Genomic DNA, 271,717 nt, shown 5'->3' on the forward strand with positions numbered 1-271,717 from the left:
GTTAAACAAAAAAATCAAGATTTAAATATTATGTTTTTTTTATAAGCAAAAGAAAAACTTAAAAAAGTACAATTTAAATTGTTTGGCATTTAAAAATTACAATGGGTTTCTTTATATATAAAATAATAAGATAAACAAAAAAAAAAACACCATTATTGTATTAACACACAATATTGAATAAGTATACAATTAAATAAACAACAACATGTTTCTTTATTAAAAATTACAATTCCTTATAAGCAATGTTTTTCCCCTAAAAGAAAGAAAAAAAATCAATATCTTTAACTTTTTAAAAAAAGAACAAAATATATATGCATATTAATTATTTAATTATTGAAAATTGTTAAACAAAATACATATAGAATAATAATAATGTAATTTCTTCCTTCCCACTCCTCTATTAGTTTTAGTAATATTTGTAGTCCTCCTTTTCTCCACTCTTCTCCAATTATAGAAACATTTGTCAACTACTTTGTTTTGGGATTTCAAAATTATTATCTCCCGTTACTACTATTATATATACAATTCGTATGCACCATTTAATTAGTTATTTTTTTAAATTGATTAATTAATAATGCTTCAAACAAACAATAGCTATGAATATTGTATTTCAAATCAAATTTAAATATAAAATATATATGAAACATATTTCAATTTAGTGCAAATTTCTTTAAATGAAATATTAAAAAAATAAATAAAAATTAAAATGCTTAACAATGCAATTTATAAGCAAACCTAGCTAAAGCATAACAAAAAAATCCCTAAATATTTTTCAATTAAAAAAAATGTATGAAAGGTAATGTAAATGGATTTTAGTTTTTAATTATAAAAAAATTATATGTTATTTATTAGTGGTATCTCTGATTGGTCTTCATTTTTATACCATTCCGATACAATATATTCGAATCATCAAAGTTTTTCTAGCCATAGAAATACTCATTGGTCTCCTATATACAAGAGAACTCCAATATCTTCAAGGCATAGAAAACCCCTTATTGGTTTCCAACTCAAATCACCTTCAAGCCCCCCAGAAAACCTCATTGATGTTCTAACCATTGGATTCTTAATAGGTGTTTTAGCCTTCAAGTTCTAGTTCACTACTTTAGTCTTCTAGACACAGATGATCCCATTTGTGTCCAAGATGTAGATAAAATAATCGATATTCTGGCACTACAAGACCCTATTCCAGGCCTTATAGGTGTCAAATCCACAGAAAACTTCGGTGGTCCAGATCAGACATAATTGATGACCTAGTGACAGAATACCTTATATAATCTGGCCGTAGAAGAATTCATCCGCATCTAACCGTAGAAGCCCGGTATTGTAACGCATTTATACTTATACGCCTTCTAACCAAGGAAGTTTTAAATTCCTTATCCATATTATACCCTTCACCACACTGTGGAACAGGGTATTCTGTCTCTGTGCATATATTTGTAACATGCAAAAGGAAACGAGATAGACACATGGTTCCTTTTGAGAATATGCATAGAATCACTTTATGAGACGATTTATGCATGTCCGTCCGTATGTAGATGTATATTTGTAAACAAAGTACAGGTCGCATTTATGATCCGATTTGCATGAAATTTGGCACGATTTGCACGATTTTTGGCATAGCGTACTGAATTAAGTCTAGCATGGTGTGTGCTAAGTTTCGTGAAAATCGATTCAGGTTTAGATATAGCTTCCATATATATTTTCGTCCGATTTAATGTAAATGGTGCACCAAAGTCCCTATTTACGAAATTTGGCATAGGGTACTGAATTAGGTCCAGAATGATTTGAGCTAAGTTTTGTGAAAATCGGTTCTGATTTAGATATAGCTCCCACATATATTTCCGTCCGATTTAATGTAAATGGTGCACCGAAGTCCCTATTTTTTCTTTCGATTTGCACGAAATTTGACACAGCGTAATGAATTAGACCTAGAATGATATGTGTTAGGTTTCCTGAAAATCGGTTCAGATTTCGATATAGCTCCCATATATATTTTTGGCCGATTTACTGTAAATGGTGCACCAAAGTCGCTATATATCTTTCAATCTGCACGAAATTTAGCATAGTGTACTGAATTAGGTCCAACATAATGTGTGCTAAGTTTCGTGAAAATCGGTTTGGATTTAGAAATTGCTCCCATATAAAGTTTTGTCCGATTTTATGTAAATGGTGCACCAAAGTCGCTATATATCTTTCGATTTGCACGAAATTTGGCATATGATACAGAATCACGTCCAGAATGATATGTGCAAAGTTCGTGAAAGTCGATTCAGATTTAGATACAGCTCCCGTATATAGTTTCGTCCGATTTGACGTAAATGGGGCACCAATGTCGCTATATATCTTTCAATTTGAACGGAATTTTGCATAGTGTACGGAATTGAGTCTTGAATGACGTATGTTAAGTTTCGAGAAACTCGATTCAGATTTAGATATTGCTCCCATATATAGTTTTCATTACTGGCTTGTCATATATTTTTTGCTTTGAACCTATAAAACAACTAATTGATCTCCTGTCTAAAGAATATATCATTGGTCTTCTATTCTATCTAGTATTTTATCTGTCTATTTGACTTAGGAAGTCATGAGCCTTATAAAAAGAATTTAGTGATAGAATACTTCGCGGTCAAAGGGGCATACACATAGGAAACTCACATTCTAACATTAAAAGTCATTAACCAATGAAGTTTTCCATTTATGATTTTCATTATGATTCCAATTACGACACAGAAATTCGTAAAATTTATCATTGCCATCCCATTGATAAAATATCTTATTAGTGGTCATCTTTCAATTTATTCCAAGTGCGTATACGTGTGACAAAGTGTCACATAGAAACACCCATACGCAATGGTGTACGCTTTGTTTTGATTCCCCAACAGCTGTTGTTGTGTAAAGAAAAAAAGTCAAAAAAGAAAACAAAAATTAAACGATCCTTTAATTACTTGAGTGATAGTAGAAGAGAGAGAGAGAGAGAGTGTGTGTGTTTGAAATGGTAGCACAACACATGTGTGTTTGTATTGGTGTGATTTTTGCGCCAATGTTACAATGTTTTGCTTGTTGGCTGACTGGCAAAAAATGTAAACAAAAATCTGATACCATGGGTTTTGTGTGGTATCTGTGTGTGTGTGTGTGTGCGTTGTCAATACACTCGGCTTGGGTGTCCGGGTGTTTTTCGTGTGGACATATCTTTGCTCGGGTTGTCTATTATTGTTTTTTTTTTTTGAAACAATTACCATTCAAACTCTGGAAGTACAAAACAGTTGAGCAACGAAATCATCAGTTGCAAACGAAATGCGGCATTGTTCGGACGTTTAGACGGTAGACAAAATTTCTTTAATTGAATTATTTAGTGGAAGATATTAATTTCGTAAATAAAAAAAAATCAAAGTGATCCGTAACGTTTAATTTAAAATCAAATTAAAATTAAAAGAAAAAAAAAAAACAAATTAAAAAAATAATATAAATGATAACCCAAAAAATAATTACAAAAGAAAATAAATCCTTTAATATTAATTAAAATTTCAAATCCCAATTTAAAGTGTTTGTGTGTGTGCGTGTTATTTAGTTGTTATAATTGTTATTTTATTTTTACTGTGCCATCAGCGTCAGTTACAAGGAAGTCGTCGTCAAAATCCAGTGACAGAGTAGTTGTATTATTTAGTGCTCAGTGGTCTGTTCAATGTCCTTTAAGATTAAGTTATGACCTTTTTTAGCTTTGGTTAGCTGTGGCGAACCACAATGAGGTTAAGTGAAAAGAGATTTTAACAAAAACATCATCAACAACAACAATATGATAATGCAAACGAAAGAAAAAAATTATAATAATAAATAATAAAACTCAAGAGTTGTGGGGAAAGTGAGAAGGACCATCGTATTGTGGATGCAGGAATATTTAAAGTATAGAATTATTGTAAATCGAGTACTGTGCTATTAAAAAAACTAAAAGTGAAATTACAATGTTATGGATTTTTGTTAAAAATTATCTTAACCTGAACATTTTGGAAATAATAAAGGTTGTAAGTTTCGAAGATAGGACAATAAGAAGAACCGTAACGTTCATCGGGGGGATATTGTTCTTTAAAAAAGGGGGATTTTCTTTCTTTAATAAATCATTTAACAAATATTCTTAAAAACCGTCGTTTGTGCAGGTCCCTTATATAAAAATTATTAAAAAATATATTCTTAAAAAATCCTTGCTTTTAGTGGTCTTTGAAAAGTATTCTTTAAAACATCCAGGACTATATTGACCCTTAAAAAATTAGTTAAAAAATTCAGGAGTATATTGGCCCTTTAAAAATTTTAGTAAAAAATGCAGGACACTATTGGCTCTTTAAAAGATTTTCTCCAAAAAATCCACGCATTTTTGGTTGGTCCTTGAAAAAATATTCTTTAAAAAATCCACGCCTTTTTGGTTGGTCCTTGAAAAAATATTCTTTAAAAAATCCACACCTTTTTGGTTGGTCCTTGAAAAAATATTCTTTAAAAAATCCACACCTTTTTGGTTGGTCCTTGAAAAAATATTCTTTAAAAAATCCACGCCTTTTTGGTTGGTCCTTGAAAAAATATTCTTTAAAAAATCCACGCCTTTTTGGTTGGTCCTTGAAAAAATATTCTTTAAAAAATCCACGCCTTTTTGGTTGGTCCTTGAAAAAATATTCTTTAAAAAATCCACGCCTTTTTGGTTGGTCCTTGAAAAAATATTCTTTAAAAAATCCACGCCTTTTTGGTTGGTCCTTGAAAAAATATTTAAAAAATCCACGCCTTTTTGGATGGTCCTTGAAAAAATATTTAAAAAATCCACGCCTTTTTGGATGGTCCTTGAAAACATATTCTTTTTGGTTGGTCCTTGAAAAAATATTTTTTTGGCCTTGGTCCACGCCTTGGATGATGGCCTTTGAAAAAATATTCTTTAAAAAATCCACGCCTTGGATGATGGCCTTTGAAAAAATATTCTTTAAAAAATCCACGCCTTGGATGATGGCCTTTGAAAAAATATTCTTTAAAAAATCCACGCCTTGGATGATGGCCTTTGAAAAAATATTCTTTAAAAAATCCACGCCTTGGATGATGGCCTTTGAAAAAATATTCTTTAAAAAATCCACGCCTTGGATGATGGCCTTTGAAAAAATATTCTTTAAAAAATCCACGCCTTGGATGATGGCCTTTGAAAAAATATTCTTTAAAAAATCCACGCCTTGGATGATGGCCTTTGAAAAAATATTCTTTAAAAAATCCACGCCTTGGATGATGGCCTTTGAAAAAATATTCTTTAAAAAATCCACGCCTTGGATGATGGCCTTTGAAAAAATATTCTTTAAAAAATCCACGCCTTGGATGATGGCCTTTGAAAAAATATTCTTTAAAAAATCCACGCCTTGGATGATGGCCTTTGAAAAAATATTCTTTAAAAAATCCACGCCTTGGATGATGGCCTTTGAAAAAATATTCTTTAAAAAATCCACGCCTTGGATGATGGCCTTTGAAAAAATATTCTTTAAAAAATCCACGCCTTGGATGATGGCCTTTGAAAAAATATTCTTTAAAAAATCCACGCCTTGGATGATGGCCTTTGAAAAAATATTCTTTAAAAAATCCACGCCTTGGATGATGGCCTTTGAAAAAATATTCTTTAAAAAATCCACGCCTTGGATGATGGCCTTTGAAAAAATATTCTTTAAAAAATCCACGCCTTGGATGATGGCCTTTGAAAAAATATTCTTTAAAAAATCCACGCCTTGGATGATGGCCTTTGAAAAAATATTCTTTAAAAAATCCACGCCTTGGATGATGGCCTTTGAAAAAATATTCTTTAAAAAATCCACGCCTTGGATGATGGCCTTTGAAAAAATATTCTTTAAAAAATCCACGCCTTGGATGATGGCCTTTGAAAAAATATTCTTTAAAAAATCCACGCCTTGGATGATGGCCTTTGAAAAAATATTCTTTAAAAAATCCACGCCTTGGATGATGGCCTTTGAAAAAATATTCTTTAAAAAATCCACGCCTTGGATGATGGCCTTTGAAAAAATATTCTTTAAAAAATCCACGCCTTGGATGATGGCCTTTGAAAAAATATTCTTTAAAAAATCCACGCCTTGGATGATGGCCTTTGAAAAAATATTCTTTAAAAAATCCACGCCTTGGATGATGGCCTTTGAAAAAATATTCTTTAAAAAATCCACGCCTTGGATGATGGCCTTTGAAAAAATATTCTTTAAAAAATCCACGCCTTGGATGATGGCCTTTGAAAAAATATTCTTTAAAAAATCCACGCCTTGGATGATGGCCTTTGAAAAAATATTCTTTAAAAAATCCACGCCTTGGATGATGGCCTTTGAAAAAATATTCTTTAAAAAATCCACGCCTTGGATGATGGCCTTTGAAAAAATATTCTTTAAAAAATCCACGCCTTGGATGATGGCCTTTGAAAAAATATTCTTTAAAAAATCCACGCCTTGGATGATGGCCTTTGAAAAAATATTCTTTAAAAAATCCACGCCTTGGATGATGGCCTTTGAAAAAATATTCTTTAAAAAATCCACGCCTTGGATGATGGCCTTTGAAAAAATATTCTTTAAAAAATCCACGCCTTGGATGATGGCCTTTGAAAAAATATTCTTTAAAAAATCCACGCCTTGGATGATGGCCTTTGAAAAAATATTCTTTAAAAAATCCACGCCTTGGATGATGGCCTTTTAAAAAATATTCTTTAAAAAATCCACGCCTTGGATGATGGCCTTTGAAAAAATATTCTTTAAAAAATCCACGCCTTGGATGATGGCCTTTGAAAAAATATTCTTTAAAAAATCCACGCCTTGGATGATGGCCTTTGAAAAAATATTCTTTAAAAAATCCACGCCTTGGATGATGGCCTTTGAAAAAATATTCTTTAAAAAATCCACGCCTTGGATGATGGCCTTTGAAAAAATATTCTTTAAAAAATCCACGCCTTGGATGATGGCTTTTGAAAAAATATTCTTTAAAAAATCCACGCCTTGGATGATGGCCTTTGAAAAAATATTCTTTAAAAAATCCACGCCTTGGATGATGGCCTTTGAAAAAATATTCTTTAAAAAATCCACGCCTTGGATGATGGCCTTTGAAAAAATATTCTTTAAAAAATCCACGCCTTGGATGATGGCCTTTGAAAAAATATTCTTTAAAAAATCCACGCCTTGGATGATGGCCTTTGAAAAAATATTCTTTAAAAAATCCACGCCTTGGATGATGGCCTTTGAAAAAATATTCTTTAAAAAATCCACGCCTTGGATGATGGCCTTTGAAAAAATATTCTTTAAAAAATCCACGCCTTGGATGATGGCCTTTGAAAAAATATTCTTTAAAAAATCCACGCCTTGGATGATGGCCTTTGAAAAAATATTCTTTAAAAAATCCACGCCTTGGATGATGGCCTTTGAAAAAATATTCTTTAAAAAATCCACGCCTTGGATGATGGCCTTTGAAAAAATATTCTTTAAAAAATCCACGCCTTGGATGATGGCCTTTGAAAAAATATTCTTTAAAAAATCCACGCCTTGGATGATGGCCTTTGAAAAAATATTCTTTAAAAAATCCACGCCTTGGATGATGGCCTTTGAAAAAATATTCTTTAAAAAATCCACGCCTTGGATGATGGCCTTTGAAAAAATATTCTTTAAAAAATCCACGCCTTGTATGGATGGCCTTTGAAAAAAATATTCTTTAAAAAATCCACGCCTTGTATGGATGGCCTTTGAAAAAAATATTCTTTAAAAAATCCACGCCTTGTATGGATGGCCTTTGAAAAAATATTTTTTTAAAAAATCCACGCCTTGGATGATGGCCTTTGAAAAAATATTCTTTAAAAAATCCACGCCTTGGATGATGGCCTTTGAAAAAATATTCTTTAAAAAATCCACGCCTTGGATGATGGCCTTTGAAAAAATATTCTTTAAAAAATCCACGCCTTGGATGATGGCCTTTGAAAAAATATTTAAAAAATCCACGCCTTGGATGATGGCCTTTGAAAAAATATTTTTTTAAAAAATCCACGCCTTGGATGATGGCCTTTGAAAAAATATTCTTTAAAAAATCCACGCCTTGGATGATGGCCTTTGAAAAAATATTCTTTAAAAAATCCACGCCTTGGATGATGGCCTTTGAAAAAATATTCTTTAAAAAATCCACGCCTTGGATGATGGCCTTTGAAAAAATATTCTTTAAAAAATCCACGCCTTGTGTGGGTCCTTGAAAAAATATTCTTTAAAATTTTTCAAATTTCTTTCCAAACAAAAGTTGCATCAGCTGATGGTTATTAAATCGTGAAATCGAAAAGTATCCACTATCCAATGAAGTGTTAAATGTTTGTCCACTTTCTTTGACACATTCTTCCTTTAGTTAATTCCCCAAACTTCTTAAATCAATCCCAATCCCCATTCCGAACAACTGTATTAGGTAAAAGTGTAGATTAGTTAATATTGATGGTACTAAAAGTTAATGATCATTCATTTGAGTTTTTATTACTTGGGCTAAGTTAATTTTGGACAGCTTTCACTAAAGCGCCCTAAACCGCACACAGGCAAATAGACAGACAGAGAGACAAAAAGTAAACTAATCTCAGCCAAAACCAAAAGCAAAGGGATATGAGTGAAATAAGTGTTATTAAAAGTAAATGATTTTTATTTTCAACGCACAATACATTGTTGTTGTTTTTGTTCAGACAATGACAACAATAATGTGAACACTAAAACCAAGAAATTGAAATACAATGGATTTAATGAAAAAAAAAAGAAAACAGATTCCACTAGAACTTTTGAACACAGAAGTCCAGTTCTATGGATAGAAGATCTTCATATAATATCCTTTTATTATAGAAGAATATCTTCTATAGCTAAAAAACCTTCTGTCCTACCGTATATAGAATACCTTCTGAAATTATTCTATAGGTAGAATACCTTCTGCAGCTGTTTATGGGTAGAACACCTTTGGTCGACCTTCAATGGGAAATAGACTTTCTGAAGTTACTCAGGATGATCAGTATAATGAAATATCTCCCTAAGTCATTCCAAAGGTATTCTATAGCTTTTATATTCAGCTAGAAGATGATGAAATGTTAAATGTTTCTATAAGCTTTTAAGCTTTCATATTGCTAGATAACATTATAAAGCTCGTTTTAGCTAGACGAGCTGTACCATGAACTCATTCTGAAGATCTTCTGAAGCTTTTATGTATACAAAATCCTGTAGGCAGCTTTTATATATACAGAATGTCTTCGTAAACATTCTATTGTTTGAAGATCTTCTTAAGCTCCTGAAGCTATTCATTAGCTAAAAGACTTGCTGAAACTCTTCTGTAGCTAAAATACCTTCTGAAGCTTTCTTTATATCTAAAAGTATTTTGGAATTCTACTATGACCTGAGACCATTCTAAGACCTCTAACAGCTATTATTCTATAGCCTGAATCTCTTCGAAAGCTCTTCTATATGTGCAACATCTTCTAAAGATCTTCTATAGCTAAAACACCTTCGAAAACTCCGCTATAATTAGAAACCCTTCGGAAGCTCCACAATATCTGAAAGCTAGGCAGGGGTCCTTCTAAAGCTCATATTTGACTAGAATATTTTCTGAAGCGCTTTAAAGGGTATATCTAGTGAAATTCTTCTATAAGTACGACCCCACGAGCTCTGATATACTCAGAAGACGTTCTAAAGACCTGTTTAGTTATATATTGAAGACCTTCTAGACCTTCCTTCTGAAAGTCTACTACAGCAAAAGGGCCTTATAAAGCTCTGATAGAGTTAGAAAACCTTCCGAAGCTCTCCAATATCTAGAAATCTTTTTTAAACTCTTTATAAGCTCTTCGTTTACCAGAAAATCATATGAAGTCCTTTTATGGTTAGAATACGACCTCCCCACGCTCTGCTATATTCAGAAGAAGTGGTAAAATATCGATTTTTTAGGAGATTTGTTAAAAATGTTAAGACCTTCAGAAGTTATTCTATAGCTGGTATACCTTCTGAAAATATTTCATAGCTAGATGACATTTTAAAGCCTTAGAAAACCGTCTGAAGCTCATAAAAATCTGGAAGTCTTTATACCCTTCATCACACTGTGGTACAGGGTATTATGTCTTTGTCCATATGTTTGTAACAGTCAAAAGGAAACGAGATAGACACATGGGAAACGAGATACAAATTGGGGAAAAAATCGGTTCAGATTTAGATATAGCTCCCACATATATTTTCGTCCGTTTTAAGGTAAATGGTTCACCAAAGTACCTATATATCCTTCGATTTGCACGAAATTTGGCATATCGTACTGAATTAAGCCTAGAACGATGTGTGTTCAATTTCGTGAAAATCGGTTCATATTTAGATATAGCTCCCATATATATTTTCGTCCGATTTTATGTAAATGGTGCACCAAAGTTCCTAAATATCTTTCGATTTGCACGAAATTTGGCATATCGTACTAAATTAAGTCTAGAATGACGTGTGCCAAGTTTCGTGAAAATCGGTTCAGATTTAGATATAGCTCCCATATATATTTTCGTCCGATTTTATGTAAATGGTGCACTAAAGTCCCTAAATATATTTCGATTTGCACGAAATTTGGCATATCGTACTAAATTAAGTCTAGAATGACGTGTGCCAAGTTTCGTGAAAATCGGTTCAGATTTAGATATAGCTCCCATATACATTATCGCCCGATTTTATGTAAATGGTGCGCCAAAGTCCCTATATATCTTTCGATTTGCACGAAATTTGGCATATTGTACTGAATTAGGTCTAGAATGATGTGTGCCAAGTTTCGTGAAAATCGGTTCAAATTTAGATATAGCTTCCATATATATTTTAGTCCGATTTAAGGTAAATGGTGCACCAAAGTACCTATATATATCCTTCGATTTGCATGAAATTTGGCATACCCAAAGTGGTGAAGGGTATCATTTAATCGGCCAAGTACGACTTTATCACTTTCCTTACTGGTTTAATTTATTTATGTTATATATATATATATATATATATTTTAACTTTATGTGTTTTGTGGTTCTGTTCTGTCCAAATCTACTGAAGCATTTTCACGACTAGAATGCCTTCCAAAAATCTTCTATAAGTACGTCATATGCCATATTCAGAAGGCATGTTGAAGGTTTAATTTTGTGATCTGTGATCAAGCTTTTTTCTGGGTAGAAAGTCTTCCAAAGCTATTCATTATCTTGAAGTCCTTCTGAGGCTCTTTTATACCTCGAAGACCTTTTTAAGCTCTACTGTAAAATATATGCCATCTTCGGTATTTTGTTTTGGTTATTCTTTATTTAGAGTTTTTATTTTTTGTATATTTTTTATTTGTTAATTATTATTTTTATTTTATTAATATCATTATGTATCTGCATATTTTAGCATTATTTTGATTTCCGTTACCAGACAGCTGGTCTTGAGTTATTTTTGTTTGTTTTATGGCAGGTCCACAGTCCATTGTAAGTGTTATGGGTGTGTTTTTCAATATTTAAATGTTGTTTATTTTTCACATTTTGTCTGCGTTGATACTCTATTTTTGGTAATTCGATACACTTCTTCTGTTAGATTTGTTTCACTGGCTCTCAGACATATTAGCGTTTTGTTTTGTTTCGTTTTCTACTTTTTCCTAATTTGCATTGCAGATTACAACCATCCGAACATTCGTCACGTCCGTTTGTTAAGCTTTTGTTAATAGCTCCTCGTCCTGATGTTATTGTGTCAATGTATTTGCGTGATAATGTTTGTTATATGAATGTATGTATTTGAAACGTATGTTTTGGAAATTTTATTTCAATTTGGCGGGGTTGAGAATAACATTTTTTTTTTTTGAAAACTGAAAAAAAAACTGTTGAATTTGCAGTTTTTCTTTATTCTTATTCTTCTTCTTCCTTTTTTTCTCTTTATCAAAATAACAATACATCTGAGTTGAACTGCCATTTGTGAGCCATTTTTTTTTTTTTGATATAATAAATATTTATGACCATTCTTTTGTCAATCATTAGGGAATTATTTGAAGAAATCCAAAAGGGAGTCATTCGTCGCACGTTGATTGTTGCTTTCTTTTTGGAAATAAAATTGCCAGCAGCGAAATTGTGAAGACATTTAATGTCCTATTAGCACGTATCTAATGTGTGTGACAGAAAACCGGACTGCTGACCTTGTCTTTAAAGGTAAGATTTATATTCTGTCTGAAATAACAAGTAACGAAAACAGCAGTTAGGTCTTAGGTCGACAATTTTATGACCACCACGACAAGGTGGTATACAAGTTACAAATCGATTTGACATTTTTCATAAGAAAGTTTTCAATTTAAAGAAAATTGGACAAAGCGGACTTATCGTTGTTGGTTGTAGGTAAGCTCTATTTATTTCAAGTCTTCATTCAAACACATCGGTTATATTAAATGCAAAAAAAAAAAAACAGTAAGGAAATAAGAAAAGTCGGACGGGGCCGACTATATGATACCCTTCACCACTTTGGATATATTCAACAGATGCATCCTAATAGACGTCGCATTTTTTAAGAACCATTAACATGAAATTGGATGAATTAAAATATGACATCTTTGTCTAATAATGAACTATTTAGACCGATCTATAAACATGTCATTCTGCAACCTATACCATTTTTTCATGTTTGAAACCGATTTTCACGAAACTTAACACACGTCATTGTAGACTTAATTCAGTACGCTATGCCAAAATTCGTGTAAATCGAAGGATATATAGGGACTTTCGTGCTCCATTAACATAAAATCGGACGTAAATATATTTGGGAGCTATATCTAAATCTGAACCGATTTTCACGAAACTTAGCACACCTCATTCTAGACTTAATTCAGTAAGCTATACCAAATTTCGTGCAAATCGAAAGATATATAGGGATATTGGTGCCCCATTTACCTTAAATCGGACGTAAATATATATCGAAGCTATATCTAAATCTGAACCGATTTTCACGAAACTTAGCACACATCATTCTAGACTTAATTCAGTACGCCAAGCCAAAATTCGAGCAAATCGAAAGATATATAGGGGCTTTGGTGCTTCATTAACATAAAATCGGACGAATATATATATATGTGAGCTATATCTAAATCGGAACCGATTTCCTCCTTGGGCCAAATAAATGAGCTGTATCAAATTTCATCCAAATCGGGTTATAAATGAGATCTGTATTTTGTTTACAATTTAACATCAACAGACAGACGGACATGCATAAATCGACTCAAATGTGATTCTATGCTTATTCTCAAAAGGAACCATGGGTCTATCCCGATTCCCTTTGCCTGTTACAAACATAAGCACAAAGATATAATACCCTGCTCCACAGTGCAGTGTGATGAAGGGTATAAAAAGTATTCTCATGTTTTTATAAAGGTCTTTCGTAGCCACGTTGCTCTGTGAAGATTTTCGGAACTACTACTAAGGAAAAAAAGCTTCTTACCGTGTGGCGAACCTTACGAAGTACCTCTGAAGCTCTTGTTAATTATTTGTGTATCTTTGGAAAATCCTTCATTGAAAGATTTTTTATATGGAGTACCTTTCAAAGTTCCTATAGATATTCTAATGGTAATTCGTAACACTTATGTGGTTAGAAGTCCCTGTGACGTACTTTTATAAATTTAAGACATTTAAAACCTCTTCTACACAAAAAAAAACTGTATTTTTCTTTAGATTTTTAAAGATCTTTAAAGGTTTTCTACCCCTGTGTAAGCTTTTTAATACCATGAAGAGGTTCCATATGGAATAGCATTTAAAGCTCGTATATATCTGAAAGATATTCTAATGACAATTCGAAGCTCTGTTTTGTAGTTGGAAGATCCATTGAAGGATAGGTCCGGTTACCAATCATTTAGAAGCTACTTTCAATCGGTAACCATTGTGTTCATCCTGAGTACCCGGAAACTAGAGGAGATTGAGGAGAGGAATAGAGGATAGATAGAAGGTCTTTCGAACCTCTTCTGAGCGTGTTTTATAACTTGAGGATATTGTGATGAATTTTCTTGAAGTATTTTCTTAGAAGTCTTTTCAATTTCTTTTATCTTGAAAACCTTTTACGAAGTTCATTTGGTCCCTTTCTATACGCCGAAGAGCTTCTATAAATAATGGCCCTTCATAAACGTTGCCTGGAAACCTTTCTGTAGCTTTTCTATAGCTGGAATATCTTCTAAAGCTACTGTGCATATAGACTATACTTTCTTCATTCCTTAGTCATTTCGAAGCTCCTCTCTCGAAGCTCCTTTTTTATACAAGAAAATCTTTTGAAACTCGTATATACTCCTAAAGATGTTTCCGTATATAATAGAAAATAATCCAAATGATTTAATAGCTAGACATCTAAGTGAAATTCAGACATCTATAAGCTTTGGAAGAACTTCATATGCAGAACTTCCCCTAAGAGATTAGTTTGTATGGTTAGGGGAGCCTCTGAAAATCCTCCAGAAATAAAATAAAAGCTACTGGAAGTTTTTTTGCTATAGAAGTTTGTATATGGCTTCTATGGATTAGTTTGTATATGGCTTCTATGGTTAGGGGAGCCTCTGAAAATCCTCCAGAAATAAAATAAAAGCTACTGGAAGTTTTTTTTGCTATAGAAGAGTCTTTTCATTATATTTCCAGAAGTTATTTCTACTTTAGAAAAATTTAAGAAGGGGTTTCTAGACAAGGTTTGATGTCATGGAATAGGTTTAGAATATTTCTTGCTATAGAAACATATAAAAGAACTTCAGCTGTATACGAACTTCACAAGGTCTTCCAGATATACAAGATATTCTAGTTATTGAAACAAATTTTACCTATAGAGAAGCTTCAGAAAATCTTTCCTTAGAAAGCTTCAGAAGGCTCCTAGGTATTCTAGGTACAGAAGCCTTTTATCTATAAAATGTGCTACAGATGGTATTCTATTTTCAGGAGATTTCGAAGGTTTCCTATCTCTATTACTTCTTGAAGTGCTTCCACCTACACCAAAACATTGGAATATTTTCTATGGGAAAATATCAAAGATCTTATTGCAATGGGTAAGTTTCAGAAGGCTCGTATATATTCTAGGTTTCGAAAGAAGCGTTACATCTATAATTGTGCTTCAGTCTTCTATCTATGGGAGAGGTCGAGAAGCTCATTTCATAGCTGTACAAGATCTTCCTGTCATACAAGAGCATTGACATATTTTCCAACTATAGAATAGCTTCAGATGGGATATTTTAGAATTTTTTAAATTTGCTTACTGTTTTCATTATAATGTAGATATTTTTTATTGACATTTATTTTTTATTGAATTTTATTAAATTTAATACAGTGTTTCTTCTTGCACCCTCCTCCAGCTCTAATACATAATATGTAAAGCTCTTCAACTCTTCCAGACATTTGATGAGTTAATGTGTCTCGAAAATTGAAAACTAATATCCGGAACTGTTTATTCCTTTCGTCACACACACAAAAGAAATGATTAATGATTCAATATTAGTTTAAGAAAAAATAACAACAACAAAAAACACTGGAACAACTTTTCCACAATTATCCTGCATTTGTTATTATTGTGGTTTGGCTAGACCAATGATGCTGATGCAGTATCGTCATCATCTTCAGCGCAAAAGGACAACATCATCGGCAACATGACTTGAATTGTGATAAATACAAAGCAGAGAAGTATGTATGTGTGAGTGTTGTTTTTAATTTTATTATTTTTTCGTGCATTTTCTGGAGATGATGGTCGAATGGCTGACATGCCATTCCATTAGCACAGACTCTTAGTCATTTATAACAAATACAAAAAAAAAAAATCGTATGACTTTATAAAAAATGCCATAAGATAAAAAATCCACCAAAAATGTCTGTGAAAATGAACTACAAAAATTTTTTTTTATTCTGTTCGATGTTCTTCGTATGGATTAAATTTCACTTTATAATGGAGTAAATTTGTTTTCACTATTCTATATGAAATATTATTTGGATGGAGTAGAAGTGGAAATTTGCTCACACCTCACCTTTGATCATCAGCATTACACATCAATTTCATACTCAACATTATTGACCTACGGAACGGAAGGCAGCAGCTGAAGAAACGTCTGGAGTATGGTCTATGGCAGGAGTATAGCAATTGGCGTTGTATTTTTGGCCATTGTTTGTGCATTGTCGGCATTGATTTTCTATTTGAGTTTGGGTAAGTTTCTCTGTTTTCACTTCATCTTCATTTTTCCTAGCGACCATACTTTAAAAGATAATCCCCGGCTCATTGCAAGATTTATATTTTATGTTTACACTTAAAATCCCATATGCATTATTTTATTATAGAATAATCTGCCATATTAATAAATTTACATTTATGTCGAATTAAAGGAGTTGTGTCTTGGTTTTCTGCATCCCCGAAAAGTAGGCAATAAAATTATTTTATATTGCCACGTGAAATTAGCATTTATTTCTCAAGCGATCTAAATGCCCATAACATCTGCTAGGATAAAGCCATTGTGAGATTCAAAACACGTATGTTTTTTTATGATGCCCTTAAACGATTTTCGAAAACAATAACAAATGTTTATGGGATATGTTAATAATATTAAAATAACATAAAAAGAAGAATCGAAGATTAAAAAAGACAACAAGGGAAAACCTATTTGTTTTTTATGGAGGATTTGAAAAAAAAAATAAGTACAATACATTAGCAGGATCTAAGTGATCAGCCAATTTTCCACAGGGAGCATAACAAATACCGAAATAACAGAAGCACTTCTAGTTATAGAAAAGCTTCAGTAAGCCTCGTGAATATATAAGGGCTTCAGAACAAATTCTAGCTGTAAATGAGGAATTTTGCTATATAAGAGCTTCAGATGAACTTTTTTCTGCAGGAGAGTTCTATAAGGTCTTCAATCTATACATATGAATCTATATTAGTCCACGCTTCTAAAAATATTCTTCCGTGAAAAATTCACGGTGTTAATGGTCCTTTGTAAAAATATTCTTTAAAAATCCCACGACTATGGTAAACCTTTAAAAAAAAAACTTTTTAAAAAAATCAGAACTCCAAAAGTCTTTAAAAAAAATTTAAAAAATCCACACATTAAGTGGTACTTTGGAAAAACATTTTGCCTATTTTGCCTATTAAAAAACCCTTAGCTAGTCATTTAAAGATATTTAAAACCAGTAAAGAAAGTAGTAAAATCGGGCTGGGCCGATTATATGATACCCTTCACCACTTTGGGTATCATCAGCTTGCGCAGGTACCCATGCTTCTGATCCATATAATAGCACGGGTAGTATCAGCGTCTTGTAAAGTGTGAGTTTGGTCTGGCCTTGTTTCAAAACTGCTTACTTAGACCATAGTAGCATCTGTTGGCCATCACAAACCTTCTCCGAATTTCAAAACTAATGTCATTCGTTTTATTTATGGCGGTATCAAGGTATATAAAGTCTTTAACTACCTCGAAGCTGTAGTTCTCAAGTTCCACAGTTGGTCCGAGTCTACTGTTGATACCATCAGCTTGGTCTTCTCGCCGTTTACTGCCAGACCCACTTTGGCAGACTCCTTTTCAATTTGTTCAAAGGTGGCTGTTACCGATCGCAATGTTCGTAGGGGATGATAGATACCAAGCAACGGCTCTGATCGGCTTTAACATGGCGAAGTCCAGGCTTATCTTGGTCCCTCTTTCATCGCAATTGTGGACACTGACCTCCCCGCGGTGCCACCTGGAAAGCTATTCTCATCACCCGACGACGGACATGCATAAATCGACTTAAAAATTAATTCTATTCATATTCTCAAAAGGAACCATGGGTCCATCTCGTTTCCTTTTGTCTGTTCCAAACATATGCACAAAGACATAATACCCAGTACCACAGTGTGGTGAAGGGTATATAAAATCACGTTCTTGAAAAAAATTTACCATTCTAAGAAAAAAAGTATTTTTCCAAAATCCCCACTGTTGATGCTATTTGAAAAATATCCACCTTCCTTAAAAAATCCACACTTTTCATGTATGTAAAAAATATATAAAAAATCCCAAATGAAAATCTTCCCCTCGTTCCAACTCCAATATAAATAAATTTAAATTTTCCAAATTTGTTATCTGTTTGTCATGTGCATTTTTTTTAATAAAATTCCCAATAAGTCCACAACGGAAGTCATTAAGGCGACCATTATTCTCCTTAAGTATCAAAACTAGACCAATTCTCACAATACCACAGCCATAATAGAATGGCCTTGAATTTATGATCATTGAAATTGTTTAGATGTATAAAATAAACCTACCCGAAGAACTGACCCTACCACGGTTCGGAATCACAATTAGATTCCTTGGAAGAAACAACAGTTAGTAGCTGGTGAAAGTTAACACACAAATTATATTTTTATTATTGTTTAGACACTTGTAAATTGGGTGTGTGTGTGTGTGTGTTTGCGGTTGGGTGTATTTGTGTCGGGTTATTAATAGTTTATTATGGCCAAGATACCCACACACACGCACACACTAACGCACATAAATTCCCATATATTTGTTTTTATTAGGACTTCTACTAATGTTGTTATCATGAATGGACTCTTCTGATTCCAAATTCACTTCATAAATGTTCGAGATCCAGTGGAGTCTGGCAAAGGGAGAAGGGATAAAAAACGTTGGGAATGAGATAAATGAATGCTGGCCATAATACGATTGCCACTTCAGTCAATTGTTAAGAGCAAGTGTTAGCCTTTTTCATTTGGTGTTATTGTTTTTTTGGTTTTCTTGTCGAAAGATGTTACTGTGACCAAATGGAATCTTAATAAAAAAATATTTTTTTTCGGAGCAGGGAGAGAGAGAATATGGTTGACTTTGAATCTTAATATAATGATTCCTTTTTTCGGACAAGAAGGAACATGCTTGTCCTTGTGGTCTATTAAATTGCAATTTATGAACATTAGTATTTGTTGTTTCATCTGCTGGTAGTTAGAGTTGTTCATTAACAATTGGCCTTTCGTTTGTCGGAGTGAGGTAGAAGGCTCCTTCGTTTTTCGCAAGGACCAAAAAATGTAGGCGACATTTATTGTTTTGCTGGTTAGATTTTTGTTGGACTCTTTAAGTAGTCTTGAGGCTATTTAATGTGGTAAATTATGCATGCTTGTTATCAAGAAATTTCTTTTCTGCCGTTTTCAAAGTTCATTCTCAGATTTTTGTTTTGGTAGCTGCTTAAGAAACTGCCAACTAAGTCATTATAGATTATCCAGTTAAATGTGGTGATAATTCCTAATGAGTTTCACAACAACACCTGCTGGTTTGAAATAGTAGTCGTCTTGTTTTTTTTATTTAAATTAAAAAAGTGGTTACCAAAAATAGAAGAGGATTTCCAAAAAAGTAGATTACAGCAAGGTAAGCGAAAGTTAATAACTATTTTATCTAAACAAATCCTACGAATAGCAGGACAAAGATGTACTTTTCAAAGGATGAAGGAACACGTGAAGAGTTGAGTTTTTAAATAGTATACATTTTTTTATATAAAAATCATTCTATAAAAAATCCACGCCTTGTGTTGGTCCTTGAAAAATAATTCTATAAAAAATCCGCGCCTTGTGTTGGTTCTTGAAAAATACTTACTTACTTAACTGGCTTGTTACAGAACGGTTGTTCCATAAGCCGAGCTTAAAAAAGATTTCCAAGCGCGTCGGACTTGTGCGCATCTCCTCCAATTTGAAAGACCACGTTCCAAGATGTAGTTTTCTACTTGGCCTTCCCATCTAATTTGTGGCCTTCCCCTTCTACGGGAACCATCACTAGGCTCGCTATTATATGCCTTGGGCATTCTCATTCATCCTATGGTCTAGCCACCGTAGTCGCCGCAGCTCAATACGATAAATTGTATATAAATTGCGTATAAATTGTAAAGCTCGTGGTTCATTCGACGCCGATATTCACCGTTGACGCAGATCGCCGTTGTAGATCTTTCGGAGAAAATTTCTTTCAAACACCCAAAGAGCTGCCTCGTCTGCTTGCGCAAGTACCCATGCTTCAGATCCATATAACAGCACGGGTAGTATCAGCGTCCTGTAAAGTGTGAGTTTGGTCTGTCGGGAGGTGGCCTTGTTTTTGAGTTGCTTGCTTAAACCATAGTAGCATCTGTTGGCCATCACAATCCTTCTCCGAATTTCAAAACTGATATTATTCGTTTTATTTATGGCGGTACCAAGGAATATAAAATATTTAACTCCCTCGAAACTGTAGTTCTCAAGTTTCACAGTTGGTCCGAGACTACTGGACGTCTTGCGCGTTGATACCATCAGCTTGGTCTTCTCGCCGTTTACTGCCAGACCCACTTCGGCAGACTCCTTCTCAATTTGTTCACAGGTTGCTGTTACCGCTCGCAATGTTCGACCCATTTTATCGATGTCATCCGCGTAGGCGAGTAATATGTGTTGTTTGGTGTATAGAGTGCCATTTCTGTCCACCTTTGCGTCTCGTATGACCTTTTCCAGCAGGATGTTGAAAAGATCACACGTCAAACTGCCACCTTGTCTGAATTCTCGTTCGGCATTGTGCCACTTAAAGTTATTCTGCATAGCCGTATTAATTGCTCTGAATGGATAGGGCTGTCGAATGCGGCTTATATTCGACGAATAGGTGGTATGTGTGGATGTCTTCTTCGTGGTCTTTTCCAGGATTTGGCGCAGAGTGAAAATCTGGTCAATGGTGGATTCGTCAGGTCTGAAGCCGCTTCAATCGTTCACACAGCACACTAGATAGCACTTTATATGCGATGGGAAGACTAATTCCTCTGTAGTTGGCACATATCGCCTTGTTTCCTTTTTTGTGCATGGGACACAGGATGCTGAGTTTCCAATCAGTGGGCATGCATTCCTCTAGCCAAATTGTACTAAATAGCTGGTGCATGCTCCTGACCAGCATCTGACCCCCAGTCTTCAGTAGTTCGGCTGGTAACCCATCGGCTACTGCTGCTTTATTGTTCTTTAGCCGATTAATTGATATTCTGACCTTATCTTGGCTAGGTGGTAAACACTCTATACCGTCATCTATTATTGGTTCTGGGGTATCTTCTTCACCGCCACTATTTGATACCAGAAGCTTTTCAAAATGCTCCTTCCAGATCCTCAACACGCTGCCTGTATCTGTTACCAGGTTTCCTTCTTCATCTCTACAGGACTATGTGCCTGCACCAAAACCTTCGGTTTGGTGTTTTGCTCGTTGGTAAAATTTCCGGACTTCATTCTGACTCCTGTACATCTCGATTTGCACACGCTCACGTTTTTCTTGTTCGTTCTGAAAACACGTTTCTCATCTCTCCTTTTCTCCCGACAATTCTCCATCACATTACGTGTTGCTACTGTCTGCAGGGTTGCCATATACGCTGCGTTTTCACATCAGTAGCATTACGACACTCCTGATCGTACCATGGGTTTCTTGGTGGAGGTCTTTGGTACCCAAGTTTTGCTTTTGCTGCAGTTTATAGGGAGTGGGCAATTCTTTGCCATTGTGCTGCTATACTATTATCGGGACAAGAAGAGCTTTCGTCAAGCAGTTGGGTAAGTTGTGCGGAGTAGGCCTCGGCTACCTGTTGTGTTTGCAGCTTTTCGACGTAAAATTTCCGTATTATGTTAGATCGCACCTTTGCTGTAACATTAAGACGAGTGCGAACCTTGGCTGCTACAAGGTAGTGGTTCGAATCGATATTCGCTCCTCGGATCGATTGAACGTCTAATACACTGGATGAATGCCTTCCGTCTATCACAACATGATCAATTTGATTTCTCGTTACTTGATCAGGAGAAATCCAGGAGGCTTTGTGTATATCGACATGTTTGAATCTGGTCCTGCTAACTACCATGTTTTTTGCTGCCGCGAAGTCAATCAACCTGCCTGCCGTTATCGGATGTTTCTTCATGAAGGCTGAATTTTCCGACGGTGGGGCCAAAGATATTTTCCCTTCCGAATTTTGCATTAAAATCTCCTAGCAGAATTTTAATGCCATGGCCAGGGCAGCGATAAAAAATTCACGCTGCTTTGGATCATAAAAAATCCTTCTATTGGTCCTTGCAAAATATTTTTTGTAAATAATTCTTCTGTTGGACTTGAAAAAAGTCCTCTGTAGACAAATTACATTCAAAAAATCACCTCTGCATCCCTTATATAAGATTTAAAAATCTCCTTCTTTACTTCTTTCCCCGACCACCTTTGTGTTAACATGTTAATAATAGCTAATAGACAAATACAATTTATGGCTAAATGGTCGGATATTTTTTTAATTTTTGAAATTTCACAGATTCTCAATTTAGTTGATATTAAATTATTTACTCAAATATTCCGTGACATTATATTTCTACAATTTATTGACTCTGTTCCCTCATGCCAGTTATTTTTGTCCTTTCACTTCGTTTTTTTTTCTTATTTTTAGGTCCCTGTCCCAGTGGCACATTTGCCTGCGACAATGGCCGATTCTGTGTGCCGCAACGACAAATATGTGACCATCGTCGGGATTGTATCGATGGCAGCGATGAACATCCCGTTGAGTGCGGCATTCTCTATGGCAGCATACAAATGACAGATAAAATTATACAAAAGGCGATTGAGAAACATCGTCAGAAGCTGCAGCAGCAACAGCAAACTATTGTGGGCAATAATGTGACGGTTGCGACGACGTCGTCATCTTCATCGACGGACACAGAAACCATCCACAAGGATTTGAATGTAACAAAGGCCGCTGAAAGAGACAACAAACAACTAGAACAACAACAAATGGCAAAATACAACAATTGTGGTAAGGGGTTCTCTAAGTTCCATCACTATTTTTTTATTTTTGTTGGTTTTGTTGTTTTTTTTCTTGTTTTTTTTATCCCTTTTTTGTAAAGGATTCTGCCTTAATAATTTAAGTTTTGTGTGTAGGTTTTTAAAAATATGCTAAAGGTCAGTGTACGTGTGGCGTATACGTAGTGTCATTACTTATACGTGAGCTTGAAAATAATTAAAATTAATGTTCAAATTATACGACAACACAGAATTTGTGGAGTCAAGAGAGGGGAGAAAAAGAAATGGAATGAGAGCTGGGAATATAAATTATAATTAAAAATAATTAGCATTTATTTCGTGTTAACTTGATTTTAATTTTTTTAATAAATGTATAACTATTTCAAACAAAACCAGTAAGGAAAGTAGTAAAGTCGGACGGGGCCGACTATATGATACCCTTCACCACTATGGGTATATTAAACAGGACTATTAGCTTGAACTTGAATGAAATAAAATATGTGATATTTATCTAAATGTGAATCTACGTAGATCTACCCATAAAGTATGTAAATCGACTTCAAACAAATATAAATAGGTCATCCGTTGGGCTATGTCTGTACTTCTAGAAAACGAAACTACATAATTCTATGCTCAATTTTGTACGTTGTGCAAAATTTGATGACAAACTGACTAACATGAGGAGTTTGATGCCCAATTTACTTGATATCGGGCCAAATATTAAGCAATTTCAAACAAACTTGTCACAGGATACGTTATACTAATTTCAGAACGTTTTGTTCCTATTGGTTTCTTGGTGCGTCAAGTACTTAAAATCAGTACGTTATGCCAAATTTCGTGCAAATCGAAAGATATATAGGACTTTGGGGTACCATTTACATGAAATCGGACGAAACTATATATGGGAGCTATATCTAAATCTGGACCGATTTTCACGAAACTTTACATACATCATTCTAGACCTAAATGCTTAGGCTGTACCAACTTTCGTGGAAATCGAATGATATATAGGGACTATATATATAACTATATATATATATATAACATATATAACTATATATGGGAGCTATATCTAAATCTGGACCGATTTTCTCGAAACTTGGCAGAAATCACTCTAGGCTTAATTCAATACGTTATGCCAAATTTCGTGCAAATCGAAAGATATATAGGGACTTTGGGGCACCATTTGCATGAAATCGGACGACACTATATATGGGAGCTATATCTAAATCTCGACCGATTTTCACGAAACTTTGCAGACATCATTCTAGACCTAAATGATTAGATTGTACCAAATTTCGTGAAAATCGAATGATATATAGGGACTTTGGGGCACCATTTACATGAAATCGGACGAAACTATATATGGGAGCTATATCTAAATCTGGACCGATTTTCTCGAAACTTGGCAGAAATCACTCTAGGCTTAATTTAGTACGTTATGCCAAATTTCGTGCACATCAATAGATATATAGGGATTTTGGGGTACCATTTACATGAAATCGGACGAACCTATATATGGGAGCTATATCTAAATCTGGACCGATTTTCTCGAAACATGGCAGACATCACTCTAGGCTTAATTCAGTACGTTATGCCAAATTTCGTGCAAATCAAAAGATATATAGGGACTTTGGGGCACCATTTACCTGAAATCGGACGAAACTATATATGGGAGCTATATCTAAATCTGGACCGATTTTCACGAAACTTGGCAGACATCAGTATAGGCCTAAATGATTAGCCTATACCAAATTTCGTGCAAATCGAAAGCTATATAGGGACCGTTTACATTAAATCGGTTAAATATATATATGGGAGCTATATCTAAATCTGAACCGATTTTTCCCAATTTCAATAGGGTTCGTCCTTGGGCCGAATAAGTGACCTATGCCAAATTTCATCCAATTCGGATCATAAATGCGACCTGTACTTTGTTTACAATTTAACATGGACAGACAGACGGACGGACGGACGGACATGCATAAATCGACTTAGAAAGTGATTCTATGCATATTCTCAAAAGGAACCATGGGTCTATCTCGATTATTTTTGCCTGTTACAAACATATGCACAAAGACATAATACCCTGTACCACAGTGTGGTGAAGGGTATAAAAAAGATACTTGTCTAAAATTTTAGTATTAGAGATACAATAAATTTTTTTATATTATTTTGTTTATCCTTCTTTGCAGAAATATCAACATATCCAAAAAAATGTATCTGTCGAAAAACAGCCCTATATTGTAGCTCCAAAGCATCTCTAACAAGTATACCCGAAATAAGTGAAGAAGTAAGTACTGATTTTTTGAAACATTTTGAAGATTTTCGATATCAATGTCGGTCCATATTTCTACTTGGCTACCATACAAAGATTATTGTCGACATGTTGCAGGTCCTAGCCCAGTTCCCCAACCTGAGTGTCTGCAATTTGTTTAGTACAATAACATTAAGGTCCCAATTTTTTTTAGAAAATTGTATACACACTACATGGCGTTGAGTATAAAAAGTTTGGTCCAGGTGTACTTAACGATATTTATAGTTTTTAATCTTAAATCTGTAGAAAAGTTTTAGAAGGTATTTCAAATCAAAAGATCTTCAGCAGCTGGCCTACATAAAGAAAATATACAAAAAATCTCCTAACCCAGGAACCGCTGCAGAAGATCTTCTAGCAAATGGGAATGTTTCAGACGGCCTAATAGAAGCTTGTAGCAGAGCTTAAAAAGCTGTCTATTTTTAGAAAAGCTTCATAAGGTCTTTAAGCTTGGTAAACTCTTTTCGAAGATCCTTTTGTTTATCTAATCATACTGGACTTTTTATATTTCGAGCTTCAAGAAAGACATCAAAAGGTATTTCTAGAGCTGTTAAAGCTGCAAGTCATATATAAAAGCTTCTAAAAGCTTTTTAGTCATATTATGGCTTTAGAAAGTCGACAGTTTATAGGTGAGTTTCAGGAGTATTTTACGTCTCTTAGGAACTTCAGAATGATATCTTTGGAAGGTATTTTATTTATGTAAAAGCTTCGGAAGATCTTTCAGGTTTTCTTTAAGAGAAGCTTTAGATACAAATTGCAGGAGTTTTACTAGCTATATGAGGTGAGATCTTCAAAAGGAGCCTACAAAGGTATTCTAAAGTTTTTAAAGCTTCAAGGCGTATATAAGCTTTTGAAGGCTTTCTTGTTATAATAACATCATTAGTCTATAGACGAGCTTCAGGGGGTATTCTTGCTTGCAAAGAGCTTCAGAATGACTATATAAGGTGAGATCTTCAAAAGGAGCTCACGAAGGTATTCTAAGGTTTTTGAAGCTTTAAGGCGTATATAAGCTTCGGAAGTCTTTATAGTTATAGGAAGGTCATCAGTCTAAAGAGAAGCTTCAGGGGATCGTCTCGCTTGAAAAGATCTTCAGAATGGTACGTCTAGCTATACAGGATCTTAAGATGACATTTTCGGCGAAGAGCTTCAGGAACTTTACTAGTTATAGAAGGTGTTCAGAAGGACGTCAGTCTAGAGGAGGTCTTCTCGCTTCAGAGTAGCTTTAGAATGTGGATATGCTATAGAGGAGCTTCAAAAGGTCTTGCTGATATAGGTGAGCTTTTGAAGGGTATAGAAGAGCTTAATAAAGTCTATTAGTTATAAACGATTTCTTAGTTATAGACGAGCTTCAGAACGTCTTTCTGCAATGGTAGAGCTTTAGAAGGTTCAGCTTCAGAATGACGTTTTTGATACGTCTAGTCACAGGAAATTCATATGGCATTTTCGGTGAAAAAGAGTTTCAGGAAATTAACTAGCTATAGAAGTGCTTTAGAAGGAGGTCAGTTTAGATGACATTTTCGGTGAAGAAGAGCTTCAGGAAATTTACTAGCTATAGAAGTGCTTTAGAAGGACGTCAGTTTAGAGAATCTTCAGAAGGTCTTGTTGCTTCAGAGGAGCTTCAAAATGTCATTAGGCTATAAATTAACTATAAAAGGTATTACTGCTATAGTAAAGCTTTTCAAGAGTATAGAAGAGCTTAATAAGGTTTTCTAGATATTTCTGCAATGGTCGAGCTTTAGAAGGTTTTGTAGCTATTGAAAAGCTTTAGAAGTCCTTTTCCATACGCAAGAGTTTCTGATAGTTTGCTACCAATATATAAGACCTTCAGTGGATCATACGGTTATAGAATAAACCTAGAAGATATTTTTTTCTCTATATATTCTAGACTCTTTTCAAAAGACATTCCAATTATGGGCGAGCTTTGGAGTTTTATTCGGCTATAGACAAATTTCCGAAGGTATTTATGCTATAGAAGAGCTTCAAATGGTCTTCTGTGTGTAGAAAAGCTTCAATAGGTCTTTTGGCCAAAGAGTAGCGTCAGAAGGAGTTCTAGCAATAGAAGAGCATCAGAAGATCTTCTAGCTATAGAAGAGCTTTCGAAGCTCTTATAGCTATAGGAAATCTTCCAAAACTCCTGTAGTCATGGAATAGCTTCAGTAGATCTTCTTGATATACAAAAGTCTCGTGATGTTTTCTAGATATAAAATAGCTTGAGAAGGTCTTTTAGACGTAGATTCAGAAGGTTCACTAGCCATAGAGACCTTCAATGATTATTATAGCATTTGAAAAGCTTTAGGAGGCCTTTGAGATATAGGTTAAATATGCCTTCTATTTCTAGTTGATGAGGTACTTCAAATAACCTTCTAGATTTTTAAGAGATTCAGAAAATCTTCCCAATGTCTTTTAGCTATAGAACAGCTTCTGAAGCTCTTATAACGGTTAGTAGATTTTCTTGCTATACAAGAGCCTCCGAAGGTCTCTAACTAAAGAAGAGCTTTAGAAGGTCCACTTGACATAGATTCAGAAGGTCCATAGCCATATATTTTTAAGAGTAAAAGACCTTGGCATTGAAGGTCTTTCGAAGGCCTTTCGAATTTCAAGAAGGGACACAATATAAGAATTTCACAAGGTATTAAGTTATCTGTTACTGAAATAACTTCAGAAGTCCTTCAGAATTTTGTCTCTAAATTCTAAAAAATAAATTTTAAAGCTCTAAAAATGTCTCTTGCTCGTTTTTTTTTCATTTCTAGGTCACAACTCTAATAATAGTAAACAACAATCTAACCTTACAAAGAAGCGCATTTGCTTCCAATACAAATTTAGAAATATTGTAAGTAAACAAGCAGTAATTAGAAGTTAAAATAAATTTTAAATTCTCTAAATTTTCCTATAAAAAAAAAACTTTTCCCCCTCTGAAACTTCGAAAACAGAACATTGAAGTACAATAATATACAAATATTACCGGTGCGGACATTCGAAAATCTCACCCAGCTAAAAAAACTGAATATACGTTACAATAGTTTAAGTACAATAACGGAAGATGCATTTCATGGTCTCGATAAACTCCAATGGTTATTTTTAAGTTCCAATCGTCTGCGAACGTTACCCATACACGATTTATCAACGAACTTACCGGCGTTGGAATGGTTGGCCTTAAGTGATAATCTACTGACACTGGATGGTGAAATATTTCCAACGATGCCGGTACTCTATGAATTGTAAGTAGAGATTTTCTTTTCTTGTACAAAAAAGAAAATCAAAGAGAGGTAGAGAGAAGAATGCAAATTATATGCGTTCTCCATATTCATTTAAATAAATGCCACTTAGAAATTCGAAATATGAAAATTGCATTCAATATTTCATTTTAAATTCGCATTTTCAACAAATTTTCCTTAATATTTATCGTTTTGTACTGTTTCTATTTTTTATGCTATTATCATAAAACAATAATAACGATAACTATGAACCTGAGAAAAGGTCTTCAATAAAAAAAATATTTTTTCAAGGAATATAGGAAGCTAGGGACCTCATAGAAGAATGGATTTATTAAAAAATATTTCTTTCAAAGACCTTTAGAAGCGTCAATTTATTAAAAACTACATTTTCAAAGACCTTTAGAGGCGTGGATCTATTTAAAGAGATTTTAAAGCGACTATAAGGGGTGTGGATTTATTAAAAAAAATTTCAAGGATCATAAGAGGAGGTCAATGTTTTGACCAACGCAAGTGGCTGTAGTTCGGCGTTTAGCTGGAGGTCTTCTATGTCTCTCATAGAAGTGCTGGAGGTCTTCTATGTCTCTCATAGAAGTGCTGGAGGTCTTCTATGTCTCTCATAGAAGAGCTGGAGGTCTTCTATGTCTCTCATAGAAGAGCTGGAGGTCTTCTATGTCTCTCATAGAAGAGCTGGAGGTCTTCTATGTCTCTCATGGAAGAGCTGGAGGTCTTCTATGTCTCTCATAGAAGAGCTGGAGGTCTTCTATGTCTCTCATAGAAGAGCTGGAGGTCTTCTATGTCTCTCATAGAAGAGCTGGAGGTCTTCTATGTCTCTCATAGAAGAGCTGGAGGTCTTCTATGTCTCTCATAGAAGAGCTGGAGGTCTTCTATGTCTCTCATAGAAGAGCTGGAGGTCTTCTATGTCTCTCATAGAAGAGCTGGAGGTCTTCTATGTCTCTCATAGAAGAGCTGGAGGTCTTCTATGTCTCTCATAGAAGAGCTGGAGGTCTTCTATGTCTCTCATAGAAGAGCTGGAGGTCTTCTATGTCTCTCATAGAAGAGCTGGAGGTCTTCTATGTCTCTCATAGAAGAGCTGGAGGTCTTCTATGTCTCTCATAGAAGAGCTGGAGGTCTTCTAGTCTCTCATAGAAGGCTGGAGGTCTTCTATGTCTCTCATAGAAGAGCTGGAGGTCTTCTATGTCTCTCATAGAAGAGCTGGAGGTCTTCTATGTCTCTCATAGAAGAGCTGGAGGTCTTCTATGTCTCTCATAGAAGAGCTGGAGGTCTTCTATGTCTCTCATAGAAGAGCTGGAGGTCTTCTATGTCTCTCATGTAAGAGCTGGAGGTCTTCTATGTCCCTCATAGAAGAGCTGGAAGTCTTCTATGTCTCTCATAGAAGAACTGGAGGTCTTCTTTCTCTCATAGAAGAGCTGGAGGTCCTCTATATCTCATAGAAGAGCTGGTGGTCTTTTGTCTATGGCCATAAGATGCGTGGATTTATTACAAAATCGTTTTTCTATGACCATAAGAAGCGTGGATTTCTCATACAATCTTTTTTCTATGACCATTATTTTTTAAGGCCGTAAGAGGCGTGGATTTATTAAAAAAGGACCATAAGTGGGGCGATTTGTTAAAAAATGTTTTTCAAGGGCCATATGGTTCTTGGACCACAAGAGCCGTGGATTTGTGAGAAAAATTCTAGGGCAATATGAAGCATGAATTTATTAAAAAATATTTTTTTCTAGAACTATATTGGACGTGGATTTGTTAAAAAAAACGTTAAATTGTAAACAAAGTGCAGGTCGAATTTATGATCCGAATTGGATGAAATTTGACATAGGTCACTTATTTGGCTAAATGACGAACCCTATTGAAATTGGGAAACATAGCGTAATGAATTAGGTCTAGAATGATGTGTGTAAAATTTCGTGAAAATCGGTCCAGATTTAGATATAGCTCCCATATATATTTTCGTCCGATTTGATGTAAATGGTGTACCAAAGTCCCTATATATTTTTCGATTTGCAGGAAATTTGGTATAGTGTACTGAATTGGGTCTAGAATGACGTGTGTTTAGTTTAGAAAATCGGCTCAGATTTAGATATAGCTGCCATATATATTTTCGTCCGATTCAATGTAAATGGTGCACCAAAGTTCCTATATATCGTTCGATTTGCACGAAAATTGGCATAGCGTACTGAATTAAGGCTAGAATAGCCCTATGTATATTTCGTTGGATTTAATGTAAATGATGCATCAAAGTCCGATTTGCACGAAATTTGGCATAGCGTACTGAATTGATAATGATGTGTGTTAAGTTTCGCGAAGATCGGTTCAAATTTAGATATAGCTCTCATTTTCGTCCGATTTTAGGTAAATGGACCACCAAACTCCTAATTTTTGTCCGATTGACACGAAAGGGCGGCTTACCGAATAGCGTGTTTTAAGTTTGCTATAAATCGTTTTAAATAAGGTTGTCCCATTTTACGCAAACGACTGTAATTCTGCCTGAATGAAATGAAACTTAACATAGGTTTCAGAATATACTATGTACGGATTGATGTTAGTCGGTTCATATAGAGATAAATATCACATACTTCGAAAAGGCGACGTCTATTAGGATATATATGTAGAATATACCAAAGTGTTGAAGGGTAGTATATAGTCGGCCCAGTCCGACTTTACTACTTTTCTTACTGGTTGTATATTGAATAGAATACTTTAATATTTGTTTAAATCGAATGTAGGACAGGTACTGATTAAACAGTACCTATCTATCCTTGCTCCCTTCCTTATTGGTTTCAAAATATTTCATAGTGAAAACGTACAAAACATCCCTACCAACATAAGGAATATAATTTATGTCATTTTAAACCAACGAAACGTAAAAGTGACTTCTATTAACTACCAAATCACTACACAAAAGAAGCTCATCATTTTCATATTTATTGAGAAAACGTGGATGTGGAAAATGGAACGCAAAAATCTGCATGCAAAATAGATAATATTTGTTTTTGTAAAAAAAATCAATAAACTTGAACAACATATCGGCTATCAACACAGCATCACAAAAAGAAAATAATGAAACCAATTTATTTATTACAAAAAATCGCACACAATTTCAGTATAGGGTGCTTGTATTTCTACAAGTTTTCGGTGACCTCTCTCTCTCTCTCTCTCTTGTACTACAAGGGAAGATAGAGAAGCAGAGAGGCTATAATTTATGTTTTGTAATTTACATAAAATATCGTCATTTTATTTTTGACTCAGTGTGCCACTCTTGTAGGCGATATTCGTAAGAAAAAAAAGTAATGAAGGCACAACAATCTGTAAAATATCAATATTTTTAATAATGTCCAGATATTGTTTCTATTAATTAATGCGTTTCAATTTATAAAAATAACAATAATTGGTGTTCAATGAATTTGGTTAATTTGTATATATAATGTTAATATTTTTTTATTCTTAACATTTTTAATTTATTTATTTTTTTTGTTTCAATTGCAGGGACTTAAATGAAAATCTCATTACCCACATCCATCCAAAGGCATTTTGGGGCTTAAGGAATATTCGCGATATGTAAGTGTGTGTATGAATTTATGTGTGTTTCATTCATCCATTAAGACAAACCTGAATTTGGTAAAATATATATTTAATGTAAAAATATATTCCGATTATTTAATGTCGGGTGCTCTAAGAATCTTATATTAACGCATAATAAATTATATACGAGGACTACTATATATATATATATATCTGGCCTAATAATGACAAGTAAAAAAAAATGTGAAAAATTGTCAGTCTGTGTTGGTGAAAGCTATATATTCTCAGGCTATGACATATCTTACCTAAACCCAACTTTTGTACGGGAGTTACGAGAGAAGCGGGACCCATAATGTTACTCTGAATCTTTGGTTAGTGTAAATATTAAGGTTATAAAGGTTCTGACCACACAGGAGCCACCATTCTGTTTATATTCTGGATAATGCATTCACCTCATATGAAATTTACAAGGTGTGGTCCGATGGATCCCATTTCAGTTTAATCAGGGTATGGTAAACATTTTTCTATGGGCATTCTTCAATGGATCAAATGGGATAGTCCAGCTTCATATGAAATTTTGAAGTTTTCAAAATTGACATCCTTGTAGTAGACTTTCAAAATTTTGACTTGTTGTGGAGTAGGTACACAAATGAGTAATCGGTCCACTTGGAACCTGATATAAATTTGGAAGAAATATTACGATGTGTAAAATTTTGAATTAAATCGGTTACCCCCATCGAGAGTTATCGTGCACAACAGCCAGGCAGGCAGGCTGATTTAAAATTTCACAAAAAGGCCGGACCTTTATATGGAGCCTATGTCATCGTGAATGATCTGCTAGTGAGTTATTTGTGCTCTGAGAAAATTTTATACCAAATTGAAGAGAGGAACTGAGGGTTAGAGCTATTTAAAAACATGGACCTATATTAATTTTTTTTCCAGAAAAAGGTTAGTTATTCACCAGGATAGCCAACTTACAGTCACTTCGGTGGTAAAATGTCGTTCAAATGAAGCAGGTAATTTATATGGATGCTAAGTAAAAACATGACCACATCTCGAAAATTTTCTGCAAATATGTTTTTTACCCTGCAAGAACCGGAAATGCCAATTTAAAGCCACTTCCGCAGGGAAATTCGGCTAAAACTATCAGAATACCGAAAATGGGAAGGGGACGTTTATTTGGGGACTATGTCAAAACATGGCCTATATGGAAATAGTTCTGCAAAAATATTTATCACCCTCCAAAAACCCGGAATACATATTTGGTTCCACTTCGATGGGGAAATTTGAAGTGGATTGTAATAATGAAGCTATATCTAAAATAACAAAAATAACATCAAAATATCTAATCGGAAGTCTTTAGCTCGTCTATAGAGACTTCCTTTAGCTCGCCTATATGAACTCCATTCTACTCGTTTTTAAAGACACTCTTCAGCATCACGTTCCCAGTATTCGCTCCCTTCAAATCGTTCCTACAGCTCGTCTATAGAAGACTCCCTTCAGCTCGTCTATAGAAGACTCCCTTCAGCTCGTCTATAGAAGACGCCTTCCAGCTCGTCTATAGAAGACGCCTTCCAGCTCGTCTATGGAAGACTCCCTTCAGCTCGTCTATGGAAGACTCCCTTCAGCTCGTCTATGGAAGACTCCCTTCAGCTCGTCTATGGAAGACTCCCTTCAGCTCGTCTATAGAAGACTCCTTTCATCTCGTCTATAGAAGACTCCTTTCATCTCGTCTATAGAAGACTCCCTACAGCTCGTCTATAGAAGACTCCCTTCAGCTCGACTATAGAAGACTTCCTTCAGCTCATCTATGGAAGACTCCCTTCAGCTCGTCTATAGAAGACTTCCTTCAGCTCGTCTATAGAAGACTTCCTTCAGCTCGTCTATAGAAGACTCCCTTCAGCTCGTCTATAGGAGACTCCCTTCAGCTCGTCTATAGGAGACTCCCTTCAGCTCGTCTATAGGAGACTCCCTTCAGCTCGTTTATAGGAGACTCCCTTCAGCTCGTTTATAGGAGACTCCCTTCAGCTCGTCTATAGGAGACTCCATTCAGCTCGTCTATAGGAGACTCCCTTCAGCTCGTCTATAGGAGACTCCATTCAGCTCGTCTATAGGAGACTCCCTTCAGCTCGTCTATAGGAGACTCTCTTCAGCTCGTCTATAGAAGACTCCCTTCAGCTTGTCTATAGAAGACTCCCTTCAGCTTGTCTATAGGAGACTCCTTCAGCTCGTCTATAGGAGACTCCCTTCAGCTCGTCTATAGGAGACTCTCTTCAGCTCGTTTATATGAGACTCCCTTCAGCTCGTCTATAGAAGACTCCCCACAGCTCGTCTATAGAAGACTCCCTTCAACTCGTCTATAGAAGACTCCCCACAGCTCGGTTGTAAAGGCTCCCTTCAGCTCTTCTATATAAAAAAAGAATTCCTTCCCTAGACTTATTTTTGTTACCCTCCTTAATGAATTATTAAGTCCATAAAAATTCTAATTACAACATAAAAAATCTCTCAAGGACATTTCTCCAATAAAATTCTGCATAATGGCCATTGGTCCACTTAGAAAAAAACCAATTGTTTTATTTATTAACAGCTGACCTCCGAAACAATTTGATTTCAAAATCTTACCAATTACTTGACTTTTTTGTTCGTAAGGAATATTAAGTGTTGGCAATAAACGATATCATAATTTAGGGTCATAGATAAAATTAGACATATGGCCAATTTTCATCGAGAAAAATTTATTATTTGAAAATCTGCACTGATATTAAGAAAATTAGAACATCAAAATGCAATACAAAAAATAAATAAATTTTTTTTTTAGTTTGACTTGATTTATTTTCAATTTGTGTTCTGCTGATTTAGAGATATACTAGAGGCTAGTTGAAGATTAATGGTCATTAGGATAAGGATATTATGGGGTGAAGCTGAAGATGACATCTCGAGTATGTGTCCAGCTAAAGTGCCGTTGTTGTCAATACATTTTTAACTTTTGCGCCTATGGTCGACATTGAAAGCCCATAAATAACGCCATGACTTTGTGGCTGGAAACTTTTTGTAATAAATATCTTGTGTGAAATTGATATTGGTTAGTTGTTATAAATAGTTGTTGGACAATTAATGCTTCATATTTGAGTTTCAGAATTTTTTCTTAAAGGGAATTTTCTTCCATACCACAAAATTTCCATTAAATAATTGTGATATTCCAAAATGTTCTAACATCTCAGACTTATTGATGGATAATAAACAAATAAACTAAAGTCATATTTTCACAAATATACGAACATACACACCCAAATGGACATTTTTACACAATTACATTCCCTCACACACACACACGCATAAACTCTCTTACAGTTATCAAAATGTTAAGGAATCTTCCAAAGACATCCTTACAATCTGTCTTTTTATTTCTTTTGGACATTTGTCCGAATTACTTTTGTCCTTTCATCAAAAGACAAACCATCAACAACAACAACTGCAATAATAATTCACAATCTTTAGTGTTTGTGTTGTTGTTCTTATTGTTGTCCTCTTTGGCGAATGAATTTTCCACAACATGATTACCACAATCCTAGACACATTGACGAAGGGACTTACAAATGCTTGTAAGGATATATGTGTGTATGTGTGGTTATCATGTTGCCTTGCACTTACATAAATGCATTTTATGATGCTGTGCTAACATGCATTTAAGTGGGTGTGTGTTTGTATGTGTGTGGGTGAATTCTTTACATTTTTATAGCTTAGGGTGTTGAGTATTATCCCTTGTGTTCATGGCGTTGTTCGATACCGTTATCTTCTGTGTCATAATATGTTGTAGTCCATTGTAGCTGGGATTTTATGGTGGATCATATGTCCAGACTGAAATAGTTCGAAGCATTATGTTTGGTTATGGACTGATTGTTTGATTTTGATTGATATGTACACACACACACCCAAGGGTAATCCTGTTGTTGGGTGTAGTTGAGTGGCGCAACAACGTTTAAAGAAGTTCAATTAATATTTAAAGAACATGGTAAGTGGTAATGAAGTCAAAATTTAGGTTCATGAGAGAGAGAGAGAGACGAAGAGCGAAAATTAAAAAAAAAAATAATTCTATAGACTGGAGTCTCCATAGACGGAGATGAATGAAGAAGGCTTATAGTCAAATGGAACCTGAAAGGAGTCTTCTATAGACGAGCTGAAGGGAGTCTTCTATAGACGAGCTGAAGGGAGTCTTCTATGGACGTGCTGAAGAGAGTCTTCTATAGACGAGCTGAAGGGAGTCTTCTATAGACGAGCTGAAGGGAGTCTTCTATAGACGAGCTGAAGGGAGTCTTCTATAGACGAGCTGAAGGGAGTCTTCTATAGACGAGCTGAAGGGAGTCTTCTATAGACGAGCTGAAGGGAGTCTTCTATAGACGAGCTGAAGGGAGTCTTCTATAGACGAGCTGATGGGTGTCTTCTATAGACTAGCTGAAGGCAGTCTCTTTAGACGAGCTGAAAGCAGTCTCTATAGACAAGCTGAAGGGAGTCTCAATAGACAAGCTGAAGGGAGTCTCTATAGACGAGCTGAAGGGAGTCCCTATAGGAGATCTGAAGGGAGTCTCTATAGACGAAGTGGAGTGAGTCTTTATAGACGAGCTAAAAGGAGTCATCATACACGAGCTGAAGGGAGTAGAGGAAGCTGAAGTGAGTCTATATAGGAAGTTTCTATAGACGAAGCTGGTATGTCAAATTACAGCCACATTGTTTTGAAAATGCTACTAAAATCTTCAATATACCGAAAATGGAATAGAACGGAATAGAATAGAAAGAGTCGGAGGACGAATATTCAAGTAGGTGGAGGAAAACACTTTTAATAGACGAATTTAAAGAGTAATTTTATAGACTGGAGTCTCCATAGACGGAGATGAAGGAAGCCTTTATAGAAGACTTATAGTCAAATGAAACCTGAAGGGAGTCTTCTATAGACGAACTGAAGGGAGTCTTCTATAGACGAGGTGAAAGCAGTCTCTATAGACAAGCTGGAACGAGTCTCTATACAAGCTGAAGGGAGTCTGTATAGATGAGCTGAAGGGAGTCATTATATATAGTGCTGATGGGTGTCTTCTATACAATAGCTGAAGGGAGTCTCAGTATAGACGAAGTGGAGTGAGTCTTTATAGACGAGCTGAGGAAGTCTTCAAAGACGAGCTGATGGGAGCCATCATAGACGAGCCGGTATGTCAAATTACAGCCACTTTGTTTTGAAAATGCTGCTAAAAGGGAGTCTCTATAGACGAGCTGTAGGGAGTCTATATAGACAAAGTGGAGTGAGTCTTCATAGACGAGCTGAGGAAGTCTTCAAAGACGAGCCGGTATGTCAAATTACAGCCACTTCGTTTTGAAAATGCTGCTAAATTTTTCAATATACCGAAAATGGAATAGTACGTTTATGTGAGGGTCATATCAAAATATTGGCCTTTTGAAAAAATATTCTTTAAAAAATCCACGCCTCTTTTGGCCCTTTGAAAAAAAATATTCTTTAAAAAATCCACGCCTCTTTTGGCCCTTTGAAAAAAATATTCTTTAAAAAATCCACGCCTCTTTTGGCCCTTTGAAAAAAAATATTCTTTAAAAAATCCACGCCTCTTTTGGCCCTTTGAAAAAATATTCTTTAAAAAATCCACGCCTCTTTTGGCCCTTTGAAAAAATATTCTTTAAAAAATCCACGCCTCTTTTGGCCCTTTGAAAAAATATTCTTTAAAAAATCCACGCCTCTTTTGGCCCTTTGAAAAAATATTCTTTAAAAAATCCACGCCTCTTTTGGCCCTTTGAAAAAATATTCTTTAAAAAATCCACGCCTCTTTTGGCCCTTTGAAAAAAAATATTCTTTAAAAAATCCACGCCTCTTGTAGGCCTAGAAAAAATATTCTTTTAAAAATCCGCGCCTCTAAATCTTCTATCAGGTAATTGAAAAATTCTCACAGAAAGTGAGTTATTTAAAATCCTTTTTGTCTTCTCTGTCATTTTCTACAAATTCAATATGTTTCTTGAAAATATCACCCCTAATTGGCAAATCCATTCACCAAATGAAATATTTCGTTCATCTTCTATGGAGTACTTTTGAAGAACCTAATAAATTTAGATTATAGTATCCAATTGACACGTGTCATATGCCAATTTAAGTAAAATTTTCATTTAAAATATGGTCTTGTTATTTTATTTACATACCAGCAAGAAATACTAGAAATTGTAAACTCCATCCTTTCTCCGAATTTCCAAATCATTTATCCAAAACCGAAATACTTTTTTTATCGTCCTCATATGAATATGAAATAACATTTCATCTCAAAATTTATTTCACGCAAACGAATTTATTTTATCTTTCTCTCAGCCGTCAAACTAATTTTTGGTTAGGTTGCGGCAACAATTGATGGCCAAATAAAAACACACACGCACACACATCCACACAAAATAAATACACATACATAAATTCGTCTCAATCGGTTTATTTTGTGTTGATTTATATAACATTTTTTTTTTTGTTTTGTGGTGTTGCTGTCGATTCTTTGACAAAAATTCTCACATATCTTGGCAGTTGTATCGGAAGGCCACACCAAAAAAAGAACAAAGTTCAACGAAAATGGCAGGCCACCGATAACGGCTGGCTGAAAGGAAAATAACAAATTTCTCTGTGTAATAGAATTGCCATAACTTATGATAATGAAAATGAAACCACAAATATTTATTTGCAAACACAAAAAATATCTGTATATCAGCATGTTTAACTTATTTACACAGATTGACAGAATATGTATTTGGTGTGAGTGTGATGGAGCAATACATGGATATACTTAACATGACATTTATTAATAGATGTTTCAGATGACAAAAATATGCTATAAAAATCCAATCTGCTGAAAGATGCTTCATAAAAAATATTTAAAAAAAAAATCTAAAATTACCCCTTGAAAAAATATTCTTTAAAAAATCCACGCCTCTATTATAACCCTTGAATAAATAGTCTTTAAAAAATCCACGCCTCTATTATAACCCTTGAAAAATATTTTTTAAAAAATCCACTCCTCTATTAAACCTTGAAAAAATATTCTTTAAAAAATCCACTCCTCTATTAACCCTTGAATAAATATTCTTTAAAAAATCCACTCCTCTATTAAACCTTGAAAAAATATTCATTTAAAAAATCCACGCCTCTATTAACCCTTGAATAAATATTCTTTAAAAAATCCACTCCTCTATTAAACCTTGAAAAAATATTCTTTAAAAAAATCCACGTCCCTGGTATACCCTTGAAGAAATATTCTTTAAAAAATCCACGCCTTTCCTTAAAAAAATATACTTTAAAAAATCCACTCCTCTATTAAACCTTGAAAAAATATTCTTTAAAAAAATCCACGCCTCTATTAGCCCTTGAAAAAATATTCTTTAAAAAATCCACTCCTCTATTAACCCTTGAATAAATATTCTTTAAAAAATCCACTCTATTAAACCTTGAAAAAATATTCTTTAAAAAATCCACTCCTCTATTAAACCTTGAAAAAATATTATTTAAAAAATCCAAGCCTCTATTAACACTTAAAAAAATATTCTTAAAAAATCCACTTCTCTATTGAACCTTGAAAAAATAATCTTTAAAAAATCCACTCCCCTTTTAAACCTTAAAAAAATATTCTTTAAAAAATCCACGCCTCTATTAACCCTTGAATAAATATTCATAAAAAATCCACGCCTCTATTAACCTTTGCAAAAAAATTATTTAAAAAATCCACGCCTCTATCGACCCTTAAAATTACTCTTTAAAAAATCCACGCCTCTATTAACCCTTGAAAATATTCTTTAAAAACCTACCGCCTTTATTAACCCTTGAAAGAATAATTCCTTTAACCTTTTATCACAGCTGTATTGAAAAACCCAGTAAGGAAAGTAGTAAAGTCGGACTGGGCCAACTATATGATACCCTTCAGCACTTTGGGTATATTCAGACGTCGCCTGTTAGTTATATATCTATATTTGAACCGATTTCAGGGAAAATTGCCAGAGACTTATTTATGTTACTTCAGTACATTGTGTCAATCGGCCTAGCTATGGATACTTTGGATTACATAAAATCGGACGAAAATATATATGGGAGCGACATCTAAATCTGAACCGATTTTCACGAAACTTAGCCGACATCATTCTAGACTTAATTCAGAACGCTATGACAAATTTCGTGCAAATCGAATGATTATCAGAGACTTAGATGCATCAATTACCTTAAATCGGACGAAAATGTATATTGGAGTGACATCTAAATCTGATCCGATTTTCACGAAACTTAGCAGACGTCATTCTAGACTTAATTCAGTACGTTATGCCAAATTCCGTGCAAATCGAAAGTTATATGGGGACTTTGGTACACCATTTACCTTAAATCGGACGAAAATATATATGGAAGATATATCTAAAACTGAACCGATTTCCACGAAACTTAACACACATCATTATAGACTCAATTAAGTACGCTATGCCAAATTTCGTGCAAATCGAAAGATATATAGGGACTTTGGTACACCATTTACCTTAAATCGGACGAAGATATATATGGGAGCTATATCTAAATCTTAAGCGATTTTCACGAAACTTTGCACACATCATTATATACTCAATTCAGTACGCTATGCCAAATTTCGTGTAAATCGAAAGATATATAGGGACTTTGGTACACAATTTACCTTAAATCGGACGAAAATATATAGAAGATATAAAAATTAAATCTGAACCGATTTGCACGAAACTTAACACACATCATTCTACATCTTATTCATTACGCTGTGCCAAATTTCGTGCAAATCGAAAGATATATAGGGACTTTGGTGCTTCATTAACATAAAATCGGACGAATATATATATGGGAGCAATATCTAAATCTGAACCGATTTTTCCCAATTTCAATAGGGTTTGTCCTTGGGCCAAACAAATGAGCTGTACCAAATTTCATCCAAATCGGATTATAAATGCGACCTGTACTTTGTTTACAATTTAACATGAACAGACGGACATGCATAAATCGATTCAGAAAGTGATTCTATGCATATTCTCAAAAGGAACCATGGGTCTATCTCAAATCCTTTTGTCTGTTACAAACATATGCAGAAAGACATAATACCCTGTACCACAGCGTGGATAAGGGTATAAAAATCGACGCCACTATTAACTATTGAAAAAAATATTCTTAATCAAATCCATGCTTTGACCATTGAAAAAAATATTCTTTAAAAAACTCACACCTCTACAAACCCTTGAAAAATATTCTTAAAAAAAACAACGCCTCTATTGTCCCTTGAAAAACATTCATTAAAAATCCCACGCCTCTATTAACCCTTGAAAGAATTATTCCTTTAACCTTTTATCACACCTGTATTGAAAAAAAATAGTATTTTTTGAAACACACATCTATTCTTTAAAAAAATCCACTCCTCTATTAACCCTTGAGAAAAAATAACCTCTTTCTTAACATCTTAATTTTGTTATCAACTTCTGTGCGCTTTAAGGAAATCAAAATAAATTCATTCGGATGTTAAACTAATTCGTAGACATAACACAAACGCACACACACGCAGTCCCATGATAGCCTGAAATTGAAATACATAGTGTCATAAATTCCAACTTGTACCATATTTTGTCACGGCCAAATGCTATGTTGGCCAAATTGTTTTTCAACGCCAAAATATGTGTAGAACATGTGTTTGTGTGTGTGTGTGGAAGCCATGTAGAACATAGGCCAAGGTCAAGATTACTTGTTGTTAGGTATTTTGGTGTGAGTTCAACATTTTTCGACTAGACTTTTATCAATCACAAAAAAACAAACACCTACACATACGTACATATCCTAGTCATAAGAACTATTAGCCACAACAACAAATAAATATCACATAGACGAAAAGTAACTTGGCCAAAATCACTAAATTCGTATTGGTGGTAATCTCGGTATTGTTACTGCTAATATTGTGTGTGTATGTATGTGTGTGTTTCTTGCTATTGTTATGCAAATAACAAGCCGAAAAAAACACGATATGTGAAGATTTTGTACGTGTTGTGAATACTTTCACAACAGCTCTCTCTGAAATACACACCCACACATGAAGTGTTACACACAAATTCAATGTCATCAATTTGTTTCAAAGAAAATTTCGTAGCTATAAAAGAAATTGTTACTTTTACTTGGATTTTCAAAAAAAAGGAACGAAAAAACAGTGGGAGTTCTTTCCTATTTTAATCAGCATGAAAACTAATGGGAACAAACACCCTGTATCCGTTTTAGCTGGGTAATTGGTTGTTTTTTTTTTTTGCGCTTCGTATTGAATGCAATTCCATTCACGATTAAATGGTGATAAATTGTATTGTAGATGAACTCATAAATGTTGTCTACAAATAAATGTTCATACATATATATATATAGCGGTAATAAAAGGGTAGAATGAAATCAAGGGCCATACAAGCGTGGATTTGTAATTATTATAAACGCGGAATGACTATACAAGCGTGGATTTTTTAGGTATATATTTTTCAGAACCAATTAAACGGGCATTTTTAAAAATATTTTTATAAGGACTTTAGTGGCATGATTTTTTTAATTTTTTTTTCAATACAGGAGTGTTGTTTAAGAATATTCTTCAAAGTCATTTAGAGGCGTGGATGTTTTAGAGAATATTTTTCAATCACCTAACGGAAACGTGGATTTTTATACCCTTCACCACGCTGTGGTACAGTGTATTATGTCATTATGCATATGTTTGTAACAGGCAAAAGGTATCGAGATAGACCCATGGTTCCTTTTGAGAATATGCATAGAATCACTTTGTGAGTCGATTTACGCATGTCCGTCCATGTATTTTTGTGAACAAAGTACAGGTCGCATTTATGATCCGATTTGGATGAAAATTGGCAAATGTCACTTATTTGACCCAAGGACGAACCCTATTGAAATTGGAGAAAATCGGTTTAGATTTACATATAGCTCCCGTATATAGTTTCGTCCGATTTTAGGTAAATGGATCACCATATTGCCAATATTTGTCCGATTGAGACAACATTTTGCACAAAGTATTGAATTAGGCACAGATTGAAGTTTTGCGAAGTTTGATTGAAATCGGTTCAAATTTAGATATAGCTCTTAGCTCTTCAGCTCTTCTATGAGGCAGAAGTAGGCCTTCAGCTTTTCTATGAGAAAGAATAAGACTTTCAGCTCTTCTATGAGGAAGAAGCAAACCTTCAGTTCTTCTATGAGGAAGAAGAAGACCTTCAGCGTTCCTATGAGGAAGAAAAATACCTTCATCGTTTCTATGAGGAAGAAAAAGACCTTCACCGTTTCTATAAGGAAGGAAAAGACCTTCAGCGTTTCTATGAAGAAGAAGACCGTCTGCTCTTCTATGAAGAAGACCTTCAGCTCTTCCATGAAGAAGAAGACCTTCAACTCTTCTATGAGGCAGAAGAAGGCCTTCAGCTCTTCTCTTCTTTGAAGAAAACATCAGCTCTTCTACGAAGAAGAATTTCAGCTTTTCTATGAAGAAAAAGAAGACCTTCAGCCCTTCTATGACGAAGAAGAAGACCTTCAGCTTTTTTATGAGGAAGAAGAAGACCTTCAGCTTTTCTATGTGAAAGAAGAAGAAGACGACAACATTAAGCTCTTCTATGAATTCGAAGAAGACCTTCAGCTCTTCTATGAATACGAAGAAGACCTTCAGCTCTTCTATGAAGAAGAAGAACACCTTCAGCTCTTCCATGAAGAAGAAGACCTTCAGCTCTTCTATGAAGAAAAAGAAGACCTTCAGCCCTTCTATGAGGAAGAAGAAGACCTTCAGCTCTTCTATGAAGAAGAAGACCTACAGCTTTTCTATGAAGAAGATCTTCAGCTCTCCTATGAGGAAGAAGAAGATCTTCAGCTCTCCTATGAGGAAGAAGAAGACCTTCAGCTCTTCTATGAGGAAGAAGAAGACCTTCAGCTCTTCTATGAGGAAAAAGAAGACCTTCAGCTCTTCTATGAGGAAGAAGAAGACCTTCAGCTCTACTATGAGGAAGAAGAAGACCTTCAGTTCTTCTATGAGGAAGAAGAAGACCTTCAGCTCTTCTACGAGGAAGAAGAAAACCTTCAGCTCTTCCATGAGGAAGAAGAAGACCTTCAGCTCTTCTATGAAGAAGAAGACCTTCAGCTCTTCTATGAAGAAGAAGACCTTCGGCTCTTCTATGAGGAAGAAGAAGACCTTCAGCTCTTCTATGAGGAAAATGAAGACCTTCAGCTCTTCTATGAAGAAAAAGAAGACCTTCAGCTCTTCTATGAAGAAAATGAAGACCTTCAGCTCTTCTATGAAGAAGAAGAAGACCTTCAGCTCTTCTATGAAGAAGAAGAATACCTTCAGCTCTTCTATGAGGAAGAAGACCTTTTTTGTTTTATGCTCACAACAACGAATAATACACATTGAATTCCAATAACCCCCGAAACAATAACCTCAATTTTATTACAATGTCCATTAATATCAATAGTGATTTGCACAAATGTTTGTATGAAAAATTCTCAAAATTTAATTAAACTACAAAATCTCCGGGAGTCCTATCGATACATTTAAATAACTCATAATTTATTGTTCGTCATGCTTATTTGCACATTTTGTTGATAAATGTTTAACAAATATTTGGTAAAGTGTCATTAGTCGGATCATTATGCGGCCATTTATATTATTTCTTCTAATAATGACATAGAGGCCAAAAACTGTAGCAACTAAACCCAAAAACGTGCCATTTCTACAAAATCGTTTGTGGTTCAAATATTTGTTTGTTAAAGGATTGTTGAACATATTTCAAACACTTTGAATAATAAATATATTTATACATGAATGACGCACTGATAGGACTGTTTTTAAGAATTAATTTATAACGGTGCTAAAGGATCTTCTTCATAGCTCTTATTCCTTCCTAGAAGAGCTGAAGAGTTTCTTCTTCGTCTTCTTGTTCTTTATAGAAAAGGTTAAGGTCTTTTTCTTCAAAGAAGAACTGAAGATATTTTTAGATAGAGGATCTGAAGGATAGAAGAATTTGTTTTTAATTACTTAAGAATGGAGGTGAATGGCTTCTTCATAGCTCTACTTCCTTCATTGAAGAGCTAAAGACCTTCTACTTCGTCATAAAAGAGCTGATGGTCTAATTCTTCATAGATGAGCTGAAGGCCTTCTTCTTTATTTTAACCACCAACTATGTGGTGGTTTTAACACATTTTTTTAGACCCTCTAAAATAAGCAGTGCATTTTTTATTTAAAAGAATTTCATGTAGGCCTCATAGATGGAGGATTCATTCTGCTATTCTATTGTATCCTGCCAATCCTTATACACGACCATGTCATAGTCACCAATTCCTTGCCTTATAATTTGCCAATGAACGTGCCATTTAACAAATTTCATTAAATGGCCAAGGGGACACGTTCATTTGGTTGAATAAAAATAATGAAGGGTAAAACAAACTGGTGTATGGTAAGGCGTCATAAGGTAATGTTGACAATGGCCTTAACCAAAATACGCAATTTGTATTTTGCAAAATCAAAAAACAAAATAAACATAAAGGCCTACTTCTTGGAAAAAGTATTGGGGCATCAAGAACAATAGGAGACAAATATCCAATTGTCAAGCTAAACGAAAATCTCTTACAAATATTCAGAAGATTTTTTTTTTTTGCAAAAAGGTTAGTAAACAATTCCAAATAATTAGAATGCCTTCAGTAATAAGGTCTTTATTATTTAGGCCATTAATTGGTATTTATGTATGTATGGCCACAATCAGGGTCAATTTGTGTAAACCCAACTTGAAATTGTGGTTGAGATAAAATCAATATTTATTCTCAAGCAACAGTTGGCTAAAAAGACAAGCAGTAGAACACACAGACACATTGTTGGGACGTTAAGTTCGGTCGGGCCATGAGGGTGACATTCAATGTACCTAAAATCGATCAGGACTTTGATATGAGCGGTAAATTGCTTTCAGGAGAAATGAAATAGCAAAATACTAACACTCATATTTGGGAATTGAGCCTGGACCCTAAACATACCAAAAATCAGGTCTGAGGGTTGAATAAACATGTTTGAAATCCTCGAAATTCTGATGATTGGAGGTACCGTTATATGGAGCCCATATCAAAATAGGGACCAATATTGATTAAAATAATGATTTAAAAATAATTTAAAACTTTTAACCGCTACATTTATCACATTAGTCAACATCGCCCCTTGAAATCATTTCAAATATAGATAAATTCAAAAAAAAAGTCTCCAACAACAAAGACAAAACTGATTTTTATCAATGATAGCATAAATTAGTTAAACTTTGACCACAAAATTAACCCTTTTTTTGCCCTTAACATATTTTACTTTTTCTTTCAATTCCATTTTGAACTATTGCCCCATTTGTTAACAAATTTCTTAGGAAAATGACTAGACATTTGTCCTGTCCTGTTCTATTCTATTTTTTAAAGAAAATACTGCAACAAGGGAATGACGAAATAGAAGTCATGACCTTAACACATTTTCATACCGATTTTTTTTTTTGGAATTCTAAATTGTGAACAGGCCATAAAGAAAGAGGCCAAAAGCCATGAAGAAAAAAGATTGCCTAATGTCAGGACATCAAAATCATCATCACTGTTGTCGTCATATAATCATTATCATTATTTTGTCCCGAATGTTGTATAAAAAATGGAGTTAGGAAAATTCATAGCTAGTAGTCTACTTCATGGAAAAACTAAAATTTTTCTTATTTTATAGAACAGCTAAAGGTATTTTATATAAAAATGAGCTGAAGGTCTTCTTCTTTCTCATAGAAGAGCTGAAGGTCTTCTTCATATTCATAGAAGAGCTAAAGGTCTTCTTCTTCATCTTCATAGAAGATCTGAAGGTCTTCATCTTCATAGAAGAGCTGAAGGTCTTCTTCTTCATAGAAGGGCTAAAAGTCTTCTTCTTCTTCATAGAAGAGCTGAAGGTCTTCTTCTTCATAGAAGAGCTGAAGGTCTTCTTCTTCATAGAAAAGCTGAATGTCTTTTTCTTCCTCATTGAAGAGCTGAAGGTCTTCTTCTTCACAGAAGAGCTGAATGTCTTCTTCATCTTCATAGAAGAGCTGAAGGTCTTCTTCTTCATCTTCATAGAAGAGCTGAAGGTCTTCTTCTTCATCTTCATAGAAGAGCTGAAGGTCTTCTTCATCTTCATAGAAGAGCTGAAGGACTTCTTCTTCATAGAAGAGCTGAAGGTCTTCTTCTTCATAGGAGAGCTGAAGGTATTCTTCTTCACAGAAGAGCTGAAGGTCTTCTTCTTCATCTTCATAGGAGAGCTGAAGGTCTTCTTCTTCATCTTCATAGAAGATCTGAAGGTCGTCTTCTTCATCTTCATAGAAGAGCTGAAGATCTTCTTCTTCATCTTCATAGAAGAGCTGAAGGTCTTCTTCTTCATCTTCATAGAAGAGCTGAAGGTCTTCTTCTTCATCTTCATAGAAGAGCTGAAGGTCTTCTTCTTCATAGAAGGGCTAAAAGTTTTCTTCTTCTTCATAGAAGAGCTGAAGGTCTTCTTCTTCTTCATAGAAGAGCTGAAGGTCTTTTTCTTCCTCATAGAAGAGCTGAAGGTCTTCTTCTTCGTAGAAGAGCTGAAGGTCTTTTTCTTCATAGAAGAGCTTAAGGTCTTTTTCTTCATAGAAGAACTGAAGGTCTTTTTCTTCATAAATGAGCTGAAGGTCTTTTTCTTCATAGAAGAGCTGAAGGTCTTCTTCTTTCTCATAGAAGAGCTGAAGGTCTTTTTCTTTCTCATAGAAGAGCTGAAGGTCTTCTTCTTTCTCATAGAAGAGCTGAAGGTCTTCTTCTTTCTCATAGAAGAGCTGAAGGTCTTCCTCTTCCTTATAGAAGAGCTGAAGGTCTTATTCTTCCTCATAGAAGAGCTGAAGGTCTTCTTCTTCCTCATAGAAGAGCTGAAGGTCTTCTTCTTCCTCATAGAAGAGCTGAAGGTCTTCTTCTTCATAGAAGAGCTGAAGGTCTTCTTCTTTTTCATAGATGAGCTGAAGGTCTTCTTCTTTCTCATAGAAGAGCTAAAAGTCTTCTTCTTTCTCATAGAAGAGCTGAAGGTCTTCTTCTTCATAGAAGAGCTGAAAGTCTTCTTCTTTCTCATAGAAGAGCTGAAGGCCTTCTTATTTCTCATAGAAGAGCTGAAGGTCTTCTTCTTTCTCATAGAAAAGCTGAAGGTCTTCCTCTTCTTCATAGAAGAGCTGAAGGTGTTCTTCTGCCTCATAGAAAAGTTGAAGGTCTTCTTCTTTCTCATAGAAGAGCTGAAGGTCTTCTTCTTTCTCATAGAATAGCTGAAGGTCTTCTTCTTTCTCATAGAAGAGCTGAAGGACTTCTTCTTTCTCATAGAAGAGCTGAAGGTCTTCTTCTTTCTCATAGAAGAGCTGAAGGTCTTCTTCTTTCTCATAGAAGAGCTGAAGGTCTTCTTCTTTCTCATAGAAGAGCTGAAGGTCTTCTTCTTTCTCATAGAAGAGCTGAAGGTCTTCCTCTTCCTTATAGAAGAGCTGAAGGTCTTCTTCTTTCTCATAGAAGAGCTGAAGGTCTTCTTCTTTCTCATAGAAGAGCTGAAGGTCTTCTTCTTTCTCATAGAAGAGCTGAAGGTCTTCTTCTTTCTCATAGAAGAGCTGAAGGTCTTCCTCTTCCTTATAGAAGAGCTGAAGGTCTTCTTCTTTCTCATAGAAGAGCTGAAGGTCTTCTTCTTTCTCATAGAAGAGCTGAAGGTCTTCTTCTTTCTCATAGAAGAGCTGAAGGTCTTCTTCTTTCTCATAGAAGAGCTGAAGGTCTTCTTCTTTCTCATAGAAGAGCTGAAGGTCTTCTTCTTTCTCATAGAAGAGCTGAAGGTCTTCTTCTTTCTCATAGAAGAGCTGAAGGTCTTCTTCTTTCTCATAGAATAGCTGAAGGTCTTCTTCTTTCTCATAGAAGAGCTGAAGGTCTTCTTCTTTCTCATAGAAGAGCTGAAGGTCTTCTTCTTTCTCATAGAAGAGCTGAAGGTCTTCTTCTTCATCTTCATAGAAGAGCTGAAGGTCTTCTTCTTCATCTTCATAGAAGAGCTGAAGGTCTTCTTCTTCATCTTCATAGAAGAGCTGAAGGTCTTCTTCTTCATCTTCATAGAAGAGCTGAAGGTCTTCTTCTTCATCTTCATAGAAGAGCTGAAGGTCTTCTTCTTTCTCATAGAAGAGCTGAAGGTCTTCTTCTTCATCTTCATAGAAGAGCTGAAGGTCTTCTTCTTCATCTTCATAGAAGAGCTGAAGGTCTTCTTCTTCATCTTCATAGAAGAGCTGAAGGTCTTCTTCTTCATCTTCATAGAAGAGCTGAAGGTCTTCTTCTTCATAGAAAGGCTAAAAGTCTTCTTCTTCATAGAAGAGCTGAAGGTCTTCTTCTTCATAGAAGAGCTGAATGTCTTTTTCTTCCTCATAGAAGAGCTAAAGGTCTCCTTCTTCGTAGAAGAGCTGAAGGCCTTTTTCTTCATAGAAGAGCTGAAGGTCTTTTTCTTCATAGAAGAGCTGAAGGTCTTTTTCTTCATAGAAGAGCTGAAGGTCTTTTTCTTCATAGAAGAGCTGAAGGTCTTCTGCTTTCTCATAGAAGAGCTGAAGGTCTTCTGCTTTCTCATAGAAGAGCTGAAGGTCTTCTTCTTTCTCATAGAAGAGCTGAAGGTCTTCTTCTTTCTCATAGAAGAGCTGAAGGTCTTCTTCTTTCTCATAGAAGAGCTGAAGGCCTTCTTCTTTCTCATAGAAGAGCTCAAGGTCTTCTTATTTCTCATAGAAGAGCTGAAGGTCTTCTTATTTCTCATAGAAGAGCTGAAGGTCTTTTTCTTCATAGAAGAGCTGAAGGTCTTCTTCTTTCTCATAGAAGAGCTGACGGTATTCTTCTTTCTCATAGAAGAGCTGAAGGTCTTAGTCTTCCTCAAAGGAACACTGAAGGTTTTCTTCTTCCTCAAAGGAGCACTGAAGGTTTTCTTCTTACTCATAGAAAAGCAAGAGGTTTTCTTCTTCATGGAAGAGCGGAAGGTCTTCTTCTTTCTCATAGAAGGTCTTCTTCATCTTAGAAGAGCAAAAGTTTCTTCTTCATAGAAGAGCTAAAGGTCTTCTTGTTCATAGTAGAGCTGAAGGTCTTCTCGTCATAAAATCACTGAAGGTCATCTTTTTCGTCATAGAGGAGTCGAAGTTAATCTTCATAGAAGGACTCTAGGTCTTCGGTAATACTTTGTTCAGATGAAGTCTTTAAGGGCTTTTATGAGAAGAGCTGAAGGTATTCTTCTTTTGTCATAAAAAAGCTGATGGCCTTCTTCCTGGCCGTTCACAGGAGGACTGAGGTTTTCCTTCGTAATAGACAAGCTGAAGGTTTTTTTCTTCAAAGAAGATTTGAAGGTCTTCTTCTTCAAAATAATTCCTCTTGGTGTACACATAACTTTTTGACTGATAAATTTTAATTTAGGTACCTGTTTTGATATAGGCTTCATATGAAGATCCCAGTTAGTTAGTTATTGTTATGATCTATAGTGTAAAAATTGACTTATCATAAAGTATTGACCCATTTGACTTATTATTTATTTTTTATTATTTTCTCTTAAATTTGCAGAAGACTAATCGGTAATCCGCTATTGCATTTAAGTCCTGAGACATTTGTGCAGAACAACTATCTGGACGCCTTGTAAGGTTTATTACTTATAACCTTCACATTGTTATTATTATTTTTTTATGTGCAATATTTTTTCCAGATCTTTGGCCTACACACCGCTGAAAATAGACGAAACTATTTTACACGCGCTCAATTTATCCTATCTAAATTTAAATGGTATAAAATTTGAAAGGATCGATTTCGAGACGATACAAAATATGTTGAATTTAAAATATATTATCTATGATCGGTTCTACTATTGTTCAATGACACCGAATATAAGACAATGTAAGGCGAACATAGATGGTGTATCGTCGTTCAAGGACCTGTTAAGTAAACCTGTGTTACGTTATTCGGCCTGGATTATGGCTGTAATTACGATAACCGGTAATATTATGGTGTTGTGGGGACGTTTTATATATCGTGATGAAAATAAAGCTGTCACAATGGTTATACGGAATTTGGCATTGGCCGATATACTAATGGGTTTCTATTTGCTGATAATTGGTATGCAGGATCATCGATATCGTAATGTTTATCATAGGTAAGGAGGGATAAGATTTCAAATCCGAATCTTAATAACAAAAAAATGTCTCATTGCAGGGTTGCTTTGGACTGGATATCATCATGGCACTGTGCTGCCGTGGGAGCTTTGGCTGTTAGCTCTTCCGAGGTTTCGATGTTAATATTGGCCTTTATGTCGTTGGAACGTTTCTTGCTTATTGCCGATCCATTTCGTGGCCATCACCACATAAGTGTGAAAAACATATTCTTTGCCCTGTTAAGTATTTGGGTAATGGGTGTTGGTATTGCAGTGGCTCCTCTCATACTATGGCACTCGAGTACAAAATTTTATGGCACCTATTCGGGTACATGTTTTCCATTGCATATCCAGGAACCGTATCCTCTGGGTTGGCAATATTCAGCTTTTATGTTTCTCGGTGTAAACCTTTTTCTACTCATAATGATTGGATTTTTATATACCGCGCTATTGGTTTCAATATGGCGTACGCGAAAGGCAACGCCTTTATCCTTGCTGGATTGTGAATTTGCTGTACGATTCTTTTTTATTGTATTAACGGATGCGCTGTGTTGGGCACCCATAATTATTGCCAAAATATGGGTATTTTTTAATTACAATATTTCTGGTAGGTTTTGAAAGCATAGAATAAGGAAGAACATATATTAAATTATTTGTTGTTTTTATTAGATGATATCTATGCCTGGTTAGTGGTATTCATTTTACCCCTCAATTCGGCTGTCAATCCCCTCCTGTATACGTTTACCACCCCAAAATATCGCAATCAGGTATTAATGCGCGGTTGGAAGAAAATAACTGCACGGCGTCGTCATCATCAGGATCCATCAAATGGTTTGGCCACAACAATTGCCACGGGTACGGGTTCGTCACAGCAACAGGGTAAGTATACATTTAAATGGAAGACAAATAATAAGAGCTAAGGTCTTCTTCATAGAAGAGCTGAACGTCTTCTTCATAGAAATGCTGAAAATCTTCTTCTTCATAGAGCTGAGGTCTTCTTCTTCATAGAAGAGCTGAAGGTCTTCTTCTTCATAGAAGAGCTGAAGGTCTTCTTCTTCGTAGAAGAGCTGAAGGTCTTCTTCTTCGTAGAAGAGCTGAAGGTCTTCTTCTTCTTCGTAGAAGAGCTGAAGGTCTTCTTCTTCTTCGTAGAAGAGCTGAAGGTTTTCTTCTTCTTCGTAGAAGAGCTGAAGGTCTTCTTCTTCTTCGTAGAAGAGCTGAAAGTCTTCTTCTTCTTCGTAGAAGAGCTGAAGGTCTTCTTCATAGAAGAGCTGAAGGTCTTCTTATTCATAGAAGAGCTGAAGGTCTTCTTCTTCATAGAAGAGCTGAAGGTCTTCTTCTTCATAGAAGAGCAGAAGGTCTTCTTCTTCATAGAAGATCCGAAGGACTTCTTCTTCATAGAAGAGGTCTGAAGGTCTTCTTCTTCATAGAAGAGCTGAAGGTCTTCTTCTTCATAGAAGAGCTGAAGGTCTTCTTCTTCATAGAAGAGCTGAAGGTCTTCTTCTTCATAGAAGAGCTGAAGGTCTTCTTCTTCATAGAAGAGCTGAAGGTCTTCTTCATAGAAGAGTTGAAGGTCTTCTTTTTCTTCACAGAAGAGCTGAAGGTCTTCTTCTTCATAGAAGAGCTGAAGGCATTTTTCTTCTTCTTCATAGAAGAGCTTAAGACCCTATCCTTATTCATAGAAAGGCTGAAGGTTTTTTTCTTCATAGAAGAGCTAAAGACCTTCTACTTCATAGAAGAACTATACGACTTCTTTTTCATAGAAAAGCTTAAGTTCTTCTTCATAGATGAACTGAATGTCCTCTTCTTCATAGAAGAAGAGCTGAAAGACTACTTCTTTGAAAGATACTGAAAATATTCTGCAAACAAGTTTGGAATGCTAAATTGCAACCACTTCAATTGGAACATCAGGGCCAGGGTCAAACATGGACCTATATTCATACTTTTCTACAATTATATGTCTCACCCTCCAAGATCCCGCAAAGCAACATTACAATGTATTTGTTAGAAAATTCTAAAGGGTCTCCTACGAGTATTTCAAGGTGTTGTAATCGAATGGACAAATATAATATAAACTTCAGCCTATGGTGAAGACTTCTATAATCAGAATCCTTCCAGAAATTCTTTTCTAGACAAAATTCAATATTACGGTCTTCTAAATGTGCTCTAACTATAAAAGTCATTTAAAAGACTTTCTAAAAGATTTTTTTAATATATAAATAAAGTCTAAGCGATGTTCATCTTTAGTCAGAATTATGTTTAAATAACCAAAGAAGTAAATAATGAATTTCCTTCGGAATTTGTAAATTACTAGTTCAATAGACTAATTGTTTTTAACAGAGTGAGTTAAAGCAAAGTGATATTTTATGAACTTTTATGGAGCTATTTCATAGACCTCCGTTGACAAAAAACCTTACCGAACTAAAAATTAATTAAATCTAGTTTAATTAAATTCCCGTGAAATCTTTTATTGAGCTATTTCATAGACCTTCGTTGACAAAAAACCTTACCGAACTAAAAATTAATTAAATCTAGTTTAATTAAATTACCCTGAAATCAGGTGTCCTTCTCCAAAAACTTTATTCCTATTAATACAGCTAACACATCATCTCTTTCTCTACTTCCAGAAGAATCAAGCGGCAAGGCAATTCCATTGGCATACAGTAAATAACTCTTCCAAAGACTTGGCGTCAAAACCGTACTCTCCACCCAGAGAGAAAAACAAATGCATTTATTGTTGTTGCCAAAGAAAATATTGTTTTTATGAAGTTTTTTTATAGCAAAATTAATGCTCAGTTTTTAAAATGTTTTTTTTTTTTATTTTTTTTTAACAAAATGTAACAAAAGTATTAAAACCTAGTCTAACTAAAATACATATGTATATGTAAATGTGTAAAACACTATTTTTAATAAATGTTGAATATGTACAAAAGAACATTAATAAACAAGGTTTATATTTCATCAAGGGAGCACCGATATTAGTCGCTATAAACGATATCAAAGAACAAGAACTTTTTTCCAGACTTTTGAATACCCTCCTTGTCTATTGCTGCGTAGAACTTTCAAAAACGAGACCAATAAATATGATCAATCTTTATTACTGTATTATTGAATAGAATTTAAAAATGGAAGTAACGTTTTCCATTTATTCCCCTGGTGTTGGGTTCCATATCTAACATCTGTTTTTGAAAATAGTTTAACAATCTTTTTTGTAGTTTCCATTTCAATCATCTCCTATTTTACCCACTGGGTGGAGTTTATCACGGCATTATTTCTCCCATTTCATTCAGAATAAGTCTATAGTGAGAAATGCGAACAAACAGCACTGTGAAATGTTGCTCAGATTTGGTTGTTTTTGGAATTTTCTCCCGAACAAAATAATCGTAACGTAAAAAATCAAAATTAACAATTTGAGTCAAATAGAAAAACAAATTATATTTCTTTTTTTTCAAAAGTAAATAAAAATACTTTATTTTCATGTAATGCTACACCTCCTCTTCTTCCTCTTCACCCTCTTCGATTGGAACTACCTTAACTAAATTGACTTTTGAACGAGCCACATGAAATTTGCGCATCTCTTCCAGTTGTTCTTTGGACAATTCAATGTTGTGTTTCCGTTTTACATGGACCTTTAATCTAAAAAAGAAACAAAAAATTATAACAACAAATATTCATTACTTTTAAATGCTGTAATAACTTACTTAGCCTTTGCCGGATAACCACGCTGACAATAAAGACACTCAAATGGCATTGCACTATGTGAAAATTCATGATTCCTTAGCGATGATGATGAAGTGAAAAATTTCCCACAATCTGGATAATTGCAACCAAATCGTACATTATTATGCCGAACATTTTTGTGAGTATTTAAATGACCCAGCTGGGCAAATTTCTTATCACATAAATTGCAGGCGTACGGAAAATCTCCGGTATGAAAACGCATATGCACCTCAAGGCTACGTCGTATGGCGAACACTTTCTGACACACATCGCACTGAAAGCCAGTCTTATTGTGAAATGTCTGGATATGACAGTCCATAGCTTGTTTGGTGGCATAAACGCGACCACAATATTTACATGGGAATTTGGGACGATCTTCTTCGTGACAACGTCGATGGGTAATCATGCGTGAAAAGTTGGGAAACACTTTGTGACAATAGTCACAGGCAAATTCACCAAAGTGGCGTTTACGTGATATCGATGTGACACCAACATCTTTGCCGTTATCAATCATTTCTATAAATTCAACACAAGCCTCATCATTACCACCTTGCTCCTCACCATCATCTTTTTCTATCAGTTCATAGGCAAATTCATCATTATTGTGATTGGCTGCATGGACTGCAGTTGCTTCATTTTTCATTTCTAGTGGTATATGTTCCTTGTTTGCAACCGCCACCACATTATCTTGCCATGAACGATTTGTATCATCTTCAAGATTTTGTGAATCTTGTGACGATTCATCGAAATCCCTATTTCCCATTGTTACGCTGGCATATTGTGAATTATGTTCTTGTTGTTCTGAAATATTATCCGCTTCAAAGAAATATTCCCCATTATCATCCATATGTAAGACGATTTGACTGGCGTTGGTTGTAGATAACTTAGATTGTTGGGTTTCTGTGGAAAAATAATTTTTAGATTATATTACATGGAAAGGAATTACATTTACTGACCACCAACCTTCATCTTCCAAAGCCTCAACAATGTTGAACTCATCACAATCCAAATGTTCCTCTTGAACATCTGTTGGGGATAGAGCTTGCACAATTTCATTACGAGTGATACCATCATTATTACCATGCTGATCAAGGCAATCATGATGACCACCATCAGTGTTATCCACAAAAATGTTTGTGTGTATCTCCTGGTTATCCTTTGATTTTGTTTCAAGCTCTCCATTTTCATATGTCTGAAGAAGTGATTCCATACTAATAGATGATTCAATTGTTGGTTCCTTAGTAGAATCTGTCTCAGCAGCTATCACATAATTTGACATGGACAATTCGGTATTTTTCTCCAATGTTTCTTCCACTGTTTCAAATTCTTCTATTTGTTTTGTAACTTCTTCCATTTTTTGTTGATATTGTTCCAAGGAACGTTTAGACTCTTCGACTTTCTTATAGAAATCATAGCTCATCTGTAATTCCAGGCCACACGATTTACACAAATTGTGTGGTAGATTATTACATTCATTTAAATTGATTTTTGTACATATTGTAAAACATTCGCCATATGTTAAGTTATCATCTTCATCATAGATCATCGACAGATCCAGGCATTGGTTTTCCTCCGGAATTTGTAGACATACCCGGCAAAGTTCTGACAAATCATCGGGCATATCAATCACATCATTTGCAGTCATCTTGGGCGGGTATAGTTAAATGAATCACTTAGAAAATTTATTGGAGTAACTGCATCACCACCACAACGACGATGTTATGGATCTTGGTTCCGTTCCGCTTAAAGATCTATAACATGCGAGACCGACAAATTCATCTATTTTGTTATCAGAGAGAGAGTACCACTGAATTCTATAAAATATGGGTCCAATGGAAGTCACGTATCCATATGGGACAGGCTTTGAATCTGATTTGTCCTCTGTGTCCAGTCCAGCCAGCAAGCCCCAGTTACTTTGGTTTTGGGTAGCTCACATTCAGAGTTTGTATACTGAAATGAAAGCAAACGAACCAAGGAGGATTCGCGTGTTTACGAATGAGGTAAAAACAAACGAGCGATACTGCAACAGCTGTTCTTTTTCTTTGCCGCCGTTAAATAATCATTCATCGGCTTGGCCTAAAAGGCTAAGCAAAATTATCGAGTTGCGCGTTAACGCTTCAAAAGTTAAACAATGTGAAACTCATGGTACAATAATAAAAGGTAGAGCAGCCTGAGGCGAATAACAAAAAAGCAACTACGCACGTGTGGCCTCTTCTGCCAAAAATAAAATAAATATACGCAACAAATGTTTGTGTTTACTTGACATTTTTTTCAACACAAAACTAAAAACGCGAAAAATGAATGAAAGGTTATGATTTCTTCCCAAAATCCAGTAGGGAATGCCATATAATGTTTGTTTTATCCATAACAAAGTAATTACTTCCATCCATAACAAAGTAATTATTTAACTCCGAAGCGCAACACACATCAAGCTCAAACGTTTGTCCCAATTTATATTAGGCAAGTTTTCTTGCAACAAGTCTTTGTTTGTAGGAGAGAGGGGCAAAGGGGAATAAAAATGTAAAAAATTTTCCAAAAAAAAAAACATATAAAACCCAATTGCCTTGTACAGACGCATGAAGCAAATTCAAACGGGAACGACAAGAATTTCCGCAAGTACCCTTGCCTAATATAAATAGGGACTTTAAGGTATCGTTTCCTCCTGCATTCATTCTGCTCATGTTCATGGTGGTTTGAAGTGCAATTTCCATTTCACCATTACAACGTCAACCTATCAATCCCTATTTACTTACGCCGGCAAAAATATCACTGCGCCTACGGTATATTCAAGGGTTGAAATGTAAATTGTAAACAAAACTTATGAAAAAAATAATTTAAATCGATAAAATAATTGTATAGCTTAAAATCCCATCAGAAAAACATGGGTTTAGATGAAAGGGAGACCCAAGTGCCAATGATGGTGGAAGAAACAACACAAGTGCCAATAATTGTGCAGCACAGTACAACAAAAATGCATGATATGGATTTGAAACAAGAGGATGAGGGTAGTTTTTATATTTTAATACCATTTACCGTGTTCTTGGTTATTATATTTTTGTCCCTAATGGTAGGTGGTGATTGTTCAAGTGGTCAATCAGTTATTTTTAAATGACATACATTTTCTTTTTGAAGGTATTTCTTATGGCCCGTAATCGTCGACGTATTGCACATGTCTATTGTAAAAAACGTCATGGAAAACGTTTTCCATACGACGATGATGATGCATATGATTCCCCCTTGGAGCAGGACCCCGAAGCGATGCATGAAGAAGAGGATGAGGTGGATAATGAAGATAATCCAACGAAAAGTTTATTGAGGGGAAAGCTACAAATCAATAATGTAAGTAAAGTTGGAAAAGAAAGTTCTAGGTATCTCCCTAAAAGGTTTTACAACTGGTCCCTAGGAATATCATATTGTCCTGTCCTATGAACCTTTCAAAATTGTCGGAATGTATATATTTCGTACCAAGATATATCTGTGGAGAGACTAGAATATCCAAATTTTCAAAGTCATGTTCATTGGTTGAAGTGATTTTTTCTTCTTCTCTATTTTCAGCGTTACGAAAACTACTTAAGTACTTCTCATCTTAACAAATCTTCGGAATTGTTTACCTAAATCGCACACATATTACAACAGGTTACAGCTCGCATTATTACAAAAGTATTATTTATTATAAACAATTCAACAGGCTAGTCAACTTAGAAAAATAAAGATTTTACTGCACATATTACAAATTACTTACGTACATTTCCAACTAATATCAATATTATAATAATTATTTTATTTAGACTAATATTTAAAAAAGAAAAAACAATGAACAAATATATATTTTAAATCTTCCAATTAAAAAGAACTGCCAATCTTAATACATATACATACTATATCATTATGATATACGTTTAACTTTGTCGGTCTGCCAATATTCTAGAAGTCAAGTCATAAAAACCAAAGAAAAATGCACCTCCCAATGTGATCCACATGACACGTGGTACAAAACCGGCAAATAAACTGCAATTCACAAAAAACATGAAGTAAAATGAAATATAAAGAAAAAAAATCGTCAAACATACCCAGCTATTCCCCTTTCACGATATATTGAAATCATTACTTTTGGTATGGATAATTTACGTATGGCACTATTTTGTTCAGCCAACATAATGCGTGTCTTAACCACATCCAATGGCGTTGTTAAACCAGCCGAAATACCTCCAGCTACAGCACCACATAAGGCCACACTTAATGGTGTTGATTGTATACCCGTTAGAGGTTCCCATTGAAGTTTAAAGAATTCCCACAATGGATATTGTATTAAACTAAAGGGTATTTCACGCATTATTGTCGAACCAAAACCACGATAAAGACCTTTACGCAAACCTTCAGTTTTATAGGCAGTCCAAAGAATTTGTAATGCACCATTTTGTGATTTCGTACCCAAGGCCTGTCGTCTTTGTTTGGCAATTTCGACGGGTACTCTTATTAAACAGGCTAACTATGAAGAAAATTAAAAAAATGACATTAATAGATTTATTTTTTGCTTCGAAAATAAAAGTCTACATACCACTTCTGCACTTGAAGCCGACACCATGTGTATATATGGTGAATTTTTGGTACACCCACTAAGATCACAAAAGAGTTTCTTAAAATTCTCATAGGCACAAAAGAATAGAGCAGCTGTGGGAGCACTACCGGCAGCAGCTGGTGCTAAGCCTTTATAAATTCCCTTAAAACCCCCAGCTCGCCAAAAACCTCTGCCACTTTGCAGACGAGTTTTTACTGTATCAATTGGAAATAGGGCAATATCCACAACCATACCAGCAACACCACCGGCCTAAAAGGATACAAAAGAAATCAAATGAAATTTCCTCTTATCTTGACCCTTGACAATCTTCTTAAAATATCCAAAATTTAAAAGGGATTTTAATAAATATAGGCCGTAGACTGTTGATTGTAAGTAAATTTTTGAATAATATCCAAGCTTCTGATGGTCCAAGACAAAAGTTTGTATAAAACATCCAAACTTTTTGAAAATCCTCGGTTTTAATTGTTTATAAAAAAATCTGGATAATCAACGCTTTAGACCCATCATCAACGCTTTAAATTTATTTAATAGTTCTCGAGAAAAAAGGTTTTCCATGGTTCTTGACGTTTTACTGGCAATAAATTATTTATATTGGTCCTTATTTTGGACTTTTATTACCGCCTGTGCTGAATTCATTATCGTATACAAAATTTACCATTCTACCGCCTAAACTTTGACCTTAATCGAAATTATTTAATTATATATTCATTTTCACTTGTTTACTTCATTCAACTTACTACCAATGAATTTATAAAGTTATGTCTGGTTGCCTCATCTGGGGTCATGGTCGCAGCGATATCAGGGTTAATAACACCTGAACCAATTTCGGCAGTCTCCATTTAATTTAACTTCAAAAATACTTATTAAACAAATAATCGTTTTGCTACAATAAACATTCGTTTATGTAGCAATTGAAGATAAACAAAAAACGAGTTTTAATTAATAATTTATAATTATCAAAATCACTGAATTACAAAACCATGTTCTCGGTCTGTTGTTTTGGTTTTGTTGTTGCTATTCGTAACGACCTAATAGGGATATATAAGTCGACTTTTGGCTGATAAGACAAACAGATGATTGAAAGCAGGGCACATGAAAATATCAGTGTTGTAAAGCGATTTAATAAAACTTTATATACCAACATTTGATTTGAATAAAATTCAGAAATCTAATAAAATATATAATCCTAACAGCATCATTATTATACATATGGACCAAATCACACCTTTTGAGCAGAGTATATATTGATAGATACCACAATTAGCCCACTTATTCATTTATTTGTAATGAGGTTAGACTATTTTTTTAAACGTGTTGGTGCGCCTTACCCCTTACGCATTTGTTTAGCAGAGTGTGGGCTGTTTAGTTTGCTGGTGATTTTATTTGCATAGAAAATTTGCGCAATTCTTCCAGATGGCGGCTAATTCCAAAAAAGCCATAGTAAGTCCATTAAATCCCACTAAGAATTCATCCGAATATTAATTATTTGCTTTCGTAGAACAAACTAAGATCCCTGGCATTGGTGTGCACTGGCGGCGGTTTAGTATTTTCCGGTTTATGTATTAATCAAGGCAATGAAGGCTATTATAAGAATGTGTTGATGCCAGCCACACGCCTTCTGCCACCGGAAACCAGTCACAAATTGGCCGTGTGGTGTTGTAAATATAAAATATTTGGAAAACCTGCCAAGCAGGATGATGCTATTTTGGTATGTTCTAAATACTTGGAAAAGAAGGAAATGTGTGTTGATTTTGTTTACTTTCAGGCCACAAATTTCTTTGGTCACAATGTGGAAAACCCCTTGGGCATTGCTGCTGGTTTTGATAAGCACGGCGAAGCCGTTGAGGGTTTAAAGCAATTGGGATTTGGTTTTGTTGAAATTGGATCGGTGACACCAGAGCCCCAGCCCGGTAATCCCCAACCAAGAGTTTTTCGTTTGGTCAACGATGAGGCCATCATAAATCGTTATGGTTTCAATAGTGAAGGTCACACAGTGGTTTTTCAACGTCTAAAAGAACTCAAAGATTCGGGTCGTTTTAATGGCATTTTGGGTATAAATCTGGGAAAAAATAAAACTTCCCCTTCGGCCAAGGACGATTACAAGCAAGGTGTACAATTGTTTGGCCCCATTGCTGATTATCTGGTTATAAACATTAGCAGTCCCAATACTCCCGGATTGAGAGATTTACAGGGCAAAAAAGATTTACAAGAACTATTGGAAACAGTGATACAAACACGTAATGAATTACCCTATAACAATAAAGTACCTGTCCTATTGAAAATTGCTCCCGACCTAACAACTCAAGATATCAAAGATATTGCTTCGGTTATAAATAAAAAGTCTTGCCATGTTGATGGTCTAATTGTCTCCAATACAACGGTGTCACGTGAAAATCTCAAAGATGTTGAGGTAGCTAAAGAAACTGGAGGTCTTAGTGGAGTACCTTTACGTTCGAAGTCGACACAACTTGTTGCCGAAATGTATTACCAGACAAGTGGTAAAATACCCATTGTTGGAGTGGGTGGTATTTCATCGGGTCAGGATGCATTTGAGAAACTGGAAGCTGGTGCTTCTTATTTACAACTGTATACATCATTCATTTACCAAGGGCCACCGGTGGTGAAACGCATTAAGCAAGAACTTGCTGAAATTCTAAAAGCTAAAGGATACAAGTCGATTGGCGAAGCGGTGGGCAGTAATTATAAGGCCTACTTGGGCAAGTAGGTTTTAGTTTTAAGGCAAATGTTTGTATTTCACAGTAGAAATATGACTTTCAATGATTGGATTAAGATTAACGGCACAAATAAAAATGTTTCCCATGACAACTGTGTTCTTATTTCGCATCTCGAATGTTGAAGTTTTTATTCCTAGTTTACATATTAATTATTCCGTGTTGAAATACTTTAAAGATTTAATTCTTTTTATTTTCATATATATTTATTTTTACTATTTTAATAATAAACTAATTATTATTGGCTTCCTTAACACTAAGTACACGTCCTTCCAAGAAGTGTACATTTTGATTGCAGGCACTGTTATAGGCATCACTAGCACTAAAGGTTACAAAACCATAACCCTTTGAGAAGCCCTGCTGTTTGTCATATACAATGGCAGCCGACGAGACATGGCCAAATTTGGAGAAATAGGTTTGCAACTCCTTTTGGCCAACTGTCCAGGGTAAATTACCTACAAATAATTTATATGTTTGGCGTATAAAATTGGACATATTCTGATGATGTTTTACTACAACTCCTTTGTAACTTCTATTAAATGTATGGTATGGCCACCTAATATTTCCAATAAATCAACACCAGATGCTTTACCAATATCGTCACTATTTATCTGCAATGCACACAATTTCCACTTTTTAAGCAATGCCTCAATGGACCAATCTGCACTTCGTTCTTGATAGGTGAATATAAATTTCGCCGAGGGATTGCGTTCCAAAAGAAATGATACCGTCACCAAGATGTCTTCAAATACACAGGGATCGTAGAAACAATCAGCGGCAATAATTAAATCCAAATGACCCAATGACCACAGGCTGTTTAACAGTAAACCCCAACTAAGGCCAATTACTTCGATATCTTGTCCGGGCCGTAAATTATTTATCGTACAAGAGCGCCTTAAATGTTGCAGAGATTTGGGTAAAATAGAATTGTCGCTTAGCAAGACTTGAGCACCACACTTTGCTGCCAATATACCGGGTAAACCAGTGCCGGCACCCAATTCCAAGATACGTTTACCAACCAAGGAGTGACGACGTTCCCACAAGAACCAAGCCAATATCGGTGAACAGGGCCACGTGTAGAAAGAGTAGCCGCTTTGCAAAAGCTAAACAAAGCGCAATTACATAAACAAAATAAAAACACATTAGAATTTTTTATTTATAAAAGAATCAAAAAATTACATTACCTCTGGTATCTTTATTTCCAATTCTTCTAATATACCTGCCGACGATGACTGTCTACCGCTTTGCAAAGATGATAAATTTGTGGAGCTGCCTGTTTCTCGTGATGTAAACACAAAAGTTCTGATATTTTCGTTTATGTCAACCGCACCTCCTGCACTTGTTGATGCTGTCGCTGCTGCTGTTGTTGCTACCGCCGCTGCTGACGTCGTTGACGACGATGAATTTGAGGAATGTTCACTATTATTACTGTTTGTAGATGAATCGCCATTGATATGAAAACGGCCACTAGTCATATTTACAAGGTTTTAAAATATTTATGGAATGTTTTTTGCAGTAAAATTTTTATTTTAAGGTAAAAAATGTTTTTTTTATTTTGTTAATCCAGAGAACGCGAAGTTAATGCGCCGCTGTCACTTGTCGTAAACAAAACAATTATGTTAGTGTTGTAAAGCGCAAAAATGGAAATGTGAAAGGCAATGTGTGGTAATACTTATGAAGTGACGTGCGACTGATGGCAATAATCTATGTGCCATGATTTTTTTTATTATCTGTTTTTTTACTATAAAGCATGAATAAAAATATAAACGCTTATTAAATTCTCTTTAATATTTGATTAAATCCAATTTAAATTAATTGTTTTTATTCCTCCATATTTTTGCCAACCGCCATACGTCTTCTATCGAGAATGTACTTGTATGCTAACGGGATTCATTTGGAGAAAAGACGCTTTGATACACATTCATTCATGCATCATCCATCAAAGGCATCGAAGGAATTTGAGACTGGTTGTGGCGTCTTGTAAAGGAATTCAATTGAGCGTAATTGCAGAATGGATGAAATCAATGATTTCTTTGATTTCTCCAAAGATTTCGAAAAGAAAACTGTGCCTCGAGGCTGTGTATCAGGTTCAGCTTTGGCAACAGCCGGCAAACCGCAGGAATCGAAATCGGCATTTGGTAAACGGGACTATGTTGGGACATCATATGCAAAAACATTGGTGGAATTGGAATGTTTGAAGCTGGATGAGGTAAGGTGGTGTGGTGATGATGATGGTGTGACCAAAAATTCATATTTTTAATTTAAAATTAGCTGGATTTAAATAAAAGCCGCCATACCGAGGCTCACAGTACAGTGGCTTCATCCTGTATGGATGATTTAGAGCCGTTATCTAGTGAATCGGAAAATGAAGATGACGATAGTCCCAGAGGTAGACGTCCAGATGATGGAATTTATGATCGTTATCCTTTCGATTTAAATCGTAATGAATCGTTGCCGATTTATGATAAACGTGATGAAATCGTGGAAATGATACGCACCAATCCAGTGGTAATTTTGGAAGGTGATACAGGATGTGGTAAAACAACACAGGTGGGTATTGCTCTGCTACAGTTGTTAATTAACAGATTTATATTAAGTTTTATAAATGTTTAATCCATGGAAATTTTCCAAAATTGTTCCTTGGGAAATGCGGCCGAAATCGTTTATAACGGCATATATTTCAACGACACATCAGTTATAATGATCGTATCAAAAAGACCCAAGAAAAGTTCTGCCCTTTATTTGATATCGCTTATAACGACCAATGTCCCGGTCCATTCACTGTCGTTATCAGTGATTTTTCGTCTATATTTCAATTTTTTTTTATCTTCATTTAGGTACCCCAGTATATCCTTGATGATGCCTATACTCGACGGGAGTACTGTAAAATTGTGGTTACCCAACCAAGACGTATTGCAGCCATAACTATAGCACGTCGGGTATGCCAAGAACGTAAATGGCAGGAGGGTACACTTGTTGGTTATCAGGTAAGATAGTATTTTGAATTCCAGTTGGTCGATATTTAAATTTGATTTCACATTTAGGTTGGCCTTCATGCCAATTTGAGTGAGGATACACGTCTGCTGTATTGCACCACTGGTGTGTTGTTACAGAAACTTGTAAGGGAAAAATCTTTAGGTCACTTTACACACATCATATTGGATGAGGTCCATGAAAGAGATCAAGAAATGGATTTTCTTTTAATTGTTGTACGACGTTTACTGGCCACCACATCAAAACATGTTAAAATTATTCTAATGTCGGCAACCATTAATACACATGAGGTGAGTTTTGAGATTCAATGCTTCTCTATTTTCCCTATTATTTAAGATGGAATTGGAAAAATATATATTTTTCTTTTCTATTTTAGTTTTCCAATTATTTTCGTATACGACGAGAACCTGCACCAATTATTAAGGCAGATTCTCGTAGACTGTATAAAGTCAGTGAATTTTACTTGTGTGAATTGGGACGTATTAATAACTCGGTAAGTAAACCAATTTTACTTGTCTTAATTATAATTTATAAATTCTTTTTTTTTAAGAATATACAAATTGATTCAGCTGAACCTGGAATCTCAAATGAAATGTATGGTATTGCTTTGAAGCTGATCTATGTTATAGATAATATTGAAAAACATGAAGCACCAAATGCTTCATATAAAACATCAATATTAATATTTTTACCGGGTATCAATGAAATTGATAAAATGTGTCGTCTAATAGAAGACATCAACGACATTGATGAGTATGCTATATAACTTATTTAATTTATTGAAAAGAATAATAAATACATTTCTTATTTTTCCAGTAATACAATAAAACTAAGTCCCATACGTTTACATTCGCTTATATCACCCGATGAACAATTGAAAATATTTCATCAAGCACCACCCGGATATCGTAAGGTTATATTATCAACAAATATTGCTGAGAGTTCTGTTACTGTACCTGATGTAAAATATGGTAAAACTATTATATAAACTTTTAATTTTAATAATTGTAATTGTATATTTTTTGTCTTGTTTTGCAGTAATTGATTTTTGCCTTACCAAATCATTGGTAACCGATTCGGCATCAAATTTCTCTTGCTTACAATTACATTGGGCATCTAAGGCAAATTGTCGTCAACGTTCCGGTCGTGCGGGACGTGTAATGAATGGTCGTGTTTATCGTTTAGTACCACGCTATCATTATGATGTATGTAAAGATTTTATTTACACAATTTATAGCTTAGTGTTTGCACCAAATGGAAACTATTTTTAAAATCAATTGGTTGCATAGGGATCTGTGAATTCAACTTCTTAATTTTCAAAGTAATATACAACCAATTTCCAATTCCCGATATATTTTTTTATTTATGCATGCACCTTTCCCAAGTTAATATCTGACCAACTTCCAATCACCAATAACAAATTCGTTCATATATTTACAGAATTGCATGCATGATTATAGTGTACCGGAAATGTTACGTTGCCCCTTAGAAAATGTTGTCTTGCGCGCCAAACTTTTAGATATGGGACCACCACCAGATATTCTCGGTTTGGCCATGAATCCACCAAATCTAAGTGATATCCATAATACAATATTAATGTTAAAAGAATTGGGTGCATTGTATATGACTGTAAATGGTACATATTCGGTGCAAGATGGCGATATTAGTTTTATGGGCCGTATTATGGCCGCATTACCATTAGATGTACGTCTAAGTCGTCTTATTGTTTTGGGTTATATTTTTGGTGTGTTGGATGATGCTGTTATTATGGGTAAGTAAATGTTTTACGGGCAAGAAATTTAACTGGGGTCAAATTATGAGTTTCTATATCGAGTTGATTCTATCGAGATCAAACATGGCATGACCGTATCAGATACCGAATCTCATAAATTGACCCCTGATTTATTACCTGTTTTACGTTTATTTTAATTCCTGACTTATAAAAAAGTATGTATTATTGGTAATATCTTGTGTTTTTTAGCTGCTGGCTTGAGTGTTCGCTCAGTCTTTCAATTTCAATCGAAAACACCACAAAGTGATTGCGAGGCCTATATCAAAAAGTTGTCATTTGCAGATGGTTCTGGCTCAGATCTATTTGCCATTTTAAAGGCCTATAAGGTATGTTTCGCTAACAATGATTTTTGTTCTAATAATAATTTTCTAAAAATACCCAGCTCTGGTTATCAATGTGCGAACAAAATAATTTACGTGATGATGATGCACAATATGCCTGGGCAAATCGTTGTTATCTGAATATACGTTCTTTAAAAGAAATGCATTTGCTACGACAAGAGATTCAAGAACGTTTAGATGGTTTTAATTTGAAGACTAGAAATTCCCATCAACATGTTCATTGGATGGATCGAGAAAAAACAACAATATTAAAGATTGTTATTGCCGGTGCATTTTATCCGAATTATTTTACACGCTCAGCCTTAAATGATACAGATCGTGAACGTGGTCTCTATCATATATTGTGTGGCAATGATCCTTGTAGTACGGTTTATTTTACCAATTTCAATACAAAACATATTGGTCAGCTGTATTCGCAATATATTAAAGATTTATTTCGTGATTTGGAAATACCACCTCAGGATATTGAAGTTCGTTTTCAAGCCGGATCAGAAAAGGTATTGGTTACCTTCAAAAATGATTTGGAAAAAGACTATGATGAGAGTAGTAAACGTTTGAAGGTACCGGGTCGTGTTCGCCCTGAAGTTTATAAAGCCATACGTATGCGTATGTCGAAAATGCGTACTGTTATCAATGTTATGGAGTGAGTTGTTTGGTTGTCATTTATCTTAAAATTGTGATTATTTGAATTTTCTAATATTTTGTAGTCCCCGCTTGGCTGCGAAATATGCCGAGGACAAGGGTTATGGTGCCATGATAGATGGTGTTTGGCAACCGCTGAAAAATCAATTGAAACATCCGGATTTGTATGTGCTGCCTTCGGTGTTCCAAAAGAAGTTAAAGGGTCGTATCACACATGTATGTATTGCGGAAATTTTATATGAATATACAGATTTTTATACGTTTTTTTTCGGTTTTGTATAGAAAGTCCTTTTGTTCTTCTAAAAGAGGACCATTTTTTCTTTCATACGAAACCTTTTTGTATATTTATCATATCGGTTTTTATTAAAGGACATTCTGATCTCAATATATATTTTCAAAATACACAATACTAAAATATATAATTTTTTATTTTCATTCCTTTTACCTTTACGCAGATTGAGAATTGCAGTAAATTTTTCTTCCTTCCTATTGCTGAAAAGAATCGTTTCAATGAGATGCTTGATATTTTGAATAATGACCAAAAATTAGATGCAGCACGCTTTCAGACTCCAGCTGAGGTGGCAAAAGGCATGATTTTATTGGCACCTCTCAGTGATCAGTATCAAAGGGCAATGGTTTTGAAAATCTCTACAGCTGCAGCACTTCAATTTAAGGTATTTTGTAAAATGATAATAAATTTCTTTAAAAATGTGTGTATGTCTCATATCCCTTTTTCAGGTCCTCTTCATTGATGTTGGCAGTACGGCATTTGTACGTTTCGAACAATTGCGATTCTTGTGGCTAGAAATTGCTTCAATGGCCGAAATACCACCACGCATATTTGAGTGTCGTTTGGCCATGATTGAACCATCTACTGTGCGCTCACCCAATGGTAAATGGTCGGAAGAAACTAAGGAACTTTTGGAAGAATTTGCCGATGCTGGCAATGTGGAAATTGAAATATTCTCTGTGGTGGAGGCAGTGGCCAATGTAATTATTAACATTGGTAATACTACATTCAACGATATATTGGTGGAAAGGAAGTTGGCCAGAAGTTCCGATGAGAATTATCTGTCAAAGGTAAGGACGAAATGAATTTATGATGCTTGTTTAAAAAAAAATATATATATATTTTTTTTTGGGTCCTTATCATTACAGACTGACCATAATTACCGTCAACGACAACAGGCCTTGGCCAATCGTTACCTGGACGAAGATCATACGCGTCAAAATGAAGTATATCTAAGTTCAATTTTACCCAAAAAGGAAAAAGATATACCACCACCACCGCTGACAATGTGTAATAAAATGATAAGACTGCGTGGCCCCTTCTCACCGCTCGAATCGAAAATATTTTCCACCGTACGAGCTGGTTCATGGAAAAGTGTTGAAATTGAAAGGGATTCGGTAAATTCAGTATTACTTGATACAGATCCTCAAGATGTTCATGAACGATTGTATGTGGCGGCTGGTGTTACGGCCACACAATCAGGTGATACAATTGTGGCCCGGGCAACAAATCTAATGCCTAATATTCATGGTTTTGGTGCTCTCATGACAATGCTATTTTGTCCAACAATGCAAATAAAACGCAATAGTAGTTGTACAAAATATGTTGCTATATTGGCGGGATTGGGTTATAATCCCACCACCTATAAACCACTGTATGCCGAACATGATGTTGTGCTCAATTTGGATGTGGAAATTAAAACGGAAGATTTTGAAATGGTAGGTGTTGGCAGGGCTGCATTTAGGATATTTTTAGTATTGTAAAAGAGGACCATTTGGTTTTCAAAACAAAAGTTTGGTCTTATAGACGATTTTTTGCTTTATATAACAATGCTTTATGGTCTTCTGAGAATATTTTATTTCAAATATATTTTAAATTTGAATTACCTTTTGATTTTCCAAAATAAAGTAAGTTAATTTGCATTACAGATCAATCAGTTGCGTTATTGCATGGATTCACTACTCTTCACCGATATCGGAGAGGAAAGACCAATCATACTCCCCAAACAAATTGGTGATTTACAGGCGAAAATCAAACAACTTATTATTAAGTATGCATAAATATAAACATAAATTCAAATACAATTTCACTTAATTATCTATAAATCTCCTCCATCTTCAGGTTACTGAGTAAAAATCGCAAATATATTGAAACACATGTCAGCGAAAATGATAATATTTGGCAAGAACATGATAGCAGTGAAATATTAGAAACAGTTGCTGTTCTAGGTGATCGTTCGTTATTCCCCATGTTGCCGGCATTGGTGTTGCATGATGAACAATATGATAAAATACAATCACTGCTATTGCATTGTCAAGAATTGCATAATTTGGCACAATTGTAAGTTGTTTTTTGAGGAATGTTTTGTATTTTAATTTATTTTTTATTTTTAATGTTTTTGTTTTCCTTACTCTTTTTTTTGTCCAGTGGTGATACTGTCAAGCCTTTAACATGCCGTTTGTGTAATCAATATTTGGAAAATGTTGTACAAATACGCATACATTTGTTATCGCAGCTACATCGTGATGGTGAATATCAAATACGCTATAAGTCAAACAAGTGAGATGCAAGAATTGTTTTGAAAACCAAAGAATACAACAATTTTTTATGGACTCCTATTTTTTTATTTAGTTTTAAGTGTCATTGAAATGAATTTCCTTTTATTTTTTTAATGTTTTGATACTGATGTATTATTGCAATATCTTTTAAAAAGATAACTACTTTTGAATAAAAATTAACCATATTAAATGCTAAATACTATGTGGTCTATAAAGCATTCTCTTTTGGCACCTCTCCACAGATGGTCAACTCTTTGATAAAAACATATACCTCATATAAAGCGAAATAATTCCGATATATACCTTTTGCTTGTTTTTTATGCCTGGCAAAGAATTTCCTTCTTTTTATTTAAAGCCAAAAATTTATTTGTATTTGTTGTTGTTAATCATTAACTCTATAGCTCTTATATTAGCTTTGGTTTACAATAATGTTGTTTAATCAAACAATGTTTTTTTATATAATTAAAAAATACAATCTTAAATGAAAAGGGAAAAATTAAAACGTAACTTTAAAGAAAAAATTATAGAATGCAAATTATTTTGTTAAAAAAAAACACGAAACTCCTTGTGGAAATTAGTCGAGTTATGCACACAGAGTATAATTGCGCATACTGTTCAACGGTTTACTGCAAAGGCCACACATTTTATTCTTGTACACGGAGAATATTTCCAAATTTAATATATTCAACATATCAAATTGTATGGTGGAGGGCATCAAATTGTTTTCCACAATTAGAATATTTTGTTCGTTGACTTCGACCCTGGAAAAAAGGAAGAGAAACAACAAATTAGTATTTGATAAAAAAAAAGTATCAAAAGAAAGATACGCAGACTTTTAGGCCTCTTTATTGGGGATTTTTTCATGGAGAAGGCCTGAAAAGGCCTTTCGGTCTATTCTTTGATAAAGCATTTCAGCCTTCCAAAAGAAGTTATATTTGGTCTTTTAAAAGAAGTCTTTTGGTCCCCTATTTCTTATAGGTCTTCAATAAGACGACCTCTTTTGAGGAGCATTTTTGATCTCTCGAGAGAAGGCCTGAACGAAGACCTTTTGGCCTTTTATAAGAAGACATTGGGGATTTCTTTGATAAGGCATTTCGGACTTCCAAAGGAAGGTATATTTGGTCTTCTAAAAGAAGACTTTTAGTCCTCTTTTTCTTATAGGTCTTCAATAAGACGACCTTTATTTCTCAATAAGATGGCATTTTAATCTTCTATATGAAATCCTATTTGACATGCCCTATTTGGAAATCCAAGGTAGACGTTTTGGTCTCCTAAAAGAAGACGGTTTAGTCCTCTATTTATTATTGGTACTCAATAAGACGACCTTTTGTTTCTCAATAAGAAGACTTTTTAGTCTTCTATATGAAAACTTTTTTGGCCTTTTATAAAAAATCCTTTTCGGTCTTCTATAAGACTTCTAAAGAAGGACCATTGTAGGAATACCTCTTTAGTCTTTCAGAACAACACCTCTTTGCTTTTCTATAAGAAGTCCCTTTTGGTCTTCTATGAGAAGCCCTTCTGTATCGTCTTTAAGAAGACATTTGGGACTTCTTTGAAATAACGGCGAGATCTTCATTGAGAAGGCGATAGGGTGTTCTTGAAGGATTTTGGAACCACATTGTTTTTAAATAAGAAGACCACTTTGGTCTCCTATATGTAGACCCCTTTGGTCTTCCATAAGAAGACCTCTTTGGAATTCTTTAAGAAGGTAGAAGATTCTTGTCTTCTACCTGAAGTCCTTTTGATCTTCTATATAAGGACTTTTTAGTCTTCTACAGGAAGATCTATTTGGTCTTCTATAAGAAGACCTCATTTGTCTTCATTTTACCCCACAAAAATACTTACCTAAAATCAAATTTATTTCCTTCCTCCGGATATTGATAGGGTTTCTCTCGTACATTAACGATTTTCTCATTATCATTGAGGGTAATCAAAACGGGTGTCTTATCATCGGTACTGTTCGTTGATTTAAATGTGAAATAATTCTCTCCAATATAAACCCGCAAACCATAATTGGAACTTAAACTATTCTCAAAGTTGGGCATTAGGAATATGGCCATTTCACGCAAAGGACTACAATCGGCAGCCAGTAGGGTCTGACAATTTGCCGCTTTTGTCACTTTGTGATAGTCAGCCAAATCGATAAGATAATCATCGAAACTATTCACCATACCATTGATGACGGAACAGGAACCTAAAAATAAAAACAAATTTAAACAATTTTCAATTTTTATTTCCAGAGACCGACTTACGTTTAACACCCGAATCGTAGAGTATTTCATGTGATGCATCATATTTCGAGTCCAATTTCTGTATAAATGGTATATGATAAATCCTGCGATGCACCCCATTAACTTCAATGGTTAACCAGAAATGATCGTTGGGTAAATTAATGGACAGGTGAATCTCTTTGCTCATATTCAAACGTTCGACTTTGTCATGGGAGAAGGAGGATACAAAATGATCCAAACGGCTGGACCATAAGTCAAACCAATCGGGCATCTGGAAAGGGTAAAATGAAATAATTTTAAAATCAATAACAAATTAAAATTAAACTACGTTTACATTCATGTAACTTATCTTAAATCTCTTTTAGACATAATATTGAAGGATGAAAACCCATAACCCCACTTAGGGGAAGGGTTCCCCTTTCCCGTTTACTTACATTATTAAATTGCACATCCATATCATATTTGGTAACCGATGTAAAGTTCTCGAAATTACTTCGTTTACAATATTTCGAGGTGGGTATTGGTGTGAATTTTAATACTTCTTTGGGACAAAAACCGGTATCTGTTAAGGGATTATCAGACAGTAGGAATTCACGGGCACGATCCGAGGGCTAAAACAAGAAAATAACAAAAACAAGCAATTAAATCATGGACCCAATAATTCAAAATAAAAAAAATAGTAACTTACCCCAGCTCTACTATTAAATGTAATACTGGAACCTTCAACAGGACACTGATTGTCGGTGGTGGCATTGCCGAATGTTATAGAACCCATTAAGGTGTGAGGACGTTTGGTGAACACCAAGGGAGCATAGGTGACATTGATGCAGGCCTGGAAAAAAGTAGAAAAATATAATTTTAATTCGATATTCATTTAGGAATAATATGATATTCTCTAAGGACTTCTTAATGAAGACCAAAGGGTCTTACTATAAAAAAGTCTTCTTATATCAGAATTATTGGGGTTCTTAGATTAGACAAATAGGTGGTTTTATAGAACTGACAATTGTCCAACATCTTTATATTGAAATACCACATATTATTTATAGATAACCAAAAGGTTCACTTTTAGAAGTCCAGTACGTCTTCTAATAGAAGATATACATTTATTCATTGCAAAGAGAATAGGTTTTGTAGAGGAAAGCTTTAGCTCAACTTAGCTGAATACTATTTTATGTAGAAAGGTTGTAATTTAGCTTAGATGAATACAGTTTTATGTAGAAAAATCGTAATTCAGCTTAGCTGAATAGAGTTTTTTTTATAGAAAACCCGTACGCTGAATACTAAATACAGTGATATAAAAAAAATTTTTAATTATATATAGCTGAATACAGTTTCATGTAAAAAAATGGTAATTCAGCTAAGCGAAATATATATTTTATGTAGACAAATTAAAATTCAGCTTTGCTGAATACATTTTATGTAGAATAAAATTTAATTCAGCTTCGCTGAATACAGTTTTATGTATAAAAATTGAATCCATTTTTTTTGTAGGCAAATGTTTATTCAGCTTCTAATATTAAAATTAAAATTTCTTCATAAGAATGATAATAGGTTTTGTAGAGGAAAACTTTAGTTCAGCTTAGCTGAATACAGTTTAATGTATAAAGATTGAAATTAAGCTTAGCTGACTAGAGTTTTATGTAGAATATGTAGTAGTTCAGCTAAGCTGAATACAGTTCTAGGTAGAAAAATCGTAATTCAGCTTAGCTGAATAGCGTTTTAAGTAGAAAAATGTTAATTCTGTTTAGCTGAATACAGTTATATGTAGAAAAATTGTATATTATCTTAGCTGAATAGAGTTTTGCATAGAAAAATGTCAATCCAGTTTAGCTGAATACAATTTTATGGACACAATTTTTAATTCAGCTAAGCTAGATATATCTTTATGTTAAAAAATTTTAATTCATCTTCGCTAAATACAGTTATATGCAGAAAAAATTTCAATTCAGCGTAGCTGAATACGATTTTAAATATAGAAAAATGACAATTCAGCTAAGCTAAATATATTTTTATGCAGTAAAATGGTAATTCAGCTTAGCTGAATATTGTTTTCAAAACTAAAATTTCTTTTCAGCTTAACTGAATACAATTTTCTATAGATAAACTTCTATTTAGCTAAGCTAAGTAACGCTTTCTATAGGAAATTTTCAATTCAGTTTAGGTAAATAAAACTTTCTTTGGGGAAACGTAAATTAAGCCAAGCTAAAAACAATACCCTGTAGCAAAATTTCAATTTAGCTAAGGTGAATACAGTTTTTTCTTGGAAAAATTCAATTTGGCTTTGCTAAATAGAATTTTCTATGGAAAAGCTTCAATTCAGCTAAGCTGAATAAAGTTTGTCAGAGGAAAATTTACTTCCAGTATAGCAGAATACAATTTATAGGAAAAATTTAAATTCAGCTTCGTTAAATACAGTTTTCTTGATTTGAATACAGTTTTATATAAGGAAATTTCAATTAAACTTAGCTAAATACATGTTTCTAAGGGAATTCTATATGGAAAATAAAATGTAGGTTTGCTGAATATAGGTTTCCATAAAAAAACGTCAATTCAGGATAGCTGAATACCGTTTTCTATGGAAAAACTTTAAATCAGCATAACTTGTTCTATGTAAAAACTTTAATTCACCTTAGCTGAATACAAAAATACTATGATGTAGCTAAGTTGAATATAGTTTCCTACATCCAAACATTAATACAGCATAGCTGACTACTGTTTCCGTTGGTAAAAGTTATTCTTTAGCCGTGATCATTTAAATACAAATAGAAATCATTGAAATGCAAGACTTTTTATACCAAACAATATGTGATAGTGTTGGTTTCTATTTACTACAACAACAAAAACAAAAAAATCAAGAACAGAAAACCCTGCAAGTAACTTAAACGGAAATCACAGACATGACGACCATAACTAGATTCTTCAACAGGAGCGTTGCGGTAGCCGGGGGAAACCAAAGGCCTTAGTCGTTGTCTTCTTCTTGAGAATGGACATTTTTAGGTTAATTCAAAGTTAAATTGTTTTTTAGCATATGTAAGTATGTACATACGTATGTCAGTTCAAAGGATTTAGGCCACAAACAGATAGACATTGTAACAGTAGTCTACATTTCAAATCACCATGACACTAATAAGGACAAAAACGCACACAGAAACGCTCACTTTGGAAAAAATAACTGAATAAAAAAAAAACTACAATGCCATGGTGGCGAGTAGCATGAAAAAAAGTACGCCTACATAAGTATAATAATAAAAAAAATAACAACAACAATGACAAACAACACGATATACTTATAAATTTATTGTACATATTTATGTGAATGAATGAAAACTATATTTATGGAACAGTGGGCCGGAGAATATCTGATCGTGATAGCTGCATGCAGTTTTCTATGGAAAAATTTCTATTCAGCTTGGCTGAATAAATTTTATTCTTAAGAAAAACCTTAATAAGCTGAAACTTCAATTCATCTTAGCTGAATAAAATTTTCTTTATGAAAACTTCCTTTCAGCTCAACTGAATACCATTTTCTATAGGAAAACTTCCATTCAGCTTAGCTGAATACCATTTTCTATAGGAAGACTTCCATTCAGCTTAATTGAATGCCGTTTTCTATTGGAAAACTTCAATTCAGCTTAGCTGAACACCATTTTCTATAAGAAAATTTCCATTCAGTTTAGCTGAATACCGTTAAGAAGAAAACATCCCTTCAGCTTAGCTGAATACAGTTTACTATAAGAAAACTTCCACTTTCTTTCTTTACAACTTCAACGCAGTATAATTTTTATTTGGTAACCGTTAATTTAAATCAATTCAGCTTTGTAAAAACAGCTTTCTTTAGAAAAACTTCCAGCTGAATACAATTTTCTACAGAAAAACTTCCAGCTGAATACAGTTTTCTATAGAAAAACTTCAATTTATCCCTGCTGAATGCAATTTTCAATAGAAAAACATCAATTTAGTTCAGCTGAATATAACTTTTTATAGTAAAACTTTAATTCAGATTAGCTGAATACAATTTTCTATGGTCAAACATCATTAAGTTTAGGGGAATAACATTTACCGTAGAAAATCGGTAATTCAACTTGCCTACTATACGAAAATGTCAATTTAGTTTAGCTGAATACAATTTCAATTTAGGTAAGCTCTATACATTTTTCTATAAGAAAACATTAATTCAGCAACTATACCCAGCTAATTTTTATTGAATTATTTTAATTCAGTTTGACTGAATTTAATTTTCTTAATAATTCAACTTAGCTGAATTCAATATTTTAAATTAAATATTTAATTCAGCGCAATTACATACCGCTTTCTTTATGAAAACTTTTATTCAGCTTAGCTGAATACAATTTTATGTAGTTAAATTTCAATTTAGGTAAGCTGTATACATTTTTCTATAGGAAAACATTAATTCAGGACCTATACCCAGCTAGTTTTTATTGAATTATTCTAATTCCGTTTAACTGAATACAATTTTCTTTAAGAAACCCTTTAATTAAACTCAGCTGAATTCAATTTTCCAAAGGAAAACTTTAATTCAGCTAAGTTACATACCGTTTTCTTTATGAAAATTTCTATTCAGCTTAGCTGAATATACATTATTTGGCAAAACTTCTATTCAGCTTAATTAAATAAGGTTTTGTTTGTAGAAATGTTTATTCAGCTTAGCTGGATACCATTTTGATTGCAGAAACTTTGACTGAATCCAATTTTCTTAGGAAAACCTTTAATTCAATTCAGCTGAATTCAATTTTCTGAAGAAAATTTTTTAATTCAGGTCAATTAAATACCGTTTTCTGAAAACTTCTATTCAGCTTAGCTAAATATACTAACTATATCTTGGAAAACTTTTACTCAGCTTAGCTGCATATACTATATACTTGGAAAACTTCTATTCAGCTTTGCTGAATATACTTTATTTTGGAAAACTTCCATTCAGCTTAGTTGAATAAAGTGTTCTTTTGGAATATGTTAACTCAGCATAGCTGAATAATTTTTTTATTATAGAAACCTCAATTCAGCATAGCGGAATTTCGTCTTCTTTGATAAAACTTAAACTCAGCTTGGCTGAATGTCATTTTCTTAAGAGAAACTTTAATTCAGCATAGCGGAGTACAATTTTCTGTTGCCGAACTTCAATTTAATTGGGGAAAAAAATAATTCACCGTTGCTGAACACTGTTTTCTTTAAGAAAAACTTTCATTCAGCTTAGCTGAATAGCAGTTGCTTTGTGAAAACCAACCATTCCGCCTAGCAGAATTCTATATTCTATAATAAAACTACAATTCAACTCAGCTGAATTCCTTATATTACAATCCTGTCCACTGTCCACAGTGAAAATCCCCACAACCCCTTTCCACCCAGCACATTATGGGGCTTACAACCCATAGAGAGTACCCCACAAATGAATGCCATCGAAATAATTGCAACTATGGTTGTTGTTACAACAATAGATACCAACCAAGAAAATAATAAAAAAAAAGACAACAACATCAACAATCAACCGCATGTTTGCTTTCCTGCTATCCACCTAGCCATCCTCGTGTGATTGCAAGGAACGAACGGACGAACGAACAACTGAGCGAGCTTCTGACATTAACAACAGCTTGGCCTAAACCAAACAGTTGTAGTGAACTTGCCACAACGTTCAAAACACGAAGTGTGCGGCTGGCATTTATTTATGTTTTTCGTATCGTTTAAGTGATTTCGAATTTTTCCACTAGAAATTATGAATGGGATTTTGAAAGTAGTGAAGTGAAAACACACACACACACACAAGAGACAAAGAGGAAGTAACAAAACACGGAGAAACGCACAATACAAATCCGACCGTCCGTAACCATCAACAACCAATCAACCAGCCAAGTCAACCAGGCATTGCAACAGAGAAATTAAGGACGTTTGATCAATAGTTTTCAATTAAATATTTTCAAGGGAACTCGAGGACAGCTGAATTACTTTTTTCCAACAAAGTAACAAGTGCCGTAATTGGAAAACAATTTTGAAAAAAAAAATATTTTAGTAATTTTGAAATTGAAATAAATTGGAAAAAATGTCCTCGGTAAGTTTCCTATTATTTTATTTTTTTTTTTTCAAAAAATTAATAAAAGTCTTTCGTTTCTTTTTAGATTGAATCAAAACGTGTCCAATATCGAAAATATTTGGAACGTGCCGGGGTCATTGATGCCCTCAGCAAGGCCTTAATCAAATTGTATGAGGAACAAAATAAACCCGAAGATGCTATACGCTTCGTTAGGAAATTTATGTGTGAATCATGTCCTGATGATACCCAGTTCGATACCATGAAAGCAGATTTGGAAGAGGCCAATAAGACTATTGTAAAATTGGAACAAGATTTAGAGCGACTACGATCAAAAATGTAAGTACATAATTTGAATAAGATAAGATTATCTATAGAGAGATAAGATTGTCTATAGATAAATTATAAATTATATAGATAAATTATCCACATTATCTACAGAACTTAAATCAGCTCCCTTCCTCTATCTATCTTCCTCACTCTCTTCCTTTATCAATCTTTTTTCAGTAAAAAATCCCCCGAAGAGGTAGCCGAACTACTCGAAGAAGGCTTTAAGCAACTCACAGAGGATGAAGAACATGCTGTCTCTCTTCTACGGAAATATTTAACCCGTGAAATTTTAGATGAATATAAATCTGTATTCACTGCGGCCCCCCTGGAATCATCCCTCTTGGATTGTGTTCAATCTGGTTTCAATCATCACGATTCATCGTGTGGTGTCTATGCAGCCGATCCTGAATGTTATGATACCTATACGAAATTATTCGATCCTTTGATACGTGATTATCATGGCCAACTGGATAATGATAAGGAACAAATACATCCTGATACCGATTTTGGTAATGCCGATGAAATTGAAAATTTAGATCCCGAAAGGAAATATATTAAATCGACGAGGATACGTATTGCTAGAAATATTGAAGGATATCCCTATTTTACGAAATTGAGTGAAAAACAATTTAATGAAATCGAACAGAAGGTGAAGGATGCCACCGAATCATTTGATGGCGAATTGACGGGAGCCTATTTTAGTATGGAAGATATTCCCGCCGAGACACAGGCGGAAATGGTGGCACGTCATATTTTGTTTAAACGCGGTGATGCCTATCTACAATCGGCTGGTTGTTATCGTTTTTGGCCAATTGGTCGTGGTATATATCACAATCCGTCGGAGACATTTTTGATATGGGTCAATGAGGAGGATCATTTGCGTATTATATCAATGTCCAAGTGTGGAGATTTGGGTGAGTCAGAGAGATTTCACTCAACAGAGAGTGAGGAAGAAGATTTTAATCGGTTTTCTACTTAATAGGTGATGTCTACAATCGTTTGATTAAGGGCCTTCAGGAATTAGAGAAAACCCTCACATTTGGGCGCCATCCACGCTATGGTACATTGACGGCATGTCCAACAAATTTGGGTACAACTCTAAGAGCATCGGTGCACATACGTTTGCCTTTACTCTCTAAGGATGAGGAACGTTTGAAAACATTGGCCAATGAATTGCATTTACAAATTCGTGGTACCGGAGGAGAACATACCTCAATTGTCGATGGTGTAATGGATATTTCCAATCGAAGACGTTTGGGTTTTACCGAATTTGAATTAGTCAAATCACTACAAGAGGGTATTATTACACTAATCAAGGCCGAACAAGAACTGGAAGCCAAGGAATAGTTGGAAAATCAACTTCGAACTTACATTTAGGCTCGGGTTTATCGATTTTTTTTATGTTCTTAGATAAATTATATGAACTTTCCTTTTTTGGTTAAAAATAAATTTTTGATTTCAAAAGGAAATATAAAAAATCTCTCTGCAAGGTATACCATAAATGTTCAGAAAGGGACCTATCCTAATTTATTTCCTTTTATAAATACTCTCTCCAGCACCACTCTCATGTGGGAGTTCTCTTTAAGTGATAGTGATTACTCTCCCACTTACCTTCCAGTCTTTAGGTTCCGTCGATGCGGCATTCGAACCCTTTGCCACAGCGGTACGCTGAACATTACCGGCAATATTAAACCATGTGGTTTTCTTTGATGACTCCACATCCATATCTATGATCCATTTATGCAGATCTTGATCCTGATGTTGATCATCGGTGTGTTGAAGAGTGAAGTTAATGTGACGCAGAGATTGGTCATGGGATTTCAATTCTTCAGTACTGCAAATGGCACCCTCAATCTGGAAAAGAGTTTTTTTTTATAAAAAAAAGCTCTCTTTGTAAAAATATATATTCTCTCTCTTTCTTACCTTGGTAAATTTATCATTCGATATTAACATGGTGAAATTACGATCATGACCCAAATGTATCGAGCTCAACTGGGCCACACCGAAGACATACATCAGGAAGTTGATAATCATGTTGCGCGAAAAGCCACTGCAATATTAATGAAGGAAAAATGGTAAAGGATATTGTCAAGGTTAGGGGAGTTCAAATACTTACTTCTCCATGAATTCCGATTTCACCAACATACCACGATATTTGTTCAGTTCATTCAAATTGGTATTGATCACAATAGACATGCCCAAATCTTCCATGTCGTATTTGAATAATTGGAACTGAAATGAGAGGGAGAGAACATAAACAATAAATAAGTTACGGTACATATTGGACGAGCTGAATGGCCAGGGATATTTTATTTATTATATTTAAATGAGGTGTAAATTAGGGCAGCGAGTCATTTATAGACGAGCTGGTAATGTATACAGAAGAGTTAAAGCGAAGAGTCCTATAGACGACCTAAAGCAGGTTGCCTCTATAGATGAGCTGAAGTAGGGGGCTTCAATAGACGAGCTACATGTCCAGCGAGTCTCCGTATACGGGCTGAAACAGGGTATTTAGCTAAAGCAGAGATTCTCTAGAGAAAAAAGCTGAAAGGCCACAGGTCAAACAATTTTTCGTAGACGAACTGAAGGTTAGTGTAGAAGAGCTTAAAGTCAGGGACCATTTCATAGGCAACTTGAAAGTCAGAAGGTAAATACATCATACATTATTACCTCAATGTACAGGGAGACTTTCATATGCGAGCTGAAGAACAAAGGAGTTTTTTTATATAAGATCCGAACTACCAGAAAGTCTTTAGAGATGAGATGAATTGAGATGGATTCTTTCATAGGCTAGCTTATCAGAGAGTATTTCATAGTTGAAAGGCCAGGGAGTCTGTTATAGAGTTGATGATCCACGGAGACTCTCATATGTCTGCTAAAGGTTCTGGAAGTATTTCATAGGCAAGTTAGAAGTCAGAGGGACTTTCACAAGTGAGCTGGAGGTTCAGGGAGACTTTCATATGTGAAGAACGAAGGAGTCATTAGAGAAGAGCTGGAGGACCAGAGAACCTTTATTGATGAATTGAAGGGTCCGATAATCATTCATAGGCGAACTGAGGAGCGCGGAAGTATATCACAGGCAAACTGAATGTCAGAGAGTCTTACATAGACGAGCTGAAGGTTCAGGGAGCATTTACAGACGAACTGAAAGTCCAGGAAGCCATTCATAGGTTAGCTTAAGGCTCAGGGAGGATTACATAGACGAGCTAAAGGTTCAGGGTGTATTGATTTGCGGACTAAATGTCTAAAAAAGCAATTCATAGAAGAACTTACAGATCAACCGAAGGGCCATAGAGTCTTTCATAGGCGAGCTGAAAGCCCAGGAAATATTTCACAGGCAAATTGAAGGTCAGAGAGTCTTTCTTAGGCGAGCTAAAGGTTAATGGAGTATTTATAGATGAACTAAAATACCAGGAAGCCATTCATAGACTAGCTAAAGGTTCAGGGATGTTTTCATAGACGAACTAAAGTCTCAGAGAGTATTGATTGACGAACTGAAGGCCTAGGAAGCAATTCATGGATGAAATGGATGTCAGGGAGTATTTCATAGACTGAACTGAAGGTCAAGGGAGACTTTCATATGTGAGATAAATAGCGAATAAGGCATTATAGAAGACGTGAGGGACCAGAGAGTCTTTACAGATGAGCTAAAGGCCCTGAGAGTCTTTCATAGGGGAGCTGAAAGCCCATAATGTATTTCACAGGCAATCTGAAGGTCAGAGAGTCTTTTTTAGCCGAGTTATGAATGGCTTCCTGGGCATTCATAGACTAGCTAAAAGCTCAGGGAGTATTTATTGACGAACTTAAGGTATAGGAAGCATGCAGTCAGGGAATGTTTTATAGACGAACTGGAGGTCCAGGGAGACGTGAGGTAAGTAACAAAGAAGTCATTATATAAGAGCTGAGGCTCCAGAGAGTCTTTACAGATGAACTGAAGCTGGCAGTCAGGTAGTAGAAGTGTTTATAGGGGATATTAAGGTTCAAATAGGCTATTATAGGTCAAGGGAGTCGTTATAGATGAATTGAAGATCAATGAAGTTTTTAATAGATGAGCTAATGACCAAATTGTGTTAAAGATCAATCAAAGGTACACGGGAACTGAACTGAAGGTGTAGACCAGGTAGCATTTAATAGGCGAGAATTAGAGAAGGAATGGGAGCTTTCATCGACAAAATGAATTTTTGGGGAATTCATATGGAATCACGGCTTCATAGAAGACTTTATATCGTATAAGTATCATTTGAAGGGTGCGGGAGTCTCTGTAGGCGAGCTAACGAAGTCTGTCTTAAACGAGCTGAGGATCGATGAGTTTTTCATAAACGAGATATAAGCTAGGGAATGTTTTATACATTAAATGATAAGTTTGGGAGTTTTTAAATGCGAAGCCAGGGAGTTTTGTAGAGGCTAACTGAATAGCAATGATCGCTAAGGTAAAGCGGAAGCATCAGCGAACTTTTCATAAATCATCTCAAGAGTTTGAACGTTTGTAAGCGAGCTTCAGCAAGTTCTTTTTTGTTGAAAATACCAGGCGGTTTTCTTTGGTGGAGAAGTTATGTATGGTTCCAGGGATTTCCTGTGACCAGATGAAGGACCTTATTATGCTCAAATATGTTTTTTTAACCTAGAGCTAAAGGATGAAGCTCCGATTGTATTTTTTTCATACCCACATCTTATATTTAGGAGACGAAGAGGCAGAAGATTACAAAATCTTCTAATTGATTGAAGACCTTGATATATTTTTAAATATTTAAGAAAATTAGATTATCTCATAACTCACCACATCATGATGTCTTTCCGGATACATAATTTCCTCAAAAGGTTCACTAGCCGATTTCGTTATCAATCCCTTCGTTATGGTCACGGAACGTGATTTAAACGATAGACCACTTGTAAGATTTTCTGGTCTCGTAAACGTGTATTCCCAACAGGCACCAGCATAATAATTCACTCTCAAGTAGAGTGGTATATAGATAAGGAAACCTTGTTCACGATTTATTTCATGATCCAAATTTAAGAAGGGGTTATAACTTCGGCTGCGGCATGAAGCATACGATGAATAGCGAGCATCAATTTCCAATGAAGATTGCATAACTTTAGTTTCATGATATTGGGTAATGTTGCCACGTAGCGAGGTGAGTACAGTGGTTTGTAGCAAAACATCTGCGTGAGTACCCAAGACAGTGGGTACAACATATTTAGTCATGAATGGCCAGCGTACTGTTTGCATGTTTATGTGGGAATCTGCGTGAATCAGGAAACTAATGCGATCAATTACTGTAAAAAAATTGAATTTGAATATCTTCTCTTTTATCTTGAAAGGTATGTAAACCTACAATCGTAATAGGTTATCTTCTGGTAGGACCTCTCATTCAAATAGTATGACAAAACGGTCTTGCCTTCCATTTTCAAAATGAACTCCAAATGCAATGGTTTGGTGGCCACAATGGGTGCATCCAAAAGCTTCAGCAAATTTTGTATGTTAATATATTTTTTGGGATCACCATTGATGTTCATGAAGGCCTTGAACAAATTATCCGGTAGACCACGAGCCTTAATATATAACTGTAAACATAAAAAGAGATTTAATCTGGATGTACATTATTTTATGTCTCTTGCAAAACCTACCGCCATTTGTCCAGTAAATTTACCCAAAGCTTCGGTATCAAATTGCAAATAAGCCACCACAGGTAAATCCGATTTAGGATCACCCACCAAAAATGCCTGTAGCATAGCACCAATACCGAATTTCGAATCACGATAATCGAAAATATAATTTCCGGTTACCCAATAACGGGGTTCGGGTTTTTGTGGTAAGTGGCGATGCATATAGGAAAGTAAACGTCTCCTAAAAGAGGAATTGAAATTATTCTTTGTAATTAATGTAATACGTTGGGCGCCATTCTTGTTCTTACAAATTCTGATAGCAGGGATATGTGGTCTCTGAAATACTTGTTATGGTCGTCCTATAGTAATTTATCATATGAGGATCGGTTTCACTTTGTATAATACGATGAATACTTATTAAACGGGCAGCCGTTGGATTGGAGATCAATAGCAAGGTTACAGCGGCCACACGCAGTTCCAAACTGGCATTGCGAGACTCGAAAATGGGCCAATAGATTTCATAGATCTGAAATAAAGAAATTAAATGAAAATTTTGAATAGAATGTAGATATTTTTAAAATAGAAGTAGAGAGGGCAAGCTAAAAATATGGTCATAATATCAGGTCACGTAGAAGGCGAATCTATATAAAAATACAACTCTGCACCCTCAGATTGGGTCAGACAGTCTTTTAGAAATGAGTTGAAGGTCGGAGAGTAGGGAGACTCGTTCATGGAAGAGCCTAAATCCAGGGAGCTCTTCGTGGAGGAGCTGAAGGGTTAGAGAATCTTAATATAATACCTGAAGGAAGCTACCAACTAGGTCTTTTAAAGAAGAGCTGAGATCTCAGGGAGTCTAAATGGTCAAGGAGTCGTTCAAAACCCTTCCTAGAACCAGGGAGTTTTTTCTAGGAATGCTGAATGTTTAGAAAATCTTTATAGAAGACCCTAAGGATAAAAAAATACAAAGGTGCGCCTTTAGACAAACGCAGACAGTCTTTTACAGAAAAGCTGAAAGGTCCAGATGGGCTGAAGGGACCTAGACTCAGGATGCTTTTCCTCGGGAAACAGAAGGATTAGAAAATCTTTATAGAAGACCCGAAGGATCACAAATACAAAGGAGAGCCTTTAGAGTGAGTCAGATACTCTTTTTCAAAAGAGCTGAAAGGGCAGGAAGTCGTTACAGACGGGCTGAAGGGTTAAGGAGTAATTCATACCACAGCATAGAGCGAGAGAGTTTTTTCTCGGGAGCTGATAGACTAGGTTGTTTTTATAAAGGAGTTAAATACACCCTGAACACTTACAGGAGATATGGAGAGCCAAAAAGTCTACGGAGGCCATATAGATGAACTGAAGAACCTGCGCACCTTTGTAGACGAACTTAATGGGTTTCTGATCTAGGATAAAGGAGTTAAATACAGAACACTTAAGAGATATGCAAAAAAGTCTCCGGAGGCTATATAGATGAACTGAAGAACCTGCGCACCTTTGTATACGAACTTAAGAGTTTTCTTCGGATGAACTGAAGGTGTAGGGAAACTTCCATATATGAATTTTATACCTAGGAACCTTTTATTGACTAGATGAAGGCAAAGGGAGTCATTCATAGACGAGCTGTAAAACTGTGGAATCTTTCTAAAGAATCTGGAGGATCATATAAACCTTCAAAAGCGAGCTGAAGGATTAGGGAACTATATGTAGGGTCAGGGCACGTTCATTGGGGAGCCGCAGCATTTGGGAGACTACTACGACGGATCTGTAAGGCTATAGAATATTTTTAGGTCAGCGGAAGAGCCAGAAAATCCTTATTGAAGGTTCAAGTAGTCTTTCCTATATGAATTGAAGGTCTAAATCCATCTTCGTAAACGAAATGAAGGATGAGGGAGCCATTATATTCAAGCTGTAGAGCCATGGAGTCCACTATGATACGATGAACGGCCAGAATGCATAGACAAACCATCTGAATGTTCCAATGAGACGCCTATGATTTAACAGGGTTTATAAACGAGCAGAACAGGAACTCTACATTATATGTCGGATTTTACAGAATAACTTATTCAGATAGAAGGTCTGTCATATATATTCTATGGGAAAATTATCTTCAAAACATATAAGACCTCCTCTTCTATGCGATTATATTTCTATTGATAAAACATCCTTTCTGAACCTTAGTTATGATAACGATTTTACTTACCCTTTCCGCACGATTGGGCGCCAACGACAGTGTTGTCCATGCTGCCAAAAATTTAATATCCTGATTCTCCTCGCCATTACTAACGATAGGATCCAAATAATTTGCCACATTGCCAACTTGGAGATTACTTAGACCTTGCAAATATAACATTTTGGAGTCGTAGTCGCGTGAACCTGAAATCGCGAATAACCCAGATAATTATCAACTCCGCAAAAAAGTAAAATAAACTGCCAACTTACTTAAATACAAATTAAAATACTTTTGGACATAATCTTCGAAAATATCACGATTTATGGCCCCGGCAATGTGTACATTATAGACCAAAGTGGCAAAACTTAAAATTGCCGCCTGCCGAACATCAGGACGATCGGGACCGAGCGTAAGGAATACTTCACATTCCTTAACCAATTCGTGAGATAATTCAAATATGTGAAAGGGCATTGAGACCAGTAACTGTACAGCAATGGTAGATTTTGTTTCTTTTTCCACAATCAAATATCGGGTCAAAAATACCGAAGCCTTGGTACCAATACGTGGTATTATTTCATGGAAGATATTGCGAATTGTTTCCTGACGATATGACGTACCAATATCAACTTCGGTATATAATTTTTTCAACGATTCAAAATCCATTTCGGTAAGTAGACGTATAACATCTGATACGGTGGCATCGTAGGGTTCGGTAAATTTATAATTTGAAATTTCAAGACCTTCAGCTAAATTGTCGAGAAGTCGTGAAGCGGTTTTGATAAGGGTTTCCTGTTGTTGGGGATTACGTCCTCCGGTGGGATCGTTCAGTTCGATGGGCAGCAGTTGTAGGCCAGTTTCAACGGAACTCATGGAAGTTTCAACATCGATGGGATTGTCGATTGTGGTTTCGTTGAGGAAATTTAAAAGTAATCTGAAACAAGAGGAGGAGATTAAAATATTGAAGAGGTATGCAAATTATGGACCAATAATTTTAACTAAATTTATGTAGAAGAATCAGATTTAAACTTCTCCGATGCTGCAGTTAAAGTCAGATCAAAAAATACATTTTTCATAAGTTTTGGGGTCTTTACAACGTAAATACAACACTGTATCGCATTGCCAAATTATGTATATTCCAAAATGTTGGCAATACTGACAAGTGCCCAAATGATTGCCAACGGTGAACTCCCCTAATACTCACTCTGAATTAATAAACTGAGCTTCACCGGTCGATTCGAATGTGTGAATCAGCGTCGAACCCTTCACATGAGCCATACTCAAAAAATATCCCGTCTCTGGATGAGGCAACATACCAAATATGGCCTCATTACCGCTAATCACATTTTGTTGAAAATCAAATTTACAAGTATTGGTCGGAACATTACTGCGGGTAATGTGTATCGATTCGGCATAGGGTTTACAGGTGCTCAACTCGGGCGTTTTACGAATTGAAATGTAATTTGTTTTATTCGATATAAAATATTCCGTTAGACATTCACCATGGATACCCATCTGAAAAATAAACAACTTTTTTAGTAAGGTTTTTAGGTTATGGAGAATTATACTTACCTCATCTACCACAAATGCGCCAGTCTTTTTGGTCTGAAATTGTATCATCGAGGCTATGGCTCGTTTGAAATTTGTCGACCAAATCGGATCACCTTCCTTGAAGACCAAATGTTTGATGGTACCCTCAGGGGTGAGGGCAATTTTGAAGGGTTTATATGTCGGATACATTTCTTTGTTTTGCAGGAACTTTTCACCGGAATTGTTAAGGGTGACATCGTCAATAACGAGCTGAAAGAGAGAAGATTTAATTAGAAATACTAAGAAGGGGAATATAAAAAACTGAGGGCCAGACAAAGAAAGGAAGTCCTCAGGGGCAAAATACTATTATGGACTGGAAGAAGTATTTTGCAGAAGATTCCTAGGTCCTCCGCCAACGAAGGTGACAACGAAATCTTTTCACACGATTCTAAGTATCAGGTAGTATAAATATACTACTTCAAAGGTCAGTTTATCTACACAGACAAGCCTGGGGTCTATGAAGTCTCGAGGAGGGGTTAGACATCTTGTTACAGATGATCGAAATCTATATAGGTACACATATTCTCTGAGAATTTAACTAAAGTGCCTGAGAGTCTGTGTACACGTCTGTGTTAGATGAGTTGAGTGATAACGGAGTATCTTCAGGATGAGCTGTAGCTTCAGGGATTCTACCGTAGACTAGCTGATGGACTAGAGGAGTCATCACGAAGGCGGAAATTAATAGATAGAAAGTCTAAGGAGTCTATATACGTGCCGAAATGACATTTTTTTTCAATTATTAAAGGAGAACTAATATAGAGTAACTACAGATGGGCAATAAATAGTGTCTTTTATAGCAGCTAGCTCCTGTAGATGCGTTTAATACTCTTCTGAAGCAAGTCTCTATAAAAGACCTAAAGTGTTTATATACGATAAAGACGATCTGAAGATCAGACAGTCTATCATAGACAACCTGAAAGAAAGAGCTGAAGGCCAGTGAGCCTTTTTATAATAGCTGAATGGAGTCTCTATAGGCTATATGAGGGAATTTTGTAAAGATGGCGTGTAAGGAGTCTCTCTAAATAACCTTAGGGGAAGACGGATTGAGGCCGCAGACTCAAGACCATTTAATCAAGGATTCGTAATAGATGGCGCCCAACGTAGGGCTTGAATGAGGCTGAATGGAGGTGACGACGAAACGGGGAATATTTTCACGATTCTAAGTATCTGGTTGTATAAATATACTACTTCAAAGGCCAGCGTGTCTACACAGACAAGCCTGGGGTCTATGAAAACTCGAAGGTTACAGATGATCGAAGTCTATATAGGTATACATATTCTTTGAGAATTTAACTAAAGTGCCTGAGAGTCTGTGTACACGTTCTGAAGGGCCGGATGGTCATTCTTAGATGAGATGAGTGATAACGGAGTATCTTCAGGATGAGCTGTAGCTTCAGGGATTCTACCATAGATTAGCTGATGTACTAGAGGAGTCATTACGAAGGCGGAAATGAATAGATAGAAAGTCTAAGGAGTCTATATACGAGCTGAAATGACAATTTTTTTCCAATTATTAAAGGAGAACTAATATAGAGTATCTACAGATGGGCAATAAAGAGTGTCTTTTATAGCCCCTGTAGATGCGTTTAATACTCTTCTGAAGCAAATCTCTATAAAAGACCTAAAGTGTTTATATACGATAAAGACGATCTGGAGATCAGACAGTCTATCATAGACAACCTGAATAAAACCCTTTCAGAGAAGATCTGAAGGCCTTTATATAATAGCTGAATGGAGTCTCGACCCAACAAGGATTCGTAATAGATGGCGCCCAACGTCGGGCCTTAACCCAAACCATGAGATTAAGAGCCTTATGATCTAACGACTAAGCTAGCCGGTTGGGTAATCACACTGCAGGTGTAATCGATATAACAAGCTGAAGTTCAGGGATTAGACGATTTGAAAGGCCAGGATTTTTTCATACAAGAGCTGTAGGCCAGGGAATCTTTAAAGAATAGCTGAAGGGAGTCTCAATATGCGATCTGAGATGATTTTAGTTTCTGCAGACGACCTGAGGGGAGCACGGATTGATGACCGTAGATCCAAGTCCGCTAACTAGCCGAAAGTTTTCCTCTAGTGCCCCAAAACAGAGAATCGTAACAGATGGCGACCAACATGGACCGACGACCCTGAAATTAAGAGTCTCATGCTCTAACTACCAGCTAATATTGTGTAGGGGTTTTCCTACTCGCCATGCCTCAGTCTATCTACATATATATATGTATAATATCTTTATCATTTCTCAATTTTAATTCATTGACGACATTGCATTCTTTTTTTGTCACTTGTACATCTATTTGAATACGTTGTGATTTCTCTGAATACTCTGAACACATCGATATGTGTTGTTCAGTTCAGTTGTTTTAGGGCCAACAGGTCGCAATGAAAAATCACAGAAGCAGAAAAAATTGTATTAATTGATTTCAATTGAAATTGGCAAATGAATTGACACATTCGAACTTTTGTATACGTGTGTAAACAAGGAACGTGAGATAAAAGCAAAAGAATACTATAAATGTTGCGGTTCATGCGCCGGCATTAGATTAAGGTGTTAAATTTGAAAAACGTTTAAAAAACAGAAATAATTATATTTTATTACTTACCGCTGCCGCCAATGTACTATTGTTTTGCCTCTGTAATGTTAATTTACCCCTCACTATCCAGCCAGATGTTGGTGGTGCTGGCAGTTCTTCATCCTGTGGCGCTTTGGCGCCAACTTGTACTGTACCCACATATTCGTATAACATTTGTTTGTTAATTCCAATAATATTGAAGGCATGATGCGAGGCCGGAAATATTAGAAATAAATCTGAAAAAAAGGTTAGAGAAAATATTGAGATTAGATTCAAATGTTTATTTGGGAATATGAAGTATTAAATTTAAAATATCAAATATGGATTAGGTAAATGTTGAAAATATTCCTCTATGTTTGTGTAAATGAACCTATGTTTTTTAATCGGCAAGTAACTACTATTTTATTTGCTTATATAAATTTTTAACTATTATTGAAATTGTTTTTAGATAGAAGTTCTATTATAATCATTCTGTTGAACACAAAATATTCTTATGATAACCCTGTGCAAAAACGATCAGGTCAAAGAGCGGCGAAGCACCTCAAACGATGATCAAAGCAGGACTAAGGCCAGGAAGATTCTGCTATGCATTTGGTGGGACTGGAAGAGGGTTATTTATTATGAGTTGCTTCCATCTTGTCATACGCTAAATTGTGATTTCTACTGTCAGCAACTGGTCTGTTTGAAGATAACAATTGACCAGAAACGGCCAGAATTGACCAAAAGGAGAGGTGTAGTGTTCCACCAGGACGACGCTAGGCCACACACATCTACAGTGACTCGCAAGAAACTTCAAGAGCTTGGTTGGGAAGTTTTAATGTATCCGCCATACAGTCCGGACTTGGCACCAAGCGATTATCATTTTTTTTCTTGCATTGCAAAATTTCATTAATAATACAAAATTGGTATCTAGGGAGGATTGTGAAAAACGACTACTAGAGTTGTTTGCAAATGGAGAATACGACATCTTTTAGAGAGACATTATGCGGTTACCTTTAAAATGGCAACATATTATACAACAAAACTTGCATATTTGGCCCAAGTCGGACATTCCGAAGCATGTTAAATAAAAAATAAACCTCTTTAGTGTTGAAAATTTGACTGAATATATTTTATATAAGTAAAAAATTGTCAGCCGGTTTTACCGACAGAAATATACCCTCGGGTTTTGACACACAAAAATGTGCTATATCGGTATATTGGTTTTGGTCTCCATGTTTCTTTGGGCCAAATCCGTTTGGGCCAAATCCGATTTCATCCAAACTTTGCACATTGTAATATTTCTTCCAAACTAAAATCAAGTTCCCACACAATGCAATATTCCATAGAAGGAAGAAGGGATCGCGGACCCAAAACCACTAACCTGCGGAAACGAACCCTCTAAAAAAGGATTTATTACAGATGTCGCCCAACGTGTGGCGCGAACCTACGACCCGAAATTAAGAGTCTCATGCTATTAAGACTGAATAAATGGGAATATCGGTCTACTCCTTCTGGTACCTCCCGCACAATGTAATATTCCGTTTCCGGCAATTTGGTGTCAATTTACAAATGTCTATCCGTCAGTCTGTCTAATAATTCTCGAAGAGGGTAACCGATTTCATTCTACCATTGCACATTGTAATATTTCTTCCAAACTAAAATCAAGTTCGTAAATGGTATCCAGCGTATATGGTATCATGTTCGTAAATGGTATCCACCGATCCACTAAAGGGAAGAAGGGATCGTAGACCCAAAACCACTAACCTGCGGAAACGAACCCTCTAAAAAGGGATTTATTACAGATGGCGCCCAACGTGTAGAGCGAACCCACGACCCCGAAATTAAGAGTCTCATGTTTTAAAGACTGAGCCACGATCGTCGAAGAAATGGGAATATCGGTCTACTCCTTCTGGTACCTCCCCTCGTAGACCCAAAACCACTAACCTGACGAAAATTACTACACAACAGTGATCCATAAAAAGTGGCCACCAACGTCTGGCCTGAACACATGACCTAGCATTAAAGAGTCTCCTGCTCTAACGACTTTGTTACGATCTTAGAAGAAATGGAAATATTGGTACACACATTCTGCTACCTACCACACAATGTAATATTCCATGAAGAGAATCCTAAAATCCCAAAACCACTAACCTACCGAAAGGTACCCTCTAAACAGGTGGCGCCCAATGTCTGGTCCGAAACCACGACCCCAACGTTAAGAATCTCATGCTCTAACAACTGAGCTACGATCGTCGAAGAAATGGGAATATCGCTCTACTCTTTCACGCAATGAGATATTTCATGAAGGGGAGACGGATTGAGGATCGTAGACCAAAACCACTAATATGCCGAACTGCACTCTCTAGCGCAGTTAAACATGTATTCGTAATAGATGGCACCAAACGTGGGGCCCGTCAACTCATTTTGGTACCTCCCACAGGAAATAATTACCAATAATAGTAATAATAATAATTATTATTATAATAATTATACGTGGGCTGTTCGTAAAGTTCTTTGCCTAGCACAGAAAGCGCGGTTTAAACAGAAAAAAATTAAGTGTTTGAAAACTTTCATCTCTGTTATGAACAATTCAAGTAAATTGACCACTTTGACAGTTAATCAAGACATCAGCTGCTTTAAATGGACTACCTATTCATTGTGCCATGAAACAGACGTTCCAAAAAGACGCATTCGCAATTTTTTACAATGGAAAAATTAGAAATGTTTGTTTTCATTGTAAAAAATTGCGGATGCGTCTTTTTTGAACACATGCTCTTATATGAAGGAGTTGCCACATCGAAACAAAATTTAACATGTGTTCATGGGCAGTTCGAACTGTCCTTGTAATAATAATAAAGTATGCTAATAGTAATAATAAAAATATAAATAATAATTATAATGATAACAATAATAATAAAAATAATAACAATGGAGTTTGGAAATATATATTTGAGTATAGAAACATATACAAGAGATTGTTTTTTTTTTCAACAGAAAAATAGAGTATTTATAAAGTAAAATTATTATATTTTTAAGTTCTTATACAAATGTTATAATTTTTTTCATTTTTTTAAAATATCATTATCTGTGCAATAAATAATTGTTTATAATTTAAAATCCTGTTAATAAATATATTTTTTATATACACATATTTTTATATTTCAATAAATTATGAAAATAAATATTTGGAAAATAATTTACAACAACAAATAGTTTTACAAAATCCCCTCAAATATTGGGGTAGGCCATTGACATTTTTGAGAACTGGACGTTAACATAAAGCAAACGCTTATTTTCTAATTTAAATACAAACCAGTAAGGAAAGTAGTAGAGTCGGGCGGGGCCGACTTTATGATACCCTTCACCACTTTGGGTATATTCAACAGATGAATGCCAACAGACGTCGACTTTTGCAACCTATACTAAATTTTTTATTTGTTCAGATATAGGGTTGCTTCTTACAATGGGACAAAATTACCTAAAATCGGGTGATTTCAAGACTTTAAAATCGGGTGATTTCAAGACTTTCTACATTTCAAAACTATAGTTCGTTGTGGAAAATTTGTGACAATTTCGTGTAAAATCGGATGAAAATATATATGTAGAAGCTATATCAAAATCTGAATCTGTTTCAATGAGAATAGCAGAGGTTAACTTATATTAACTACTGTTTATTGTAAAAAATTGTGTGGCAATCTGACAAACTGTAAGTCTTTAGTGCACAATTTACATAAAAACGGAAGAAAAAATATATGGAGTTATATATTAATATGAACCGATTTTCAGGAAACTTTACACACATCACTCCAGACTCATTTCAGTACAATATGCCAAATTTTGTGCAAATCGATATATGTATAGGGACTTTGGTACACCATTTACATTAAATCAGACGAAACTTTATATAGGAGCTATATGTAAATCCAAATCGATTTTCACGAAACTTAACGTGCAGTAAGTACGCTATGCCCGAGATTTGGCATAGTAAGTACTCTATGCCAAAATCAAAAGATATATAGGGACTTTGGTACACCATTTACCTTAAATCGGACGAATATATATATTGGGATATATCTAAATCTGAACCTATTTTCAGGAAACTTAACACATATCATTTTAGACATAATACATTTCGTTATGCCAAATTTCGGGCAAATCAAAAGATATATAGGGACTTTGGTACACCATTTACCTTAAATCGGACGAATATATATATGAGAGCTATATCTAAATTTGAACAGATTTTCAGGAAACTTAACACACATCATTCTAGACCTACTTCATTACGCTATGCCAAATTTCGTGCAAATCGAATGATATATAGGGACTTCGGTACACCATTTATCTTAAATCGGACGAAGATATATATGGGAGCTATATCTAAATCTGAACCGATTTTCAGGAAACTTTACGCTGTGTCAAATTTCGTGCAAATCGAAGGATATATAGGGACTTTCGTGCACTATTTACCTTAAATCGGACGAAAATATATATAGGAGCTATATCTAAATCTGAACCGATTTTTCCCAATTTCAATAGGGTTCGTCCTTGGGCCAATTAAGTGATCTGTGCCAAATTTCAACCAAATCTGATCATAAATGCGACCTGTACTTTGTTAACAAAAATACATGGACTAACGGACGGACATGCATAAATCGACTCAGAAAGTGATTCTATGCATATTCTCAAATAGAACCATGGGTCTATCTCGACTTTTTTTGCCTGTTACAAACATATGCACAAAGACATAATACCCTGTAATACAGTGTGGTACAGGGTATTATGAGAGGGAGAATGTATATATATATATATATATATATTTATATATTTTATTGAGGCTGAAAGAATATTGAAGTAGAATATTAAAAAACTAAAATACATAGATACTTATGTTTAATTCGAGAATAAAGAAAATAAATTTTAAATCGATTAAACTTCCCCTCATGTATTTGGGAATATTATTAAAAAAATATATTTTTGTTGTAATAATTTGTTTTTTTAATAAAGAACCCTTTTAAAAATAACCCTATAAATTCACTTTGCATATTGGGCAGTCTTCTTTCAAAATACAAGTTGTGTTCGTTTTCCAAATCATTTAAAAAAAATATATATACTTTGAATTATAAGTATATAATTAACTTTCACAATGTCTTCAACAAAAGGGAGTGATTGAAGAGAACAAGATTTTTCTCCGGAATTTAATTCCGTTAAAAATATAAAAAAATAAAAAGTCTTTTACGTATTTTTTAACAAGAGTTCTAATTTTAATTTTTACTTTTCATGTTTTGAACTGATTAAGAAAATTTAATTCATAAAATTTGCAAATTAATCATTTTTAATCCCAACAAAATTTTATGAATCGAATGAAAGTACTTTTAAATATTTAACCTTGGATGCACATAATTATATTTCTTTTTTGCTTGACATAACATACATATTTTTTTCAATCATAAACAATGTGATTGTTTTTTATTTATTTTTTTTTTTTTTTTTTGCAAAACATATCAACATTTTGTATGCCGCAGCACTTGATTTCCTCTGAAATTCAGACAATCAAATTCACAAAAAAAAAACGAAACTTTATCAACGCAAAAATCCCGAGCAGAAAAGACATGCGAAGAAGGCCAGACGGACACAGGGGGCCGGTTGGCAATAATTTCTTGGTAATGTGATTTAAAAAAAATATAGAAATTAAATTAAATAATTCACTCAGAACAATTACGTCATTTATGGATTTTTTTAAATACAATATCATTTTTAATTTAAATAAAAAATGAATTTATTACATACACACTAACACCGAGCACTTTAAGCGCCTCATTTTTGTTGTAGTTGTTGTATTCTGTTAAGGGCCACAGTAATTTTGTCACTCCACTATTCCAGAGATGTTTCGTATTCGTTTTAATTTCCAACACCAAGAGTTTTAGAACGGTCGTTGCACTTTTATCTTTGGTTCTGATTTAGATAGATGCGGATTTGTTGTTGTTGTTATTATTATTTAAATATTGCGGGATCGCTTAATTGTAATACGAAGGGAGATAAGATCATCAACCCCTCGTCTGTTTGTTTATTTGTGAGATTTTTCTTATGAATTGTAGGGTTTTTCCTTTTTTCACATCATATTTCTTTTCTTTGGTTTTTCAATTTAATTTTCAAAAAATGTGTACGCCAAAATTTTGTTTGTGATTATTTTTTGGTCGATTTTTATTTAACCAAAGGTCTTCCAGCACAATTATTGGATTTGCTTGCTGGTGATAAAGTATTGAAACACAAATACAACACACACAGCCACAAATTTAATTCAAATCGCGCTTTCTTTCCGCCACACAAGTCGTCGGAATGTTATTTGCTCGATTGTCCGTTACTCTCGCGTTTCAAACTGCTACTGATCTTGAAAACTGGCAAAGTTTTGTTTTAAGATTTAAGATTGATTCTTTGAGGCTGTTGTCGTTGTCGGAGTAGCCGTCATCGTCGTCACTTTACTATCAGTGAAATTTCAATTTTACTGACAGAAAAGAGAGGAAGAAATGTACAAAATCTCTTCTTCTTAAATTAAGAGAATCATAAAAAGGGATTTTTAATGTTTTTGCTCTTCCCGCACCCTCTCTACCTATGACAAGCGACAGGATTTCCATAACCATTACTTTGCAAAATTTCCCAACAATATTTTGCATTTCCCACACACATTGTAACTGACCAACCATTAACACTAATTGAACTTCAACGGTTCACGCACGCACACAGTCACACACACGCGTACACACATGAGTATGCCCACAAAGAAGACCACCAGACATTGACATAGCAGATCAGAAATAAAAAAGAGAAGGCTATTGGTTGGGAATTTCTGTTACAGCACATTGTCCATATGTTAGACGGCAGCATCATCATCATCAAGCACAGTGGTTTCCGGTGACTTACCTGATAGGAAGATTGGAAAAAATAAATGAAGAGCGAAATGAGAAGATTGCATGCCTTTCTTAATGTAATGATACTTTTTTCATTACTTTAAGAGACTTGTGGCCCGTTTTTAAAGAAAGCCTCCGAAGGTTATATCAAAATTTAATTCCAAAGACCGGCCATCTTTGGTCTGATACTAATTTTTAATCCCATCAAACCACTGTCCAACTTTGGTGGCATTTGCATGGATCCAGTGCTACTGTTCTGGGGTGATAATATTACAATTGAAATTATCAGCTTCAAGTTCATTGAAGATTAAGTAATAAAAAAAAGAAGTTACAGAATAGGCGAACAAAACTGAATTGAAAGACTTCATGGCTAATGGATGCATTCAAAATTTAACGAGGGATGCATAATAATTGGAGGTGATTATCATTGTCTTTATAAGAACGCCGTGAGCTTATAATCATTTTGAAAAAAAAAAGATAAATGCGTTGTTAGAGTGAAATTCTCTTTTCCTCATTATAATAAATATAATTCGTTTTTTTATTTGTTGTATAAAATACCACACCATTAAAATTTGTTCATTTATTACAAAGTCTTTTTCTTTATTTTATATTTTTGTTGTTTATACAAAAACTAATTCTAGTTTTTGTTATAATTGTTTTTTTTTTGGATTGCCTTTAATAATGCTACAATTTGTTTTTAAACACAGACATATTTTGTATAGCTTGTATATACGCTTGCTAAACAATTGATTTAATATTATTATAAAATACACGATTATAACAAATAATAGACTATACAATATAAAAAAATTTTTTATAAACCGATAAGCCTTCTTTTGAGTTTGCCACCAATTTAATTTTATTCGTTAAAACATTGGAACTTGATATAGAATGTGTGAAACCACTACACTAACAGCAAAATGAAAAACAAAGTTAAAATTGGGAAGGAGAAATAATATAACAGGTATCTTAGAGATAAGTCTTAGGGAGTTATAGTTTTCAATGGGCACCACCGCCACCATGAGCATGGCCAGCTCTTAAATAGGCACTTCCGGAAGGACCAGCGGCAGTAGCAGGACCTCCAGTTGCAGCATTTGTCGGAGGTTTGTCATTTGTATTGCCGCTACCAGAAATTTCCGATGTTGTTGAGGGAGCATCAAGATTCTTCAATTGTTGTTGCCACATTTCAGCATACAGGCCATCGTCACGTAACAGCAAATCTTCATGACGTCCCCGTTCGGCAATGACACCATCTTTGAGTACCAAAATTTCATCGGCATGAATAATTGTGGACAGCCTATGGGCAATGATGACAGTTGTACGATTGGAGCAAACTTTATGTAAAGCTGCTTGAATATTACGTTCGGTATTGGTATCTAAAGCGGAGGTAGCCTCATCGAGTAGCACTAAGACAGGAGCCTTGAGTAGGGTTCGAGCAATGGCAACACGTTGTTTTTCACCACCACTCAAGCGTAGACCACGTTCTCCCACCTTTGTTTCATAACGATCAGGGAAGCCCAAAATACGATCATGGATATCAGCCATACGTGCCGCCTCATACACCTCATCAGGCGAGGAGCCAATTTTACCGTATTCAATATTATAATAAATTGTATTGTTAAACAGTACCGTATCCTGAGGTACAACTCCAATGGCTTGTCGTAAACTTTGCTGGGTCACTAATTTTATATTTTGTCCATCAATCATAATCGAACCGGATTGTACATCATAGAAACGGAACAGCAAACGAACAATTGTACTTTTACCCGCCCCCGAGGGTCCAACAATGGCGACGGTTTTACCGGGAGGTACTGTAAAGCTGACGTTGCGTAAAACAATTTTCTCTGGGCTATAACCGAAACTAACATTTGCAAATTCAATGGCGCCACCTGCCGTCAGCAGAGGCGAACTACCGGGAGCATCAACGACCTCTTCTTCCTCTTTCAGAAGATCAAACATATTTTCCATATCAACAAAATTCTTTTGAATAGCCCGATAATAGGTGCCGAACCAATTTAATGGCATATACAAATCCATGAGATATGTGAAGAAGAGTACAAAATCACCCACTGTTAGAGTTTGATGATGCACCACCAAATAGACACATAACATTGAACCACACAGCAACCCGAGACAGAGTATAATATTTTGAGATGTATTTAAAATATTCAACGTCAATAGCGAAAGGAATTCCTCTTTCTGAAAAGATTACATATGGATATATAGAAATAATTTTCTAGGGGTTGGCGATGGAATTCAAAAAACATACCTGATATTTCTTGATGGCCTCACGATAGGCATTCACTTCATACTCTTCGGCACCATAATATTTAACAGTCTCAAAGTTCAGCAGAGAATCTACACTGCGAGCACGTTGTTCATTGTCGGCCTGATTCATACGTCTCTGGAATTGGGTACGCCATTCGGTAACCAAAATTGTGGCCACTAAAAAGAATGTATAAGGAAAAAAAATATATTTATTTATAACATCCACGTATAATAGACAGATTGAAAAAAAATATTAAATCAAATACAAAATATAAATTACCTAAAAAAATTAAAATATTGAAAATATTTTAAAAAAAAATCTACGCCCTATAGACAGCTTAAAACTACTATTTTAAAAAAATCTAACCCTTGTCTAAAAATAAAGTTCTTTAAGAATATTAACAAAAAAAATTCACGTATTATAGAAATCTTTATTTTTTTTAAAGCCACATCTTAAGAAAATGTTGAAAAATATTCTTAAAAAAACACGCATTATGGAGGTCTTGGAAAATATTCTTTAAAAAATCCACGCCTTATAGAGGTCTTGGAAAATATTCTTTAAAAAATCCACGCCTTATGGAGGTCTTGAAAAATATTCATAAAAAATCCACGCCTTATGGAGGTCTTGAAAAATATTCATAAAAAATCCACGCCTTATGGAGGTCTTGAAAACTATTCATTAAAAAATCCACGCCTTATGGAGGTCTTGAAAACTATTCATTAAAAAATCCACGCCTTATGGAGGTCTTAAAAACTATTCATTAAAAATCCATGCCTTATGGAGGTCTTGAAAACTATACATTAAAAAATCCACGCCTTATGGAGGTCTTGAAAACTATTCATAAAAAATCCACGCCTTATGGAGGTCTTGAAAAATATTCATTAAAAAATCCACGCCTTATGGAGGTCTTGAAAAATATTCATTAAAAAATCCACGCCTTATGGAGGTCTTGAAAAATATTCATTAAAAAATCCACGCCTTATGGAGGTCTATATTAAAAAATCCACGCCTTACGAAGGTCATAAACAATCTACGCCTTGAATAAATATTTAAAAAAATGAATGTTTTTGGAAAAAATCAAACCCATACTTACATATATACAAGAACATGGTGAGAAACACGATTAAACCAAACCACCAATTGAAAGCATAAATAAAATAGACAACAGCAACAATTAAATCAACAATTGTAGGCGTAATCGAGAAGATAATGTAATTCAACAGATTGTTTATCGAATCTGTGCCACGATCCATTACACGCAAAACTTCACCGGTCTTACGTTGTAGATGCCAACGCAACGACAGACGATGCAAATGATGGAAAAGATCCACTTCGATTTCACGCGTTGTATACTGTTGTACTTTAATCCACAAGAATGAACGTAGATTATTGAAAAGGCCCATTGTGCCGGTACCACCACCTTGGAGAAATGACAGAGCCACATAGATTAAGACAAAATCCCAACGAAATACTATGGGCTCAATAGTTAAACTGTCAACTGCAAATAAAAAAAGGAATTATTTTTTTTAAATTTCTCAATTAATGTGGCATGTATGTAATCCAGAACTTACCCAACTTTTTACGATATATGGGTAAATATAATTTAATAACACGTCCTGCAGCCAATAACAAAATACATATTAACACAGTAATTTGCAAAACAACATCTCTTTTTGGCCATAAATAGGGGAAAAGTTTACGTAGCTTCTTGAAGGCATTTCTAAAAGCCGAACCGGTATTGAGATTTGCTGTGGATTCTGATTGTTGAGTTTCTTCATCTAAGCGTTGATGGGCATTATAGGGGTATGTTATGCCCGGTGCCTTGAGACCCAATACAAAGATTAACAGCGAACAAACATAGCGGGTAACAAATAGACCCATTTCAACTTTATCTTTGTTTCTAAAACATAAAAATAATCAATTATTTAATAAAAATCAAAAAATTGGAATCTTTGAGGCACTTACGTTTTAAGATTAAACCACCAATCTTCATGGCGCAAATTAATAAACGCCAGTGATTCATTGATAAAAGCCAAGGTCCAGAAAAGTAGTAACACCAATCCATGACCTCTGGTGGGCACTGATGGCAATTGATATAATCTTTCTTTGATTACCAAACACATAGACAATGGATAGGCCACACAAATGAGGCAGGTGGCGAGTATCTATGAAATCAAAAAATAATTACATTTTTAAATCAAAAAGCGTTATATTGTGTTCCCTGAATTCCTTACCATATAACCATATACGGCACTTCCCTCATAGATTCTTGCATTCAATAAAAATCGCACCAGCTGCAATGCTGGAAAGAACGCCAGTAGAAACAATTGCAATCCATATAACCGGGATTTGGAAATTAATGTGGGATCAGTAATTCGTGTGGCATATTTACGATACATCATCAGTTGTATCAGACCAAACAGAATCATGAAACCGCCACATACAGACCAACCCACCGTATCCATAAAACAATGTGATATGCCATGATCAATCCACACCTGGGATAGGGTAACATTAGGCGGACAATACAACATTTTGGAGGAGTGTGGTTATGTACTGCCACGGCGTATATCTGAAACAAAAGAAGTGAGTTATATTTTTTGATACAATAACAATAATACAGAAGAATTTGTATGCAGAAATATTTTGAAAATAAATTATTTTCAAGGAGAAAGAATTTAGAGATAAGATTCTCCTTTTGCTGAAAATTTGCCAGAGAAAAAACATTTCCAGAAAAAAAAAATCAATATCCAATAGTATATGGAATACCCCTGAGCCTTTAGCTCGTATATAGAACACTAACGACCCTTCATATGGCCTTTAGCTTTATGAAAGGCTCTCTAACTTTTAGTTCATCAATAAAATAGTCCATGTCTTTAAAGGCTCCCTTTACAAAGCTTTAAACACTACATTGAAATCAATGAATTAGGCTCACTTAACAGAACTTTAAAAACTAATTTGAAAGTAATGAATTAAGGTCGTCTAAGAATTACTTATGAAGGTTAACTGGACTTTCACCTCTTCTATAAATGGTTCTCCGGATTATAAACATAGCAACAATCTTCTATATAAACATTAAAAAAAACAAGTCTTCAATGAAGGATCAACTGACTCCTGTTCGGACATAATATCCTAACTACGAAGCGAAAGCTAGCGCTCCTATTATCACTATCTGTACGTAAAACCATGTCGAACATTCAATACGCGACATCCTGACAACGAAGCGAAAGCTAGCGCTCTTATTGGCACTATCATTACGTAACACCCAGTCGAACAATCAATACACGACATCCTGACAACGAAGCGAATGCATAACATATAATATCCTTCTTCTATATATCGTTTCTGTTTTGGACAATGTGCATCATTCTTTCGAAGAATTGTTGTAGTAGAAGTTTATATGAGTGCTGTTTTTCATTTGATTCAGTCAGGTTCTGTCTCCAAGTTAAGAAACGCAGCTACATCCACTGGCTGCAACCACAGATATACAGGAGTAAATGGGGTAGATTTGGCAGGGCTATTGAATAAGTGCAGTGTGGCATGAGGGCCCGTAGCATATGTTAGGCAGACATTCTGCACCTGGTCATCAATCCATGCCTTGCACGAATTGAGACGACTGGACAGCTGATGTTCTTCAGTTGCGATGGATGGGGGTGAGCTCCGAGGACGGCATTCATTCTGTACACATTCAGCGCTGCGGCATCTGCATCAGTATGAATGCTATTCAGACCTGTTCAATAGGCAACTTGATCTAGAGGCTTTCTTTTATAAATACCCTTTCACGATGGACTGCATCTAGTCAGACCATCTGCCATTCACTTCTGTCAAATCGAATTAGTAGGCAATCGTACACTTCAGCAGTTTTATGAAAGATTCTCTGGTTTTCAAATGCTTATTTGAAAGACATTCTACATCTTAGTAGTGAGAGACTTCGAGACGATACGAAGCGAATGCTGAAGTGTATTTTGTTCCTGTTCGGCTAATGGGTATGTGCTATCCAATCTACGAAGCGATTGTTGAAACGTATTTCGCTTCTGTGCGAACCATCTCTACGTCGCATACTGACAAAGAAGCGAATGCTGAAGTGCTTCTGTTTTGGCCAAATTTGTATGTATCATCCTTTCGACGAGTAAAGTGCTTCGCGATATTATGTAGCTTTTTAATTCTTCTATTTTATAAAGATATCCTTCTTATTTGGTATTAGATACGAACACGTTCACGCTGGCTTTCAGATATGCACCATATGATCTATATAACAGCACGGGTAGTATCAGCGTCTTGTAAAGTGTGAGTTTTGTCTGGCGGGAGGTGGCCTTGTTTCTAAACTGCTTACTTAGACCATAGTAGCATCTGTTAGCCATCAAAATCCTTTTCCGAATTTCAAAACTGATGTCATTCGTTTTATTTATGGCGGTACCAAGATATATAAAATCTTTAACTATCTCGAAGCTGTAGTTCTCAGTTGGTCCGAGTCAGAGTGTCATTTCTGTTCACCTTTTCGTCTCGTATGACCCTTTTCCACCAGGATGTTAAAAAAATTTACCTTCATACAATAAAATACTATAAAGACTCCCATGATTTTATCTATAAATACTACCTTCACCCGTACGTCAATAATGATTCGCATGAGCTTCTATATAAAGACACCCTTCAGTTCGTTCATGAACGAATTACTTCAGCTCGTCTATAAATGTTCCTTTCCGCTTGGCTACAGAGACTGCCTCCAGCTCGTCTGTAGACTCCCTTCTTCATGTGGACTATAAAGACTTCTGCCTTTCAGCTCGTCTATAAAGACTCCCTTCAACTCGTCTATAAAGAATGCCTTCAACTCGTATATAAAGACTCCCTTCCGCTCGTTTATAAAAACTCTCTTCCGCTCGTCTATAAAGACTCCCTTCAGCTCGTCTATAAAGACTCCCTTCAGCTCGTCTATAAGGACTCCCTTCAGCTCGTCTATAAAGACTCCCTTCCGCTCGTCTATAAAGACTCCCTTCCGCTCGTCTATAAAGACTCCCTTCCGCTCGTCTATAAAGACTCCCTTCCGCACGTCTATAAAGACTCCCTTCCACTCGTCTATAAAGACTCCCTTCCACTCGTCTATAAAGACTCCCTTCCACTCGTCTATAAAGACTCCCTTCCACTCGTCTATAAAGACTCCCTTCCACTCGTCTATAAAGACTCCCTTCCACTCGTCTATAAAGACTCCCTTCCACTCGTCTATAAAGACTCCCTTCAGCTCGTCTATACAGATTCCCTTCAGCTCGTCTAAAAGTCGTATTCACCGGTAAATTTGTATTCAATCGATGTTTTGCATTGCCTTCCTTTTTCAAAAAAGTCCAAGTTCCACACGCACCAATAGCTGTGAATTTGAATCTACATTGTAGATATATATAAAATAAATGTGATTTTTTTTATAAAAAACATATATAATTACTCACAACAACAACAAAAACACACTCCCTAAAAACTATAACAGAGATAAGAAAATCAGAGCTCTTCAAAAAAAAACTCACTACGATTAATAATGTAGTCGACAAATCAGAAAACACTACTGGTTGCCCAAAAAAAAAACTGTCCAGTAATGAATTTCATTATCATTGAAATGCCTCCTCTCCTTAATCCACCAGACAAGACTCTAAATATGACACAGCACACGAACAACGACAGCAACAACAACACCACCATCCGCAATCAAAATGCAAGAACACAAATAAATAAATTTAATTAATTATGCAATTTTTTACCCTCTTACATCCGCCGCTCTTCCTTGGGTTGTGACGAAGTCAGCGGGTCTCTTTGACGACTGAAATCGATAATAACTTTTGCACTTCTATATTTTTGTTTTTTATTTTTATATTGGATATTGTTTGGAATTTCACAATTATTTTGCACTCATTTTATTTGGTACGAGGAAACAGCCCGCCCGTTCGACCGTCTGTGTTTCAATTAAAACAATTTTTTGTATTATATTCCGTATATTTTGACAAGGAACCAATGTTTGACCGTCTATTGGTGCGTTTCGAATGTTTTTGTTTTGAAATGATTGAAAAAAAAAAAACAAAAAGTCATTGATGGTTCAGTGTTGCCAGATGAGACAGTCCAATAACAGAGATGTCAACACAGCAGTTTTTGAACAGAAGAAAAAAAAACGCTGGAATAAAGAGAACGCTTAATTGAAAGTTTTAAAATTCACTACAAATACTGACGAATATCTAGTAGTCATAGATCGTAAAAATACCGAATTTTCGAGTTGGTGTAAATAACCGTTTTCAAACGCGATACACAAATTGTTGGAATGAAACAGTGAAGTATATAATAAAGCACTGCTTTGGGTCGGTATTCTTGTTCTATGAAATTTTGAAATGCAAAACCTGAAGGGGAAGACACATACGAAGATTTAAGGCATGACATGATAAGGTTGTAGTTGCAGCAGCCTTATTTGGTCTGTTCCCGTACTGCAATAATCTACTCGATTTTACTATTTTCTTCGATATCATAGAGGAAAAAAGTGTTATCGGAGTAAAAATAGTAGATTCTTGCAGTACGGGAACAGACCAATTGTTTTTATACAATAGGTTGAGGTGACAGCCTCTATCAAGAAAACGCAAGTTAAGGTGGTATTGTTTAGTGTAAAATAATAATGAAGTATGGCGCCCAAACTGAAATTTGACTCTGATATTTTTGTTTTTAAATTGAAACGATGCAAGTTAAAACTATGTGCTTCCTTCATTATAATGGAGAAAGAGTTCAAATGAAAAAAAAAATATATAAAAGAATACTATTTCATTTCAAGTTTTCATATCACAAGAATTGCGACAATACCTGCTTCTTCTCGCCTGTGAAAGATTCCCCGGACAGTCAGCTTGTCTATAAATACTCCATGGACCCTTAGCTCGTCTATAAAACACTACCGACCCTTCAACTTGTCCATGAAGGACTGTCTCGACATTCTGATCCTTCAACAGGTTTATGGAAAGTTCTCTGAACTATCAACTCTCAAAATTTTAAGGTTCATCTATGATAGACTTCCAGCATGCTTATAAAATATTTCCTGATCAGGTTGAATTTAGCATTACTCCTGACGCTTTAGCTCTTCTCTAAATATTCGCGATCTTCAGATCGTATTTGAAAGACTCCTTGTATTGTTGTGCGCGTTTTTAAATTAAATTTGTATGTTAATAAAAATTTATAAAGACCGGCAACTTAAAATTGCACACCCAATGCCAAAATGAAAAAGAATCGGATATGCAGGGCGACCATGATGCAATAATAAGGTGATGTATCAAAACAAAAACATTTTTTGTCTCGATTATCTGTCAAATTTTTCCTTATAATATTTCAATGTTAGCTCTGTGCATATGAATGCAGAAATGGTCGTTAAGAAAATTGCAGCTTCTGTGGGCGTCGAAGTCGATGACGAACATATTGAAAACGCATATCGTGTTAAATCGAAGAGCAAAATAATTGTGGAGTTCTCTTCGATGAGAAAGAAAAAAGAGATTATGAGAAACTTGAAGGGACACAGAGTAGATGAAAACGTCCTCGCTGACAGCGAAAGTAGCCCTACTAACAAATACATATATATAAATGATGAGCTGACAGCAGAAAATAGGCGCATCCTCTGGATGGCTAAAAAGAAGGCAAATGATAATGGTTGGAAGTTTGTATGGGTGAAAGATGGACGTATTTATGCCAGGAAGAATGAAACATCATCTCAATTAATCATTAATAGTTTATCCGATATCGAATTGATCACAAAAACTCAATAATCAGGAGAAATCCATATTTTATGCATTTGCTGATTGCTAATTTTCGAGCTGTTTTTTTGAGAAACGTAAAATAAAGTCCAAACATATTTACAAAGCCTATTTTTTTCCAATTTTTTTTATGAAAAAATATAAAATAAATATTTTCACTGAAATTAATTAACTAAAGCCATAATATATAAAATGGATCACAAGAATGAAATTTTTGATTCCTTAAATGAACTTAGTGAATTTATTGAGAATACCCATAACATATCTATAATATGCATGAATATTCGTTCACTCAGAAAAAATTTTACTGAATTCCTAACTCAAATCCAAAATATAATTAAGAAATTGAAAATAATAGTTCTCATAGAAACTAATATAAGTGATGATGAAAATAAATTCTATGAAATACTAGATTTTAATTCAATATTCCTTAACCGGGAAAACCGAGGCGGTGGAATAGCGGTATACATCAGTGATCAGTTTGCGTTTAAAGCGACAAATTTAAATACACAAAATATGGAATCTATAAACATAGAAATATCAATGGGTGACAAGAGTGTCATATCAATAATTCCTTGTTATAGGCCTCCAAACACAAACGTGAAAAAATTCATTGAGGAGTTAGATCAAAGCCTAACGAATATAAATAATAAACAAAACATAATATTAATAGGTGATATGAACCTGGATATTACCTTAAATACCATATCCGTAAAGAATTATTTGGAGACATGTGCCACTTATGGTCTTAAGTGTGCTATAAATGGTATAACTAGAGAATGTGAACGCACAGGTAGTCAAACGTGCATTGATCATATATTTGTAAGACACAACTCTAGGAATAATATTAAATCAGCAATAATAGCTACGAAAATATCAGACCATTATACGATATATGGATGTATTGAAACGGAAAAAACAACAAATCCACCCAAATCAACATCAGAAAAAAACACAATTAATAATAGAAAAGTTAACACTCTAATAAAACAAATTGATTGGGCAAATATTGCGAACGGAATAAATGGTACAAAGGAATTATTCGAACAAATATATAAAACATTCAATAATATCTATAAAAAATCCACTGAATCGAAGAAAGTTAAAACCAAAAATAGAAGTGGGCAACCTTGGCTAACGGACGAACTAATAAGTTACTGCACTACAAGAGATCATTTATATAAAAAATATCGGAAAAACAAATGTGCAGCTAACGAAACCCTGTATAAGACATTTAACAATCAATTGAATAAAAAAATAATATTTGCCAAAAATTCATATTATTTCCATAAATTTATTCAAAACAGAAGCAATATCAGAGAAACTTGGGCAACCATTAACGAAATAATTGGAAAGAGATGCAATAACATAGATGAAACAGTGAAACTTAATTTTGTAAATAAAAACATCCTCGAAGTTGCTGAACAGTTTGCAGAACAATTTAAAGATAACGTTGAAAAAATAGTACACGTGTGTGATAAAATTACTCTTCCAAACAACCCAACAAACATAGTGAATTCTATTGTTATCGAAAATACAGACGTTATGGAGGTCAAAAACATCTTAAAAAGTCTCAACGCCAGGAAAAGTGCTGGAGCGGATAACATTCGTGCAATTGATCTTAAGAATAATGTGGAAATAATATCAGAAACCATAACTGACCTTATAAATAGAAGCCTAAATGAATCGACTATTCCAGACCTACTCAAGGTTTCAATTATTCGACCAATCCACAAGAGTGGAAGCAAATCATGTTTCGAAAATTATAGGCCAATATCAATTTTACCAGTCATCGAAAAAGTCCTAGAAGAAATAGTCGTGAGGAGATTGAATAATTTCATAACTAAATACAACATAATACACAAAAACCAATACGGATTCCAAAAAGGAAAAAACATCAATCAGCTTTTGGGAAACTTCACAAATGTTGTAAACCAAAGCCTATCGGAACAAAAACAATGCCTAGTAATGTTCGTCGATTTCAGCAAAGCTTTTGACACATTATCACATCCGAAACTGCTATGCATTCTAGAAAGAAATGGGATAAGAGGTCAGTGTTTAAAATGGTTTCAAGAGTATTTAAACTGCAGAAGATTTAAAGTCAAAATTGATAATCGCACTAGTAAGGAGCACCAATCTCAATACGGAGTACCTCAGGGCTCCAAGCTTGGACCGATTTTGTTCATAATATATGCTAATGATATGATTAAAACTCTTAATGACAGCATTACCTTTTCATATGCCGATGATACTGCCATAATAGTGTCAGACAAATCCATAAGGATAGCAGAATATCGCATGCAAAATGAAATAAATAAATTAGTAAGATGGTGTCACGATAATGGTTTGGTTATCAACGCAAAGAAAACCAAACTTATGCATTTTCGACCCAAACATATACCCGCTGCAGATATATCCATAATATTTCATAATTATGAATGCCTTCACCATTATGAGGAAAACATTCAACGAGGAGGTGAAACGTGCTCAACCAAAATTGAAGTAGTAGATACGTTCAAATACTTAGGAATACTATTAGACTGTCATATGAAATGGAGACCACAGATGGATAATATAAGAAAAAAACTACGCAAATCCTCCTACGCATTGTATCACCTAAGTGTTTGTGCACCATATAAAGTGTTGAGGCAAGCATATTTCTCGTTGGTTGAATCCTATCTACGACATGGAATATCTGCATGGGGCAATGCACCTAATCGCAGAATACTTCAAATTACACAAAATAGCCTGTTGAAAATACTACAAAAAAGTTTACTCGTATCTAACACTAACCGACAAGGTAGTAACTCTTCAAATCAAACAATAGCAAACTACAACGAAAATCTACCGAAACTTTTGCACATATTAAACATTGAAAATTTGTACAAGACCACCATAATTAACGAGTTTCACGACGAAAAAAGCATCCTACATAGAATCAACCACGCCCAGAATACAAGAAGCCGAGCATTAGGAAAATACAAGATACCATGCTTCAAAAACGAATACGGAAAACGAACGCTCAGTGTTGGCCTTCCATCGCTCATGAATTCAATACCAGCATCTATACTAAGCTTAAGTAATAAATTTAAAAGAAAGAAATTGCTTAAAGAACATTTAATAAATTCCCAATAATAATTTTATATAATAATTAAATAATACACTCGGACTGTTAAACAGCCTTTGTAATATAGATAATTACATTTAAGAATATCCTACAGACAAGCCTATAGCTTCGTGGGATCTATGAATTGTAACTCTCTGTATAAAGAAATAAATAAAGAATAATATATTAAAAAAAAAAAAAAATCAGCTCGTCTATGAAAGGCTCCCGTTCAGCTCGTCTATGAAAGACTCCCGTTCAGCTCGTCTATGAAAGACTCCCTTCTGCTCGTCTATGAAAGACTCCCGTTCAGTTCGTCTATGAAAGACTCCCGTTCAGCTCGTCTATGAAAGACTCCCGTTCAGCTCGTCTATGAAAGAAAGTTCAACCAATGAAATTCTATTATTACCGAACAACTGTTGAATTTACACTGCTGTCTTCTAAAGGTTAGGTAAAAATCGATGGAAATTGTAACGCAATCTATTTGTCAAGACGTGAACACATTAATTTCCCTGGTCTTCTTTCGCTATTTTTTTAGGGAAACTCTAAAAATCGGAAGCCCGTCCTTTTTGGCGCCCAACAGTTTAGTTTATCATACTCAAATGCTACTTATCTCTAGTATATGAATGTTTCAATGTGGATTAAAAATAAATAAACATTTGTATTTATTTTAAAATTTTTCCTTTATTTATTTTTAATAGTTTTTTGTGCGATTTGTTTTTTTACTAGTATTATTTATTTTGTTTACTAATACTCTTAACACCTCAATTATAATGTTTTTAAAAATCGGTTAACATTTATGCTTAAAAATTAACATATTTATATATTTATATTTTACAAAATTAAAAATATATATATAATTTCATATAGCTATCACTTTTCATTTTTTATTTCTTTTTCAAAACAAAAATAAGACATGTAACAAAAAAAAAAAAAATTAAAATTAAATCGTTAACAAGGAACATTTGTTGATAATCTAGAAGCCAAAATTTAAGTTTTTAATCTTTACTTTATTTAATTACTTTGCAAAATCATTATTATTTTTAAATAAAAAAAACTATTTGTTTTATAAATATTATATGAAGAGCTTATATGCTAGATTTTAAAACATTTATTAATTTTATACCTTATAATAATTAAAAATATTTTTTTCTTTTGTAATATTTTTTTTTTAACAAGTTTCACTTTTAATCACAATATTTGTATGATTTGTTTGTTTGTTGTGGGTTTTCTTTATAATACATAATTATTTTTTTGTTTTTTAATATTTATTTTTAGAAAAATAAATTATTTTTATATTTAAGGAAATATAAATATATATAGAGGAATTTATGTTATTTGATTTGTTTGCTTTAGGTTTAGAGAGAGAATGGAAATAATATTTTTTTTATAAAAACTATTACAATTTCTTATTTTTATCAAGAAATTATAATAAAAATAATAGTTTGTAGAACTAGAAAATTTAGAATGGATGAAAATATGCCAACAATATCTTTTATGCGAATTTTTATTGACTCAACAAAATTAGTTTTTGATACTTAACTCTGTTATTTACCTTTTTCAATTTTCAATAATGTATTTTGTCAACAAACTAGAGAAACAGCTGATTTTAGAGGGTGAACATGTTAATAGTCCTTAATCTCAAAATTATTTCCATTTGTTTATGGTTTCAAGGCAAACATGAAAGGAGCGTTGCCTTAATGATGGCAATGACATTCCACCCTAACACGAACGTATGTCAAATGCAACTCTGAAAATTAGAAAATGTGTGTGATTTGTTTTTTTATTGGCATCAAAGGTTCTCTAATACCAAGTTTTCTGTTCAAATAATTCAATTCATACAGAACTTAGTTCAAATCTTCTATTAGAAAATATTTAAGACTTATTTCGGAAACCCTCTGAAATACCTTTAAATATTATTTTAATCGTCTTCCATAACTTCTATTAGAAGTAATAAAATGCTCTGTTCCAGAACCCGCAAAAAATCATGTTTTCCATTTCCCATTTTTGAAAAAAATTTAGCACTCTATGAGTTTGGGAAGGAACCGAAAATGTTCTAGTAGAAGACCTTAAAAAAATCAGTAGAAAACATTAAAGATTTCTAGTAGAGAACAATAAGGACTTCTATTGGAATTCCTTATTATTTAAATATCTGTAAATCTACACTTTGAAGTCATTCATCAGAATATTTTAAAGACATCTATTAGAAGTCCCCAAAAATGTTCTCTGGAAGACCTCAAGACTTCTCTCTAATACCTCAAAGACTTCTCTGGAAGACCTCAAAGTCCTCTCTGGATCAAAATGAGATCTTTATCACCTGATATCTTTTAAGGGGGAAACACATACAAGGATTCAGGCCTGCCCTGTTAAGTTGGCTTCGTATGAATTGTCAATTTATAAAGGAATATCAGAGTCAAAGTTGTATTTGGGAGCCTGTATTCTTTTACAATGAAAGAAGCCAACTTAACATGCCAAGCCTGAAAGTCCTCTTATGTGCTGTCCCCTTTAGAGCGCGGAAAGAAAACCATACTTCCATTAGAAGAGCTTATATTTTTATATTAAAAGCACATAAAGCCTTTGATATCTTCATCCTCTTAAAGAGTGGAACGCTTTTTACTTTTATGACATCTTCTCGTAATCGACATAGCATAAATTTCAGAGTTGCATTTCGTTTTCCATATGCGAAAGTGTTGCCATATCTAAAACAAAAAATTACCTAACACTAAAAATATCTCTCGTGGAAATTAAATTAAAAAAAAATACAATTTATAAAAAAATTACAACTAAATTTATTGCTATGAATTAATTTTAGCCAATAGGGGTTGTGTAACGGAATTATTTGTGGTTGCAGGCGCCGTTGTTACCGTTGGATGATGTTTCAGGGGTAAGCGATTGCCAACCGATGGTGTAACAATACCAATAGCACCACCTCCGCCTCCACCACCATCATCAGCAAGCGCATTTAATTTCGTTGAGCCGATATTATCCTCCCCGGATGTGAGTAAATGTTGACTATTATTCGATGAGTTATTTGTCAAAAATTGATTAACATTTCGGCAATTATTGACTTTGACATAATTGGAGGTGTTGATGGCGGCGGCGGGTGGTGGAATGGTGAAATTCCCGGTCAGTGAACTTAGTGGTGGGGGATGAAAGAAATTATTCATTGGTGGCGCTTCAACATCACATTGTATATTTGTCACCGATGGTGAACGCTGATAGTACAGATCTCCATTTATGGCTGGTGGTTGGGGCATAACAATTGCGGTTTTACGTTCCCGCGTTGAGGGAGTCTCGACAATTTGCTCCCCAGCAACATCGTCAACATCCTCCTCCTCCTCCTCGTCGTCATCGTATTCGTCGTGATCTTGGCGATTTATCATATTAGCTTCAGCCTCTGCCTCGCCTTCATCATCCTCATAGACATGTGATGAGACGAGATTTTGTGTCTCCTCCGAACTTTCATTGTTAATGCTGAATTTGATACGTGTCGAACTACCCAAACTGGCCGTATCACTGTTATTTATCAGACTTGAAATGGTGGGTGAATTTTTCATTCGCAGCCTTGAGCCGGAATTCGGTTGCAGCACACCGGACAAATTGGAATTTGATTGGGTGGACGACAGCTGGGTGTAACTGTGTTTGGGATTACTGCTGTTGTGATGATGAGGTTTCAGGGTACCCGATAGCGGTAAACGGAAATTGGCCATTTCCCAGCAGCCATCCTTGGCGTCGTCCTTCAGCGACCTACTACTATAAATATCACTATGCGGTGGTGAGAGTTTCATGCTATTCAGGGCATTTACCTCCAGATAATTATAAAAATCATCAGTCTTAAAATCGTTACCATTCAATTTGGGCGATGATGAGGATATCTTGCGTTTCACTCGCAAATTGGGAGAATTTTGTCGGCTCACCGAACGTGCAATGTCCAGCTGTTGATTATAAGGTGGTGGCAGGAATGCTGAGGCTTCGGAGTTTTGTTTATGCAAAAGGCCATGGCGCGGCACTTGCTTCAGCGAGGAACGCCGTGAAAGCATAAGTTTTTGTGGTGATATCGGTGTTTCCACTTTGGGTACTTCACCCTCCAGCCAATAGGTTAACATTTCACCTTTACCCTTCATGGGAACATAACCTCGTTTCGTCGTGATAAAGGTACCAAAGGCATCCAGTGCCAATTTAGTTTTTTCACTTATGTGAATTTTCAATGCCTCACCATTGGATTCCATGCGTGAGGCGGTATTCACGGTATCACCAAACAAACAGTAGCGGGGCATTTTCAAACCCACCACACCAGCCACACAGGCCCCGGTGTGTAGACCAATTCTCAGTTTGAGTTTATCATTTGGCCGATGATGTATCTTAAAATTATGCACAGCCTCGAGTAGGGCTAAAGCCAAGCGGGCAATTTCTCTACTATGTTGATTACCATTGCGTATGGGCAGGCCTGAGACTACCATATAGGCATCGCCTATGGTCTCCACTTTGTAGACATCGAAATTTTCCACAATCGAATCAAAACATGTATAGAGATCATTCAGGAATTGCACCACTTGCATGGGTGTACTTTCTGCCGAGATGGCTGTGAAGCCAACAATATCGGAGAAATAAATGGTAACTTGATCGAATGTTTCAGCTACCACCGGTTCTCCCGATATCAACTGGGCAGCCACACTTTGTGGTAAGAGTTGATACAGAAGTTTTTCACATTTCTTCTTTTCCTCAATATAATCTTGGGTACGTTCTTCGACCAGTTCTTCCAAATTGTTGGCATACTGTTCCATACGTTTGAGTAGATTGTCGACAATATGCCCGGTTTCATTATCCCTGAAAGGAAGGAAGACAATACGATTATTAGAAAGTTACTAAAAACTTTTTTATTGTGGAATCATTTTTAATCGCTGTCCAGTTGATGGAACGCTTTTTACAACGATGTCATTTCAAAGTGATTGGAATTCCATTAATTTCAGGGTTGCATTCTCTCCCGTTCCCACATGGTACACAAAAATACAAGAATTCTTTAAAGAGGAATATGAGGGTCTTATCTACATGAAGAAAACAAAGCAATTTCCGAACTCAATGAACGTAAATAGATTTCCGTATTCTTATACTTTGTGAATTTATGCAGTCAGTAAAATGTCTATATGCTCTAAATAAACTTCGGTTCGCAGTCGAGTCTCAGTGAGAAGTTTTAGTGGCACCCAACTCAAACTTTAAAGAATGCATGAGACTGACTTAACCAAGATAGAATTTGAACTTGGTGTTTCCTAGTCGAACTAAACCATACAAATGACACATTCATACTTACTTATTAATATTCCTTATAATCGATTTAAGAGCATTAAAATCTGGTCTCTCAGCTGGGTCTTCGGACCAACATTTCTGCATAACTGTATTTATTTCCCTATAATCGTTGGGAATGTCAACAACCAGCGGTCGGAAAGGTGTTTGGACGATATGTGGATAACCTTTTACCAGATAGATTATTTCTGAAATTAAACGAAAAGAAAATGAGGAAATAATTAGCGATTTATGACTAAACATTAGGAGAAGAATTGAAAAAGTAGATGAGCAATATGAAACAGCTAAAAGGGAACGATTTCAAAAGAAATGAAGATTATTGGGTGATCAGAAGAAGAGGAAGTCTTCAAATACCTGTACTGTATAGAGAATTTATTTAGAATGAACTCTCGATGTGAGGGGAATTTATTTAGAAGATCTCACTTTCTGTGGATTTTATTTAGAAGAAGCAAAATCGGAGATACTCCACTGCTGGAGAATCGTGGAAAACGGTTCGAAGCCGAAGGACTATTATAAACAAAATAATCTCACTGCTGGAGAACTGCTGGAGAATCGTGGAGAATGGTTCGAAGCCAAAGGACTATGGTAAACAAAGTAATCTCGCTGAAAAAGAATCAGAACAAATCACGAGGAGGCAATTGATCTAGAAAAACATAGAACCAAAATAAATAACTCCTGCAGCTAGGCGAGGCTGAAACTATGTGCCAGTTGTAGTAAAAGGAAGTTGACTTTGAGTACTACATGTATGGGGATACTACATAAGAAACCAAAATCGAAGTAGTGATTTTTGATGTGGAAAGGCAAGGGGAACCACTTATGCCCGATACCGACGTGTTGTCTTCAAAAAGTTGTCTAATTATATAAAGCCTTTTGATAAAACTAGAAGCGGACAAATACCTTTGATAAAAACGTTAGTTGCTAACGTGACGGACAGATTTTCGAAAGCGGAAACAATGAAAATTGAATAAGGCGGTAGTGGGTTAACAGTCAGCCACCAGCAGGTATAAAAGGAGGTGCCTTGGTGATAATCGGGACAGTCTTCAGTAGATGGCGGTGGTGTCAAATGGGATTGAAAAACGAGCCCTTGGCTGGTTGCTATCTAGTCAGGTACCTCGAATACCAGTGAAGTAGTTGCCGAATAGTCGAGTGTGGTCGAAAGTCCTCGACTGCCAGTGGACGTAGCTGTGGAGTATTTGTTGTCTAGTTCAAAGGGGTTTAAAAACTATCCCTTGGCTGGAACAAAAAGGAGTTCGCCGCTGTCGCCTAGAACAAGTGGGGTTGAAGCATTTATTTTCGATGGGAAGTACCGTTGTGTTATCTCTTCACTAAGTTGTCTAATTGTAGAAAACCTTTGGAGAAAACTGGAAGCGTACAAATACCTATGATAAAAATTGTAGTTGCTAACGTGACGGAAACATTTCGAAAGCGGAAACAATGAAAATTGAATAAGACGGCATCAGGTTAATAGTCAGCCACCAGCAGGTATAAAAGAATGTGCTTTGGTGACAATCGGGACAGTCTTCAGATTGCTGTGATGTCAGGTGGGGTTGAAAAAACGAGCCCTTGCCTGGTTGTAGTTTACTGTCTAGTTGAGTGGCGTTGCGAAAGGAGCCTTCGACTGCCAGTTAAGTAGCTGCTGAATATTCGAGTGAGATTGAAAGCCAACCCCTGGCTGTCAGCGGAATTAGCTATGGAGTTTCGCTGTATAGTCGAGTGGGGTTAAAAAACGAGACCTCGGCTACCATTGGAATTAGTTGATCAGTAGTGGAGTGGGGTTGAAAAACGAGCACTCGGCTACCAATGAAGTAGCTGCTGTCCAATCGAGTGTTGTTCAAAAACGAGACTTCGTCTGGAGCAGAAAGGAGTTCGTCGCTGTCGTCTGGGAAAAGTGGGTTTGAAAAACAAACAAGAGGAAACATCGGGCTATCGCTGCACATAGATGCCGCCAATCTTCGGGTGCTGTCATCATCGTTGGGATGCACTGTCCCAAGCTGTTGTGGGTGACCAGTCCCAAACTATTTGGGGTTCAATTGGTAATAGTTTTGGCTATGAGCCTGACCTAAGGTTTTTTTCGGTAGCACGGGTGTCAGGGGCCCCTAGGTCCGTGGATCTAGCCTGACAAGTTGGTGTTGGCCCCCTGGGGAGCATCGTGCTGGCTGTGGTTTAAACCCAAATCGCGGGTAAAGTTTCGACTTGATGTGGAGTTGCACTGCAACTGACGCTTCGAAAGGCAGGAGTTTTAGATAGGCTCCGCTCCTCATCCAAGGAGGTGATCACGTCCAAATACGTGTGATCGTTTGGTACCTACACCTCGGTGTGGGAGCGTTGGTTGACGCGTTGTATTAACTGGTGTTTACAGCACTGTGGGGTAAGGCCGGCAGGCAGGTACCCACGTACTCTAAATATCTCTGTCCCAAGCTGTTGCCAACCTGTGGGTGTCGCCGTTTATTGGACCGCCGCTGTGCCAAGTTGCCGTCAACATTCTGTGTGTCGTCACCATTCATTGGGCTGCCGCTAACATCCGGGACCGTCACCGTTCATATGACTGCCGCTGTATCACCATTCATGGGACTGCCGTTAACCTATGGAACTGTCACCGTTCATAGGACTGCCGTTGTGCCAAGCTGGCATCAAATTTCTGTGTGTCGTCACCATTCATTGGGCTGCCGCTGTTATAAGCTACCGTCAACCTTCTGTGTGCCGTCACCATTCATCGGGCTGCTACTGCACCAAGCTGCCGCAGACCTCAGGAACCATCACCTCTTAACCGGCTGCTGCTGCACCAGGCAGCCGCCAACCTTCTGTGTGCCGTCACCATTTATCGGGCTGCTACTGTACCAAGCTGCCGCTAACATCCGGAACCGTCACCGTTTATCGGGCTGCTGCTGTGCCAAGGTGCCGCCAACCTTCTGTGTGCCGTCACCATTCATCGGACTGTTGCTGTGCCGAGTTATCCACCTTTCTCTTACCTAATTTTATTCCAACCTACATGCAATAAACGTATATCGGGAAGTTATAGTAAAAGGACCTCTGCCAACAGTTATATTTGATACCCTCGCTACAAAACTCGCCCATCATCAGAGTGTTAAACACGTCGTCACAAGGCTTTGGTTAACAACGGTTACATAAGCACAATGCATTCTAATGGCAGAATCTGTACTATGCGAATTTACTTAAGTTAACGTGGAAAGCGTCTGCGCCCCAGCCATTGGCCTCTCCTATAGAATAGTAGCACTTCAGTTTGTCTGTCATAGAAAAATTAAATTATTTTCCACAAAATTTTTGTAAAATAAATTCAATAACACATTTTTCTACTCAATAATCTGATTTCCCGTTACTTGTATTCTCCTTTCCTTCGAAAATCAAAACTAATCCCTGTCAAACGTTAACCGTTTAACACGAAGACTAAAGGGACAGCAAAAATAGAAATCCAAGTAAAACACGCAACGACATCCAGCTTTCACATTTGGATAAATTCAATAGCACCAAAGGATAACCGAAGAGGAATACAAAATCGGCCTGCCTGAACTGCTGATGGTTTGCCCAACAACGAAGTGCTGTTCGTTGTATCCATGACATGGAAAAGGGAGAATGTCATGTCACAGGTTAATCCCTTGGGACTAACCTAACACAACAGTAACCACAATACGGCGTTGTTGTTGTTGTTGTTGTTAATGTTGCTAAGCATCAAGGATACGAAGGACCACAAAACATTGCACTTGTCAATTCTTGAAATAGAATTCTGAAACGAATCAAAGCTAATGTGGCAACATATCATCACCACAAGAAATCATCAAGATTTATTATTCTGGCTTTGGAACGTCAGCAGCAAGAACAAAAATCTTGGGATGGCACATCCTTAACAACACAAGGATATAAATCAAAAACGAAAGTTTCTCAGGCAAATGACGAAGGCGAGGATTACAACGATGCTGATACGGAGAAACACTTAAATTGTTTTATACAAAACGGAAAAACTTTCAACACCATAACCAGGTCATATGTTAATGCCATAAACACCAAGGGAGGAAATGCTTCCAAACAATGCCAACAACCGGCTGTTCATTGGCAACAACATTTGGCTGGCATGCAATTGACATGGATAAATCAAGTTCCGCAGCATATTGCATCGACACAATGTGTAACAAAAACCCGGCAGAGGAAAAAGAAGGCGACGGAGGCGACTCAACATCCACAATCTGAACTCCATTGCCAGAAATCTCGTTATATCCTTTGCATGTTCGAAGTCTTACCAACGTGCCGTGCAAAAAACCCAACGGATAATATATTTCAACGACATGCATCAGCAACAACAATCAGAGCAAACTATCGACATCATGTTGAAAATTCGGCAACAAGGACGACGACAAATCTCTTTCAATTTCAATCATTGCAAGCGCCAGCTATTGACAGTCATACACCCAAGTGGAATTATGCAGATTATGGGATGTGTAAGTGTCAACCAAGTTAGTAAGAGGGGAAAGGACAGGGCAGGGATAACATTTTTATATACGAAGTTTTTTAAAGTCTCTAGAGACGAGCTGAAGGGAGTCTTCCATAGACGAGCTGAAGGCAGTCTTCTATGGACGAGTTGAAGGGAGTCTTCTATGGACGAGTTGAAGGGAGTCTTCCATAGACGAGTTGAAGGGAGTCTTCCATAGACGAGTTGAAGGGAGTCCTTATAGACGAGCTTAAGGGAGTCCTTATAGACGAGCTTAAGGGAGTCCTTATAGACGAGCTTAAGGGAGTCCTTATATACGAGCTTAAGGGAGTCTCTATAGACGAGCCTGAAGGGAGTCTCTATAGACGAGCCTGAAGGGAGTCTCCATAGACGAGCCTGAAGGGAGTCTCTATAGACGAGCCTGAAGGGAGTCTCTATAGACGAGCCTGAAGGGAGTCTCTATAGACGAGCCTGAAGGGAGTCTCTATAGACGAGCCTGAAGGGAGTCTCTATAGACGAGCCTGAAGGGAGTCTCTATAGACGAGCCTGAAGGGAGTCTCTATAGACGAGCCTGAAGGGAGTCTCTATAGACGAGCCTGAAGGGAGTCTCTATAGACGAGCCTGAAGGGAGTCTATATAGACGAGCCTGAAGGGAGTCTGTATAGACGAGCCTGAAGGGAGTCTCTATAGACGAGCCTGAAGGGAGTCCTCTATAGACGAGCCTGAAGGGAGTCTCTATAGACGAGCCTGAAGGGAGTCTCTATAGACGAGCCTGAAGGGAGTCTCTATAGACGAGCCTGAAGGGAGTCTCTATAGACGAGCCTGAAGGGAGTCTCTATAGACGAGCCTGAAGGGAGTCTCTATAGACGAGCCTGAAGGGAGTCTCTATAGACGAGCCTGAAGGGAGTCTCTATAGACGAGCCTGAAGGGAGTCTCTATAGACGAGCCTGAAGGGAGTCTCTCTATAGACGAGCTGAAGGGAGTCTCTCTATAGACGAGCTGAAGGGAGTCTCTCTATAGACGAGCTGAAGGGAGTCTCTATAGACGAGCTGAAGGGAGTCTCTATAGACGAGCTGTAGGGAGTTTCCACGTATGTCAGGAAGTCTGTATATACGAACTAGCTGGAGTATGGAGGTCTTCTGTTGACGAGTGGAAAGGTATCTTCATAGACGGCATCTATGCGAGCCCAGGACGGACTTTAATAGAGACCTTGAAAACTATTTCATAATAAATCCACGCCTCTATGGACCTTGAAAACTATTTCATAATAAATCCACGCCTCTATGGACCTTGAAAACTATTTCATAATAAATCCACGCCTCTATGGACCTTGAAAACTATTTCATAATAAATCCACGCCTCTATGGACCTTGAAAACTATTTCATAATAAATCCACGCCTCTATGGACCTTGAAAACTATTTCATAATAAATCCACGCCTCTATGGACCTTGAAAACTATTTCATAATAAATCCACGCCTCTATGGACCTTGAAAACTATTTCATAATAAATCCACGCCTCTATGGACCTTGAAAACTATTTCATAATAAATCCACGCCTCTATGGACCTTGAAAACTATTTCATAATAAATCCACGCCTCTATGGACTTTGAAAACAATTTTTTAATAAATCCACGCCTTGTGGCGGTTTTCAAAAATATTTTTTTTTTTTAAATCCACGCCTTATGGAAGTCTGGCAAAAATATATTCTTTAAAAACATAACATAAAACCCTCGAATGGACCTCTGTAAAAATTTCCAAGAGACTTGACATTCTGAGTGTTCTATATACATTACAGGGTATTTTCAGTCCCTCTGTAGCTCTCCTCTGTTTGAAAATCCATACCTTTCTATCCCATCCTCCTTCCAATATTTTTTTTTAAGAAATCTCTTCCAGCTATTTATATTAATTTCAAACCCTCTTCTACCCCCTCTAAAACTTCACTATTAATTACATTCAATCTAAATTGCATTGCATTTGAGCGTTTCTATTGAAATTTATTTGTCTGATTAGTAATTTTTCGTTGCTACTTCCTCTTCTCTTCCCTCTTTTGTCTCTTCCATGGCTATTTGTTCCGCAGTAAAATCTCAATCAAATCTTACCGGCCATGATGTAATTTTTGGCAATACGGATAAAGTTTTTAGCGAACATTGCATTTGGATTGAATCACGTATTCGATGGCTGCAAGAACTTGAGGCAAGTGGAGATGGAGCTGGAGGTGCTAGCGAACAAACAGAAACATACACACACAGAGAGCGGAAAACACAAATAAATGAGCCAGAGATTTGTCGAAGTTGAATGGCAATTACCGAAATGAATGAATGAATGAATGAAGGAACAAAGTGGATGTTCGGTTGGTTTGGCAATATTTTGGAGATTTCCCATTTTCAGATGGCCGTTGAATTAAAGTGCAATGACAAACCACTTAATCAGAGTTACCACAATGGAACGTGACATTTTTCGGGGCTGTTGGCGATGAGTGGGGAAGGAATGCAATTTTAAGAGGCGAGACAATTTTTTTTTTAATTTACACAATGTTTTGAATTTGAAAAATTTTTTGAGAAAATTCAATTTAATATTTTCCATGTGTAATTTTTAAATCCAATCCTACCCTCTCATAACTAACCTAAAATTACAATGTCCGCTAGAATAATTGCCAATTCTTCCTCCCCATAATTTTCGATTCAATATTCAATTACCTAGTATTTTGTATCACTTATCTAATGAGGGTTTACTTAGATTCCATGCTCACTCTTCCTCGTCTATTCACTCTAATTGTCATGGAGTGGCCACTTCAAATGGCTTCCTCTTTAATTTGCAGCAGTTCTTCGTCGCAATTGAATGTTGGAACTGTTACTAATAGAGGAGGGGTACTTCAAGGTATTTGCCACAGCTTGTCTTACATGGCCTCATTTTTATTGCAGTAGTAGTTGTTGTTGTTGCTATGTTTTCCCAGCCAAAGAAACAAACCACCAAATACATGGAGAAGTATTCTTAACCTAGTATTGTGTGGGCAAAGAATTGTGGGTGGTGGGAGCTAGGATGAGGGGGTGAGACAATTCTATGGCCAATGTTTTCTTTAACCACAATGTAATTTCTATATGTTTTGGATGGTTCGACAACTATAGATTTTTTGTAGCAAACAGTTTTGAATTGGGCAAGGGATGGCGATTTATGAGATATTTTGGGCAACATTTTTTGGTCGGATTTTTTTTTTAATTGTATTCTTGTTTTATTTTTAGAAAGATATGGCAATGTTGAAAAAAAAAAAACATTTTTACTAATTAAATTTCAATTTTGATTTTTTGGTCGGAATTTAAAAAAAATTGGTCTAAATTTTAGAGTATATTTTTATTTTTCCAACGACTATTAACCATTTTAATTTGGCATGATTGGTCGGTTTTGATTTTTTTTTTGAAAAAAATAATTTTTACTAATTAAATTTCAATTTTGAGTTTTAGGTCGGAATTTAAAAAAAAAAATTGGTCGAAATTTTAGAGTATATTTTTGTTTTTTCCAACAACTATTAACCATTTTATTTTGGCATGAAAAATTTTAATTTTTTTGGAAAAAAAAAATTTTTTGTCTGAATTTGAAAATTGGTCAGAAATTTAAAATAAATAGAAATAAAATAAAATATATTTGGTCGGAAACAAATATTTTTGGTCGAAATATAAATTTTTCTTATATTGGGGGTTTTAATTATATGATTTGATATAAAACTCTTTTTTTAGATTTTTTTTAAATTAATTCGAATTACTATACACATTTATTTTTAAATATGGCAACCCTACTTATCAATTCTCAGCAGTTCAAATTTATGACTGTACTGCAGTTCTTAATACTGCTAAGAATTTAGTAAAAAACTATATTTTAAATACTATTTTTGTTATTTTGGCAACCCTACCCTGCAATCCTCAGCGCTTCAAATTGATGATTGTACTGCTGCACTTAATGCTGCACAATATTTAAGTGGTTGTTAGATGACAAAGGGAACACGAAGTTTAACAATTTTTTCCAAGAACAAACTTGTTTTTAGTTTTCTCTTTATTTTTAAGCTGAAGTTTTTGTCCTAAAATGTTTAAAAGTTTGGCGAAATAAATTGGTATTGAGTGAAAAGTTTTATCTATTTTTTTTTTGGGGAAATTGGATATTGATTAAGAGACAATTTAGTCGGCATTATATGGATGATCTCCGGCAAAAGGAGGAGGAAAGAAGGTTGGGAGGGGTCCAAGCCATGAATGAACGGTATGAAAGGAGGCTGATGGGCCAGTGAGCCTATATAGACGAGCCGACTGGCCAGTGAGTCTATATAGACGAGCTGACTGGCCAGTGAGTCTATATAGACGAGCTAACTGGCCAGTGAGTCTATATAGACGAGCTGACTGGCCAGTGAGTCTATATAGACGAGCTGACTGGCCAGTGAGTCTATATAGACGAGCTGACTGGCCAGTGAGTCTATATAGACGAGCTGACTGGCCAGTGAGTCTATATAGACGAGCTGACTGGCCAGTGAGTCTATATAGACGAGCTGACTGGCCAGTGAGTCTATATAGACGAGCTGACTGGCCAGTGAGTCTATATAGACGAGCTGACTGGCCAGTGAGTCTATATAGACGAGCTGACTGGCCAGTGAGTCTATATAGACGAGCTGACTGGCCAGTGAGTCTATATAGACGAGCTGACTGGCCAGTGAGTCTATATAGACGAGCTGACTGGCCAGTGAGTCTATATAGACGAGCTGACTGGCCAGTGAGTCTATATAGACGAGCTGACTGGCCAGTGAGTCTATATAGACGAGCTGACTGGCCAGTGAGTCTATATAGACGAGCTGACTGGCCAGTGAGTCTATATAGACGAGCTGACTGGCCAGTGAGTCTATATAGACGAGCTGACTGGCCAGTGAGTCTATATAGACGAGCTGACTGGCCAGTGAGTCTATATAGACGAGCTGACTGGCCAGTGAGTCTATATAGACGAGCTGACTGGCCAGTGAGTCTATATAGATGAGCTGAAGGGCCAGTGTGTCTATATAGATGAGCTGAAGGGCCAGTGTGTCTACATAGATGAGCTGAAGGGCCATTGTGTCTATATAGACGAGTTGAAGGGCCATTGTGTCTATATAGACGAGCTGAAGGGTTAGTGGGTCTATGTAGACGAGCTGAAGGGTTAGTGAGTCTATATAGACGAGCTGACTGGCCAGTGAGTCTATATAGATGAGCTGAAGGGCCAGTGTTTCTATATAGACGACTTGAAGGGCCAGTGTGTCTATATAGACGAGCTGAAGGGTTAGTGGGTCTATGTAGACGAGCTGAAGGGTTAGTGAGTCTATATAGACGAGCTGAAGGGTTAGTGAGTCTATATAGACGAGCTGAAGGGTTAGTGAGTCTATATAGACGAGCTGAAGGGTTAGTGGGTCTATACAGACGAGCTGAAGGACCGGTGAATCTTTATAGACGAGATGATGGTCGGTGAGTCTTTATAGCCCAGCAAAAGGCAAGTGATTCTACCCAGACGAGCTGAAGGGCCAGTGAGTGTATATTGTCGAGCTAAGGGGACAATAAGTCTATATGGACCAGCTAAGGGGCCAGTGAGTCTGTATGGACGAGATGAAGGGCCAGTGAGTCTATGTAGACAAACTGAGGGCCATTTGCTTTGGAGTTTGGACAGTTAGTTTACTACAAAGGATCTGGAATGCCAGTCAGGTTATATAGACTAGCTGAATATATACAAACATCCTGGGGGACAGTGTGTTCAGAGTCCAGTGAGTATCACAGAGAAGCTGAAAGACCAGTGTATCTATACAAATGAACCAGGGAGTCTATGTAAACAAGCTGAGGCGTCCATTATCATATAAAGACGAACTCTGGGGCCAGTGAGGCTATATATCCTTTCAAGGGAGTTGTAAAACTAGAACACCTCTAAATGCGTTTTATGGAATACCAAAACGGCAACAGAATAATTTATTTACTTATAATCTCATTTTCTTTCACTTACCTTGTGGTGATTTCTCCTCTTCCAATTTACCCAAATAAAATGGGCCCTGGCGGGTACTAATTTCATGGACAATAATGGCAAATGAATAGACATCTCCTTTTTGGGTACCCTCCGCTGGGCGATTGTGTTCCATTTTCAACAGCTCTGGGGCGGTCCATAAAAGTTCTGAAAAATATAAAAAATTATGACAACCCTTCAGAAAAATCTTCCCCCCTTCAAATACTTACTACTCCAATACGAATGACTGTTACAATTCTCCACATCATTTTCCTTATCGTAACTATTCCGCCGCAAGGTATGCAAACCAAAATCACATATCTTCAACACAAATCTTGAATCCACAACACAATTCGAAGATTTCAAATTTCCGTGAGCTTTAATATCGGAATTATGCAGAAATTGCATACCCCTGACAATATCATGCATCAGAGACAGCTTAAACATCCAATCCAATTGGAATTGATCATTTTCCAAAATGTCCTGCAGCGAACCCTTTGGACAATATTCCGTTAGAATGAAACTCTTAGCTGGATCTAGGCAGGCTCCGAAAAATTTCACCAAATGGTCATGTTGTAAATCCTTCATTCTCTTTAATTCCAACATCAGTGAGCGGTTGAGGGTAATGTTCCTCTCGTCCACCGTTTTGATGGCAACTTTACAACCACGAAATAGGCCCACGGGTATAAATATTTGACGATCACCACTTAGCGAGCCCATATCATCCGACATCAGGGTCATTTGTGAGTTATGCTTGACTAGGGAGTGTAACGAGCCACGGAAGCAGCGACCTGCGGAATTGTGGAAAATTACATCGTCGATATTTACCCTCCATGCCATGGAATTGATTTCAGCCTCCGATTTGTAATGGCGATAGCCAAAGAAGAAACAAACACTCATGATGACCACCACCACGCCAAGGACCAAAGAGAGTATGGCATAGCCTGGCAGAGCTGTAAATAAAATTTTTAGGAAATCTTATTTTCAGATTTTTTCTACCATACTTACAATTATCGGGACACAGCGAACCATCATAACCACACACCGGCCTATCCAAGGGTGGATCCAAACGATTCCCAGCCCAATGTATGGTTTTGCCCGGCACATATTCCAATTTGTTGTGTTGAAAATGTGCCACAATTTCAAAACGCCCCGTCGTTGGATTCATATCCAGCAACGAGTAGGCAGAGATCCGATCACCATTGGCATCGATTGTCACATTTCCCGTTATACCCATAAAACTACGATTCCACATGCGACGCACCATATCCGTACCATTGATGGGACGTGTCAGCACTGTGGGATCTTCACGTATGCTGTCATTCAGCGCATTGGCATACAGCAGGACGCCGTCGTAAAAGGAGGTAACGAACACCGATATGGGTTCATTGTCATGGAACGTGTAATTGTATTTGGCCTTTGCGATGGATTTAATCTGGAAAATTGAAAACAAAAAAGCGAAATGAAAAAAAAGAAGAAGAGCAAGGATACGTTGACACACAAAAAGCAGCAGCAGCAAGGATGTTCCGTTGATGTTCTCCACTTTTTTTTTCAAGAATTACTTCCTTGATAGTGCATTAACGTTGAGACATTCACAAGAATTTATATGTGTGTGTGGGGAATTGCAAGGGTATTGGATGCGTGACAGTAACGATGCAATGTAGGTTCTTACGAGGGAAGGGAGGACAAATTTTGGCGTTAGGAAAGGAGGGTTTTAGCTGAAGGAAGTCTCTATAGATGAGTTGATGGGGCTCTCTATGAACTGCAGTAAGTCGATCTAAAGGACCAGTGAGTCTATATACGCGAACTAAAGGTCCAGAGAGTCTATATAGGCGATCTACAGGGCCAGTGAGTCTATATAGATGAACTGTGGGGCTAGTGAGTCTATATAGACAAGCTGAAGGGCCAGTTAGTGTATATAGACGAACTGTAGAGCCAGTGTATTTATATAGACGAGCTGAAGGGCCAGTGAGTCTATATATACCAGCTGACTGGCCAGTGAGTCTATATAGACGAGCTGACTGGCCAGTGAGTCTATATAGACGAGCTGACTGGCCAGTGAGTCTATATAGACGAGCTGACTGGCCAGTGAGTCTATATAGACAAGCTGACTGGCCAGTGAGTCTATATAGACGAGCTGACTGGCCAGTGAGTCTATATAGACGAGCTGACTGGCCAGTGAGTCTATATAGACGAGCTGACGGGCCAGTGAGTCTATATAGACGAGCTGAAGGGCCAGTGAGTCTATATAGACGAGCTGAAGGGCTCATGACCAGTGAGTCTATATAAATGGTCTAAGGGACCAGTGAGTCTATATAGAGCTGAGCTGACTGGCCAGTGAGTCTATATAGACGAGCTGACTGGCCAGTGAGTCTATATAGACGAGCTGACTGGCCAGTGAGTCTATATAGACGAGCTGACTGGCCAGTGAGTCTATATAGACGAGCTGACTGGCCAGTGAGTCTATATAGACGAGCTGACTGGCCAGTGAGTCTATATCTATATAGACGAGCTGACTGGCCAGTGAGTCTATATAGACGAGCTGACTGGCCAGTGAGTCTATATAGACGAGCTGACTGGCCAGTGAGTCTATATAGACGAGCTGACTGGCCAGTGAGTCTATATAGACGAGCTGACTGGCCAGTGAGTCTATATAAACGAGCTGACTGGACAGTGAGTCTATATAGACGAGCTGACTGGCCAGTGAGTCTATATAGACGAGCTGACTGGCCAGTGAGTCTATATAGAGGAGCTGACTGGCCAGTGAGTCTATATAGACGAGCTAAAGGGCCAGTGAGTCTATATAGAAGAGCTGACTGGCCAGTGAATCTATATAGACAAGCTGACTGGCCAGTTAGTCTATATAGACGACCTGACTGTCCTGTGAGTTTATATGAGATGAGTCGAAGGTCCTGTGAGTTTATATGAGATGAGTCGAAGGTCCTGTGAGTCTATCATAGTCGAGTTGAAGGGTTTGGACCCCTGGGAAGGGTCTGGAAAATGATTCTTTAAAAATCCACGACGTATTAAGGGTCTGGAAAACGATTTTTAAAAAAGCCACGACCTAAGAAGGGTCTGGAAAATGATTATTATTAGTATTATTTAAAATCCACGCCTTCTGGAGGTCTCGAAAGAAATATTATTTAAATAAAAAATCTGTGCCTTGTGGAGGTCTGAAAAAATAGGCTTTAAAATTCCAAAAATTCTTGAAAAAAAAAATTTTTGAAAAATCCACGCTTTGTGCCTGGAAAAATGATCCTTGAAAAAACCTACGCCTTGTAGAATAATTTATTAAAAATCCACACCTTTTGGAGGTCTTTAAAATATTTCTTAGGGTTGAAGGGTCAGGAAGAATGATTCTTTAAAAATCCACGGCTTGCATAGGGTCTGCAAAAATGATTCTTCAAAAATCCACGCCTTCTGGAGGTCTCGAAAGAAATATTATTTAAAAAATCCACGCCTTCTTTAAAAATATATCCCTTGTGGAGGTCTTGAAAAAATAATCTTTAAAAAATCAATGTTTTGTGCCTGGAAAAATTATCCTTGAAAAAACCTACGCCTTGTAGAATAATTCCTTAAAAATCCACGCCTTTTCGAGGTCTTTAAAAATACTTTCTTATTTCGACTCTATTAGAGGTCAACAGCACCTCTTCCTACACAGGCAGCACCTCCATACACGAATATTACTTATATTCAGTACAGCCCCTCTAATTACTTGTCCAGAATCAGGCATGCTTATTCTTTGGCTCGATAGCCTTCTCCATGTAAATTTTCGCGATGTTTGAGACATAATTGCGACCTCTGGATCGACCAGAAAAACCGACAAAAATTAAGTATTTGGTCCATTTCATCCCCTAAATGTTAACCGATCTTTACCAAAAACAATAGGGGTCTTCATTGGGCCGAACCCATCCTACATGCAAAATTTCGTGAGGATTGGTCCATAACTATGGTTTGTATCGTGTTTAAAAATTATATAGACAGACGGACGGACGGACGGACACACATGTCTAGATCGACTCAGCTAGTCGAGATATGACGATCGGTATACTTAAAGGTGGGTCTAGGGCCAATATTTCGCGTTACAAACTTTTGGGGCTGCACAAAGCTATAATACCCTGACAACATTGTTGTGTAGGGTATAAACACTTCGACTAAATGGCCTTGTAAAAATATTTTTAAAAAATCCTCGTATGAAGTGCCTTCGAAAAAATATGATTTTAACCATCCTCCATATTTGGTTGCTCCACCATCGCGAAAAATTTCCATTTCCCTTGGGGAGGGTTGTGTGCGACGAAAGCTGAATTATGACAACCAAAAAAAGTAAACCAACTGAATTTCATAAATTGAAAATCCGACTCAGTGCTTGAAAACAATGTTACGGAATATAAATTCCCTTTTTATGAGTTTCTGTTTTTTACACCTACAGAAGGAAATTTTATTTATCAGATATCCTCCCTCCCCTCTCGCATTAATGAATGCACAATTTTGTGAATGAATGCATGAATTCATGATTTCAGCAAGTAAAACAAAAAAACGGGGGGAATATAAATTCAAAAGTGTGAAAATATTTTTAATGAAGGGGAAAATTGTGTTGAAAATGGAAAAGTGGCAAAAGGATATTGGAAAGGACATTTGTGGCGAAGAAAAAGAGGGGGACTTTTTTTTGAAAGTTCTGAAGAATTTATAGGGCACTAGGAGAAAGGTTTTAAAGAGAGATGGTGAAGTAATGACCCGATCTAAATATCCTTTAATGGCCCGATTTAAATGTTCTTGATCACTCCATCATAAAAGAGATGAAGGAGCAGTAGGCGAATGATGACCTTGGGAGACTATATCACCAATATGAAATTCTGTCTTTAAACATAATTGTTCTTCATCGGAAAATTCCTTAAAAAATTGTGACATTTAAACACTTCTCTGTTCGGTGAAATTCTTTTAAACCACAAATATTTCCCCCCTCTACACAACTCTTCAAAATGAAAAAACCCTCGCCTTGAAGTGGAAAAAAAGAAAAAAGTTTTTTTCTGGCAACTTTGTTACAACTTTTATATTATTTTAACTTGATTTTTTCTTGTGTTTGTTAATTTATCCTTTAACCCCATCCCCCACTCGCCTATAAACTCTTTGCACTCAGTCGTTCCATTTCCATCTTCACAGAATCCTGATGCAGTTTTAATGTGAATACGAAAACATACCAACATTATTTAATTTGTCTCTGCTCCATTAACATGACTAGACGAGAATTTATATGGAGAAAAATACACACCATTGCCAAAGGATGATAAAAGGATAACAAAAAAAAAATGGAAGAGTGAAAACATGAAAGATCATAAAATTTAAGCAATTTTAAGAGTTTATAGCTTTGCCAAGGGGAACTGCATTTTTTCTTATTTTAATGCCAGAATTTGCAGGTACGTAAATCAACACATTACAAAATACTTAGAGTTTGTAAAAGGACAACAAACAAAGGGAAAAGTCTGTCAGATTAGGGACAAAAATCTTGAGAATATTTTTTTAATAAATCCAAGCCTTGTGAGGGTCTTCAACAAATATTTTTTTTTATAAATCCACACCCTATGGAGGTCGAGGCCCTGGGGAAGTTTTGAAAAAATATTTTTTATTAAATCAACGCCTTGTGGAGGTCTTCAGAAAATATTTTTTAAAAAATCCGAGCATTATGGATGCCTTAAAAACATATTTTTAAAAAAAATCCACTTCTTGCGGAGACATTGAAAACATATTTTTTAAAAAATCCACGCCTTGTGGAGGTCTTCGGAAAATATTTGTTTAAAGAATATTTTTTAAACCCTCTTTTATGTAGTGAAGTTTTTTTTCACAAGCCGTGGATTTTTTAAAGAATATTTTTTCCAGACCCTCCACAAGACGTGGAGTTTTTTTTAAGAATATTTTTTTAACATCTCCACAAGGCGTGGATTTTTTAAAGAATATTTTGTCTGCAACCACCTCCAAGCGTTGATTTTTTAAAGATTTTTTTTCAGACCTTCCACAAGGCGTGGATTTTTTAAGGAATATTTTTTAAAGACCTCCACAAGGCGTGGATTTTTTAAAGAATATTTTTTTTAAAGACCTCCACAAGGCGTGGATTTTTTAAAGAATATTTTTTCTACAACCTCCACAAGGCGTGGATTTTTTAAAGAATATTTTTTCTACAACCTCCACAAGGCGTGGATTTTTTAAAGAATATTTTTTCTACAACCTCCACAAGGCGTGGATTTTTTAAAGAATATTTTTTCTACAACCTCCACAAGGCGTGGATTTTTTAAAGAATATTTTTTCTACAACCTCCACAAGGCGTGGATTTTTTAAAGAATATTTTTTCTACAACCTCCACAAGGCGTGGATTTTTTAAAGAATATTTTTTCTACAACCTCCACAAGGCGTGGATTTTTTAAAGAATATTTTTTCTACAACCTCCACAAGGCGTGGATTTTTTAAAGAATATTTTTTCTACAACCTCCACAAGGCGTGGATTTTTTAAAGAATATTTTTTCTACAACCTCCACAAGGCGTGGATTTTTTAAAGAATATTTTTTCTACAACCTCCACAAGGCGTGGATTTTTTAAAGAATATTTTTTCTACAACCTCCACAAGGCGTGGATTTTTTAAAGAATATTTTTTCTACAACCTCCACAAGGCGTGGATTTTTTAAAGAATATTTTTTCTACAACCTCCACAAGGCGTGGATTTTTTAAAGAATATTTTTTCTACAACCTCCACAAGGCGTGGATTTTTTAAAGATTTGTTTCAGACCTTAAAGAAGACTCCAAGGTGTGGATTTTTTAAAGAAGACTCCAAGGCGTGGATTTTTTAAAGAAGACTCCAAGGCGTGGATTTTTTAAAGATTTGTTTCAGACCTTAAAGAAGACTCCAAGGCGTCGATTTTTTAAAGAAGACTCCAAGGCGTGGATTTTTTAAAGAAGACTCCAAGGCGTGGATTTTTTAAAGAAGACTCCAAGGCGTGGATTTTTTAAAGAAGACTCCAAGGCGTGGATTTTTTAAAGAAGACTCCAAGGCGTGGATTTTTTAAAGAAGACTCCAAGGCGTGGATTTTTTAAAGAAGACTCCAAGGCGTGGATTTTTTAAAGAAGACTCCAAGGCGTGGATTTTTTAAAGAAGACTCCAAGGCGTGGATTTTTTAAAGAAGACTCCAAGGCGTGGATTTTTTAAAGAAGACTCTAAGGCGTGGGTTTTTTAAAGAAGACTCCAAGGCGTGGGTTTTTTAAAGATGACTCCAAGGCGTGGATTTTTTAAAGAAGGATCCAAGGCGTGGATTTTTTAAAGAAGACTCCAAGGCGTGGATTTTTTAAAGAAGACTCCAAGGCGTGGATTTTTTAAAGAAGACTCCAAGGCGTGGATTTTTTAAAGAAGACTCCAAGGCGTGGATTTTTTAAAGAAGACTCCAAGGCGTGGATTTTTTAAAGAAGACTCCAAGGCGTGGATTTTTTAAAGAAGACTCCAAGGCGTGGATTTTTTAAAGAAGACTCCAAGGCGTGGATTTTTTTTTTTAAAGAAGACTCCAAGCGTGGATTTTTTAAAGAAGACTCCAAGGCGTGGATTTTTTAAAGAAGACTCCAAGGCGTGGATTTTTTAAAGAAGACTCCAAGGCGTGGATTTTTTAAAGAAGACTCCAAGGCGTGGATTTTTTAAAGAAGACTCCAAGGCGTGGATTTTTTAAAGAAGACTCCAAGGCGTGGATTTTTTAAAGAAGACTCCAAGGCGTGGATTTTTTAAAGAAGACTCCAAGGCGTGGATTTTTTAAAGAAGACTCCAAGGCGTGGATTTTTTAAAGAAGACTCCAAGGCGTGGATTTTTTAAAGAAGACTCCAAGGCGTGGATTTTTTAAAGAAGACTCCAAGGCGTGGATTTTTTAAAGAAGACTCCAAGGCGTGGATTTTTTAAAGAAGACTCCAAGGCGTGGATTTTTTAAAGAAGACTCCAAGGAGTGGATTTTTAAAGAAGACTCCAAGGCTTGGATTTTGAAAAAAATATTTTTTCAAGAATATTCCAAAGAGTGGATTTTTTAATGAAGACTCCAAGGCTTTAATTTTGAAAAAAATATTTTTTCAAGAATATTCCAAGGCGTAGATTTAAAAAAAAAAAATATTATTCAAGAATATTCCAAGGCGTGGATTTTGAAAAAAACCTTTTTCAACAATATTCCAAGGCTTGGATTTTGAAAAAAAATTTTCAAGAATATTCGAAGGCTTGGATTTTGAAAAAATTTTTTTTCTAGAATATTCCAAGGCGTAGATTAAAAAAAAAACATTATTCAAGAATATTCCAAGGCTTGGATTTTGAAAAAAAATTTTTTTTTAAGAATATTCCAAGGCGTAGATTTTGAAAAAAAACATTTTTCAAGAATATTCCAAGGCGTGCATTTTGAAAAAAATATATTTTTTCCAGAGAGATTTTTTAAAGAAATTTTCAAGTAGACTCCAAGAGGTAGATTTTTAAAGAATACTTTTTTCAATACTTAGCTCATCTGTAGAAGATTCCCCTTAGCTCACCTATAGAAGCTTCCCTTCAGTGTGTATATAGAAGACTCTCTTCAGTTCTTCTAAAGAAGACGGCCGTCAACTCGTCTATAGAAGTCTCCCTTCAGCTCTTCTATGGAAGACCCCCTCTAGGTCCTCTGTAAAACTTTCCCTTCATCTTGTCTATGGAATAATCCTTTCAACTCCTTTATGGAATCCCTGCAGCTCGTCTAAAGTAGACTTCCTTGGCCTCGTCTATAAGAAGCCCTATATAGACGAGCCATGATGTCGTCTCCCTCTTCCCTTCATTTAGTTCTAAACATGTGTGGTTCTACAAATTTTGTTGTTGTTGCTTATGATTATTATTGTTCTTGTTCTGCCAATTATTGTTTATTTGAATTTCTAGGATTTCTGGATTTAAACATTTACTTAAAATTTTTGTTTATTTCCACCTGAAAAAAAATGTTTTGTTCGCTGGCATTTGGCTTACCTCATCCGATACTTTGGTATATTCCTCATCATCCGGTTGTTTAGGTGTTACCGTTAACATTGCTGTGTAGGCTTTACGGGCTCGTTCATTATTTTCCGCTGTATCATTTTTATCATACCAGGGCTGGGAGGTTAGATAGGGTGATCTGCAAAAGAAGCCAAAAAAAAAGAAATGGAAATTAATTACTAAGGGTAGATGGTGTTTCTTTATAGGGGAGAATAATTTATCAATGTGAGGTGATGTCTGAGGAGGTTTTACTATAGAAAACGAAGTTTTTTTTCTATAGAAAAAAATCATTGGTTGATGTCTCTTGAGTTTTTTTTTTATAAAAAAATGTCCTTAATGGGAACTAAGATCTGCGAAATTTATTTCTATTGCAACGCCGTCAATTGTGTTTTCCTACCTGCAGCCTACCTTAATCTCTCCCTTTCTTTTTCTTATACAAAGTTATATATTCTCCTGCGGATCAAATATATTCACCAATAATTAACGCTAATTTATTTCAAATTAGATTAAAATTTTTAATTATAATTCGAACTTAATTACCCCTATAAAAAGGCAATTTAAAAGTATTTTTCATTCCCTGGGCAGAGGGGTAAGCTACCTTGCATTTAAGTAGGAAACGTGCATAGCTGCTACAATGTTTCTAATTGGCTGATAAAAAAAGATTTAACTGAATTGTGAAATGTTTTTTTTTTTTGTTTACAATTTAATTTTTAGCAACTCAGCGAAAAACATTGAACAGCCACCAGCCAGCCAGTCTGTCATTCATTCAGGCCGAAATGTATGAACTAGGGAAAATGCCAAATTTAAGGATGAATGACGTTTAGAAACAAAAAGTGAAAGTATTTTCAGTGCCAGGGAATGAAAAAAAATATTTGAAATAAAAAGGTGCCAACATTTAAACTAAACAAAAATAGGATGTGATCTCAAAGGTAAAATGGCGTTCCGAAAATGACATAGTCAGCGATCAAAAATTATCCCTGCACTTCGACTCGAAAATAGTTTTTAATAGTTTTGATACAAATGTTAGCAAAGGTCAATGGTATTGTCATGTCATAATTTTTTTCCCCTATCCAACACGATTTGTAAATTTCCAACAACTAACTAATTTCTGACTCAGAAAAGTCATGTCACAACAACATATGTTTTTGTTGTTGTTTTGAATAATAAAACATGATTTAATTACATGTTTAATATCATCATCATCACCCAGACCCTGCAACTTAGTAGCAAATATTAAAAATAAAATTGTAATTATTTACAACAACAACAACAAAATTAATGATTGCAATTAAAACACGACAAAACAACTAATTCTTATGAGGTGTAAATTAAATGAAAAACTAATTTGAAACAATTCATAAAAATTCAGGCAAAAGCCAGTGAAGACTTTTTCTATAGAAAAAAATCACTGAGACCTCAGAGATGTGATTTTTCTATAGAAAAAAATCACTGAGACCTCAGAGACTGATTTTTTTTCTATAGAAAAAAATTCACTGAGACCTCAGTGATGTCATTTTTTTCTATAGAAAAAAAATTCACTGAGACCTCAGTGAGGTGTTTTTTTTCCTATAGAAAAAAATTCACTGAGACCTCAGTGATGTGAGTTATTTTCTATAGAACAAAATTCACTGAGACCTCAGAGATGGCATTTTTTGTATAGGAAAAAATTTACAGAGACCTCAGTGATGTGTTTTTTTTTTTTCTATAGAAAAAAAATCACTGAGACCTCAGTGATGTGTTTTTTTCTATAGTAAAAAATTCACTGAGACCTCAGTGAGGCGTTTTTTTCTATAGAAAAAAATTCACTGAGACCTCAGTGAGGCGTTTTTTTCTATAGAAAAAAATTCACTGAGACCACAGTGATGTGATTTTTTCCATAGAAAAAATTCACTGAGAACTCAGAGATGGCATTTTTTCTATAGAAAAAAAATTCACTGAGACCTCAGTGAAGTGTTTTTTTCTATAGACAAAAATTCACTGAGACCTCAGTGAGGTGTTTTTTCTATAGAAAAAAATTCACTGAGACCTCAGTGAGGTGTTTTTTTCAATAGAAAAAAATTCACTGAGACCTCAGTGAGGTGTTTTTTTGCTATAGAAACAAATTCACTGAGACCTCAGTGAGGTGTTTTTTTCTATAGAAAAAAATTCACTGAGACCTCAGTGAGGTGTTTTTTTCTGTAGAAAAAAATTCACTGAGACCTCAGTGAGGTGTTTTTTTCTATAGAAAAAAAATCACTGAGACCTCAGTGAATGCTTTTTCTATAGAAAAAAAAATTCACTGAGACCTCAGTGAATGCTTTTTCTATAGAAAAAAATTCATTGAGACCTCAGTGAATGCTTTTTCTATAGAAAAAAATTCACTGAGACCTCAGTGAATGCTTTTTCTATAGAAAAAAATTCACTGAGACCTCAGTGAATGCTTTTTCTATAGAAAAAAATTCACTGAGACCTCAGTGAATGCTTTTTCTATAGAAAAAAATTCACTTAGACCTCAGTGAATGCTTTTTCTATAGAATGCTTTTTCTATAGAAAAAAATTCACTGAGACCTCAGTGATGTGATTTTTTTCTATAGAAAAAAATTCACTGAGACCTCAGTGATGTGATTTTTTTCTATAGAAAAAAATTCACTGAGACCTCAGTGATGTGATTTTTTTCTATAGAAAAAAATTCACTGAGACCTCAGTGATGCACTTTTTTCTATAGAAAAAAATTCACTGAGACCTCAGTGATGCACTTTTTTCTATAGAAAAAAATTCACTGAGACCTCAGTGATGCACTTTTTTCTATAGAAAAAAATTCACTGAGACCTCAAGGGAAATTTTTCTTAGTATTATGTTTTTTGGTTTTGAAACTTTACTCACCTTGAAAACAATTCAATATTTATGAAAACATATTCCCCACTATCGATCATATTTAGCTCCTCGGCTGTTAGCATAATTTGCCGTATATTATGCGGATCGGCACACATAATGACAACTGTAATGAGATTAGAAATAGAAACAAAATTAGAAAACTAAATCCATTAAAAATAGATTATTTGGTGTGATGACAATACTAGAAAATGAAAAATCTAAAAGAGGGAAATTGTATTTAAAATGTTTTATTCGGAATTTTTTACAACGTAATTAATTTCCGTAAATAAACACCCCCACCAGCAAACATCACTTGTTGCTACTTCTTGCACGTAGTTGATAGTTTATAATTTTCGAATACCCAACGAACAATTTTTGGTTAAATTATACAAATGAATTTAATTGGTTCTTCAAGGAAGAATATTTTCGATCGTGGAATTTACCTACAAATCTAATGAAAATCTGTAAGAAAAATTCCTGGCAGAAATGAAAACTTTCTTAGAAAGCAAACAATTTTTCAGGGGGAAATATCTGACCTGACTCTCATCATCTATTTCCCTTCCAATAATTTCTTTTTTCCGACTTCCGCCATCATTGATTTATTTTTTCAATTCATCTAATTTCCCAACACAAATGTTTGCTGGGTTATTTGGTAGTTGGTGACATATTTGTGTATCTCTGTGTGTGTTTTGTATACAAAATAGCCGTAGTAAATAAATTAAATACCGTACAAAACAAAAAAGCATTTTAGTGGTCATTGTCATTGCCCACTGAGGAGGCAGTTATGATTATCAATTATCATTAAGTGACTTAGAAAAAAAAACAATCGACAACAAAAACAACGACAATGCGATGCGATAAATAATTATAAATTTTGTTGTTGTTGCATTTTGAAAACTAAGGCAACAACAAAGACCAGATGTTTTTTGGGAGGAAGATTTTACAGTGCATTCGAAGGGATTCATTGTGTAAGAGATTTTTTCTATAGCAAAAAAACACAACACTTAGGTCTCAGTGAATTTTTTTCTATAGAGAGGTCTCAGTGAATTTTTTTCTATAGAAAAAAGTGCATCACTGAGGTCTCAGTGAATTTTTTTCTATAGAAAAAAGTGCATCACTGAGGTCTCAGTGAATTTTTTTCTATAGAAAAAAGTGCATCACTGAGGTCTCAGTGAATTTTTTCTATAGAAAAAAGTGCATCACTGAGGTCTCAGTGAATTTTTTCTATAGAAAAAAGTGCATCACTGAGGTCTCAGTGAATTTTTTTTAGAAAAAAACACATCACTGAGGTCTCAGTGAATTTTTTTCTATAGAAAAAACTGCATCACTGAGGTCTCAGTGAATTTTTTTTCTATAGAAAAAAACACATCACTGAGGTCTCAGTGATTTTTTTTCTATAGAAAACCAGTAAGGAAAGTAGTAAAGTCGGACTGGGCCGACTATATGATACCCTTCACCACTTTGGGTATAATGTACATATGTATCCTAACAATTGCATGTCTATGTTCCCTCTTTCTCCAACCTATCCTAACTTAAATTTCATTCGAGCAGATTTAGAGCCGCTTGCGTAACATGGGAAAAATTTATGGAAAACGATTTATAGCAAAATTGATACACGCTATTCGGTACGCCGAGTTGTTAAAAATATAATCTATATGTGGGAGCTATATATAAATCTGAACCGATATCCACGAAATTTTACACACATCGCTTTAGACTTCATTCAGTACGCTGTGCGAAATTTCGTGCAATTCGAAGGATATATAGGGACGTTGGTGCATCAATCGGACGAACATATATATGGGAGCTATATCGAAATCTCGACCGATTTTCCCGAAACTCACCACTCATCATTCTAGACTCAATTTAGTATGCTAAGCCAAATTTTGTGCAAATCGAAGAAAATAACGGGACTTTGGTACACCATTTACCTTAAATCGGACGAAAATATATATGAGAGCTATGTCCAAATCTGAACCGATTTTCAGGAAACTTGACACACATCATTCTAGACCTAATTCATTACGCTGTACCAAATTTCGTGCAAATCGAATAATATATAGGGACTTTGGTACACCATTTACCTAAAATCGGACGAAAATATATATGGGAGCTATATCCAAATCTGAACCGATTTTCACGAAACTTTGCACACATCATTCTAGACCTAATTCATTACGCTGTACCAAATTTCGTGCAAATGCAATGATATATAGGGACCATTTACATTAAATCGGAAGAAAATATATATGGGAGCTATATCTAAATCTGAACCGATTTTTCCCAAATTTAATAGGGTTCGTCCTTAGGCCAAATAAGTGACCTTTGCCAAATTCCAATTCGGATTATAAATGCGACCTGTACTTTGTTTACAATTTAACATCGACAGACAGACGGACGGACGGACATGCATAAATCGACTCAGAAAGTGATTCTATGCATATTCTCAAAAGGAACCATGTGTCTATCTCGTTTCCTTTTGCCTGTTACAAACATATGCACAAAGACATACTACCCTGTGGTGAAGGGTATAAAAAGGCCATCACTGAGGCCTGACGTTTCAGTTCCTGACGTCTCAGTGGCCTGACGTCTCAGTGGTGAAGGGTATAAAAAGGCCATCACTGAGGCCTGACGTCTCAGGTCGAAGATTTTCCGTTTGAGGAAGATATTTTTGAAAATTCTTCTGTCCACCGGAGGCCTATTTAGATGCTCGAATATCTATTGAAGTCCTGTGTAGAAAGTGTGTGTCTATAGAAGACTAAGCTAGGATGATTTCAATATAGATGATCTCAGGAATGTATTTTGACCGTATAGGACCCCAAAAAGATCTTCTATGTAAGGGAGACCTCGGAAGTTATGTTTATCATGGGAAGACATTTTTAGAGCCCCCGGTTCATCATCTATGTATATATATCCCGCTATCTATAAACGACCTCTTTGTTTATAGGAAAGGTCTTTAGAAAGTCTTCTTGTTGTGGAAGATCTTCTTGGAGATCCTTCTGTATACAGGAGACCTCATTAGAATGTCGTCTATTTATTTAAGATTTTTATAGAAGGCGTGCTTTAGGCGTACTTTAGGGCGATGTCAATATATACGACCTGAAAGAGACCTCGGAAAGTAAGTGTATCTTCGGAAGACATTAAAAATGTCTTCTATTCATTGAATAAACCTCTGAAATGTCTTCTGTTCGTAAAATACTTTTGAAAGCTGGTTTTTGATATTTAGAAAGTATTTTCGGAGGTCTTCAGTCTGCAAAGGACCTCTGATATGTCTTCCACCTATGGAAGGCCTTCTGGGAGTTCCCCTATTTATAGGATACCTTGTATAATACATATATATTTGATAACTGTCCCTATTTGGAAAGCAAGAACAACAAAAACCATTAAATCGTAAAACAAATATTTACAATTACTGGAAAATTGTTTTTTTTGTTTTCGTACGATTTTGAATTGCTACTGAAAATGATTTTAAGTAGCCGCTTTGCGTGTTTTCTGGTCATTTTCAGATATCACCCCCATAACTTTTTTTGTTTTTTACCGGCAGCAGCTTAAAACTAATTAGTAAGGCTTTTGACAATAACAGAAACAACAACAACAAAAATTTTTGACGTCATTGATTACGTCAAAATAAAAATTAGTATTTAAATATTTGTTGGGATAGTTTGAAATTGACCGGTACGAAGTACTTTGTCATAATTTTTTGGTTTTGATATATTTTGGGTGAGAAGGTTGGAGAGGGGATTATAACTAAGGAAGGAGATTTTTCTATTGAAAAAAAAAAAAAATCATACAGAGACCTAAAATAAGGACCCTTTTTCATTAAACCGCTTGGAGAGAACTCAATACCGAAGAAATATTTCTTTCTATAAAATAGAAAATCAGCAGATCTAAGTTCCCACTATGAGTTATCCTTTCAATTATGAGTTATCACGCCTTTCAAATATAGAAAATTTTATAACTGATTCGATTTCTTATTTAAAAAACCAGTAAGGAAAGTAGTAAAGTCGGGCGAGGCCGACTATATGACACACTTCACCACTTTGGGTATATTCATCAGATGAATTCTGCCGAATTCTGCAACCTATACTAAATTTTTCATTTGTTCAAAATGTGACAAAATTACCTATAATCGGGAGAAAATATATATAGAAGCTCTATCCAAATCTGAACCGATTTCAAAACTTTCCACATTTCAAAACTTACGTTGTGCAAAATTTGTGTCAGTTTTGTGTAAAATCGGACGAAAATATATATGAAGAAGCTATATCAACATCTGAACCGATTTCAATGGGAATGACAGAGTTTAACTTATATTAACTAAAGTTTATTGTACAAAATTGTGTGGCAATCGGACAAACTTTGGGTCTTTAGTGCACAATTTACATAAAATCGGAAGAAAAAATATATAGGAGCTATATATAAATCTGAACCGATTTTCAGGAAACTTTACACACATCCACCATTTACCTTAAATCGGAGGAAGATATATATGGGAGCTATACCTAAATCTGAACCGATTTTCACGAAACTTAACACACATCATTCTAGACCTAATTCATTACGCTGTGCCAAATTTCGTGCAAATCGAAAGATATATAGGCACTTTGGTGCACCATTTACCTTAAATCGGACGAAAATATATATGGGAGCTATATCTAAATTTGAACCGATTTTCAGGAAACTTTACACACATCACTCCAGACTCATTCCAGTACACTATGCCAAATTTCGTGCAAATCGAAAGATATATAGGAACTTTGGTACACCATTTACCTTAAATCGGGCGAAAATATATATGGGAGCTATATCTAAATCTGAACCGATTTTCAGGAAACTTAACACACATCATTCTAGACCTAATTCATTACGCTGTGCCAAATTTCGTGCAAATCGAAAGATATATAGACACTTTGGTGCACCATTTACCTTAAATCGGACGAAGATATATGTGGGAGATATATCTAAATCTGAACCGATTTTAACGAAACTTAACACACATCATTCTAGACCTAATTCATTACGCTATGCCAAATTTCGTGCAAATCGAATGATATATAGGGACTTTGGTACACCATTTACCTTAAATCGGACGAAGACATATATGGGAGCTATATCTAAATCTGAACCGATTTTCAGGAAACTTAACACACATCATTCTAGACCTAATTCATTACGCTGTGCCAAATTTCGTGCAAATCGAAAGATATATAGGCACTTTGGTGCACCATTTACCTTAAATCGGACGAAAATATATATGGGGGCTACATCTAAATCTGGACTGATTTTTCCCAATTTCAAAAGGGTTCGTCCTTGGGCCAATTAAGTGACCTGTGCCAAATTTCATCCAAATCGGATCATAAATGCGACCTGTACTTTGTTAACAAAAATACATGGGCGGACGGACGGACGACATACGGACATGCATAAATCGACTCAGGAAGTGATTCTATGCATATTCTCCAAAGGAACCATGGGTCTATCTCGATTATTTTTGCCTGTTACAAACATATGCACAAAGACATAATACCCTGCACTACAGTGTGGTGAAGGGTATAAAAATATATAACGTTCATGACCTCCGAACATGTGCCGTAAACATACCCTTCCCCCTTTTTGAATTTTATTACTGCTTTTGATTTGAATTTAAACGTTTTTGAATATCGCCACTTAAACACAATATTCGTTTTTGTGGCAACAATTAGTTATCGCGAACTATTGCTCTTGATGGTGTTTTTGTTGTAATTCTTATCGTTTTTTTTAATAAAGTCATCGTCATCAATGGGTGAGTAAGTGAGTGAACGCTATGCTCATAAATGTTTCTGGTCAAATGTGAAATAAAAATTTGCAAACTGACAAAACCAGCGACAACAACTAACTGCTGGCTGACTGGCTGACGGACTGATTGTAACAACTTGATTGAATTTCATATAGAAAAATTATAAAATATATTATTTCGAAAACGATAGTAGATAAAGGCAACAACAACAGCCAATTCAATATCTATGCATTCTAATAGGACGCCTGATTGTGCCAATCAGAAATCCAGCCAGGCCTGCCACTCAGCCGCTAATCAAAGTAGCAAAAAAAAAAAAAAATTACAACAACACGAGTGTGAATATAGCTCGCGTGAGTGAGCATATGCCACAAGCTCGCAAGTGGTAAGCGTGCTTCATAAAATGCAAATAAATGAAATATTGTAGAATTTTTCTTTTTTTGTTCCGCATACAATTCAATTTCGATGATATGTAGATGAAACGTTGGATAATAGCAGAAGCAACAACAAAAACAGCAATCAAATTGATTGATTTGTTTATGAAGTTAAGCGGATTTGTAAATTTATAATTGAATTTAGAAGGCAAAAAAATATATAACCAATGGAAAATCATGTAAAAAAGTCGTTAAGGCCGGGTCGAACATTTTATACTTGCCACCATGTGAGGTGCATACAAAATTCATTAAGGAGACTCCCGGACCCCTATTTCACGATTTCAAAATTTCGGGTTTTTTATTTTTTGATATGAACCCACAAAATCTTGGGAATGTCCCTTCTCGAGGAATGCTTTTTTCTCGAAACAGCGTTTTTACGAATTTGCGGGCAGGATAACTCAATAAAAAATATTCTGGGCCTACATAGATATCGTATGCACTAGGATAAATCCAATTGGTGAAGATCTTGCATATTTTTGAGCTTGCTTTAAAAACGAAACCAATTTTCAAAAAACACAAAAAAAAATTCCTTGGTCCGATATGCTCATTTACCAACCGGTTGAAACTCGTCAAAATTTAAAATCGATAATGTGGGAATTCCCTTAATTGGTAACATTAAAACCAGTCTAAATGAAAAATTTTAACCCAAATAAGCAAGTCAAAATCGGTATGATCGATTTTCACCATACGATTTTCCAATCGCTCTCCTATAATATAAATAAAGTCCAATATAAAAGCCTTTTAAATATCATTATGTCCGGCTGTGTCGAACTTTTTCATATCCTTCAGCACGATGTGCGCATTAAAAATACCAAACATCGTTCAAAATATGCCAATTATGGGCATGCCATTGTAAATATATGCCAGGATTATTTTCCATCCCCGTAAAAATGAAATAAAAAAACCAGTAAGGAAAGTTCTAAGTCGGATGGGGCCGACTATATGATACCCTTCACCACTTTGGGTACATACAAGTGATGTTAATATTTACAATATTATGTAGATAGGGCAGATATAGAATCTTTGAAGGGACGATTGAGATGGAATCGGCCATTCGGTGCACAATTTACATAAAATCGAACGAAAATATATAAAAAGACCTATATCAAAATCTGAACCGATTTCAGCAAACCTTATCACACAGCAAAATTTTGCTCAATCGGACAAACATTGGGAGTGTATCATTCACAAAAAATCGGACAAAACTATATATGGTAGCTATATCTAAATCTGAACCGATTTTAACAAAACTTCGCAGACATCAGACCGGACCTAATTCAGTACTCTGTGCAAAATGTTGTTCAATCGGACAACGGACGAAACTATATATGGAAGCTATATCTAAATCTGAACCGATTTTAACAAAACGGCGTAGACATAAGTATGGACCTGATTCAGTATGTTTGTAACAGGCAAAATTAATCGAGATAGTCCCATGGTTCCTTTTGAGAATATGCATAGAATCACTTTCTGAGTCGATTTATGCATGTCCGTCTGTCCGTCCGTCTGTCCATGTTAAATTGTAAACAAAGTATAGATCGCAGTTATTATCCGAATTGGATGAAATTTGGCACAGCTCATCTATTTGGCCCAAGGACGAACCCTATTGAAATTGGGAAAATCGGTTCAGATTTAGATATAGCTCCCATATATATTTTCGTCCAAAATGCCTATATATCTTTCGATTTGCACGAAATTTGGCATAGCGTAATGAATTAGCTCTAGAATGATGTATGTTAAGTTTCCTGAAAATCGGTTCAGAATTACATATAGCTCCCATATATATCTTCGTCCGATTTAAGGTAAATTGTGTACCAAAGTCCCTATATATCTTTCGATTTGCACGAAATATGGCATATCGTACTGAATTAGGTCTAGAGAGATGTGTGTTAAATTTCGTGAAAATCGGTTCAGATTTAGATATAGCGCCCATATATATTTTCGTCCGATTTTAGGTAAAAAGTGCACCAAAGTCCCTATATATCCATCGAATTGCATGAAAGTTGGCATAGCATACTGAATTGAGTCTGAAATGATGAGTGGTAAGTTTCGGGAAAATCTGTTCAGATTTAGATATAGCTCCTATATATATTTTTATCCGATTTAAGGTAAATGGTGCACCAAATTACCTATATATCTTTCGATTTGCACCAAACTTGGCATATCGTACTAAATTAAGTCTAGATGGATGTGTGTTAAGTTTCATGAAAATCGGTTCAGATTTAGATATAACTCCCATATATATTGTCGTCCGATTTTAGGTAAAAGGTGCACCAAAGTCCCTATATATCCATCGAATTGCATGAAATCGGTTCAAAGTTAGATATAACTCCCATATATATTTTCGTTCGATTTTATATTTTCGTTCAGATTTCGATATGGGTTCAACATATGGATATGTATTCGTCCGATTTTACATAAATGATGCACCAAACTTCTAATGTTTGTTGAATTACCATGAAATTTTGCACAATGTATCAAATTGAGACTTGTATCACGTTATTGCGTTTCGTTGAAATTGATGCAGATGCAGCCATAGCTTCCATATGTATTTCGAACGGGTGTCTGATTGAAATTAAATTTATTAAAGTGGGGCGTAGCGAATTTCGTGTATCAGTTTTCCATAAATTTGTCCCATGATACGAAGACGACTCTAAATCTGCCGAATGAAATTAAATTTATCATAGGTTGCAGAAAGACATGAGCATGATCCTTCGAGGGAACAGTGACATGCAATTGTAAGGATACATATGTACAACATACCCAAAGTAGTGAAGGGTATCATATAGTCGGTCCAGTCCGACTTTGCTTACTTTCCTTACTGGTTTTAATTGACTTTGTGTTCCTCTGTGTAATCTGCTTTAGTTTTTTTCGGAAGACGATAAGTTTGTCTCTGTTTGTCATAAATTAATTTATTTGCTTGTTTTTTTTTTTAAGGGCTGAAATACTCACCCAGTAGTAAAGGTGCTGACAGAGATAAGAAGAATTTAATTTCATTTGCACTTAATCAAATAAAATAGTAAATGGTTGTTGGAACCATTTAGACAAGGTAGCTAAACAATGAGATATATAGAAGCTCCTCTATTTATTGGATCACTTTATATATAGAAAATCTAATTTTTAGTAAAGATCTACAAAGGGAGATTTTTGGGATGTCTAAAAAAATAAAACTAACGAATTTTTTTTTTTAAATATGCGTTTCTTAATTTGTCAAGGAGTGATAAAAAATCTCATTTATATTAAATATCTACAATGGGAGATTATTATAGATGTCTAAAAAAATAGAGGAACTACCAAATTTTCCAAATAAAGAATAATTTGTCAAGGAGTGATTGAGGAGAGAATTTTTAAGGGATATTTATTTTTTCAAAGGGTAACAAATTTCTTGAAGAAAATTTTTTCATGGAGTAACCGATCTTGATTTCATGAAGAATAATATTTCTTTTTAAACTTCCAGACCTGCACACCTTTACAGCTTCCAATAGGCTGTAGCAAATAAAGGTTCTAAAAATCCAAAGAGCCACTTTATGAATTCATAAGGGAATATTTTGTCAAGGAGTAATAAATTTCTTGGGAAATATTTTTTTTTTCAAGGAGTAATAATAATTTGTTTTTCAGGGGCTAGTTAGCCTGCATTTTCAACATCCAAACCAGCAGACCTTCACAGCTCCCTTTAAATCCAAGTCTATCTTGGAGAATTCATTCGGTCAATGTTCTATTGTCTTATTTCTGTTTAAACACACTTATTAACATTTTTTTTATAATAAATATTGAAATAACATTTGTATGTGAACAAAAACCTGTTAAAATTAAATAAAAATAAAAAAAAAAATAAATAAAATCTGTGTGCGACAATGTGTGAAATACAAATATCGATGATTTATTATTTAATTTTTTAAACAAAAGAAATAAAAAAGTTTAATTAAATAAAACGGATGGGCAGGGATCTGAGATTTATTTCTATCCAATATATATATATATATATATATATATTTCTTAATTTCTCCTATAAAAACCTAAAGTGACTGAGGTCACGTTCTTATATAGAAAATCTTCTCATTGTAAAGTGAGGTCTAAGATCTCTGAGATTTTTTCGGCCTCATTGACATCTAAGGCCTCTGAGATATTTTCTATACGACCTTAGTGAGAACTGAAGTCTCTGTGAGTTCATTTTACCCTCCACCTCTTCCAAATGGTGTTATATTAAATGTATCATTTCGTTTGCTACATCTCAAAATATTCACCGGAGACCACATTTCATATCGATACATCGTCCTAGTCCCATATTCCTTCCAATCGAAGTAGTTGTAATTTAGGATTCTAAATATTTAGTTAGTAAAAAACTTCTTCGCAGAAATTTTTGAATGTAGGCCCACATTTGGCTTATCATCCATAAAAAAAAAATATCCAGCCCCTGAACTTTTCGGCATTTTTATGTTGTTAGTAGCATTTTCTATCGAAGTGCATTTAATTTGACATTAGACATCTTTGCAGAATTATTTTTTGATGGTCTAGATTCACAGATTTCGACTCATTTTTGGTATTATATATCCTCAACAAAGAGACTGTATTCCAGGCTCTTGGAAGCTAAAGAACTTGTGTGCAGAAGACTTACGATGTAGGTCCATGTTTGGCTGTCTCTGTCTACTGTGTAAAGATCTCGCTCCTTTTTTTGCTATTTTTTAAAGTTATATATTTTTTTTTTTTTAGATATTTTTGCAAAAACTTGTTAATATGGGTCCATGTTTTTACAAAGTCCCCACATATAGCTACTGGCTCATTCTTCAACGAAGTGAATGTAAATTGGCATTCTGGGTACCTTGAGTGTGAAAGCAGGACATTTTCTTAAACCCCAATTTTTTGTCATAGCCCGCATATTAATGTCCCGTCCAATTTTCGGTACTTAAAAAATTAGTTTGAATTGAGGACTCGGTTTTGTTTTTCTACAAAAAATTGGCCTCAGTTTCCGGGATTTTTTTTATACCCTTCACCACACTGTGGTACAGGGTATTATGTCTTTGTGCATATGTTTGTAACAGGCAAAAGGAAACGAGATAGACACATGGTTCCATTTGAGAATATGCATAGAATCACTTTCTAAGTCGATTTAAGCATGTCCGTCCGTCCGTCTGTCTGTCTGTCTGTGCATGTTAAATTGTAAACAAAGTACAGGTCGCATTTATGATCCGAATTGGATGAAATTTGGCATAGGTCACTTATTCGGCCCAAGGACGAACCCTATTGAAATTGGGAAAAATCGGTTCAGATTTAGATATAGCTCCCATATATATATTTTACCGATTTAATGTAAACGGTCCCTATATATCTTTCGATTTGCACGAAATTTGGTACAGCCTAATCATTTAGGTCTATAATGATGTATGCCAAGTTTCGAGAAAATCGGTCCAGATTTAGATATAGCTCCCATATATAGTTTCGTCCGATTTCATGTAAATGGTGCCCCAAAGTCCCTATATATCTTTCGATTTGTACGAAATTTGGCATAACGTACTGAATTGAGCCTAGAGTGATGTCTGCCAAGTTTCGAGAAAATCGGTCCAGATTTAGATATAGCTCCCATATATAGTTTCGTCCGATTTCATGTAAATGGTGCCCCAAAGTCCCTATATATCTTTCGATTTGCACGAAATTTGGCATAACGTACTGAATTAAGCCTAGAGTGATGTCTGTCAAGTTTCGAGAAAATCGGTCCAGATTTAGATATAGCTCCTATATATAGTTTCGTCCGATTTCATGTAAATGGTGCCCCAAAGTCCCTATATATCTTTCGATTTGCACGAAATTTGGCGTAACGTACTGAATTTAGCCTAGAATGATGTCTGCCAAGTTTCGTGAAAATCGGTTCTGATTTAGATATAGCTCCCATATATAGTTTCGTCCGATTTCATATAATTGGTGCACCAAAGTCCCTATATATCCTTCCAATTGCACGAAATTTGGATTAATAAGTAAATGAAGAACTCAAAATGTGGCCGAATGCAAAAAAACATATTGTAACCGAACATGTGGCAAGTTTCGATGAAATCGGTTTTATATTTCGATATTTTGCTTTAAATTTATTTACATAATTTTGTCCCATTGTAAGAAGCAACTCTATATCGGACCAAAAATTAGTATAGTTTTCAGAATGACGTGTTTAATTTCATGTTAATGGTCCTTGCAAAATGCGACGTCTGTTGGGATTCCATCTGTTGGATATACCCAAAGTGGTGAAGGGTATCATAAATTCGGCCCCGTCTGACTTTACTACTTTCCTTACTGGTTTTCTATAGAAAAAAATCGCCATCAGTGAGGTCTTCTACATTTTCTCAATTTAAGAACCGAGGTCGCCCAAAATCTTTCTATAGAAAAAAATCGCCCTCAGTGTGAAAAAATCGCTTTCAGTGCGAGAACTGAGGTATTTCAGATTTTTTTTCTTTAGACGAAAATCACCCTTAGTGTGAAAACTGAGGTCTCCTAGATTTTTTTCTATAGAAAAAATCACCCTTAGTGCGAGAACTGAGGTCTCCCAGATTTTTTTTCTATGGACGAAAATCGCCCTCAGTGTGGGAACTGAGGTCTTCGAAATTTGTTTCTATTGGAAAAAATTGCCCTTAATTTAAGTTCGAAGATCTCTGAGAACTTTTTCGCCCTTAGTGCGAGAACTGAGGTCTTCCAGATTTTTTTTCTATGGACGAAAACCGCCCTCAGTGTGGGAACTGAGGTCTCCGAAATTTGTTTCTATTGGAAAAAATTGCCCTTAGTTTGAGTTCCAAGATCTCTGAGAACTTTTTTTGTAAAAAAAATCACCCTCAGTGCAAGAACTGAGGTCTTTGAGATTTTTTTTCTACTGAACTGTTTGTAAACTAAGGTCTGCCCGATTTTTTCTATAAAAAGTCGCCTCAGTGCGAAAATAGATCTCCGAGAGTTTTTTCTACAGCAAAATCGACCTCAGTGTGAATAGAGGTATTAGAGATGTTTCTATAAAAAAATTAAAGATCAGTATAAACAGTGGTCTCTAAATTTGTTTTCTATCGCCCTCATTGTGAACGGAGGTTTCCGAGTATTTTTTCAAAAGAAAAAATCGCTTCTCCCCGATTTTTTTTCTATAAAAAGTCGCCATCAGTGCGAAATTAGATCTGAGAGAGTTTTTTTCCACAGATAAATCGACCTCAGTGTAAATAGAGTTATTAGAGATTTTTCTCTAAAAAAAGTTGGCCATCAATGCAAACAGTAGTCTCTAAAATTGTTTTCTATCGCCCTCATTGTGTACTGAGTTTTTCGATGTTTTTTTTTTCGGAAGAAAAAATCACTTTCAGTGTGTGAAAAATTGCCCCTGTGGTGCCTCTGAGCAGAGAAACCTTAGACCCAATGGAAAAACACGATTTTTTTCACACCCACAATAAGCTGTGATATCAGCGAACCCTCGTAATGAAATCTGATTTTGTTTATAAAAAATAGTGTCTCTGTGGTGGCTCTGAACTGAGAAATCTTAGACCCTAATTGAAAAAAAACTTGCTTTAATGCTATCATAGATTTTTTTCTCACCCACAATCAGCTGAGGCATCAGCGAATTCCCGTAATGAAATCTGACAATAATTGTCATTCATTTGCTACTAAACTAAAGCTCGGCTTGGAATGATCGATTCCACACCAAATGTGTCATCGACAAATCAATTAGAATTTCAAAATAGCTACCGGCCGTTTATTGCAACATCTCATAAATGAAATCTCGCCTATAAGGCATAGGCCTTGATCAAAGTGACAGGAAGAATAATTGCTATGGCTATGAATAATTACAGCTGTTGTTGCTGTAGTTATTGTTATTGTTTTTAGCGAAAAAAAATATGCCAACAATTTGCGTATTTTATTTGTAATAAAACAATAAAAATATTTTTTGCTTTCTAATTAAAAATTCTGAACATGAGTTACAAAATGGGTGGGGATAACAAAATATGAGGTTATGTCATAATCGTCTCAGAGGTGTAGGCATAATTGATCCTTTAAGAGATTATCTGTTTTTGTTGTTGTTACACAATGTTCTATGTAATTTATAGTAATTTTTATTACAATTTGTAGTTGATATAATTCTTGGAAAACCACCTCCTCACACACTCACTGGTCATCAGTGGCATTAGCCATGTCGTTGCATTCCAACAATCCGACATTAAAACATTTCAACAATTCGTAATAGCAGAGTCCATTAGAATAACTCGGAATCATTAATTAAATTGAATTACTTAATTAATATTACATTAGTATTGATAATAGGGGCGTATGTATAGCAATTCAAATGCAAAAAAATACAACAACAACGACTAATGATAAAATTTCATTTGAAAATAAAGTCGAGTTTGTGAGACCCTGGATAACAAGAATGGCCTATTCTCTCCACAGTATAAAAGATAGAGAGAGAGAGAGAGAGGAAGGAGAGAGAGAGAGGAATGGAGAGAGAGAGAAAGGGGAACGGAGAACAACAGTTTGATATTATATCATGTTCATTGACAGATTTATATGTTATCATCTCTAAAAATAAGTCCTCGGAGATACCAAACCTCCCAAGCCGAAAAAATGAGCGCAGTATATCTCTACAAATAATTGACATTCTAAAAACCAGTGTGCGGAGCAGTATAGTCGGACGGGGCCGACCATACGATACCCTACACAACTACCACGAACTCTAACTTTCTGAGGATGTTTATTCCGAGTCTGAGTAATATTTCGTGATATTTGCCCCTCTTGCCCGATTAGAGGTCAACAACACCTCTTCCTTACTTTTTCGAATACTTGTCCAGATTACCTTCACGGTGGGTTGTGTTGTGATTTTCGGATTATACTCGATTCGAAAACACACAAAAAATTAAGTTTTCGGTCCATTTCATCCCAAAATTTTAATCTGATCATCACCGAAAATTGTAGGCGTTGTTTTTGACCATAACTGGAACTTCATGAACATTTTCAAAGCCATCAGCGCGATATTTCCTCCTCTAATGTGGTAATGGGTTACTAAATAATATCTGAATACGTAAGCACCTGTAAGTATTTGACTGTAACTCCTACATCTGAGTAGATACGTCACTATATTGGTATTGGTATCAATTTAAAGGCCAACCACTCCTCTTGGATATGCTATCAACTCCTCGGGTCAACATCCTCCAGGAGTAAATATATATGCCATAGAATACAAATTTTGTCATTTTTCACACAAAAGTCAGGGTCCATTTGACCCGCTAAATATTGACCGATCTTTATCAAAACATGCATGCTTATTCTCTGGCCCGATCCCCTTCTCCAAGCAAAAATTCGCGGTGTTTGGGTCATAATTGTGGCATTTGGATCGACCAGAAAAACCGACAAAAATAATGTTTTTGGTCCATTTCATCCCCTAAATATTAACCGATCTTTTCCAAAAACAATAGGGGTCTTCATTGGCCAGAACCCATCCTACATGCAAAATTTCGTGAAGATTGGTCCATAACTGTGGCCTGTATCGTGTTTACAAATTATAATGGACAGACGGACAGACGAACGGACACACATGTCTAGATCGACTCAGCTAGTCGAGATATGACGATCGGTATACTTAAAGGTGGGTCTAGGACCAATATTTCGCGCCGTTACAAACATTTGGGGCTGCACAAAGCTATAATACCCTGACAACATAGTTGTGTAGGGTATAATGAGCATATTCAAAATCTCACACAAAATCCATTTCCATTTAGAATTCTTGTAGGGTACACACCGCTCATATGTATGTTATGACCGTTTCAAATTAAGTCTGGAGGCATTTCCATTGGACAGCCAACCACTCAATAGACAAGAGTCAATTTTTCAAACATTTTTATTGAAAGCCATAATTGATGTAATGAAGTATTCATTGTCTAATAGTCTCACTGATAGACTAGCGATTGGCATCGATGCGGAACAATAGAATTGATGGCAATTTAATTGGAGCATTCGGCCATGTGCCATTTGTTGGTGGGGCCCATTTCATTTCGCTACGTGGCAAAAGGAGGCGATGAGTGTTTGGTTTTTTTGGTTAAATGAAGGCAAACGGAAAATTGACAATGGAAAGATTTATGGGTGGAAGAGAGAGAGAGAGAGAGAGAGAGAGAGAGAAAGACAGAGGGAAAGAGAGAGAATAATTTATGAGCAGGTCTGGGATGACCTGTTGAAAATCCATAAGATTTAGTAATATTCTAAAAAGAATATATGTTAGTCTACTAAAGATAATTTTTTAATTTCCAATAAGAATACAATAATTGCCTTCTAATCAGAAGATATATTGGGGTTTTAATCGAAAATAATATTGCTGTTCTAATAGGAATATTTATTTGTTTTATAAAAAAAAAATACCATTTGATGTTCCAATTGGAAGATGTATTTGGTATACTGATAAGAAATAATTTCCGTGTTCTAATTAGATATTGCTACTCTAATTAAAAAAAAACATTTTCGTACTCTAATTAGATGGTCTATTGGCAATCTCATGTGTATTCTCATCGGATTTTTTTTTTTCAATTTTCTAATATGAAAATAACAAACCTAATTGGTATTCTCTTCAACGGTTTTATTGCCCTTCTAATAAGAATATGGGCTACTAGTAGCAAAAGCTTCTAATTATTCTAATTCTAAATACCACTTGGACTTCTGAGGCCACAATATCTCTATTAAAAAATCTCCATTTAATAAAAAATACACCGAATGCATGTTGGATTTTTAATAAGAATCTAGTTGAATCGTCTAGTTGGAAATATATTTATCGTATAATAAGAAAAAGACTTCCAATAAGAAATCATATTCTCATAAGAAAATATAATCTGCATCCTTCTAATAAGGATGCATATTGGTCTTTTAATAAGAAGGCCTCCTGATCGTCTAATTAGAACAAATATAATAAGAAAAAAGTCGTCTAAAAAGAAAACACATTCTTATAATAAAACATATTCCCATAAGATAATATAATCTAACATGAAGAATCTTCTAATAAGAATGCATATTGGTATTTTTATAAGAAGACCTCCTGGTCATCTAATTAAAACAATTATGTATCTGATTTAAAAATATTCTAACAAGAAAACACATTCTTATAAGAAAATATATTCTTATAAGGAAATAAATTCTTATAAGAAAATACATATTCTAATAAGAAATTATAACCTACAACGAAAAATATCTTTTAATAAGAACTCGTGGTTCTGAGAAAAAAATTTATCTTATAAGAAAAAATCTTCTAATAAAAAAATAAACATAAACAAAATATTCTAATAAAAAACCATAAGATCTCTTAGCCGTCTCTAATAAGAATACTCTAATAAGAACTCTAATAAGAATACATCTTGGTCCTCTAAATAGAAGACATCTTGATCATCTAATTAGCAGAACAAAAGGTCATTCAATAACAAGACATCTAAACCTACTAATAATAAGAACTATTTTATTTATTGGAACATATTGCTGTCTTCTAATCTATTGATTTGAAACCTTTGTGGAATTTTATAACAATCCGTATTGATCTTCTATACAAATTCTATGGGTATTACTATAGAATACAATTGGAAAACTAATGATCTTCTTAACCAAGGATCTTCTGATATTCCAATTAGACATTTAGATATTTCTCTGATTTCCAGGTCATCTAATTGGAAGATTCTAAGTTATTACAAAATAATAATGGGGCATGGTGGTCTACTGTAAGAACCCTTATTGGTCTTCTATAATAAATTCTATTGGTATTCCTGTAGAATGCAATGGGAGAACTAATGGTCTTCTTAAAGAAATATTTTCTGATAATCTAATTAGATGATCTTTTGCTTATCAGGTCACCTAATTGGAATATCCTCTGGTCTTCTCATAAAAAAACTATTTGGGTATTCTAATAGGAAGGCATTGTGCCATATTTAAGATAGTTTTCAGGTATCCTATATGAGGGTTTTTGTTTTCTATAAGAAGTCCTTCAAGTTTTTTATAGGAAGGCCTTTTGGTTTTCAAATAGGACAGATGTTTCTCCTTATAGTTGGAAAATCTTACAATGTTCTAATTGAATGGTACTGCAGATATATTTTTGTCTTCTATATGAATACATTTTTTGTATTCTAAAAAAAAGATTTTCTGCTCCTCTGTAGAAAGACCTTCGGGTCTCCTAATTAGAATGTCAGTTGGAAAATCTTGTGGAGTTTTAATTGGACGGTTGTGAGGTTTTTGAATAGGAAAATGCTGATTTTTTTTCTAATAAGAAGTTCAATTGGTATTCTTATAAGAACATTGATTGGGCGCTAAAATTACGAATTATTGGTTTTCCAACAAGAATGTCTGAATATGTAATTGCTTTCAAGGGAATAAAATAAGGAGATTGATTAATAGGATCTCTGGATCCTCTCTCTTTCCTAATAGGAATACCAATTGGAAAATTTTCAGGACTTTTTATTGGAAGGTAATGAGGTCTTACAACAGGAAAATACTGATTTCTTCTAATAAGAAGTTATATTGGTATTCCAATAAGAATATAAATTGGGGCGTTAAATGAAACATTATTGGTTTTCCAACAAGAAGTCCTATAGATTTTTAAATGAAGATTTTGTCTGAATATGTATTGGTTTTCAAGGAATAAAACAAGGAGATTTATTTTGAAGACCTCAGGATTTCTCTCTCTCTCTTATTAGATCAGCCTTGGTAATTATACCTATATTTGGCCCAAGGACGAACCCTATTGAAATTGGGAAAAATCGGTTCAGATTTAGATATAGCTCCCTTATATAGTTTCGTCCGATTAAAGGTAAATGGGGCACCAAAGTCACTCTAAATCTTTCGATTTGCACGATAATTGGCACAGAGTACTGAATTAGGTGCAGAATGATGTGTGCCAAGTTTCGAGAAAATCGGTTCAGAGTTAGATATAGCTCCCATATATAGTTTCGTCCGATTTAAGGTAAATGATGCGCCAAATTCCCTATATATCATTCGATTTGCACGATATTTGGCATAGAGTACTGAATTAGGTGCAGAATGATGTGTGTTAAGTTTCGTGAAAATCGGTTCAGATCTATATATATAGCTCCCACATATATCTTCGGCCGATTTAAGGTAAATTGTGTACCAAAGTCCCTATATATCTCTCGATTTGCACGAAATTTGGCACAGTGTAATGAATAAGGTCTAGAATGATGTCTGGCAATTTTCTTGAAAATCGGTTCAGATTTATATATAGCTCCCATATATATCTTCGTCCGATTTAAGGTAAATTGTGTACTAAAGTACCTATATATCTTTCGATTTGCACGAAATTTGGCATAACGTACTAAAGTGAGCATAGAATGACGTAGTTATGTTTTCTAGAAGTTCAGACATAGCCCATCGGATGACCTATTGATATTTGTTTGAAGTCGAATTACATTCTATAGTCCCATTGTAACAAACGGATGACATGTTTATGGATAGATCTAGGTCGATTCACATTTTGGTGAAGGGTATCATATAGTCGGCCCCGTCCTACTTTAATTCTATGAAGTGTCTGCATTTCACACCAAAACTTTAACGATTAGAATCCTTTCACCAAACTGAAAACTTTGTTATTGTATTAACCTCTCTTTTTGTTGTGGTTGCTTTGTTCCCCTTTATTGAAGTCGGCATATGTGAAAGCCTGCCTGTCTGGCGAATGTCAATTTCGAGGAACTGACAGAATAGTTAGTGTGTGGAGCATTTCACACCAGCGGATAAGCTAAATTGTATGTACTTGCAATTAAATGTAAACAAAAATAGAAATAAAAAATAAAGAGGAGGATGTGGCAAGGGAAGTGAAGTACACACACCTAATAAAGGCTACCATAAAAGATACCCTGCGAAATAAAACAGAAAAAAACAACAAAACGAACAAATAAACAATAAAGTGGGGAACGTGTTGAAATAATGCTTAACTGTTTTTATTCTAATGGATATTCAGACACGTTGAATGCGACATGACTGGTTGCGGATTTCGGTATTGTCATAAACGAGAGGGGGATAAGCATTATAAAGTGTCTTTGCCACCGTTAAGTAGAATTTTGTTAGGTTAGGTCAACAAATTAAATAAAATTATTTTATTTTTTTTAAGAAAATTCCGTAGTACCTCATAAAATTATTATTGATCATCTTATTGAATTTTCCATTTAATTTAATAAATGCTGTAATTTGCTACCACATTTTAATAATTTATTTAAAATCTATCTACCTTCAAAATTGTTGCCATTAACCACCAGTAATTATTTCAAACATTTCCTTGATACATATTCATTCTAATGATTTGTGGATGCATCATCCAACCATCCAACGAACTCAACCACTCACCCACCCACCCACACACGCCTCATAAACATCCGAACGCCGAACCAGGAACGTTGCCAAATAAATTCACACCTTATTCACTTCAAAACAGGTGGAAAATGTTTTTGGCCGTGGCCATCGTATGAGAAAATCTGCTTGGCAAACGCGTTATGATTTATGTGTTGTGGCACATTTTTTGTTTACTTCGATGGCAAAATGAAAAACACAAAAAAACGAGAAGAAGAAGAAAGAAAATTTTCAAAATCCGTTGTAATGTTTACATTTAAGAAAACTATGTAAAAAATATTATTATAAGAAAAATAAACAAACAAGCAAACAGACAGGCAGGCAGATAGTATACAACAAGTACAAGTGTATGACGCTAATCCGAACACCTGGTGTTAAAAGGAATATATGTCATGTAAATATTTGAATTATAATTTTTTCAAATTAGATTTTTGTCACATTAACTATTATCAGGTTAACGGTAATTATTAGCAATAAATTAAAATAATGTATCCGAAACAACAAATAAATATGTAAATTGTGAGGATCTTCTAATAAGAATATGTTTCCATCTTCTAATTAGACTGTTTTTAGCTTCTCTAATAAGAATACCAACAGGTCTCACAATAAGAAAATTTTTTGTTATTCAACCAGTAAGGAAAGTAGTAAAGTCGGACGGGTTGGTTCCTTGGTGCGTCAATTACTTAAAATCAATCTATAATAAAAGGGAGCTATATCTATATCTGGACCTATTTTCACGAAACAAGGCAGACATCACTCTAGGCTCAATTCAGTACGTTATGCCAAATTTCGCACAAATCGAAAAATATATAGCGACTTTCGTGCACCATTTACATGAAATCGGACGAAACTATATATGGGAGCTATATCTAAATTTGGACCGATTTTCTCGAAACTTGGCAGACATATCTCTAGGCTCATTTCAATACGTTATGCCAAATTTCGTGCAAATCAAAGGATATATAGGGACTTTGGTTCACCATTTACATGAAATCGGACGAAACTATATACGGGAGCTATATCTAAATCTAGACCGATTTTCTCGAAACTTGGCAGACATCACTCTAGGCTTAATTTAGTACACTGTGCCAAATTTCGTTCAAATCGAAGGATATATAGGGACTTTGGTGCACCATTTACATGAAATCGGACGAAACTATATATGGGAGCTATATATAAATCTGGACCGATTTTCACGAAACTTGGCAGACATAATTCTAGACCTAAATGATTAGGCTGTACCAAATTTCGTGCAAATCGAAAGATATATAGGGACCGTTTACATTAAATTGGTTAAATATATATATGGGAGCTATATCTAAATCTGAACCGATTTTTCCCAATTTCAATAGGGTTCGTCCTTGGGCCGAATAAGTGACCTATGCCAAATTTCATCCAATTCGGATCATAAATGCGACCTGTACTTTGTTTACAATTTAACATGCACAGACAGACAGACGGACGGACGGACGGACATGCATAAATCGACTTAGAAAGTGATTCTATGCATATTCTCAAAAGGAACCATGTGTCTATCTCGTTTCCTTTTGCCTGTTACAAACATATGCACAAAGACATAATACCCTGTACCACAGTGTGGTGAAGGGTATAAACAAGAGGAGCTATTGGTATTCTAATAAGAATACTACAGATATGCCAAAAATAAAAATTTCTGGCCTTCTAATAATAACATTTTCTGATTTTCTAATAAGAATGATTATTATTCTAATAAGAATAAATTAAAGTCTTCACAAAAAGGAAAATTTCCGGATTTCTTATGTGAAAATATTCTGTTTTATTATAAGAACATTTACTGGGTTTATAATAGGAAAACCTAAAGGTCATCAACTAAGTAGAAATCTCTCCTTTAATGAAATACTTCAGGTCCCCTATTGATCTTGCACTAATCTATCAGTTTTCTAATAAGAATATCTTTTGACCTGCTAAAAGGAATATCATCTGATATATATGTTGTTATTGTCAGCAAATAAGATTTTTTTGTTATCTAATAAGAAAATGGAAATTTTCTTCTATTTATATAAGAAAATATGCTGGTTTAATAATACAAAAAATTTCCTGATTTCTAATAAGAATATCTAATTAGAAATTAAAAAGAAAATTTTTTGATCTTTACCATTAGGTCTGCTATTGATCTTGTAATAATATACCATCTAATAAGATTTTTTTTTTGACTAATAAGAAAAAGAAAATTGCCTGGCCTTTTTACAAAAGAATATTCTGGTTTAATAATAACAATACATAAAGGTCCTCCACTAAGAAGATTTCCCTGTTGATGTTCTAATAATACCTTCTAATAAGAATACCTTAAGATCTTCTAAAGGGAATGCATAATAAGAATTTTTTCAGGCTTATTCAAAATATGTTTTTATAGATAATATCTTCTAATAAAAAATGTATCTAATAAGAATACATTTCCCTTCTACTAAAAAAATTTTTCTCTTCTTATAAGAAAAATGAAATGTTTCTGGTCTTCTTATAAGAAAATATTTTGGTTTAATAAAACTAACACGTTCTGGGTTTCTAATAAGAATACCTAAAGGTCCTACACTAAGATGAAATTGGGGTCTCTTAAAAAATCTACCAGTCTTCTAATAAGAATACCTTCTGATCTTCTAAAAGGAATATCATGTGATTGCATAATAAGAATTATTTCAGGTTTATTTAAAAGATGTTTTTATTATCTTCCAATAAGAAAATTTTTTGTCTTCTCATAAGAAGATTTTTTTGGGTTTTTAATAGGAAAAGACTTTGGTTTTCTATATAAAAATTTTCAAGTCTTTTACTAAAAACACCTTCTGATTTTCAACTTCTAATGTGAAGGTATTGGCCTGCAAATGATAAGACATTTTGTATTTCTAATTAGAGGATTTTCTAGTTTGAGAATATGATTTGGTATTCAAATAAAAATAGTCTTTTAGCAGGGCCTGGTCTTCTAAAAATTTTTTGGTCTTCTCAAAATACAAATACGTACTGGAAAGACTTTCCGGTCTTCTAATATGTACTTAATGTGATATTCCAATAAGAAATCCTACTAATCATCTAATAAGAAGACCTTCTGTTATTAAAATAAGGAAGAAGACCTTCCTATCTTCTAATAAATATACGTCATAGTGTTCTAATAAGAGAATCTTCTGGGTTCCTGATACGGTGTGTTCTAATAAGAAAACATATTGGTATTTTTGAGAATTTACGGTCTTCTATTAAGACATCATGGCATTAGAAAGTCCTTCTGGTTTTCTAAAAAGCATCCCATTAAGTGTTCTAATAAGAATAATATTCTTAATAAGATAAACAGACGATTATTAGAAGATGTGTTCTAATGAGGAGACGTGTTGGTCTTCTAATAAGAGAACCTACAGGTCTTCTGAGATAAGCACATTCTGACCATCAAATATTCATGTATTTTGATTTTCTAATACGAATAACTATTTTTTTTGATTTTTTCTAATTAGCGATCCCATTGATCTTATAATAAAAATACATTATAGTCTCCGAAGTAGAAAGTCATCTGCTTTACCAATAAGAATATCAGCTGGCCTTCTAATAAGAGAATATGATGGCCTGCTAATAAGAATTGCTACAGGTGTTTGAATTTTTCTAATAAGAAGATTTTGTGGTATTCCACCATGTTGTTCGTTTTATGGATATTTTGCGATCTTCAAATAAAAATAATTTATTGTGTTTAAAATATCTTCAGGTCTTCCAATAACATAACCTACAGGTCTTCCGAGATGAACACATTCTGCTAATAAGAAGGCCTTCTGATTTTCTAATACGAATAACTTTTGGTTACCTCCAATACGATATCCTATTATTCTGCTTATAAGAGGACCTTCTAGTTTTCGAATAAGAAAGCCTCCAGCTCTACCAATAAGAATGTTATCTGACTATCTAATAAGATAATATGTTGGTCTGCTAATAATAATCATTTCTGGTCTTCGATTTTTTCTAATAAGAAGACTTTGTGGTATATCACCATGTTGGTCTTCTTATGGATATTTTTCGGTTTTCAAATAAGAATAATTTATTGTATTAAAAATATCTTCAGGCTTAGTAAAACGAAAATCTTCCCGACTTCTAATAAGGAAACCTTATGATTTTCTTTGGGCTTTGTAGTTTTCAATATGAAGGCCTTCTCCTTTTCTAATAAGATGGCTTACTGATTTTCTAATAAGAATAACTTTTGATTTCCCAATAAGAAGACCACATGTCCTTCTAATAAAATAAACTAGAGGAGACCTTCTGTCTTTCTGATAAGAATACCTTGGGGTCTTTCTCAATTGTTTTAAAGGATACCTTCTATATTTCCAATAAGAAGAGCTTCGGATCTTCCACCATGGTTCTTAAGGATAACTTCCCTTTATCTAATAAGAATATAGAAGATTTTGATTTCCCAATAAGAAGACCACATGTCCTTCTAATAAAATAAACTATAGGAGACCTCCTGTCTTTCTGATAAGAAGACCTTCGGGTCTTTCTCAATTGTTTTTAAGGATACCTTTTATATTTCTAATAAGAAGAGCTTCGGGTCTTCCACCATGGTTCTTAAGGATAACTTCCCTTCATCTAATAAGAAGATAGAAGAAAGAAATACCTCCCAATTTTCTAATAAGAAAATCTTCTCAGTTTCTAATAGAAACATTATCTAGTGTTCCAATGAGAACAGCTTTTGGTTTTCTAATAAGAAAATATTCTATTTTTAATAGGAAAATTTTATGGTTTTATAATATGAATAACTTCTGGTTTTCCAATAAGAAGACCATATGATCTTCTCATAGAAGAAACTGTTGTTCTGCTAAAAAGATGACCTTCAATAAAAAGATCACTTGGTCTTCTAATATACGAAACCTGTTGGTCTTATAAGAATTACGAACCCTATTTCTTTTCTAATAAGAAGACCTTCTGATCTTCTTAATTATGTTTTCGGTATTTTCATCTGAAGACTTTATGGTGTAAAACGAAAACCCGTGCTCTAATAAGGCAATTTTCTAATAAGAACTTCTAAATTTCTTTAATTCTTTTCATAACCTTAAAAATTATGTCTCAAAATTCCATTAAAATTTTCAATTTGCTCATACTTACTTCTCGCCTTCTTCGCAATAGTGTTGAGCAACAATTTAATACTGGCTTTTGTCCATTTCTCCGTGTCCATTGCCTGTTGATAACCCGAATGGACCTTGTCGTGAACCACAACGGCACAGAAGAAACACACCGAATTGCCCTTGGTTTTGGTATCCTCATTCTGATATATCAACACTGTGGTGGTCCAATTGAAACTTTCCAAAATCCCCTTGACAACATTTCCCAAATTATTGGCCAAGGAGCCTCGCAGTCTGGTCAAAGTAGGATAGGAAGATGCCTTATTGCCAAAATCTTTGGCACTGCCGCCCGAGGTGAGTACGGGTATTTTCCAGACGCCAGCATAACGGGATATTGGTGCCAATACATATTCACATGACAGGCCCATGACGGCATTGATTTCCGGAAAACGCATATAGATTTCAAAGAAACCAATTGGACCGTGGATCGAGGAGCAGTTTGTGTCTCGAGATATCAAAGTGAAATCAATTTCTGCATTATGGGCAAACCCCATGCGATGTATATGATTTATGGCCAATTCCAAGACGGCCAATACCTTTACCATAACACAATCGTTTTTGTTATCCAACTCCACGCCGGGTAGAAGAACGGCGAATACCAAATTTTTGTGCGGCACTGTTTTGTTGGCATAGCGGGATGAGGTGGAGGCTGGCGCTCGAAAGACTTGTTGCATCTCTGTACTGGCCATGGGATCTTGGGATTCAATGTGATAACGTTGAGCATGATTGAGCTGGAAATTGTTGAAAATTATCGGCAGTAGCAGAAGAAGATGGAGGAGGCAAGCAGAAGATGATAAAGAACCAGCCGGAAAGGGTAGGTTGAAATTTAATTTCATTTTCTTGTTGAACTTGAATTGGGAATTTTTGTGGATGGTGTTTCTTTTTTGTTTATTAAATTTTTCTTCTTCTTGTTGTTGTTGTTGTTCTGGAGATGATTAATAATATTTTTTTGTAGTTGTAGTTCGTTTACATTATATATGTTGTTGTTGTTGTTATTTGTAGTTGTGTTTTCTTTTGTCTTTCATGTTTATTATTAATATTTTTTATTAATGAATCACTTTCTTTCTTTTCATTTTTAGTTGCTGTTGTGTTTTTGGTGTTCCTTTGTTTCTCGATTTAGTTGTTGGACTTTTGCTGTTGTTGTTGTGATTTTTTGTTACGGTTTTCAATTCACTTTTCTATTGTTTATTTATTCATTTATTCACAGAAGCCCAACAATTATTTCACTTGTTTTTCATTGTTCATTGTTTGTTTGAAAGGTGACTACTTTATTTTCGTCCTGTAAAATCCTGTTCGGAAAATAAACATGGAATAAGTTCGATGAGGTCGGAAACTTTTTTAGAATTCTCCAAATTTAAACAGAGGTAAATGAAAAAATATAGAGAGAATAATTTCATTGACGTAGGTGTGTAAATTTGATCCCTCAATAAATTTAACCACCCATTTGAGGAATAAAATCGCTTGTTGGGTAAATTGTTCACTCTGAAGGAATAAAAATTAAAAATCGCTCAGGTCGTACTAGTGTTCTAATCATATGGAGACAGGTTTGTCTGCGAAAAAAAAGAACGTACTGGTCTTCTGATTCAATGATATTTATGATTTCTAATGAGACGGCCTTCTATTTTTCTAATACGAAAAACTTGTGATCTTCAATCAGGAGACTATATGATTTTCTAATAAGAAACCCGATTTTTTGCTAATAAACCCAGTAAGGAAGGTAGCAAAGTCGGACTGGGCCGACTATATGATACCCTTCACCATTTATGGTATATTCTACAAATATGTATCCTAACAGACGTCACCTTTTCGAAGGAATACTAATTGCAGTACTTTGGGTCAATCAATTTACATTAATAAGATAACTAAATCTGAACCGATTTTCACGAAACTTAGCACACACCATTCTCGACCTAATTCAGTACCCTATGCCAAATTTCGTGCAAATCGAAAGATATATGGGGACTTTGGTGCACCATTTACATAAAATCGGACGAAAATATATATGGGCTATAGTATCGCCCATCAAGAATTCGTTCAAGACTGAATTCGGTACGATCTGCAAAATTCCGCGAAAATCGATGGATATATAGAGACTTTGGTGCACTGTTTACCTAAAATCGGATGAAAATATATATGGGAGCTATATCTAAATCGGAAACGACTTTCACGAAACTTTGCACATATCATTCTCGACCTAATTTAGTACAGTATGCCGAATTTCGTGTAAATCGAAAGATATATAGGGACTTTGGTGGACCATTTACATTAAATCGGACGAAAATATATATGGGAGCTATATCTAAATCTGAACCGATTTTCACGCAACTTAGCCCACTTTATTCTAGGCTTAATTCAGTACGCTGTGCCAAATTTCGAGAAAATAGAAACATATTTAGGGACTTTGGAGAGCCATTTACCTTAAATCGGACAAAACGATATATGGGGGCTATATCTAAATATGAACCGATTTTCAAGAAACTTAGCTCATATCATTCTCAACCTAATTTAGTACCCTATGCCATATTTCGTGCAAATCGAAAAATATTTAGGGACTTTGGTGCCCCATTAACCGTAAATGGGACGAACTATACACGGGACTTATATGAATACTCCATAGTTTTCTAATAAGAACACCTTCCAGCTTTCTAATAAGAAAACCTCTTGTTCTTGTAATAAGAAGCCTTCTGATTTTCTAATAGGAATAACTTCTGGTTTTCCAATAAGAAGACCATAATTGATGGCAAGAGAAAACGAAATGTCAAACTACAGATACTCGGGTTAAAAACATGGGGTAGGACCTTGAAAATACCAAAATTGATGCGATGATGAGCATGCAATTATATTGTAAATGTGTTGTAAATAAATTTTTATTCACTTAAATGCTACATTACACTTCGTAATGCTTAAAAATACTTGTAAAGGGTTGGATCTTTATATGGGAGCTTCACCTAAAGATCGAGCGTAGAACTAAAAATGTGTTAAAAATACAAGTAAAGCTTGCATGATTTCTTCTTTTACATATGGTGGGTCGTTCAGTAAAATTTTCAGAAACTACAAAAAAATATAGATTTATCTAGAGTTAATCTATACGTAGAAGAGAGTGTGATGAAGGATATACAAATTACCTAACTTAATATCACCTTTTCTATATTATTTTGTATTTTTTTATTTTTCACATAAAAATAGATAAGCCCAAAAAAAAAAAATTGATAGCTCTCTGTCACCTATGGCTATGTGACGGTGACAAACAAAGAGACATCTGCTATTTTTCAAAGAGCAAAATTTCTGTGACAATATTTCAAATAAATTTTGTGAATACATCAAAGGCTGCCTAAACCTCTTCCACCCTCAGGCACTTGGAATTCCAATGAAAATAAAAAAATGAAATGAAAAGAAATAAAAACCAGTAAGGAAAGTAGTAAAGTCGGACGGGGCCGACTATATGATACCCTTCACCACTATGGGTATATTACACAGGACTATTAACATGAAATTGGATGAAATAAAATATGTGATATTTATCTAAATATGAATCTACCTAGATCTATCCATAAAGTATGTAAATCGACTTCAAACAAATATAAATAGGTCATCCGTTGGGCTATGTCTGTACTTCTAGAAAACGCAACTACGTAATTCTATGCTCAATTTTTTAAGTTGTGCAAACTTTGATGTCAATCTGACTAACATGAGGAGTTTGATGCCCAATTTACGGGCGAAAATATATATGGAAGCTCTATCCAAATATTAAGCGATTTCAAACAAACTTGTCACAGGTTAGATTATACTAATTTCAGAACGTTTTGTTCCTATCAGCCTATTGGATCCTTGGTGCGTCAATTACTTATAATCAATCTATAATAAAAGGGAGCTATATCTAAATCTGGACCGATTTTCAGTACGTTATGCCAAATTTCGTGCAAATCGAAAGATATATAGAGACTTTGGTGAACCATTTACATGAAATCGGACGAAACTATATATGGGAGCTATATAGAAATCTGGACCGGTTTTCTCGAAACTTGGCAGACATCATTCTAGACTCAATTCAGTACGTTATGCCAAATTTCGTGCAAATCGAAGGATATATAGCGACTTTGATGTACCATTTACATGAAATCGGACGAAACTATATATGGGAGCTATATAGAAATCTGGACCGGTTTTCTCGAAACTTGGCAGACATTCATTCTAGACTCAATTCAGTACGTTATGCCAAATTTCGTTCAAATAGAAAGATATTTAGCGACTTTATTGCACCATTTACATTAACTTGGACGAAACTATAAATGGGAGCTATATCTAAATCTGGACCGATTTTCACGAAAAAAGCCAGACATCACTCTAGGCTCAATTCAGTACGTTATGCCAAATTTCGTGCAAATCGAAAAATATATAGCGACTTTGGTGCATCATTTACATGAAATCGGACGAAACTATATATGGGAGCTATATCGAAATCTGGACCGATTTTCTCGAAACTTGGCAGACATCATTCTAGACTCAATTCAGTACGTTATGCCAAATTTCGTGCAAATCGAAGGATATATAGCGACTTTGATGTACCATTTACATGAAATCGGACGAAACTATATATGGGAGCTATATCTAAATCTGAACTGATTTTCAAGAAATTTTACACACATCATTCTAGACCCAATTTAGTACGCTGTGCCGAATTCCGCCAAATGGAAGGATATATAGGGAATTTGGTATACCATTTACATTAAATCGGGCGAACATATATATGGGAGCTATATCTAAATCTGAACCGATTTTCAGGAGACTTAACACACATCATTCTACACTTCATTCAGTGCACTATGCCAAATTTCGTGCAAATCGAAAGATATGTAGGGACTTTAGTGCACCATTTACCTTAAATCGGACGAAAATATATATGGGAGCTATATCTAAATCTGAACCGATTTTCGAGAAACTTAACACACATCATTCTAGACCTAATTCAGTACGCTGTGCAAAATTTCGTTCAAATCGAAAGATATATAGGGACTTCGGTGCACCATTTACATTAAATCGGACGAAACTATATGTGGGAGCTATATCTAAATCTGAACCGATTTTCTTGAAACTCAGCACACATCATTATAGGCCTAATTCATTACGCTGTACCGAATTTCGTGCAAATCGAATCATATATAGGGACTTTGGTGCACCATTTACATGAAATCGAACGAAACTATATATGGGAGCTATATCTTAATCTGGACCGATTTTCACGAAACTTTGCAGACGTCATTCAAGGCTTAATTCCGTACGTTATGCCAAATTTCGTGCAAATCGAAAGATATATAGGGACTTTGGTGCACCATTTACATGAAATCGGACGAAACTATATATGGGAGCTATATCTTAATCTGGACCGATTTTCACGAAACTTTGCAGACGTCATTCAAGGCTTAATTCCGTACGTTATGCCAAATTTCGTGCAAATCGAAAGATATATAGGGACTTTGGGGCACCATTTACATGAAATCGGACGAAACTATATATGGGAGCTATATCTAAATCTAGACCGATTTTCACGAAACTTGGCAGACATCATTCTAGACCTAAATGATTAGGCTGTACCAAATTTCGTGCAAATCGAAAGATATATAGGGACCGTTCACATTAAATCGGTTAAATATATATATGGGAGCTATATCTAAATCTGAACCGATTTTTCCCAATTTCAATAGGGTTCGTCCTTGGGCCGAATAAGTGACCTATGCCAAATTTCATCCAATTCGGATCATAAATGCGACCTGTACTTTGTTTACAATTTTACATGGACAGACGGACGGACGGACGGACGGACGGACGGACGGACGGACAGACGGACATGCATAAATCGACTCAGAAAGTGATTCTATGCATATTCTCAAAAGGAACCATGGGTCTAACTCGATTATTTTTGCCTGTTACAAACATATGCACAAAGACATAATACCCTGTACCACAGTGTGGTGAAGGGTATAAATAGGCACACGTTTCTTAATTTCCGTTATGATAGACATTTATCATTTAAACAGAGAAAAAAATCGATTTCGTGAGAAAAATAAAAAAAAAACTAAGAAAAGAAATTTTGAAATAAAAATACAAATAAAATATTTAAGTAATTAATTATATATATATGTATATATATATTTATATATATAAATAAAATAGAGATTTTTGGTAATTATTAGACATTAGGGTGATATGAGACCCAGAGGACTCGTATAAGAAAAAATATTAGCAATATCAAAGAATACTTTCTATAAAAATATTTTATGGTCTTCTATAAGAAAAATTTTATATAAGGGGACTTTATAGTCTTCTATAAGAAGACTTGTTGGTGTTCTGCAAGGAGACCTAATGATATCGTATTCTATAGGAACAACTCTTGGTCTTCTTAATTTTATTTTTATACCCCTCACCACACTGTGGTACAGGGTATTATGTCTTTGTGCATATGTTTGTAACAGGCAAAAATAATCGAGATAAACCCAAGGTTCCTTTTTAGAATATGCATAGAATCACTTTCTGAGTCGATTTATGCATGTCCGTCCGTCCGTCTGTCTGTTCATGTTAAATTGTTAACAAAGTACAGGTCGCATTTATGATCCGAATTGGATGAAATTTGGTACAGGTCACTTATTTGGCCCAAGGACGAACCCTATTGAAATTGGGAAAAATCGGTTCAGATTTAGATATAGCTCCCATATATATTTTCGTCGGATTTAAGGTAAATGGTGCACCAAAGTCCCTACATATCATTCGATTTGCACGAAATTTGGCATAGCATGCTGAATGAAGTCTAGAACGATGTGTGCTATGTTTCGCGGAAATCGGTTCAGGTTTAGATATAGCTCCAATATATAGTTTCGTCCGATTGTAGGTAAATAGTCCATAAAAGTCCCTGGAAATCTTTTGATTTGCACGAATTTCAGCATAGCGTACTCAATTAAGTCTAGTATGATGTGTGCAAAGTTTCGTGTAAATTGGTTCAGATTTAGATATAGCTCCCATATATATATTCGTCCGATTTAAGGTAAATGATGTATCAAAGTCCCTATATATCTTTCGATTTGCACGAAATTTGGCACAGCGTACTGAATTAAGTCTAGAACGATGTGTGCAAAGTTTCGTGAAAATCAGTTCAGATTTATATATAGCTCCCATATATAGTTACGTCCGATTTTAGTTAAATAGTCCACTCAAGTCCCTGGAAATCTCTTGATTTGCACGAAATTTGGCATAGCGTACTGAATTAAGTCTAGAATGAGGTGTGCAAAGTTTCGTGAAAATCGGTTCAGATTTAGACATAGCTCCCATATATAGTTTCGCCCGATTTTAGGTAAATGGTGCACCAAAGTCCCTGGAAATCTTTTCATTTGCACGAATTTTGGCATAGAGTACTGAATCAAGTCTAGAATGATGTTGCAAAGCTTCGTGATAATGTCCATAGCTAGGCCAATTGACACAACGTACTGAAGTTATATACATAAGTCTCTGCCAAGTTTCCCTGAAATCGGTTCAGATATAGATATATAACAAAAACCAGACGTCTGTTAGGATACATATGTAAAATATACCCAAAGTGGTGAAGGGTATCATATAGTCGACCCAGTCCGACATTACTACTTTCCTTACTGGTTTTTTTATTTTATATAAGAAGACCTCTTGGTCTTCTATAAGAAGACCTCTTGGTATTCTATAAGAAGACCTCTTAATCTTCTATAAAAAGACCTCTTGGTCTGTTTTAAGAAGACCTATTTGTCTTCTGTAAGAGGCCCTCTTGGTCTCGTATAAGAAGACTTCTTGGTCTCCTATAAGAAGACCTTTTGGTCTTCTATAAGAAGATTTTTTGGTCTCCTATAAGAAGACCTTTTGGTCTTCTATAAGAAAACCTATTGTTCTTCTATAAGAAAACCTATTGGTCTTCTATATGAAGACCTCTTTGTCTTCTATAAGAAGACCTCTTGGTCTTCTATACGAAGACCTCTTGGTCTTCTATACGAAGACCTCTTGGTCTTCTATACGAAGACCTCTTGGTCTTCCATACGAAGACCTCTTGGTCTTCTATACGAAGACCTCTTGGTCTTCCATACGAAGACCTCTTGGTCTTCTATAAGAAGACCTCTTGGTCTTCTATAAGAAGACCTCTTGGTCTTCTATAAGAAGACCTCTTGGTCTTCTATAAGAAGACCTCTTGGTCTTCTATAAGAAGACCTCTTGGTCTTCTATAAGAAGACCTCTTGGTCTTCTATAAGAAGACCTCTTGGTCTTCTATACGAAGACCTCTTGGTCTTCTATAAGAAGCCCTCTTGGTCTCCTATAAGAAGACCTCTCGGTCTTCTATAAGAAGACCTTTTGGTCTTCTATAAGAAGACCTTTTGGTCTTCTATAAGAAGACCTTTTGGTCTTCTATAAGAAGACCTCTTGGTCTTCTATAGGAAGACTTTTTGGTCTTCTATAAGAAGACCTCCTGGTCTTCTATAAGAAGACCTCTTCGTCTTCTATAAGAAGAATTCTTGGTGTTCTATAAACGGACCTCTTGGTTTTCTATATGAAGACCTTTTGGTCTTCTATAAGAATACCTCCTGGTTGTCTTTAAGAAGACCTCTTGGTCTTCTACAGGAAGACATTTTGGTCTTCTATAGGAAGACATTTGGTCTTCTATAAAGAGACCTTTTAGTCTTCTATAAGAAGATTTTTTGGTCTTCTATAAGAAGACCTCTTGGTCTTCTATAGAAGACACCCTTCTATAAGAAGACCTCTTGTTCTTCTATAAGAAGACCTCTTGGTCTTCTATAAGAAGACCTCTTGGTATTCTATAAGAAGACCTCTTGGTATTCTATAAGAAGACCTCTTGGTCTTTTATAAGAAGACCTCTTGGTATTCTATAAGAAGACTTCTTGGTCTTTTATAAGAAGACCTCTTGGTCTTCTATAAGAAGACCTCTTGGTCTTCTATAAGAAGACCTCTTGGTCTTCTATGAGAAGACCTCTTGGTCTTCTATAAGAAGACCTCTTGGTCTTCTATAAGAAGACCTATTGGTGCTCTATAAGAAGACCTCTTGGTATTCTATAAGAAGACCTCTTGGTCTTCTATAAGAAGACCTATTGGTGCTCTATAAGAAGACCTCTTGGTATTCTATAAGAAGACCTCTTGGTCTTCTATAAGAAGACCTCTTGGTCTTCTATAAGAAGACCTCTTGGTCTCCTATAAGAAGACCTCTTGGTCTCGTATAAGAAGACCTCTTGGTCTCGTATAAGAAGACCTCTTGGTCTTCTATAAGAAGACCTCTTGGTCTTCTATAAGAAGACCTCTTGGTCTTCTATAAGAAGACCTCTTGGTCTTCTATTAGAAGACCCCTTGGTCTTCTATAAGAAGACCTCTTGGTCTTCTATAAGAAGACCTCTTCGTCTTGTATAGGAATACCTCTTGGTCTTCTATAAGAAAACCTCTTCGTCTTGTATAGGAACACCTCTTGGTCTTCTATAAGAACATCTCTTCGTCTTCTGGACGAAGACCTTTTCGTTTTCTGTAAGAATACCTCTTGGCCTTCTATTGGTAGAACTCTTCGTCTTCTATAAAAAGATATCTTCGATTTCTTCTATAAGAAGACCTCTTGGTCTTCTATAAGAAGACCTCTTGGTATTCTATAAGAAGACCTCTTGGTATTCTATAAGAAGACCTCTTGGTCTTTTATAAGAAGACCTCTTGGTCTTCTATAAGAAGACCTCTTGGTCTTCTATAAGAAGACCTCTTGGTCTTCTATACGAAGAGGACCAATTGGTCTCCTATAAGGAGACCTCTTTAGTTCTCCTATAAGGAGACCATTGGTCTTCTATAAGAAGACCTCTTGGTCTTTTATAAGAAGACCTCTTGGTCTCCTATAAGAAGACCTCTTGGTCTTCTATAAGAAGACCTCTTGGTCTTCTATTAGAAGACCTCTTGGTCTTTTATACGAAGAAGACCATTAGACCTCTTGGTCTCCTATAAGGAGACCTCTTTAGTTCTCCTATAAGGAGACCATTGGTCTCCTATAAGAAGACCTCTTGGTCTTTTATAAGAAGACCTCTTCGTCTTGTATAGGAATACCTCTTGGTCTTCTATAAGAAGACCTCTTCGTCTTGTATAGGAACACCTCTTGGTCTTCTATAAGAACATCTCTTCGTCTTCTGGACGAAGACCTTTTCGTTTTCTGTAAGAATACCTCTTGGCCTTCTATTGGTAGAACTCTTCGTCTTCTATAAAAACATATCTTCGATTTCTATAAGAAAACTTCTTTGTCCTCTATTATAAAACCTCTTGGTCTTCTATAAGAAGACCTCTTGATATTAGAAGACCAATTGGTATTCTATAATTGGTGTTCCATAGATAGATTAATTTGTCATATATAAACAAAACGTATACGTGTTCTATAAGCGACCTATAACTTTTTTTTTTATCAGTGGTTTTCGTCTCTCCCTCTTTTTACTGAGAAACCCTATTGTGATCAACAACACGCGTCATTTTGATATATAAGCAGAACATGATATATAACCGGCAGAAATTCGATACCCTTCCTTTTGCGGAATCATAAATATTTTTACGCAATAAACAAATTGTCATTATCCACAAAGAATGGGTGACGTACAAGTTTTCATGTTTCTACACCCTCTTCTTGTTTTTTTCCCAAATAGCAGATTTATTTCAATCCGCAATTCATTTTTTTGTATTTTTATTCATAGGTGTTTGTTTTGATGAGATTTATTGTGTTATAAATTCATGTTTATGACTTGGCATTCTAATCGGAAATTAAAAGACAACCAAAGCTCAACTACTCAACAAATGGTATTTTGTTGATATTATAAAGCCCCGAACAAGATTTGAATGCTAATTAGGCTAAAGTCATAACATTTTTTTTTTTTGAAAACAACCGGCTTATACAAGTTTCTATATTTAGAATTGCGATTGTCTTTTTATATAACCAAAAAAAAAAAAATAAATAAATAAAAAATAATAATAATAAAAAAGAAGCATACACAAATTCCGTTTCAAATTCCATTACACCCTAATGTTCTTTTTTTACTCAGAATTTAATTACTCTATTCTTTTTTTCTGTTTTTCGTTTTTTTTCTTTCGTTGACAGATGTGGGCAATTTAAGTGGATTTATTAATGATGTTTCGAATATTCTTGTCGGCTTTATGGGCCAGGTCGCGTGTTTTACATGTTTTGTCAGATGATTAGCTGGATAGGGGGTTCGTACATTGTTGTCGGTTATGTTTCATGTTGTTTGGTGTTTTGTTGTTGTTTTTGTTGTTTTATATATGAATAGGGGATTCCCCAGAACTATTTTTGTCGTTATTTTATTACTTTTTTTGGGTATAAAAAGAAAGTTGTTTTACTGACTGTTGTTAATGTGTCTGGGGGTTATTTCTTCTATGATTCTGATTATGTAAATTTGTGATGAACACAGTATATAAGGTAATAAACCCGGTTTTGTTATCTAAATATCAGGTTCAAAAATCTAGAAAACCGGTTCTTTTAATCTCAAAAAATACATACAATAGCTACAAAACCAGTGAGCGGAGCAGTATAGTCGGACGTGGCCGACCATATGATACCCTACACAACTACCTCCAAAAGCACACTTTTGGCGGTTCTATATTCTGAGTCTGAGCAATATTTCGCGATATTTGCACCCTTTTTACCGATTATAGATAAACAACTCCACTTTCTAAGTCTTGCATATTTTCCAAAATGTTTTTTCTTGAAGTGAATTTTTACGCCATAAAATAAAAAAATTGGTCACTTTAGGTTTTGGTTGATTTGACCCTCGGAAAATTGACCGATCATCATTTAAACAACCGCTCTAAGTAGTTGGTCAGATCCCCTTCACCTTGTAAAATATGTGATGTTCTGCATATAATAATTGCCTCAAGAGCGACTAGAAAATCTGACAAAATTAAAGTCTTCGGTTCATTGCACCCCATGAATGAAATCTCAACTTCACCGAAAACTATAGGCGTCGTCCTTGACCATAATCGGAAATTCATGTACAATTTCAATGCGACATTCCCGTCCTCTTATGGAGTAATAGTAATACTATGCACATAGTCACCTTTACCTAATAACGTATAACTACCACATCAAAGTACATACAGCCATATAATTGGTACCAATTTGAAGGTCAACAACTCCTCTTCTCGGGTATATGTCCTTCAGGAGAAAGTATATACACCCCAGAATAATAATTTTGTAATTTTTCACACAAAAGTCAGGGTCCATTTGACCCGCTAAATATTGACCGATCTTTATCAAAACAAGCATGCTTATTCTTAAGCCCGATACCCTTCTCCATGCAAAATTTCACGATGTTCGGACCAAAACTGTGGCCTCTGGAGCGACCAGAAAAACCGACAAAAATTTAGTATTTGGCCCATTCCATCCCCGAAATATTAACCGATCTTTACCAAATAGGGGTCTTCATTGGACCGAACGCAATCTACATGCAAAATTTCGTGAAGATTGGTCCATAACTGTGGCCTGTATCGTGTTTACAAATTATAATGGACAGACGGACGGACGGACACACATGTCTAGATCGACTCAGCTAGTCGAGATATTGTTTTTGGTAAAGATCGCTTAATGTTTAGGGTATAAAATGGACCAAATACTTAATTTTTGTCGGGTTTTCTGGTCGCCTCAGAGGCCGCAATTATGGCCCAAGCAGCGAATTTTTACATGGAGAAGAGGATCAAGCCAAATAATAAGCATACCTGTTTTGATAAAAATCGGTCAATATTTAACGGGTCAAAAAATGTGTGTGTGAAAAATGACAAAATGTGTATTCTATAGAGCATATATTTACTCCTGAAGGACATAGACCCGAGAAGTTGATAGTATATCCAAGAGGAGTGGTTGGTTGAAGTGGACCGAAAACTTAATTTTTTGTGTTTTGTTTTCGAATCGATATATAGGCCACAAATATAAGCCGAACATCACAATATAAGCCACGGCGAAGGGTATATTGGCAAGTAATTAGAAGGACTGTACTGAAAATTAGAAATATTCGGAAAATATATCAGTGTAAGGAAGAGGTGCTCTAGAGCTCTAATCGGGCAAGATGGTGCAACTATCAATAAATATTGTCCAGGCTCGGAATAAAAATATGCAGAAAGTTACAGTGTATAGGATATCGTATGGTCGGTCCCGTCCGACTATACTGCTCCGCTCACTGTTTTTTATACCCTTCACCACACTGTGGTACAGGGTATTATGTTTTTGTGCATATGTTTGTAACGGGCAAAAATAATCAAGATAGACCCATGGATCCTTTTGAGAATATGCACAGAATCACTTTTTGAGTCGATTTATGCATGTCCGTCTGTCCGTCCATGTATATTTGTTAACAAAGTACAGGTCGCATTTATGATCCGATTTGGATGAAATTTGGCACAGGTCACTTAATTGGCGCAAGGACGAACGCTATTGAAATTGGGTTCAGATTTAGATATAGCTCCCATATATATTTTCGTCCGATTTAAGGTGAATGGTGTACCAAAGTCCCTATATATCTTTCGATTTGCACGAAACTTGACGCAGCGTAATGAATAGGGTATAGAATGATGTGTGTTAAGTTTCCTGAAAATCGGTTCAGATTTAGATATAGCTCCCATATATTTCTTCGTCCGATTTAAGGTAAATGGTGTACCAAAGTCCTTATATATCTTTCGATTTGCACGAAACTTGACGCAGCGTAATGAATAGGGTCTAGAATGATGTGTGTTAAGTTTCCTGAAAATCAGTTCAGATTTAGATATAGTTCCCATATATTTCTTCGTCCGATTTAAGGTAAATTGTGCACCAAAGTCCTTATATATCATTCGGTTTGCACGAAATTTGGAATAGCGTAATGAAATAGGTCTAGCATGATGTGTGCCAAGTTTCCTGAAAATCAGTTCAGATTTAGATATAGCCCCATATATATCTTCGTCCGATTTAAGGTAAATGGTGTACCAAAGTCCCTATGTATCTTTCGATTTGCACGAAATTTGGCACAGCGTAATGAATGATGCCTAGAATGATGTGTGTTAAGTTTTCTGAAAATTGGTTCAGATTTAGATATAGCTCCAATATATATTTTTGTCCGATTTAAGGTCAATGGTGTACCAAAGTCCCTATATATCTTTCGATTTGCACGAAATTTGGCATAGAGTACTGAATTAGGTGCATAATGATGTGTGCCAAGTTTCGAGAAAATCGGTTAAGTTTTTAATATAGCTCCCATATATATTTTCGTCCGAGTTAAGGTAAAAGGGGCGCCAAAGTCCCTACATATCTTTCGATTTGAACGAAATTCGGCACAGAGTACCGAATCAGGTCCACAATGATTTGTGCCAAGTTTCGAGGAAATCGGTTCAGATTTAAATATAGCTCCCATATATATTTTCGTCCGATTTTAAGGTAAAAGGGGCGCCAAAGTCCCTATATATCTTGCACGGAATTTGGCACAGTGTAATGAATTAGATCTAGAATTATGTGTGTTAAGTTTCCCGAAAATCGGTTCAGATTTAGATATAGCTTCTATATCTGACCAAATGAAAAATTTAGTATCGGTTGCAGATCCAATTTCATTTTACTGGTCCTTTAAAAATGCGACGTCTGTTAGGATTCATCTGATGAATATACCCAAAGTGGTGAAGGGTATTACATAGTCGGCCCCGTCCGACTTTACTACTTTCCTTACTGGTTTTTATCCATGGAAGACTCCATTATTCTTTCTATTGAAACCATATTTTAAGATGGTAAACCATAAATAGGCACGATAGATACACTGGATCCCTATTTTTTCGAATTCCTATAGAATGATTTCTTGGTTCCCCATACCAAAAGGTCTGTTCTGCATGCATTGCAGGTGGTTATAGAATCTGTTTGTCTTTTCCTTAAGTGTCTGTAAAAAAATTACTTGTTTGTATTGTTGTTGTTGTATAATTTTTTAGTGTTGTTGTTTTTGTTGGCATTCCAATTAAATGTAAACAAGTTTCAAATATTGGCTCCAAAATTAAATTTGAACCGGTTATCTTTTTTAACAGATGAAATTGTTGTTTTTTATATTTTTTTAATTGTTTGTTGTAGTTGTTGTGCAAAAAAAGATATGTTGCGGGTGGAAGTCGATATGTAATTTATCATTGTTTATTTGGTAATGATAATAAAAGCAATTGCTACTGTGTCAGCTTGTTTTTTGTGTTTGGTGGTGTTGTTGTTGTCGTCGCCGTCGTCGAAAATGCTTTAATCGATTTGTTATGGCCCTTTTTTTGGTGTGTGTGTGTGTTTTTTTTGTTTCTTAAACGAATTGCTGAATGGCAATTTATTTTCGGGTAAATGGGGTTTAGCTAGGCAACCGAAAGAATGGACAAAATAAAACAAACAAAAATCGCTAAATTTTGAAAATAATATTTTCAGTGAGAAGTTCAATTACTTACTTCAATTACTACCCAATGAGAACTGAAAATACCAGGTTCAAGCCAATCCCGTTGAAAGATGTGCCTTAACACCTCAAAATTCACAAAATGGAGAGGTACCCGCAACATGTGTCAATATTGATAATTTTAGATAGGGTAATTTTCTATCTATTTAGAAATCAATTACAATTTCAATTAATATACCAGGGACGTACTAAAATAGCTCAATGAAGGATGAGGCATTGTAAAACCAGGAAGGAAAGTAGTAAAGTTGGACTGGGCCGACTATATGATACCCTTCACCACTTTGGGTATATTGTACATATGTATCCTTACAATTGTAGGTCAATGTCCCCTCGAAGGAACATACTCATGTCTTTCTGCAACCTATGATAAATTTACTTTCATTCAGGCCGATTTTGAGACGTCTGCGTATCATGGGACAAATTTATGAAAACGATTTATAGCAAAATTGATACTCGGTACGCTGCACTGTTAAACATTTAATTTCAATCAGACTCCTGTTCGAAATACATGTGGAAGCTATGGCTGCATCTGCACCAATTTCAAAAAACCCAATAACAGCATTCAAGTTGTGCAAAATTTGGTGTTAATCGGACAAACATTATAAGTTTGCTGGACCATTTATATAAAATCGGACGAACATATATATGAGAGCTATATCTAAATCTGAACCGATTTTCACGAAATTTAACACACATCGCTCTAGACCTTATTCAATACGCTATGCCAAATTTCGTGCAAATCGAAAGATATATAGGGTCTTTCGTACACCATTTACATTAAATCGGACGAAAAAATATATGGGAGCTATATCTAAATCTGGACCGATTTTCAGGAAACTTACCACACACCATTCTAGAACTAATTCATTACGCCATGCCATATTTCGTGCAAATTGAAATATGTATAGAGACTTTGGTACACTTTTTCCCTTAAATCGGACGAAACTATATATGGGAGCTATATATAAATCTGGACCGATTTTCACGAAACTTAACATACATCATTCCAGAGCTAATTCAGTACTCTATGCCAAATTTCGTGCAAATCGAAGGATATATGGGGACTTTGGAGTACCATTTACCTAAAATCGGAAGAAAATATATATGGGAGCTATATCTAAATCTGAACCGATTTTCACGAAATTTAACACACTTCGCTCTAGACTTAATTTATTACACTATGCCAAATTTCGTACAAATCGAATGATATATAGGGACTTTGGTACACCATTTACATTAAATCGGACGAAAATATATATGAGAGCTATATCTAAATCTGGACCGATTTTCAGGAAACTTAACACACATCATTCTATACATACTTTAGTACGCTGTGCCAAATTTCGTGCAAATCGAAAGATATATAGGGACTTTGGTGCCACATTTACCTTAAATCGGACGAAAATATATATGGGAGCTATATCTAAATCTGGACCGATTTTCAGGAAACTTAACACACATCGCTCTACACCTTATTCAATACGAAATGCCAAATTTCGTGCAAATCGAAGGATATATAGGGACATCGGTGCACTATTTACCTTAAATCGGACGAAAATATATATGGGAGCATATCTAAATCTGGACCGATTTTCAGGAAACTTAACACACATCGCTCTAGACCTTATTCAATACGAAATGCCAAATTTCGTGCAAATCGAAGGATATATAGGGACATCGGTGCACTATTTACCTTAAATCGGACGAAAATATATATGGGAGCTATATCTAAATCTGAACCGATTTTTACGAAACTCAGCACACATCATTCTAGGCTTAATTCAGTACGCTGTGCCAAATTGCATGCAAATCGAAATATATTTAGGGACATTGGTGCACCATTTACTATAAATCGGACGAAAATATATATTGGAGCTATATCTAAATCTGAAGCCGATTTTTACGAAACTCAGCACACATCATTCTAGGCTTAATTCAGTACGCTGTGCCAAATTTCGTGCAAATCGAAATATATTTAGGGACTTTGGTGCACCATTTACCTTAAATTGGACGAAGTAATATATGGGAGCCATATTTAAATCTAGACCGATTTTTCCCAATTTCAATAGTGTTTGTCCTTAGGCCAAATAAATGATCTGTGCCAAATTTCATCCAATTCGAATCATAAATGCGACATGTACTTTGTTTACAATTTAACATGGACAGACGGACATATTCTCAAAAGGAACCATGTGTCTATCTCGATTATTTTTGCCTGTTACAAACATATGCTCAAAGACATAATACCTTGTACCACAGTGTGTTGAAGGGTATAAAAATCATTTAAACTTTGGGTGTAGTTCCTCCCCTTTTCCCTCTCTCAACTATATCTCTGAGGAAAAAAAGTAAAAAAAAAATATTGGAACCATAATTTTAAAATGTGTAATAATTATCTTCCCCTTTTTTCGTCTCTTCACCACACCTCTGCGAAAAAAAAGTCTTAAAAATATTAAAAACAAAATTATGGAAAATAAATTACCAAAGAAAAAAAATCCACTTCGACAGTAGTCGCCATCAATTGGTAATTGGGTTTCGGTTTTGTTTTTGCCTAGACTCCACACACAAATGAAGACAACAACGAAGTGATCTTTAATAGCACGTGCCGCTCATTTTTCGTTTGGTCGATGGGTTTTGGGGGTTTGTTTAATATTGTGCTTTTTGTTGTTGTTGTTACTTTTTATTTGTTTATTTACTTAACAAAAAATAGCCATAAAAACAATTTAAAATATTCACAAAAAAAATGTGTTAAAGGGGTTTTAAATGAGAACCATAAAAAAATTATGGAATTAACAAGTAAAAATGCCTTAAAGTTTTTGCGAACTTGCAAACATAGACCTATAGAATTTTTTTAGGGAATACGTATTTTTCCATAAAATATTTGGATGGTCAAAATAATAGCCACTTTGGTGAGAAAATTCGGCTAAAACCGAAATTTTTTACAACGAAAGCACGGATTTCTAATTTTTTCATTATAAAAAAATTGCGGATGCGTCTTTTTTGAACACCTGTTTCTATATGAAGGAGTTGCCAGATCGAAACAAAATTTAACATGAGTTCATAAAAGAGATAGAAGTTTCCAAAAACACTTAACTTTTTGCTGTTTATACCTCCCTTTTTGTGCTAGGCTAGGAACTTTCAGAACTGCCCTCGTAGGTGAAAATGTGTCTCATATATCGGTACCTTCCAAATTTCAGCATTAGGAGAATTTTGCAATTCTTTACAAAATTCATATTCAAGGGCCACATAGTTCTCTAAAAATATTCTTATTGTTCTCAAACATTTTTCCTTACAAAATATATGCTCAAAAATATTCAGTACCTTCAAAAATATTCAGTCAACTCTTGAGGGTATTATCGTTTAAGGGAAATCGTTGACTAATATTCTTTAAAAAAAGGCCTTGGGAAAATATTCTTAAAAAATCCACGACCATCGACCTTATAGTCCTCAAAATTTTTCTTTTAGAAAATCTATGCTCATGGTCACATAGACCATTAAAAATATTCTCCAAAAAAACTTCGCTCAAAGGTCTTCTCATATTGAAAAATTATTCTTTGAACAATGAACGCTCTATAAAAAATTGCGCTCAGGGGCAATATAGTCCCTGAAAAATATTATTTAAAAAAAATCACTACAGGCCTATTGGGGGCCTTTTGTAGGCAGAATTTTTTTCAGAAGGCTTCTGTAGATGGTAGAGTTTGTTGTAATTCTAGAAATATGACAAAAGACCTGCAACATTTTCTTTAGATGTCTTCTATGGATATCAGACTGTCTATAGACATATAGGGCCTTATTTACATTCAAAAATATTCTAATATTGAACAAATATTCTGTAAACATTGGACACCTTAAGTTCTCGAAGGCCCATAGAACTTCACCAATATTATTTAAAAAGAAATCCGCACTCTAGCGTCATATAGTCATTGGAGGATATTATTTAAAAAAATCCACGAGAGGTCTTTTGGGGGCCTTCTGTAGGCCGAAAACCTTCCAGAGGTCTTCTATAGACGGAAGAACTTTCAAAGTTGTTCTAGAAATATGACAGAAGACCTTCAACATTTTCTTTAGATGTCTGGTATGGATAGCACAATGTCTATAGACAGACGAACTTCTACTAGTCAGACCTACTACAGGTCTTCCAAAGGAGGGCGATTTGCTCTATGTCTATGGAGAAAAAATCTTATATAAAAACTTTGCTATAAACTTTGCTTTGCAACAGATATTCTGTAGAAAGAATATCTTCTATACAAAGTAGACCTTCTATTGATCTTCTATAAATCAAAATAAATCAGATATAGGGTTGATTCTTACAATGGGACACAATTACTTAAAATCGGGAATATATAGAAGCTACTACAGTTTATTGTTCAAAATTGTGTGGCAATCGGACGAACTATGGGTCTTTACTGCACAATTTACATAAAATCGGAAGAAAAAATATATAGGAGCTATATATAAATCTGAACCGATTTTCAGGAAACTTTGCACACATCATTCTAGACCTAATTCATTACGCTATGCCAAATTTCGTGCAAATCGAAATATATATAGGGACTTTGGTACACCAATTACCTTAAATCGGACGAAAATATATATGGGAGCTATATCTAAATCTGAACCAATTTTCAGGAAACTTAACACACATCATTCTAGACCTAATTCATTACGCTATGCCAAATTTCGTGCAAATCGAAAGATATATAGGGACTTTGGTACACCATTTACCTTAAATCGGACGAAAATATATATGGGAGCTATATCTAAATCTGAACCAATTTTCAGGAAACTTAACACACATCATTCTAGACCTAATTCATTACGCTATGCCAAATTTCGTGCAAATCGAAAGATATATAGGGACTTCGGTATATATGGGAGCTATATCTAAATCTGAACCAATTTTCAGGAAACTTAACACACATCATTCTAGACCTAATTCATTACGCTATGCCAAATTTCGTGCAAATCGAAAGATATATAGGGACTTTGGTACACCATTTACCTTAAATCGGACGAAAATATATATGGGAGCTATATCTAAATCTGGACCGATTTTTCCCAATTTCAATAGGATTCGTCCTTTTGCCAATTAAGTGACCTGTGCCAAATTTCATCTAAATCGGATCATAAATGCGACCTGTACTTTGTTAACAAAAATACATGGACGGACGGACATACGGACATGCATAAATCGAAAGTGATTTTATGCATATCTCGATTATTTTTTACCTGTTACAAACATATGCACAAAGACATAATACCCTGTACCACAGTGTGGTGAAGGGTATAAAAATTATGCTGAGCATTTTTACAGACATCCTCATAGATGTCTTCTATTTGTCTTACACAAATAAGACCTTGGTGAAAGTATAAAACCCCAGAAGGAATAATTCATCAATTATCAAAATTCGGTTATATGGCGTGATCATTTTTAAAACGTTGAAAATATCGAATTTCACGTCTTCGAGGACCCCAACTAAAATCTGATGAGCAAAATTTTTTTGTAAAATATTACAGTAGCTAAAAATCAAGATATGAAACAATCTCTTCATATATGACAGAGGGTCGCCAACAAAAAATCGATCAACCCATTTTTCCGAACTTTGAGCTATGGCGAATATTTCCAATATGAATTTCTCACTCCCACAAAATCTTGTCGCACAGTGTAATACCCGGGTTGGCCTTGGGTTTTAAACACTACACACATATAATTTTTTATACCAGGCTTCATAATTATTCGACCTCTGCCCTTCACTTTTTCACTTCACACCCCCAACAGAGCAAACATGTTACATTTTATATTCTAACATCATCATCATCATTTGCACATACTCAATTTTGAACAAAGATGCCTTTTTATGATAATGACCTGAAAAAAAAATCTCCCGACTATATGAAGAGACCAAATTCATATATGCCAAATTCCTGTGGCATCATCAGCAGCATCCAACTACACTCATCATAATCCACTCTGCATTAGACACACCATACGGCCATTAAAAACGAAATTCTGCTCATAATTTATAATGTGCATGAGCAATTTGGTGCGTTTGTTTTCCCTCTATCTCTCCCTGCTCCTCTATCCCTCCCCGGCGAAAAAAAACATAATTTTTGATGACTAAAAAGAAAACTAATTGTGTGAAACATGAACAACAGATGAAGGCTTCATAAAAATGCACAAAAAGGGGTAATACATTATGAAGAGTGAGGAGGGGAAAATATTCACAAAACATGACTAATTATCCTTGTAAAGAAGAAAAAGGGATTTTTGGTTATAAATTTTTGATGGAAGACAGGAGATCTTGATATGAGAACTTTAATAGGTCTTCTACCAGTTACCAATGGATCAACAATAAGTGTATGAATCTTAGAGACCTCCTAGATATCTTCTATAGAAAGAAGATCCTCTGGAGAAAATATTCATAAAACAGGACATTCAAAAATTTTTTTAGATGTCTTCTAGGGATAGCAGACTGTCTGTGGACAGACAGGTCTTACACAGGTCTTCTATAGATTTTTTTTGAAGAAAATAATAGCCAGGCCCACTACAGGTCCTCTATAGAAGGAAATTCTTTTGTAGGTATATGCAGAAAGACTTTATAAAGGACTTATAAAGGATAAATTTACCTATTGGTATCAACGGATCTACAATTAGGGTATGAACCTTAGATACTTCTTAATTTTTTTTTTTTTGCAGAGAGAAGATCCTCTGGAGAAAATATTCATAAAAAAGGACTAATTATCCTTATACAGAAGACCTTGTATTTGTACTGGTCTTCCATAAACAGACCTTACACAAACAGAAGACCTTATACTAGTCTTTTATAGACAGAAGGCCTAATGCCTTTACAGAAGACCTTCTAAAAGTCATCAATATACAGAGGACTTTCTACAGGTCTTCTATAGACAGAAGACATTCTAGAGGTCTGCTATAGTTATTCTGTAGATAGAAGTCCTTCCAGAGGGTTTCTATAGACAGAAAATCTTATAGAGGCCGTTTAAAGACAGAAGACATTTTGGAGGTCTTCTGTCAATAAGACACCTTTCGGAGACTTTTTAGAGAAAGAATACCTTATAGACTTTTAGAAGAACAGTATTTTTTATGGACTAGTGTGAGCTGATTTTTAAACAGGATTAAACTATAAGCGTGGATTTCTTAAGTGATTTTTAAGGTCCATTTGGGACTTCTGCACATATATAAAATAAATACCTTCACATAGTTATAGAGAATACCTACCAGAGATTGTCTACAAAAGTTCTTCTTAAATAGAATATCGACTAGAAGATTAGAACATTAATAGTTGGGAGACATTATGTATTTCTTCAGCACACAGAAGATCTTCAAGAAGTCTTCTTAATCAAGTTCTCTATCTTGCAGAGGTATTCAATAGATCGAAACCTCTTATTCTAGAGGTTTATAGTGTCAATGTGACGGACTTCTAAATTTCAATGGATCTTGTATAGTTCGAATACCTAATGGAATACCCAGACTAAACGGCTGAAGCTAGAATTTTGAAATTTTGAGTGAGGGTCACTCTTGGTCCAAATGTGACAGATAAGGCTGGGTTTTTGGAAATTCGTACTAGAACAGTACGAAAAGTACTAAAAAGTACTAATCTATACTAATAAAAGAGTAACGATTACCGATTTAAAGATTCATCAACGCCCAGACGAAACGGCTGAAGCTAGAATTTTGAAATTTTGGGTGAGGGTCACTCTTGGTTCAAATGGGACAGAAAGGGCTTGGTTTTTGGAAATTCGTAATAGAACGGTACGAAAAAGTACTAAAAAGTACTAATCTATACTAATAAAAGAGTAACGATTACCGATTTAACGATTCATCAACGCCCAGACGAAACGGCTGAAGCTAGAATCTTGAAATTTTGGGTGAGGGTCATTCTTGGTCCAAATGGGACAGATATGGCTTGGTTTTTGGAAATTCGTAATAGAACGGTACGAAAAAGTACTAAAAAGTACTAATCTATACTAATAAAAGAGTAACGATTACCGATTTAACGATTCATCAACGCCCAGACGAAACGGCTGAAGCTAGAATCTTGAAATTTTGGGTGAGGGTCACTCTTGGTTCAAATGGGACAGAAAGGGCTTGGTTTTTGGAAATTCGTAATAGAACGGTACGAAAAAGTACTAATCTATACTAATAAAAGAGTAACGATTACCGATTTAAAGATTCATCAACGCCCAGACGAAACGGCTGAAGCTAGAATTTTGAAATTTTGGGTGAGGGTCACTCTTGGTTCAAATGGGACAAAAAGGGCTTGGTTTTTGGAAATTCGTAATAGAACGGTACGAAAAGTACTAAAAAGTACTAAATGTGATACCATTTGTATTTGGCGAACCGGTGGAGCTAGAACTCTGAAATTTGGGTTGGTGGTCGTTGATTGAATGTAGGATAGATGTACTAAAGGGTTTTTGGAAATTCGAACTATAATAAAATCCGAAAAGTACGAAAATGTACTAAATTTGGTACAATTCTGTAGCATGTGTACGGATAGCGTTAAAAACTTGAAATTTGGAGTGTGAATTAAGGTTGAGAAGTAGGGTCCATTTAAGGAGATGGCTTTTTAAAGTGTGTACTCATGTGTACGAAAAGTACTATATGGTACTATATTTGGTACAAATTTGATTTGGAGGTACAAATCGAGCTGGAATCCTGAAAATTAAAATTAACATTACCGTCGGAGTGTAGGATTGGGATATGTACGTAGTTTTGGAAATTTTTACTTATGTGTACAAAAAGTACTAAATCGTACTATAATTGGTACAATTTGGATTTGGGTGAACCGATAGAGCTGGAACAATGAAGTTTGGAGTTAGGATCATTGTAGGGATGTAGGATTAGGATCAAGATTCAGTTTAAGAAAATAATACTTATGGGTACTAAATGGTACTAAATTTGGTACAATTTGAATTTTAGGTGAACCAATAGAGCTAGAATCATGAAATTTGGAGTCAGGATCATTGTTGAGGTGTAAGATTGAAATATGTAGGAAGTTTTAGAAATTTGTACTAATGTGTACTAAATTTGGTACAATTATAATTGTGGGTAAACCGATAAAGTTGAAATCTTGAAATTTTGATTTAGGATCACTGTGGAGGTGTGGGGCTGGGGTATGTAGGAAGTTTTAGAAATTTGTACTAAGTGTACCAAATTCGGTACAATTTAAATTGTGGCTGAAGCAATAAATTTTGAATCCTGAAATTTTGATTCAGGATCACTGTGGAGGTGTAGGATTGGAGTATGTAGGGAGATTTGGAAATTGGTACTAATGTGTACTAAATTTGGTACAATTTGAATTGTGGGTGAACTGATAGAGTTGGAATCCTGAAATTTTGATTTAGGAACACTGTGGAGGTGAGGATTGGGATATGTAGGATGTTTTGGAAATTGGTACTACTGTGTACTAACTTTGGTACAATTTGAATTGTGGGTGAACCAATAGAGTTGGAATCCTGAAACTTGGATTTAGGATTACTGTGGAGCTGTAGAATTGGGGTATGTAGGAAGTTTTGGAAATTGGTACTACGTTGTATTAAATTTGGTACAATTTGAATTGTGGGTCAACCGATAAAGTTGGAACCCTGAAACCTGAATCTTGGATTTAGGATCACGGTGGGAGTGTATGTTTGGTTTAAGTAGGAAGTTTTGAAAATTCGTACTACTGTGTACTAAATTTGATAGTATTAGGATAATAATTACGATTTTATCTAATTCATGATTTCAATTGGATTGCATCATATAGGTAGTAATGGAAATTTTTACAAATTGGATTTAGGTGAACCTATAGAATCCTGAAATTTGGAATTAAGATTGGGGTATGTGGGAAGTGTTGGAAATTTGTACTTATGATTGCTAAAGTACGTAGTTATGGAAATGTATATTAATGTGCACTAACTGATTTGGGTGAAGCTATATTAGATTTTTATTTCAAAATAAGTATTACAAGAGTACAAATGGTAAAAAATTACACCAAATTTAGTATAGAGGTAAATTTCTTTGCGGTCGGAATGGGTGTGTAGGGTTGAGATACAGAGGTAGATTTGAGAACATAGTTCGAATGTCTTCTAGATGCCTTCTAAAGTTTAATTTTTTTCAGGATTCTTTTTTAGTCTACTTCGTTTCACCAAGCCTTTTAAGTGTTTTCAATTTTTTAATGGATCTCCTAGCTCGAGGTCCTTCCAGAAGCCTAGCTTGCATACCTTTTTTTATATGGCTCCTTGCGAAGCACTTCTATAAATAAGATTCCTCATATACGTCTTGTTTTTATTCAACTTCAAAATTTAAAATGAATGATCGATTAATTTTCAAAACACACAATATAATTTTGGTGACGACAAACCCACTGGTCATTTTTTTTTTTTTGAATTCGCACACAACATTGTTGCTGTTATTATCGTTGTCAATATTTCGGTTTCGATTTTTTTTTAATTTGGGATTCAATTTAAAAAAATTTGTTGATGTTGTTGTTTTATTTGTTTTTTTAAGGGTGAAGGTCAGCCGTATGAAATGATGTTGGCGATTCCGGTGATGATGATGAAGATTACTTGAATTTGTTCTCCCTCTTCTCTGGCTTGATTTTATTTTTTGCTCCATTCTACTAAAAATGGACAAAGTCGGGTTTTGTGTTGTTTATTTTTATTGTCGAATTTCGAAATTATTTTAATTTCAGACATTTGAAGTCTTGTTTTAAAAATTGTTTTTGGTATGTCTGTGTGTTTATTTATTGTTCCAAAGGCTATTTTTAGCTCTCAAACGCTTTTCGATTTCGCTCGTGTGTGTGTGTGTTTTTTTTTTTAATTTTGGTATTTGAAGACGGACCCAGAGACAAAATACAAAAAAAAAAAAAAAAAAAAAAAAAAAAAAACCCGAAGACTTATTAAAGTGTGTTCTCAAGTATAATTTATTATCATTAGCTTGCAAAATGTTTGATGGCGGGGTTTTAAAGAGGGGAATAGAGGATGGAAAAGAGGTGTAAGAATGCTAAAAATAAAACTGCATTTAGTTTTAAATTTAAAAATTCTAAAAATTAAAAAAACACACACACAGATAATTAAAATTAAATATAAAAATAATATATCAGTGAAATAAAACTTTCCATAATTGGAAGTTATTATAGAGATGAAACTAATTATAGAGGCGATCGGAAACCCCTAATTATGGAAGATTGATTGAGGTATATTTTATGATATATATTTAAAAAAAATAGTATAATTTATTGATAATAAGGTAAACGATCGATAGAATAGCTTTGAAAAATATTCGAACTATAGAAGGGTTCTGGAATGTCCTTAAGGTACTGAAGATCCTTAAAAACGTAGAAGTTATTTGCAAGGATTACTAGAAGGGCGTAGAACTTCTTCTGAAAGATATTTGAAAAATAGAAGACATATTCGAAGTTTTGAAGTGCCCAAGATATATAAAATAACTTCACGAATTATAGAAAATGTCTAGAATATTTTTTCTAGTGAATCTCCGATTTGCTAAACATCACATTTCAAGTAGGATCTACAACTATAAATGAAGAAGACCTACCAATGATTTTTAGATGACGTCTAGAAGAAGAAGTTCTCTTGCAGATTTCTAGAAGGCCTTCGAAGAGCTATTCTTCGAAGACGGCCGATATGTCTTCAAAAGAGGAACTTCTAGAGTTTTTCTAAAAATCGTAGGCCCTGTAAGGGTGTTCATGGTCTTAAGGCCCACAAGAGATGTTATTGTGATTTTTAGGGGACCACCAAAAAGGAGGTGTTCTTTGGATGAACACTAAAGGGTCTTTAATCAATAGAAGTTTTGTGAGCTATAGAAGTCAGATGTGCGAACTATAGAAATTTGTGGGGGAGGTACCAGAAGCAGTAGACCAATGGTTCCAATCTTCGGAAGTGATCTAGGCTTGTTAAAGATAATATGCTGTGCAAAGTTTTGTTAAAATCGGACATTCTATTCGCCTGATAAATATTGAAAATTTTGACTATTTGTGGGGGAGGTACCAGAAGGTGTAGACCAATGGGTCCCATCTTTGGACGTGATCTAGGCTTGTTAAAGATAATATGCTGTGCAAAGTTGGGTTCAAATCGGACATTCCATTCACCTGATAAATATTGAAATTTTTGACTATTTGTGGGGGAGGTACCAGATCTTCTCTACAGTTTATCTATATTCTATATTCGATGAACCTAAAAATGTAATCCTAGGAAGATAAGTATAGATTTTTAACATAACATATATTCGGGTCTAATGCTTTTGCCTTCCTTTTCTATATGGGAGCTACCAGAAGCTGTAGACCAATTTTTTCAATTTTCGGGCGTGATTTCGGCTTGATAAAGATTAGACGCTGTGCAAAGTTTGGTTCAAATCGGACATTCCATTCGCCTGATAAATATTGAAAATTTTGACTATTTGTGGGGGAGGAACCAGAAGGTGTAGACCAATGGGTCCAATCTTCAGACGTGATCTAGGCTTGTTAAAGATAATATGTTGTGCAAAGTTTGGTTCAAATCGTACATTCCATATGCTGATATTGTATTTTATAAATATTGAAAATTTTTACCAGAGAGAGGTACCAGAAGGAGTAGACCAATGGGTCCCATATTTGGACTTGATCTAGGCTTGGACTTGATCTAGGCTTGGTAAAGTTCGGTTCAAATCGGACATTCCATCTGCCTAATATTTAATTTATTGAAAATGTTGACCCTATTGTGAAGGAGGTACCAGAAAAAAGTGGACCAATGGGTCCCCTTTTCAAACTTGATCTAGGCTTGGTAAAGATACTGAGTTGGGAAAAGTTTGGTTCAAATCGGACATTCCATTAGCCTGATATTGGATTTAAAAATATTTAAAATGTTGATAATTTGTGAGGGAAATACCAGACGGGGTGGAGCAATGGGTTCCATCTTCGTGCGTGATCTAAGCTTGGTAAAGTAAATAGGTTGTACAACGGTTAATTTAAATCAGATAGTCCGATCGGATAATATTAGCTTGGGCGAAAAGAAATCTATTATTTTTTTGGGCAGAAAATGTCGATAAAATCGGAGAAATTATCGAGGCTGACCGGCATGTTAGCAGTCGTAACATCGCCCCGGGAGCTAAAAATCTACCATAAAATTGTTTTAAACCATTTTAAGAAAGCTGATTCAAAAAAAAAAAAGTTCGATTAACAGAAAAAAATAGCATGGATCGAATTTCCATCTACGTAGCCTTGGCCAAACGGAATGAGATAGACCCATTTCTTAAACGGATGGTGACTGGAGATGAGAAATGGATCACATACGATAACCATGTGCGAAAACGATCGTGGTCAAAGAGCGGTGAAGCACCTCAAACGGTGACCAAACCAGGACTAACGGCCAGGAAGGTTCTGCAATGCATTTTGGGGATTATTTATTATGAGGCCAAACGCTAAATGCTGATCTCTACTGCCAACAACTGGACCGTTTGAAGATAGCTATTGACCAGAAACGGCAAAAATTGGCCAACAGGAGAGCTATCGTGTTCCACCAGGACAACGCCAGAAATTTCGGAGCTTGGTTGGGAAGTTTTAATGCATCCGCCATACAGTCCGGATTTGGCACCAAGCCATTATCATATTTTTCTTGCATTGCAAAATTTCTTTAATGATAAAAAATTGGTATCTTGGGAGGATTGTGAAAATCGACTACTAGAGTTTTTTTTTGTTGCAAAAAAAGAGCAGGACTTCTATAAGAGAGGCATTATGAAGTCACCTTCAAAATGACAATAAATCATATAACAAAACGGTGCATAAAGTCCTATAGTTCATATAATAGTAATGGATTTCTTTTTCCCAATTTTGACAATTTTGTGGGGGAGGTACTGGAAGGAATGGACCGATATACCTCATCTTCGAATTTGAACTAAGTTTGATAGAAATATTACAGATTTTCATGAAATTTAACACATATCGTTCCGGACTCACTTCAAATCGAAGGATATGTAGGGACTTCGGTGCACTATTTACCTAAAATCGGACGAAAATATATATGGGAGCTATATCTAAATCTGACCAGATTTTCACGAAATTTAAACCGAATCGTTCTAGACTTAATTCAGTACGCTATGTAAAATTTCGTGCAAATCGAAGGATATATAGGGACTTTGGTGCACTATTTACCTAAAATCGGACGAAAATATATATGGGAGCTATATCTAAATCTGATCAGATTTTCACGAAAATTAAAATACATCATTCTAGACTCAATTCAGTGCACTATGCCAAATTTCGTGCAAATCGAAGCATATATAGGGACTTTGGTGCACCATTTACATAAAATCGGACGAAATTATATATGGGAGCTATATCTAAATCTGAACCGATTTTCACGAAACTTAACACACATCCTTCTATACCTAATTCATTACGACGAAAATATATATGGGAGCTATATCTAAATCTGAACAGATTTTTACGAAATTAAAACCGAATCGTTCTAGACTTAATTCAGTACGCTATGTAAAATTTCGTGCAAATCGAAGGATATATAGGGACTTTGGTGCACTATTTACCTAAAATCGGACGAAAATATATATGGGAGCTATATCTAAATCTGATCAGATTTTCACGAAAATTAAAACACATAATTCTAGACCTAATTCATTACGCTATGCAAAATTTCGTGCAAATCGAAGGATATATAGGGACTTTGGTGCACTATTTACCTAAAATCGGACGAAAATATATATGGGAGCTATATCTAAATCTGATCAGATATTCACGAAAATTAAAACACATAATTCTAGACCTAAGTCATTACGCTATACCAAATTTCGTGCAAATCGAAGCATATATAAGGACTTTGGTGCACCATTTACATAAAATCGGACGAAATTATAAATGGGAGCTATATCCAAATCTGAACCGATTTTCCCGAAACTTCGCACATATCATTATAGATTCAATTTAGTTCGCTATACAAAATTTCAGGCAAATCGAATGATATATAGGGACATTGGTGCACCATTTACATAAAATCGTACGAAAATATATATGGGAGCTATATATAAATCTGAACCGATTTTCGCGAAACTTCACACATATCATTATAGACGCAATTTAGTTCGCTATACCAATTTTCGGGCAAATCGAAGCATATATAAGGACTTTGGTGCACCATTTACATACAATCGGACGAAATTATATATGGGAGCTATATCTAAATCTGAACCGATTTTCACGAAACTTTGTACATATCATTATAGACTCAATTTAGTTCGCTATACAAAATTTCATGCAAATCGAATGATGTATAGGGACATTGGTGCCACATTTACATAAAATCGGACGAAACTATATATGGGAGCTATATATAAATCTAAACTGATTTTCTCCAATTTCAGTAGCGTTCGTCCTTGGGCTAATCAAGTGAACTGTGCCAAATTTCAGCCAAATCGGATCATAAATGCGACCTGCATTTTGTTAACAAAAATACATGGACGGACAGACGGACATGCATAAATCGACTGAGAAAGTGATTCTATGCATATTCTCAAAAGGATCCATGGGTCTATATCGATTATTTTTGCCTGTTACAAACATATGCACAAAGACATAATACCCTGTGCCACAGTATGGTAAAGGGTATAAAAATAAATCTACGGGATCTTCGAACCACATAAGACTCTAAGATATGCTATGTAAAAGATCGTCACACAATCTTTGAAGAACCCCTCTAGCAAAATGTCTTTTCGATAAGATACGTTTAGGATCTTCGAATTATTGAATATCTCTACAACTTTAGATGCCACCTCGAAAAAACTATTCGAGGGTCTTCGAATTCTAGAATACATCCTACATTTAGCTCTATCAACATAATTCTATTTCCTATCCCGTTTGATTTATTTCGCTTTCACTTTCCTCCTTCCATTTACATATGCATCTATTTATCTCCTTGAATAAATTCAGTTTCAATTCCGGAAGTCATTCCTAACACATTATCGTTTGAAGCAAAAAAAAATATCAGTTTCTTCTTCACGTCATGCATTCTCCTGAAAAAAAATTAACATTTTATTGAAACCCTCTTGGACCTCTTCATTATTTTGCAATCAAGTCAGAGTTGTCCGGCATATCGGTTGACAAAATGACAAAAAAAAAAAAAAATAATGGGTTATGTTCGTTCAGAATGCATTTGCCCGATGTGAGAGTGTGTTGGTGTGAGGTTGTTGTGGTTTCCAAATTTTTGTTGTTGCTGCTTTTGGGACTTTGATACCCTGTACACAAAAATTTAACTTTCAAATTTGTTTCGGTTTCTTTTTTTTTTTTTTTTTTGATACACAATGCATATCAAATTCAGTGATGGATCACTGACCCTTTGGTAGGGACATTGAATCACAATTTTTTTTTTATTATTTTATTTTTGTATTATTACAAAATGTCAAAAAATACAAAAAATAAATAAAAATTTGAAATTCTATAAAAATTAAAATGCATTCTGGCCAATAGAATGAGGGAAGGTATATACAACAAAAACAATAACAAAGACTAGGCAACATGTTTGTGAAACTTAATAAAGGTAAGGATTTTTTTTCAGCAGGGATGGTCATTAGGTGGATTTTAAGGTTTACAACCTAAAAAAATGGGTAATTGACAGACATTTGTCCAAAATGTATAAAACGTAGAATATGTCAAAAAACATCCAAAAAATATATTTCAATATAAATTATTGTGTGACAGATAAGTTTTATGTCTAAATTATGAAAATCATTAAATTTCGTATAAAATGTATAAAAAGTAAAATATGTACAATCTCATATATTTTCTGTAGAAAATGTATAAAACGTATGAAAAACTTGAATATGAAAATAATACCAAAAATACTCATCAAGTGACTTTAATTATATATTTTAAGAAAATGAATTTTATGAAAATTGTATAATTTTATACATGATTGTATAAAACGTATAATCCATTTATATAGTATAGTTAAGGTCAAAAACATCAAGAAAGTAATTTTTTCAAGATTTCCTGTAGCTATAATCAATATATAAGGCTTAAGAAATGTTGAGGTTTACAATTTAAACAAATGTGTAGAAAATGTATAAAACGTATTGAAACATGTATAAAACGTATAAAACATAAAATTCAAATAAAACCTTTACTACTCAATAATCTTCTTCGGTTAAACCCTATAAGAAAATTAATTTTTAAAATTTTATAATTTAAAATTGTATAATTTTATACATGATTGTATAAAACGTATAATCTATTTATAAAGTATAGTTAAGGTCAAAAATATGAAGAAAGTATTTTTTTCAGGATTTCCTCAATATATAAGGCTTAAGAAATTTTGAGGTTTACAATTTAAAAAATGTGTAGAAAATGTATAAAACCTATTGAAACATGTATAAAATGTATCAAAACATAAAATTATAAAATTCAAATAAAACCTTTACTACTCAACAATCTTCTTCGATTAAACCCTATAAGAAAATTAATTTTTAGAGATTGGTAAAATTGTGTAGTTTTATACATGTTTGTATAAAACGTATAATATGTATAAAGTGCAGTTAAGGTCAAAAACCTCAAGGAAGTAAATTTGTTATGGATTTCCAGAAGCTATAATTACTATAGAAGGTTTACAAACTTGCCCTCCAATAAAACATATTGAATATTATACATGTTTGTAAAAAATGTATAGAAGCGAAAAAAAATGTTGTAAACTATTTATAATGAAATTTTACAAAAAATCGATTTCAATGATTATTACTGCAAATTTTTTAAACACTAACATGTTGTATGTATAAAATATATGTCATAAATTGTATAAAAATGTCTAAAACGTATAAAACATAGTAAAATTATAGAAAGAAAAAAACCTACCATAAAATCCCTATAAAATCCCTATAAAATTCGTATTTTTGTAAAATATTCAAAATTTAGCAGTATTATACATGTTTGTATAAAAAGTATAAAATGTAAAAAGTGTCAACAACTTCAAGATTGCAGATTTTTTTTTTGTGATCTATAATTGCTATTATGAGTATGTTAGGTTTTAAAACTGTATTATCCATCGATATTATCAGAGTTATGCATTTTTGTAAAAAATGTATAAAAAGTAAAAAATGTCGTAAACTAGTTATACAAGTTTTTTACATTAAAAAATCACTTTCAATAGTGATCACAATGCAATAGTTTCAATGCATATACTTGTAAAAATAAGGAATATTTCGTATTTTTATGGCATATGTATAAAATGTATAAAAATGTCTAAAATGTCAAAAACATGGTAATTTCTATTTGAAAATATGAAAGTAATAAAGTTTCATAGAAAATATGAATATGTTTTCGCTTATTTTGAGGTTTACAACATAAAAATGTGTACAATTTTTTAATGTACAATCTCATATATTTTCTGTAGGAAATGTATAAAACGTATCAAAACACATTAATATTGTAATAATACCAACAGAATACAACAATCGACTTTAATTATACCCTATAAGATCTTTAATGTAGACTCAAGATCAAATATTATATTTTAATACATGTTGGTATAAAATGTATAAAACGTACAAAATGTCATCAATGTACATTTTTAAGTATTTGCAAAAATATGTAATGTCTAAAATTGATACAAACAATATTTTAAAGTGGTAATTTACTCTAAAAATAATTTTTTTTACATTTTTGTATAAAACGTAGGAAACGTATAAAATTGATAATAAAATATATTTTATTGGAAATGTTTCCCTTTAAATATATTCCTATAAGATCTTTAATGTAGACTCAAGATCAAATATTATATTTTAATACATGTTGGTATAAAATGTATAAAACGTAAAAAATGTCATTAATGTACACTTTTAAGTATTTGCAATAATATGTAATGTCTAAAATTGATACAAACAATATTTTAAAGTGGTAATTTACTCTAAAAATCTTTAATGTAGACTCAAGATCAAATTTTATATATTACATTATTATACATTTTGGTATAAAATGTATAAAACGTAAAAAATACGTAATGTCTAAACTTAATACAAACAATATTTTAAAGTGGTAATTTACTCTAAAAATCATTTTTGTAAATATTTGTATAAAATGTAGGAAACGTATAAAATTGATAATAAAATATATTTTATTGGAAAGGTATTTTAAAATTGGCAAAAGTCAATCATCTCACTTGAAGCTGATTTTTGTCTCATGTCTAAAAAAGGTATAAAATCACTTGTATGAAATGTCAAAAACCTCAAAAAATTCAAAAATAAATAAATTTTTAAAACCTAAATTGAATTTCTTATTAAAAAATTAATTTCTTGTCACTTATGTCACAATTTACAACGTGCCATCCCAAATCCCAACACATGCTTTTAATTAAAATTTTTTTTTCAATATTTTTTTCATTATTATTTCTTTTAATTTTTTGAGGGGTAATTTTTGACATAGTGTCAGAAACATTGTCATCTTTAAATTAAAATCAATAAAAAAAATTCATGCGAAAAAAAGGATGAAAGTAAATAAATAAATTTCGTATTTGTGGTTGTTGTTGTTGTACAAAAATCCAATACACTAACCCATATTGAAATCTTTAAGTGTCAATTGAGTATGTGGTAGGCCAATAATGAAAATCAATGAGTTTCAATTTTTTTGGTTCAATGGCATACAAAGAAAACCGATTGATTGCAATATGCAAATAAATGACATATGTCAAAAAGGAGTATACATATGTTAAAGTATTACACACACACACACACACTCACACATCCATATGTCATGTGAAAGAATTTTGAGTGAGGCTGTGTGTGTGTTTTCATGTCTCAAGTAGTAATGGCAAACGTGCCGAAATATTTTTTAAGAAGAAAAATATTAAAAAAAAATCCAATTGGAATATATAACCAATTGGTTTTAATTTTTCTAATTCATTTTTCTCACTAAATGGTATTAATTATACACTCAGCCTTATGGCTAATGGGGCTATATACACTTTGATAGGGCAAAAATCCGTTTCAGACAGCTTGGAGTCGATTTACAAATGTCCGTCCGTCCGTGTGTCTGTCGGGGCAGCACTATAGCTCTCGAAGTAAGTAACCGATTTCATTCAAATTTTGCACATCGTAATATTTCTTCCATATATAGTTTAAGTTCGAAGATAGGGACTATCGGTCCACTCCTTCTGGTAGCTCCCACACAAAATGATAAATGATTTAGCTTGAAAATTAATTTTGTAATATCATGCGAAGGGACTATCCGATTTGAACCAAACTTTGCACAGCCTAATTATCTTTAGCCAGTCTAAATCAAGTCCGAATATGAGATCCATTGGTACGCTCATTCTAGTCCCTCTCTCGCAAAGGGTCAATATTTTCAATATTAGGCGAATAAAATGTTCGATGTGAACCAAACTTTGCCCAACCTATATTATCTTTACACAGTCTAGATTAAGTCCGAAGATGGGACCCATTGGTCCACTTCTTCTGGTACCTCCCCCACAAAGGGTCAAAATTTTCAATATTTATAAATCCAATAGCAGACAAATGGCATGTCCGATATGAACCAAACTATGTACAATATATTATCTTTAACAAGCCTAGATCAAGTCCAAAGATGGGGCCCATTGGTCCACACCTTCTGGTACCTCCCTCAAAGATTTTAAATTTTAATATTTAAAAATCCAGTATCAGACGAATTGAAACAAAAGTTTGTACAAGCTATTTTCCTTACCAATCTAAAATCAAGTCGGATGATGGCACCCATTGATCCACTCCTTCTGGTATCTCCCCACAAGGGTTAAAAATTTCAATATTGACACCCTTCACCACACTGTGGTACAGAGTATTATGTCTTTGTGCATATGTTTGTAACAGGCAAAAGGAATCGAGATTGATCCATGGTTCCTTTTGAGAGTATGCATAGAATCACTATCTGAGTCGATTTATGCATGTCCTACCGTCTGATCTTCCGTCTCTCCATATAATTTTGTGAACAGGTCGCATTTATGATCCGATTTGAAGGAAATTTGGTACACGTCACAATTTGTTTAATATTCAGAAATCCAGCATCAGGGCGATATCCGATATAAACAAAAGTTTGTACAAGGTATTCTCCTTACCAATCCAAAATCAAGTCGGATGATGGCACCCATTGATCCAATCCTTCTGATACCTCCCCCACACAGGGTCAAAAATGTCCATATTGATACCCTTCACCACACTGTGTTACAGGGTGTTAGGTCTTTGTGCATATGTTTGTAACAGGCAAAAGGAATCGAGATAGATCCATGATTCCTTTTGAGAGTATGCATAGAATCACTTTCTGAGTCGATTTACGCATGTCCGCCCGTCTGTCCCTCCATGTATTTTTGTGACCAAAGTACAGGACGCATTTATGATCCGATTTGAAGGAAATTTGGCACACGTCACTTATTTGGTCCAAGGACGAACCCTATTGAAATTGGAGAAAATCGGCTCAGATTTAGATATAGCTCCCATATATATTTTCGTCCGATTTAAGGCAAATGATGCGCCAAAGTTCCTCAATATTTTTCGATATACACGAAATTTGGCATAGCATACTAAATTATATCTAGAGTGACGTGTGTCAAGTTTCGTGAAAATCGGTTCAGATTTACATATAGCCCCCCTATATATTTTTATCCGATTTAATGTAAATAGAGAACCAAAGTCCCTATATATCCTATGATTTGTACGAAATTTGGCATAGCGTACTATATGAAGTCTAGAGTGAAGTGTGCTAAGTTTCGGGAAAATCGGTTCAGATTTAGATATAGCTCCCATATATATTTTCGTCCGATTTAAGGTACATGGTGCGCCAAAGTCCCTATATATCCTTTGATTTGTACGTAATTTGGCATAGCGCACTGAAATTAGTCTAGAATGATGTGTGCTAAGTTTCGGGAAAATCGGTTCAGATTTACATATAACTCCCATATATATTTTCATCCGATTTAATGTAAATAGCGAACCAAAGTCCCTATATATCCTTTGATTTGCACGAAATTTGACATAGCGTACTATATGAAGTCTAGAGTGAAGTGTGCTAAGTTTCGGGAAAATCGGTTCAGATTTAGATATAGCTCCCATATATATTTTCGTCCGATTTAAGGTACATGGTGCGCCAAAGTCCCTATATATCCTTTGATTTGTACGAAATTTGGCATAGCGAACTATGTGAAGTCTAGAGTGAAGTGTGCTAAGTTTCGGGAAAATCGGTTCAGATTTAGATATAGATCCCATATATATTTTCGTCCGATTTAATGTAAATAGCGAACCAAAGTCCCTATATATCCTTTGATTTGCACGAAATTTGACATAGCGTACTAAATGAAGTCTAGAGTGATATGTGACAAGTGTTGTGAAAATCGGTTCAGATTTAGATATAGCTCCCATATATATTTTCATCCGATTTAAGGTACATGGTGCGCCAAAGTCCATAAATATATTTTGATATGCACGAAATTTGGCATAGCGTACTAAATTATTTGTAGAGCGATGTGTGTCAAGTTTTGTGAAAATCGGTTCAGATTTACATATAGCCCCCCTATATATATTCGTCCGATTTAATGTAAATAGCGTAATAAAGTCCCTATATATCCTTTGATTTGTACGAAATTTGGCATAGCGCACTGAATTGAGTCTAGAGTGAAGTGTGTCAAGTTTTGTGAAAATCGGTTCAGATTTACATATAGCTCTCCTATATATTTACATCCGATTTAATGTAAATAGCGAACCAAAGTCCCTATATATCCTTTGATTTGTACAAAATTTGGCATAGCGTACTAAATTATGTCTAGAGAGATGTGTGTCAAGTTTTGTGAAAATCGGTTCAGATTTTGATATAGCTCCCATATATATTTTCGTCTGATTTAAGGTAAATGGTGCCCCAAAGTTCCTGAATATTTTTCGATATGCACGAAATTTGGCATTGCGTACTAAATTATATCTAGAGTGATGTGTGTCAAGTTTCGTGAAAATCGGCTCAGATTTGCATATAGCCCCCTATATATATTCATCCGATTTAAGGTAAATGGTGCCCCAAAGTCCCTGAATATTTTTCGATATGCACGAAATTTGGCATAGCGTACTAAATTAAGTCGCAAATGATGGGTGCTAAGTTTCGTGGAAATCGGTTTAGATTTAGATATAGCTCCCATATATATTTTCGTCCGATTTAAGGTACATGGTGCGCCAAAGTTCTTCTATATCTTTCGTTCAATTTCATGTCGATATTCTTTCGAAAAGGTGACGTCTGTTAGAAGACTATGTAGAATAACCCAAAGTGGTCAAGGGTATTATATAGTCGGTCCAGGTCGACTTTAGTCGTTTCCTTACTGGTTTTTGTTATTTAGTTATTTTAATAATTTTTTTAAAACTGATATTTTTTAAATAAATTGAACATTGAATGAAAAAAGTCGGACACGTTTTTCCAACGTTGTTTCATCATGTCATCGTGTTTTCAGTTGATCACTTAACTTGTCAAATCGATCGGCTTTCTATTGAGTGAAACGATGTGCACACTTGTTATGGCTGTCATGTTTTTGCATCCGACTGTGTGGCCAATCGCAAAAAATCACAACCATTTTTCATAAAAATATTTAAAACATGCAATTTTTGCTTCCTTTCCTGTGTCTAGGCTGTCTGACAGTCTTGCAAATTCTCTGGCAATGATTCAACATCGAATAATTTCTATACAAAAAATTAATGTTTTCCTCTCTAATAAAAACAATTAGCGCTAGTTTGCTTGTAATTTGGTTGTTGTTGTTTTTTTGCACTTTTGAATTCATTTCCCACACTCGATCGTGGAGGTATGTCCGCAACGGCCATATGAGTGGCACTACCGCCGCACTTCTGACTAGCATCGCTAATTGAATGTTCAAACCGAACTGCAGCAGCAGAGGCGAACTTTAATTTATACCGCAGCAGTGAATGATCTTAACACTTTTTTTTGCTGAACAAATAACAATAATAACAACAACGACAACAATAATAATTAGTTGGCTATGACACCCACGCCACATGGAAGGTGCTTCCAACCTCCACTAATGATCGAATGGATTTGACTTGCGGGAGGCCTTTTCCATTGTGTACTGAGAAAATTTCGCCAGATGAATGACTGCTATTTGTTGTTGTTGTTTTTTGTCTATTTAAGTGAAAAAATGATGGATGACAAATGAGTGGTGATTAATGGCCAACTATTGATGACTAAGAATGGCCTGATCTTTATTAGGCCTAGAAGGTTATGGGAAACAATAATTAATAAGACGTAGTTTTGTAAAATTCGGAATTTTTTTAAAATCGAAAGAAAATGAATTTAAGAAAATGCCAATGGCGGACGCTGCTGACTATATGATATGACCCTATAGCACATTAGGCAAACACAAGAGGTGATCCTCAGGCTTTTAGGGTACCATATATTAATATTACGATTTATATAAACCGGCATCAATGAAACCATATCAGTTGACAATCTATGAATCCTTACGTATATGGTGATGCATTTAGATCAAATAGGTGCAAAATGCATATATATGGGAGCTTTATACAAATCTGAACCGATATCGATTCAACATATTTCTGGGCAATTTAGGCTCAATTTGGGACGTTCTACAAAATTCCGTCACACTTCATAAAACTTTGGGTATTTGGTACATAATTACCAATAAAATCGGTCTGAAATATATACCAGTAAGAAAAGTGGTAAAGTCGGACGGGGCCGACTATATTATACCATTCACCACTTCGGGTATATTCAACAGATGAATCCTAACAGACGTCGCATTTTTAAAGGACTAGTAAAATGAAATTGGAACCATAAACATGTCATTCTGCAACCGATACTAAATTTTTCATTTGGTCAGATATCTAAATGTGCTAAAGGACTTTGGTACACCATTTATGGGAGCTATATCTAAATCTGAACCGATTTTCAGGAAACTTAACACACATCATTCTAGACCTAATTCATTACGCTGTGCCAAATTTCGTGCAAATCGAAAGGTATATAGGGACTTTGGTGCGCCATTTACATTAAATCGGACGAAAATATATATGATAGCTATATCTAAATCTGAACCGATTTTCAGGAAACTTTACACACATCATTCTAGCCTTAATTCAGTACCCTGGCACGATGTCTGAACAACTCACACATTTTCACAATATGTGGGGGAGATACGAGAAGGAGTGGACCAATGGATCCCATCTTGGAAATTGATTTAGGCTTGGTAATGATAATAGATTGTGCAAAGATTGGTTCAAAGTGTATCAATTTCGCTATTTTGGGCACTCCTTCAAATTGGCTGTAATTTAGCATTTTGAGTTATCATCGAGGGTCAAATCTTCCTATCAAAATTCCTCTAGTTTTCAATTTCTTCTCGTAAATCTTAAATCTATTTTAAGCGTCCAATTTGTAAATCACCGCTTTATATTTAAAAAAATGTATGCATATCCGCATTGCTTTATAAGAAAATAATTACCTAGTAATAAACATAAAAATAACAACAACAATTACATTAGTTCTGACATTCTAAATATGGATGACGCGTCGTCTAACCGATGCTGTCATAAATTTTGCACAGAGATTTTTTTTTAAATAAAGGCCTGTCTAACTACAAATCTTGAAATAATTATTTATAGTTTATTCAATAGCGTTGTCTACAACTAAGGAGCGTCTAAGAGCGGGTTGGGGAGAGGTGAAATAATCATTACAAAATATTTACAATTTTTTTTTTTTGTAGTCAGCGTGGGAGTTATGGAATTCTTCTTTTTGTGTACGAAGATGCGATTCTTTATAAACAAACAATAAATTGTTAAAAAATATCTGTTGTGTGTGGCAAGGAAGCTGCATTGAGAATTTGAAAAGAACAAAAAAAAAAACATAGCTGTATTTATATTTTTATACCCTTCACCACTCTGTGGTACAGGGTATTATGTCTTTGTGCATATGTTTGTAACAGGCAAAAGGAAACGAGATAGACACATGGTTCCTTTTGAGAATATGCATAAAATTACTTTCTGAGTCGATTTATGCATGTCCGTCCGTCCGTCCGTCCGTCCGTCTGTCCGTCTGTCCGTCTGTCCGTCCGTCTGTAGATGTTAAATTGTAAACAAAGTACAGGTCGCATTTATGATCCGATTTGAATGAAATTTGGCACAGGTCACTTATTTGGCCCAAGGACGAACCCTATTGAAATTGGGAAAAATCGGTTCAGATTTAGATATAGCTCCCATATATATATTTAACCGATTTAATGTAAACGGTCCCTATATATCTTTCGATTTGCACGAAATTTGGTACAGCCTAATCATTTAGGTCTAGAATGATGTGTGCCAAGTTTCGTGAAAATCGGTCCAGATTTAGATATAGCTCCCATATATAGTTTCGTCCGATTTCATGTAAATGGTACACCAAAGTCGCTATATATCTTTCGATTTGCACGAAATTTGGCATAACGTACTGAATTGAGCCTAGAAAGATGTCTGCCAAGTTTCAAGAAAATCGGTCCAGATTTCTATATAGCTCCCATATATAGTTTCGTCCGATTTCATGTAAATGATGCACCAAAGTCGCTATATATCTTTCGATTTGCACGAAATTTGGCATAACGTACTGAATTGAGCCTAGAATGATGTCTGTCAAGTTTCGAGAAAATCGGTCCAGATTTAGATATAGCTCCCATATATAGTTTCGTCCAATTTCATGTACATGGTGCACCAAAGTCGCTATATATCTTTCGATTTGCACGAAATTTTGCATAACGTACTGAATTGAGTCTACAATGATGTCTGCCAAGTTTCGTGAAAATCGGTCAAGATTTAGATATAGCTCCCATATATAGTTTCGTCCGATTTCATGTAAATGGTGCACCAAAGTCCCTATATATCTTTCGATTTGCACGAAATTTGGCATAACGTACTGAATTGAGCCTAGAAAGATGTCTGCCAAATTTCGAGCAAATCGGTCCAGATTTAGATATAGCTCCCATATATAGTTTCGTCCGATTTCATGTAAATGATGCACCAAAGTCGCAATATATCTTTCGATTTGCACGAAATTTGGCATAACGTACTCAATTGAGCCTAGAGCGATGTCTGCCTTTTTTCGTGAAAATCGGTCCAGATTTACATATAGCTCCCATATATAGTTTCGTCCGATTTCATGTAAATGGTGCACCAAAGTCGCTAAATATCTTTCTATTTGCAAGAAATTTGGCATAACGTACTGAATTGAGTCTAGAATGAATGTCTGCCAAGTTTCGAGAAAACCGGTCCAGATTTCTATATAGCTCCCATATATAGTTTCGTCCGATTTCATGTATATGGTTCACCCAAGTCTCTATATATCTTTCGATTTGCACGAATAGTCCTGTAATAGTCCTGCTTAATATACCCATAGTGGTGAAGGGTATCATATAGTCGGCCCCGTCCGACTTTACTACTTTCCTTACTGGTTATGATAGTGATAATGGTCTAGACGTTGATTTGCGTGAGATATTAAAATTATGCAGTGGAAGAGTGTGGGAGAATGATTTTTAGGAAAAACTATTATTTGTTATTTTAGTATGTGAGAAGTATGTTAAAATTGAGATAAATATACGGATTGTGTGGGTAACGTTGTTGATGATAGGGGTGGTATAGAGGGATGAGTTGCATATATTCAAAGAATGAATGCAAATATTCAATTTTGTAAAATTTTTACATGTTCCTCAATTTTTCATTCTGCATGAACTTTTCACAGCATCCACCAAGATGTGGTTTATTTAAAATTCCTAAATTCGATCGGGACTTTTATATGTGGGGGCTATGTCATGCCAGGAGATAAAGGAATACCATATTACAGTCGTTTGAGGCATAGGCACTTGGGTGGGAAAATTGAGCTTTGACCTTGAACATATCGTGAACATTTTGAAAAGGGAATGTAGAAACAGGGCCTTATATTGAAACTGTTTTCTTAAATTTTTTAACTGTTTTCTTAAATGTTTTCATAATTTACCCATAATGAAATGGAAATTTATAGCCACCTCGTAATGTCAAAATATAGAAAATTGGTTTAAAAATTCACCTAGAGCCATTGGACATTACACATTGGTGAAAAATTCACGGTTTAAAGCCTGCTGGAAGACATAGGCCAGTTGGCAGGCTTTAAAAAAATATTTCAAAAATGTACGTCTTGAGACTTGTTGGCTTGTTTTAAAAATTATTTAAAAAATCCAAGCCTTGAGGCCGGTTGGCTGGCTTTAAAAATTATTTTAAAAATCCACTCCATACGGGTTGTATGTAAGCTTTAAAAAACCCACAGATTGAGGCCGGTTGGCTTGCTTTAAAAATGATTTAAAAATTCCGCGCCTTGAGGGCTATTGGATGGCTTTAAAATTTATTTAAAAATTCCGCGCCTTGAGGGCTATTGGATGGCTTTAAAATTTATTTAAAAATTCCGCGCCTTGAGGGCTATTGGATGGCATTAAAAATTGTTTAAAAAATCCACGCCTTGAAGGCTTTAAAAATTATTAAAAAAAATCCACGCCTTAAGGGCATCTGTAAGGCTTTAAAATATTTAAAAAATCCACGCCTTGAGGGCTATTGGATGGCTTTAAAAATTATTTAAAAAATCCACGCCTTGAGGGCTGTTGAAAGGCTTTAAAATATTTAAAAAATCCACGCCTTGAGGGCTATTGGATGGCTTTAAAAATTATTTAAAAAATCCACGCCTTGAGGGCTATTGGATGGCTTTAAAAATTATTTAACAAATCTACGTCTTGAAGGCTATTGGCTGGCTTTAAAATTGATTTAAAAAATTTACGCCTTAAGGGCTATTGGATGGCTTTAAAAATTATTTAAAAAATCCACGTCTTGAGGGCTGTTGGAAGGCTTTAAAAATTATTTAAAAAATCCACGCCTTGAGGGCTATTGGATGGCTTTAAAAATTATTAAAAATTCCACGCCTTGAGGGTTATTGGAAGGCTTTAAAAATTATTTTAAAAATCCACGTCTTGAGGGCTGTTGGAAGGCTTTAAAAATTATTTTAAAAATCCACGCCTTGAGGGCTGTCGGGAGACTTTAAAATTTATCTAAAAAATCCACGCCTTGAGGGCTATTGGATGGCTTTAAAAATTATTTAAAAAATCCACGCCTTGAGGGTTATTGGATGGCTTTCAAAATTATTTAAAAAATCCACGCCTTGAAGGATGTTGGCAGGCTTTAAAAATGGTTTAAAAAATCCACGTCTTGAGGGCTGTTGGAAGGCTTTAAAATTTATTTAAAAAATCCACGCCTTGAGGGCTATTGGATGGCTTTAAAATTTATTTAAAAAATCCACGCCTTGAGGGCTATTGGATGGCTTTAAAATTTATTTAAAAAATCCACGCCTTGAGGGCATCTGGAAGGCTTTAAATATGATTTAAAAATCCACGACTTGAAGGCTGTTGGCAGGCTTTAAAAAATCCACACATTGAAGGCTGTTGGCAGGCTTTAAGAATTATTTAAAAAATCCACGCCTTGAAGGCTGTTGGCAAGCTTTAAAATTTATTTAAAAAATCCACGCCTTGAAGGCTGTTTGCTGACTTTAAAAATTATTTAAAAAATCCACGCCTTGAAGGCTGTTTGCTGACTTTAAAAATTATTTAAAAAATCCACGCCTTGAGGGCTATTGGATGGCTTTAAAATTTATTTAAAAAATCCACGCCTTGAGGGCTATTGGATGGCTCTAAAATTTATTTAAAGAAATCCACGCCTTGATGGCATCTGGAAGGCTTTAAAAAATGATTTAAAAAAATCCATGCCTTGAGGGCATCTGGAAGGCTTTAAAAATGATTTAAAAAATCCATGCCTTGATGGCATCTGGAAGGCTTTAAAAATTATTAAAAAATCCACACCTTGAAGGCTGTTGGCGGGCTTTAAAAATCATTTAAAAATCCACGCCTTGAAGGCTGTTGGCAGGCTTTAAAAATTATTTGAAAAATCCACGCCTTGAGGGCGTCTGGAAGGCTTTAAAATTTATTTAAAAAATCCATGCTTTGAGATCTGTTGGAAAATTTAAAATCTTTCTTAGAAAATTCACACCCTGAGGGCAGTTTGAAGGCTTTAAAATTTGAAAAAAATTTGATGGCGTAAAAACTGATTTCAGGCCTTGAGGGCTACTGGAAGGCTTTAAATTTTTACTTTTAAAAATCCATGCCTGGAGGGCTGCTGAAAGGCTTTAAAAGTTATTTTAAAAAAATCACGACATGAGTGCTGCTGAAAGATTTTAAAAATCCATGATTTGAGATATTTGATATTTTTCACCATCCAAGAGCTCAGAATAGTTTTCTGTGCTAGACCGGGGACTATTGAAGGAAGTGCCTTGAGAGCGATATAAGTTACTTCTATAGTTTCATAGAAAACCTTCTCTAGGCAGTGTACCTTCAGAAGGGATCTTCTGAGTGTAGTCTATCGATTGAAGATATCTATCAGTTATTTTAGGTTTGGAAGATCCCTAATAATTCAGTAAGTGATGAGAAATTTTTAGAAGACCTTTTATAAAAAAATCATTTATAAGTTCTCTTCTATCTACAGAGAACTTATAAAGAGTCTTCCATCTATGAGGAATATAAAGAGTTTTATTTCATTTTAATTCAAATAAATTTATTTTATCTATTTTTTATTTGTTGTTGTTGTTTTACAAAAACAAATTAAAACATTTTTTTATAGAAACGACGTAATAACTTCATACCCCATCGAATTACTGCATTTCAATATCGGCATTTAGTTTTCTTGCATTTCAATAACTACTATGGGTAATCGTATCAATAATGGAGAGGTAAGGAGGAGGGAATTGCATTCTTTTTCATTATTGGCATACGGATACAATGTGTCATTTATAAACAATACAGATAAAACCCAGAGACCCTCGCTAAATCGAAAAAAAAACTAAAAATGTGATTGCGACACATTGTTGCGATATAGGTTAGGGGGAGAATGTTTTAATTGTTGTGTTTATTTGTCGTTATGACCCTTATAATGGAACAACAACAAGAACGTACCTTGATATTCGTTTTTGTGGAAGATAGTAATGGGGTTACATGTCAAGGTAATTATTGTTCCCCCTCAGGTTTTTTTGAAGATGAGTACACGCAAGACAAATAAAAGGGGTGTGGGTATGATAACAATATGTTTGGTGGAGTTGGAATCTATGTTGCATATTTGAAATCGAACAGCAAGAATGTAATAGAAAAAAAATTTCAGAAATAAAGATATTAAAAATTTTAGAAATACTTTCATATACTGACAATGTAATGAGCCAAGAAATATAATATATTTTTGAAAAATTTGTTTTTGGCCCAGAACCCGAGAAAATATTAATCAGCCATCTGTTAAAAATAACTCAGTTTTTTTTATACACAATTGTCAGTATCTCACTCCCAAGTACTATATGTTCCCAGTGGGAGATAGTCTCACTCCCTCCCCCAACTTTTTAATATTTGTTAATAAACAATTCTGTTATTGTTGGTGTTTTTGTTCTCAGTTCGGCTACTTTCATTAATTAACAATAGCATTACTCGTATTGTGGTAGGTCAGTATTACCAAGACACACTTGCCGTGGTTGCTGTTGTTGTTTTTTTCTTTGTCAATTTTCTTCTTTGAAATTAAAATTATCAAGTGGGTGTTAATCAAATCAAATTTCCCACATTAGATAATTAAATAAGTCAACAAATAATAATAAAGAAATAAAAAGAAATTGCTGATAAAAATACGTTTTTTTGGAGGAGCCACAAAATTAAGATAACAACCAAAATAAAAATTGTTTAAAAAAATTTCACAAAAGCTTATAAAAAAATGGATTAGAATTTATAAAAAAAAATTAAAGGAGTTCATATTTTTTACATTTAAGATGATACTATTCATTATAAAGGGGACAGTTTATTACGATTTTTGGCATTTGGCTCTAAAAAATTATTTAAAAAACCCACGTCTTTAGGCCTAAGGATGGCTCTCAATTTTTTTTTTTTTTAAATCCACGCCTTTAGACCTTATGGTGACTCTAAAAAATTATTTAAAAAATCCACGCCTTTAGGCCTAAGGATGGCTCTCAAAATTTTTGAAAAAATCCACGCATTTAGTCCTAAGGATGGCTCTCAAAATTTTTTAAAAAAATCCACGCCTTTAGGCCTAACGATGGCTCTCAAAATTGTTTAAAAAATCCACGCCTTTAGGCCTAACGATGGCTCTCAAAATTGTTTAAAAAATCCACGCCTTTAGGCCTAACGATGGCTCTCAAAATTGTTTAAAAAATCCACGCCTTTAGGCCTAACGATGGCTCTCAAAATTGTTTAAAAAATCCACGCCTTTAGGCCTAACGATGGCTCTCAAAATTGTTTAAAAAATCCACGCCTTTAGGCCTAACGATGGCTCTCTAAATTGTTTAAAAAATCCACGCCTTTAGGCCTAACGATGGCTCTCAATTTTTTTTTTTTTTAAATCCACGCCTTTAGACCTTATGGTGACTCTAAAAAATTATTTAAAAAACCCACTTCTTTAGGCCTAAGGATGGCTCTCAATTTTTTTTTTAAATCCACGCCTTTAGACCTTATGGTGACTTTAAAAAATTATTTAAAAAATCCACGCCTTTAGGCCTAAGGATGGCTCTCAAAATTTTTGAAAAAATCCACGCCTTTAGGCCTAAGGATGGCTCTCAAAATTTTTGAAAAAATCCACGCCTTTAGGTCTAAGGATGGCTCTCAAAATTTTTGAAAAAATCCACGCCTTTAGGCCTAAGGATGGCTCTCAAAATTTTTGAAAAAATCCACGCCTTTAGGCCTAAGGATGGCTCTCAAATTTTTTTAAAAAAATCCACGCCTTTAGGCCTAACGATGGCTCTCAAAATTTTTGAAAAAATCCACGCCTTTAGGCCTAAGGATGGCTCTCAAAATTGTTTAAAAAATCCACGCCTTTAGGCCTAACGATGGCTCTCAAAATTGTTTAAAAAATCCACGCCTTTAGGCTTAACGATGGCTCTCAAAATTGTTTAAAAAATCCACGCCTTTAGGCCTAACGATGGCTCTCAAAATTGTTTAAAAAATCCACGCCTTTAGGCCTAACGATGGCTCTCAAAATTGTTTAACAAATCCACGCCTTTAGGCCTAACGATGGCTCTCAAAATTGTTTAAAAAATCCACGCCTTTAGGCTTAACGATGGCTCTCAAAATTGTTTAAAAAATCCACGCCTTTAGGCCTAACGATGGCTCTCAAATTTGTTTAAAAAAACCACGCCTTTAGGCCTAACGATGGCTCTCAAAATTGTTTAAAAAATCCACGCCTTTAGGCTTAACGATGGCTCTCAAAATTGTTTAAAAAATCCACGCCTTTAGGCCTAACGATGGCTCTCAAAATTGTTTAAAAAATCCACGCCTTTAGGCCTAACGATGGCTCTCAAAATTGTTTAAAAAATCCACGCCTTTAGGCCTAACGATGGCTCTCAAAATTGTTTAAAAATCCACGCCTTTAGGCCTAACGATGGCTCCAATTTTTTTTTTAATCCATGCATTTAGGCCTTACGATGGCCCTCAAAAATTTTATTATAAAATCCAAGCTTTTAGGCCTAACCTAAAAAATCCACGCCTACAGGCCTAACGATGGATCTCAAAAATAATTTAAACCAGTGAGCGGAGCAGTTTAGTCAGACGTGGTCGACCATATGATACCCTACACAACTACCGCGAAAAGCACACTTTTGGCGGTTCTATATTCTGAGCCTGGGCAATATTTCGCGATATTTGCACCATTTTTACCAATTATAGATCAACAACTCCACTTTCTAAGCCTTGCATATTTTCTAAATTGTTTTTTCTTGAAGTGAATTTTTACTCCATAAAATAAAAAATTGGTCACTTTAGGTTTTGGTTGATTTGAATCTCGGAAAATTGACCGATCATCATCTAAACAGCCGCTCTATGTAATTGGTCAGATGTTCTGTGATGTTCTGAATATAATAATTGCCTCAAGAGCGACTAGAAAATCTGACAAAATTAAAGTCTTCGGTTCATTGCACCCCATGAATGAAATCTCAACTTCACCGAAAACTATAGGCGTCGTCCTTGACCATAATCGGAAATGTACAATTTCAAAGCGATCAACGCGACATTTCCGTCCTCTTATGGAGTAATAGTAATACTATGCACATAGTCACCTTTACCTAATTACGTATAACTCTCACATCAGAGTACATACAGCCATATACTTGGTATCAATTTGAAGCTCAACAACTCCTCTTGGATATACTATCAGCTTCTCTATCTATATGTCCTTCAGGAGCAAGTATATACGCCCCAGAATAAAAATTTTGTAATTCTTCACACAAAAGCCAGGGTTCTTTTGATCCGCTAAATATTGACCGCTCTTTATGAAAACAGGCATGTTTCTTCTTAGGCCCGATTCCCATCTCCATGTAAAATTTCACGATGTTCGGACCATAACTGCGGCCTCAGGACCGACCAGAAAACCCGACAAAAATTTAGTATTTGGTCCATTTCATCCCCTAAATATTAATCGATCTTTACCAAAAACAATAGGGGCCTTCATTGGCCAGCACCCATCCTACATGCAAAATTTCGTGAAGATTGGTCCATAACTGTTGCCTGTATTGTGTTTACAAATTATAATGGACAGAAGGACGGACGGACACACATGTCTAGATCGACTCAGCTAGTCGAGATATGATGACCGGTATACATAAAGGTGGGTCTAGGACCAATATTTCGCGGCCTTTAGGCCTAAGGATGGCTATCAAAAATTATTTAAAAAATCTATGCCTTTAGGCCAAAGGATGGCTCTCTCAAAAAAAAAAAATTAAAAAAATCCACGCCTATGGCCTTATTGTGGCTCTAAAAATTTATTTAAAAAATCCACGACGTTAGGCCTAAGGTTGGTCTCAAAAAAAAAAAAAATAAATAAATAAATAAAAAAAATCCACGCCTTTAGGCCTTATGGTGGCTCAAAAAAATTATTTAAAAAATCCACGCCTTTAGGCCTTATGGTGGCTCTAAAAAATTATTAAAAAAATCCACGCCTTTAGGCCTAAGGATGGCTATCAAAAATTATTAAAAAAATCGCCTTTAGGCCTTGTTGTGGGTCTCTAAAAATGCTTTAAAAAATTCACGCCTTAAGGTCTGGTAGTGGCTCTCATAAGTTCCTTAAATAATTCAGCACTAATGGCATTATAAAATTTTTGTAAGAAATCCACGCCCAATGGCCTGAAGGTGACTCACAAAAATTCTTAAAAATCCACGCCTTTAGGTCATATGGTGACTCTCAAAAATTCTTCAATAGTGGCTGGAAAAATTTCTTTAAAAAATCCACTCCTATTGGCCTAATAAAGGTTCTCAAGGTCTAATAAAAGTTCACAATAATTGTTAAAAAACACTCCTAATGAAGTGTAAATAAAACAAGAATTATATTTTTTTTAATTCTTGTTTTATTTCCAATTTGCCCCCCACTGTGCCTTAACTAAGCTATATACTATAAATTATAAATACACTTAATACTGATAACGACAAATAATAATAGTTCAAACTTATCATTTGTCAACATTTAGTTTTTGTTTTTATTTTTTCCTTTTCAATTATAGAACTAAATTTTAAAAATAGAAAATAAACGGATATTTTTGAAAAACTAACCCAATTTTGAAAACAATTAATTAAATTCTATTTAAAAATAAAAAACTACACACATTTTTTTATCATGGATTAAAGAATTACACGAAAAGTATGCCCCACCATTTATGTTGTTTTTTTTTTAATCCATTAATCATGCTTGATTGTGTTTTCAAGATTGAAACATGGTGTTGAAATCGATTTGGTTTGATTTACGGCGATACAAAGACGTCCTCATTAAGACGTCTTGGTACACAAAATGGTTTGACTGTCTGGCCGGACGGACGGACGGTTGTCTTAATTGATCGATTATTGTTTTAGCCCCAAATAATAATAACAAAAAAGTATTTATAGTAAAAATTACCCAGCAAACAAACAAGCGGTTCAAAGTCTAACAATGGGTTATAAAACAGCATCTCACTGCGGGAGTGGAAATTAAAACCCATTCATAGATCGTCTATTTGCAAATCACTGATCGATATCGAAGTCTTTTTTTAATGACTTCAACAAAAAATCGAAATTTAAAACAAATCAGCAAAAAAAAAATCACAACCGGCAATGTTGATCCATAAACCGCATATAAATATTCATAAGCGTATAGAAACGTGTTTGTATATTTATTAATTTTTTTATATCAACATTTTTATGAATTATTTTTAGATTTTTGATAACGATTTTTTTTGCACAAAAAATATATACAAATATTAATAACAATCGGACACGTTTAACCCACAAAAAGGAAGTATTGGAAATATTCCAATATTAAAAAAATAAGTTCATGTTAATTCAATATTTATATTGGCCTTAGGTGACATCTTAATTTTGAGAAGAAGAAGAATGTATCATAATTTAATAGTTAAAAGATTTAAGATAGATTATTTGTAGATTCGAAAATACGCAAACAAATAAACGCCTAATGGCCTAAGGATGGCTCTCAAAAATTATTTAAAAAATCCACGCCTAATGGCCTAAGTATGGCTCTCAAAAATTATTTAAAAAATCCACGCCTAATGGCCTAAGGATGGCTCTCAAAAATTATTTAAAAAATCCACGCCTAATGGCCTAAGGATGGCTCTCAAAAATTATTTAAAAAATCCACGCCTAATGGCCTAAGGATGGCTCTCAAAAATTATTTAAAAAATCCACGCCTAATGGCCTAAGGATGGCTCTCAAAAATTATTTAAAAAATCCACGCCTAATGGCCTAAGGATGGCTCTCAAAAATTATTTAAAAAATCCACGCCTAATGGCCTAAGGATGGCTCTCAAAAATTATTTAAAAAATCCACGCCTAATGGCCTAAGGATGGCTCTCAAAAATTATTTAAAAAATCCACGCCTAATGGCCTAAGGATGGCTCTCAAAAATTATTTAAAAAATCCACGCCTAATGGCCTAAGGATGGCTCTCAAAAATTATTTAAAAAATCCACTAATGGCCTAAATGGCTCTCAAAAATTATTTAAATCCACGCCTAATGGCCTAAGGATGGCTCTCAAAAATTAAAAAAATGGCCTAAGGATGGCTTCAAAAATTATTTAAAAAATCCACGCCTAATGGCCTAAGGATGGCTCTCAAAAATTATTAGGCTATTAAGTGTCGATCTTATAATTATTTTTTTCGAAGAACTATTAGGCCTTAAGGCGTGGATTTTGTAAAATGTTTGAGAGCCATCCCTAGGCCTTAAGACGTGGATTTTTTAAATTTTTTTCCAGCCACTATTAGGCCATTAGGTGCTGACTTTTTAAATAATTTTTGAGAGCCATCCGTAACACTTAAGGCGTGGATTTTTTAAATAATTTTTTAGGGCCATCCTTTGGCCTTAAGGCGTGGATTGTTTAAATAATTTTTTAGGGCCATCCTTAGGTCATTAGGCGTGGATTTTTTAAAGAATTTTTAAGGACCACCATTAGGCCATTAGGCGTGGATTTTTTAAATACTTTTTTCCAGCCAAATTAGGCCATTAGGCGTGGATTTTTTAAAGAATTTTTTCCAGACACTATTAGGCCATTAGGCGTGGAGTTTTTAAAGAATTTTTTCCAGACACTTCTAGGCCATTAGGTGTGGAGTTTTTAAAGAATTTTTTCCAGACACTATCAGGCCATTAGGCGTGGATTTTTTAAAGAATTTTTGAACGTCTCTATCAGGCCATTAGGCGTGGATTTTTTAATGAATTTTTGAGAGTCTCTATCAGGCCATTAGGCGTGGATTTTTTAATGAATTTTTGAGAGTCTCTATCAGGCCATTAGGCGTGGATTTTTTAATGAATTTTTGAGAGTCTCATTCAGGCCATTAGGCGTGGATTTTTTAATGAATTTTTGAGAGTCTCTATCAGGCCATTAGGCGTGGATTTTTTAATGAAATTTTGAGAGTCTCTATCAGGCCATTAGGCGTGGATTTTTTAATGCATTTTTTAAAGAGTCTCTATCAGGCCATTAGGCGTGGATTTTTTAATGAATTTTTGAGAGTCTCTATCAGGCCATTAGGCGTGGATTTTTTAATGAATTTTTTAAAGAGTCTCTATCAGGCCATTAGGCGTGGATTTTTTATTGATTTTTTTAAAGAGTCTCTATCAGGCCATTAGGCGTTGATTGTTTAATGAATTTTTAAGAGCCTCATTCAGGCCATTAGGCGTGGATTTTTTAATGAATTTTTGAGAGTCTCATTCAGGCCATTAGGCATGGATTTTTTAATGAATTTTTGAGAGTCTCTATCAGGCCATTAGGCATGGATTTTTTTAATGAATTTTTGAGAGTCTCTATCAGGCCATTAGGCGTGGATTTTTAAAATGAATTTTTGAGAGTCTCTATCAGGCCATTAGGCGTGGATTTTTTATTGATTTTTTTAAAGAGTCTCTATCAGGCCATTAGGCGTTGATTGTTTAATGAATTTTTAAGAGCCTCATTCAGGCCATTAGGCGTGGATTTTTTAATGAATTTTTGAGAGTCTCATTCAGGCCATTAGGCATGGATTTTTTAATGAATTTTTGAGAGTCTCATTCAGGCCATTAGACATGGATTTTTTAATGAATTTTTGAGAGTCTCTATCAGGCCATTAGGCGTGGATTTTTAAAATGAATTTTTGAGAGTCTCTATCAGGCCATTAGGCGTGGATTTTTTTAATGAATTTTTGAGAGTTTCTATCAGGCCATTAGGCGTGGATTTTTTTAATGAATTTTTGAGAGTCTCTATCAGACTATTAGGCGTGCATTTTTTAAAGAATTTTTAAGGGCCACCATCAGGTCATTAGGCGTGGATTTTTTAAATACTTTTTTCCAGCCAAATTAGGCCATTAGGCGTGGATTTTTTTAATAATTTTTTCCAGCCACTATTAGGCCATTAGGCGTGGATTTTTTAAAGAATTTTTTCCAGACACTATTAGGCCATTAGGCGTGGATTTTTTAAAGAATTTTTGAGAGTCTCTATCAGGCCATTAGGTGTGTATTTTTTAATGAATTTTTGAGAGTCTCTATCAGGCCAATAGGCGTGGATTTTTTAATGAATTTTTGAGAGTCTCATTTAGGTCATTAGGTGTGGACTTTTTAATGAATTTTTGGGACCACTATTTGTTCGACAGTCGTGGATTTTTTAAAGAACTTTTGAGAGCCACTATTAGTTGGACAGGCGTAGAATTTTTAAAGAGCTTTTGAGGGCCACTATTAGTTCGAAAGCCGTGGATTTTTTAAAGAACTTTTGAGGGCCAATATTAGTTCGAATGGCCTGGATTTTTTAAAGAACTTTTGAGGGCCACTATTAGTTCGAATGGCGTGGATTTTTTAAAGAACTTTTGAGGGCCACTATTATTTCGACAGGCGTGGAATTTTTAAAGAACTTTTGAGGGCCACTATTAGTTCGACAGGCGACAGTTTTTTTTTAATTCATTAGGGTTGGATTTTTTAAAGATTTTTATTTTGTGTCAGCGTCTGTCTCAGATTTTTACGACATTTTTGTCTTTGTGCATATGTTTGTAATAGGCAAAAATAATCGAGATAGACCCATGGTTCCTTTTGAGAATATGCATAGAATCACTTTCTAAGTCGATTTATGCATGTCTGTCCATGTTAAATTGTAAACAATGTACAGGTCGCATTTATGATCCGAATGGGATGAAATTTGGCAGAGCTCATTTGTTTGGCCCAAGGACGAACCCTATTGAAATTGGGAAAAATCGGTTCAGAGTTAGATATAGCTCCCATATATATCTTCGTCCGATTTAAGGTAAATTGTGTATCAAAGTCCCAATATATCTTTCAATTTGCACGAAATCCCTGGACATCTTTTGACTTGCACGAAATTTGGCACAGCGTAATGAATAAGGTCTAGAATGATGTGTGAAAAGTTTCGTGAAAATCGGTTCAGATTTAGATATAGCTCCCATATATAGCTTCGCCCGATTTTAGGTAAATAGTCCACTAAAGTCCCTGGAAATCTTTTGATGTGCTCGAAATTTGGCACAGAGTTATGAATAAGATCGAGAATGATGTCTGCCAAGTTTCGTGAAAATCGGTTCATATTTAGATATAGCTCCCATATATATTTTCATCCGATTTAAGGTAATTGGCGCTCGCGTCGTCCGTTAGGATACATATGTAGAATATACCCAAAGTGGTGAAGGGTATCATATAGTCGGCCCAGTCCGACTTTACTACTTTCCTTACTGGGTAGAACTTCTATTAGGCCACTAGTCTAAGTTTTTTTTGAAGAATTGGTGGAGCCGTAAATCAAGGATTTATTGAATTTTATTGGAGCCATCAGGCGTCGATCTTTGGTGATGACAGCCAGAGTTTTCTTAAATTTGTTATTTTCCATGTTGTTGTATAAATTGAAAGGCACATGGAACACATTCAAAAAAAAAAAAAAAAAATTGGGGGACTATTTGAAATATTTGTTGTAGGGTATTTGGATTTTTATAAAATTTTTTTTGATTTGTATTATTATTTTTTAATAATAAAAAACACACAGAATTCTCGCTCCAAATTGCTGTTTGATAGTCCGCCTTATTTGTCTCTCCCCGACTATTTGTTTAAACTTGATTTGTGTTTTAATTATTTCGCTTTGTATTAAAATCAATGCTTATCATGTTTTGTATTTTTTTAAATATATTTTTTGCAATAACAAAAAAAAAGAAAAAAAACACATAAACCAAATTTATTCTATTGTTGTTGTTGTATATTTTTTGTGTATTATTTCTTCTTTCGGTTTTTATTTTCACACTTTTATTTATTTAAAATATATTTTTATAGTTTCTTCTTCTTCTCGTTCTCATCATGTCCACACGAACAGGTACGAACACTTTGGGTTCAATTTTGTTTATTATTTTCGTTATTAAATAAATATTTTATATTTTGTTTCGGCATGCATGCATTCTATGAAACAATTTTTTGTTGAATTAAATAACATTTCATGAATTCCATTTGAAAAAAAAAACAAATATTTTGTTATTGGTTTTGTAGTTGTTGTATTGAAATAGCGCATTTTTGTGCGTTTTGAAATGTCGCCGTTCGAAAACAGAAAAAAATTCCTCGCAGCTAATTTTTCATTTTTTTTTTGTTTCAGTGTTTTTTATTGTTGTTGCTATTTTTTTATTTTTTTTAGTTATTTTTACAATACTTGATAGGCAAGACATTCTACACTTGATGTTGTTGTCAAACACTTTGTTTTGCGTTTTGTTGTTGCAGTAGAATTTCATTGCCAGCAGGCGGCCGGTGGCTTGGTAGAATTTTTGTGTTTTTTTTTGTCACTGGGGTGATTTATTTGATTTTAGAAAAAAATATTTAAAAATAAAATAATTTCAAACATTTTCTAAAAAACATTTCAAATTTTCCTTCACACACTTTCATCACTAAAATCTGCTTCTTCTTAATTTATAAAAAAAACACACACACACACAACAAATTTGCATTTTATATTTTCTTTGCATTATTTATTTAATTTCTATTTCTGTGCTTTTCTTCTTCTTCTTCTTCTTTTATTATTTATTTTTTTTTCAAATAATTCAATACCATTCAAAACAACACAAATTTGATATGAAACGGCTGAGAATTGCTGCTGTTGTTGTTGTTATTTTCTTGTTTTGAAAATTTGCATTGACTTCTTTTCGAATCAAGCCAAAGTCAAAGAACGAGTTTTACGTTCGCCGTCGTCGTCGTCGTTCACACATACAGAACGCTGACTTTCGTAAAATATCCGACACACATACGAATCACCCGTTTCGCCGTTAAACTGTTGCGATCGATGAGAACGTTCGTTAGAAACTGAATCGGCTGTTGTTTGTTTGTTTATGGGGGAGATGATTTTGTTAAATACCGAACCGAACGGAAGATAGGCAGTGTGAGCGATTGAGAGGCAAAATGCCGGCCAGGCAGCCAAAGAGTTGTTGGCCAAAAAGAATTCACTCAAAAATAACAAAAACATGTGCGATTTGTTGGATTGGGCAGGGTTGCCAAATCATGTTCAGAAAAAGCAAATAAAATAGTAGTGGATGCAAAAGAGAAATTCACACCTCAAGACTGCAAAAAATTCCTTAGAAAATCTACGCCTGATCTAATACGGCCTTGAAAAAAATCTTTAAAAACATAACCGCCTGAAAAATACGTTACAAATCCAGGCATTAGAGCCTTATGGTAGCTCTTTAAAAAATCCACGCCTAATGGCCTTATGGTGGCTCTCAAAAATTCTTAAAAAAATTGACCTCTAATGGCTTAATGAAGGCCCTCAAAAATTCTTAAAAACAAAAACAACCCCTAATGACCTAATGGAGGCTATCAAAAATTCTTTTAGATGTCCACGCCTTTATGGCATTATGGTGGCTCTCAAAAATTCTTAAAAAATCGACCCCTAATGGCCTTATGGGGGCTCTCAAAATTTCTTAAAAAAATTGACCCCTAATGGCATTTTGGTGGCTCTCAAAAATTCTTTTAAAAATACAGGCCTTAATGGCCTTATGGTGGCTCTTAAAGTTTATTAAAAAATCGACCCCTAATGGCCTTATGGTGGCTCTCAAAAATTATTTTAAAAATCCACGCCTTTATGGCCTTATGGTGGCTCGCAAAAATTCTTTAAAAAATCCATGTCTTTGGGCCTTATGGTGGCTCTCAAAAACTCTTTAAAAAATCCACACCTTTATGGACTTATGGTGGCTCTCAAAAATTCTTAAACAAATCGATCCCTAATGGCCTAATGGAGGCTCTCAAAAATTCTTTTAAATATCCACGTATTTATGGCATTATTGTGGCTCTTAAAAATTCTTTTAAAAATCCACTCCTTTATGGACTAATGGTGGCTCTCAAAACTTTTTTTTAAAAATCGACCCTTAATGGCCTTATGGTAGCTCTCAAAGTTTCTTAAAAAATCGACCCCTAATGGCCTTATGGTGGCTCTTAAAAATTCTTTAAAAATCCACGCCTTTATGGACTTATAGTGGCTCTCAAAAATTATTTTAAAAATCGACTCCTAATGGCCTTATGACAGCTCTCAAAGTTTCTTAAAAAATCGACCCCTAATGACCTTATGGTGGCTCTCAAAGTTTCTTAAAAAATCGACCACAAATGGCCTTATGGTGGCTCTCAAAATTTCTTAAAAAAATCGAAACCTAATGGCCTTAAGGTGGCTCTCAAAAATTCTTTTAAAAATCCATGCCTTTAAGCCTTATGTTGGCTCTCAAAATTGTAAACCTTAGAGCACATGGCAACCCTTTTTTTAAATGAGTAATTGTAAACAGATGAGAAACCGGTGAGGCCAGCATAATGAGTAGAGAATTCGCATTGTTAGCTTGATCGGAAGAACTTAGAAGTGGGAGTGTGTTGGTTTCTATTCTTGTACCTAACAATTAACTGCCACAAGTTATAAATAAGTGTTAGTGTAGCTATTGAACAACAGATGGCGTTTAATTCGAACGTTTAATGATCTGTTCTAGGTGGTCTTTGAAATGATTTTAATTTTAAATTTTGTGTTCTTGAATAATAACATGTCATTCTGCAACCGATACCAAATTACTAAATCTGAACCGATTTTCAGGAAACTTAATACACATCATTTTAGACCAAATTCATTACGCTATGCTAAATTTCGTGCAAATCGAAAGATATTAAGGGACTTTGGTGCACCATTTACATTAAATCGGACGAAGATATATATGGGAGCTATATCTAAATCTGAACCGCTTTTCACGAAACTTAACACACATTATTATAGACCTAATTTATTAAGCTGTGCCAAATATCGTGCAAATCGAAAGATATTAAGGGGCTTTGATGCACCATTTACATGAAATCGGTCGAAGATATATATGGGAGCTATATCTAAATATGGACCGATTTTCAGGAAACTTAACACACATTATTATAGACCTAATTTATTAAGCTGTGCCAAATATCGTACAAATCGAAAGATATTAAGGGGCTTTGGTGCACCATTTACATGAAATCGGTCGAAGATATATATGGGAGCTATATCTAAATATGGACCGATTTTCAGGAAACTTAACACACATCATTCTAGACCTATTTCATTAAGCCGTGCCAAATTTCTTGCAAATCGAAAGATATATAGGGACTTTGATACACCATTTACCTTAAATCGTACGAAGATATATATTGAGCTATATCGAAATCTGAACCGATTTTTTAAGAAACTGAACACACATCTTTCTAGACCTAATTCAGTACGCTGTACCAAATTTCGTTCAAATCGAAAGATATATAGGGACTTTGGTGCACCATATATATATATATATATGGGAGCTATATCTAAATCTGGACCGATTTTCAGGAAATTTAACACACATCGTTCTAGACCTAATTCCGCACGCTGTACCAAATTTCTTGCAAATCGAAAGATATATAGGGACGTTGGTGCACCATTTACATTAAATCGGTCGAAGATATATATGGGAGCTATATCTAAATCTGGACCGATTTTCAGGAAATTTAACACACATCGTTCTAGACCTAATTCAGCACGCTGTACCAAATTTCGTGCAAATCGAAAGATATATAGGGACTTTGGTGCACCATTTACATTAAATCGGACGAAGATATATATGGGAGCGATATCTAAATCTGGACCTATTTTCAGATTTAGATAGAGCATAAATCGACTCAGAAAGTGATTCTATGCATATTTTCAAAAGGAACCATGTGTCTATCTCGTTTACTTTTGCCTGTTAGAAACATATGCACAAAGACATAATACCCTGTCACAGTGTGGGGAAGGGTATAAAACCTTCTTCGGAAAATACATTTCAATATTGGTAATTTTTATACGCTACACAACTATGTTGTCAGGGTATTGTTGGCCTCTAATCGGGCAAGAGGGTGCAACTATCTCGAAATATTACCCAACCTCGGAATAAAAATCCGAAGATAGATATAGTTCTTTGACAGTTGTGTAGGGTATCGTGGTCTGATGGAAGTGGCTTGAAGAAATATTTTTTAAGAAGAAATATTTTTTAATAGATCTACGCCTTATAGAGGGCTTGAAAAAAAAATTTTTTAATAGATCTACGCCTTATAGAGGTGTAATTTTTTTATAAATCTACGCCTTATAGAGGGCTTGAAAAAATTTTTTTAATAGATCTACGCCTTATAGAGGTGTAATTTTTTTATAAATCTACGCCTTATAGAGGGCTTGAAGAAATATTTTGTTTAATAGATCTACGCCTTATAGAGGGCTTGAAAAAATATTTATTAATAAATCTACGATTCATAGACGCATTGAAAAACTATTTTTTAATAAATCCACGTCTTATAGACGTCTTGACAATGATGTTTAAATAAATCTATGCCTATCTATGGAAAAATAATTTTTAAAAAACTCCCACCTTATAGACTTATTATAAAAAAGTATTTTTTAATAAAACCACGCCTCGAAAAATATTTTCATTGTCAAATTCATTGTGGGAGCCTTCACTTATTGCCAGTACATATATATTGTCATTAAAACAATAGTCTGGCCCTTTTAGCTTACAAAATGTTAACTAAACCACATGTTCGCTAGTTGTCTCTAGCTGTCTCCTATTTATTTATTTTTTGTTTCTTTCCAATTAAACCATAATCGCCTTACAACAGCTAATCTTTGCATAAAATATCACCTGCTGCCCATGTATTCCATTTTTGTATTATGGTCTTTGTTGTTGTCTCCTAATGGAATTGTCTATCCATTATTTTATTTTAGTTCTTAATATCCTCATCGTTTCCATTAAATAAAAAAACAAAAACAAAAAACCAATCAATATGTGAGTAAGTATGTTTGGGTGTGTGTATGTATGTGACCTTGAAATATCTACCAAATCACATTAGGGGAAAAATAGTCACTCTCATTAACTATCAATTTTGGCTAGTCTTTGGAAAAGTACACTCTGACAGTGTTCTAACGGAAGCATTCACTTATGCGATGACTTTCTTCCATAACATAATCGTCACATCCATGGGAAATGACCCAGGCAAACATAATCAATCATTTAATGATGCTTTTAACATATCATCTTTGGGTGTGTGTGTGTGTGCGTGTGTACAATTTAGTTTCGTTTCATATTGGACGGATGTTCCATGTTTGACAGGGTTTGTAGTCAAGCGGAGTTATAATGGAGAGATATTTATTATATGTGTGGATGTGTGTGTGTGTATTTATACATGTGAGAGCTTGTAATAGTTAATATGAATATGTTTTTGGTATAACACCCGTAGGGAGATATATAGATAGTTTGTTATAGAGATAGATGAGTCAAATGCAGACAGACCTTGTTGCTGAAGAAATTATAATCAAAGCTTTTCACAAAAGCTTTTGTAAAGGAAATATGATGGATTTTTCCACATTTTCTATAAGACGTATGATTAATATGATTATGTGCAAACGATGAGAATATAAAATAATCATACGCCACCAGAAATGATATTGACCGGTAAAAATATTTCAAAAGAAAACCAGTATATATATCATTCTAGACTCAATTCAGTACGCAATACCAAATTTCGTGCAAATCGAAGTATATATTGGGACTTTGGGACGAAGTATATATTGGGACCTTAAATCGGACGAAAATATATATGGGAGCTATATATAAATCTGAATCGATTTTCCAGAAACTCACCACTCATCATTCTATACTCAATTCAGTGCGCTATGCCAAATTTCGTGAAAATCGAAGTATATATAGGGACTTTGGTGCACCATTTACATAAACTCGGACGAAAATGTATATGGCAACTATATCTAAATATGAACCGATTTTCCCGAAACTTAGTACTCGTCATTCTGAACTCGTCTCATTACGCTCTGCCAAATTTCGGGCAAATCGGAGGTTACAAAGGTATTTTAGACTATTAAACCTAAAATCGGACGAAAATAGATATGGGAGCTATATCTAAATCTGAACCGATTTGCACGAAACTTAACACACATCACACTAGACTTAATTCATTATGCTATACCAAATTTCTTGCAAATCGAAGGATACAAAGGGACTTTGGTGCACTATTTTCCTTAAATCGGACGAAAATATATATGGGATCTATATCTAAATCTAAGCCGATTTTCACGAAACTTAACACACATTACTCTAGGCTTAATTCAGTACGCTATGCTAAATTTCGTGCAAACCGTAGGATATATAGGGACTTTGCTGCACAATTTACCTTAAATCGGACGAAAATATATATGGGAGCTATATCTAAATCTGAACCGATTTTCCCGAAATTTACTACTCATCATGCTAGACTCAATTCACTACGCTATGACAGATTTCGAGCAAATCGAAGGATATATGGGGACTTTTTTGCACTATTTACCTTAAATCGGACGAAAATATTTATGGGAGCTATATCTAAATCTGAACCGATTTTCACGAAATTTAACACACGACTTTCTAGACTCAATTCAGTACGCTATGCCAAATTTCGGGCAAATCGAAGGATATATAGGGACTTTAGTGCACTATTTACCCGAAATCGGACGAAAATATATATGGGAGCTATATCTAAATTTGAACCAATTTTCACTAAACTTAACACACATCACTCTAGACTTCATTCAGTACGCTATGCCAAATTTCGTGCAAATCGAAGGATATATAGGGACCTTTTTGCACTATTTACCTTAAATCGGACGAAAAAATATATGGGAGCTATATCTAAATCTGAAGCGATTTTCAAGAAACTTAACACACATCGCTCTAGACTTAATTCAGTACGCTATGCCAAATTTCGTGCAAATCGTAGGATATATAGGGACTTTTTTACACTATTTATCTTAAATCGGACGAAAATATATATGGGAGCTATATCTAAATCTGAAGCGATTTTCACAAAACTTAACACACATCACTCTAGACTTAATTCAGTACGCTATGCCAAATTTCGTGCAAATCGAATGATATATAGGGACTTTGGTGTACAATTTACCTTAAATCGGACGAAAATATATATGGGAGCTATATCTTAATCTGAACCGAGTTTTCCCAATTTCAATAGGGTTAGTCCTTGGGCCAAATAAATGAGCTGTGCCAAATTTCATACAAGTCGAATCAAAAATGCGACATGTACTTTGTTTATACCCTACACAACTATTTTGTCAGGGTATTATAGCTTTGTGCAGCCCCAACTGTTTGTAACGCCGCGAAATATTGGTCCTAGACCCACCTTTAAGTATACCGATCGTCATATCTCGACTCGCTGAGTCGATCTAGACATGTGTGTCCGTCCGTCCGTCTGACCATTATAATTTGTAAACACGATACAGGCTACATTTATGGACCAATATTCACGAAATTTTGGATGTAGTATGGGTTCTGGCCATTTTGAAAGAGATCGGTTAATATTTAGGGGATGAAATGGACCAAAAACTTTATTTTTGTCGGTTTTTCTGGTCGCTCCAGAGGCCGTAATTATGACCCAAACACCGGAAATTTTAGCATGGAGAAGGGTATCGGACCAAAGAATAACCATGCCTGTTTTGATAAAGATCGGTCAATATTTAGCGGGTCAAATGGACTCTGACTATTGTGTGAAAAATTACAAAATTTGTATCCTATAGCGTATAGATTTACCCCAGAAGGACATAGACCCGAGAAGTTGATAATATATCCAAGAAGAGGGGTTGACCTTTAAATTGATACCAATTTTATTGTCGTATGTACTCGGATGTGGGAGTTACACTTAAATGTTTACAGGTGCTTACGTACTCATAATATCTGAGTACGTAAGCACCTATTACCATACTAGGGGGCGGAAATATGGAAATATAGCGCTCATCGCTTTCACTAGTATCCAGGTATGGTCAAGGACAACGCCTATAATTTACGGTGATGATCAGATAATAAAATTGGGATGAAGTGGACCGAAAACGTATTTTTTGTTTTGTTCTTCGAGTCAATCTACAGGCCACAATTGAAAGCCGAACATCACAAAACAACCCACGTTGAAGGGAATCTGGACAAGTAATTATAAGGACTGTACTGAATATTAGTAATATTTGTGGACCTCTTGTGAGTCAAGAGGGTGCAAACATCGCGAAATATTGCCCAAGCTCAGAATGTGGTACCATAGAAAGTTAGATACTCATGGAAGTTGTGTAGGGTATCATATGGTCGGCCCCGTCCGACTATACTGCTCCGCTCACTGGTTTACAATTTAACATGGACAGGCAGATAGACGGGCAATTTGAATAATTTTTTTTTCTAAATCTACGCCTTGGAAAATGTGTTTTAATAAATCCTCTCCTTATAGACACCTTAAAAATATTTTTTTATAAAATCTAGGCCTTAAAAATTATTCAAATAAAATTCACCATGACAAGCGCCTGTGGCGAAGATCTGCCAATCCCTTCTGCAGTATCATACTTTGCGAACTCGAAATTAAATTACAGTAAATATTTCAATTTTTCTTCCACGAAATATTCACTTCCTTGGAGTTTTAAATTATACAAAATGTATCTCCAGAAACCACTGACAGGCAGACAGGCAACATCTAGCGAGCCTGGCAGGCAGGCCGCCAGTGCAGTCTTATCGCTTTGTAGCTTTGCGTGTCCAAACATTTCCAACGGAAATAAAACCACATTTTCCGCTAAAACATATCAACAATCTGAACATTGTGGCAGGATATAACACAAACAGTTGAAACATTCCGAACATTTGTACATACGAGCACGCACCCCCTCTGCACTCCGCAAAAATTTCATCAGTTTGGGAATATCTTATTTCACATATATGTCGATGTGTGTGTATGTGTGCTACGTGCCACAATGATTGCCAGGAATTTTAAGTTAAACATTATCGTAGCTGCTCTTCTGGTTTTTTTTTTTTTTTGGTTTGGTGGCGGTGGCTAGTTTAGCAGGGCAAGTAGTGGCGGTTAAACCACAAAACACATCCATTGGCTGGTCTAACTATCATTTGTTAGCGCAAAGAGAATTTCTTCCTCCACTAAAGGGTATGAGAGAAACCTTGTTTTCCGAACCATCCTTGCTGGGGTTTATGAAGTTCATTTTGTTTTTTTTTTTTTTTTTGTTTGCGGGTCTGGTTAGTCGGCGGTATACCGAACCGAGCCACGTCTTCTGCCGCAGTTTTTGGTTTTGGTGTTTGCTCTTCTCGTGCACTGAATTTCAAACAGAAATACATTAATTTTCGATAATTAATGATGTGGATTTTCAGTTTTGGGTGAATGATTCCAAGTGTGTCCGTGTGTGTGAGTGAGTGTGTGTGAATAATAAAATATAAACTAAAACTTACAATAAATCTTACGGGAAAGTAGTTGAAAATTTAACGATGTGTCTAACTATCAACACTTGATTTAAGAGAGAAAAACGTATTTCAAATAAATTTATTGCAATTGAAAAGAAACAGAGAGAGAGAGAGAGAGCAGAAAAGAGAGGGAAACAAAATGAAGGAGAGAAGATGATACAGAGTCATTTCTGAGGTCTCCTAATTATTAGGACACCTGTGGATTGACAAAATTTTCAATTTTTTTAAAGAAGGGCTATATCAGGGCTGGATTTTTAAAATAAAATTTGTTCCAGGACCATAAAGGGAGTGGATTTTTAAAATAATATTTTTTCAAAGGACCATCAAAGGCGAGGATTTTTCAAATAATTGTTTTTCCAGAACCATAAAAGGCGTGAATGTATAAAGAAATATTTTTTCCAGGGTCTTAAAAGGCGTGGATTTTTTAAATAAATTTTAATATTATTTATGCTACGTGGAGTAGTTTTATCATTTAAGGTAAAGTTAATTTTATACGATGCATATTGAGAGAAATCTTGTTTCCAAGCCATCCTTGCTGGGGTTTATGAAGTTCACATTGTTTTTTTTTTGTTCGCTAATGAGCTTGATAGCCTTGGATTACATGTGAAATAAATGAAATGAAATTATATTTTTGTCCAAGAGACCACCAAAGGAGCGGATTTTTTCTTTTCATCCTATGTTCCTGAGGAGATTTTTTTTCTATAGAAAAAAGCCATCCTCAGTTCCTGAGTTGCTTTTTATACCCTTCACCACACTGTGGTACAGGGTATTATGTCTTTGTGCATATGTTTGTATCAGGCAAAAATAATCGAGATAGGCACATGATTTCTTTTGAGAATATGCATAGAATCACTTTCTGAGTCGATTTATGCATGTCCGTCCTTCCGTCTGTCCATGTTAAATTGTAAACAAAGTACAGCTCGCATTTATGATCTGAATTGGATGAAATTTGGCACAGCTCATTTGTTTGGCCCAAGGATGAACCATAGAACCGTGGGGAAAAATCGGTTCAGATTTAAATATAGCTCCTATATATGTTTTCGTCCGCTTCGAGATAAATGGTGTACCAAAGTCATATTAATCTTTCGATTTGTACGAAATTTAGCACAGCGTAATGAATAAGGTCTAGAATAAAGTGTGTCAAGTTTCTTGAAAATCGGTTCAGATTTCGATATAGCTTCCATATATATCTTCGTCCGATTTAAGGTAAATGGCGTACCAAGGTCCCTATATATCTTTCGATTTGTACGAAATTTGTCATAGCGTACTGAATTGTGTCTATAAAAATGTGTGCTAAGTTTCATAAAAAACGGTTCGGATTTAGATATAGCTCCCATATATAGTTTCGCCCGATTTTACGTAAATAGTCCACTAAATTTCCTGGAAATCTTTTGAATTGCGCGAATTTTGGCATAGCGTACTGAATTAAGTCTGGAATGACGTGTGCTAAGTTTCGTGAAAATCGGTTCCGATTTAGATATAGCTCCCATATATATTTCCGTCCGGTTTAAGGAAATTGGTACACCAAAGACCCTGTATATATTTCGATTTGCACGAAATTTGTCATAGCGTACTGTATAAAGTCTTGAATGACGTGTGCTAAGTTTCGTGAACATCGGTTCCGATTTAGATATAGCTCCCATATATATTTCCGCCCGATTTTATGTAATCGGTGCATCAAAGTCCCTATATTGTTTTTGGTTTGCACGAATTTTGGTATAGGGTACTGAATTAAGTCTAGAATGATGTTGTTATGCTTCGTGAAAAGATCCATAGCTAGGCCGAATGGCACAACGTACTGAAGTAATAAAAATTAGACTCTGGCAAGTTTCCCTGAAATCGGTTCAGATATAGATATATAATAAAAACGCGACGTCTATTAGGATACATTTGTAGAATATATCCAAAGTGGTGAAGGGTATCATATAGTCGGCCCAGTCCGACTTTACTATTTTCCTTACTGGTTTCTATAGAAAAAAGTCTTCCTTAGTAAGAAAGTAAGATTTTTTTCAATAGAAAAAAGTCTTCCTCAGTTAATGAGGAATTTTTTTCTATAGAAAAAAGTCAATTTTTTTCTCTAGAAAAAATTCTTCCTCAGTGACTGAGGAATTTTTTTTCTATAGAAAAAAGTCTTACTCAGTAACTGAGGAATTTTTTTCTATAGAAAAAAGTCTTCCTCAGTAACTGAGGAATTTTTTGCTTATAGAAAGAAGTCTTCCTCAGTAACTGTGGAATTTTTTTTCTATAGAAAAAATCTTCCTCAGTAACTGAGGAATTTTTTTTTATAGATAAAAGTCTTCCTCAGTAACTGAGGAATTTTTTTCTATAGAAAAAAGTCTTCCTCTCTAACTGAGGAATTTTTTTCTATAGAAAAAAGGTCAGTATCTGAGGAATTTTTTATAGAAAAGTCTTCCTGAGTAACTAAGGATTTGTTCCTATAGAAAAAAGTCTTCCTCAGTAACTGAGGAATTTTTTTCTATAGAAAAAAGTCTTCCTCATGCGCTCTGAGGATTTTTTTCTATAGAAAAAAGTCTTCCTCAGTTACTGAGGATTTTTTTTCTATAGAAAAATGTCTTCCTCAGTAACTGCTTATAGAAAAAAGTCTTCCTCAATTGAAGAAGAAAATTTTCTCAGTAACTGAGGAATTTTTATACCCTACACAACTATGTTGTCAGGGTATTATAGCTTTCTGCAGCCCAAAAAGTTTGTAACGCCGCGAAATACTGGTCCAAGACCCACCTTTAAGTATACAGATCGTCATATCTCGACTAGCTGAGTCGATCTAGACATGTGTGTCCGTCTGTCCGTCTGTCCATTATAATTTGTAAACACGATACTGGCCACAGTTATGGACCAATCTTCACGAAATTTTGCATGTAGGATGGGATTTGGCCAATGAAGACCAATATTGTTTTTGAAAGAGATCGGTTAATATTTAGGGGATGAAATGGACCAAAAATTTTATTTTTGTCGGTTTTTCTGGTCACTCCAGAGGTCACAATTATGGTCCAAACACCGCGAATTTTTGCATGGAGAAGGGGATCGGGCCAAAGAATAAGTATGCCTATTTTGATAAAGATCTGTCAATATTTATCGGGTCAAATGGACCCTGACTTTTGTGTGAAAAATTACAAAATTTGTATTCTATGGCGTATATATTTGCACCTGAAGGTCCTAGACCCCCTCGGTCGACAACGCCTATAATTTTCGGTGATGATCAGATAATAATTTTGGGATGAAGTGGACCGAAAACTTATATTTTTAATATTTGTTGACCTCTAGTCGGCCAAGAGATTGCAAATATTGCGAAGTATTGCTCAAGCTCAGAATATAGAACGACAGAAAGTTATAGTTTCGTGGAAGTTGTGTAGGGTATCATATGATCGGCCCTTTCCGACTATACTGCTCCGCTCACTGGTGTTTTAAATAACTTCGTTTAGCTATGTTTTTTCTATGTTTAATATTTTATGGTTTAAAACTTGAAATAAATTATCCTTCTTCCTTGAGCCTTGAACACATTTTCTCAGCCATATTTATTATGTATTCCATTCACTTGCCATTGAGACACAAATATAATGGCGGCGGTGCTGCTGCTTTTTCCCCTCCCTGGCTTCAAATGCACGAATCTCCACTTAAGCTGTTCGGAGGATAATCTAATTTATGCCTAAAAAGTACTCTCAAATGAAGCTGTAATGGTGGAATTTAGAATGAAAAAAAAAAGAAATATTTTCTTTGGTTCGCTGGAAATTTAAAAAGGCAAGCATGGAAGAAGGTAGGATCAGAAGGAAAATAAAAAACACCAAAGAGAGAAGGACACACATTTTATTTACAATTTATGAAACTAGAAGTTTTATACGAACCACATATGTTCCAATTTATGTCAAGTGCTAAGTAATAAGAGCTACAATTTACATATTATTAAGACATTTTGACATTTTCAATAATATCTTTCTTTTTAAGAGGCAATATGTATGTGTTTATTGCCTTATGGCTAAAACATATATCCATGGAGGAATACTCACAATACCAAATGTGTATGAAATAAAAAATGTTTCGTTTTTTATTACCTGCAGTTCTGTTGTTTGTTTTCTTTATAAAAGAAAATACTTTTTGTCCATAATAGTAAATTTATTGCACAGTCTATAAATCGCATCTGTGTGCGGTCTTTTTTTCCCAGTGCATCTCTTGATGGGAGAGGGAGTATAAAAAAAATTAATACTTCAGAAGCAGATGCTTATCACCATAGAAATATGAAGTTATAAACATTTTCGTTTTAAATTAAACGTGTTATGTGGAGCACAAGAAAAAATTATCAGACCGGAGAACTTAGGAAAAATGTTTCTTATTGAAAAATTTATCAGATATTGTGGTATAATATTTACTAATGAAACCCTTATTATCTCCTAATATAACTTGGTCTAATACAACTTGATCCTGTTACCAACATTTCCTGTTAGTTGACATTTACGCTACATTTGAAACTCAATTCTGACAATTTTTTTCAAAATATTTGTTGGTAAGTGAGTAGTTTTTTTTATTATCATAAGTTCATATTTTCAGATTACTAAAAGTCACACGACGAAAATTCAAATGTATCCTCCTCTCTGTACCTCTGTACCTCGCTAAAAAGGACATTTAATTGTAATATCATATGTTGCAGTTGGCATTAAATTATTGTAACTTTATTTTTTTTCTGAACAATTTAATTAAATGTCATTCAATTATGTCGCAGGAAATTCAAAGGGACACAGTGGGTAAAATGTGAAAATGTGCTAATAAAAAAATTGTAAAAACGCCCTGCTGAACAAAATTGAACCGGTCTGAACTTTTTATACCATTGAAATTAAATTATATTGCGCACCTCTATTGAGGTCCGAGTTTTTTTACTCTGATTCAATTTTCAATGTATTGGACATCTGGTCCTTTTTTCTATAGAAAAAAAATTGTCTAAACTCTTGTCCAAGTCTATTTCTATTCTTCGGACCTCTTGAATCAAATTTTCTATATAAAACCAGTAAGGAAAGTATTAAAGTCGGACGGGGCCGACTATATGATACCCTTCATCACTTTGGGTATATTCAACAGATGAATCCTAACAGAAGTCACATTTTAAATGAACCAGTAAAATGAAATTGGATCCATAAACATGTCATTCTGCAACCTATACTAAATAGAAGCTATATCTAAATCTGAACAGATTTCAACGATTCATAACGCTGTGTCAAATTTCGTACAAACCGAAAGATATATAGGGACTTTAGTGGACCATTTACATAAAATCGGACGAAACTATATATAGAGCTATATTTAAATCTGAACAGATTTACTCGAAACTTAACACACGTCATTCAAGACTCAAATCACTACACTATGCAAAATCTCGTGTAAATCAAAAAATATATAGAGACTTCGGTGCACCATTTACATAAAATCGGACGAAACTATATATAAGAGCTATATCTAAATCTGAAAGGATTTTCACGAAACATAGCACACATCATTCCAGGCCTAATTCAATACACTGTGCGAAATTTCGTGCAAATAGAAATATATTTTGGGACTTTGGTGCATCTTTTAACTTAAATCGGACAAAAATATATACGAGAGCTATATCTAAATATAAACAGATTTTCACGAAACTTAGCACACATCATTCTAGGCTTAATTCAGTACGCTGTGCCAAATTTCGTGCAAATCGAAAGATATTTAGGGACTTTGGAGCACCATTTACCTTAAATCGGATGAAACTATATATGAGAGCTATATCTAAATCTGAACCGATTTTCACGAACCTCAGCACACATCATTCCAGACTTAATTCAGTACGCTATGCCAAATTTCGTGCAAATCGAAAGGTACTTAGGGACTTTGGCGCACCATTTACCTAAAATCGGATGAAAATATATATGAGAGCTATATCTAAATCTGAACCGATTTTCACAAAACTTAGCACCCATCATTATAGACTCAATTTAGTACGCTATGCCAAATTTCGAGCAAATCGAAAGTTATTTAGAGACTTTGGTTCATCATTTACATTAAATCGGACGAAAATATATAGAAAAAAATCATTGGAACCCTGGTCCAATTTTTTTTCTGTAGGAAACAAATCATTCTACCCCTGGTCCAATTTTTCCTTTAGAAAAAATGTTTGTGACCACTGGTTCAATTTATTTTTCATATTTTCTATAGAAAAAACTTCGTCGGACCTCTGGTCTAATGTTCTTCTTAAGAAAAAATCGTCGTACCTCTGGTCCAAATTCGTCGGACCTCTGGGCCATTTTTTTTCTATAGAAAAAAAAAATTCGTCGGACCTCTGGTACATTTTTTTTCTATAGAAAAAAAATCGTCGGACCTCTGGTACATTTTTTTCTATAGAAAAAAATTCGTCGGACCGCCGGTCCATGTTTTTTCTATAGAAAAAATTCGTCGGACCTCTGGTCCATGTTTTTTCTATAGAAAAAAATCGTCGGACCTCTGATCCATGTTTTTTTCTATAGACAAAAATTCGTCGGACCTCTGGTCCAATTCTTTTCTATAGAAAAAATTCGTCGGACCTCTGGTGCATGTTTTTTCTATAGAAAAAAATTCGTCGGACCTCTGGTCCATGTTTTTTCTATAGGAAAAAATTCGTCGGACCTCTGGTCCATGTTTTTTTCTATAGAAAAAAATTCGTCGGACCTCTGGTCCATGTTTTTTTCTATAGAAAAAAATTCGTCGGACCTCTGGTCCATGTTTTTTTCTATAGAAAAAAATTCGTCGGACCTCTGGTCCATGTTTTTTTCTATAGAAAAAAATTCGTCGGACCTCTGGTCCATGTTTTTTTCTATAGAAAAAATTCGTCGGACCTCTGGTCCATGTTTTTTTCTATAGAAGAAAATTCGTCGGACCTCTGGTCCATGTCTTTTTCTATAGAAAAAAATTCGTCGGGCCTCAGGTCCATGTTTTTTTCTATAGAAAAAAATTCGTCCGAACTCTGATTGAAGTTTTTTTTATAGAATAAAATTCATTGGTCCTCTGGTCCAATTTTTGGTCTGATTTTTTTTCTATAGCAAAACATTTTTCTGATGTCTTGTCCAATTTTTTTCTATAGAAAAATATAAAGGCCCCGATTAATTGTATTTTGTATAATCCACGGTGGAGGGTATAAAATGGTCGGCATATTGTTCGAAGTCCTCCTAAAGGACTTCTATATAAAAATTGTATCTTTAATATTTTCCTTTCCATTCATGTCATCACTCACATAACTAAATAATTTATTTTTGTATAAACTAGTTCCATTCCACGAAAAAAAGTATGCCACCGTATTCGCATGAAAACAAAACGGAAACGGAAAACCTTTTGCATACATAAATCATGCAACACTTCCAAAAACACAACAAAAGCTCAGCCGAAGTAATTGAAAGGTGATTTAATTGTCGTTGTTGTTGCTGTCGTTGTTTTTTCAACTATAATTTTGGCTCATTCTCAGATTTACACAGACGAACGAAAATCATCAGAACTCAGGATGTCAAGTGGAAATACTTGGCACGATTCCTTAGAAATAATTACGTTGCTGTTTTCGTTTCACTTCCAGAGGACAGTGAAAGGAGAAAATTCATTGTAAGGACTGGCATTTGATTAAAAGCTACCCCTTTTTGTTTGGGCCTTTTTTTCTTAGTTTGTTGTTTTAGTCTTTTTGTTGTTGTTATATTTCATAGTAGTTTTTGTTGTTGGTTATTTATGTGAATGTTCTCCATAAGGCACAATTGTTTTATTATTGTGTGTGTGTCGAGCAACATATGATTTACGTACGAGTACGAATACGACTTCGATGAAAGAAACAAATTTCCATGTGTCATGTTAAATAATGTGCTCCTGCATGTGGTTTTATTAATAGATGAAAATTATTTCTTTTTCTGTATTTGTTTCTTGCTTTTGCGGGGTGTTGGAGGACATACATTTTTATGGGAGTGTGTGTAGAAATGCATTTTTATTGTGAAGTAGTGCTTTTCCCTCTATGCTTTTCAACAAAGAAATCTTTACTAACGAGCCTCGAGTATATACTTAAATACCGAACATTCGAAAAAAATCGACATAAGTGTGAGAGAACTAAGGTATATTTGATATTTCCTAAGATCTGCTCTAATTTTTGCTAGAAAAAAATGGGAAAAAACTCAGGTCCCGAAAAAATCTACCTTTTTTATAGAAAATGAACGACCTAAGAGCTTGAGAAGAACTGTAAGCCTATTCTGTAACTTTTAACAACATTCGATATTGTTTTATTTTCTTTTGTTATTGTAAAAACAACTAAACAAACAAATGAAATTGTTGTAAAATAAACAATCTCGAATGTTGTTAAAAAGTTACAGAATAGGCCTACTGAGGTCTCATTGCGAATTTTTCTATAGAAAAAAAGTAGACCTCAGTGTGAGGGGGACTAAGGCCTGAGTGCGATTATTTCCTGTGAAAAATCGGTCTCAGTTTGAAAAAACTGAGGTTTCCGTGCTTTCTTTGTGTAGAAAAAACTCGGCCTCAATGTGAGGAGAAGTAAGGTTTCGCTGTGATTTTTTTTCTATAGATAAAAATTAACCTTGCTTTGGGGTCTAGGTGGGATTTTTTTCTATAGAAAATATTAAACTTGTGGTGTGGGAACTGAGGTCTCTGTGCAATTTTTTTTTGTATAGAAAAATCAACCTCGCTGTGAGGAGACCTGAGGTGCCGGTGCGATTTGATTTCTATAGAAAAAATAGACAACAGTTGTGTAAGAACTGAGGAGTCAGTGCTATTTTTTATAGAGAAAATTCGACATCAGTGCGAAGAGAACTGAGGTATCAGTGCGAAATATTTCCTGTAGAAAAAACTGTGAAGAGAACTGAGGTCTCAAGGAATAAAATCGACCTCAGAGTTTGGGGGAACTGATGTCTCAATGCGATTTTTTCATAGAAAAAAATCGACCTCAGTGTTTGAGGAGAACTATAGAAAAAATCGCACTGAGGCCTGAGTACTCACACTCAGGTCGGCAACAGTGTGTGTGTGCGAACTGAGAGTAAGTGTCATTTTTTATAGAAAAATATCGATTTCAGTGTGAAGAGAATTGAGGTCTAACTGCGAATTTAATCTTTAGAAAAAAGTTGATCTCAGTATGAGGAGAACAGAGGCCTTAGCGCGAATTTTTTTCTATGGAATAAATCAACTTCAGCATTTTTGAGAAATTTGGTCGAATTTTTTTTATAAAAAAAATCGGTATGAGGGTGAGAACTCATAATAATAATTCGAATTTTTTCATAAAAAAATCGACCTCAATTTGAAAAAACCAACTTCAGTGTGAAGAGATCTTATTGCTAATTTTTTCTATAGAAGAAATCGACCTCAGCTTGTGATGAGAACTGAGTCTCATCGAAAATCGAAATATTCGACAGGGATTTTTTTATAGGAAAAAAATCGAACTCAGTTTTAGGGAAACTGAAGTCTCAGTGAGATTTTTTTCTATAGAAAGAATCGCCCTCAGTGTGAGGAGAACTGAGGTCCTGGTTTGAGTTGAACTGATGTCCTCAGGCAACTTTTTCTATAGAAAAAAATCGTCTTCTGTGAGAGGAGATCTCGGAGCGATTTTTTTCTAGAGGCAATTTTTTTTTGTACAAAAAATCGACTTCAGTGTGTGGTGAACTGAGATCCGATGTAATTTTTTTCTATAAAAAATCGACCTCCGTGTAAGAGGCAAATTTTTGTTATCGGGTGAGTACTAAAGCCTGGTCCTTTTTTTTTGTAAAATTTGACCTCAGTGTGTCTATTGAGGTCTCAGTGAGAGTGTTTTATTTTTTCTTAATAAGAAATCGACCTTAGAAAATGAGAACTGAGATCTTATAGCAATGTTGTATTTATATAGAAAATCGACCTCAGTAAGTGTGAATAGAGGTCTTATAGCGATGTTGTTTTTAAATAAAAAATCGACCTCATTGTGTGATAACTGATGTCTGTTGTAGTAAGTGTAAGAATTCAAGTTTCTGTGTGAGATATTTCTATAGAAAAAAAACTGACATCAGTTTCCCCTGATGTTATTTTTCTGTAGAATACCCTTCCATTTTCTTAGTAGTTGAAAATTTTATCCTACCTCAGATGGATTATTCTGCCATGCTATTCCTGATGGCCCTTAATATATCCTTTACATTCATGATGTGTTAATGTGTTCGTATGAAAAATATCATCACCCAATATAACCTGCAGGATAGTAGACAACTGTTGCTTGTGTGTGTGTGTTGGAGCCATCAAGACATGATAAGAACCACAAGAAGCATGAACAAAAACAACAACAACACTCATATCTACTGACAAAGATGATGGAATTTTATTAGCTCAAATTGACATTCATTTAATTTTGTTTAGCTCCAGCCCAGATGAAGGTCAAATTGAGCCGTGTATTATTTAACTTGTTTTTTTTCGGTTATTCTTTGGTGGCCCATGAAAATGCCTTTTGGCCTGTTTTTTGTTGTTGTTTTGGTGCTCCAATGTCGACAGAGTGTTACAAAGTGGATAATAGTATCATTTTTACGTATGGTTTCATCAGTTTGAGTTTTCTTTTTTTTTGTGCTGAAAGGTTTTTGTCATTCAGGACAAATGAATGACATGTGGGTGACATTCAAAGAACGTGTGGCTTTTCGAAAAAACAAACTGGTTGGTTAATAAAAATAAGTGAACAAATTGGAAGATAAAAGAACTGATAAGTCAAATGTATTTTTGGAAAATTTGTAAAGGGGAAAAATCAATTCCCATAATCAATATTTTCCATGAAAAAAATAAATTACCAGTAAGGAAAATAGTAAAGTCGGACTGGGCCGACTATATGATACCCTTCAACACTTTGGGTATATTGTACATATGTATCCTAACAATTGCATGTCTTTGTTCCCTCTTTCTCCAACCTATCCTAACTTAAATTCATTGGAGCAGATTTAGAGCAGCGTGCGTAACATGGGGAAAATTTATGGAAAACGATTTATAGCAAATTTGATATACGCTATTCGGTACCCCGAGTTGTTAAAAATATAATCTCTATGTGGGAGCTATATATAAATCTGAACCGATATCCACGAAATTTTACACACATCATTCTAGATCTAATTCATTACGCTGTGCCAAATTTCGTGCAATTCGAAGGATATATAGGGACGTTGGTGCATCCTTTACATAAAATCGGACGAACATATATATGGGATCTATATCAGCAACGTACACAGGATTTCATTTCGGGGGGGTGGTAGCCAGTAGTACAAAATGAAAAAACTCGGTGTTGCAAACATAAATTTACTGTGAAAAAAATTCATTGGGGGGGGCCCCCAGGGCCACCCCCCTGCGTACGTCCCTGATCTATATCGATATATCGACCGATTTTCCCGAAACTCACCACTCAACATTCTAGACTCAATTTAGTACGCTAAGCCAAATTTTGTGCAAATCGAAGCATATAAAGGGACTTTGGTGCACTATTTACCTAAAATCGGACGAAAATATATATGGGAGCTATATCTAAATCTGGGCCGATTTTCACGAAACTTAACACACATCATTCTAGACATCCTTTAGTACGCTGTGCCAAATTTCGTGCAAATCTAAGTATATATAGAGACTTTGGTACACCATTTACATTAAATCGGACGAAAATATATATGAGAGCTATATCCAAACTTGAACGGATTTTCACGAAACTTAACACACATCATTCTAGACCTAATTCATTACGCTGTGCAAAATTTCGTGCAAATCGAATGATATATAGCGACTTTGGTGCACCACTTACATTAAGTCTGACGAAAATATATATGGGAGCTATATCCAAATCTGAACCGATTTTCAGGAAACTTGACACACATCATTCTAGACCTAATTCATTACGCTGTGCCAAATTTCGTGCAAATCGAATGATATATAGGGACTTTGGTGCACCATTTACATGAAATCGGACGAAACTATATATGGGAGCTATATCTTAATCTGGACCGATTTTCACGCAACTTGGCACACATCAGTCTGGACTAAATTCAGTACGCTATGCCAAATTTCGTGCAAATCGAAAGCTATTTAGGGACTTTGGTGCACCATTTACATTAAATCGGACGAAAATATATATGGGAGCTATATCTAAATCTGAACCGATTTTTCCCAATTTTAATTGGGTTCGTCCATGGGCCGAATGAATAGGCTGTGCTAAATTTTATCCGATTCGAATAATAAATGCGGCCTGTACATTGTTTACAATTTAACATGGATAGACGGACGGACAGACGGACATGCGTAAATCGACTTAGAAAGTGATTCTATGCATATTCTCAAAAGTGACCATGGGTCTATCTCGATTCCTGTTGCCTGTTACAAACATATGCACAAAGACATAATACCCTGCACCACAGGGTGGTGAAGGGTATAAAAGTTGTGGGACTGGAGAAGCATCAAAAGACCGGTTACACCCTCTCTTTAATAAGAAGGGTAACCTTGAATAATTATTTTGTTTATAAATATTTTTCTTAATAGGAAAATATTAAATTTCAATTTTATTATCAACGATGACTGTTATAATTCTCTCCCTTCTCCCTCTCTATTGGTCTCTTGAATTGATTCGAAATTAAAACTTGGTCATAACATCTACATAAGTCACAAACGCCTCCTTCAGCCTTCTTCTTCTAATCTCTGTCTAAAATCAGCCATTGGCGCACACATTATTTCAACACAAAAGTATTTCTTTCGTTTTCATTTACCTTCAAGCAAAAAAAAAAAAAAAAAAATAAATAAATAAATAAAACAAAGAAAAATGAAAAACTTGTTCTTCTTCTTCGGAAAACTGTGATCATTACAATAAATCAACAAGCTTTTCATTCAAAGGCGATGTGGTGAAGGTAAAGTCTGACTGACTATGCCAAGTTGTTGAATTTCTTTCAAAGAAGGACATTTAGATGTTAAATGATAATTTTTTTTTGGGATATGTAAAAGTTGTGAGAGGGGTATTTATTTCTGCATAATTTTATACGAAAGTTTTTGTTGTGAAAAATTGAAAAACAAAAATGACAAATGGGCAAAATTTTTTAATTGTTTCCCAACATGTAAATACGAAGTAATTAATTAGGATGTCATTTGGAAAAGAGAAAGAATAAATGTTGAATTAAACAAAGAAATTTAAATCCACAAATGGTAGGAGACAATTTTTTTCATATAGAAAAAGAAAATCACATTGTCACCTCAGTTCTCCTCAAATTTAGGTCGATACGTCACTGCTAATTACAGTGATGTCGATTTTTTTATTGAAAAAATAAATTTGTATAGAAAAAATAAAATAAATGGTTGAGGGATCTTAGTTCTCTCATTTTGAAATCGTTTTTTTATCCAACAAATTTGAACAGGTCCCGGGCCTCAGACCTCCTCATATACATCATTTGAGAATTCAGTTTTTATACCCTTCACCACACTGTGGTACAGGGTATTATGTCTTTGTGCATATGTTTGTAACAGGCAAAAGGAAACGAGATAGACACATGGTTCCTTTTGAGAATATGCATAGAATCACTTTCTGAGTCGATTTATGCATGTCCGTCCGTCCCTCCGTCTGTAGATGTTAAATTTTTATATAGTTTCGTCCGATTTAAGGTAAATGGTGTACCAAAGTACCTATATATATTTCGATTTGCACGAAATTTGGCATAGCGTACTGAATTAAGTCTAGAATGATGTGTGCAAAGTTTCGTGAAAATCGGTTCAGATTTATATATAGCTCCTATACATAGTTTCCCCCGATTTTAGGTAAATAGTCCACTAAAGTCCCTATATGGCTTTCGATTTGCACGAAATTTGGCACAGCATGCTGAATAAAGTATAGAATACTGTGTGCAAAGTTTCGTGAAAATCGGTTAAGCTTTAGATATAGCTCCCATATATAGTTTCCCCCGATTTTAGGTAAATAGTCCACTAACGTCCCTTTATTTCTCTTGATTTGCACAAAATTTGGCACAGCGTAATAAATAAGGTCTAGAATGGTGTGTGTTAGTTTTCGTGAATATCGGTTCAGATTTAGATATAGCTCCCATATATATCTTCGTCCGATTTAAGGTAAATTGTGTACCAAAGTCCCTATATATATTTCGATTTACACGAAATTTGGCATAGCGTACGGAATTAAGTATAGAATGATGTGTGCAAAGTTTCGTGAAAATCGGTTCAGATGTAGATATAGCTCACATATATATTTTCGTCCGATGTTATGTAACTGGTGCACCAATGTCCCTATATATCTTTCGATTTGCACAAAATTTGGCAAAGCGTACTGAATTAAGTCTAGAATGATGTTGCTAAGCTTCGTGAAAATAATCCATAGCTTTCCATAGTGAAAAGATCCTAGTTTCTCTGAAATCGGTTCAGATATAACAAACACGCGACGTGTGTTAGGATACATATGCAGAATATACCCAAAATGGTGAAGGTTATCATATAGTCGGCCCAGTCCGACTTTACTACTTTCCTTACTGGTTTTATATCCAACAAATTTGAACAGGTCCCGGGCCTCAGACCTCCTCACATACCTCATCTGAGAATTCAGTTCTCTCATACTGAGGTGGATTTATTTTTATAGAAAAATATTCACACTCAATTCTCAGTTCTCACACACACCGATGACGATCTTTTTCTATAATAATTATTCGAACTGATTCCTCAGTTCTTTCACACTGAGGTCGATCTTTTCTATAGATGAAAAATTGCTTTGAGGTCTCCGTTCTCATCTCACTGAGGTAAATTTTTTCCTAAGGAAAAATCGTTTTGAGACCTCAGTTATCCTTCCAGTGAGATCTTTTTTCTATAGAAAAGAACGCACTGAGATCTCAATACACAGTGAGGTCGATTTTTTGATATTTTTATAGAAAACAAAATCGCACTGAGATCTCTTTTCTCAAAGGCACTGGGGTCAATCTTTTTTCTATAATTTTTTTTTGCGCTGAATCCTTAGTTCTCAGTTCTCAAGCAATCTGAGGTTGATTTTTTATAAAAAAATCGCTTTGAGACCTCAGTTCTCAAGCACACTGAGCTCAATTGTTTTCTATAAAAAATCGCATTGAAACCTCAGGTCGAATTTATTCGTTAACCCTTTCAGTGTGAAACAAATTGTTGTCGGAATAAAAATCTCAAATGTTGTATTTAAAATCATATAAAGAAACAGAGTTTAGAAAAAAAAAAAAAAAAAAAAAATCGCAAAGAAAGAGAGTAATTTTTAAATGTCGAATATATTCGACAAAAACACTGAAAGGGTTTAAAAATTTTGCTCTGAGACCTTAATTCATCTCCTACTGAGATCAATTTTTTTTCTATAGACAAAAATCTGCACTGCCTACAATGGAAGGAGAACGGAAGTCTCAGTGCGAATTTTTTTTCCTATAGAAACAAATTCGTACCAGGACCTTAGTCCTCCTCCGATGTTTTCTAAAGAAAAAAATAGCAAAAATCGTTCTGAGAACTCAGTTCTCCGCCCAATCAGGTAGATTTTTTATAGAAAAAAATTGATCTGAGACCTTAGTTCATCTATACGCTCTAAAGCAGCAATATCTTTCCCAATGAGGTAAATTTTTTTATATAAAAAATTCCCTTAGTTGCCAAAAACATAGAGGTCGATTTTTCTATAAAAAATCGTTTTCAGACCTCAGTTCCCAAGCACACTGAGGTTTCCTCCCACTGAGGTCAATTTTTTTCTATAGAAACCAATTTGCCCCGGGACCATAGTTCTCCTTACATAAATGACGATTTCTTCTATAAAAAATCAAACTGAGAACGATCGTACCGACTTAATTTTTTTCTATAAAAAATATTTCTCCCAATGAGTTTGATTCTTTTTATAGAAAAATTCGTTTTTGGACCTCAGTTTTTGTACAAAAAATCGCTTTGAGCCCACACTGAGGATGTAGAAAAAATCGCTTTGAAATTTCTTCTATAAAAAATCGCTCTGAGAGCGATCGCACCGAGTTCCATTTTATCTATAGAAAACAATTCCTACTGAGACATAAGATCTCACACCCTGAGGTTGCGTTTTTTTTTCTATAGGAAAAAATCGCTGAGGCAAAGTTTTTTTTCGTAGAGACCAATTATTTTCTATATACACAAATTGCTCAGGCTAATTATTTCTATATAAAAAAATTCACTGAGGCCAATTTTTGTTGGGGGCCGATTTTTTGTAGACGAAATGTTCCTCCTTTCTGAGTACTGTGATTTTTTTGGTAATTTTCCACTGACCTTCCCTAAACACATTTCCCTAATTCCACATATTTTATTTCCATTATCCTAATTCCAATCATTTGAATATTATCACAAATCCCTAAAACATTTACCTCATTTAATCCCCTCACTTAAATTGAAATAAAGTGCATGGTACACGAAGCACCATCAGCTCTACTACAACTACAGATGTCCTGAATATTCCACTTGCATTATGTTTTGCATTATGTTAATTCGTCGAACGAAATCGATTACGTGTATGCTGATTTGGAGACGGAGAGTGGAGAGAGCATGCTGAATTCATCAATATTTTCATTCAATTTCCATTTCATTTAATGGAAATTGTCCTCACGACGATGATGATGATGATGACTGCTTTGATATTCTCACTTAATGTTCGTGTTCATATCGCATCATTTGTCTTGTCTATTGCATGTGGTCGCCATGGTTGCGTCCATAAGGACCAAAGCAGTGGTTTTTGTTGCTGTTGTTGTTCTTGGTGGTGCTTATGAAATGAGCAAACGAATATGGTTACAGGCGCCATTCTGCGATGCGATACTGTGAATGTGGGTGTGTGTGTGTATCTGTGTGGGGGTAAGTGGTTATTGTTATGGAAATAAATACAGGAATATTTTACTTTTCCTTGGAGCCAAAGGGATAATTTGGATCCCATTTCTATAAAAAGAAAATTTAAAGATCCGATCTGGAAAAATGGGGTATTGTTGACAGAAGATATAGAATTATTGCCATCGGAATGCTCGGAAATTAAAAACCAAATTAAACAATTTTGGTAAACTTCCTTATGTCTTTGTGCATATGTTTGTAACAGGCATAAAGAAACGGGTTAGACCCATGGTTCCTTTTGAGAATATGCATAGAATCACTTTTTGAGTCGATTTATGCATGTCCGTCCGTCTGTAGATGTTAAATTATAAACGAAGTACAGGTCGCATTTATGATACGAATTGGATGAAATTTGGCACAGCTCATTTATTTGACCCATGTACAAACCCTATTGAAATTGGAAAAAAATCGGTTCAGATTTTGACATAGCTCCCATATATATTTTCGTCCGATTTTATGTAAATGGTCCACTAGAACTCTATATTTCCCTCGATGTGCACGAAATTTGGCATAGCGTACGATGTGTGTTAAATTTCGTGAAAATCGTTTCAGATACAGATATAGCTCCCATATATATTTTCGTCCGATTTTATGTAAATGGTGCCCTAAAGCCCCTATATATCTCTCGATTTGCACCAAATTTGGTAAAGCGCACTAAATTGAGTATGTATTGATGTGTGTTAAATTTCGTAAAAATTGGTTAAGATTTAGATATAGCTCACTATATATTTTTGTCCGATTTAATGTAAATTCTGCACCAAAGCCTCTATATATCTTTCGATTTGCACGAAATTTGGCATATCCTACTGAATTATGTCTATAATTATGTGTTCTAAGTTTCATGAAAATCGGTTCAGATTTCGATATAGCTTCCATATATAATTTTTTCCGATTTTATGTAAATGGTCCACCAGAACTCTATATTTCCCTCGATTTGCAAGAAATTTGGCATAGCGTATTGAATTAAGACTAGAATGATGTGTTCTAAGTTTCGTGAAAATCGGTTCCGATTTAGATGTAGGCACCATATATATATTTTTGTCCGATTTTATGTAAATGGTGCCCTAAAGCCCTTATATATCTTTTGATTTGCACGAAATTTGGTACAGCGTACTCAATTAAGTGCAGAATGATGTGTGTTAGGTTTCCTGAAAATCGGTTCAGATTTAGATATAGCTTCCATATATATTTTCGTCCGATTTTATGTAAATAGCAGATAATTATACCCTACACAACTATGTTGTCAGGGTATTATAGCTTTGTGCAGCCCCAAGAGTTTGTAACGCCGTGAAATATTTGTCCTAGACCCACCTTTAAGTATACCGATCGTCATATCTCGACTAGCTGAGTCGATCTAGACATGTGTGTCCGTCCGTCCGTCTGTCCATTATAATTTGTAAACACAATACAGGCCACAGTTATGGACCAATCTTCACGAAATTTTGCATGTAGGATGGGTTCTGGCCAATGAAGACCCCTATTGTTTTTGGTAAAAGTCGGTTAATATTTAGAGGATGAAATGGACCAAAAACATTATTTTTGTCCGATTTTTTGATCGCTCCAGAGGTCGCAAATATGGCCCAAAGATCGCAAAATTTTACGTGTAGAAGGGGATCGGGCCGGAGAATAAGCATGACTGGTTTGATGAAGATCTATCAATATTTAGCGGGTTAAATGTGCCCTCACTTTTGTGTGAAAAATGGCAAAATTTTTGTTTTTATAACGTATATATTTACTCCTGTAGGACACAGGCCCGGGAAGTTGATAGTACACCCAAGAGGAGTGATTGACCTTTAAATTGATACCAATTATATTGTCGTATGTATTCGGATGTGGGAGTTACGCGTAAATATTTACAGGTGTTTACGTATTCAGATATTATTTAGTAGGTCATTACCACACTAGAAGGCGGAAATATTGCCCCGATCTCTTTAAAATTTTCCATGAGGTTCCAGTTATGGTCAAGGACAATGCCTATAATATTCGGTGATGATCAGATAGTAATTTTGAGATGGAATGGTCCAAAAACTTAAATTTTTGTGTTTTTTACTCTATAGGCCATAATTATAAGCCGAACATCACAATACAGTCCACGGCGAAGGGAATCTGGAAAAGTAATTAGAAGCACTATACTGAATATTAGTAATATTCGGAAAATATGTCGGTGTAAGGAAGATAAGCTGTTGAAGGGTGCAAATATCACGAAATATTGCCCAGGCTAGGAAAAAAAACATCAGCAGAAAATGAGAGTTCCGTGGGAGTTGTGTAGGGTATTGTATGGTCGGCCCCGTCCGACTATACTGCTTCGCTCACCGGTTTTCAATTACCTTACCCCATAAAAAGGTCTAGGGCCGAACATAAACACATTTGTTCTATATACAATTCCTTTGAGGTAATATTCAGCAGATTTGTTTTTCTCTAGGATTTTTTACTTTGGACCAAAGAACAAAAAAAGTTTTTCTTAGAGACCTTTGAGATCATTAGTGAAACTGCTATATATACGAACTTTATCCGACATAAAAAATATCCTGCTAATCAATGCCATTGTTTCTTACTCGTGTTCTTCTGTCTTTCCATTTCAATATGTCCGATTAACATTTCATTTCGTTCCGTTTCGTTTCGCCAACAATGTCAGACATTAAGCCAACATATCCTTTTGGATGAAAGCAATGCATTGTCGTTCCAATTTTATTTGAGTGTCCACGAGGTTGAAGTGAAAACCCCCTTTTTTGCAATGGCTGACATATTGAAAGTAGCGGGCGGAGGGAGGTTTGGATCATGTAAAACAACACAGGAAATCGATGACAGTTTACTAACGTTGCTGTTGTTGTTGTTGTGCCCCAAACTGGTTCACATAAATAATTCATTGTCATTGGAATCGTTAATCGTTACCGCCCGAACAATTCGCCATCCCTCCATTATTTATGAAAATTGTGATTTATACGCGATTTACATGCTAATTTTTAAATCGTAAAGAATTAATTATAAAAAAAAAGTTTTTCACAATTACCATATTTTTATTATTTGATTTGAAAATAAGTTTTATGGCGGTCTCGTATTAACTACCATCATCCTTATTATCCTGCGACAATGTGTAGTTATACCCTTCACCACTCTGATGTACAGGGTATTATGTCTTTGTGCATATGTTTGTAACAGGCAAAATGAAACGAGATAGGCACATGGTTCCTTTTGAGAATATCTATGCATGTCCGTCCGTCCAGATTTAGATATAGCTCCCATTTATGTTTTCATCCGATTTTATGTAAATGGTGTACCAAAGTCCCTAGATATCTTTCGATTTGCACGAAATATGGCATGGCATAAGGAAGTAGCTCTAGAATGATGTATGTTAAGTTTTCTGAAAATCGGTCCAGATTTAGATATAGTCCCCTAATATATTTTCGTCCGATTTTATGTAAATGGTGTACCAAAGTCCCTAGATATCTTTCGATTTGCACGAAATTTGGCAATGCGTAATGAATTAGCTCTAGAATGATGTGTATTAAGTTTCCGGAAAATCGGGCCAGATTTAGATATAGCTCCCATATATTTTTTCGTCCGATTTTATGTAAATGGTGTACCAAAGTCCCTATATATCTTTCGATTTGCACGAAATTTGGCATAGCGTAATGAATTAAGTCTAGAATGATGTATGTTAAGTATCGTGAAAATCGGTCCAGATTTATATATAGCTTCCATATATATTTTCGCCCGATTTAATGTATACGGTGTACCAAAGTCCCTATATATCACTCGATTTGTACGGAATTTGTCATAGCGTAATGAATTAGCTCTAGAATGATGTGTGTTAAGTTTCCGGAAAATCAGTCCAGATTTAGATATAGCCCCCTAATATATTTTCGTCCGATTTTATGTAAATGGTGTACCAAAGTCCCTAGATATTTTTATATTTGCACGAAATTTGGCATAGCGTAATGAATTAGCTCTAGAATGATGTGTGTTAATTTTCCTGAAAATCGGTCCAGATTTAGATATAGCTCCCATATAAATTTTCGTCCGATTTAATGTAAATGGTGTCGTCCGATTTTACACAAAATCGACACAAACTTTTCACAACGTACTGGAGTTAGAATAACCTAGAAGTTGGTTTTAAATGCTTTACCATGGTGGGTCCAATCGGCACAAAATTTTGCTCTACGTTCTTAAGTTACTATAACATAACGTGTGGCAAGTTTAGTTCAAATCGGATTAGATTTTGATATAGTTTATATATATGCTTATAATTGATTTTTATAATTTTGTCCCTGGTACTTTAAAAATTCGACGTCTTTTAGGTTTTATCTGTTGGATATACCGAAAGTGGTGAAGGGTATCATATAGTCGGCCCTGTCCGACTTTACTACTTTCCTTACTGTGTTTTTTGATTCTGAATTGTTAAAAAGTGAAAATGTTTCGCTTTCATATTTACTGTTTTGGTCATTTTGTAGCAGTATTCCCATTTAGTTGGGCTTTTATGTTCAATTCAATTTTATGACAATTGTTTTCTACCAACACATACATATAAGTATGCTCACATACACACCCGCATGCGAATTCCCCAAGTGCCATTTTAACGTACACATATTTTGTGGTTTGCCACTTTTCAGGCTTTATGCCTTTCAACAAAAGGACAATTGACAATATTTGAACATTGGCGTATCCAGAGCCATATTAATGCTTGGAACTGTAAACATTCACCTCCAAGTGGCACCATATGGAAAACCACAATATTATGGGCTCTCTTCCTCGACCAGACAAGGACACCGGCCAACGTCGATGGTTTTTGATAGTGTAAGGTTTTACTTTGCTTTTCGGCCCCACCACTCCACCCATAGATTGTGTACTCAGGGGGTATCATTAAATTGTGGTCACTTTGTCGTGTCGTATCGTGCTGTGGTCTCGATAAGGCGTTAAAATATTCGTTTTACAACAGATAATTGAGTTTGTTGCAAAATTTAACGCATAAAGTGCTACCAGAAGAGGAAGCGGTGTTTTGCCCATTGGCGTTGTCCACATTTATGTAAACACTTTTGACACTTTGCCGAGAATGAGGTGAGGAAGTAAAGGCTGGCAAAAAAATCCTTTATTAATGTCACTGAAGTGTAACGACACATTGTAATGAGATTTCTTCCGTATATGTAAGCCAATGACTGGAAAATATGGGGAAAATAAGATTATAAGAATAAATAAACAAAGGAACATGAATTTTATTGCATTTTTAATATGAAACCGAGTTAATTTCTTGAGTATAACAGTTGTATAACAGTTTTCCAAAACTGTTATACCATGTAAAATCATGCTATTTTATAAATTTTGCACCAAAAACACTAAGATTAATATTTTTAAGTAATTTTTTAGGAATATTACAGTTTACAACTGCGTATAACAGTTTATAATTTAATGATAGTTCTTCCGTATATGTAAGCCAATGACTGGAAAATGTGGGGAAAATAAGATTATAAGAATAAATAAACAAAGGAACATGCATTTTATTGCATTTTTAATATGAAAGCGAGTTAATTTCTTGAGTATAACAGATGTATAACAGTTTTCCAAAACTGTTATACCATGTAAATATCATGCTATTTTATAAATTTTGCACCAAAACACTAATATTAATATTTTTAAGTAACTTTTTAGGATTATGACAGTTTACAACTGCGTATAACTGTTTATAATTTAATATATGGAAACATATCACAACATTTATACAGAAAAAAAATTATGGAAACGGATATACTTTTTTAGTCTATTAATTCATAATCCCTTATTATATTTTTAAAGAAAAATTCCTCTGGTAATTGGTCAAACTACCGGAATATCTAAGAGGTTAAAGATTTCTCCCCAAAGTGCTAGATGATGAAACGAATCGAAGATGATAATTTTTAATAGAAACATATTTTTCTGGCCCCCGGATGATTGTTTTCTAGTGATCATATTTCCAATAGCCTCCGGAAAATATGTTCAATTGAAAAAAATCTTCTACCATGAGGATGAGTTTTTTGAACAGAAAAAATGCCTCTGCATTCGAGGAATAATTCTTCCCCCTGAGGATTATTTTCTTTATTAGAAAACGACCTCATGTATGTTATTCCTATAGGGAAAATTCATTTGAGCTTATGAAAAATTTTTCTGGAAGCCCTGGAAGGATATATTCTATAGAATAGATCCTCTGGACCAAAAGATATTTTTTGTTTTTTATGAAAAAAAATAACTCTCCTAGGAGCAATTTCTCCAGCCCCTGAGAATAATTTTCTTCAAAATAAAACAAAAAAATGTCAGACTCTCCTATAGAAAAACATATCTTTGGCCTCTAGGAGATTTGTTTTATATGGAAACAAGTTCTATAGACAAATTTACGTCAGATCTATTTTTATGGGAAAAAGTTGATTTGGTCACCGACGGTTTTAAGTGGATACCTTTTAAAAGAAAAATGTCTACGATCCAATTGATGACATTCTAGTAAAATTAATCCTTTAGCCCGGGATATGAATATGGGAATATGTTCAATAAAAAACTTTCACTGGCCCCCGAATTAGAATTTATTAAAAAAAATAGTCCCCTGAACCCGAGGAACAATTCCTATACCCCAGAGCATTAAAATTTAAGGGTATAATTTTTAATAGAAACTATTAAAAAAATCCTCTAGATCCGCTAGAATGTGTTCTATAGAAAAGATCCTCTGGCTCAGAATATGGTTTTTGTATATACTAAAAATTACTCTCTAATTCATGAGGAACAATTCACTAGCCCGAAATTTGATCTGCACGAAATTTGGCAGAGCGTACTGAATTAAGGCTAGAATAATGTGTGTTAAGTTTCCTGAAAATCGGTTCAGATTTAGATATAGCTCCCATATATGTCTTCGTCTGATTTAAGGCAAATTGTGTACCAAAGTCCCTATATATCCTTCGATTTGCACGAAATTTAACATAGCGTACTGAATTGATACTAGAATGGTGTGTGCAAAGTTTCGTGACACGAAATTTGACATAGCGTACTGAATTGGGTGTAGAATAATGTCTGCTAAGTTTCGTGAAAATCGGTCCAGATTTAGATATGGTCCTACATATATTTTCGTCTGATTTAATGTAAATGGTGTAACAATGTTCCTATATATCGTTCGATTTGCCTGAAATTTGGCACAGCGTACTGAATTAAGGCTAGAATGAATGATGTGTTATGTTTCCTGAAAACCGGTTCTGATTTAGATATAGCTCCCATATATATTTTTGCTCGATTTTATGTAAATGGTACACAAAAGTCTCTATATATCCTTCGATTTGCACGAAATTTGACATAGCGTACTGAATTGATACTAGAATGATGTGTGTTAAGTTTCCGGAAAATCGGTCCAGATTTAGATATAACTCCCATATATATTTTCATCCGATTTAAGGTAATTGTTGCACCAAAGACCCTATATATCTTCCGATTTGCACGAAATTTGGCATAGCGTACTTAATTGCGTCTATAATAATGTGTGCAAAATTATGTGAAAATCGGTTCAGATTTAGATATATTTCCCATATATATTTTCATCCGATTTTAGGTAATTGGTGCACCAAAATCTCTGAAAATCATTCGATTTGCACGAAATTTGTCATAGCGTACTGAATTAAGGCTAGAATGACGTGTGCTAAGTTTCGTAAAAATTGGTTCAGATTTAGATATAGCTCCCATATATATTTTCGTCCGATTTTAGGTAATTGATGCACCAAAGTTCCTATATATCTTTCGATTTGCACGAATTTTGGTATAGGGTACTGAATTAAGTCTAGAATGATGTTGCGTAGCTTCGTGAAAAAATCCATAGCTAGGCCGATTGACACAACGTTCTGATGTAATATAAAATAGTCTCTCTGGCAAATTTCCCTGAAATCGGTTCAGATATATTCTACACATGTTAGGATACATATGTAGAATATACCCAAAGTGGTGAAAGGTATCATATAGTCGGCCCAGTCCGACTTTACTACTTTCCTTATTGTTTTTTTTTTTTTTTTTTGGAAACAAGTTCTACACAAAGTTCTCAGAACCCGAGAAACAATTCCTCTAGCCCCTGAGTATTTTTTGCTTTAAAAAACATTGTCTGACATTTTCTGATCTTTGCAGTATGTCCTATACAAATCATACCTCTGGCCTCTAGAAGATTTTTTTGGTATGGGAATAAGTTCTACAGAAAATTTTCCATCGGACATATTTTTATAGACAAAATGATTCTGTTCTCTGATGAATTTAAGCGGATAATTCTTCTATCCTCCGGTTTATATTATTTATATCATCTAGTTAAAAAATCCTTTATCCCCCGGAAGAATGTGTTCTACAGAATTGTTGTTCTGGATCGTGGACAACGGCAGAAACAATTATTTTTGTAAAATAAGTTCTCTGGCCTTTTGTAAATTATCATGAAGAAAAAATGGATATGACTGGTTCTACGATTTTTTCTATAGAAATATATTTTACAGGGCAAATTCCACTGGACCTCAGAGGATTATTTGGTATAGGAAAAAAATATCTACCTTCCAACAGAATATTTTTTTCTAGAGAAAAAAAAATCATGTAACCATCAGAGGAAAACTGATGTTTATTTTCTTTAGCAAAATTCTCAAGACCTGTGTAAATTATTTCCTTAAGATAAAATACTTTGAACCTCAAAAATAGGGTTTCTATAATCCTCAGAGTATGATTAAATATATATATATATATATATATATTTTTTTAGAGAGAAATACTGTTTTCTGTAGCACTACAATTCTCTAGCCTTCACAGATTTATCTGGCCTCCAGATATTACTTTTTCTATAGAACTTGTATTCCTCTGGTATCCCGAGGATTATTATCAATAAAAATTCTCTGGACCTCAGAATGTAATTTGACCCAAGGTTTATTATCTATAAATAGCAAATATTGTGACCTCCGGAACAAAATCCTTTAGAGGATATTTTGTTTCGTCAGGATCTTTGGATTTTATCTAAGTGTTTATCTGAGTCTGTTTTATTTTCTAAAATAAATTATAACAAATCTAATTACCAGTGCTTTCTATTTTCTCTGAAACAAATTGACAGAATAAAAAAAACAGCTTTCAAGCTGTTAATAAAATTGTGTGTTTGTCAAGGGAAGGGTGGCTTAGGGACACTTGAACAAATGTCCTGATATCCTGAACAATATGGTTATATGCGGAATGCATGTTAACTTCGTAAAACTGCTACTATTTGTTTGTGACAATGTTGTGGACATGTGATTAGGTTTTGTGGCATTTGCCAGCGCTTTGGGGGCAACAAATTGTGGTACACAGAAAAAATAACGAAAAAACCTATTGATGTTAAAAATTAAAATTTCCAATTATCAATTATTAAAACATTTGCCGTTCGTCAAAAAGATTTTTTTCTCCGGAGTCACCCTTAGTTTTAGAGATGACTTGGACTTAACTTCTATCAAAGGGCATTACATGCCAACCCTCTTTATGGACATGCCCTGTAAACACAATGGAATATTGCAGAGAGTGTTCACATAGTAGATAACAAAAATTAATTGCCTAAGTCCCCAGAGTGTACCTCACATAGACTCCCCGCCTCCCTTTCTTTTCTACCAGTGTATAGTTGAATAATCCAAATGCACGAGTGGCTAATGTCACCCATACATACGCACACATGCGATGTTGTTTTCACTCGTTAATGGTTTATTGTTGTTGTTGCTATTCCCGTGTCATAGGTTGCAATCTTTTATGAGGGAGCAGGATCAGTAGGAGGTGGATGATAAGGTTCTTGCAATTTATCCTGCAGTTGTTTATTCTGCTGGAGCGGTGACACAACAAAGCTACTTTGTTTGAACTTTATTGCAATGGCAGAACTAGACATCATCTTAGAGCAATAAAAATCGTTGTGGTCTCTGTTAAATGCCAAACGCATGGACTCCGCTCACTACCGCACTACATCTGCCCCCACAGTTGCCACTTAGCTCCACATGTGGCAGCACGTATGTGGTGGTAAATTGCAAATTGCCTTCATTTAAAGTTATAGTAGTAGTAGTCACAAATTGGCCGCAGGATGTTCCAGGAATGTGGAGAATTGGAGGTTAGGTTAAGAATATCATACCTCCTCTCGTTAGCCACTTTTTTCCTCTCTCTCTCTTTCGCTGCATATTATTTTCAAATGACAGTTGTTTCCATCATTTGTTGTTGCTGTTGTTGATTTTTAATTCCCTCCAAAGTTGGCATTCTGCAAAGCCAACGGAAATCTGTTGTCAGCGACAATCTGGGTTTGCCCTTGAGTTCGGTAGCAACAAAATGAGATTAAATCAAATGTCTTCTCAGGGAAATGAGGAAAACAAAACTGCAAAACATTTATCACAAACCCATTGTTGATTTTACTCGTGAGGATATAGTCTGCAAAGTTTTATTTTCTTGTTGTAATTAATATGCCATAGAAACGTCACGAATTAGAGAATGTTTAGATTGAATATGGAGTTTGGAGTATTGATTTCTTGACCAGGAAGAACTTTTCAATAGAAAATCTTCCCAGAGGATTATTTTCTATTGATTGAAATTATTCCTGGTCATCAGTTTGAATAGTGCCCAGAACCAGATAACTGCTTAATATAGAATGGTATGTATTAAAAAATAATACTCCGGCGACCCAAAAATTGGTTTTAAAGAAACAATCTTGTTGGGCGCCACAGTAATTTCTTCTACCGAAACTAATTTTCTGTGGTACCAGAAGAAGATCAGGGGAATTTTTTCAACAGAAAATAAGTATCTTTAACCAGTAAGGAAAGTAGTAAAGTCGGACGGGGCCGACTATATGATACCTTTCACCACTATGGGTATATTCAACAGATGGGATCCTAACAGACATCGCATTTTTGAAGGACCATTAACATGAAATTAAACATGTAATTCTGCAACCTATACAGATTTTCACGAAATTTAACACACATCATTTTAGACTTAATTCAGTACGATGTGCCAAATTTCGTGCAAATCGAAGGATATATATGGACTTTCGTGTACTATTTACCTAAAATCGGACGCAAATATATATGGGAGCTATATCTAAATCTGAACCGATTTTCACGAAATTTAACGCACATCGTTCTAGACTTAACTCAGTACGCTGTACCAAATTTGTTGCAGAACGAAGAATATATAGGGACTTTGGTGCACCATGTACATAAAATCGGACGAAAATATATATGGGAGCTGTATCTAAATCTGAACCGATTTTCACGAAATTTAACACAAATCTTTCAAGACTTAACTCAGTACGTTATGCCAAATTTCGTGCAAATCGAAGGATATATAGGGACTTTGGTGCACCATGTACATAAAATCGGACGAAAATATATATGGAAGCTATATATAAATTTGAACCGATTTTCACGAAATTTAACACACTTCGTTCGTTCGTTCGTTTAACACACTTCGATTTAATTCAGTACGCTATGCCAAATTTCGTGCAAATCGAAGGATATATAGGGACTTTGGTGCACCATGTACATAAAATCGGACGAAAATATATATATGGGAGCTATATCTAAATCTGAACCGATTTTCACGAAATTCAACACACAACGTTCTAGACTTAATTCGGTACGCTGTGCCAAATTTCGTGCAAATCGAATGATATATAGGGACTTTGGTGCACCATGTACATAAAATCGGACGAAAATATATATATGGGAGCTATATCTAAATCTGAACCGATTTTCACGAAATTCAACACACAACGTTCTAGACTTAATTCGGTACGCTGTGCCAAATTTCGTGCAAATCGAATGATATATAGGGGCTTTGGTGCACTATTTACCTTAAATCGGACGAAAAAATATATGGAAGCTATATCTAAATCTGAACCGATTTTCACGAAATTTAACACACTTCGTTCTAGATTTAATTCAGTATGCTATGCCAAATTTCGAGCAAATCGAAGGATATATAGGGATTTTGGTGCACCATGTACATAAAATCGGACGAAATTATATATGAGAGCTATATCTTAATCTGAACCGATATTTTCCAATTTCAATATGGTTCGTCCTTGTGCCAAATAAGTGAACTGTGCCAAATTTGTCAACAATAATACATGGACGGACGGACAGACGGACATGCATAAATCGACTTAAAAAGTGATTCTATGCATATTTTCAGAAGAACCATGGGTCTATCTCGATTCCTTTTGCCTGTTACAAACATATGCACAAAAACATAATACCCTGTACACAGTGCGGTCAAGGTTATAAAAATAGTCTACAGGATGAACAACGATTTACAAAAAAAAAAAATAAATAAAAAATAAATAAATAAATAAGTAATAGTAATTATGTTGGGCGCCAGATTCATGTTTAATTCAGAAACTAATTTTCTGGGTTACCTATGAACTTTTTTCTATAGAATATTACTCATCGGGGGAAGAGGCTTTTTTTCGGAGAAAACAAATCATAGGCATGCTTGCGAAATTTTCTTCACTTACTCCGTATTTCTTGCAGAATTTTGTAGTAATAGAAAATAATTATCTGAAAGGGGCAGTTTTTCTATGAAATTTTATTTTTCTAGGATTAAAGTTTTTTTTGTCTGGGAAATTATTCAAGAAGATTTGTATTTTGTGCGGCCTAATTTTAAAAAATATATATACTGTTGGGCGCCAGATTAATTTTTGTTATAGAAACAATATTTTTGGGGTATCAGAGGATTTTTTCTATAGAAAATTACTATTCAAGGGCAGAGGATTTTTTTCTATAGAAAATAATTCTCATGCTTCCTTGCGAAATTTATATATATATATATATATATATATATGGGAAATTACAAAAATCTTTTAAATTCCTTGAAGCTGAGGTTTGCAAGGTTATAACTCGCGAAATATGAACATATTGCATATAATTTAAATTCAATTCTATAAAATGAAGTGTTCTTGTCAAAATCTTGAAATATTGGTAATAAATAATAAGTTGCGTGGAAGCTGTGATGGTGGTAATGTAAAAAAATGGGTGAAAATGTGTTGAAGCCAACGAGTTTTTTTGTGTTCGTTCCCGATTTGTGGCTAAACTACACAACGCACACACATGTGATCAGTGACTAAGTTGCAGAATACCCCATGAACAATATGGTTCTAATGTATGATTTTTCGATATAATCACTGCATCCACCCAAAATGGATGCTGACATTTTGAAGCCGGATTTTCGGTGTTTTTTGAATTTTTCTTATAATTAGGATGCGCATCCAGACAATAGAATAAACTAATTATAGGATCGTAGAACTCGTGATTCTGCTTCGTTTAGTGTATATCTCATGAATGTGCTCACTGTAGCTTCTTTGCAATTGGGTTCCAAAGACGAAAATTTAGTGCGTAAATTTTTATAAAAAACATATTTTTTTAGTCTAAAATTAAGAAAGTCCATTCAAATTCCGTGGAACCCCGCGTGATTTTAGTTTTTTTACGTGCCGGATCTAATGAGCCCATCCATGTTCAATTCCGCCCATTAAAACGGCGGATATAGGTACCTTGAATGTGGGAAAAACTGCAAAAACTTATTTTGACAAATTCGCGTAAATAATCGCGGTTTTCTTCGAATTAATTTTACATGCATTTATGCTTGTATTGTCAAATTCGCGAATCTGCGTGGAAATAGGTCAAAAATACATCGATACGCGAATAATATGCGTATTTTATCCAAAATTGATTGTGGAGGCACATCCGCGGTTCTTAACCGATCCTTTTAAAATAGGTGTCCTTTTGCGTATTTTCATAGGAGATTACTAAAATCGGATGCGCAGAAAAATCGTATGCACGTTGCGTGATTTTTAGCCATTTTTAGGGTTTTTGCATAGTAAAGTGTATCGAGTGGCACACTTTGACCGCTATATTAAACATCGAAAAATTCATAATTATTGAAAGACATTGATTCGGTTTATACGAAAATCGCATGCGCATCAACTGATTTCAACTAATTCGCGAATTGCAAGCTTTTCAATATTGATAATTTTTATGTATTGTAAGTGCAATATATTTGGCCATTAATGACGTCGAAACTCGTATCAGATGAATCTACCGATATTTAACAACCATCTAAAAGAATTTGCAGAAGAAAGCGTCGTATATTTTAGAAGATTAAGGCAAACCCGTATCCTCTTAACCATACTAAAAAAATCGAAAATTAAAAAAAAAAAAAATTGTTTTAATTCAAAATTTAATTATTTTAATTTTCCGATATCTTCATGTTTCTATTTGTTTTTTCGCGACTATTAAACCGTATTTCAGTGTGATTTGACTAGTATGCAAAGAAAACAATGGTGTTTAAGCATTTGTGAAGAAATTCGCGAATTACAACGAATAGGAATCCATTTAATTTATATTTGAAATACAAGATTTAAAACCGCTATAACTTTTGTGCGCAGCATCCGAATTTGTGAACGCGAACAGATTTCGAATCAGCATATTTTTCTTAACCTATGTACCAAAAATCATAAATGTGCTCGCAAAAAAATTTTTCAAAATTTTTTTAATGAAATTTTAAAAGAATTTTGTAATTTCCCATATATTCTGAGGTATTTTGTTAGAATGTAAAGTAAATATCTTGATGGGTTGTTTTTCTGTGAAAAATAATATTCTAGGGGTAGAGGATTTCTTTTCTATAAGAAAATTATCCAATGGGAGCAGAATATTTTTTTATATACGAATATTTTTTAATAACTATTTTTTCCTTTATAAATAATCCTCTATGCGGAATAATGATGTTATTTAAGAAAATAATCCAGTGGGGCGCCAGAGCAATTTTTGTTATCCTCTGGGTGTCAGAGGATTTTTTCTATAGAAAATTATCCTCAAGAATGCTTGCGGAATTTACTATATATCCTCTGCTAGGCCTGAGGAATTTTCTTTTTCTATGAAAATAATATTCTAGAATTATAGGATTTTTTCTATAGGAAATTATCCACTAGGGACAGAATACTTTTTATAATAAAATATCGTCAGGATGGTCAAAGAAATACTAAGGAGGCCAACGATTTGTTTGCTTTCCAAATAATCCTCTGTGCGGAATAATGATTTTCGTTAAAGAAATAACTCAGTTGAGTGCCAGAGTAAATTTTGTTATAGAAATAATTTTCATGGGTATCAAAGGATTTTTTTAATAAAAATTACATCTGTGAGGCCCTGTACCACACTGTGGTACAGGGTATTGGGAAAAATCGGTCCAGATTTAGATAGAGATCCCATATATATTTTCGTGCGATTTAATGTAAATGATGTAGTCTAGAATGATGTGTGATACGTTTCCTGGAAATCGGTCCAGATTTAGATATAGCTCAACTATATATTTTCGTCCGATTTAAGGTAAATGGTGCACCAAAGTCCCTAAATATCTTTCGATCTGCACGAAATTTGGCACAGCGTACTGAAATAAGGCTAGAATTATGTGTGCAAAGTTTCGATACAATCGCTTCAGATTAAGATATTGCTCCCATATATATTTTCGTCCGATTTAAGGTAAATGGTGCACCAAAGTCCCTAAATATCTTTCGATCTGCACGAAATTTGGCACAGCGTACTGAATTAAGGCTAGAATGATGTGTGTTAAGTTTCCTGAAAATCGGTTCAGATTTAGATATAGCTCCCATATATATTTTCGTCCGATTTTATGTAAATGGTCCACAAGAACTCTATATTTTTCTCGATTTGCACGAAATTTGTCATAGCGTACTGAATTAAGGCTAGAATGACGTGTGCTAAGTTTCGTGAAAATTGGTTCATATTTAGATATAGCTCCCATATATATTTTCATCCGATTTTATGTAAATGGTGCTCCAAAGTCTCTATATATCCTTCGATTTGCACGAAATTTGACATAGCGTAATGAATTAGGCCTTGAATGATGTGTGCAAAGTTTCGTGACAATCGGTTCAGATTTAGGTATAGGTCCCATATATTTTCTTCCAATTTTATGTAATTGGTGCACCAACGTCCCTATATATCTTTCGATTTGCACGAATTTTTGGTATAGGATACTGAATTATGTCCAGAATGATGTTGCTAAGCTTCGTGAAAAGATCCATAGCTAGGCCGATTGAAACAACGTACTGATGTCGTATAAAATAGTCTCTGGCAAGTTTCCCTGAAATCGGTTCAGATATATTCTACATATGTTAGGATACATATGTAGAATATACCCAAAGTGGTGAAGAGTATCATATAGTCGGCCCAGTCCGACTTTACTACTTTCCTTACGGGTTATCTCTGCCAATAGGTTATTTATGTTCTGAGAAAATGAACGACGAAATCGCAGACATTCAAAAACTGGAAAACTGTGCTAGTAACTCAGGACGGCTGTCGAATTTTTTTCTATAGAAAAATATTCTTCCTCAGGATGGCTGACAAAAATTATACAGAAAAAATTACTACATAATTGTTCCAAAGACAGTTTTTCTATAACGAAAAGTATTAATTTGAGGGACCTCACTATGTGTTTTTTTATTTATTTTTTTTAGAAAAATTACCCCTCTTTGTGATCTAAAATATTTTTTTCCTAAAGAAAAATATGATTTTCCTTTAATTTCCTTTCCTGAAAATTAACAACAAAATTAAAACACGTACAACAAAAGCATTTTCCAGCATTACGGCAACTTTTGTCCGCCACCAGGATAATCTGATCGTAGAGCCAACACGTGATTGCACAACGTTTTTTAATTGGATTTTTTTCCAACTCGCATAATTGTTGGCATTATGAAAATTATGTACCTCATTCGTGTGGAAAATGATTTTCATTTTTATTGTTTTCGCTTTCGTTGTTGTTGTTGTCATTGTTGTAATTAATTAACATTGATTCCCATTCAAATTGAGTTGATATTTGAAATATAATTTCCCATGCATCCATTCGGTATTCCGCTTAAAGGCCTGGAAAATTTTAATTTGTATCCTTAATATGTCACTTATTGAATATTTTAATTTCACTGTCGTTGTGTGGGTAAGTGTGTGTGCGTGTGAATGGGATGCTTATTTTTCAATTATAAAAATGAAGTTGAAATCCATGAAAGCTAATTTACTTTTTTTTGGCGTTGAGGGAGATGGAATAAATTAAATGTACTGTTTATGAAATTTTCCACTTTACCATAAATTTGTTGAAGAACTTCTGAAGAAGAAAAAATTATAAATTCAAAATTTTATATTTGTTCACAAATCAAGCAGAAAATTTTCAAACAATTAACAGAAAATGAAGAAGAAAAACAAAAATGGAGACAAAGGGGACAAAATTTCATGCTTAGTTGGGTAATGGCTGCTGGAGGGTACCGCTTTTGCAAAAAAATATCTGTCCCCAGGGGAAGACTCTTTTCTATAGAAAAAAATTCCTCTGGACCCCCAGAGGAAGACTCTTTTCTATAGAAAAAATTCCTCTGGACCCCAGAGGAAGACTTTTTTCTATAGAAAAAATTCCTCTGGAACCCAGAGGAAGACTTTTTCTATAGAAAAAAATTCCTCTGGACCTCCAGAGGAAGACTTTTTTCTATAGGAAAAAATTCCTCTGGACCCCCAGAGGAAGACTTTTTTCTATAGAAAAAAATTCCTCTGGACCCCCAGAGGAAGACTTTTTTCTATAGAAAAAAATTCCACTGGACCCCCAGAGGAAGACTTTTTTCTATAGAAAAAAATTCCTCTGGACCCCCAGAGGAAGACTTTTTTCTATAGAAAAAATTCCTCTGGACCCCCAGAGGAAGACTTTTTTCTATAGAAAAAAATTCCTCTGGATCCCCAGAGGAAGACTTTTTTTTATAGAAAAAAATTCCTCTGGACCCCCAGAAGAAGACTTTTTTCTATAGAAAAAAATTCCTCTGGACCCCCAGAGGAAGACTTTTTTCTATAGAAAAAAATTCCTCTGGACCCCCAGAGGAAGACTTTTTTTCTATAGAAAAAAATTCCTCTGGACCCCCAGAGGAAGACTTTTTTCTATAGAAAAAAATTCCTCTGGACCCCCAGAGGAAGACTTTTTTCTATAGAAAAAAATTCCTCTGGACCCCCAGAGGAAGACTTTTTTCTATAGAAAAAAATTCCTCTGGACCCCCAGAGGAAGACTTTTTTCTATAGAAAAAAAATCCTCTGGACCCCCAGAGGAAGACTTTTTTCTATAGAAAAAAATTCCTCTGGACCCCCAGAGGAAGACTTTTTTCTATAGAAAAAAATTCCTCTGGACCCCCAGAGGAAGACTTTTTTCTATTGAAAAAAATTCCTCTGGACCCCCAGAGGAAGACTTTTTTCTATTGAAAAAAATTCCTCTGGACCCCCAGAGGAAGACTTTCTATAGAAAAAAATTCCTCTGGACCCTCAGAGGACTACTTTTTTCTATAGAAAAAAAATTCCTTTGGACCCCAGGGGAAGACTTTTTTCTATAGATAAAAATTCCTCTGGACCCCAGGGGAAGACTTTTTTCTATAGAAAAAAATTCCTCCGGACACCAGAGGAAGACTTTTTCCTTTAGAAAAAAATTCCTCTGGACCCCAGAGGAAGACTTTTTTCTATAGGAAAAATACCTTTTTTGGAAAAAAATCCTGTGGACCTCAGGAGATGACTTTTTTAGAGAAAAGAATTCTCTGGCGTTACTTTGTTTCAATTGAACAAAATCAACTGGTCCAGAATATTATTTTTTATTTCCATAGAAAAAAAATATTTCAATTTTTTTACAAATCATTGATTTCGTTCCGCATAATTTGGCAACAATAAACTTCGTATGCCCTCTACCGAAAAAAATATTTTCTTTTCATCTCCGAAACATTTATTCCAATAACCATTAAAAGTCTTCAGATTTTTTTTTTGTGCATTTTTTAAAAGACAAACGAAAAAATGTCTATCCTTCTTTGAAAGTCATTGGGGTTTGGGGTGGTGGTATAGCCAACATTACAATGCCAAAGGGTTACACTTGACATGCTTGTAAAAATTTCATAATTTTTCTTTGGGAACTCTTTTCCTGTTGTGGAGGAGAGAGCAGATCCATTACACACTCCAGCCATCTTTCCGACAGGACAATAAGTAAGAGCTTTAATACTTGGTTCTTTTTTATTCCGTCTTCGATTCCATTAAATGGCACGACATGCCATTGAAGATGGAACCAAAGAATGGGTTCGACAAAGAAAAAAAAAATAACTGAAAATCAAGTAAAGAGCATCGTTAATACTCTTTTGAAAGACTTGAGGAGAATAAAAATAAACGAAAAGAAGAAGGAGGAATGTCAGCAAACAATTGCTTATTTTCAACTAACTTAACTTCGTTCGGAATATTATGGGTATAGAGCAGGGGTCAAAGTGGCGGAATGAAGACCGCCTGTGTAAACATATCCTTTTTCTACCTTGGGCTTACATTTCATTTTCTATTCATGTCAAAAGATGACACGAATAAAACACATCAATGAACCGCCAACGTTTGACCATTGGCGTAAAGGTTAATTTATAAAGGGCAGATCGTGGGGAACGTGGGGTCACAGCGAATATTGGCATGTGGTACCTTTGAAAATTGGGTTATTGTTTGGTTGTAGTTTGACTAACTTTTGTTAGCTTTTAATAACATTTCATGCGGAGTATTATGGTTAAACAAAAAAATCACACAAAATAAATCAATAACAATATTGTGGTTAATTTCTATAGAATTATTTTTTACTTTTGGTGTCTAGACAAATGGGTCTAATCAAAATAATCACAATCGTAATACATCGATATCTTAGCATAAAAAAAATATACTAACAAAAATATATTGTAGGGCAATTTTTTGAACGAAAAAGTCATCCTCGGGGTAAGATGAACTTCTCTATAAAAAAAAATATAATCGTCTTATGGATCACAGGATTTTTTATACAAAAACCAGTAAGGAAAGTAGTAAAGTCGGACGGGGCCGACTATATGATACCCTTCACCACTTTGGGTATATTCAACAGATGAATCCTAACAAACGTCTTATTTTAAAAGGTTACTGGTCCTTTTAATGAAATTGGATCCATAAACATTGGATCCATAAACATTCTCTATATAAATCTGAATCGATTTTCAGGAAACTTAACACACATCATTGTAGACCAATATCATTACGCTGTGCCAAATTTCGTGCAAATCGAAAGATATATAGGGACTTTGGTGCACCATTTACATAAAATCGGTCGAAAATATATATGGGAGCTATATCGAAATCTGAATCGATTTTCAGGAAACTTAGCATACATCATTCTGGACCTAATTCAGTACTCTATTTCAAATTTCGTGTAAATCGAATGATATATAGGGACTTTGGTACACCATTTACCTTAAATCGGACGAAACTATATATGGGAGCTATATCTAAATCTGAACCGATTTTCTCGAAACTTGGCACACATTATTCTGCACCTAATTCAGTACTCTATGCCAAATTTCATGTAAATCTAAAGATAAAGAGGGACTTTGGTACCGCATTTACCTTAAATCGGACGAAAATATATATGGGAGCTATATCTAAATCTGAAACGATTTTTCCCAATTTCAATAGGATTCGTCCTTGGGCCAAATAAGTGACTTGTGCCAAATTTCATCCAAATCGGATTATAAATGCGATCTGTACTTTGTTTACAATTTAACATCTACAGGAGGACAGGCGGACGGTCATGCATAAATCGACTCAGGAAGTGATTCTATGCATATTCTCAAAAGGAACCATGTCCCTATCTTGTTTCCTTTTGCCTGTTACAAACATATCACAAAGACATAATACCCTGTGCCACAGTGGTATAACAATAGGTTTTTTTTTCTATAGAAATCAGGTCCACTTAGGTTTACGTACTTCTTTCTATAACCAAATCAAGTCCACTCAGGAGTATTTTATCTTATAGAAAAATATTAGATTTTCTTACATTACCAGCTTCCTTTTATAATAAAAATTAGGAATTTTTTCTTTTGAAAAAAAATTGCATCTAAAGTCTAGAAGATTTTTTCTATAGAAAAAATTAGTCCTCTGGAGTCCAGAGGAATTATTTTTTATAGAAAAAAGTAGTTAGAAAAAAGTAGTCCTCTGGGGTCCAGAGGAATTTTTTTCTATAGAAAAAATTAGTCCTCTGGGGTCCAGAGGAATTTTTTTCTATAGAAAAAAGTAGTCCTCTGGGGTCCAGAGGAATTTTTTTCTATAGAAAAAAGTAGTCCTCTGGGGTCCAGAGGAATTTTTTTCTATAGAAAAAATTAGTCCTCTGGGGTCCAGAGGAATTTTTTCCCCAAAAAAAAATGTAGTCCTCTGGGGTCCAGAGGAATTTTTTTCTATAGAAAAAAGTAGTCCTCTGGGGTCCAGTGGAATTTTTTTCTATAGAAAAAAGTAGTCCTCTGGGGTCCAGAGGAATTTTTTTCTATAGAAAAAAGTAGTCCTCTGGGGTCCAGTGGATTTTTTTCTACAGAAAAAAAGTAGTCCTCTGGGGTCCAGAGGAATTTTTTCTATAGAAAAAAGTAATCCTCTGGGGTCCAGAGGAATTTTTTTCTATAGAAAAAAGTAATCCTCTGGGGTCCAGAGGAATTTTTTTCTATAGAAAAAAGTAATCCTCTGGGGTCCAGAGGAATTTTTTTCTATAGAAAAAAGTAGTCCTCTGTGGTCCAGAGGAATTTTTTTTCTATAGAAAAAAGTAGTCCTCTGGGGTCTAGAGGAATTTTTTTCTATAGAAAAAGGTAGTCCTCTTGGGTCCAGAGGAATTTTTTTCTATAGAGGAATTTTTGTTATGAAAATAAATTGTTGTGTGATGACCAGAGGATCGTATTGTATATAAAATATAAACAACTGCTCCATTTAGTATCCTTCATTAAAATTGTTTGGGTTACAAATATTTATTTTAAAATTATACCCTCATTTCGTAGCTATTAAGTCAACCATGAAAATTTCCCAATAGTTTATGAAAAAAGTTGCCCTTATTTAAAAAAAATATTTTTCCAATCAATTTAGAAAAAAAAATTAAAGTTTGACTTTTTCTAAATTTTAAATATTATTATTTTAAATTTTCTGTTGATAAAAAAATTATTGAAATGCTGATGATGGATGAATGTCATTGGTAATTCATGGAATTGTGTCTGTTTCCCTTTGGGTGTTTCTTTGCTTTTTTGTTACTTTAGCAGTTTTCACTCTCTCAAAGGAAAAACCAAACCGATTAGAATCACAAAGTAAAGAAACAAAAAAGAAAAAAATGTCAACAATTCATAGAACAGGTGCTGTTTGAAATAAATTATAAGTAAACGTTTTTGTTATTATTGTCCTTTCCATCTCGATTTTTTTGCTTTGTTTTGTTGGGTTTCTAATGTATTGGTGATGGGTTTCTAATGCATTAGGGTAGAGAATGTTGAAAATTATACTCAGCGATTTCGTTTTTGTTTGTTCGCCTCTCCCGCCTTTTATGGGCATTTCTAAGTTGTGGCATAAATAAACATTTTGTATTTTAATTTGATTTTCGTTGTTATTTTTCATTTAAACAATTCAATTCGTAATTATAATTCACTTTATACGTCACCATTATTTCACGGGGATTTATTATTTGAAGATATTTTTTTATTATTTACCTGAAATTAAAATATAGAAAAAAGGACATTAGATATACGATTATAATTTTAGAGAAAAAATATAGAGGAAATAAGTTTAAAAATACGTTTGGCATCTTAATTTTTCTTTTCAATCCAGGATCTCTAGTTTTTTATAAACTAGTCCTAAGCAAATTTAAGCTCCTGATGGACTTGGCATAGTGTTGCTTCATGAACAAATCTTCTTTAAAAAATCCAGGCCTTGTGTTGTGTGCCCATAAAAAAATATTCTGTAAAAAAACCACGCCTTGTGTTGCCCCACGAAAAAATATTCTTTAAACCAGTAAGGAAAGAAGTAAAGTCGGACGGGGCCGACTATATGATACCCTTCACCACGTTGGGTAAATACAAGAGATGCTCATATGTACAATATCCTGAAGAAATGACGAAATTAAATGTGTGGACTACATAGATATTTGAACTAATTTAAAACAACCTATACACATACAATTCTGAAACATATGTTAATCGAATGGACTTGGGTTCTTTGGTGTTACCATTTGTATGAAATCGTGCACAATCGTGTATGGGAGCTGTATGTATCATTTTAGACTTAATTTAGTGCGCCATGCCAAATTTTGTGCAAATCGAATGATATATAGGGACATTGGTACACCATCTCCATAAAATCGGCCGAAAATATATATGGAAGCTATATCTAAATCTGAACCGAATTTTATGAAACTTAACACACATCATTCTAGACCTAATTCATTACTCCATGCCATATTTCGTGAAAATCGAAAGATATATAGGGACTTTGGTACAACATTTTCATTAAATCGGACGAAAAAATATATGGGAGCTATATCGAAATCTGAATCGATTTTCAAGATATTGTACACACATTGCTCTAGACTTAATTCAGTACACTATGCCGAATTTCGTGCAAATCGAAGGATATTTAGGAACTTTGGTGGACGATTTACCTTAAATCAGACGAAAATATATATGGGAGATATATCTAAATCTGAACCGATTTTCAGGTAACTTAACACATATCATTGTAGACCTAAAGCAGTACGCTATGCCAAATTTCGTGTAAATCGAATAATATATAGAGACTTTGGTGCACCATTTACATAAAATCGGACGAAAATATATATGGGAGCTATATCTAAATCTGAACCGATTTTCAAAAAATTGTACACACATCGTTCTAGACTTAAATCAGTACACTATGCCAAATTTCGTGTAAATCGAATGATATATAGGGACTTTGGTGCACCATTTATATAAAATCGGACGAAAATATATATGGGAGCTATATTTAAATCTGAACCGATTTTCAGGAAACTTAACACATATCATTGTAGACCTAAAGCAGTACGCTATGCCAAATTTCGTGTAAATCGAATAATATATAGAGACTTTGGTGCACCATTTACATAAAATCGGACGAAAATATATATGGGAGCTATATCTAAATCTGAACCGATTTTCAAAAAATTGTACACACATCGTTCTAGACCTAAAGCAGTACGCTATGCCAAATTTCGTGTAAATCGAATAATATATAGAGACTTTGGTGCACCATTTACATAAAATCGGACGAAAATATATATGGGAGCTATATCTAAATCTGAACAGATTTTCAAGAAATTGTACATACATCGCTCTAGACTTAATTCAGTACACTATGCCGAATTTCGTACAAATCGGAAGATATTTAGGGACTTTGGTGGACGATTTACCTTAAATCGGACGAAAATATATATGGGAGCTATATCTAAATCTGAACCGATTTTCAGGAAACTTTACACACATCATTCTGGACACAATTCAGTACACCATATCAAATTTCGTGCAAATCGAATAATATATAGGGGCTTTGGTACACCATATACATTAAATCGGACGAAAATATATATGGGAGCTATATCTAAATCTGAACGGATTTTCAGGAAACTTAACACACATCATTGTAGACCTAATTCATTAATCTATGCCAAATTTCGTACAAATCGAATGATATATAGGGACTTTGGTGGAAGATTTACCTTAAATCGGACGAAACTATATATGGGAGCTATATCTAAATTTGGACCGATTTTCACGAAACTTAGCACACATCATTCTAGACCTAATTCATTACTCTATGCCAAATTTCGTGCTAATCGAAAATATATAGGGACTTTGGTACACCATTTACATAAAATCGATCGAAAATATATAAGGGTGCTATATCTAAATCTGGAACAATTTTTAGGAAACTTAACACACATCATTCTAGACCTAATTCATTACTCTATGCCAAATTTCGTGCAAATCGAATGATATATAGTGACTTTGGTACACCATTTACATAAAATCGGTCGAAAATATATATTGAGCTATATCTAAATCTGAATCGATTTTCAGGAAACTTTACACACATCATCCTG

General features: G+C 34.8%; 9 protein-coding genes across 9 annotated transcripts; 5 read left to right on the plus strand and 4 right to left on the minus strand.

The window, feature by feature from the left end:
* Positions 1-16,075: 16,075 nt before the first annotated feature.
* Positions 16,076-53,661, plus strand: LOC133324368 (relaxin receptor 2). The gene is made up of 11 exons (XM_061533212.1): positions 16,076-16,163; positions 22,373-22,735; positions 24,918-25,015; positions 27,787-27,866; positions 27,967-28,254; positions 31,756-31,827; positions 50,414-50,485; positions 50,553-50,996; positions 51,056-51,600; positions 51,663-51,872; positions 53,618-53,661. The coding sequence occupies exons 1-11, from the start codon at positions 16,076-16,078 to the stop codon at positions 53,659-53,661; spliced, it is 2,304 nt and encodes a 767-aa protein (XP_061389196.1).
* An 814-nt stretch (positions 53,662-54,475) lies between these two features.
* On the minus strand, positions 54,476-56,355 carry LOC133324370 (zinc finger protein 181). Its single transcript, XM_061533213.1, has 3 exons — positions 55,674-56,355; positions 54,692-55,610; positions 54,476-54,626 (listed from the first exon to the last, which is right to left on the minus strand). The coding sequence occupies exons 1-3, from the start codon at positions 56,353-56,355 to the stop codon at positions 54,476-54,478; spliced, it is 1,752 nt and encodes a 583-aa protein (XP_061389197.1).
* A 1,236-nt stretch (positions 56,356-57,591) lies between these two features.
* On the plus strand, positions 57,592-58,331 carry LOC133324371 (uncharacterized). Its single transcript, XM_061533214.1, has 3 exons — positions 57,592-57,777; positions 57,843-58,049; positions 58,266-58,331. The coding sequence occupies exons 1-3, from the start codon at positions 57,592-57,594 to the stop codon at positions 58,323-58,325; spliced, it is 453 nt and encodes a 150-aa protein (XP_061389198.1). The 3' UTR covers positions 58,326-58,331.
* Positions 58,332-60,685: 2,354 nt separating this feature from the next.
* LOC133324375 (dihydroorotate dehydrogenase (quinone), mitochondrial) lies at positions 60,686-62,014 on the plus strand. The gene is made up of 3 exons (XM_061533219.1): positions 60,686-60,729; positions 60,788-60,997; positions 61,055-62,014. The coding sequence occupies exons 1-3, from the start codon at positions 60,703-60,705 to the stop codon at positions 62,012-62,014; spliced, it is 1,197 nt and encodes a 398-aa protein (XP_061389203.1). The 5' UTR covers positions 60,686-60,702.
* A 1,992-nt stretch (positions 62,015-64,006) lies between these two features.
* Positions 64,007-70,363, plus strand: LOC133324374 (probable ATP-dependent RNA helicase spindle-E). Its single transcript, XM_061533218.1, has 18 exons — positions 64,007-64,257; positions 64,293-64,571; positions 64,859-65,008; positions 65,066-65,305; positions 65,392-65,508; positions 65,566-65,768; positions 65,832-65,986; positions 66,054-66,220; positions 66,456-66,786; positions 66,997-67,133; positions 67,190-67,791; positions 67,856-68,006; positions 68,246-68,464; positions 68,529-68,870; positions 68,949-69,518; positions 69,729-69,850; positions 69,922-70,140; positions 70,228-70,363. Exons 1-18 carry the CDS (start codon positions 64,033-64,035, stop codon positions 70,361-70,363), a joined length of 4,365 nt encoding a protein of 1,454 aa, XP_061389202.1. The 5' UTR covers positions 64,007-64,032.
* Positions 70,364-70,938: 575 nt separating this feature from the next.
* On the minus strand, positions 70,939-96,690 carry LOC133324377 (uncharacterized). The gene is made up of 18 exons (XM_061533221.1): positions 96,660-96,690; positions 90,918-91,123; positions 88,297-88,524; positions 87,929-88,239; positions 86,997-87,658; positions 86,758-86,930; positions 84,875-85,092; positions 84,588-84,807; positions 84,296-84,524; positions 83,740-84,236; positions 81,079-81,194; positions 80,886-81,012; positions 80,574-80,816; positions 73,278-73,421; positions 73,024-73,200; positions 72,611-72,860; positions 72,204-72,552; positions 70,939-71,119 (listed from the first exon to the last, which is right to left on the minus strand). Exons 1-18 carry the CDS (start codon positions 96,688-96,690, stop codon positions 70,942-70,944), a joined length of 4,359 nt encoding a protein of 1,452 aa, XP_061389205.1. The 3' UTR covers positions 70,939-70,941.
* Positions 78,645-80,309, plus strand: LOC133324376 (arginine kinase Lit v 2.0101). Its single transcript, XM_061533220.1, has 4 exons — positions 78,645-78,653; positions 78,721-78,971; positions 79,140-79,876; positions 79,945-80,309. The coding sequence occupies exons 1-4, from the start codon at positions 78,645-78,647 to the stop codon at positions 80,307-80,309; spliced, it is 1,362 nt and encodes a 453-aa protein (XP_061389204.1).
* Positions 96,691-98,776: 2,086 nt separating the features above from the next.
* LOC133324372 (ATP-binding cassette sub-family B member 6) lies at positions 98,777-102,583 on the minus strand. Its single transcript, XM_061533215.1, has 6 exons — positions 102,281-102,583; positions 102,012-102,211; positions 101,618-101,946; positions 101,140-101,544; positions 100,047-100,222; positions 98,777-99,976 (listed from the first exon to the last, which is right to left on the minus strand). Exons 1-6 carry the CDS (start codon positions 102,578-102,580, stop codon positions 98,777-98,779), a joined length of 2,610 nt encoding a protein of 869 aa, XP_061389199.1. The 5' UTR covers positions 102,581-102,583.
* An 11,118-nt stretch (positions 102,584-113,701) lies between these two features.
* Positions 113,702-164,874, minus strand: LOC133324373 (atrial natriuretic peptide receptor 1; the record flags this gene model as incomplete). Its single annotated transcript, XM_061533217.1, has 8 exons — positions 113,702-115,733; positions 116,215-116,395; positions 126,647-126,811; positions 126,874-127,596; positions 127,652-128,078; positions 135,633-135,777; positions 138,501-138,615; positions 164,127-164,874. Coding segments are annotated over 8 exons (4,536 nt in total), but the record flags the coding sequence as incomplete, so codon positions are not given.
* Between the last annotated feature and the right edge of the window lie 106,843 nt (positions 164,875-271,717).

The sequence above is a fragment of the Musca vetustissima genome, unplaced genomic scaffold (genome assembly GCF_032173495.1).
Source record: "Musca vetustissima isolate MV318-11 ecotype Yass unplaced genomic scaffold, APGP_CSIRO_Mvet_v1 utg1469, whole genome shotgun sequence".
Lineage (NCBI taxonomy): Eukaryota > Metazoa > Arthropoda > Insecta > Diptera > Muscidae > Musca > Musca vetustissima.

Bases quoted from the DNA above. Each gene is read 5' to 3' on its own strand.
- LOC133324368 (XM_061533212.1), top strand. From the start codon at position 16,076: ATGGTCTATGGCAGGAGTATAGCAATTGGCGTTGTATTTTTGGCCATT. The intron at 50,486-50,552 runs GTAAGGTTTATT...TATTTTTTCCAG, and splicing joins AACAACTATCTGGACGCCTT to ATCTTTGGCCTACACACCGC. The intron at 51,601-51,662 runs GTAGGTTTTGAA...TGTTTTTATTAG, and splicing joins TTTTAATTACAATATTTCTG to ATGATATCTATGCCTGGTTA.
- LOC133324370 (XM_061533213.1), bottom strand. From the start codon at position 56,355: ATGACTGCAAATGATGTGATTGATATGCCCGATGATTTGTCAGAACTT. The intron at 55,611-55,673 runs GTTGGTGGTCAG...ATTTTTCCACAG, and splicing joins TGAGGCTTTGGAAGATGAAG to AAACCCAACAATCTAAGTTA. The intron at 54,627-54,691 runs GTAAGTTATTAC...TTTCTTTTTTAG, and splicing joins GGTTATCCGGCAAAGGCTAA to ATTAAAGGTCCATGTAAAAC.
- LOC133324371 (XM_061533214.1), top strand. From the start codon at position 57,592: ATGGGTTTAGATGAAAGGGAGACCCAAGTGCCAATGATGGTGGAAGAA. The intron at 57,778-57,842 runs GTAGGTGGTGAT...TTCTTTTTGAAG, and splicing joins TTATATTTTTGTCCCTAATG to GTATTTCTTATGGCCCGTAA. The intron at 58,050-58,265 runs GTAAGTAAAGTT...CTCTATTTTCAG, and splicing joins GAAAGCTACAAATCAATAAT to CGTTACGAAAACTACTTAAG.
- LOC133324375 (XM_061533219.1), top strand. From the start codon at position 60,703: ATGGCGGCTAATTCCAAAAAAGCCATA. The intron at 60,730-60,787 runs GTAAGTCCATTA...TTGCTTTCGTAG, and splicing joins CTAATTCCAAAAAAGCCATA to AACAAACTAAGATCCCTGGC. The intron at 60,998-61,054 runs GTATGTTCTAAA...GTTTACTTTCAG, and splicing joins AGCAGGATGATGCTATTTTG to GCCACAAATTTCTTTGGTCA.
- LOC133324374 (XM_061533218.1), top strand. From the start codon at position 64,033: ATGGATGAAATCAATGATTTCTTTGATTTCTCCAAAGATTTCGAAAAG. The intron at 65,009-65,065 runs GTAAGATAGTAT...TTTCACATTTAG, and splicing joins GTACACTTGTTGGTTATCAG to GTTGGCCTTCATGCCAATTT. The intron at 70,141-70,227 runs GTAAGTTGTTTT...TTTTTTGTCCAG, and splicing joins TTGCATAATTTGGCACAATT to TGGTGATACTGTCAAGCCTT.
- LOC133324376 (XM_061533220.1), top strand. The intron at 78,972-79,139 runs GTAAGTACATAA...ATCTTTTTTCAG, and splicing joins GAGCGACTACGATCAAAAAT to TAAAAAATCCCCCGAAGAGG. The intron at 79,877-79,944 runs GTGAGTCAGAGA...TCTACTTAATAG, and splicing joins GTCCAAGTGTGGAGATTTGG to GTGATGTCTACAATCGTTTG.
- LOC133324377 (XM_061533221.1), bottom strand. From the start codon at position 96,690: ATGAGGCGCTTAAAGTGCTCGGTGTTAGTGT. The intron at 87,659-87,928 runs GTGAGTATTAGG...CTCTTGTTTCAG, and splicing joins GCTCAGTTTATTAATTCAGA to ATTACTTTTAAATTTCCTCA. The intron at 81,195-83,739 runs GTGAGTTATGAG...CTCTCATTTCAG, and splicing joins CGGAAAGACATCATGATGTG to TTCCAATTATTCAAATACGA.
- LOC133324372 (XM_061533215.1), bottom strand. From the start codon at position 102,580: ATGTTGTATTGTCCGCCTAATGTTACCCTATCCCAGGTGTGGATTGAT. The intron at 101,947-102,011 runs GTAAGTGCCTCA...TTTATGTTTTAG, and splicing joins TGGTGGTTTAATCTTAAAAC to AAACAAAGATAAAGTTGAAA. The intron at 101,545-101,617 runs GTAAGTTCTGGA...TTTTATTTGCAG, and splicing joins CATATATCGTAAAAAGTTGG to TTGACAGTTTAACTATTGAG.